The sequence below is a fragment of the Eulemur rufifrons genome, chromosome 25, assembly GCF_041146395.1.
Source record: "Eulemur rufifrons isolate Redbay chromosome 25, OSU_ERuf_1, whole genome shotgun sequence".
Taxonomy (NCBI): domain Eukaryota; kingdom Metazoa; phylum Chordata; class Mammalia; order Primates; family Lemuridae; genus Eulemur; species Eulemur rufifrons.
The window spans coordinates 10,061,481-10,330,942 of record NC_091007.1 but is presented as its reverse complement, the minus strand read 5'-3'; the positions used below and the strand labels follow the sequence as shown (position 1 = coordinate 10,330,942).

At 43.2% G+C, this 269,462-nt stretch overlaps 5 protein-coding genes across 10 annotated transcripts; 3 read left to right on the top strand and 2 right to left on the bottom strand.

Moving 5' to 3' along the window:
* Positions 1 to 42,030: 42,030 nt before the first annotated feature.
* Positions 42,031 to 152,445, top strand: FAM171A1 (family with sequence similarity 171 member A1). Its single transcript, XM_069458759.1, has 8 exons — positions 42,031 to 42,333; positions 106,215 to 106,442; positions 112,788 to 112,880; positions 122,280 to 122,438; positions 127,251 to 127,427; positions 145,331 to 145,447; positions 148,743 to 148,857; positions 149,479 to 152,445. The coding sequence occupies exons 1-8, from the start codon at positions 42,237 to 42,239 to the stop codon at positions 151,169 to 151,171; spliced, it is 2,679 nt and encodes an 892-aa protein (XP_069314860.1). The 5' UTR covers positions 42,031 to 42,236; the 3' UTR covers positions 151,172 to 152,445.
* A 26,214-nt stretch (positions 152,446 to 178,659) lies between these two features.
* NMT2 (N-myristoyltransferase 2) lies at positions 178,660 to 221,022 on the top strand. Of its 2 annotated transcripts, XM_069458898.1 has the most exons (13): positions 178,673 to 178,769; positions 195,525 to 195,660; positions 196,052 to 196,094; positions 198,730 to 198,874; positions 201,561 to 201,679; positions 201,779 to 201,870; positions 201,993 to 202,109; positions 203,175 to 203,345; positions 204,540 to 204,648; positions 211,164 to 211,334; positions 215,823 to 215,990; positions 217,746 to 217,883; positions 218,059 to 221,022. In XM_069458898.1, the coding sequence occupies exons 1-13, from the start codon at positions 178,742 to 178,744 to the stop codon at positions 218,077 to 218,079; spliced, it is 1,458 nt and encodes a 485-aa protein (XP_069314999.1). In that variant the 5' UTR covers positions 178,673 to 178,741; the 3' UTR covers positions 218,080 to 221,022. The 2 variants fall into 2 exon arrangements, with proteins under 2 accessions (XP_069314998.1, XP_069314999.1); XM_069458897.1 differs by lacking the exon at positions 196,052 to 196,094 and having other exon boundaries at positions 178,660 to 178,769.
* A 202-nt stretch (positions 221,023 to 221,224) lies between these two features.
* Positions 221,225 to 224,727, bottom strand: RPP38 (ribonuclease P/MRP subunit p38). Of its 5 annotated transcripts, XM_069458901.1 has the most exons (4): positions 224,632 to 224,727; positions 223,892 to 224,014; positions 223,378 to 223,472; positions 221,225 to 222,117 (listed from the first exon to the last, which is right to left on the bottom strand). In XM_069458901.1, the coding sequence occupies exons 2-4, from the start codon at positions 223,937 to 223,939 to the stop codon at positions 221,259 to 221,261; spliced, it is 1,002 nt and encodes a 333-aa protein (XP_069315002.1). In that variant the 5' UTR covers positions 223,940 to 224,014; positions 224,632 to 224,727; the 3' UTR covers positions 221,225 to 221,258. The 5 variants fall into 5 exon arrangements, with proteins under 5 accessions (XP_069315002.1, XP_069315000.1, XP_069315003.1 ...); XM_069458899.1 differs by having other exon boundaries at positions 223,892 to 224,727; XM_069458902.1 differs by lacking the exon at positions 223,892 to 224,014.
* Positions 224,728 to 230,253: 5,526 nt separating this feature from the next.
* ACBD7 (acyl-CoA binding domain containing 7) lies at positions 230,254 to 236,363 on the top strand. The gene is made up of 4 exons (XM_069458915.1): positions 230,254 to 230,290; positions 235,914 to 236,031; positions 236,140 to 236,202; positions 236,290 to 236,363. Exons 1-4 carry the CDS (start codon positions 230,279 to 230,281, stop codon positions 236,361 to 236,363), a joined length of 267 nt encoding a protein of 88 aa, XP_069315016.1. The 5' UTR covers positions 230,254 to 230,278.
* A 2,563-nt stretch (positions 236,364 to 238,926) lies between these two features.
* On the bottom strand, positions 238,927 to 264,668 carry OLAH (oleoyl-ACP hydrolase). Its single transcript, XM_069458845.1, has 7 exons — positions 264,481 to 264,668; positions 256,232 to 256,362; positions 248,358 to 248,496; positions 246,402 to 246,501; positions 245,547 to 245,716; positions 239,410 to 239,492; positions 238,927 to 239,069 (listed from the first exon to the last, which is right to left on the bottom strand). Exons 1-7 carry the CDS (start codon positions 264,666 to 264,668, stop codon positions 238,927 to 238,929), a joined length of 954 nt encoding a protein of 317 aa, XP_069314946.1.
* Between the last annotated feature and the right edge of the window lie 4,794 nt (positions 264,669 to 269,462).

The window sequence follows — 269,462 nt, the reverse complement described above, 5'->3', positions numbered from 1 at the left end:
CGTGTTTCCAGCCCAATTTGGAAAACCAACTCCTTGAAGCAAACTTTCCATCTCTTATTGATGGACATAAGTCAATTCTCGATCGTGTTCCTAAAGAAAGGTTTTCAAGAAATAAAAGTATTAATCCTCATTGGAAAATAAGTAAGAGTAACTGCTTTAAATGTATAATTTGTCTCACTTAAATAAATTAATGATATCTTAGCCTTTTCAACTATTAAGTTGACAACCCCAGACTTCATTTAATCAGGGATATTGCTGCTGTTATATATGTGTAAAAGAGTAGCTTATTTTCAGCTAAGCATGTATCGAATGACCACATTGAATTTGAGATACAGCTTTACCTGGACAGACTGCCTAAAATATTGGCAACATCAATCCCCACTTTCCTAGAGCTTTGATATCCATCAAAATTTCATATTTACTTCCAATTAGAGCTAAGTATTTTACCTTGTTCCATCGTGAACAGATAAATCTTCATATTTGTGTAAGAATGGCTTTTGTCCACGAAACAGATTCTCGTATGGAATCAAAATTTTCATTTTCATACACTTGTCATGGCAATATTCACTCCTGAAACTGCAGAGAACCCGCCAAGCACATCATCGTCACATGCCTTGACATACTGGGATTCTGTTCCTAAAGATGGCTAAGGAAATGGTAAGTTGATAGGCTACCTATAGTGCCTGCTATGGTGTTCATGTTGGCTTTTAAATCAATTGCTTTTCCAGTCCAATGGTTCCCTACGGTTTGACAGTCCATGATATAAGACCCAATGAAGATGGTTGACCAGGCATTCATTAGAAGAGGTTGCTATGATTGAGCTCTCAGAACTCACATTTTAATGAGTGTGAAAGTCAGTTCACAGAAAATAGTGGACAGTTAAAAGAACATCTGACTTGGCAGAAAGAAGACAAGAGTGGCTATGCCGTAGGGGTATATGTGAAGAAGGCATTGTGTCAAGGAGATATTTTGAAAAAGTTCCAGATTTCCTCTCTGTAACTATGTAGTACCATGTTTCTTGGGTTATGTATTCACGGTTCAGGGGCTACCCTAACAGGTTCTATTCTATCAACCAGCAATTGGATTGATGTTTTTCCCCCACAGAATTAACTACTTTTTTACAAGGTCGATTTGGTCCCAAATCCACCAGTCAGTGTCATGTTGATAGAATCTTAATTGAACCAGTAAATCTAGAAGCCCATCAATTATGGTGACGGCTAAAGAGGAGGAAGAGCATGCATCGCTCACAATTCAAAGAGGAAAACAAAGCACGACTCAGAATGGGAGTTGCCCTCTCCCTCCTCCTCCTCCTGTTGGAAGAGGAAAACCTTACGAAATTTGAGGAACCCTTTTGCCAAGAGAATAACGAGGCATAAATTTTGCTGATAGTGAGAAGCCTGGCTCAGGAAGCAGCACCATCAACCAAAGGACCATCCAGTGCTGGGGACAGTGATTAATGGTTGAAATATGATACCGCTATGTGGCTTGGAAAGGGTTTGGGATGGTTGGTTTTCACTCTTAGGGAGAGTGATTTGCAGAGACTGGAAGTGATCTCGGTGACCACTGTCATTGCGTTTGCCAGTCCCCATTGCACAGCAGTGAGCTCAGGCAGAAAGAAGAGATTGTTTATAGCCATTTCTCTCCTACTTGAAAACCCGTTATCTGTGCAATTGGTGGAAGCTGGCTTTCCTCTAAAACCGGAGGGTGGGTTATCCATGTTACAATTTATGGGGTGCTTATCAACAAACTTCAGCTTGCAGATGGCTACAGGCAAAGAGCTGCATTCTTATCAGAGACCATTCTCTTCGGCCGTCCTTCCGTTGGTCTTGGATGTCAACGTGGGCGCAACACCATTGTCACGCAGTTGGAATGAGAATAACAGAAGTCTCCAGCCTGCCCTTTGGAAACTGAGCTTGTCACCTCTTCAGAAGTCTGTCATGTCTCTTTATCACTAGATTTTAAATCTCACATAGTTCCCAGAACATAGGGAGGAATGCTGGAATATTTTTTTTTTAAGTCTAAAGTAGGGAAGTAGAGAAAGGGGAGGAATTCCTCTGATTATGCAGTGACCAACTGAGACCCAAATAGATAAGCAATTCGGTTGCTGGAAGAATTTGAGCCAGAGAGGAAGCTGTCGATTTCTCCAATGACACTGCCTATGAACTCATTTTCTGCATTTTGTTACTTTTTTAAGATAAGCACCCCAGAGGTCCACTTTATCCCAATGCTTCCTTTAAAGTTGCTATCAGAAAACTACAGTTATTCCAATATCACTCTCATGCTTAAAATATTTTTCAGAACTGTGTCCTCAGAGCCACTTGCAACATAAGAAAATTCATCTCATTACTTTACACCCAGGTTTCATTCAAGGAATAAGAATTCTCTAGCTTATACACTCACTTCATTCACTAGTCTTGTTTCTGAATGCATTTTGCCAAAAAGGTACCTTCAAAGGGCCAGTACAGTATTTGATCTGTAAAGATCTAAAAGTAGATCTACCATTCAATCCAGCAATGCCACTACTGGGTATCTACCCAAAGGAAAAGAAGTCATTATATCGAAAAGATATCTGCAATAGTATGTTTATCACAGCACAATTCACAATTGCAAGGATATAGAATCATATGGAATCAATCTAATTACCCATCAACCAAGGAGTACATAAAGAAAATGTGGTATATATACACCATGGAATACTACTCAGCCATAAAAAAAAAAAATGACATAATTTCTTTTGCAGCAACTTGGATGGAACTGGAGGCCATTATCCTAAATGACGTCATGCAGAAATGGAAAATCAAATATCACATGTTCTCACAAATGGGAGCTAAGCCATGGGTATTCAGGGGCATGAAGACTGGTACAATGGACATTGGAGATTCATAAGGTGGGAGGTCGGAAGAGGAGGTGAAGGAAGAAAAACTACCTATCAGGTGCAATGTGCACTATTTGAGGACAGGTACACTAAAAATCCAGACATTACCACTATGCAATTCATCCATGCAGCCACCAACCACTTGTACCCCTAAATCTATCAAAATTTTAAAAATAAAAAAAATTAAAATCAGCTAAAAACAAAGAACATTTGATTGGCATGGACTTTGAAGGCTGTTTTTAAAGGAGTCCTGAAGGTGTTCTGCTCAGTAGAAGGGGTACAGGAATAAAGACACAAATTTCATTTGTGAATATACTTATATAGCAAAAAGCAACATCATTGCTATATTATGATGTCATTTAGTTCCATTAAAAGGCTAATTGCTATTCAAATCTCCCTGTCCCTGTTACCAGCTACCCTCCGCTGTTAGAACCAAAGCAGAGTTTCTACATGTTGACAATATTGATGTAACCATTTTACTCTTAGCACTTTTTTCCAGCTTCTTCTCCGTGAACCTCTTTACATTAACAATAAGACACTTACAAGTGCGAGGCAAAAATAGTGTAGTAATAGCTGGACCAGAGAAAGATGCTATTATTAGGAACACCACAAAAAAGTCCATTGGTTTTAAACATTGGCATAAACATGCAAAATGGAGTTGGATTAAGAGTTTGGGAACTAGAAGTCCAGCCAGGATTCGAGTCATGACTGTGCCAATGCCAGAGGTGTAAACTTTGCCAGTCCTGAAGCCTCCGTAAGTGTCATTTTCCTCATCAGCAAAATGTAGCTAATAGTGGTACTACCTATCTTGTATTCTGAGGACTGTAACACATGTAAAGCCCTTAGCATCACTCTAGACACATAAACACTCAGGAAATCTTAATTATTTTTCTAATGGCTCACATAAAGCATAAATTCCGAGTGGAACATCCTTCTGATAGATGACTATTTTCCTTTTGCTGTACTATGTGTCACCATCACGCCTTGTCCTGTTTCCTATTTAATTTACTGTCCTATGCACGGTGCATCTCCAGAACTTGGATGTCATCAGCCCTGAATGTGGAAAGAAGGGAGAGTCGTGTCTGCAAGCTGAGAGCAGAGCCACTTGGCTGCTCTTGTGCCCGGGGTGACCTGGCATTTGTGCAGCAGATTTTGAATAGTGTCACGCCAGGACTGTGCACGGTCCTGTCACGCTCAAAATGGGCTCCTCATTGAGCTCTTCTTCCTAAGGAGGGAAAAAACTGACAGCATTTCAGTAATCTTTTTCTGTGCCAATCCCTTAAGAAAGGGGATTCAAATCTAAATATCAGAGGTAAGCAAGAGTCTGATGGCTTTGCGGGGGCGTGGCAAGAGCCTTGGGGGTGTGCAGCCCAATATCCAAGAATGACTTGCCTTTTCTCCTAGTTCTTTAGGTGGGGTGGGTTTCAAACACAGAAACACATTTCCAGGGAGGATTGACCCCCGCGTTGACCTCCATTTTTCACACCTCGTGTCTCCACTTTGATCACCCAAGGAAATCCAGAAAGCTCATAACCTCACCGGAGGGTCCGTCGCTGGCCGGTGGCAGGAATAATAGCGCGCCTCACAGCGCCCCCCTTGGGGCTGGGAGGAGGAGGAAGGGAACAATATTGCACAAGCCCACATGCTCACCCTCAAATAGGGCACAGAAAAATGCGTGCAATTTGGTCTTTTAGCTCAAACTTAAAGTGCATTTTAACCTATTCCATGGTCCACAAGAGGAGGGAGGGATCTAAGAGGAGCTCTTTGACCCTGTCACAAAAGCTTTCCCTCCCTCCCACTTTTCACTGCTCTGTGTGTGTGTGTGTGTGTGTGTGTGTGTGTGCCTGGGTGCTGGCTATGCTGGGGACAGACGTGGCCAACTGTAGGAAGAGAAGCTTCTTTCTCCCTGGACTTGCATTCTCTTCCAGCTGCCCCCTGGGGCTCATCTGTCTTCTTCTTCCCTTTGCTCCTGGCATCCAGACCCCACTTCTTGTCCTTCAGCTCTGTGGGTGTCCCTGCTGAATGGCTGTCCATCCTGGGCAGTGACGGAGCAGGAGGGCAGAGGAGATTCCCAGCGGTCTGCCCTCAGGAAACGGCACGTGCACAAGACACACTCCGCAGGTAGCAATCCTGGAGGCAGCTCCTTTATGCTATTATGTTAGAAGAGTACCTGGACCGCTCCTATTATCCCAACTGTTCCTGCTGCTCCTCCTGACTGCCGCCGTGATCATTGACTTTTATATTCTGTTCCAGTCACTGTGCCGGGTCCTGTACTTATAGTATCTCTTTTAATTCGCACAAATCTCTGTAAAGTAGGTTCTGGTGTTTTTACTGTTAGTCCTGTGAGGGCACCGCTGCTCAGAGAGCCCAACTGACTTGCCTAAGGTCACGCGGCTGACAAAGGGCAGAGCTGGGATGGGACAAATCTAAATGTAAGTCCGAAAGCACTGAGGCTCCCGATACCCGCTGGGGAAAGAAGCCAGTTAGGGTTGGACTCTGCAGATGAGATGCGTGTCATTGCTTTGTCATGGTTAGCTTCCAGGATGCTATGCCCGCTGTCTTCTCGCTGCCCTCGGGGGGCCTCCCAACTGTCATCTGGCGCACGGAGGCCACATCACGGCCCCTGCTTACCTCCCCACCTCCTCTGGCAACATGTCCTACCCCGTCTTCCAGGGTCCAGCTACATTTGGGCAAAGCCTTCACAGACGTGCACTCCCTGGAGGAACTCGCTGAGTGGTTTGCTTTGCAGTTCTGTGTGTTCCGTGTCATTTGCAGCTTTTGACAAATGGATTGTGAACTCCTAGAAAGCAAAGAATATGCCTTCAGTCAAGAAATTCATCCGTTATGATTCTGGTTGCCATGGCGTGTGCAGCCAGGTGAGGCGCCTGTGACAAGGTACTCAGACCTCCCCGAGTGACAGTGGGGCACCATTTGTGGTGGAGGGCGTCACCTTGCTAGGCAGCACCGGGGAGGAGGGCCCAGGAGGCCTGCCTGAGGGAGGAATGGCTCAGCTGAGCACGAGAGGATGAATCAGAGGGGTTAGGTAGAAGACAGCAGGGGACAGGGGACAGGGGCGGTCACTGTTCCAGGCCGAGGAGACGGCACACAGCAAAGCCAGAAAGAGCTTGGTGGCTACAGACACTGAAAAGAAGTCTGCTGAGGCTGGAATCACCAGGTGCGGCAAAGGGAGTGCAGAGGGGTGAATCTAGAAAGGTAAGTAGAGGCAGAGCAGGAAAGTTCTTCTCAAGCCAGAATTTGGACTTCACATAGTGGACAACGGGCCACTTCTAATATTAAAACGCCTTACGTGGAGGAGTGTCATGACCGGATAGGTGTTTCTGAACAATCACCTGCTCTCCATTTCTTTTGGTTATTTTTTTTTTTTCAAATCTTTTTTAAAACTTTGTTTCCTTTTTCTTTTTATTTCGATAGATTTAGTGGGCACAAGTGTATTTTTGATACATGGATGAATCGTATAGTGGTGAAGTCAGGGCTTTTAGTGAGCCTGTCACCTGAATCGTGTACATTGTACCCAATAGGTAATTTTTGATCCCTTACTGCCCCCACCATGTTGCCCCTTCTGAGTCTCCAAAGTCCATTATACCACTGTAGGACTCTGTGTTCCCGTTGTTTAGCTCCCACTTATAAGTGAGAACACATGGCATTTGTTTTTCTGTTCCTGAGATACTTCCCTTAGGATAATGGCCTCCAGTTCCATCCAAGTTGCTGCGAAAGACATTATTTCATTCTTTTTCACGGCTGTATAGTACTCCATGCTATCTCTATACCACATTTTCTTTATCCACTAATCAGTTGATGGGCACATAGATTGATTCCATCTCTTTGCAATTGTGAATTGTACTGCAATAAACATATAAGGGCATGTGTCTTTTAGATAAAATGACCTCTTTTCCTCTGGGTAGATACCAAGTGGTGGGATTGCTGGATCGAATGGTAGGTCTACTTTTAGTTCTTTGAGGAGTCTCCATACTGTTTTCCATGAGGTTGTACTAATGTACATTCTCATCTTTTGGGTTGTTCAAATTCTGTGCTTTTTGATCATTTTACTTGTTTATCGATGCATAATAGATGTGTGTATTTTCAGGGTACATGTGATAATTTAATACAATCATATTGTTTGTAAAGATCAAATCACTATAAATGGGATATCCACCACCTTAAATATTTGTCTTTTCTTTATACTAGTAATGTCTGAATTCTTCTCTTTTACCTATTTTTAAATATATAATATATAATAGATCATTGTAAATAGTAGTCACTCTACTGATCTGTCAAACATTAGGCCTTATTTCTTCTGTCAAACTGTATCTCCATTTCTTTTGTACTTTCCTATAAGCTACTGACTACAGTTCTCCATGTAAAGATTTAAAGACACAGGTGCTTAATGTAGCTAGGTTTCCCACTTTGAATTTTTTTTGCCTCAGCTTTAGGTAGAAAGAGGCCAGAAAGTAGCATCCAATCCTCTGGAAGAAATGCTCTCCAAATGTCAGGAAAGGCTGCCGGAAGGCATCCATGGCATCTGTCCTTAGGGTGCCACACTGGCCTGGTGATGAAAACAACCAGCCCTTTGTGATTAGGTTCGGTAAGGAAAGCTGCAGGGGCCGAGGGTAGGCCCTGCCCAAGTGGCTTCCAGCGGGAAGAAGAATGGCTCTGTTGTCAAGAGGCCCCATCAACCTTCTGAAAAGTAGGTGTAGGGGTGTGTGAGAACGGGGAGAGCTTGGGGTCCCTACAGTGGGACATATGTTAGTAACAGCCAGCAATTATATAGAACTGACTATGCGCCAGGCACTCTCCTAAGGACGCTGCGTGTGAATTAGCTCAGTTAATCCCAACAACGACCCTGTGACAGAGGGACCTCTGTTAAGCCCATTCTCCAGATAAAGAAACTAATGCCCAGAGAGGTTAATCATTCACCCAAAGTACCGAGCTGATGAGGAGCCTGCTAAGGTTCAAACCCTGTACTTCCAGAGCCGACTATGCCCCGTCCCCACCCCAGCCCAGTCCGTAGCCTGTGACAATCGGAGGCTCTGCCACTCCCTTCACCCCGTCGCCCCATCTCAGATCCAATCCCCTGAGCCCGGCCACAGCTCTGGCATTGGTCCCTCCACTTGGCTGCAGTGGAAGTTGCCACTTTCTAGTCGCTGGACTCTCTGTGTGATTCAGGAAGTGGGGCCATGGTCCCGCACTCTGGGGACAAATGCACACAAGTACATCCTGCTGAGAAAGAGGAAAGCACTGCCCGGTTTTACTGGTACTTTGTTCCCATGGCCTGTTTGCCCTTCATTACAGGTTCTCTGTTCAAATGTCACCTCCTTGGAGAAGTCTTCCTGGGCTGCTCATCTAAAATTCACATCCACACACAAACACAGTGTATTAAGTTATTAATATTCGATTACCTTAAGTACTGAGTTTGACAGTTGATATATCTCTGACATTTCACCTTGACACTTCTTGTTTTATTTTTATTGTGAAGGTACAACCTCGCAATATGTTTTGGCTTGTGATTATCTTTCAAAAAATTTTTTTAGAGCAATGTTTGTGGAACCATAGATAAGTCAAAAGTTCATCTTATTTTCTAATATGAGTTCCTTCGTGGAACCAAGGCAGCAGAGACAGCTCGAAACATCAACAAAGCATTTGGGAAGGATGTGGCTAATGAACACACAGTACGTCAATGGTTTGGGAAGTTCTGTTCTGGTGATTTTAATCCTGAAAATGAGCCATGTGGGCGACCTGAGACCAAGGTGGAGATAATGATGAGCTGAAAGCTGTAGTTGGAAGTGAATCCACCTCAATCTACGCATGAATTAGTAGCAAGGTTTGACATTACTATTCCAGCAATATTGGACCATTCGAAACAAATGGGCAAGGGAAAGAAGCTGGATAGATGGGTTCTGCATGAATTAAACAAGTGTCAAAAGAGAAATCGTCCCGAAGCTTGCCTTTCTTTGCTGTCACGACATAAAGGCAACCCATTTCTACACCATATTGTTAAGTGTGATGAAAAATGGATTCTTTTTGACAATCACAAGCATTTGGCACAATGGTTGGATAAAGATGAAGTGCTGAAACACAGTCCAAAACCGAATATTCATCCATAAAAGCTAAAGGTGTGTGTTTGGTGGTCCAGCGCTGGTATCATCCACTACAGCTTCATGAAACCTGGTCAATCAATGACAGGGGATGTCTACTGCGACCAACTGGATGAAATGATGAGGATGCTTGTGATTCAGCAGCCGAGATTGGTCAATAGAGACAGGTCAATCCTCTGGCAAGACAATGCTTGACCACATGCTGCACAAACAACACTGCTCAAACTGTAGACGCTGGACTTGGAAACTCTTTGTCATCCACCATATTCACCAGATCTTGCACCAAGTGACTTCCACTTCTTCCAAGCTTTGGACCACTTCTTGCAAGGAAGAATATTCAACTCTCAACAAGCTGTGGAAAATACCTTTTGTGATTTTATCGCCACTCACTCTCCAGGCTTCTTCGCTGCTGGCATAGACAAGCTACCATGAAGACGGCAAAATTGTGTCAATAGTTTAGGCACACACTTTGATTAATTGTACTGCTTCTTGTATGAGATATAATAAACTACACTTTTGATTCGGAGTCGGACATTTCATGTTTAATGACTTAAATACTTATTGCCTGACCTTGCTCAATTTGTCTTCACAGCATTAATCACTTGCCAAATGACAGAGTTTATCTGTGCACTTGGTTATTGTTTGCCTCCCTTCCTGGGACGTAATCGATGTTGTAGACAACATAATATGAATTCCACCATGGCAGGGCCTTGACCTTTCACTGCTGCAGTCCTAGCTCCTAGAACCTTGTCTGGCGATAGAAGATGGCCGCTCAAGAAACATTTTTTGAATTAATTAATTGAAGAGCAAGCGACAGTTGACCGCTTCCCAGTGCCAGATTTACGTTAGCCCTGGAAGCATGGGATCTCTCACGTCTCCTCTCTTTTTCTCCTGCACCCACTTCTGCAGGCTCAACTGTGCAAAAAAGAACCAAAGACTGGAGCTATCCCTCACCTTCTATCTCTAGGAGTCTGCACTGGCTCCTTGAGAGTTGCTTCTTTCTGAGTGCAGGGAGGAGAGCTGAGTGTGTCTGTTCTGGCATGAGCCGCCTCCCAGTGAGGTCCCGCATGTCACTGTGGAGCTTGCTAAACATCACCCAGGTTTTCCTCCCTTGCCAAAGTGAGCTACGTAATCCCGCAACACAGCGTGGGTCCGGAAACGCTTTCGTTCATTTGGAGTTCTGTCCAGCTGATCGCTGGGAGTCTGTGTAAAGATAAGTAGGGAGATTTGGAGAGGACACAAATGAATGTAAAGCCCAAGGGATAGGAATTCTTCTGCAATCAGTGAAAACTAAAACAAACCAGCGTGGGATTTCCATTTCCTGCAGGGAAGGGAGAGGGGACCTCTCTCTCCCCGCCTTGTCCTGCTGCTGGCTGCAAATTCAGCTCGCTGTCAACTAACTCTCTCCTCCTCTGTTCCCCCATCCCAAACAGAATCACAGAAGGCAGAGCAGGGTAAGAGAGGTCGGCCAGCGAGATTTTGGCCATCAAAGGAAATCTAGTGGAAAGTTCTAGAATAAGGGAGGAGGTATACTTTTCAAATTGTCATTGTTTTTCTCATTCTGGACTCTCCTACAACCATTTTTGCTCCCTTAAAATGGAAAAACAGCAAAGAACTATCTTCATGTAAATATTGGAACAAAAGAGATGCCAACTAGACTAAAGGAAAACCAGATGAAGAAAGCAACTTAGAGATGTCTCTTCAAGAACATTCAACTTGTGAGAGTTCAGAAAACACAGCTGATACTCAGGACCAAGTCTGAATAAGTATTAATAACACATGCTTTTACCAGGTTTATGTGAACCACTGAACGTCTTATGTAAATACAATTTTAATTAAAGGTACATTGTTATTTCTGTTTGGAATGTTTCAGGCAAGAATTAATTAAATTATTTGCTCAGATCATTACTTCAAATTCTTATTGTATACCGGAAGAAAATATTTTATTCTTCATCTCTATTTCAAAAAATGTTCTGAAGTCAATGAAGATATTTAGACACGTTGCCTCACAATTTTACTTTTCTTCATCCACAAAATTCCCTCTTTCTCCATAATAAACTTTTCATCACCAACAACAATATTTACAGAACAGCATATTAAACACTTTCTTCTTGGACCACAACCATTTAGGTCAATGTGCCGTGGAAGCCTCAGATTGTCATAAAAATCCCTTTATATACGTTGGGTTCTCTTGGTCTGTATCTCCAAATATTTTCTTTTGATTCATGTTATCACACGCCTTTGAAACACTGGATTCTCCCCTGCAAAGCTTCAGCCTGTCTCTCTTCTGAACTCCTTTTTCCATTTCAACAGCTTTTTCTATAACGTAATAGAGACCACATTAAGAAATATTTAAATTGTCAACACCCTTTAAGAATTCATAGCCTCAAAATGGAGTAAATAGTAAGTGATCACACTCATTCAAATCCAAAATATAAAAGTCTCCTCATGTTACCTCTTTGAAACATCAACATGCCTTGAACATTTTTTGTCTTAAATCTTTTCCAACTGGGACTTATTTAGCTATGGCAATAACTTTCACCTTTTCTTCTAAACTCAGAGGAGTCTAGGGCAGGCGTTCCATGGCTAGACAAAACAGAATAAGCATCTTGTTCTATCCCAGATCTTTTTCACCCTGAATATTACTTGCCAGCGAGATATAAAAAGGAAAAATTTGCAAGCTCAGATGAACCGTTCTGAGAGCTTCAATCCATCTTTGATTTTGCAACCAAAACCTAGCAGGCATCTAATTTACCTGCCACACGAATTTTTGCACACACCCTCTACCAGCTGCTCACTGCTGATTTTGGTAAACACGCTGAGGGGCTGTCTTTACCCGACTTGAGAAGGAGATGTAGAAACATGAATGGCTGCAGACCCACACTTCAGATATGGGCTCTTCAACACTCTGATCAGCAATGTTCTAAAAAATATGATGGCTTTAGACCAATCTTTTGGAAAATAAAATTATTTCAGGCTTTGGGGGGGCGCATTTTAAATGAGAAAAAAGAAAAGCTAAGCAAGAAGAAATAAATTAAAATGAGATATTTTGCTTGCTATTAAAAAAAAACTTTTATTTTACCTTTTTTGTATTGTTTGGGTTTCTTTTTACCATGTGCACGTGCTGCCAGATTAAACAAAAAAAAAGAACTAGATCTAAAAAAATGTGATTATAAAAAAGTCAGCCATTTATTTTAATTGCCTTGTTCAAGGGTTAGCAAAACTCTTTTGCCCAGGTGTCAAAAATGGTTGATGAGACGGTGCTAATGGAGAAACCAAGCCCAGCCCTGCCTTGGTTGTAAGGTTTAAGTATTTCTTTGGAAACCTCCTTTTTTCCCTACATACCATGTTCCCCCGCCCCCCACCTCCAGCTTCTCCAAGGCATATCCCACTCCTCACCCTCCCAGTCTCTAGCCTAGATCTCCTTCTCAACTATTCCCTGCTAAGGTGGTCAACTTTCAAAATGTATAAATGTATGTTTAAAGAAATGGTTAACTCTAGAGGCCTCATAAATTAATATAACAAGGGGTACCCTGGTTGACCCAGGCATTCAGGCTCCTCACTGACCTCATATTGTGTGAATCAGACGCATGGCAAAAGGAGCAAGTGAACCCATATGTATTTGTTAAAATGCAGCAGGGTCAAGAAATAGAGTTCCTCAACTACTAATACGATTTTGGTCAATCTCTTAAGCAGTCAACAGCATGCTATGTGTTAGGCATCACACCAGGAGTTAAGGCTACCAAAAAAAAATTGGGGGGGGGCGGGGCAAGATCTCCATTCTGAGTTTATATGCTAGCATGGAAGGTAGGCGTATAAATAAAGCATGTGATAAATGGCTGTATCAAAATGCCACGGAATCCCAGAAGAGACTCTGCCCTTGAAAGATCCTAAACAGGAAAGATATGTAGTCATAAATACCTCTCTTGGCAGCACCCTGGAAGACTAGAATCTAGGATACCAGAGAGAATCCTCCGCGAACAGCCCAGACCAGAGCAGATGAAGGCAGGGGCACCAGGAACAGACAGAACAATCATCCCATGAAATGTTATCTCCACAAAGTATGAGATCATGTTCATTCACTAGAGAAAGAGAGAGTGCATGTCCCCCTCTGTTGGTTGACCCACAAAATGGAAGGAAGACTTAGTAATGCAATGAGTGTGTGTGTTTGTATATTTCTCACCTCCGTCCAAAAGATAGTTCTGATGATGACGTTGTTAGTCTTCATGTGTGTAATTGGAAAAGCTTGAAAAAACTAGGTTTTCATACCTTCTCATCTCTGAAGTTTGTGTTCTGGTCTGTGGCCATAAATATACCATAACAGTTATCTCGTTATCTCCCCACATCTGTTAGTTGTGTGTAATACAGATTTCTTACCTGCTAGTGAAGTGTTTGTGTTCAAGCATGGTTTGTAATTACAATCAACGAAACTCTTCAAAAATGTAGGTAGTATAACTTTAGAAAGCTCAACATTTAATCACAAACTAAGTGAGTTAATATTGCCACCCTGCAAAATACTTTCTTTGTGTACTTTTATCAGTCTCAAAGTTAAAAACAGTTTCTTATAGTCGCTCAATCATCTAATTCTCCACTCTTCAATATTTAGATTTTGTTTTGAAAGGATATTTTGCTGAACTGAATTTAAACCAGAAGAATAAAAACAATCGAAAATTATTTTTTGAAAAACTATGATGAGCCATGACTCAAATAATGCTCTCCACCCCCCAAAAAAGTATTTGCACATGAGGAAGCTTACTATGACATGGCAAAACGCAAGAAGGATGCTGGTATTAACACACACCTACCCTACTCTAACGAAATCCAGCTTTGTAAAAGGACCCTCTAATGCATGTGTTATTAGTCCCCAACCACCAGCTCAAGGCTTAGAAAATAATAGGGAACTTTTTCCCTATTTTGTTTCTGTTTGTGGTCATCATTTGAAATCTCCTAGGCACTTAGACCAAGATGTAAATGCCACATTCCATTCTAGCTTTATGAACTTTGCATCAAATTAAACCAGAAAGCTCTACTTAAATCAATTGTCAGTTCTCCACCCAGAATTTAAAGAGAAAAGGAGATAAATAAGAAATTAAATTTCAACAATATTACAGATCTCCATTTTTTTCTGTAACAAATTGTTCACCAAGACTGAATTTTAACCAAGAACGGAGTGAGAAAATGTCATATTTTCTCTGGGATTTTTTTTTTTTTTTGGAGTAATTAGTGTTCACTGTATTTATTCTGCCTTCTCCTAACTTAGCCAAATAGCCTGGAAACATGGAAGGATGTCTGGTTTATTTTTCATTAATTAAAGAGAACAATAAAAGAGAATTTTTTAAGTTTCCTGGGGTCCAATTCTGAATGCACTAGATGGAGTCAAAAGTAAAATTAGATTACTATTGGAGAAGAAAGGACCTGCCAGACCCAAAGCATACAGGGAGTTGTTTTTAGCATAGAAATTATTATTTTATGCGGTAAATGCTTCAATCTGAAGACTCCTCCAAGATTGTCATCAGACATAGGTAAAGAGAGAACTGAAAAATCTCGGAGAACATGGACACGTGTAACTGGGAATGCTGCCTCTCCTTGTTTGAAATACGACCTTTGTCCTTGTAGGGAAGCCCAATTCCTGAACTAGAAAGAAGTCTTGCAAAGATGTACCAGAGCACTTGGCAAATTACGGGACCAAAAATAAGAAACAAAACTGAAAGTAAATCTGATCAAAATCTGACACCAGTGTTCAGAACACACACAGAGGAGCGTGTTACAAAATGTGCACTCCGTAAAATCCAGGCTGTGAGAAACTCTACAGGACAAACAACCAGTTTTTCTAATAGATAAGCATCAAGGGAAAAAGAGAGAGAGAGGGGAGAGAACCTACAGATTAAGAGATATTGCAGAGACACAGCAACAAGTGCAATCTATGGATGTTATTTTGTACGAGTGTCAACACAACCATAAAGACGTTATGAGATCATTGTGAAAATTTGAACTATGGCCGGTTATTTTATGTTAACAAGGAATGATTGTTGGTTATTTTTAAGCGAGACTGTGGTATTGTGGTTATGTTTAAAAGAAAGAGTTCTTATCTTTTAAAATAATATCCTGGAATGATAAGGTTTGTCTCAAATAACCTGGAGGAGTACGCAGGGGGTTGAGAACCTAAGATTCAAGACTGGCCATGAATTAATAATTGTTTACATCGAATGATGGGAACATAAAAGGTCATTATTCTATTTTCTCTGTCTTTGTATATATTTGAAATTTTCAGTAAGAAGAAGTAAAAAATAGGAGGAGTTGGGAGGATGATGCGAAACAGGAGCTCTCACACCCAGGAGGTAGGAATAGGAATTATTGCCACGACTTTGAAGAGCTACGTGGCATTTTCAAGTAGAATATGTGCACACCTAAGATCCTAGCATTCCACTTGTAGGTTTTTAGAAAACTGAACTTCTAAGAGACTGAATTACCCTTTGCATAGCTTTTTAACTCCAAGTGTAACACCTGCTGATAGTTTAAAATCATTGATTCCAGTAAGAAATAACACGAGCTCCATTTAACAAGGGAATATGAAGATAAACTGGCTGCAAAGACTGTGAATATCATTTTTTATGATTTGTTATTGTCATGAACTATTTCAGGCACGTAAAATATATAGGTTTCCAGGACTATCTTACATAAGCAAGGGACAAATTCAGTATGAGAGATGACAAAGACACAAATGGAAACCATCGAAGTCTAAACCCTAGGGAGAAAGAGCAGTGAGTGCAAACGTCGCTAATCCACAGGGTGTTGAAACGTACTCATCATTTTTGCTTAAGCTGAGTGGTGAGTGCGCGTATTTTTATGCTATTTCCCATCCTATTTTGTATCCCTGAAATATTAAATAATAAAACAAAAGAAAAGAGAAAAGTGAACAAGGTGGCTACTAACCAGCTTCAGTGATGGGCTTGGACGTAGCAAAAAAGTGCTGCAAACAGTCATCTTGTCACACATTCACTCATCAAATGCACTTTTATCTTCTTGTTTATAGTATCACTGGTTGTTTTTTTTGCCCCGTAAACTGAACGGCACTTTTTTGGGTGTAAAAATTCAATTTGCAGACTAACACGACCGCTCTGGACTTTATTGTTTTATGTGTGAAAAGAATAGCAGAGGATTTGTGAGCGGATCCATCTACCCATCTAAACTGTGAAACCTGGACAGACTATATCAGCAGAACAAACACCCTCAGATTCTTCGATGAGAGACATAAAAGATAAATGCCCCATAGACAGAGGCTTTCCCAATACCTCTATTTACTCCTGGCACAGAATGTTAAAGAGTTTGGAAAAAAAAAAAATGAGCCTTAAAATCCCAGTCGTAACCTGCCTAGGACTGGGTAAAAGTGCTGTTTCCCTCCTTACTCCTGTTCTATGTCTGTTACAAGTTTCTGATTCCTGTCCCAGAAAGCAACAATGCTGAAATCTGACTCAAAAGACAGTGTAGCAGCGCCATCTCCTGGACTCCAAGTAATTCTACACAACACTTGGAAATGTCCTAAAGCCTTGAAAAAGGAGGCGGAAGGAAAGCATAAAATATAAAAGTGCCTCAAAAGAACTTTTACAATTTATTTTCTTCTTTTAACACTAATAAAAGTATTAAAGCGGACCATGTAACGTAGCAATAGTGTAAAAGTTGTATTTCAATTCGTGAGGTTATCTTTTGTTTAACAAACTACTCCGCTTTTACAAACTGCCACACTGCTGTACTATTACTCGCAGAAAGAGTAATAAAATATCTTCTGCTTCAGAGTGGTGTGGCTTAAAGTGCAATTTAGGGTTTCAGGAAGGCAGCAGAAGAAAATGCTTAACCACCAGCTTTCGGGAAGCAGGAACCCCAGTTTGTAGCTTTTGCCTATTTCTATGGTGTAAATATTCCCTCCACGGCCAATTGCAACATGGCAAACACGGAGCTGTTGCAGGTGCCCCGGCTTCAGCACACCTCTTGGTCCTGACTTGACCACTGAGCGGCTACTGCAACGGCAAATCACTTCACCTCGCCAAACATTCATTTTTTCCACCTCTAAAAAGGATGGGAAATCATCATTCAAATGTTTTTCAACTTAAATTACGTAATTTAAGGAAAGAAAAAATTTTCCCTGGTAAATGAAGACTGAGAGAGCAGCTGCAGCACTGCTTAATGGTAAGCTGTCTGCACTGCAGAAGCGCACGGTGGTGTCCCGGCAGCCCCACCTGTGCCGTTCCGCAGCCAGGTTTGGGAAATACCCTCTGTCTCCGCCAGGGGGCGGTAACAGAGGATGCAGATGTTGCAGATTTTGTTACTAATAGCTATAAGGGAAGGAGTCAGGCTCAAAGCTGGAAACAGAATTGCAGTGATTTGGTGAGGAAATTTAAAATTTTTCCTTGCAAGACTGTCCTACTCCTATTTACTGAGCTAATTCATAAGGACATCAGAATGATAAAGGCACAATCCCGGACCTCAAAGAACTGGGGTGGACTCTGGCCTGGCCATGAGTCTCACTACAAAACTGCACCTCTGTCTCTCAGTAGGATGGGGAAGGGCCCCAGGAAGAGAAAGGAAACCACATCAGTAATTGATCCCTGAGATTTACGGGGCACGTCTAGGACTGGCTGCACTTAGCACAGTCTTGACCTGGAGGATAGTCAAGACATGGACTTCAATGTTCCCCTAACTTCCAAAGGGAGGTGTTAGCAGTGTGTCTCAAAAACCGAAGGAAGAATCCTTGGAATTTTGGTTTGAAAGCCCACCAGGTGATTCTGATGTGCAGCTACAGGTGAGACCATAATCTACTTATCCATTCCATTTTTTTAATGATTATTTGCTTGTTTTGAGTTTGGAGTTACTACAAATAACCTGCTATGAAGATTCTTAAGCATCTCTTCTGTTGCTTGTATGTGTGCATAGTAGCTGAGCCTTTACCTAACAATAGAATTGCTTTGTCATGGATAAAAGTGAGCATATATTAATATTTAAGTCATCTAAACTGGGATACTTTAAAGAATAAAGGGTGATTTTTAAAATAAGTAACATTTATCTATTGACCACCAAACCGCCTTAATAAATTGGTAGATCTATAAAAGATTTTTATTCAAAACTGATTTTCAAAAATTAAATCCCTTCTAAGATATTAAAATAGTATATACATATGTACACTAAAGTAAAAAGTTTAAAAACTATTTATATTGAAGATCTGAATATTTTTTGAAAAAAACAGAATAGCTTTTTGATACATATTCACACACATAAATTAGTTTTTTGGCCACATCTAGTATTGTTTCTGAAGAATATATTTTTACTTTGGTCTTATTAATATTTCTTGTAAGATGCTAGCAAAATTTTATCGAAGTTATATCTATGCTTATTAGTTTGTTGACACCTTCAACTGATTCTTCTCCATAGAAAATATTTTTAATTCAGAAAATTCTCTCTCTGGGTAACAATATCACCCCCAATGAGAACCACTGAACTCAGAATGAATTTAAAAGCTTACTTTGATTCTATGAATTAGAGATACAAAAATATCCATTATTAAAATTATTGTCTATTTGAGATATTGATGACACCGCTATAAAACAGGCATTGTTTAGCTATTTGCAAAGTTCTTGTGCTGCTAATGCAGCCATTGACAGCTATCACTTTATTTTTTGTGTTTGCACAAGAAAATTTGAAATTTAAAAATGAGTAAAACTAATTTTCCATGGTCATTTGATCTTAATGAAAAGTCATGCTTTGTGCAGTAATATGTAAACTCATCTTTTGTGTCTTCCTACATCTTTCTTAAAATAGCCACTACCTGAACGTATATGTGGATACTTTTGCAGTCCATTTGTGTCTTCAGCTTTTCGTGTGATCATTGTGTTCCATGATGGATAGCTGAGGCCAACAAATATTTTGTGAAAATATAATAAGTCCTCACTTAACATCATCAATAGGTTCTTGGAAACCGTCCACTTTAAGTGAAATGACTTATAACAGAATCAATTTTATCATAGGCTAATGGATATAAACAGAGTTAAGTACCTATAGTATATTTCTGATCATGAAAAAGTCACCAAACTTCTAAATAAAGACCCAAAACACCTCTAATATTAAATATTGAAATAAATGTGAGCTATACATACATTTAAGACAGATTAATAAGAACAAATAGGGTAATTATTTACCCAGTTCAGGGCCACAGGTGGCTGGAGCCTACCCTGACAGCTCAGGCCACCAGACCTAGACAGTACACAGTCCTGTCTCAGGGCACACTCATACACACCCACACTCACTCACACTAGGACGATTCAGACACGCCAAGGAACAAAACATGCACAATTCGGGATGTAGGGAGAAGCTGGAATACCTGGAGAAAATCCACACAGACATGGGGAGGTCATACAAACTACACACACACACACACACACACACACACACACAGTGGCCCCAGCTAAGAATTGACTTTTTTTCCTCATCAACTTTATAATGAAACAACCTTGAACAAAATGATGTTATGCAAAGACCCGCTGTAATACATTTATCATCAACTTCCTTGAGAAACTGAAACATAGTACTTAATTTTTTATTAAATATGCACTTCCACTCATTTGAGCTCATTGCTCCCAAGAGAATCCATTGTGAAATAAACAAGTATTGCCAAATCATGGCATAAATGAATGAACTGTTGTAGATTTACACACATATCAAAACCACCATAGCAAGATCATTTAGACTACTCTTCATTCACTGTTTAACAGGACAGCTCAGCCTCTATTTTCTGCTCATGTTTGAATTACATCTAATTTCTAGTTTCTCAACTTTCCTATTGACGATTCCAATAGGCAGTTTATTGACGTGGTGCTTCTGCGAGCCAACGCCTAGGCGCTGTGGCACAGTTGGCTGTTATTATAGCACATGGCCAGCAGAGGGCAGCATTGTCAAGAACTTCCACTACAATTCAAGAGTGAAAGAAGAGAGATTCTCACACTTTTCTGTCCTAGAATTTTTTTTTTTTTTTTTTTTTTTTTTTTGTCAGTCAGCACTCTTCACAGTGTCCATCAAAGGGACATTTTAATTATATGGCATCAACAGACAGTTGGAGAAGGAAAGGAATGTTATTTCTAGTTGCCTTTAAAAGTTAACAATGTATTAAAGCACCAACTGTCATTAAACTACTTGAGTGTCGCACACTGCTGGACAAGATCACAGCAGAAGCCAGAAGAATAAAGTCAAAGTCCACTAAACCTTTCCTGGCTTATTTTAAGGCAACTCTTAATGACAAAATGTATTTAAAAATAAAAAAGTCCAGGACAAATGCTAATCTGAACTGCGTTTTGAGAAAGCATGCGTAAACCAAAACTGTTCCCAGAAAACCTGAACAAGGTCACCTAGTCACGGAGAATGCACATGGTCAGCTTGAGAGGGTATTGACAGTTTCCCAAAGGGATTCGTGGAGTTTCCATCCCCAGCAGCATATAGGAGATGCAATTGCTTCACTTCCTCGCCAACATTGGTATCATTTGTCTGTTTAAATTTGACCATTCTGGTATATATACAATAGGACTGCATTTTGGTTTTAATTTTGCTTTACCTGCTTAATAATGAGATGAACACCTGTTGATAATTACATTAACCGTTGGGATGTACTTTTTTTTTGAGGCACCTATTCAAGCCCATTTTTTCTATTGGGTTGTGTGTATATATGTGTATTTTTGTGTATTTTGTGTATTTTTGTGTATTTTGTGTATACACGTGTATATATGTGTATTTTTCTTAATGATTTGTAGGAGTTCTTTATATATTTGATAAATAAGTCGCTCATTAGTTATACGTGTTATAAATACCTTGTACTACTCTAGGTTGCCTTTTTGCTCACTAACTGGTTTCTTTGGGTGAACAAAAGTTCTTCGTTTTCATGTAATCCGATTTCTTGTTTAAGAATCTTGCCTTATTCTAAGATCGTGAAGATATTATCCTGTTATTGTCTTAGGCTATTTTTGTTTATCTTTCATATTCACATATACAATCCACCTGGAACTGATTTTAGGATATAGTGGGAGGAATATAGCAAGAAAAATGCTGCGTTTTGTCCCATGTTGCTATCCACATGATGGTGTAACATCGTGTTTTCAAAAGTTGTCCTTATCTACTGAATTTCAGTGGAGCTGCTGTCATAAATCAGGTAACTATGTATGTTTGAGTCTATTTCTGGACTCTATTTGGTTCCACTAATCTGTTTGATTATCCCTGTGCCAATACCACCCCCTCTCTGAGTACTATAACCTTATAATAAATTGGCTTTGATGGTATAACTCATTTATTTTTGTACTGCCTTCCAAATGCTGACTTAGCTATTCTCGGTTCTTTGTATTTCCAAGTACATTTTAGAATCAGCTTGTCAATTTTCACCAAAAAACTCTGCTCACATTTCGATTGGAATTACATTGCATTTCTGGATAAACTGGGATGAACTGACGGCAATATTGAGTCTTCAAGGAATGAACGTGGCGTATTTCTTTAGGTCCTCTTTAATTTCTCTCAGCAATACTTCGTAGGTTTCAGTGCAGAAATCATATCCATCTTTTAGGTTTATTCCTTCATATTTTAAGCTTTTTGGTGCTATTGTAAATTCTATTTTAAATTTTACTTTCTGATTCTTTATTGCTAGCATATAGAAATACAATAGATATTCATATTTTGAATTTGTGTGCAACAACCTTGTTAAATTCACATATTATGTCCAATAGTTTGTTTATACATTCTTTTAGATTTTTTGACGCATATAACCATGTGATATGTAAAAATGGCAGTTAACTTCTTTTTTATAATTTTTATACCTTTTATTTCTTTTTTTATACCATATATATACCTTATTGCATTGGCTGTGACCCCAATATAATGTTGAATAGAAACAGTGTTAGTGGAGGTGTCCCCCAACAGGGGAAACCAGACACGATTTCACCATTAAGTAGAATGTTACCTGTAGGGTTGTTTGTAGATGTTTCTAGAATAAGGAAATCTCTTTCTATACTTATTTTACTGAGAGATTTTTTTTTATCATAAAATTTACCAAATGCTTTTTCTGTATGTATTAAGATAATCATATGGTTTTTTTTCTTTATTCCGTTAATTCAGGGAATCATACAGTTTGATTTTTTAATTGTAAGCTAATTTTGCATTCCAGGAATCAGCCTCACTCGGCCAAGATTTATTATCCTTCTCTGTACAATTGGATTCATTTGCTATAGTTTTCTTTTGGATTTTTGCTTCTATTCACAAAAGGGATGGGCCTGTAATTGTCTTTCTTCTAACATCCTTGTCAGATTTTGTATTAAGGATATACCAGACTCATTTTTAAAAAGTTGAAAACCATTCTCTCATTTTCTGTTCTCTGGTAGAGTTTGTACGAGATTGGCATTGCCTTTTTCTTAAGTGTTTAGAATAATCCACTAGTAAGACCATAGGGCTTGGATTGTTCTTTGCTGGAAGGTTTTAAATTATAGATTCCATTATTTAACATATGTAACACTATTTAATTTTTCTATTGCTTATTCGGTATTTGTTTCTTCTACTTTGTCTAATTTATTGGTAGAAAGTTTTTCATAAGGTTCTCTCAATATATTTTTAATATCTATAAAATCTATAGTGATGTTCCCTTTTTATTCCTGATACTGGTCTTATCTTCTCCTTGTCTGTCTCTCTCTCTCCCTCTATTTTTTTTTTTTTTTTTTTTCTTGATCTGTCTTGCCAGAGATTAACTCATTTTATTAGTCCTTTTTCTTTTAGTGCAGACTTGCTGGTAATCAATTCTCTCTGAAAATATCTTTATTTCCTAACAACTTTAAAAGGATATTTTTACTGGCTGTAGAATTCTAGATTTTCAGTTATTTTCCTTCATCGCTAAGAAGGTATCATTGCATTGAATTATGGCTTTATTGTTTCTGTCTTGAGGTCGGCTGTTTTTCAGTCTATTTGTTGCTTCTTTGAGAGTTGTATGTTTTTTCATCCTCCGGATGCTTTTAGGACTTTGTTTTTGGCTTTGTTTAGGTTGGTTTGGTTTTTGTTAAGCAGTTTTACTCTGCTGTGCCTAATAAGTACATTTTCCTTTGTGTTTACCCTAATAGGGGATTATAATGCTCTGGCACCCCGATGTCTTTTTTCCATAGAAACAAAAATTTGTTTTGCTGCCTTTTGAACTGTTCTGAATTTAAAGGGCTAATGAATCAAACATTTTTTTCTCACATATGAGTTCAGGAAAAAAATGAGAATGTATTCAGTAACTAGAAAAATAGAGATCAAAGTAGTGATTTTATTCCCGATAAGCCCGGGTTTGAGGGGGAAAACCTAATCTCAAATTACAAACAACTTTCTAGTACTCCACCTGAAGTCTAGACCTTGGGACAATTTTCCCAAGGGAGAATTTTCATCTACAGAGCAGGGACTATTTCTCCAGTAATTGCCTGACACTTATTGGACCACAGAGAGAAGAAAGAGAGAAACGATCTCGTAATCTAGGAGGTAGATTGTGTGTGTCTACCTCGTAGAAATCTTGGGCAGAAACTAATAAACTTTTGGGCAAGTAAGCCAGAGAAAAAGAAAGGAGTTAAGTTATTCATGCTCAATTCCTTTTTCCAGTCTCAATGATTAGAGAAGTCACTTCCTCCCTCAGGTAAAAGGGTAGAAACTATATCCTCTTATGTTTTTCCCTCCTGGAGACTTAAAATCCCCCCCTCCCCATTTCTTGGAAATAAACAGCATGAGATAAGCGTTTCCCCTAAGTAAATAATATGGACACGAAGAAGCATTTTTTTTTTCTATCTTTCTTAGTGTATGGCTTAGATTGTCTAGAAATTTTTGAAGACTTGATCCAAAATTCTTCAGCTTATACAGAAATAATGATACAATTCACCATAGGTTGGGGACCCCTGCTCTACACCCATCTTCCATTAGCACAACAAAAAAAAAACACTAGTAAATCCAAGCATTCCGTAGGTACTTTCTCCTTAAAAGCCAGGAAAGAGTGGAGAGTTTCCAATATGTGTAAGTTAATAGCTTTGGTGTGATTCCTGTTCCATTTAGGGTAACACCGAATTGTTTGGAAAATGAGAACTTTAAGAAGCCTGATTTGGAGGGATGGCCATGTAAATTGCCAAAACAACAACCTTGTAATTTTTAGCCTGTGTTTTAAATTTTGCTTTCTTTTATTCACAAATTACCATGTGTTGGAGTGAATCAAAATAGTTGTTTTGATTTCCTATAGAAAGAGCTTAAAGTAAATATTGAATCATTCAACAGCAGCAGTGAAGCAACATTATGTTTTGTAATTAAATGATTCAATGAAATAAGTTATTGGTTTAAGAGGAAAACTCATGCTTTAATTTAGGAAATAACAAGAAATTCCTGTAATGAAAATGGTGTTTTCAGGAGCAGGCTGAATTCCCATGAGTCGCTAGAAAGGTTTAACATTTTGCAGTTTTCCAAAGATGAAGTCCACAGTTCTAGGGCAGGCCTTGTACTCATACTTAACACGTAGACGCCAAAAAAAAAAAAAAAAAAAAAAAAAAAAGATCCGCAGTTGGTTCCCTGCCAGCTAGAATAAGAAATTATTCTAATATTAGCAAGTAATTTTACTTTGGATAGACTCTCTAATGAAAATAAAGATGGTTTGCCTAAGGAGAGCCATCAAAACAAAAGGATCCTTTCAAAAGAAATCAGCAAGAATTTCAGCAGCTATAGATGCTATCAGTCAATTCCAGTAGAAAGTCTAAATGATGTTTTCCATTTCAGAGAAATACATCATATCTCAATGATTCATCAAAACATGAAGCCAAGGCAATGGTTAAATATTCTGTTTTATAGAGGATCACACAAGGGAAATTCCAGCTAGAAACCTGGCCAAAAGACCAATAATGCCTGGCCTTAGCCATTCATTCAATTGTTCCGAGGAATAATTGGGGATAGTAGAAAGAGTGAAGGTTATGCACCTGGAAAAGACTAAGTGAAACCTGGCAAGCATAATGATCCTGTGTATGGCATCCTGAATTCCTTAAATTTTGTTGAATCAAGAACCCTGCCAAAATACCCGTGGGGCAGGGGCTTGGTCGGGCGTGCAGGGGAATCTGAATCCAACCTTCCAGACTCCTTAAGAAAAGGGACATCATGTTATTCATCCCCAAAGATTTACCCAAGTAGACCTTCAAAATGTGCTTGTTTAATTAAATTACCTTAAATCCAATGGTATTTACCAAGACTAAGTTTTCATATAGAATAGGACAGAAGAATGACAATCTTCCTGTGCTTTTTTTGTCAAATTGGGACGCTGCTCTGGCACACCCTCTGTTCCTTTCCTCTACTTGACACCAAGTGTCTTGAGGAAAGAGAACCTGCGTTAGGTGTTTTCCTGCTCCTGGCCTAGCATAGTACGAGTTCTGTAACTCCTTTGCAAATGAATGAATGAATGATTCTGTAAATTCCCTTTTCTTGGAAAATTACAACTCTCTACTCCTGCAGAGAATCTGATTGAAGAGCATGACTCAGGAACAGGGGAAAATAACGCCTGAAACAGGAGATGGAATAACAATAAGTACCCAGTGAAAATTAAGCATGCGTGCCTTGTCTCTCCCCAGTAGAAAATTTAAAATCTAAAACGTGCATTCTAGGATCAACAAAAATGTTAAGGACAAATGCAATAGTGTCAATAATCAATACAAGTTTGCATCAGTGTAGTGGCCACGCTTTACCAGTTTTAGCTTTGGGAGGAATCATAAGCCAGATCAGAAAAGGAGTTTTAAGCCTGAGTGCAGAGCCAATGGCACGGATACACAATGGCAAAGGGGACTTTAATCCAAGTGATGACGATCTTGACTAGAGCCTGACACCATGGTGCCACTAATTCCATTTTTATCATTGACTCCTGAATTGCCATCAAATTAGAAAAAATAATAAATGCTTTTCTTTGAGTTATGAACAACTTGGCAGTTATTGAGCCAGTCCTCATAATACCCTAAGCGGAGATACCATTATCCCTGTTTTGTAGATAAGGAGGTCAGCTCAGGAATTAGGTGACTGGAACCCACCTCTATCTGACTCCAAAGTCCATGCTCTTAATCACTACCCTAGATTGCCCTGTAGGCCTGGTTGCTTGGTGACTTCTCAAGCTCAGTGTGGCCAATCTCATAAAACTAACAATGTCCTAAGAGTCAAGAGATGGGCCCATCACCTGATACTAACCTGTCGCCTTATCCTTGTTCACTGCTGGATGTAAGGACAGAGGATGCCGATAGTCATCTTTCACCGAGGAGCTGTGAGATGAAAATGAAACAATATATGTATTTCCACCAGCCTGATTTTTACAGATACTAGTGTCTTATCACCATGGTGCCAGCAACAAGATGGTCAGAAGTATAACCCATGGCCTCTGATTTTAAAGACACTTTCGGTCTAGCTAAAGTGGCCAGAGAGAGAGAACATCATATGACTAAATGCTAAACAATTCAACAGCCTGTCAATGCTGCGCCCCCCCGCTAGAAACAAGGGCTTGTTCACGGCTTCTCTGCAGCCGCTAGGACAGGCACATAATCGAGCCTGTGAACATGTTTGTTAAATGAATAATAATATTGAATTAAGCAATTCAGACTTGAGTTAATGCACTTAGGGAGCAACATACTATTAAAATTATTTTTAGAATCTAAAAAAAAGAAGGCTATTTCTGTGATCTTCCATATCATTTCCCACCTATACTCCTACATGTATAAATAACATAAGTTCTGGGGGAAAGGGTGAAGATGGGGGTGGTAAGGAAGTGGTAGCTAAGGCCAGATAACAGGCCTGTTAATCAATTGCTAATCTAGGTATTGCTGTGAAGGTGTTTTGCAGACATGATTACAGTCCATAATCGGTTGACTCTAAGTAAGAGAGATTAAGCCTTGATAATTTGGGTCTGATTCGCTCTGTTGAAAGGCCATAAGAGCAGAACTGGGGCTTCCCTAAAGACGAAGAAAGTCTCCCTGGTGGCCTGCACTCAAATCTCCTTGCAAGGCAGACTCAGGTGGAGATTACAATGCAGAAATTGCATCAGGGAGTGTCACTGGGCTTAACACCTGTTAAGGACAGAGAGCAAGACTGGGAAGAAAGTGTGAGTCAGCTGGGCGCGGTGGCTCACGCCTGTAATCCTAGCACTCTGGGAGGCCGAGGCTAGAGGTCAGGAGTTTGAGACCATCCTGAACAAGAGCGAGACCCCATCTCTACTAAAAATAGAAAGAAATTATCTGGACAACTAAAAATATATAGAAAAAATTAGCCAGGCATGATGGCACATGCCTGTAGTCCCAGCTACTCGGGAGACTGAGGCAGGAGGATGGCTTGAGCCCAGGAGTTTGAGGTTGCTGTGAGCTAGGCTGATGCCACAGCAGTCTAGCCCAGGCAACAGAGCAAGACTCTGTCTCTAAAAAAAAAGAAAGAAAGAAAGAAAGAAAGAAAAAGAAAAGGAAAGAAAGAAAGAGTGAGTCCACCAGACTCACGTTGTTCCCTTCCATCTCTCAGAAAAGTGGATTGTTGGAGAGAATGTAGACGGTACAATGCTTTGAGGTAGTGGCAGGCATGTATATGCAAAATAATAAACCAGACAAAAGAAGAAATTAAATAGGACACCTAAGTAAGTTCGAGATGATTTAGGCTAAGTAAGCGTTTGCACACAGACTCTTATTCTCCCTTTAGAACTTAATTCCCAGGGGCAATATTACCTCCAAGAGGGGGAAATTGGTTCTTGGGGGGCAAAAAGTCTTAGCCCTTTTATGTATAAAGCAGATGCACGTACAGCGCATAAGCAGATATACAGTATATCTGTGATATTACAGTTTCATGGAGGGGATGATTTGGGAAAAAATGTTTACAAAAGCTCCTTACAGGAGTGGCAATGAAAACAAGACTGAGAAACAATACTTTAGAATGACTTCTTACATGTTGTTATGGTATGACTTTTTAAAAATCATGGAAATGGTACTGTTGTATTTTGTTACTATAAAAACAATATATTCCTATTATGAAAACAAAAAGAAAAAAGAAACAGTTGCTAAAAATCACATGTTCAGAAATAACTACTGTTACACATTTAGGAGTTTGTGTGCATGTGTACATCTGCTCTTTTTGTTATAGATTTTTCTCAAAGATGGAAGAATCATACAGTAATTATTTTTTAAATGCTGTTTTTGCACTTAGCAATATCATGGTTAGCTTTCTACGTAACAAAGAGAAATTATAGCATAATTTTTAATGCTTGCATGATATTGCATTATATATCAGGATATATTTAGCCAATCTCAATTTATAGACTTTCACATCACCTCACTATTTGCTGTAGTTAAACATCGCTGTGCTGAACATCTTGGACTTGTCTGATTTTTATTTAGGAATAAATTCCTACGAGAGGAAGAGTGAAAGGATATAAACTTTCTTTGAAATATTGATACATGTTGCCAAATTATCTTTTATGATCTTACATATCTTTTTGTGTCAGTAAATACAGATTTCCACCATGGCATTAAGGCCTTCCTTCATTCCATTGTGCAGGGATATCATTTATTTAATCAATACAATATTTATGTTATCGCCAATTTTTTTCTTTGCTAATATAAACAATGCTGTAAAAAGACATCCTGGGCTTGATGGATTGTTCTCGCAGGGAGAATAATTTTTAAAACATAACACATGCAGTACTTTTTTAAGGTTATTGAAATGTTCCAATTTACACTCCCTTTGAGGATAAGTAACCATTTGCAAATCCCAGCATTTCTGGACTCATGACACGTTGTGTGTCTCTGGTAGGATCCGCTTCTGGGGCTGTGTGTAGTGTGGCCGTCACTTCGTGGCTCTGCTTAGTTGTGAAACACCAGGAAAGACAAAGTCCCTTCCACAGCCTATGCCAAGAGGACTCTGCCGTGCTCAGAGTTAGCGACAGGCAGCAAGATAGAAGCGTGTCCCTTCTCCCTGGAGAGCCGCCTTCAAAAAATAAAGTCACGGAAGTTTTCTTACTGGTTTCCTGGTCTGCTGTTAACTTCGGTTTATTTTGTTTTTGTTTTTAGCTTTGGATCTGCCAGGGTGAGAATTTTGCATTATACGTTGCCTGTTGGCACAGGACTGGGGAGATTATTTCTGGCCAAGATCCTCCCAGGGTGCTCCCTGCTTATTTTTGCTGCTGTTTAAAAGTGAAGCTGTGAGGGCAGGATATCTAACGTATGAGCCTCCAGCATCTTTACAGAATCACGTCTTCCTGTTATTCAGAAATGCACGGAAAATTGCTGTGAGTCACGTCGTTCTATGGCAGAAGCTAATGCTGAGTTGTTTGCCTCTTATTTTAAGTTTCTAAATGTCTTTCTTCTCTATTTCCTTTGCTCCTTATCAACAACCAACCTGAAGGAAGATTCAATGCTTATTTTAATCCCTTATTATAAATGTTGCTAGGAGGGGCCAGACATCGTTATTTACATGTGACATCCAACTACACACAACCCACAGGGATTTATTCAGTTCCCGAATTTTCCCAATGCCTATTCCGGGGTGCTGGTGTTTCTAATCCCCCAATGGCCAATGTGTGGGGTCATCGTTAAGTGAACACTGAATTCCTAAATTAACTTAAAAGTCATGATCCCCATGGATGTGCCTCCAGGGAACAAAGGAAGTCCGCAATATTGAGGAGTTTTTTGTCATTCTCAGAATTTGTCTGGAGTTTTCAGGTTGCAAAGTGCTTTTTCATACGTAGCTCTATGTCTTCAGCAACCCTGTAAGGTAATTGTCATCATCCTATTCTTTTAGAAATGAGGAAACTGAGTCTGAAAGAGAATGAACTTGGCAAAAGTCATGCAAATAGAGTCTCTGGCTCCAATTCTCCCAAAGAAACTGAGAAGAGAGCAACCTCTTGAAGTTGCAGAGCATTGCTGGGTGTTATAATCACTTCCTTGGAAAGTAATTCTCAGTGTACTGACCAGTTTAGCTTTGGCTACTGTTTTGATTTGGTTGGCGAACGTTTAAACCTAAATTTCTCATTTCAATTTTATTCCCTTGGTTATTTGAAACGATTGCAATCCTCAACCTTGCTTAAATGTTCTTATTTCTTCTTTTTATTGTTTTCATTCTCTTACTCTCACTCAGTATGTCTTCGTCTTCATTGCGATGCAAAAATGTAGCTGCTTGCTGGTCGGCCATGGAAACCTAGATGTTCTTTTTCCTCCCAAATGGTCCCAGTTCTTGTCCGGTTGGTTCCTCACCAGCTCACCTGCATCTTTCTGCATTTCTGGAGCAGCAAGAAATAAATATTCCCCGTGTTATAGTGGTGAAATCTCATCCTGCCCTTTTTCCTTTTCAGATTTTCCTTCAACCTTCTTGTCTTTAGAACTGCTATTCCCCTCCAGCTCAAGTGGTTACTCTAGAGATAAGTTTCAAGATTATAGGAAAGATGTTGTTTCTATCGCTTAACATTGACCAACTTAGCACGGGGTTTACTAGGGTTTACTCCCCCCTAAGCAGGACCCCGGAGTCCACTGTGGGGCTCTGTGTGCCGAGGTCCCTCTCTGCCTGTCCCTCTGGTTCTCTCGTCTTGTACAGGGACAGATGGTGCACTCGGCGGGGGAGGAACAGAGCAGATGTGAGCAGCTATCTTCAGGCTGTGGGGGAGAGGTACAAGGTCTGTCCTCGGGGAACACGTACTGTGACCTGTTTCTGCGTCCCAGCAGCCTCGCGTTTAGCAAAGGGCAACGTTTTTCTTGCTACAAGCCACGCTTCCCATGTCACGTGCTGGGTGACAGTCTCCACACGCGTGGAAAGAAGCGATTCCCTCCTCGTTTCCTGTTCAGCACACCAGTACTGACTTCATGAGATTCTGTGTTTGGGAGAAGACCACTGGATCTTCGCAAAACCATGTAGAAATATTCTGTCCACTTTCACAGTGAGTCTTTTTAAGTTATTCCAACTCCCAGTCCTGTTTACATTTTGCAGTGGGGCGCATTACTTTTCGGTTTCTTTAATGCGCTGTCTTAAGTCTCCATGCTTCAACGGTAGGAAGACTTCTCTTCCTAATCCTTCGTGCACATTCTCCCCTCTCCCCTGCCTATATCTTCTTTCTCTGCTTAATAGCCTTCTCTGCATTTATTTTTTTTTTCAATCTTCAAAGCTTTTTAAAATGTATTATGTGGTCCCCCAAAGCTATTTGGGGACACCTGCCCACAAATCCCAGTGTAGTGTTGTAACCATAAAGTTTGCCATTTTACATCGTGAATGCTGTAGGTAACTGATCTGCGCAAGCGCAGTTTTGTTTTACCTGCCCCTCCCCCCAGGGGTGGGCTGAAACCCGCCCCGAGGGTGAAATCCGTGACTTTGATTTTCTTCTCTGCCAAACGCTCAGTCCCGGCGACTGAGCCTCCCATTCTTCCCGTGTTCCTGGTTCTTTGTGGATTAGCCCTTCCTTCCTCCGCAACAGAATCTTTGGAGACAGGAAAAATAGCAGCTTCCTGTCCTGCCTGTTTATTATGTTTAATTAACTCCTCTATGGCATTTTCTATTTTTATTGGCCAGGGGAACATTCATATTTGAAAACTTAGTTTTTTAGCTCTGGTCGAATTCTAAAATATTTACCATATCAGGGTCTGGTTTTTGCAATTTACTCCACAAAAAAAAAAAAAAAAAAGACTTTTCTGTGACCCAGACGGCAGCTCACAGGTGGTGGTGGATGGTGAAAACTCAGGTATGAAAGACATTGAGGTTCCCGCTATGGAAGCAAAAGGGCAGACAGGTCACCGTTAGTGTCTGTGATGCATATGTATGCGTGACAAGCAAAACGAGAAACCGATGACAGGCAGATTACATTTCAAAAGATATAAAAACGTAGACTTGAATACACAAAGAATCGCCATGCTTTTGGAAACCTTCTTTACTTGGTAGAAAGTAAGGATGAAAGAAGTAATTGGCCAGGACATCCAGAGTTGGTGGTTTTGCTGGTGTGTGTCTGTCATGTCCTTATCCACGTGGGAAGTATCCTCAAAGTGCCTCACCAAAAGAGTCTATTCCTCTGGAAGGTTTTTCTTCACTGTGATAACAGCCACAGTCAATGAGCATCGGGAAGTTAGGTAGGTGCCACCTCGTCCTGTAAGCAGCGTGCAGAGGTAGCAAGCTGTGGTGCCCACCGTCTCTGCTTTCCAACTGTACGGCCAGACTCTTTCTGTCGTAAGTACAGAAAGCCCAATCCAAAATGGCTTATGGAAAAAGAAGAGGAGTTTATTAACAAGCGAAAAACCCAAAGGAGAGTTAGCTTCGATACTGGCTGGATTCAGGGGCTCATCTTCCTCTCTCCATCTCTTACTTCTGCTTTCCTCTCTTTGGGGGCCATTCTTATGTCCTTACCTCATGGTGCCAAGAGGGCTGCCAACATCTGTCAGCTTTTATCCACTCCTCTCATTCATTCTGGTTAGAAAAGTCTGCCTCGATTTTAAGAGTTAAAAAAAAAAAATGTTCTCGAATTGAGTCTGACTGTGACCAACTGGATCACGCTGTCACCTGTGAGCTGTGTCTAGGCACAGGAGTGTACAGGATACTTGGCCAGATCTGGGATCACATGTCCACCCTTGGAGCCAGCTCTAAACCACTTGGGTAGATCCTTTAGGAAAATATGTGTTTCATTAACAAATAAAAGAGAATCGGATGCTTCACCAGCAAAACAATAAATGTGCACTGTACCCACATCACAACGGCAGCAGCCTCCATGGAGTAATAGTTGAACGGTTTGCTCTGACGTATGATTTAGTCCAGAACTTCTGCGGCAGATTTGAGATTCAGCTCATCCAGTTAAAGTCTCTCCCATCCTCCCTCCTGGATGGATAAGCCCATTTTGTTTGTGACTCATGTATGACTTCTCTCCAAGTACTATTCCTATCATGCTGAGTGGGACTGCCACCTCTCCCAGGTTTTAAAATATTTCCTACTTATGCAAGCTTTTTAAAAAAAAAAAAAAAAAAAAAAAAGCTAGACCATCAATTTATTTGGTATGTGGGTGTGAGTGTCTGGGGCACTAAGGTTGACAGTACTGTTTGGAAGCTCATAGTTAGATACAGTGGATTAATCACATTCGAGATTCCGCCAGCCACCAGACTCAGACTTCAGATCTTAGCCAAGACTTCACATAAAGTTTCAAGGACAGCAAGAAAATAAAATGCTTTATTTTTTTCCCCTATATTCCAGTCTCAATGTGTAAAACATTTTGAGCAATGATATTTATAAAAGAACCAATTCCAGATTACGTTTCACTCTTTGTGGCCCTGTTACAATCATTCTCGTGTTTTGACACGTTAGCTTTTTTGGAAAACGTGAACTGGTAAATAACTTCACATTCAAGACTCCAGATTGTGGTGCAGATGCCTTTATCCCTCCGGACTTTCCTGCTAGCCTTCAGCTTGCACCTTGCTCACAAAAAACAACAACAAAAAATTCTGGCTCCTCTCTCTGTCCTGTTGTCCCTCCCTGGGGCTCTCCCCAACTCCTGAAAACATCACCACTTCACAGACCCAGGGAAGGATCTCAGAGAGTACTGATTTCCACCCTCCTGTGGTCAAGGAGTCATTGGTTTCCTCCATTCCTGGCAGCCGGGAGTTTTAGGAATAATAAGTTTAGGAGTCATATGCTTTTATGCTACTACGTGACGCTTCCCCACCGAGTTCCTGGGAGTCAACTGTTGATAGTTGCAAAGTCAGAACCTGGGATCTTCTAACTTATACCTCATTCATTCAGGGACTTCTGCTTCTGACTATGTTATTCTAGATCCCTCTATGCCATCATCCTTCCTAGGAGAAACCATCCTTCCCAGGGTGATATACCCAGGACCACTGCTCACAGGTCTGCTGACACCTCACCCCAGGTAAGGGCAGATTCTTGGGAGGAGGGGCTGGGCAGATGGAGCAGGGGAGGAAATGCCTAAGTCTTAGAGAGATGGCGATTCAAGAAATATTTGTTTGGAAATAAAATATTTTTAATTAGACAAAAATATGGCTGTTATATAACACCTTTCTTTAAATATAGTTAAAAGAATAATCCTTGAATAAGATCTTATGTGCACCAAAATCTTGTTATCCATGTGACAATGTACATTTAATCTGAATTATTTCTTATCAATCAAATCTATTGATACCAGCCAGTAGCTAAGTCAATGGCACCACTGAAAGTCAACTCCGGACAGGGCATTGTTGGGACCTTGAGGGAGCCACAGAGATTGTAGAAGAGAAGGTCCCTTCCATGAGCTTGGCAGCTGGGAAGAAAAGCCATTGTTGTGGAAGAGTTATCAAGGTCAGATTTTCAGATATACCATCTTGAGTTCATTTTTAACATGACTGAGGAATGCCTTCTTTTAAGGAGAAAATTCTGGAGAGTTATTGCATACGTTAACCTTTACCCTAAATACTGATGCCAGAACCCAAGAATAGTGTACTTCCAGAGGTCAAAAGTTTACACAAACATTCCCAGATTAGCAGCGCCAGATGTTAGGGTTTTGAGCATTAGAGGCAGCTCGCCTGCATTTTAGGCACCATAGACCCCAACTCAGTTTAGAATCTAAGTTTCTTTTCTACACGTGGTCTGATCCATATGCATAAAGCGGTATCTCCAACATGTAGCAGCGTGTCATTGTAATAACTAACTATACAAAGCAGTGGTCAATGAATGCAATGGACCTTACCTGCCAGGGGGCATGGGGAAGTATGGCGGTCACAGCACAGGTGTGACTTGAAGGGTCAGAAGGAACAGGGAGGGCACGTCAGCAAAGGTGCCGAGGTGGGGAGGTTGAAGTTCAGTTCAGGGTTCAGAAACTGCCACCTACTTCCCTGAAGTGGGGTCTCCGAAGAGGAGGCAGAAGAGGGAAGTTCAGAAAGGTGAGACGAGCTCAGTCTAGAGAGAGGGTCAGAAATGCAGAGAAGGTACCAGAGCCGTTGTAAAGGGGCCACTGGGCACTTGTGTTAATAGGTATCCTCGCACCTGGAACTGGGGTGGCAGACAAGATGGAACGTGCGACCACGAGGCTCGAGGGCTCCGTGGGGATTTGATAAACCGCGTTCCAGCATCACTGCCGCCTCCTTCTGTGTGCTGGCTCATGCTCCAGGAGATGGATTTTTTTTTTTCCTTTTTAAAATGACATTTCCAGACTTCCTCACAACTAGGCTTGTGGATGGGAGTCAGGCTCTGCCAAGAAGATGCTCTTGGTAGAGATTTTGGAAGGCGAAAGAGACCAGGCTGTCTCCCTGCTGCTGGAGGTGCTGGGCTTTTCTGCAGGGGCGACTTCCCTGTGTCTAGTTACTGGCAGGGCGGGTGGCGGGTGTGTGGCGTCCTGATCCCTGCACTCAGCAAGAATGAAGGTTCCTAAATGCAAGCTCTGCAGTACAGCTTCCCGGCTTCCCTGACTGGGGCAGGGGGGGGTGCAGCTCTCCAGGCGGCAGGGCTGTTCTGGAAGGCTCTCCGAGAGCCCCCTCCTCTGCCCCTGCCACACATTTTGTAAGCACCTAATTCCCTGTAGAACGTCTCGAAAAAGAGCAAAGGAGGGTTCTCTTTCCATCCGCATGAGCCCTTACTGATGAAGGCTCTAATCTATGTTCAGAAAAAAGAAAAGCTCTTTCAGACTGTGGTTATTAAAGTTTTAAACATATTACTTACATCTTTATTTCCAGTCCCCAGTATCTACAGCTCCCTACAAAAAGAACCTTTCTTCTCTGCCCAACCTCGACTCTCAGGAATACATTATCCTTTAGCAAAAGTATAACCAGGGTTCAGAAATATTTAGGTTGAAACTATTTGCCCTACACTCAGACACATTATTGGGCAGAGGGTTTAACAACAAGAATTTATAGCATTAAGTGAGAAATGCCACTGACTTACAAATAAACACTGAGACATTAAAATCTGTTTGTAAAAAGCTGGGTGTGGTGGCGCATGCCTGTAATCCCAGCTGCTCAGGAGGCTGAGGTGGGAGGATCACTTGAGCCCCAGAGTTCAAGACCAGCCTGGGCAATAGAGCAAGACCCTGTTTCTAAAAAAATAAAAAATGAAAAGATTTTTACAAATTCATTTGTAAAACCAAGGACTCATATATTGTACATAAAACCAGACCTTTCAAAGATTAGGAAGGAAGGATTATTTTTCCTTCCTCTTTTTCTTTTTTGATTAATACCATTGTTTTTTCACCCAGTACTTCTCAAATGGGAAAGTACGGAGTTTGGGCCAATTTTTATTCTTTTTTTGGGGGGGGGGAGAGTCTTTTTTTGGCTTACTTTATGGAGATTTTAGAAGAATACAATTATAAAATATTAACTAAAATTTTCACGAAACTTTAAAATATGTATCAATGAAGTTTCCTCTGTCCACAGAAGTCTCAGTCTAAAGAGAAGACAGTAGAAGGAACAGCAGTAGCCAAATCAGTCCTGGTTAAGCCTCGTTTTATACAGATACGGATCTCCTAAGACCATTTGTATTCAAAGCAAGTGCATCTAAATCTACAGTATTATTTGCTCAGAAAAAAATCACTTCTTCACCCTCATTCCTTTGTTTATGGATTTTCTAATGAAGGAGACCCTTTGTTTAATAATTAAACAGGACTAGGGCATTAAGAAAAAGGTTCTAACAGCAGGTAGCTTTGGGTCAAGAGCCTCAAAATTCAACAGAGAGCAAATCAAGGGAAAGGAAAAGAAAAGAATAAGAGAGTACCACTCCAAGGCTGAACCTGAAGATTGGTGATGAGGGAAATTCACTGAAACTCCTTCCCTGTTTCAGCCACAGAATCAGCCACACAGCACGAGTTCAGTTAATGCTAATCACCTTCTCCATCTTCTCCGTTATCTTCCTCCCTTTTCCCTAACTCTTTTCGGTTTTCTGTGACGATAAAAGAAAAACAACAACTCTTTTTTTCAGAGGCTAACATTAGTTTAGTATACAGCCCATGGAATACCAGCAATATGAACTTGACGATAAAACCAAAAATCTTTCTGTATAAGCAGATAACCTTTCATCGTGCACAAGTAAAACAAGAGCTTGGTGGAAGGTGATTTCTTTTGTTTTCCATCAACTCTGTTACCCTCTTTGTTACTATTTATTAAAATTTGGGTGGCTGTATGGTCGTTAGAATGGAAGCCAGCCCCTAAATTACATATACTTATTAAAAAGCAGAAATTGAGGTTGGGGAAGCTAAAGATGAGGTTGATTACCCTTCAGTGGGCTATTATCTGAAAACATCTGGACTTGGGATCCTCTCTGTATAGAAATTAAAATCTGGCTCCACGACTATGAAATGATAGAATTTCGATAATTATTCAGCCTCACTTTTTTCCCTTTACCAGGATGATTTAAGACGTGAAGTCAAGAGTTAGGGAATACAGAAGGGTCATGGTGACACAGGAAGGGCGGGAGGGTCCCTTCTAATTCTAGGAAGACAGAGCAGCTGGTTCCCAAGTGTTGCCTTCATAACCCGCGCCCACGAGGCCAGCCAGCAGGAAGAGAGTGTCGTGGCACCTCCTGATTCTGCAATGACAACTTTCTATTAATATTTTCCGCCTTGCTTCATGTCCCTTCTACATTTCTGAAGGCAGATGTAGTGGTCACAGGTTGACATCATCCAGCCAGAACGTGGAAGCTTGCTTTCTTGCTTGCCTTCCGCCTTCCTTGTCTATATGACAGTAATTCAATGGATCAGCAAAGAGTAGAGCTGGAAAACTTCTTGCTTTAATGGAATGGGCTCACCAAAAGAGAACATTGACCTAAAATGAATTGCTGAGCAACATGATTCTTCATTGAGTCACTAGCCTCTGAATACTCTTTCCAATAGCCAAAGCTACTGATGGAGTGCCTGGGGTATGTCCCAGAAAGGGATCTCAAATCACACAACCAAATCACACAATCTGAAGTTCACTTCTGCAGGCTCACGGACACGTGCAGCTTCTCCCACGAAACTGGCATCTGACATTCGTTCACTGAATGATTTCCTGAATAAGATGCTTCTCCTGGCTGAGAACCTGCCAGAGAGAATGCAGGTTGTAAGGAAAAAAAAAAAAAAAAAAAAGATGACTTTGAAGGAAAGATCTTGTTGGAAAGTCACAGGGGTTGATACTTGGGTGCTAAGCCCCAGAGAGGAGAAAGTGGGAGGGTGAGTTCGCTTAAACATCAGTCCCTTCACAGCAATTTCTTTACCTTGTTTGTTTTTTCTTTTTTAAATGGCTGCAAATGGGTTCAGAAAAAATGCTGAGCCCTTACAATTTCTATCTATGGCTACATTTTGTCTAACTTTAATAAAAGCGCCAGCAAGCAGAAGTAGCAATGTCTGTGACACACTTCCTGACGTGTACAATGCTCATAAAAAAATTGTTGTTTACTGGCAGCTTCTTACTCAGGGGTGGATGGTGGGTTGGGGGGAAGGGGCTGGACAGAGAGAGGGAAGAAGAAAGAACAATGCCTCTCCAACTCAATTCAGACAATTAAAATTCCATCACCGGGGCACCAACATCAGGAAGGATTTCAATAGAATAAATAATCTTGGGCTAAGAAACCTTGACACAGAGCCTCTGAAATCAAGGTCTCTGGGAAATTGAGACAGGAAAAGTTCTGTACATGGCATGACTTTTTTTTTTTTTTTGGCACAGGCCTGGAAAATTGAAATCAAATGCTGCATAGCCAAGCAACTTCTAAGCAATTTCAAATAAGTACAGTCATAATTCATCTCTAGTCAAACAATGTGAGATTTTAGTAAGAGCAACAGGGAAAGTTCTAGAGGGAGAGAACACGTCTAACTTCCATTGTTCTGCAAACACTCCCCCTCAAGTCATTTCTCCCCCTGCAGTTCCTGAGTGGGTGTTTGATGATCATGATTGGAACATGAGAAAAAGTAAACCAGATTCTTTTATCCCAGTAAAGGAGAAGTATGATTATTTAATTCTTACATAATGCTGGGCACATGAAATGCAAATGCATTTGTTGGTGTGATGTAGCAGAATTTGTGCTCTCTTAGCTTCCCACCCAAGTCACTGGAAAATATCCATGTGATGAGGGAATGCTCCTTCAGGCCCCAGCCCTGTTCTTGGCTTTGAGACTGGCTTGCAGAAGGCAGTTTGCAAACTATTTAACCTCTTTCTGTTTCACAAAGACATCCGCAAAGTGGGGATGGGAGCAGGGGCTTCTGAAACTATTTAGGTAAATTTCCGTGTTGCTATTAAGGTACATAAACTTCCTCTGAAGTGCTAAGCTGTTTATAGAAATTTTGTTCCACACGCAATCAACAACCACCACCATCAGAACTGAGCCCTTACAGTCAGGACTGTGACCCAAACTTGATTCAGCATTTATTACAACTTTTTCCGCCCTTTAAGTTCTAGAACTCTATACTAGGATCACAAACACCAGTGTTCTGCGTGAATAATGAGGCTTAGAAAAATGGTACAGAATGGTTTTTTTTCCTATTTTAAACTGTTTTATGTGAAATAATTATAGATTCATAGGAAGTTACAAAAATAGTACAGAGAGGTCACATATACCCTTTTCCCACTTCCCCCAGTTGTAACATCTTATATAACTATAGTACATGATCAAAAGCAGGAAACTGACATTGGCACCATACTGTTCACCAGATTCAGACCTCACTGGGATTAGAACAGGTTGTTCCAACAATTTGGACATGACTGGAGATAACTTGAATCGTTTGCATGAAATTTATTCTGCCAGGTAACATGGTACAGAGGATTTGAGCTTGCTGTTGTCGGACCTACATATTTTGGGCAAATTGTTTATTGTCACTAAGCTTCAGGTTGTTCATCTGTAAAACAGAACTAATAATACCAGCCAAGTAAGCTGTTACGAGGAAACGTGTCCAGTCTGGTCAATGGCATATATTAGCAACCCCCAAAATACTAGTTTTCTTCATCCTCTCGTAAGACATGACACTTTGGGTTCTTAGAGTTTTGTAGGAGACTGAGGTGCCCTCCTGATAGTCAACCTGGTCCGTGATCATGATCATGATGATAATGATGATTATTTTGCTTATAACCAACATCCCTGTCAAAGGCACTTCCTCAATGGGTTTGAAATGAGAAGTGTCAACTCTGTGATGGGTTTAATGCCACTCCTCTTAGAAGCACCCCTCTACCTCCGAGAAAATGGCTTAAAAACTTCAGGGCACTCCACTCCATGGAGCCATCCTTCACCCAGCAATCTTGCCAGCCTGGACTCCTTGCATCCTTGTCTGCTGGTGCCCAAGCTGGAGTTGAGGGCCGAGCTAGACTGTCACCCCATTCATTTCCTTCCCCTGGCTCTGAGGTGGACCCTGGAAGGACGGGAAGGCTTTGACACAGGAGTCACGAGGAGGAGAGAATCAGGCAGTTCCTAACTATGGGGCTTTCTGCCTTCCTGACTACCTGCCACCCTGTGCAGGTGGACAATTTGCACAGATTATAGCATTGTTCCTGGGGGTGACTCTAAAACCCACGTGGGCTTCTCTACCTCCGAGTTTTTCTTGTGCATCACAGTAATTTGTCTATCATAAGCCAATTGGGCAAGTGCCATCCTTCATTCTCGTTCTGGTACCGTGCCTGCCATGCCTTAATGCTCAATTAATAAAATTACAGTAATAACCCTCCTTTTGGCCTCATGTTCTGGAAGCAGCACTGGGCGGACAGTGGGTCTGGAATGGATTTTCTCAGAGCCTGGGTCCCAGCAGGGGTCAGCAGGTGGCTGCAGTGCTGTTTGGGGCACAAGGTGGAGAGAGAGGGTGGACACAAGGGTTGTGTGTGGGAAGGCAAACAGGAGCCAGCTGAGACAAAGAAAAGTTGGGGTGGGGATTGGGGGTGTCCTCAAGCCTAAGGGAAGTCCAGAGGTTTGGGATCAGACTGACTATTTTATTAGAATCTTGGCGCTGCCACTGACCAGCTCTGTGCTTTCTGGCAAATTCCTTAACCCTCCTTAAGCCTCTAGTTTCCCATCTGTGAACGGGGATAATGACACCTACCTCTTAGATCACATATTGCGAAGACTGACAATGCTTCTCTGCTTGACCACACTGCAGTCACGCCCCTCAACCTTCTCCGCCCATCTGTGCACTTCCTTTTCAAATCCAGTTTCAGCAAGAACCCCCCACCCTGGATGTCTTGTCACCCTCCATATCTGATCAGGTTCCCGTCCTCCACCATCCCCCAGGGGACATCCGATCACCGTCGCCTGTCTTCAGCAAGAATTTTTGTTAGAATTCTTTTAGCAAGTTCCCATTCACTGACCCCTGCCCGCTCCTCGGCTACAAATTCTCACTTGTCCATGCTGTGTTCACAGTGGGGCCCAATCTTCCCCCCCACTGCAAAATTCATTGCAGTGGTCGCTACACCTATTGCAATGGTCCTAAATAAGGTCTTTCTTACCGTGTGCTTAAACACGTCATGTAGTATTTTTTTCCTTTAATAAGACAAAACAAAGGTGGAAAAAAAATAGCATGGGCCTAAATAAATGTAAATTCTCTCCCTACCCTAACCTTCTAGAAATATCCAAGTACATGTCAACCTGAAGATGTCCGTCTGATGGCCTGCTGCAGTCTACACGGGCTTAGGGAGTGTGTTCCCTCCGGCCTTTAACGCTGGGCGTCAAATCTACCCTGGGGGCCACAGGCGGATTGTGACCCGAATAGCTGCAGGCTGGTGTTAGACTGAGGAACCCTAGGGAGGTCTAGGCGCGGGCACAATGTCCCCCGTGGACCCTCAGGTGACCAGGTGGGATGCGAAGGGCTCCGCCCTGAAAGGCAGGTCCTTTTGCTCTCCGGGGCCGCGGGGATGGGGAGCTCCCGGGCTGTCTCGGGGCCGCGGTGGCGTTCCGTGCTTTCCGCAGGAGACGGGCGCGGGAGGCCGGGACGCGCGGCCAGGGGCGCGCAGGGGGACACGCGGGGGCGCCCGGGCGGGGGCTCCCGCGGCGCGGCGGCCGCCAGGTGGCACCACGGGCCCGGGGCCTGGGCGCCGCGGCGGGCGGCGGGGCGGGGCAGGAAGGGGTTAAGGCGCTGGCGGAGCCGCCGTCGCCGCGGCTCTTCGGGAGAAGCCGGCGCGGGGCGCGCAGGAGGGAGCGGCCGCGGCTGCGGGGCGGCCAATCGGGCGGCGGGCCCGGCGCGCGGAGCCAGCGACATGGAAAGAGGCGCGGCGCCCGGCCGCCCGTGACGCGCCGCCGCCCGGCCGCTGTCGCCGAGCCCGAGCCCGAGCCGGCCCCGCGGCGCGGAGATGAGCAGGTCCGGGGCGCTGCTGCTCTGCCTGCTGGGCTGCCACGTCTGGAAGGCGGTGACCAAGACGCTGCGGGAGCCCGGCGCCGGAGCGCAAGGTCGGTGGGCGGCGGCGGGGCCGGGGGCTTTGTGTCGCGCCGGGCCTGGCGCAGGGGCGGCGGCGGCGGGAGGGTCCCGGCCGCATTGTGGCGGCGGCGCAGGCGGAGCCGCAGCCCGAGCCGCAGCGGGAGCCGCCGGGCCTGCACCCCCGCACCGCGCTCCCGAGGGGGCGGCGCCGGCTGGGGACGCGGGGCCGGCGGGCCAGATGCTCCGGGGGCCGGTGGCCGGGGTCCAGGGCGGGCGGCGGGGCGGGTGGCACCAGCTGTTGTTGGTGCCACGGCTGGTGGCCCGTCTGGATGCACCCGAAGGTCCTTTCCTTTATGCCGTGCCACAGACACGCGGCGCCGTCTCCGCGGCCACCGCGGCCAGAGGGGCCGCCCAGGGCTCCCCGCTCCGGGCTCGGGTCCGGGAAGCCGAGCGCCGAGGCTGCGCCCGGCCCTTTTGTTGTGGCGGGGACCGGGCGGCCGCCGCCCCGGGGTGCCCCCTGCGTCCCGGGACCCCGAGGTCCGCGACCGCTGCCCGCCAGCAGCCTGCCGCAGTTTGGGAAAGTTTCGGGGTCTTCTCCCCCTCCCTACCCGACGTCTTTTCCAGACCTTAAGGGATTTGCTCAGCGGCCCAGAAATCGTCCCCAGAAGGAGAGAAAGAATTGGACCTGGGAGGCCCTAATCACTAACCGCTCCCCCCCCCAAAAAAAAAATCATTTCCAGATCTGTTTGTCGCCAGCCCGTGCCTTTTGTCTAATCTTTGGCCTCTGCAAATCTGCTTTTCAGCCCTTGGGAGTAACGTGGTCGCCTCTGATAATGGCCACGAGCCTGTCTTTTGTTTTTAAAATCAGAATTTGTTTTGGGGGGAAGCCCAAAGCTTCCTTGGCACGCTTTGGCGGGGGCCAAATCCAGTGCTTCTCTGTTGCTGGCCCTTTCAAAAGGGCGACTGAGGCCCGCAAATGAGCATATGCATGCACCCAGGCAGCGCTGCCTGGGCTCCCTTGGGTGTCTCGGGTCTCCTGAGAGGGAGTTCCCTGTAGCGCCCCCGGATTCCTTGCCCGAGACCTTTCCTCGCAGAGGGTGTGTGCCCTGCCAAGTTGGCCCCGCAGACTAAATGAAGGAAGAGAGCACCATCCCTGCTCCCTCTTGCAGGGACCCTGCCTTACCCGCTCCCCTGCACTGGCAGGCCCAGGGTGCCTGGGAGCAGAGAAGCCTGGACTTCCACCACCACCACCACGATGTTGCTGCGACAGGAAGGAGAGGCTCTGCCACCAATCTGTTGGGTTCAGTTTGTTGCGTACGTGTTGAGTTAAAGGTTTTCATATCCATCACTTGGCTGTCTCATTTGCTGGCATCTCTTAAATGCATTGCTTCTTCTATAGCTATGGTAGAAGATGACCACTATGAATTGTGTACACATTTTAGTAACGCGTGTCATGGTAGCGGGGACGCAAACAAGATACAAAAAGACCCATATGTTTCTTCACGTAGGAAGCGAATGTTTTGGACATTAGATCATCAGTGTTGAATTGTAGCTTCTTTCATTAATACCCTACTGCTTTTTGAATCAGCTATTTTAAACAGTATGATATTTGCACTTCAACAAGGCCATTAATTCCAAAAGCGGGTTGAAATTTTTTTGTTTTACACTTGAACTAGCAAGATATGGAAATATTAAATTTATACACTTGTAAAATAGAGGAAGGCACAGCTTCAATTAAAAAAAAAAGAGTCATGAAAAACCTACTAGGTTTAAGTCTAAGACCATGTTTTACTGAGCTGTTACTGCTAGAAATCAGGCTGGGGAACTAAACTCTGAGAAATGGAATGTTCTGTGACATGGGAGAGAAATGGTCAACCTGAGAAATGGTCAGCTTGTAAGGATATTTATGCCATGGCTAGAAGTATCTTAGTATATGGTATGATTTGAATGGAAGATCAAGTATCTTGGAATTACCTTGGATTACTTCCTTTGTTCGTTATTTACCATAAGGATGGCCTTTTAAAGTGTTGGTCCTAGGAGCTCTATCAGAAGTCAGGGGTCTCACTAGCTGGCATCTAAATTTTGAGCTAGTAGCATTTTTAAGTGATTAGACAGTTTTGTCTTTGACATTAGAAGGTCACTTTCAGCCCACTGAGTTCTTCAAACCGTCTTGACACTTATTTATCACTTACTCTCCTACAGTTTTTAAATTCATGTGTTCTCTATTCTCCTGAATCTTGTACATATGAACACAAATACTGCATCTCATTTCACTTTGCATTTCCCGCAGCAGGTTGTAGATTGTTTTGTATACATTCGGTGCTCAGGTAGTGTTGAATGGGTTAAGCATTGAAGACAGCTAATAAACGTACCATAATGCAACCTGCAGTCACACCACTGGCGTGCATTTTAAGAGAAAACGTTCAATGTTTACCTTCTCCAAAACCTACTTTGTGAGAGTGTTGCTTTTATGGTAGAAACTGTTACATACATTATACTTTGAACAAGCATTGTGTACCAACAAGGTTTGGAAATTACTTTGGTCAAGGTTGGAGACCTCAAACATACAGAAATCATATACTATAATATTTCCAACTAGATTCCTGAGACTAAATGACACCTTTTTTATTAAGTGAATCTTTATTATGTCATCTGAGGAAACTAACATCTGCAGAGTTTTTTGGCGTTACTTTGCTATGTATATATTCAAAATAAAATTTATGGTTTGGCTTGGGATTCTGTTACTCCAGCCACATTGCATCGGCAACGCTATTTCCGATGCAACTGTCAGTTGTCACGGTTGAGTCTTGGCTTTGCTAATCATGAATTTGAGCTAGCTCTAGAATATGATGGTGTGTTTTTATTAAGTGTTTCATCTAAGTTGCTATGAGTATTTATAGTATCTAATTTTTTTTCTGGGAATTTTTACAGAAACTGTATTCAAAAATAATGACCAATTTTCTGCACCTCCTTTTTAAAAAACTGCATTGAGGCTGGCTTGATAAAGGGGCTCTTTTTGAAGAGCAGCAATATGTGTTCTATAGGGATGTATTTTTGAAGTCAACACTCTAGGTGTCAAAAGAAAGGTCAGAGTTAAGTCAGGACTTCATGCTTAGCGGTTCTGTTGTACAATCTTTATTTTGTTGCTGATTATCTAGTAGTAAGGTGTTTTGCAATGATGTGCTAACTTTCTGTTCGTCTCAGAAAAGCTACAATCTGTCAGAACATTTGAGGGGAATGATTGGCTTCGTCTCTTCCCTGCAAGAGCTCTAGTCTTTACCAAACTCAAACTTCACTTATTAGAACACTGTGGTCAGTTGAAAGACCTTGAAGAAATGTAAGATGTAAGAGGATCGTCCAACAAGCATGACTTATGTTGACACTATGTTAAAAACATAACATCTAAATAAAACTCCTGGGCTCACATCCTGGGAAACTGCAGGAGCTGAACTTACAGGGCTGGGCGTCACTGCAAGCCAGGTGTGAGAACTCTGTGCAGAAATAACAGTGGTGTCTAGGGAATTTCAAGAAAAAGTCTTTGAAATGACTTTGTGAATCATTTTTGTATATTATTTGCACTTGTCCTATAATATTTTGTGACTCATAGGTATTAGCTTTCAGTTCTAAGCAAAAGAAGACAAAGATTGCATGGATCTTTAAACTGGTAACTTGAAATGAAAGTACTTTCTCAGCTTTAATCAGTTCTTCATTTTGAATAAGTTACTGACATCTCAGTAAATCTACTTGTACTTTTTTTTTTATTATTGCTGGTAAATAGTAATTTAGAAATTTTAGGTAAATATTAATTTACTACTTTTATTAGTAACTGCTACTTACTAAAGCACATAGAAATAAGTTGGATAGACAACAGACATATATAGTGAAGGGAGAGTTGGATGAAGCATATTACAGAAATTTAGATAGACAAGTTTGCCTTGTGTACTTCGTGTACTTTTTGTGAAACATGTTTAATGGAAATTATTATACATATCAGTATATGCTGTTATAATTTGGTCACGTTATAGGGAAATGTTGTAAATAAGTCATTTTTACTTGACTTCACCAAATACAAATTTAGGACTCTTAAAGACAACAGTTCCAGCTAAATTATTCAGTTCTTGCAAACACAGAACTGAATGTATTTTAAATGTATTTCCAAAATTAAGCTTCAGTTCTCTATATAGACCATGAATTGTATGAAATAACTGTTTTTTAGAAGAGATTCTCTAGTGTGACCCAATAGCATGTCCTACAGCAAGAAAACCATTTTTTAAAAAACCCAACTTGCAAATGGGCAAATTTGAGGCAGTAAACCGCTTTAGAAAGGGCTTCATGATAAATTCCCTTAAAATAAACAGTTCGATTAGCACATTCAAGATGACACCACCTTCCCCTGATGAAGCCTCTATTTCATTTGCCAGTTCTTCTTCCACAGGTCAGTCTGCAAATGTTTGCTCTTTTTTCTTTCATTTATCCCTTTCAGAACTTAGTAATCTTTAGAGATCCCAGTGATTAAGCGCCTCCATGTGGGTGATGCCGGCTTTCCTTTCTCTTGCCTTGAGCTGGTATTGTAGCTCCATTTGTTTATCCCCAGCAAGCTAGTAGACACCTCTGCTACAGTGCACTGGCTTTACCTCAAACTCCTGTTCTGTGATCCTTCTCCTCCAACCAAGCACACCTTCTTCTCTGTTAACTAGACTCCAAATCTGGGTATCCGCTTAGATCCTTTCTCTCCCTTGTAATCCATAGAATCAGTAATCTTACAGATGCATTTATAGAGCGCATTTTAGTGCCAGGAGGATCTTGGAGATCAAATTTATCTCCCGTGTTCTGGAGATGAAGAAATTGAAGCCAGGAGAAGTAAAGTGATCTCAAGTGAGGTGCTCTCTAGCCATATAGACCTTGTAGTATTGTAGAATAATGGCCCCGCCGACGTCCATGTCCTAATCCCCAGACGTTGTGAATATGTCACTTTATATGGCAAAAGATACTTTGCTGGGGTGATTCAGTTAAGGATCTTGAGATGGGAGGATTATTCTGAATTATCCAGATGAGGCCAGTGTAGTCACAAGGGTTCTTTTTTTTTTTTTTTTTTTGAGACAGAGTCTCACTCTGTTGCCCAGGCTAGAGTGAGTGCCGTGGCGTCAGCCTAGCTCACAGCAACCTCAAACTCCTGAGCTCAAGCGATCCTCCTGTCTCAGCCTCCCGAGTAGCTGGGACTACAGGCATGCACCACCATGCCCGGCTAATTTTTTCTATATATATTTTTAGTTGTCCATATAATTTCTTTCTATTTTTAGTAGAGATGGGGTCTTGCTCTTGCTCAGGCTGGTCTCGACCTCCTGAGCTCAAAGGATCCGCCCACCTCGGCCTCCCAGAGTGCTAGGATTACAGGCGTGAGCCACCGCGCCCGGCCTACAAGGGTTCTTTTAAGAGGGAGGCAGGAAGGTCAAAGTCAGAGGAGATGTAACAGTAGAAACAGAGAGTCAGAGTCAGAGTGGGACTGAAGATGTTACACTGATGGCTTTAAAGATGGAGGAAGGGGCCAGATGCCAAGGAATGCAAGTGGCCTCCAGAAGCCAGAAAATGCAAGAAAACAGATTCTCCCATAGAGCCTCCAAAAGGAATACAGTCTTGCCGACATCTTGACTTTAGCCTGGTGAAAGTGATTTCGGACTTCCAACCTCCAGAACTGTAAGGTAGTGAACTCGTTTCAAGCCACTGAATTGCCCTAATTTGTTATGTCAGCAGCAGGAAACTAAAAGATCCTAACCCATAAGAACTGTGAAAAGAGATGCTCTCATACAGTGAGGGTAGTGGTACAGTGTGGACCACTTTTTGGAACCAAGCTACTAAAGGTACCATTTGCAGAAATGCAAGGAGATCTTGCATCTGTTTAACAAAATTCTGCCAGACTGGAGCCATGACAAGGATCTTTGGGGAACACCTCAAGGACACCTCCATCACCAGGATAACTGCCATTCTTCCAGATGAGATCAGTGAGCCGTGACTTTTCTCTCGTTCGTAAGCAAGGTACATCACGTGTGCTGTGTTCCTTCCAGAGCTGGGAGTCACACCTGCAGGGAGAACACTTAGCCTCTCAAACCCTTGCCAAAATCCACTTATAGAAACCTTGCTTGCTTTCAAGCTGTGCTCCAATGTTTGTTGAAATATATCTATAGTGACTAAACGAGCTAAAAGAAAGTTGTGATCAATGTCACCCTGGCCCCTCAATGCCTTTGTGTATGAAACATCAGAGACCCCCAGCACCACCCAGCTTGAATGGTCCCCCAGTTGCCACCTCCCAGACTCGCCACACCCCTCTGATAGTTCTCCACCTCTCTTAGGCACATGAGCCCTATGAGCTCCGGAGCCCAGGGCCATTTGAACAACCAAAGAAGTCCCCATGCTGGGAAGGGCAGGAACAGTGTGGAAAGCCCTGGACAAGCCGCAACACTGCACTTGTTAGGCAATAACGGGAAGAGGGAAACTGATTGGTCTCCTGCAATTTCCATCTTGTTGGGAGCAAAGGAATCAAGTTCCTTGTATCCCCGAGAGGAGAGGGAGGTGACATTGGGGTAGGGCCCGGAACAGCAGCTGGTGATTTGGCAGAGTCTTGTGGGACCCAAACCTCATGTCCTGGGGAAAGGAGAAGGATGTTCCTTCTCCCAAGGAACTGAACTCAAGGATGGAGAGAAGCTTGAACCTTCTCGATTTCTGGGCTTTGGCCAAAAGGTAAACAAATACTGACAAAGGGAGTGAATCCCTCAGTTATTTTGAGGTCGACAACCTTGCCACATGTAAGGTAGCATCTTTGTCTCTCTACCTATCTCTCCATATTATTCATTCATTTTTCTTAATTTCCACTGCATGTATACCATAGCCCTCACAGGATACTTGCTGAAGATAGCACATCTTGATCTTTCTCTATTTTAATTTGTTCTTTCAACCCAGACTTTTCCATGTTGTCTCTCTTCAAACACCGTTTTATTCATGTTTCTCTCCTGCAGGAAAAATGTTTACTATTTCCCTTTTGCCCAAAGTGTGAAGTCTAAATTGCTAAGTGTGGCCTTTACAACCTCCCTGCCTTTCCTCGCATACCTGTTCCCGCTTTATCTCCTATTTTCACCAGTTTCAATCATCTTCTTTAGCTACAACTTTCCCTTTTATCATCCCCAGCGTGATTGTTCTAGTCCTCACGTTCTTTCACCTGTAGCTGTTCTCTCTTCTGCTTTTGAAACCAAACTCCTAAATATGCATGCCTGCTGTATGCTAAATACTTATTAGACAAAAAGAGATGGTATGTGGGAGGTGCGATATATTTTTGCGTAAGCTTGATTATTTAGAAATTCTCACCCTTGGAAAGTTTACAATCTAATTGGAAAATACATGGAAAAATAAATATTAAAGTGAGAAGGCCATCACTAAGGTACTTGTTTTGTAATTAGGCAAGCGTCTTTTGAGTCAGATGAAACCCACTAAGTCCTGTATAACCTAAAAGTCCAGCATCCGTTTGTCTGTAATGTTTATTTCTAGATATTTCAAGGATTTAGCCACAGGAAGTTTTATTTCAGAGAGCGTAAGCATGCAGTCCATCGCCTCGTGCTCCTAAAACTTGAAAGTTAGGTAGAGGGGGTCCTTTCGGTGATCAGATATTTAAGCAGCTACAGTATAGATTGAACAATACGGTGATTTCCAATGTCAGTTGGAAGTTCTGAATAATAATTATAGAAACAATTAGATAAAGCTCTCGCATATTACTTAAACTGGATGGACTTAATATATTCATCAAATATTTTGAGCCCTTAATTTTGTATAAAGTATACGAAGACATACTCAAATGTGAGAACTAGTAAGATCTTTTGGAATTAGGGAAGTAGCAAATGGCACAGGAAAAGATACCTTGGAAGTGAGTATGGAGTTTATGAAAGATTGTTTTGTTTATCTTGTCTAAACTATACCCCACAGGAATGGAGAAGTGTACATTTAATGAGAAAAGACTCAACTATTTCCAAGTCAGATGAACATTTTTACTTGCTTAGACTTACTGTTTTTGAGCTCAGAATTCAAATAGGAAAATGATTGAATTTGTATTGGGGGAAAGGTTTTGGATGTCGTGTTGGCAGAGCTGAATGAAAGACGCTGAATGCTTTGATTAAAGCAGTCCTTAATCTACAAGGTGAGTTGTATCAGTAAGGTTTCTGATTCCAAGAACAGTCATTAGTAGCCCAGTCTCAATGAATGAGGTTTACTTTCTTCCTCTTTATACTGAGAGAGTGGTTGTGGTTTGGTTCCTTTTCACCACAAAGATGGCTTAAATCTCTCGGAGAGAAAAGTCAACAACAAGTGTTTTCTAATGGAAATATATCTTAATAGAGAGAATTAAAGCACATCTACCTTGGCCCTTAATATTTTATTAGGAACATTTATTATTAATCTAGTTGTTTATTAATAATTATTTATCATTTAAAATTAATAGTATTTTATTAATAATTTGGATGAGGACATTGATTATACATTCTTATGAAATAAAGCATGCATAAAGGTAAAAAGAGGGCTTGCAAAATTCACAAAAATATCCCTCTGTTGGCAATAACTGTGGCAGTAACCAAGTTGAAGAATAGAATGGGTTAATTTTTTTTTTTTTTAATCCATGGGAAAGAGAGTTAGATCTTTTAGGTGACTATAGCATTAGTCGAGTAAAGAATGAGTAAAAAGTGTGACTTGGTTACCAAAACCACCAGGGTGATCTTCGGCTGCCTTGATGAAAGCCTGGTTTCTAGAAAGTGGATTGGGACATAGTTCTGCTGTGTCATGAGCTGATTTGAGCATAGTTGGAGGATTGTTTTTGGCCTCAGATGCCAGATTTGAGATTGCTGTTTTCTCTCCAGGACACATTCAAAGGAGAGCTTGAAATCAGGTCTCTTGGTGTCAGACACTGGTTGTCCACATCATGGCATTACCCACCCATGGCATTTGCTAGTGCTGGGCTGGGCTGGCAGGCCCCTGTGCGCACACAGCCCTGCGACAGCACCTGCACTGTCCTTGGTCATCACAAGCTCAGCCCCAGGATGGCTGGCCTGAGTTAATCAGATGGAGGAATTCCAGGTATTTTCTTTTTTCAATTTTTTTTTTTTTTTTTTTTTTTAGTTTTGTAAAGGGTAGCCACTAAGTGAGTAGCTTCAAAGTCTAGTTTGCAAAAGACAGTCCAGTCCCAGAGAATACTTGATCTAGAGAAAAACCCAAGATACAAGGAAACATGTTAGGGAACTTCAGATGTTTTCAGAGCCGTTGCATTAGTTTTCTATTGCTGCCTTAACAAATCACCACAAATTGAGCGGTTTAACCGCTTAATCTCACCATTTGCATGGGCCAGGAGTTTGGACCATGGCCTGGCTCAGCGAGTCTCTGCTTGAGGTCTCTCAAGGCCAAAGTCAAAGCATCCTCAGGGCCATGTTCCTTTTTAGAGGCTCTAGGGAAGAATCCACTTCCAAACTCATTCAGGTTGTTGTCAGAAGTCGATTCCTCACAGATGCAGGGCTGAGGTCCCTGTTACTTTGTTGCCTGTTGGCTGGGAGCCTTTCTGAGCTCCCTGAGGCCACCTGCATTCTTTGTCACCTCACCCCTTCCGTTGCCAAACCAGCAGTGGTGCACTGAGGCCTCCCGCATGTCAGAGTGCTGATCTTTCCTTCTGCTGTGCCTCTCTGACCACAGCCGGAGAAAGTTCTCTGCTTGTATTGGCTCCTGGGATTAGATCAGGCCCGCCGGCTAATCCAGGATAATCTCCCTATCCTAAAATCCATCATCGTAATTACCTCTACAGTCTGTTTTGCTATTTAATGTAACATATTAACGGGTTCCAGGGATGAGGGCGCGCACATCTTTGGAGTGAGTGCTCATTCTGTGTGCCCAGCCATAGTGTAGAGGATGGGTCATGCCACCTCCGATGCAAAGAGGGTGCTGGGAGGCTGATTTCTCTGCCATTGGGGATGTTGAGGAGGAGGAAGAGGAGGAAGAAGAAGACTGCTGGGGGTGTTCTCTTAGCAAACCTCAAAAAGGGCTGTAGACAAGTGACTTTCCTATCCCTCCTACCCTGAGACTTCAGAACACCGCGTGGACGCATAGACAAGGAAAACATAAAGGCTGCTTATGCAATACTGAAGGATATATTTAACGTCGTCTTGAGTTTCTATGTTTTGACTAGGAGAACCTGGGAGTGAAGCTTATTTGGAGAACTGCGATTTACTAAATTCTTTGAATTGTCAATACCGATAGCTCCGTGATACACAGTGGTGAATCTGTGTAATAGAGACAGGCACTCTCAGCTTCATTCGCCTAGACGTGACAAAATAACCATGACCACTAGCTAACGTGTGTTGGGTGCTTATGACGTGCCAGGCACTTTGCAAAGCAACTTGGTGGATTATCTCACTTCATCTTCATGTCAGTCCCGTGGGGTGCAAATACCACTCTCCTTTTTAGAGGAGGAATGTGAGGCGCAAAGAAGTTAAACCGATTTCCCAAAGTCACACGGTAATTGGAAGAGCCCGTCGCCGGGGGCAGCCTGGCCTTCACGGTCAGACTCTGATGCTTTATGACTTGGAAGATTAAATTATAATTTTACACAATTTTGATCATCATGGCATTTTGCCAGTAGGAATAATGGCTCTTCATGAGCCTGGTGGTTTTTATGAAGAAAGACAAAAATACCCCTTGTGTGGTCCCTGTGTGCCCTTGAACCATGGAAAGCGACCTTGAACAGTTATTTACTGGGTGTCTTTTAAGAGCAAAGCTTGGTACTCGATGCCGCATGGGATCCAGATGTGCAGAGAGATAAGAAGCCCCCACAAATAACTCTCCTGAGCTCTTCAGGGAGGTCCAGTAGAACAGAGTGGGTTTTGGGGTTTCACCCAGCTGGGATTGGGGGAATCTTTTGGCTTATGTTCAAAGCCCATTAGTATTTAGCAAATTATATAACAAGAGAAACATGTTCAAACTCAGTAATTGGCAAGTTGTGGGTGGGGAAGGATGTGGTCATGTGCAAAACAGTCATTCAGGTATGATTGCATTCACAAAGGCTTTTTTCTCCTTTGGCATAAAGCGAGGGCTTTATTTGCTCAGCAGTAAGTGTGAAATACCTGCATTTATTTGGTATTTGAACTTACTTGCAAAAGTTTAATCCTTTTGTCTCTGGGAAAAAAAAAATAAAGCTTTTTAGCTCCTTTTTGCTTACACAAAGATCCAGAATATTAAGTTTTTAAAATGATGATATTATGGGGCCATAACAGAATTTTTCCAAATTATTTCATGAAAATATCAGTCATACCAAAACAATGCAAAAAAATTGTGCAGTGAATACCCATACAGACCACTTAGGTTCTACAGTTAACGCTTTACTATACTTGCCTTTTTACTTATCTATCCATTTATTCATCCTTCTGTCCACCCATGAATCATATTTTTGATGCATTTTAAAGTGTGTCTCAGACATCAGTACCTTTTCCCCCAAATACTTCAGCATGTACATCATTGATTAGAGTTCCCCATTTAGTTATGTTTTTTTCCTCTTGGAAAAATTTACATACAGGTAAATACACAGATATGAAGTGCTAACATATGCATGCACCTGTGCAACCCCAAACCCTATCGAGGTGCAGAATATTAACATCACTCCAGAAAGTTCCCTCGTTCCTCTTCCCAGTAGATCCCTGTCTAAACTCAGGACAACTATTCTGATTTTTTGCTACCATAGTTTGGTTTTATGTCTATTTCAGAACTTCATATAAATAGATTCCGACCGTATATACTCTGCCTTCTTTTATTCACCCTAACATCTTTTAAGATCCATCCATTTGTTTCTTGTTTCAGTCGTATGTCTCTTTTTGTTGCTGAATAGTATTCCACTGTGTGAATATTAGAGGGTTTATCTATGCTCTTGTGGACAGTCAAGTCGTTTCTAGTTTTTGGCTGCTGTAACTACAAGTTGCTATGAACATTTTATACAGTTCTTCCACGGATATGTGTCTTCATTTCTCTTGGGAAAATGCCTAGGAGTGAAATTGCTGAATCATAGGATAGGTGAATGTTTAGTTATGTAAGAAACTGCTAGACCTTTTTCCAAATTAGTTGTATCTTTCTATATTCCCACCAACAATGTGTAAGACTTTCTCTTGCTCCACTTTCTCATAAACATTTGATATTCTTAGTTTTTTTTAGCCATTTTGAGAGCATATTTATATATATATTTATGTAATACAAGAATTGATAAAAAAAAATGATACACACATTCTACTTTCCAGATATAAGTGGTTTGAGTTTTGGAAACATTGAAGCATAGTTAGAAACCAAAACTGAGGTTTCACAGTTATGTTTATGTTTATTTACAGCAATGTCTGTGCAAATTTTGACTCTTCTTTGATATTTTATTAGTCTATCACATGATCAAGTTATCTCAATGAATATCCCATCTGATTACATAGAACCAGTTTATCACATACCTGCCAGATAAGCTATGATGTGGGTAGGTGTGTGTGCATGCATGTGTGTGTGCCTCTGTGTGTGTGTGTGTGTGTGTATGTGTGTGTCAGGGGTGGAGAAGGAATGGGAAAGAAAGAGAAATAAGAATAACCCTTCCAGAGTTTAGTAGTTGGGAGCTGCAGATGCAGAGCTGGAGGTGATACGGGGGGACTATTTTGATGCCTGTGCCCGTCTTTAAAGGAAACCCAAGTGCATATGGCAGTTGGAAGGTGCAAGTGTTGATACACTCTAACAAGAGCCAGGATCTCCCAATGCCTAAGCAGATTCTGGAAGTTACTGGCAACCCTTCATTAACCCTTTTGAGTCATATTCATATATTGAGTCATTTCCTCAAAATATTCTAATAGCTTTTAAAAGTTAGCATCATAAGGTTCTAAACATATCTATTCCAGAAGTCAGAAAATTGGACTCAGTATTGAACGTACCAGGAGATGGTCTACTGTAAGAAGTGAAATGCCTTGAAATTTTACAAAGCTGCCCCCAAACACTGGGTGTATCATTTATAAAGTTAGATAGGTTGTGATGACTTCTTTGTTTTTTTCTGCTCATGCCTGTATCATCTGCTGACACCAGGAGCAGTACCTGCTGTGGAACAAAAGTTCACGATACCAGAGCAGCTCCGATGTGTCACATAGTGCCAGGCCGCGGGAGCGGCAGCCCACTCCGTTTTTCTTTACGTGAAGCGCTGCTAGAGGAAGAACTCACAGATCAGACTTGGTGCTTCCCTGGGCCTCTTCCTAAGATATGCAGGGAGGCAGTTGCCTGGTTTATTTTCTTGAAAGCACCACTGGCCTCCACTTTTCCTGCAGGGGTCCGAGAGCGAGCTGAGAAACAGGGAGGGACCCAGAGTGCAGGTGTGGCAAGGGTTTTTGGCTGCCAGGTGTGACTCAGTCCCACTCTTTAGGCACACACCTGGGCTGCCCACGTCCCAGAAGGGGCCTCAAGAGGACCATGCTGGGTGTTGATAACATTAATTCTGGGTTGCCATGTGAACCTGTTAAAGCTTGTTCTACACGTAGCTTTTCAGATGAGCGGGCAAGTCCTTGGGCAGATTTAATGCAACTGGGCTGTTTTAGAGATCCATGTTTGGGATTAGGGCAGAGGAGGATGTTGGAGTCGGGTCCAGTCCCTCCCTTTTCAGTTCTATTTCGTCTTTCTTACGACCTTTCCTAACTTTTATTCTGTTTCTGAGCTGCCTGCTTTTTACAAACTGTATCTATGCAGAGAACAGTGACACCTGTTCACCATTTCCCTGCCGTCTATACTGCTGCCCTTTTAGTGGAGGTTATTTCCCATACCCTTTGCATGGTTTCTTTGGACTCTACATGGACAGACAGAATCAGGGGCGTTAATAGCCCTTCTGTTGTTTGTATTAATATAGAGATTGTGTAAAAGGGGGACTTTTTTGCCTGAATTTAGAACATTTTCTTGCTTCGATGCTGATGAGATACGCTCGTTCAGTCTATTCTTCAGTGTAGAGCCCTACGTTTATTTGGGGTTCAATGTGACAGAAAGTCATACTCTGGGGAGTTGCTGATCGATCTATTACGATGTCAGTATTTCTGATATTATGAAACTCTGTGATTATTCCAAGTTAGGAAAACAGAACAGTATTGGATAAATGCAAGTCTGTTACACCAAGTGTTGTACTACAAAAGGGCAATATCTGCCCTGTAAGGACGGCATCAAAGAAATCATTTGTGTTTAAAATACCATTTGATGATTTAAAATAGTTGCATCTCATCAGAGGGTGGAAGGTGGTTGGTTTTTCCATGCCTCCCTTTAGAACCAGGTCTCCCACTTTTTGCTCTCTCCTCTGTTCCCTGCCATCTGCTGTACATGTTTTTGAATGTGCAGTAAGGCATATGGTTCTTGGACAGAAAAGTTAATGCATGCAACTGGTGAGAGTGGAGGGCACGGTGTCTGCAGTCTGGTCCAGTTTGCAGGCCATCTGCGCGAGCACAGAGAGCCCTTTTGAAATGCAGCTTTGCTCTCCAGGCACTGCATGCGCAGACTGTCCCAGTGTTGCTGGTGTGGCTGCAGCAAAATTAAGCCTCTTCTTTCTAAGCCACTTTGCTTACCACACGGTGCATGTACTCAGCACAGAGTTCATGGATAAAAAAAAAAAAAAAAATTTCCCTTTACTATAACCTAAAGACTGCCTAGTGAAATTAAACTCAGAGAGTGATCCTTTTAGCCTATTCACCTCTTGGCAGAACAAACTGTTCAAGTAGCTTTTCATGCACACTTTGTATTTTTGTTAGAACTGATTCTTGTGCTGTAACTTAGGTTTTTAGTTGGATGTGAAATTGACAAAAGGCTCTCATTGTTTACTTCCCACTGCTTTTTGAAACAGTTTTCTTCACCTACTTGAACCTGATTTGCCTTTTTAAATTTAAAAATAAAATCACTGCCTATAGTGTTAGGATGTTCCTTTCAAGTGTCTTGATGGGACTCTATTAGATGCTGTATTAAATATTAAACTTAGGCATTCTAAGTCAATACATGTTAAAGTATTTCATAAATGCTAAGTAAACAAGAGAAAGAATTACTAGCTTTTGGCCAGAGGTATTGTTTACATGGAGCCGTTAGACAACATTTTATTAATTGGGTGGGACTCCTTCCTTCCTGCTCAAATCTTCCCATTTCTAAGTGCAGACTCCTTCGAGTCCATGAGGGAATGGACTGGCAAGACTTGAAGTTGGACACTTCCCAACCTTTTCCTTCTGTTAGCTGCATTGCTGATGCTCATAGCTGATGAGCCACTACTCATCTGTCCATCCAAACATCCTTCCATCCATCCATCCTGCTACCCATCTGTCCTTCCATCCATCCATCCTGCTACCCATCTATCCTTCTACCCATCCATCCTACTACCCCATCCATCCTTCCATCCATCCACCTGTCCATCTTCCATCCATCCTTCCATCCATCCTTTCATTCTTCAGTCCTTCCTTCCATCCATCTATCCATCATCTCTGCTCTCCTTACCTTTCTTTCCCCACTGAAATGTTGCAAATTTGCATCATCCTTTATAGGTTTTCAAGTGCTTTCAGATCCTCTTTTGCTCCTCATCCTGAGAGGTATTCAGGAGAGCTATTACTCCTTTTTATAGATGAAAAAAGGTGGCTTGACGTGACACAGCTGTACAGCGTGGAGGTGTTAATCCCACACGAGTTCTTCCTCTCCTCTCAGCTCAGCTCTCTCGGGGGCTGAAGCACTCACACTGTGTTTTAGTTGGGATTGCCGCACAGGGACTCTCTGGTCGGAGCCACTCCATTCCTGGGCTCCCCAAGCATAATTTACATGTTCAAACTGACATAAGCGTTGGCAGTCACTTCATCTGGTGCAAACACATGCGCACATGAAGAATTAAGACCCAGTCCTTGCTGTTCAGGAACTCAAGCTCCTCTGGGGGAAGGAAAGATAGACAAAAAAGTGAGCGTACGAGTGGAACACCGCAGGTGTGAGCCAAGCAGGTCGCGGTGCAGAGGAGAGCGTGAGTAGTGGGCAGTCCAGGAGTGCTTCGTGGGGAAGTGGCTTTTGAGCTGGGGTTTGAAGGCCAAGAATTAATCAAGCAGAGAAAAGGACAAAGCACTCACTCTGGAGGCCACACCACCATCCATGTGAATTCTAGCTTTTGAGGGCACAAGGGAATAATGACATCATCTACAACCAGTAATGCCATCATCTACAGCCAAGACGCCTAAGTTTATAGAGTGTTTAAAAAAGGGCTTCCTCTTTTCTTTTTCTTTTTCTTTTTTCTTTTTTTTTTTTTCCGGAATTATCAGTGGGGTTGCAGAACTTTTGCTAGTAAATTCATGTCTCATACCACAGGGACATAATGACTTGTGGGTGTTATTGTAGGTCTGTGAACTGGTGGCCGTGTCTGACCTATCTTCCTCTCCCCAATTACTATGATTCCTCCTTTCCCCATTTATTCTGCTTGGTCGGTTAATCTTCAACCAGATACTCCAACATCAAAGGGTCTGGCTTTTGCAGTGTGACTTTCCTCAACCCCAGCCTCCTCTGCTAATCTCATGTAATTGGTTTAGAACGCAATCGGTTGTCTTTGTGACCGATCTTCCTCGCTTTCTTTCCTCGTTCTTGTTCTTGCTTTTTCAATTAAGTTAACTGAAAAGGGTCCACATCCCAGCAACCAAGAGGGTACGGAAAGTTCAACCTCCTTAAAGTAAATTCCGCCGGAGGAAGAAAGAGACTACGAAGAGCGTTAAACAAAGCCACTGACGCCCAGATCTGTGCAGTGTTTATCTTTCCAAGTCCTCAGAGTGTTCAAGATGAGGAAGCTGATGCTCGACATCTTAGTGACAGAATGGGGGTGATTTTAGTCCCCAGTGGAAAAGGCCACTCCAGTGGTCCTCATGGGAGCCACATGGGAGGAGACACCTGGGTGGGGAGTGACCTCTTGGCAGTCAGGAATGAGTTGGAGTTTCCTGTGATTCTCTGGCCTTTACGAGAATTGAAAGGGGAGGAGCTGAGTGTTGTAGGGAGAACCTGTGTTTAAGCGCTATTCATCTATTCCTTCACTCATTCATGCATATTTATTGAACCCCTCCTACTCTGTCAGGCAGTATCAGATAGCTGTATGATCCCTGCCCTTCCTGAGTTTGCAATTTATTGCATGCAGCTAACTATTCAGTAAGAAGGATTGCTGTTCCAGATGGAAAAATACGCACTTACCCTGCTGTAGAACACCTGTCTGAAGGGGAGGGTGCGTGCTTACAATCTCATCCTGTGCCTCACCGGGCACCCTTCCGTGTGCTTCTAATGACCTGCCGTTTCTCTACATAATGATCTAAGGGACTGGCTAGCTTGCTGTGAGAATACAGATTTGTTAACGAGTCAGCTAACAACTGTTGTGAAAAAAGGAAAAAGCGTATAGAATCATATCTGACGTTGGCCGTGAAAAAAATATTTTCCATTTAATTCCACCCGATTCATGGAAATAATTTAAAGTTGACAACAACTTTAGATGGTAACGTGGAGCCAAACGACTTTTAAAAATTAAGGGTTATGGATAAAGAAAAGGAAAACCGTTCTGTTACTTTGGAGAGAAGGTAAATAAAACGAAAATGTGATAAAACGAAGTGTGGTATGATGAAAGTAACTTCCTGCGGCTGCCTGCCTGTTGTCCCTGTCGCCTTTGGGTCTGGGGACACTGCATGCAGCCAGCTCGTCTTGCTCTTAGAACGTCACAGATGGGCAGGACCATGGCTGTAGACAGAGCCAGGGCAGAGCCAGGACAGTGGCTGTGGCCTCTAGCGACTGTGATAGCTCGTGGGTTATTCTGTGGCCAGTTCTGCCAGCAGGTAAACAAGCCACTACTCTTCTCTCAGACTTTTAACTTCTCAATTTAAGAAAGCTACCTAGAAAATTCCATTCTCACTTTGTTCAAAGCCTGGTTTCAAGAGAGGTAGTGCATTCAGTACATTAAAGCATTGGGGTGGAAAAACAAATGACATGGAAGGGATCTTTTTCTAGGTAAATATTCACTTGGTTACCCCATTCGTACAATAAAAATACTTATTGTGTACTTATTGCATACATGATAAAAACTCCCCATAGCTCGTAGTGATCCTGAGGCCACCTTTAGGCGTACTGCATCAATTTCCGACCTGATGGAAACTATTTCAGAGAGCAACAGAAACTGCTGTTGTCCTGGAACCAGTTTATGGCATAATATCCTTTATGCTTTTTCTTTTAAAATGGAATGCGACTGTTATCAGTCGTAAAGCTCGCACATTATGAGCTTACCTTAGTGTGATTTTCAACATTGTGCAAATGGCATCTTGAGTAAGTCATTTATCACGTGCAATTTGGGGCATGTTTAAAGAAATAATAGTTGCATATTGTTACTCAGAGATGCAGAGTCCCTCATTTTTTCTCCCTTTAAAAAAAATTTTTTTAAGGAGTAATGAATGACTAGATCTTTGAGCGAATCTTTTTCACTACAGTTGATGTGGTGAAAGCTATGGTTTGGGTACCATGTCCCGATGGCGGGGTGGCTGGCTCTGCCAGCGGCCCCGGCTGCCCTTGATCTTCCTTGTCCCTGTGTAGAAGGTGGTTTAGCCACTGCCTCCAGTGACCTCTTAGTAATTTATCTCCCTGGAGATTCTTGGCTACCTGCAGAGTGCCAGAAAGACTTTAGAGAAGCCATTAAGATGACAATCTGTGTGAGCACTCGTCTTCCACATTCACAGGGCTTTTATTTTTATTTTGTGTTTTTATTTTTATTTATTTATTTTTTCAGAGACAGAGTCTCGCTCTGTCACCCAGGCTGGAGTGCAGTGGTGCGATCCCAGCTCACTGCAGCCTTGAACTCCCGGGCACAAGCCATCCTCCCACCTTGGCCTCCCGAGTAGCTGGGACTACAGGTGTGTGCCCCCAAACCTGGCTAATTTTAAAATTTTTTGTAACAATGGGGTCTCACCGTGTTGCCCAGGCTGGTCTCAAACTCCTGGGCTCAAGCGGTCCTGTTTTGTGTTTTTAAATGAATTAAGTGGAGTTCAGTCCCCTGGTCTCTCATCTTTTTGAAACGTGCATTTCTTGCCTTCTATAGAGGAATCACTCACCCAGACAAGAGCCAGGGCACTCAAGTGTGGGCTGCAGACCGACTGGACCAATGGCTTGTCCAGGGGCACCTGGGTCTCATGGAGTGGGCCCATAGGAAAGGGAGTGGAGGAACAGCATGTGTGAGTGCTTGCTGAGAGCACTGGAACTTTCTTTCATTCAGGAGCTGTATAATCAACAGCTCCCTGCCTGTGGCTCTGTCTCTGCCTTTCATACAGATCTCAGGGCCTCTCCCACCAAGAACATCCCTGTGAAACAGCCTCCTTTTTGACCTGGTAGTCCTTCAACCTATCAATCTCTTTCATTCCATGGCCAGAAAAGCTGCTTGTCTACACTCAGTCTCTCCCCTTGCTTACCCCAAATTCATGCCTTAGCCCTCTGCTGGCTGTCCCTGTCCCCTCCATGACAACTCCTTTCACCAAATCCAGTGGATATTTCTCAGCCCATTCTCCTTGGACACTGGTACCTCCATCCCCTTGGTGTCGGTCCTGACTGTCCCCCGCCTGCCAGCCTGCCCTCTTTCTCCTTCTAGAGGAAGACGTGGTCTAGGATTCCACCCCTGGTCTCCCCAGAGCATCTTCTTTTCTCCAGGGCTTCAACTCTCAGCCGTCTCCTGGTTGACTCCCATTCTGTCCCCAGTGCAGACCTCTCTCCTGGCCACTGGCTCTTTGTTGGATGTCCTCACATGTGTGACTCCAGCACTCTCACCTTGTCATGCCATTCCTGCCTAGAATGCTCTTGCTTGAAGTCATTTTCACTCTTCCTAAATAATCAGGTGTCACCCCCTTTGAGTGTCATTCCCTCTGGTTCTCCCACCCCAGATCTGTGTGTATACCTTTGCTATTTATTCCACAGATATTTATAGAACACCTCAGCATGCCAACCAGGCACTGTTGTAGGAGCTGAGGGTGTAGCAGAAAACCTTGCTGCAAGTCTTCATACACCTGTCTCTCCTTAGGGCCAGAACTGCCACTCACTCATCTGGTCCTTAGCAGTGATGGCTGAAAGAGGAAATCTGATCATGCCAATTTCTTTGCTTCTCTTCTCTCCAGTTTCACCTCTCACAGGAGCAAAAAAGCAGGAAATGAAACTTCATAATTACAAGATTAAACGGATCAAATTTCATCATTTCTGGTTTCTACATATAGCCGAAGTTCTGTGTGCGTGACTATGATGCAAGGTGTGAGTTGAATGCGTCCTTTGTTCCATAGATTTGCTCAGCTGTGGCCAACAACAAAAGTTTCCTTTCTGCTGTGTCCTTTGTTCAGGGCTGAAGAGCTCAGTTCTTTGAAAAGTCACTGTGAGAGGAGAAGAATATTCTGGTTATTCTTAGATGGTCCCTAGGCTTGTGAATATCAAAGCATTTTGTTGGAAAACAAACACAGGATTTGCAAATGTTTTCATCTTGTTTCTCCTGATACAAAGTACCAAACAAAGTAACCGTCTCCTGAAACGCAAGGCAGAGGGGCTAGACAATTTATTTTGGGGCTGTTATCTGCAGAGTTGCCAGATAAAATACAGGACACCCAGTTACGTTTGCATTTCAGATAAACAACGAATAAATTGTTAGTATAATGATATCCCAAATGTTGCACGGGACATACTTACACTAAAAAATGATTTATTCGTTTGACATTCAAACGTACCTGGGCATCCTATATTTTTATTTGCTAGACCTGGAAACCTTACACTGGTGGAAGATAGTTGCTGGGATTAACAGTTTTTTAGCTCTCAATTTTCAGTCATAGTAATATTTCAGAGAGAGAGAGAGAGAGCGAGCGAGCCCAGTATTTGGTGAAAACTGCTGCCTTTGCCAACTTAACTCTCAGCCACACTGTTAGTAAACCTCTCAGTACTAAACTGCACCTCCTTCAAGATGAAGGTCTGACTCTAATTGTTACAAAGTCCTACAGCTGCAAAGATGAGCTCCCAAATGACAACCCAGTTTTCCATCCCTGAGGTTTCTTGCCTGTGACAGAAATGGAATCTGTCTGATCTGTAAATGTATTCACTTTAGTTCAGCAATAATTTATTAAAGTGTTCCATTTGGTAGGCAGAATGGGGGAAACAGTACCCACTTTTGAGACGCATTCTATCTTAGGGACAAAAACATTGCCAGTGAGTCTCAAGCCCCAGGACATTATAATTACCTGGGGAGCATGTTAAAGCAACACGGTGCCCAGGACTCACCCAAGCTTCTGAGCACGTGGCCTGGTGGGTCCTGTACATGGGTCAGTATTTCGGAGCCTCCCGAGCTGTTCTAGAATTCAGCCAGGGTGGAGACCCGCTGGGCTGCAGCGTCATGCGTTGTGTCAAAATGTCCTCTCAGTGCCAACGTGCAGGATGGGTGACAGAGCCTTTAACATGGGTTAAACACATGGCACATTAAATTCTGGGCCAGGACTCCCAAGTAGGGCTTCCAAGGTCTTTCAGTAGTGGCCCAAATGATCAGAGACCCATGTGTGCACAGACTGTGTTTCTAAAATCATTGGTAAGTATGCCTGGAGAGGGTCAGACTTGTCATCCTAGAGTGCCTCAATTTTGAGTTAAAATTGATGTCTATTTTCTATCTGTCCTTAATCCTTTGTGCTGTGCAGTTTGGTGTGATTTCCGTGGTGTTAACCTGGGGTAGTGAGAATAATGCATGTGAAACTGAATGTAATTAAGTGTAAGTACTGACTGATACAAGCCTTTTGCAGCAATACTTGTTCGCAATTACACCAGGCTGCTAATTAGACCCTCTTTTAGTCAGAGTGTGCCTCCCAATTATTTTAACAGATCTGCCCTGTTGCTAACAGTCTTGAGGGCTAACTCCCAGGATGGCTTGGTCGACAGATGCTTGGGGTTTGCAGCCCTGAGTCAGTGTATCTCCAAGTAGCATAAGGACCTCCTGCGCCCAAGTCCTGGGTTGCTAAAGATGCAGATTCCTGGGTCCTGCTTCAGAGCTAGTGGACCAGGATGTCTGGAATCCAGCAATAACGCCTGGGATTCCAGTGCTGGGATTAAGGGTTAGTCTAGAAGCACCTTGGCAATGGCAGACTGCTCCGTGCTAGCTCTGTGTTTGCTCCAACTCAGACCTTTGTGAGCAATGAACACATGGGCCTCCCTCTCTTTGGGGCAGTGGTATCCGACCTCGTCACCTTTTCAGAAGGGTCCCTCTCCCCCTGCGATGTGCCTGAGATTATGTGCATCCTCAGAAGTCCTAGGTTTCTCTGCAGGGTTGTCTACAGCTCTGCATAACCGGCTGATAAAAAACCCTCAGCACAGCTGGTCTTGTCCCTGTGCTGGGATGGCATCACTTTTCCTTCTTTGATATTTTTTCCTATTGCTTTGAAGGTAGATTGACTTTATTTTTTCTTTCCACCATGAGCAGCGTTCCACATGAAACTCCTAAGCAATTCTGTATATTGTATCAGAAATCTTCACTAATGCACGGTAGAAATAAATATACAACAGTGGCTATTGCTAGCAATTGGGAAGAATAAGGAAACTGCTTAAAGTTTTAAAAATTTATGTTACAAAGCCCCTTTATACTTTGCTCATTTGGAGTTTATAATACTTTAGAAAGAATGGCCTCTAAAGTATACTCTTCAGTCCATTGGGAACAAGATTTGTTACACACAAATTAGTCATGTAAAACAGCAGTTCTCAAATAGGACTTTTGGTGAGCTAAGCAGAAGTGTTTTGGTAGCGAAAACGGAATTTGGGGACACGTTCCCCTGTTTGTACTGGCACATGTTACAGTTTTAAACTTCTCCTCTGATAGAGTTTTCTAGTCCTCTGTGCTGTGTGTCTCTATTAGAACCTTTTATAAGATGAATTCTGTTCACCTCCAGATTGTAAACTTACTTTAAGTTTGATGTCAGCGTCAATTTCACTGTCACTTGTACGTGTTCTGCCACCTGGAAAGTTTGAAATCTGTTGGCGTAGACAGGATTGCAAATTTAAAAGCATTAGTCTTCATTGTTGAAGGACTTTACTGACACCGAAAATGTTGCCGTAGTTATGAGTTAGAATCCGTGCCCCTGTCGGCCTCTGTCACTCTTCCTTGTTACTGTAGCTCATCATTTCCCTTGTCATCTCCTCCAAATGATCTCTGTCCCCTGTGGGCTCACTGAGCACCCTGCACAACCTCCATGTGTCACCTGTCACGTTTTATGGGCAGGTGCCCCTTGCTGCTCAGCTCTAGGTATCCACATAAACTCATTTTCAAGGCTTGCAGAATTATTTACCTTGAATTCACTGTCCAGACTGAAAACCCACTTAGCGCATGCGTCCCAGGATGCACAGGTCTTCGGGGGAGGTCGGGGAGACGACTGTGAATCGGGACCACCCTTCTGGCCAGATGCCAACTCGAGGTGCATGTGTCACGGGTGTGATTTGATGGTTGCGTGGAGGTGGGGGTTGAGGGTGAAGCGGAGGATGGGCCCTAATGCAGGCACCTAGGCCTTTGGCATGGTGGTTTCAGCACTGGCAGTTTGAGCCCAGACACGTAGCAGTTTATAATTTTATTGAGGCAAAAATTTCAGTGTAGTGAGACATGGGACTGGTGTGTGAGGGAGGCCCGTGACTGTCCTGCATCCCCATGGACGGGCCTCTGTCCTCCTTAGCCTTTGCCTATACACTGTGCATTTGCATAAGCAGCAGCAAAACCCTTCATCATGCTTCCTAAATACTAACTCTGGGCATCCCAGAGTCCGTGCTGATAAGAATAAGTGACTGAGTGAAAGGGAGAGCAGAGACCATCTCCTGCACAGAAGAATTCCAAGCAACTGATGTATGTAGTCTGTGCTCAACGAGGGCGCTATGATTCTCCGCTCCTTAAGGATGAGCTGTGCACAGTGACCTCCTTCCAAAGAGCACAGCATGGAAAGCAGTGGGCAGTGACTCTGCAGTGGAGACACCTGATGAGCACCACCTTGGCCAGGTGATCCAGGTCAACACCAACGGTGACAAGTCTCCTCGATAGTGTGCAGCCTTCATGCAACACCATGAAAAGTGCATGTCACCTCTGTGGTCCTCTTTCCAAAACCCATAACCCTAGTCCGATCGTGAGAAAAATGTCAGGAAAAAACCCAAATTGAGGGTTGTCCTACAGAATACCTGAGCAGTACTCCTCAGAACTCTCAAGGTCATCGAAAACAGGGAAAGTCTGAGAAACTGTCACCGGCAAGAGGAGCCTAAGGAGGCAGGACGACTAAATGTGATGTGGTGTGTCCCGGACGGGACCCTGGAATGGCAAAGGGACATCAGGGGAAAACCAAGGAAACATGAAATCATGGCTCTAGTTAACAATGTATCAACATTGGTTCATTAACTGCAATAAATGTACCGTTCTAATGTAAGATAGATGTTAGTCATCAGGGAAACTGAGGTAAGTGGGAACTTTCAGTGCTATCTCCGCAATTTTTTTTTTTTTTTTTGTAAATCAGAAACTGTTCTAAAATTAAAATTTTATTTTAAAATCTCAAGAAGGAAGCTAACTATTTTTGCTAGGGGTGGAAGTGAAGAGGTTTTATTATTTTATTTTAAGAGACAGGGTCTCGCTTTGTCACCCAGGCTGGAGTGCAATGGCACAATCATAGCTCACTGCAGCCTTGAATTCCTGAGCTCAAGCGATCGTCCGGCCTCAGCCTCCCAAGTAGCCAGGACTACAGGCGCACAAAAGCTTTTTTTTGTAGAGACAGGGTCTTGCTATGTTGCTCAGGGTGGTTTCAAACTCCTGGCCTCAACTGATCCTCCCACCTCGGCCTCCTGAGATGCTGGGATTATAGGCATGAGCCACCATACTCAGGCAAAAATACAAGTTTTATAGGAGAAAACATATACCATATTTGAATTTTGGACCTCTTAATGCTATGAGAACATATTCCTCCTTTACTTTGATTTTAGGTACAGTGTATGTAAAATATCAGGTCTCTATTATAAATGTATCATACTTGTTAATGCCCATAAATACAGGAAAAAGATGTCAAAACAGATCGTTAACCATGACGGCAGAGGCAAAAGGAGTAATGTAATTAAGGACTTTGCTAATTGCTGTTTCCTTTATTAATTGGCCTTCATTTTTTAGTTTGACAGGGACATGATACACACTGCTTATTTTTGTATCTGTTGTGAAAGAGAATACAAATAATGACTTTTCTCCTCAAGGTGAAGTTCTGCTAGTGTTTTTGCGAGATACCAGTTTTTAGAATATAGAACTACTAGTTTCCCCTGCCCTGAGTTTATTTTTGCATATGTAAAATTCAGGTGAGGACTCTGTTTTCCATGGCTCCCAAATTTCCATTAGATCATCCTCATCTGAATCAGACCTCAGGATTAATTCCAAAGTGAATATGTCCATAAGAACTTTTAATGGGTTGTTTCTGTGGTATGCTTGCTAAGAGTTTTGTTTTTTAAATAGGACTTTACTTATTTAAAACTATGAAGTGAACCATAACAATCTTAAGGGGTTTTTTTTCTCTCCCTACTTGCTAATTAAAGTACTGGGATTTCCCATCCTGTTTTTCCAGAAGACTTTGGTATATTGTAACTAAAGATACTCTTGGGATGCTCTGGTCAATTGGAGCCACCATAAAGGTATCTGGTGATATGAACAAAGTTTTAGGACTACCAGGACAACTTACAGTTCTTCCTTAATTATCCTCCAGTTACTCCTGCCCTCACTCCTTGAAACACAGGCCTGAATTATTTTGTAAAAAGACCACAGCGAGTCATCTCACGGAAGGAGACATAATTTACCAGATAAGTTTGGGTTCTGGTTTAAAAAATGAAATTGAAGCATATGAATAGTCAATAGCTATTGCGTGAAGTACATGTCATGTAGTTTTTCACCTTTAAACCCTAATAAAATGGTGCACATTTTCCCTTTTTCCTTGCTAACGGAGCAGTTTTGTTCAGATGTCAGCGTGCATGGGTTCGGCCTCAGGGCTGGAGTTACCTGGTGAGGAAGGGCGTGTTCTGGGATGTGTGAACCCATCCTTCTGGGGGCTTCTGGAAAGATGTGGTTTCCTGACAAGAGGTAGACACTTAAGGAGAGGGAACGGAGTCTTCCTCCTCTCCCCACGTCCCCCTCCCCACTGCTAGACAGGTTTTCTACTCTTTGCTGCCAAAAGTATCCTAAACAGATGTTGCTCTATTATCCCAATTCGACATGTGAGACTAGGAAGACTGTTGTAGGTGAAGCAACTTTCCCAGGGTTGGGTGACTCTAAGTGGCAGAGCTAGGACTCAAACACAGCTCCGGTCCCTGAAGCAAACCTGATAATAAATGTAGCTGTCTCCAAAGTGCTTATGTGAGCCCCTGGGAAATTTCCTCCAGAACCTGAATTCTCTCCTGTCCAGCGCTGTGGCTTCAGCTTGTCCAAGTAATTGCTATTCTGCTGACACACTGAAGTGGTCTCCTCGGGCTGCCCTAACAAAAGACCACACACTGGGTGGCTTAAACCGCAGAAGTCCAAGATCAAGGTGGCAGCCAGTTCAGTTCCTGGGGAGGACTCTCTTCCTGCCTTATAGACGGCCGGCCGTCTTCTCATGGGGTGGAGAGGGAGGGAAGGAAAGAGAGAGAGGAATCTTCTCTTTCCTTTTCTTATAAGGCCACAAGTCCTATCTGATGAGGGCCCTACCCATATGACCTCATTTAACGTCAATTACCCCCTAAAAGTCCTGTCGCCAAATGCGGTCACATTGGTGGTTAGGGTTTCAGCATATTAACTTGGGGGAGACAAAATCCAGTCTTACAGCACATAGTCATTCAATGCCCCAGGAGAAACAAAAGCTGCAAGAATTCCAGCCAACCCTAGTGCTGGTGGGTTGTGCCCCTGTTTGGTGCTTAGGAACCCAGCTGTGGTACCCAGACTGGCACTGACTCAGAGTGGGACAGCTGCTTCTCCAGAGCATCCCTCCTCATGTTGCTCAGTGCTGACTGGGGAGCCAAGCTCTGAGGGTAGCCAGCTCACGGCTGCTACCGTTCCCCAAATACATTTGGAACTGGTGGAATTGAGGGCTTTGAAAGTTGTGTTCCTGGCTGGACACGGTGGCTCACGCCTGCAATCCCAGCACTTGTGGGAGGCCAAGGCGAGAGGATCGCTTGAGCTTGGGAGTTCGAGACCAGTCTGAGCAAGAGCAAGACCTTGTCTCCACAAAAAATAGAAAAATTAGCCAAGCGTGGTGGCATGCACCTATAGTCCCAGCTACTCTGGAGGCTGGGGCAGGAGGATCACTTGAGCCCAGGAGTTTGAGGTTGCTGTGAGCTATGATGACACCACTGCACTCTACCCAGGGCAACAAGCTGAGACTCTGTCTCAAAAAAAAAAAAAAAGTATTCTTTAAAACTGGGGAGGTTTCACTTCTAGCATTAATTTCCCACCTTGTCCCTTGAGTATTGGTCTTGGATCTTTAGAGGAGGTATCCGAGCATTTCAAGGCATTGCAGAAGTGAGAAAGCCGACGTGAGTCTGTCGGTTTCCAACATGTTCAGAAGATTCAACCCCAGACAGGGATCCCCAGATCCTTGAATTTAAGAATCTATTTCTCACCAACCCCTGTAGTCATTGCATACGTAGTATCCTCTGGGAGAGAAGTCTCTTATGTGAGTCCTATGAGAAAATATGTTAGTCCTGTGAGTGTACTAACACTTTTAAATGAAATTGACATTTCACTAACTAAAGCCGTATTTCTGTAGAGCTGACAATAACAGGAGGGCGTGTATAATATTTCCTTGATTCTTAGGGAGTATGTCTGGTCAGACATGACCATATCATATGCCCATGTGGATTATAAAATATATCCCTATTTCAGAAATATTGAAAAGGGATAGAGGAGCTACATCTTAAAATCCAAGAAACACTTGTGACGCAGACTGTTCAGTCCCAGGAAATGTTTCTGCATGTGGCTTTGTGCTCTTGCAGACTCCGCAAGCCCCGTAAGTTGGCAACCCGTGATTTTAGAGTATTGGATCACAGCCTTTTGCATGCGGAGGGCAAATATATTTTACTGATAAAAGTGCTCTATTTGATCCCTTTTTTGTTAACCTGGGTCTTTTTCAGTCCAATTATGCCTCAGGAGGGACATGCACAAAACACCACAACCACAGTCCACCTGGGGGTGGCAGATGCCACCTGGATGGTGGCCTCGCATCCTGGCATATATCTCTGTGTTTCCCCTTAACTCTATTTCTGAGGATACCATGCTCTGAAAAATATCCTTTTCGTTATTATTCCCTTTTCCCTCAGAATTACAACATTGTTGACTGGTGTATAAATCAAAGATTTCACAGTTGTCACTCATAGGGACCTCTGACACCAGATGCTGTATTAAGTTCCTGATTGTTGGGTAGAAACCTGAGGGCAGTTGCAGAGGTTAAAAGAATTCTCCTCCATCCCTGGTCAAGGTAAATAATGAAAGCTTAAACGAGTCAGAAACTTGAGTCTACGTAGAAGACAAAAATGAACCTAATCTTTATTATCGATCGTAATAATTTATTCCTACTCTTTCACTTTTTAATCTATATTAGAGAAAACAATATATCTACGCACACACAGTTTTGCTCCATTTAATGGAAACAAAGGTAAAGTATGGTTGTACATAAAGTACAGTTGTACACTCACCATTTGCTTTTGCTGAAAAGCTAGCCTAACACACAAAGACTGTGTTCTAGAGTCTAGCCCCAGATTTTAAAAGGCTAAGAGTCTCTTATCACTTTCAGCCTATGAATCAAACAAGTTCATCATTTTATTTTTCAAATCTCAACAGCATTGCCAAATAGAAGCATATACCTTTTGCGAAGTGTTTAATTGCTGTTTAAAGTTTAATAATCTCCTTTGGGCCCCCATATTGATTTCCTTGTATTTGAATATCTTGATAAAGTACTTTAGGACTGTGGCTTTTTTTTTTTTTTTTTTTTTTTAAGCAGAACACCTTTCTTTTTGTGCAGACTTAACAGATTTTTTAAGCATTTTTTTATTGTAAGTTTATTTCAAAATTATATATATATTTTTTAACAAATGAGAAGACTGTTAAAATGAGAGAGCACGTTGGAGTGTGTGTGTTGGTTTGTTACCACCATATGAGAGGTTTAAGTCTATTTTTGTGCATATCTTGAATCAAGATTTTGCAGAATTCCTGCTGTCACTTAGAAGGTGCTTTGGGAAGCCGCATTCCTGAACAGTGGGTTCTGAACTCATACAACCTTCTAGAAACAGTTCTGTGGCATAAGGTGTATTCAGCCATTTCCTGAAGACAGGCAGCACGTTCAGAACAGTTTTGCGACTCAAGATGATATGGCAGAAACAGCTTCGAACATGTGTTAGGTCTGAGGTTTCACAGCTCACATTAGCACGAATGGAAGCTCTGAGAGGTACCACCTTCAAAAAAGGGACTTTTGTTTAACCCAGTGTTCCCCGGATGTATTTGTGCACCCCTTTTCCCCAACCCCAACAGCTGCTGTTATGCTTTGAACATAGTTTTGGAACACACCATTTTGAGGACTTGAAATCTTTTGTTTGACTTCTTTAAATGTATCTTCAATGTTCCGTAACGGTACTGTTGTGTTGGGTTAATTTTAGTTACCTATTCCTGCAGATGATAAACTAAAGTAAGGTTAATAATAACGCTAGTGGTTAACCACCAAATGTTTCATTGATTGACGTTTTTGTAAATCAGTTACCCCCAGATCTCCTGATTGCTAGCGCAGCAGTAATGCCGGAGTATCTCCCAGCCAGTAAATGGCTTCTTCCATCACAGAAACAAGCCCCAAAATCCAAGGTTAGAGGATGTTTTCCATTCTTCTATTTCCCATTAAAAAGGGGAGTGGGGTCTAGAGAATAGCCTTATTGCAGTTAAACCACTCGTCAAGGGGATACGCAAAGAGAAACCCTGGCCTTGCCGAGACCGGAATAATGGAGCTGGGACGTGTGCGTGACTTCATTTGTATATCTGTGTTTAGGGTTGGGGACACACCGGGAAGCCAGGAGCTGTAGATCTGGGAGGGGAGGGACACCGTGAGGGAAGGGGCTTTGGATATTCAGGAGGCAAAATGGAAAGCCTGGGCCAGTGATTCTGGTGATGAAACCTTGAGCTTTGAGATGAACCCCCCGGAAAGCAGGGAAAAGGTGGTCGACACGGCAACGGAGCCAGAGGAGCGAGTTCTCAAAGCCTGAGCAGCTCCAAGGCCCCAGAAGCTGGGAGCCCTGGAAGGAAGATGTTGTAGAGTCATGGAGTGGACTGTCACAGGAGCTGAGAATGGGGGACAGGGACTGTAAGGAGAGTGGTGTGGGCTGCCAAGGGGAGATTTGAGGGCAAGTTGTACTTCCTGTCTCATGGAGTGGTCCTGATGGTGAAGAGAAAGGGGTTGGATGGTGGAGGCATTCGGTGCGCAGGCTCTGTGCTGAGGATGACTTCGGTTTGCTTGGAACATCCCTTACTAGATTCTGTTACCTCCTTATTACCATCAATGCCTTTAGCTACTGTGCAGGGATCCCAAACTCTTCCTTCCTCCCCTCTCCCAGACAGAGTAGCCGACATGCTCTGTTCCCACCTCACCCGTTCCTCAGGGCAACTTGGGAAGAAGATCGGGAGAGAGAAAATGCAGTCAGATCCCTGTGGATACCTGAGCAGAGTAGTCGGATTCCTCAGGACCCCCAGCAAGTCAAGGCCATGAGTCCCTGTAACCTGATTTCTGCTGGAAATGCTACGTGTATGATCTGATCAATGACATTTGAGGTTGGGAAGTTCTATCTCATGAAGACTTTATATTTGTATCGTCACTTCCACATGATACGATTGGAAAACCACTTGTGTATTTTACAAAAGAAAGCATCGCTGGGCAGCCTCATAGAAGGAATCTGTCCTTCCGTGGAAGAAAGTAGCCCACCTCCACTGGAGCCCACCTCCACTGGAGCCCACGCAGCAGTGAGAAGTATAGAAACTCAGGGGTTTAAAAGAATGAAAGGGAACCATTACTGAAACTGAGATTCCAAGTAAACCAAATACTCTGTCTCATGTTGTAGAAAGGCGAACACTGGATTGCCGCTTGGTTATGTTGCTGAGGAGCTCAGCATAAAATACAAATGCTCAAAATGCTAGTCTGAGTTTGTAGGTGCTCTAAGTCATACCCGAGCTCTTGAATCTTAATTGTATTTTTTTAAAAAATACGATGGTCCTGTAATCAGCTTATATGTGACTTTTGAGTGTGGGGTATTCCAAGTACTGACCAAAGCCTTGTGCCCTTGGGGATAAGGAAAGGCTGCCGGAACCAGGAGGGTGGTGAACGAGTGTGTTTCTAGAGCTAATTATTCACGTTCAGATGTTGGTGGTTCAACTTTTAGATTGTCTAGAGTGCCTGTTTCTTAACTTCATGGCTCGCATGCAACGTCTGAGGGGCCACTGTTTTGGTGTCCAGCACAACGCATCTCTGCTCATCTGCGTTCAGAGGCAGGAAGTTCTTCCAGAACAATCTGGGAGAGGCCAGGTGGCATGGTTAGAAGTTCCTTGGAACTTGAGTTAGAAGACCTAGATCTTCCAACTTTGGGCTCCTCTAACTTTTTAGTCCTGTGAACTTGAGGAAAGCATTCAGCTTTTCCAAACCTCAGTTTTTTTCATTTGCAATTGCCTAATGACACCTCCCACTCCACAGGGATATTATTAGGCTCCAGGGAGGTCATTTGGCAAAACACACCGCAGAGGCTTTAAAAGCTGCCCAGGGTTGTTAACGAGTACTTTCCAGGCAGTGGTACAGAGGTTCATAAGAGACTGCCTATGGGTGGTGTTTATGCTTGTGCTGGAAAGAATCAACTGAAAGCTTTTGAGTGGTTGCACTGCTCTTGTTTTATTATGACGGTGATCTTATGAATAATGACTGGAAGAAGTTCTGTGCTAATCTGTGGACTGACCATCTGTTAGCTCTCTCCCCTTAGCTATCACGAAGAAGCTTTTCCGCTTTTTCTCGTTTACTTCTGTTTGTGTAGTCCATGGCTCCCCAAGAAATGGCTTTGTTTACCTTCAAAAATATTAGGGGTCTGGGCACGGTGGCTCATGCTTGTAGTCTCAGCACTTTGGGAGGCTGAGGTGGGAGGATCACTTGAGGCCAGGAGTTTGAGACCAGCCCGGGTGATGTAGCGAGACCCTGTCTCTACAAAAAAATAAGAAAAATTAGCTGGATGTGGTGGTGCACACTTGTGGTCCTAACTACTGAGGAGGTGAGGCAGGAGGATCACTTGGGTCCAGGAACTCAAGGTTGTAGCGTGCCGTGACCATGCCTATGGATAGCCACTGCACTCCAGCCTGGGCAACAGAGCAAGACCCTGTGTCTTTAAAAATAAATAAATAAAATTAGGGGATCATGATTTTGACAATATAGCAAAATAATTCAGTCTAGAGCAGACTGAAGCTAATCATTCATGCCGCCATTTGTGAGGGGGGAAATGTTTAGCAAGTGAACTGAACTGAACTTGGATAATGTCCAGTGACTTGCGGTGCCATCCTGTACAATAAGGAAAGTGCTGGTCTTAAGTGATCCCACAACAGGACTCTGTACGTTAATAAGCAACATCCCTCAAAACCAGCTTAGATAATAAAGGGAGTGTTGGTTTCTGAGACTAAAAAGCCACAGGTATGGTGCTGGTCTCAGGTGAAGCTGGATAGGGCTTGGCAATGTCACGAGGATCTTGGTTTCTTTCTCTCTTTGTTCCCAGGTGATGCCACCTTGACTCTGAGGTTGGCTCGTTCACCATGGGATATGGAAGTGGCTTCCAGTAGGTCATAGGGCCACATGTATCCCTCACGGTCCCTGAAAAAGCTGTGCCATTTGCTCTTACTGGAACAGCTGGTTATTCTTATTGGATGTCACCTCTGCAGCCAGATAGACCAAGTGGAAACTAGTTACTCACCCAGCAGGGGTCCCCTGCAATCTACATCTGCTCATGCTTGCTGGTTGGTCAGGGCTCCTGTTTGTAAACTATTAGTTTGTAGTTCAAGTTCGTGTCTCCATTTGAAGCTTATAAATGCGTATCTGTTTACAAAATACCTAGTGCTTGGCTTTTCATGTTCTTTCTTCCGGCATCGGGATTCCCAACCTTTTTCCTCACATCACTACACCTGAGGGCTTCCTTCCACCTGTGACCAGAATCCCCCAGCGGGAACCCAGCTCAGCAGAGGCTTCACCAGTGCTGCTTACCTGTTGCAAGACCAAGGGTGAATTACTTAACCTCTGAGCCACAGGTTCTTGATGTCACTTACCATCTTCATAGAGTTGTTTTGCATGTTGACAGGGATGATGCATCTGTGAAAAGAAGCCCAGTGATGGACACGTGGCTTCTGATCTCTACCCTGATAGTCAGAGGCAAGAGGAAGGGTGGCCAAGTGTGATGGTGCCCTGGGGATACCTGCATTTCCTGGGTGCTAAAACTCTTGGCGGAGATGCTTGCCAGGGCTGGCGCTGCGTGAAAACCAGGTTACCAAATCCCCGGGGCCAGACAGGGATTGGAGTCAAGCATAGGTGAGGAAATTAAGAAAGCTGATGAAAGAAGGGTAATGACATCAACCAAGTGGAAGCAGCCAGGCATCTATACGACTGCAGCTCAAGAAAACCCAAGATTATGCTCATTCTGTGAACAGAGCAAGTTACATAAACAGCACGCAGCTCCAGCAGTTCTTACGGGCATCAGTGTTGCTGTGCTTCAAGGGTTAAACCCCAAGGCATCTTATTCAGAATAGCCCAGTTCCTGGTGAAAACCAAGAATTTAATATTTATTTAAAAAAATTTGTTTTAAGGCTGCAAAAGTGCCTGGTGGATTTAAGCAATGAGTATGTAGTTATTTCTGGCTAGGATGTTCTCAGGCAAGTTTCCTTACTGTGATACAGTGAGTGGCCAATTAGGTAATCTCTGATATTCTTATAGAAATAATAATCATCACTAGCACCGAGTGAGCACTTAGCACGTGCTGGACACTGCTTTAAGCATCGACTTGTTTATTCCCCTGACAACTTGTCAGGTGAGTGGCCTAGGGAGGAAAGGTAACTGAGCAGAGCTGGTATCTGAACCCAGGTACTCTGGCTCCAAAGCCGTTGGCCACTATACTGTACTCCCTCCTAGCAATTGGATCTTGTTTAATTTTTTTAAAGGAATGCTTGATCTAAAACTTAAGAGCTTACATTGATTTTTTTTTTTTTTGTAGTGGCATCTGATTATAGTTTTTTTTTCCTTTTTTCTATTTCAGCATACTATGGGGGTACAAAAGTTTAGGTTATGTATATTGCCCGTGCCCACCCCCCCAGTCAGAGCTTCAAGCGTGTCCATTCCCCAAACAGTGCACAGCGCACTCATTATGTAGGTATACACCCATCCCCTCTCCCCCCCATCTGCCCGACACCCAATGGGTGTTGTTCCCAAATGTGCACTTAGGTGATGATGAAGGAAACCAATTTGCTGGTGAGTACATGTGGTGCTTATTTTTCTATTCTTGGGATACTTCACTTAGTAGAATGGGTTCCAGCTCTCTCCAGGAGAACATAAGAGATTCTATATCACCGTTATTTCTTATAACTGAGTAATACTCCATGGTCTACATATACCACATTTTACTAATCCACTCATTACATTGATTTTTGATCAGCACTTGAGAGAAGAGAAAGATGGTCGATCATTCATACAGTATACATTTGTTGCCACATTTTGGTAGTGAAAACTACCACATATGGCTGCATCCTCCTGACCAATAAAAAAGAAAGAAAGAACAAACAAAAACAAGAATATGAAGCCCTTACTCTCACCAGAGGCAGCCATGTGAGGCTTATTTTTAATTACGTGCTGAGTCTACTTCAACAAACGAACTGAGGGAGATGGCGGATCACACAGGAGGCAGAGAGAACATAAGTCAGTCCTCCGGTGACTCTCAGGAGCTATGAATAGAACATAAAATAGAAGAATCTAAATTTTTCCAACAGATAACGTAGAGGGCAATTAGCTGCAAAGGAAAATGATTCTTTCTTCTGCAGAACAGTTCATCATTGATTTCCTAATCTCAGGCATCCTCGGGGTATTTACAATGTGATTTGCTATAGATGTGTTTAATCTGTACGAGGCTGAAGGCAGAAATGTGGTTTGAGAGTAGGCGTCTGAATTGGTTAAAGATGATTGTGTGAAGATTGAATGATGGGCTTGTCAGGGCACTTTCTAGGTACTTTTTGTGTGAGTCATCGTCACCCAGGTCAGAGTGAAACAGCCCTTCCCTACCGCACGCATGCTTGGCAGGGCCCCCGCCGTGCACTTCCTGGCCTGTGTGGACGTGGAAGCCAAGCGCTGCTGTGGGTGGAGATGAGCCTGTAATGTGCAGATAAGGGAAAGAAACGGGATCTGCATCCCAGGGTGTAGACAACATCAAAGCTTAATTGTACAGATGGCTCCCACCAAACATAGTAAGTTTTGGGGAAGCCCTGAGTTTCAGCACAGTGTGGAAACCCCTGACATAGGCTACAAGTGTTTGGGGTACACGGTGTTGGGGTACACAGAACTGCCTGGAAAAAGTGCAAAGAAAAAAATGGAACTGAGGCAGGCCTTGAGGGTGGTGGGGTTTGGACCAACAGAGAAGAGGAGGCGGGCAGAGAGCTGGAGTCAGGGCACAGCCACACAGGGACAGTCAAGGAAGCTGGGGGTGGAGATGGAAACAGGGGCTTGTGCTGAGAGGGGTGGGATGCCAGGCTGGCTGGGTCAGAGCGCAGGATCTACAAGCCAAAGGCGGCAGTGTAGACCAGTTAACTGATGCGGGTCTTGAGCAGAAAGGTGACCTGGTAAAATCTCTTGAAACAAATAAGAAGCAGTTTATGTTATAAAGCTGATAGTTATCCTTGGTTTGCCTGGTGGTAGTTTCAGGTGTCACGAACACTCTGAACTTGGCAGATTCACAGGTGTCCCCGTGGGGTTGGCGCCCAGGGATGACCGAAGGCCCAGCCAGCAGGCTCGCCGGGTCCACAGGCAGCGCTGCCCTGGAGAGAATCCGTTTTGTTCTCGAACTGTTATCGCCAGTTGAACTTGTTGGCAATTAACTGCTTTAATGAAATATTACATAAACCATATAAGTGCAAAAAGCGAGTTATCTTTTTGTGAAGACTAAATTAAACTTTGGGAAAGATTCAATAAAGGCCAGCCACAAAAAAATAAAATTAAAAAAAATAAAAGTCTTAGGTGGGGTGTACCGACTGTAAAAAGAGATTGGAAGGGGAGCAGTCATTCAAAGACAGAGGCTCCTACATCAGACTGCTTTGCAAGTGTCTTTAAAAGTTCTCTGTCTGGCCGGGCAAGGTGGCTCACACCTGTAATCCTAGCACTCTGGGAGGCTGAGGCCGGCAGATTGTTTGAGCTCAGGAGTTCGAGACCAGCCTGAGCAAGAGCAAGACCTCGTCTCTACTAAAAATAGAAAGAAATTATATGGACAGCTAAAAATATATATATAGAAAAATTAGCCGGGTATGGTGGCGCATGCCTGTAGTCCCAGCTACTCGGGAGGCTGAGGCAGAAGGATCATTTATGCCCAGGAGTTTGAGGTTGCTGTGAGCTAGGCTGATGCCATGGCACTCTAGCCTGGGCAACAGAGTGAGACACTGTCTTAAAAAAAAAAATTCTCTGTCCACTTCAGAAACAGCAGCTGGAAATTGTAGACAGTGCTTCCTGCGTGTAGATTTTGCAAGCACAATGACACGGAACTCTACTAGCTGTCAGACAAGGAGGAAAGGAGCTCACCTCGTTATTTAGCTTTTGCAAGTTTATTGCTGTTAGTCATTTATCATCAAACACGTGCATCGTGTGATGTGCCTCTAACTTTGCTCAAATCTTGTCACTTACGTCGCTTTTTCTGTTTTGTTCGGAGTCCCCAGGTGCAGGGTACAAGTGCTGGCTGCAGGGAGTCTGTCCAGATATTTTTACTCAGTGTGATTAGAAGTGTAAAGGCCTTTATTCAGTATGAGTTGCTCTGCCTGCGATTCGTTACTAAACCTATGACTAAGTTGTGGTGCCTGTCATGACAGCAAGGATATTGATGGGGGGCTGGTTTGGTTTCTTTGTTCTTTTTTTGTGGACTCTTTTTTTTCCCCTCGCCCTTGGGTCTAAGGCTTTTTAATTGACACTGGTGGTTAAGTAGATTTTAAGACTGTCAATGGGAAACCCTAAACACTCCTAGGGTGGATGTGTGTAATGTGAGTAAAGCCGCCACTGAAAACAGACAGTAAATCTCAGTCTGGTTGTGCGCGATGGTCGGAGAGTGCACGAGGCCAGAGGTTGGCTGGAGTTAAAGCCACCAGAAGTGCTTTGGTGCAGTCCAAAGATTGCTGATTGCCCAGAGAATGTGATTAAAATTTGGAATATTTGCAGTATGCTATGCTATGGGAATGGAATATACTTGGTTATACCACATATAAAGAATGTTTCCCCCAAAGAAGAAATAGGATGGGGCTCTGTTGCCCTGGGACTCTACCATTCAAGCCCTGCTTAGCATGGACTTCTCTGCTTAAATTATCTCCTCTAAGGATGGAGAAATTTGGGTTTCAGTGGGCATGTGCCAGGTCGATGCCTTGGTGTTAAATTCCCTGTTAATCAGAACCAGGCCTTATGCATGTTAATTTCCATCTTATCTTCCATCAAATCTTATACTTTTGGAGGTGGAGGTGAGACTCAGATTTATCTTGCTAGGAGTGACTTTGGTTGCCATCTATTTATGAATTTCAGGAATGACAGCTAAACGTTACACGACTACACTGTTGCAAAATTGGCTGACCCACCATCCTTTCCATTTTTTGATGCTCCATTTTGAAATGGTTTATGCTCTATGTGGACTTTTTTCACTGTTATATTCTTAGTAGCACTGAACGTAGAAGCTTTTCCTGGCAAGTAGATGGCTATTCCTTTTAAATGGCACTGTGTTTAAGGACTTTTTTTTTTAATTGAAAGGAGACTAGGTACTGTGTCACACTGGAATCCTAATACTGTGTCCTTTCCTTCAAACTATATTACTTCTCACTTTAAGTAGAATCATAACACAGAGGGTAGAAGATACCATATTCCCTTTCACAAAACTATTCTGATTGTGCAGGTACATGCATTGGGTTATTTTAGCCTGATGCCACTACAATGCTTTTGAATCCCATAATTAGCTCCCATTTTTCTAATTCTGTATGCCCAGCAAGTAAAGAAATCTCTGATGATAAGTTGGCTTCTTGATGATAAGTTGCTTTCAAGGGCCAGCACGTACAGGCCACCTGATGAAAGTATTGCCATCTTCAAAAAATGCATATTAATATTTTTCATTGCAAATGAAGACTTTGGTATTTCGTTTTCATCCATCACTCTCTGACAGCCTGTTAAAGGTTAAATCCATCAGGGCTGGAGACTAGACCCACGTACTGAGGCAGATTTTCCACAGTGACCCCACTCTGGGGGGCCTCTTGGTGGACAGCTTCCTTGCTGCATCTGGAAGAGCCCAGCCGTCCTTCGGGCTGTTTGAAACATGAGTAGTTACCATTAAGTGGTTTTGGTAATGGTAACTGGTACCAACAGGGCATTGAGGCATCTGAATGAGTGCAATATCCTGTTGAAGGTGACTCAGAGATAAGTAGCTGTATCTCCACCTGTATCCAGCTACAGTTGAGGTCAGTGGAATAGAAAACCTTAAGCCTACCTCCTTTAAATCTGCAGCCTGTTTTATCTAACGTGGATGGAGCGTGATGGAAAAGAATAAAAACAAAAGTCATCTTTTTAAATACACTCAAGATAAATAAGACTCGGTTGAGTGTTGGAAAGCATTCTGGAAAAGAAAACCTGGTAGTGAACCAAACAGAAATCCCCTGGCAGCTGATTCTCCCTCCAGCTGTATTCAGTTATTGAACAGCTGTCAAAGAAAGCAAAGCATTATTTGTCCATTTAGAACAATTTCAGAAAGCTGTTTTTAACCCCCAGTGGTATTTTTCTGCAGCCCTGTAATCTCTACAAAGGTTTTAAAAGATATAATAACCCATGCTTGTATCAAGCCCAAGGTTACCACCAGAGCATAAAGAGACACAGTGAGTGTTCATGTGAAAGGAATTATAACCATTAGAGTTTTATTTCCTGCAGAATTTTGCACCATGGTCCGTAATCATGTATGGCTGTCTTGGCTCAAAGTCAGCAACAGTATCTACTGTTTGTTTCTCAACGACATGATAAATAATATAAGATAAAAACCAGTGCTGTATATATTCCTTGCACAACTAAAGAGTTGGAAACCACTACCAGTTGAATTTCTATCCTAAACATTTTATCTTATAGAGTGGCTGAGTCTATGCCGTTTTATGAGTTTTTATGAAATACAGGCAATGTGGTCTTTCTCTTTGACTTGATGTACAAACCATTTTGGTTTTGAAGCCTCAGTTTTTGGTTGTATTTTTTTTTTTCTTTCTGTTTTCATTAAAGCGTTTAGGTTTCTTCTTGGGAGTGCCAGTATTTGCATGTATAGAAATTTTAGACTTAGAAAAATTCAAAATGTTTGTGTTTTGGTTTTTCTTTGTGGTTCGCGTTTGCCAAAAAAAGTTTTTATTTTAGTGAAAGTTTTACGAAATTGTAAATGCGTAATTTGACTGTGAAACCAGGTCATAGTTTTAGTTTTAAAAAGGGTTTAAAAAACTATTCGGTGGCTTCTAAGACCTGAAGCTGAAACTGTGGATTTTTCCTTGATAAGTGTTTGTAATAAGTGATTCCAAAAGGTGTCCTGCTAGGAATATGAGTGAGAGGACAGACAGCCCACCTGAGGGCAGAGCTTTTTTCTCAACACAGATGTGTGTTTACTTTCAGTAAATCATGGCCCAGGGTCTACTGGAGTTTTTGTTTACCTTCATTTTCCTAACCAGAAATTCTCCTCTTACTTAAAGGATATTTGTATTTCGAATATTCCAAAGAGTGTATACTATATTCTCTTGATTACCTTTCCCAAGTAGCACACTTGAACACGTGGGAAAATCTTTTATGTTGTGAACCCTCTTGGGTCAAGCCACAAAATGGCCAAATGTCAAATAAGCCAGTGTGAATGGACAGAGATCCTGGCTTTGAATGCCAAGGTCAACACAAAATTTACCAGTGTTACATCCCCTATTAAACTCTCTTCAAATACAGTTCCTAGGCATCGTTTGACGTAGACGAAAGTGAAAGTTGTCTGAATTACCTAAAATCTTTCATTCTCTTCGTTGATAATTTTCGATATATCCACTGCACAATATCAGGACTCGGTCGGCGTGTGGTATGTCACTCCCGCCGCGTGTTATAGAAATGGACATACCCGCTGTGTCTCCTTTCTGCACTTTGGAGTCCAGCTGTCCCTCCCGACGTTGTCTGTATAGCAGCACGCCTTGTCGTTGTCCTTTAGACAGAAGGAGATGTCACACCGGTGACTTTGTTGTTCTTCTCCCGCTTTGGTCCCCTCTGAAGTGTATATACATCCTCTTGGGACTACAGGCCTGAGTTTTCCTCTTGCAACTCTCAAAATCAGGATGTCTCTTCTTTACCAGGAACAGTATGGAACTGCCTCATCTTCTACTTTAGCAAGAGAGGTGACACACACGTGATCCCCGATCCCCAAATAGTGGGGGGTGTCCGCACCTCCAGCGCCCAGGCCAGGGTGCTCTGCTCAGCAGTGGCCTCACTTCTAGATTCCTGTGAAGTCTCAGAGGCAGGGGGTGAGAATTAAAATACTAAAGACACTTATAGGATAGGGAAGAAATAAAATTAAACACACAGAGGAAAAATAAGACTGCAGACGCCTCAAAAATCCCAAAGTGCACCACCCAAGGTCTTGATGGGAACCCGCTCCAGCGCTCATTCAGGGATTGGGCCGGAGATTCCTGTCTTCCAGGGTCCACGGGGAGATCTTGGGTGACACAGACTGCTTGGAGGAAGGTGCGTGGATTTCTCTGCAAGAACTACAGTGAATGGCCTTCTTCTATTTAGACCCGCTGCACACAGATACTTAGCAGCTTCCTGACCCCTTCTCGGTGCCGCCATGGGGTTTGGTCCCTGAGCTGCGAAGCCATTCCTATCCCAGAGGGGCCAAGCTGGACCAGCCGCGGCCTCGAGGACTCCCTCATCTTTCTTTCTCCGGGTTCATGTGCTCCGGGGGTCGGGGAGGAGGAATCCCTCGTCCCTGCTGTTCTTCCTAACAGCAGATCTGTCTCGCCACTGTCCTGCTGACCACGGGTCCGGCCCTCCGCGTCGCCAAGGCCACGTGACTCTCACCTTCTGGGATCATGTACCTTTAGTAGTAAAATTGAGCACAGACCCCAGGGGCTGTGTGTTTATTTATCAGGTGTGACACCAGATGTGTCTACAAAACATGTCAGGACAACCAGACTTCTTGTTTAGATAACAACGTATATACGTGGGTTTAGGCTTCCCTTAGTGCCCACTGCCCTTTAGGAGAAATCCGGCCCTTATCTATGGCATTCAGGTCCCTGCAGCTGGCTGTGACCCCCCCCATCCCCCTCGAGTCACAACTTCCTGGCACTTTACCTTCCCTTAGGCTCCCCAGCCCCAGTATGCCTGCCCTCCTACACCCTTTCCTCTCTCTTGCTTCCTTGACTGGGATGGACCTGCGTTTCTTCCCTACACAACTGTCGCCACTTTGTGATTGTTTTTTTTTCTTCAGTATCCCCCAGAGAAGATCTGTTTGGATAGCTCTGCTACTAGACACACGTCTAGTGGACCGGCCACATGTGGCCCTCCAGATCCCCAAGTGTGGCCCCTCGAAAAACCACATTCGAGGATCCGGAAGACCACATGTGGCCCCAAGGCCGTGGGTTCCCCACCCCCTGGAGACAACCTACCAGGAAATAAGTATTTGACGTCTGCATATGATGGAATGTTAGGTTGTCTTTAACATGAGGTTGAGTGACAAGAGAAAATATTTATATGCTAAATTTAAGTGAAAAAATAAAAATGTACATGTGATATGTGATAAAAACCTTCCTGCTACATAAAAAAAAAAGTTGCAAAAAAAAAAAAAAAAAAAACAAGAAAAACCCAAAAACCTGGGGGAAATATGCCCCCAAACTTAGTGGCCTCTGGAAGGTGGAGCTGTGTGTATGCGATTTTTTTTCCTTTCTGCTTTATATTTTTTCTATATTAACTTTCTGCCTTACGTTGACAGTCACAGGGAAAAGGGTAAAAATCTTACCTCCCTCCAGCTCCTCTTTGTCCCCAATAAGAAGGACATCAGAGCCTCCTAAGGCCTGAGCTTGGGACTGGGATCCCAGGTGAGTCGCAGGGCGGTGAGACGATGGCTCGTCAGTGTGATCAGGGTCACCGCAGCCTTGATTACTGAGACTTCAGGAAACTCTTTTGGTTGAGAGGCATCTGCCGAGACCCTTGTGGAGAAATCCGTATTGCACAGGTTCTCAGTGTGTTAGAATAACGGGAAAATGCGGTATTACAAGATGGTTCGCCCAGGGCACTACCACAAGCAGCCTCTGCATCGGAGCAGGAGGCTGAGCCCTTTCTGCTGCTGCTGACAACAGCTGACGCTGTGGACAAGGCTGGCCGTGTCCCTGCACAAACCTAAAGATTCCGCGTGTCTCGAACCACTTAATTCATGCAGTGCAATGTTTTAAGTGTTACTGCTGGTCCCATTTTGCAGATGGAGAAACCGAGGCAGAGTAGATAGCCTGCCCCAGTCACAAAGCCAGCAGGTGACAGCAGCTCGGCTCGTTCTGCCTTTCCACGCTGGAGGGATCTAACCGACGGGGGAAAGTAGGCCAGGAGACAAGGGGAGTTTGGGGGGTCACGGGAACTCTCTCCATCTGTGCTCATTGTGGCCGTGGTTACGTGGGTGTGCACATTGGTTCAAATTCATTGAACTATAGACTGAAGATGGACAGGCTTTATTATATACAAAATATACCTCAATAAAGTTGGCTAACAAAAATAAAAGAAAGGCCTGAGGGTGACCTCTTTCCCTAATTGCAGACTGGAGTGCGAGACTTTACCATTCCGATATGGGGCGAGGCAGGGCTGCGCGAGAGCTTGCCCACCCCTCCCAGAGGGACAAGGGAGGGACAGTGCCCAGACAGAGCTGGCCAGCGTCCTCCCTGTGGCTGCGGGCCAGGCCCCGGTGGCTCCACTGGCTGGGGGGTCGCGCCTGGCCCATCTTCCTGGGCTCACGAGAGAGGAGAGAGGATGGATACAGCAGGTGCTCCCTGACCTTTCACCTGGGCTCACCGGAATGTGGACCATTCGGGGCCACGTTCCCCGTCTTAGAGTTGGGATGAATTGCCTTGATCTGCCCATGCGTAAGGAGGGGTGCTGGGGCCCTCAAACTCTTTCCCCAGAAACAACTTCACACGCAGTACTGGCTGCTGAGTTAAGCCGGTGGTGGCGGATAGTCGGCCACATGGACCCAGGAACCCGCCTTCCTTACACAGTGAGCATGACTCACACCCCAGACAAATTATAGTCTTCCCCAGATTGCCAGCCTTAAAAAAAAAAAAAAACAAAAAGAAAGAAATAGACAAAACCACAAAAATTAAAATCTGCAAGTGCCCAGATCTACTGTGTTTAACAAAACAAATATTTGGTCCATCAGCTTAAACGAGAGCTCTAAAATACGCTGAATGGATATATTTTTTTTTTTGTTTTTTTCCAGTAGTGTTACGATCTCCATGATGGTGGTGGCGAGCGTTCAGGCCTCTGTTCTAATCCCACTGTACGGGCCCTCCTGTTGTGAAATCCTGTCCCAGCCGTAGGGTGGTGGCTTGTCCGACCGTCGAGCGCACGACCGCTACGTGGCATGCGTGCCACACTTCTCATCCTGGGGTCCTGGCAGTGGGAGGTGGCTTCTCTGGATTCAATCAGGGAGGCGCGGTGTCAACAGGAAATATCTGGCAGGGAGACAGAAGACTACAGGAAAGATAACGGGAGGAGAGGCCAGATCCCGTCACTGTGCTGGACGACCCTGGACTGAGGCAGGACAGGAGCGATTCCTACTTGCACGGAGCGTGGGCTCAGATGGTCTGTTCTGTCCTGGTAGGGAACAAATCGCCCTTTGCTAAGGAAGATGGAACCTGGCCTTTCTCTGATCACACACTCCTGCAGATCTTGCAGTGGGTCCCATCAACACGTTTTATTTTTTCCAAATTGAGGATGACAGTGTGAATAGTGGAAAGCCTTATCCACCGTGGAGAGCCGTGTTTTTCTTCACCTGTGGAATGTTTATGTGTGTACCTCAATTTTCCTTTGAGTTGGGTTGTGCTTTGAAGATTTGGAAATCTGCAAAAACTCAAAAGTTAGAATCTACGAGTGCCCAGAGCTCCAGTGTTTCATTTAAAAAGTGGTCAGTCCCTTAATATACAAGGGACTGTATATTACAAGTACAATAATAACAAGTTGACTTGTTAAAGTGGCTTATATGTTTTCATTTTTTAATTCTCTCTAGGCTAAGTCTTTAGGAGGGAGGTTAAGTGTTAATCTTTGACTCCCGATGCCAGAGTTAGGATAATGAGGAGAGAGAATTCCCAGGAAGGGAAATTTTAGGTCAGGAAAAGGAAGGGTTTTCTAATACCCAGAGAGCTGTCCAGTGGTGAAATAGGCCGGCTGCCCGGGCCAGGGGAGTGAGTGGCATTTCAGCCACGAGTGCTGGAGTCGCCTCTCATGGGGCTGGCAGGAACTCAGCGATCCCCCTGCCGCAGCTGCTGGGACCGAGGACAGGAGAGGAGGTTTGTGCTGCAGACTGGCAGGAGGAGGCTGCTTCTGCTCGCCAGGGTAGGAATTCCCAGTGTGTGTCCACGGAGGAGGACACATGATCCGATCACGTGCCGTTGGACCCCACGTCTCTCTGGAGCTGGCTGCTGGACCGGCGCTTTGCCCTGGTCACGCAGGCTGGGAGCCAACCAGTGGTCTGCTTGCTTCATCAAGAACGCCTTGCTCAAAAGTAGAAAATGAAAAAGTGCTGAACTCAGTCCAGTAGTTGATTTACACTCTGGTGCCAAACTTTAAAAAAGAGTACCGGTTCCATTTGCAGAAGCACACTTCTGGGAGCTGGGGAGGGACAGGGGAGGGTCCCTGAGAAGGGGGAGCCCACATGCGCACCCCAACCTGGCCCCACTGGCTCTAACCAGAGCGAGCCCTGCTTTCCCTTTGCATCAGCACAGCATTGTCCCTTCAAGAAAGGGCTCAAAGGCTAAAGAAGATTGGTGGCCTCCCCACAGAGCAGCCGACTTCTTTCACAGTTCAGCGAGGAGGTGCTGTATGGCTTTGGAGTTGGAGTGACAGGTCAGAGTGAGCGTCACCTTGATCTCTAACGTTGCTGCTTTGTCTGGAATGTGGAGCCTATTCTCCGTCCCATTCTTCTTTCAAGCCAGGGGGCTTTTTATCTTCTTTTCTGGTGACTTTCTGATCTGGTCAGATTCGAAATGCAGTGCCCGGGACTCGAATCAGGGGCAGCTTTGCTGTCAGAGAAGTGCACTCGGTTTAGAAGATGCCAGCTGGAGTCTCAGCTCTGTGGAGGAGCAGCTGTGTGTGGTGGACAGGTTGCTTAACCTCTCTGAGCGGACTTCCTTGTCTGTAAAAATGGGGCGAATCTCACATACCTCACGGTAAAAGTAAGTGATCAGATGAAATGACATGCGAGTGCGCTGTGTCCCCTATAGAGCAGCACATGTGGGATGCCGCCTTCAGTTTCCTGGGAGCGTCAGTGCCTCGCTCGGTCTGGCACTGTCTAGGCACTGTTTTTCTCAGACGAGCTATCACCTAAGAAAAAGCTATTATCCAAACCATATTGACTGCAAGCGAGAGACGGGGTTGGAAGAAGGTTCCCTGCCACGTGCCCAGAAAAGAGGAGGACAGAAGAGAGCTCTCCTTTGTTCCTTGGGCCTCGAGTGCTTCTGTTCCAGGGGGAACACATGGAGCCTCCTTCTTTAGGGTCACGACAGCAGCCACCTCCCTCTCCCCCTCCCAGTTGGGGGGTGCAGCTCACTGGGGGCCTTGGGGAAGAAAGAAACCAGTGCCCAGATTTGTCTAAGCCAGGGGCCCCCAACCTTTTTGGCACCAGGGACCATTTTCGTGGAAGACAATCTTTCCGCAGACTCACGGGGAGAGGAGGATGGTTTGGGGGTGATTCAAGTGCATTACATGTATCGCACATTTGATTTCTGTTATTATTACATTGTAATATATGATGAAATAATTATGCAAGTCACCGTAGGTGGGGGACCGCTCCTCTAAGCCACCCAGATGAGCATCTTAGAGCTTATTTAAGGGGAATCCCGGGTTTCGTGGCGAGGAAGCCGTACTTACTACTCGTTTTTAATGCTGGCAGGGAGACCAGATCTGTTTCAAGAAGGAAACACAAGCATTTGCACAGGGAAGGCGAAGGCTACTTCACACAGACTGAAGCTTTTAAACACCAGTCCTTGCTTTTGCAGCAAATGGGTCAGAAATAATTCAAAGGGGATATGAGTTTAATCTTTTTTCCTATCTTGTCCTTCCACTCCAGGGCATTAACATGTGAAATGCAAAAGGAAACTTTTGTGATGATTGGTTGAAAATATACCTGTGCTGGCAGAAAGCTGCCCGCGTGCTGTAATTGTGCTTATGAAAATGCAAAAGCCTGCTCAGTCTCTGCCAACAGAAATGCTTCGGCTCTGAGAGTGAGATAAGAGGTCAGTTGTTGAAAAGAGAGGCAGTAACTGTAAATATGTGTTTTGGGGGGAACAGGGAGCAGCCTGCAGGCCGGGCTGTCAGGCCGTGACTGCGTTAAGAGCAGGGCTAAGGCTCAGAACAGCAGGTGTGCGCCCTGGCCGCCCTCTCTTCCTAGGGCCCTCTGTCCCCTGTGTCTGGTGCTGGCCTGAACCCTGTCCCTCCTGTAGGGCTGTCCCTCCCCAGTCCTCTGGAGGCTTCAGGCTTAAACCTCACAGAGGAGAAGTTAGGCCATTTGGGGAGAGCTTTTGGTGCAGGGTTGTGGAACAGGTTGTCCCCACCTGCCACCCCTTCTCTGCAGAGCTAGCCCAGGCCGGTCATGGTGCTCTGCACTCACCGCTGGGGACTCCCAGTGGGTCACAAGACCAGACCAGTTTGCATCTCCGCTCTGCCATTTGTAGGGCATTTTTAACCCTTTTTAGGTCACCCTTCCCCTTAAATAAACCAAGGACATCACGTGCTCTGCTGTGCCATGAGATTACTGTTAAAATCAGACGAGAGAACCTGTGTGATGGTTATTGGAAACTATAGTGTCCCGTACATACGTAAGATGTTTTGTTTTTATTCATCAATTTTTTGTTCTTCTTACCCACCAGATGCCTCCTTCACCAAACACTGTCCCTTAATCCGCCCCCACCCCCATGTGTGCCTGGCAACAGAACCTGGAAATTGGCTTTTCTTTTACATATTTGATCTTTTAAGGCCAGAAAGAAAATTTCGCTGTCAGATATCATTGGCTAGTTAATGACATTACTGTCATTAGACTCTGTTTTACTGTCAGGCTGATGAGTCCTAGACCCAAAGACAACTTGTATTTGTCACTCACCAACAAACCCCAGATACTGGCCAAAGCTAAAGATCAGAGTTTAGAAATTAAACATAACTTTCATGTTCTTTTTTCCTCCTAATTGAAGATTCACCCGATCATTAAGTAAAAATAATTTAATGATCACTGGAAGTTCCCTACATTTAAATATTAGCAGCACGTTACCTGTGGTTTTAATCATTTGTTTTCCATAGTATAGAAAAGAAATTGTAGAAAATGCAGATTTCCTTCAAGTGCTAAAGCAAGCCTTTAGAAATTTAGTGGATTAGATTCTTCACATTTGAATATTTCATTTTCTTTGTGGATTCCAGTCCACATACTATTGAGTATCTCGTTTTAAACTTGGGGAATCATCAGCCAAGACACTGCCTACTGTGGTTTGCTTTGCATAGCTTTTAAATCATTCGTTGTGAGCAAATGTTAATCTTGTTGGTTATTTCAGTAAATATGTGCATTAGGAAATAAACTTGGTTTCTGCTTGCTCCTAATTTGAATCACATTCATGTTTAAGTTATGTATGTCTATTCATTTATTGCTTACAAATTACATAATAAGAAATGATCAAGAAAACTGTTCAAAGGGTAAAGTGGGACCAGGTTTGCAACAAGAAATTAGCTGTTCCTGTTAAGATTGTATTTGCTTTTTTAAAGTTGAAAAACTAGCAGTTATCTGTGCAAATACTGATGAAAATAAACTTTGTCAAGATAACATGTCCGAGCTGTTCTGTATCTTTAAAAACTTTCTGCTTTTAAAAACTAAATGTTAGCAGATGTTTGTCTATTTATATAAGACTTTCTCTTTAGAACTTCTTGCTACCATTTATGAATTTTCACAATGAGGTAGCAATTTTGCTTTCTGGCATTACAGTTTTTACCCTTCCTAAGTAAGTCCTACATACCCTGATTGTATACTTGGAAGTAGAGTATAATGTATTGTATTTGTATTGTGTGCATAACAGTCACTGATTATGAAAGATTAATATGTGAATGTGGACAGCATGAGTATGACAAAATTATGTAATATTTTCTAACAACTAGAAGTTTTCATTTCCTCACACCACCTCCATCCTCCTAAATAAGCACTAAGGATTTATTGGTCAATTGATTGGAAAGGAAACATCACAGTATTGGAAGAATATGTTCATGTTTTTGTGGTGGCGCAATTGTTGTTTTGGTGTCTTCCTCAAATCGCTTTGTACTTTAAGATCTTCACTGTTTAATCCTGTGTATGGCCCATGAGCTCAGCCTGTTAGAACCCCATCTGTGTCATGTCAGGATTGTGGATTCAGCCGCCATGTGGCTTGTGTATGTGGCATCCAATGGCACCATGCAAGCAAGTGGGCATTTGTAGGGTTTATGCTGATTCCACTTCCTAAAAAACAAGTCAAAGTATTTTCCCTCTTAAGGGTGGGCTGGTGGTGTGGTCTTTACACTCATGGTGGAAGCAGGAAATCAGGTCACCCAACAGAGAGCATTTTGACAATATACAGGATCTAAGTTAATATCCACACACATGAACTGTAATGACCCAAATCCTTGGAGAGGGTCCCAAGTCTCACTCCGGAATTACTGAGTGTTTTTGAAAGGTCTTGTAGCATATTGGAAAGCCTTGCTCTGGGAAGCTTGATCTGGAAGGAGTGTTAGCCGTGATGGATGTCAGCTGGATTTAGTTCCAACGCGACGGTGGATAGGGCCTAGTGGAGCAGAACAATCTGGAAGTAACTGTTGATTCTCCGGGTGCAGATTGTTATATAAGATGCAGTTTTCTTTCACTGCCCTTCTTAAGATTTTTCACCCTAAATCCAATGATCTTGACAGTCAATTTAAAAAGAGCATCCAATCCCAAAACTAAATAAATGACTCCAAACTGACTGATACTGATGGCAGGATTATGTCAACATTTTTTCCTCCGCACAATGTAAATGTTTTAATGCGAATTTTTCAAAGGAGAACCAAAAATACTTTATCTGTCATAGCCTCAGTGAAACACTCAAATTTAAATCCATCACTTAAAATCTTCTGAATCACATTATTCAAATAAATGCACTGCTGAGTGTGCATTTATTTGAGTGCACGCTCCCAGATAAGAGATCTGCCCCTGCAAGAGATGTATAGTCAAGTTGCATATGAAAGTGATGCCGGTGATGTATTTATCACGTTATATGTGGACAATGCTTTGCTTGTATGTTAATGTCCATGTTAATGTCAGACCCTTCCCTGTCATATTTTGGGAGCAGTTCCACCAGGAGCTGTGTCCAGGCCACTCTCCTCACTTGTGCTAAGGAGGGGTCCAAAGTTCAAGTTTACTCTTCCTCCTGTTTCTTCCCCCACCTTCATGTCCACGCACATAGGCACCAGCGAGCCTCTCTCCCATCTCGGGGCTGGACTTCAACCGTAATCCCCTAACTCTCCCATTGTCCCACGGAGCCCACTGTGGCAGCCCACTGTGTGTGCCATATGTAAGAATAATCCCTTCTCTGCTCAAACATCTTCAATGCTCCTTTGCCATCGAAAGCCTGAAAATTTTTTGTTCACTGCTTGGACACATCTGATTCTTTCACAGATGTCGTAGAGTCTGAAAGGTAACTTAGAGGTTCAGGTCTAATGCTCTCTGTCCTCTGCTGTGCTTCCCTGATGGGACATTTTCTCCTCTCACTGCTTAAATATCTTCTGTGATCTAGAATTGACTGTTTTTTCTTGCAGCCTAAACTTTCAGAAAATTCTTCCTCGTAGCAAAGATAAACATCACTAGTTCTGTACCAGTACTCTGTCCACTGTGTATCCTCACCAGGAAAACCTTGAGTCACCTACTGTTCTAAAATACAAATTTTATTATTGTTCAGCTGTGAGGAGGCCAACAGATCAGGAGACAATTGCCATTGAAATGACAGTTCATTGTACTCACCATCCCAAGAGGAGGGGGCATGCCACACCAGGCAGGGCTACTTGGGGAAGTGCCAGGCTCGGTCAGGAGGTGGGGGGAGGGAGGGAAGATGTGGGTGGGCAAGAGCCTTTATTGTGGTTTTCTCTGGAAGGAGTGGGAGGGAGAGGCAGGGTAGACAGGCTAGGCAGGTTTAGGATTGGCTAATTTGAATAATGCCCCAGTGGGTTGGGGCACTGGGGCTGTCCTGTCCCTATTTGCTTGGTATCTGATCCTGGGGTGATCAGGGAAGGGGAATGGTGGCCTAGAATGTAAGAGTCCCTAAAGGAGGCAGGTGGGGGGAGTGGGCTCTGGAATTGTGGGTTGCATATGAACGTCACGCTTACTGGTGAGGAGCTGACTTATCTCTAGGCATTAGCTGGCCCTGGGAGGGGCAGTCCCCAGGCTCAGCAAAACTCCAAGATCTCAAAGCATCAAAAGGACACAATAAAAAGGCAGGATTACTACACCTGCTCACCCTGACAGCTTCATCTCAGTGATGAGCTGGCTTCGTAACCTTGAACGAGAACCTCAAGTTCCTCATCTGTAAGGTGGTTAAAGATTACAGAGCATCCAAGAGCCGACTGTTTTTTCCCTTTGGGGTCGATGCCTCTCTGACACCTCCTGTAACTTTTTTCACCGTTCCCACATTCTTTGCGCTTGTTCCAGGGGGAAGGTTCTCCGTCAGCCCTGGGAACTGACCCCACGTGCACGTGGCTCGTGCCCGAGGAGGGCGGGTCAGCAGTGGGCGCCCGGGACTTCACGTTAATCTCTTCCATATGTGGACTCTTCTGCCGACCTTCGGATTCTTAACTCCTTAGACACATGGGCTCTTTTAGGGACATCATCATTGGCCCTGCAACTCTCATAACTTTTGAGGTCTTGGACTAGGCCAAAAGATTATGCAGTGTCCAGTATCTGTCTGTGACCCATTTGACAGGTGACATTTAATAAATAATGTCTTTGTGAAGGAGAACTAAAAATACCATAGATTTCCAAGTAAGACAAAACATGGCAGACCTCCTGTGCAGCCACTTAGAAAACTAGACCTCCCTTTTATATTGCAGAACTGTTAACTGAACTGGCAATGAAAGGGTGTGTATAATTCTTATTTTTCAAGGCAAGAGAGGAAAATAAAGCTTTTTTATTGACATCACTGCCAGGGCATGAGCTATAAAGGTTAAAAGGCGAAAGGTTAATCCATTTGGTGCAAACTAAGAACCATTCTATAAACTCAAACTGTGTGGAAAATATTGTATGTGTTAGTGTTCACTATGGGAAAAAAAAATCGCGAGAAACAGTACTTTGCTGTTCAGAGTAGTCAGATTCCAACCCCCCCCCATAGATGAAGCAGGAAATTTCACTTGTATTGTGAAAAGTTTTAAATTTCTTATAAAACTCTATAAATTGGAGTTTATAAATATTGGTGTTAATCAGGACAGTAAGGTTTCATAACTTGTAGGAGTGAGAACATAATGTACAGTACTGTCTCATAATACAGAATTTATTCAAACAGATGTAAAAAGCAGGAATGGTATTTTTCACTAAACAAATGTACATTTTTGAATGTTAAATGAATAGCAACTGGCACTCTAATTAGCATATCATTTTAATTCTCTTCAGTTACTGGTTGGGATGACCTAAATGTGGCTTTGCAACTCTCTTAAGGTTTAAAAGGGAACTAAAATGATCAGTGTTTTAAAAACAAACAAAACACCCACTAATGCTTGGAGTAGAAAACCCTCAGATGCTGCTTCTTGGAAGGCTGGACCTCTGTGGAACATTCTAGAACAACACCTTAACCTAGTGGAGCAGAGTGGCTGAGAGGTGGGAGAAAGTGTGGTATGAGGAGTTGGGAGTGGTTAGAATTTGCCAAGGGAAAAGGGCAACCTTGGCCATCCCTGACAGAGGATTATTTAAGAATTTGAAAATCTACTTTATAAACCAAAAGCCCTTACCCAAAACTCGGGACTATCTTGTCTCTGTTTTTTTCTCTGACTTCCACATTCGTTTCCCTAGGACTCCAGCCTACTATTTTCCTGCCTTCACAATTCCTAAAGTTCCTTGGGTTCCTTAGTGACCCAAGAACTAGGAAGGGTAGATTCTGCCCTACTTGGAAGCTAGTGAGTTAGCCTGTCTCTACGAGCTTCTATCAAAGTAGAAGCTAGAACTAGTTTGATAAAAGCTGGTAGAGACATGATACTTCCGGATCAGAGACAAAGGACCGTTTATTACTCACAGCAGCAGTCGTAGCCAGAGTATCAGCATTCTTGCTGCAGTTCCCTGGCCCCTGTTTCCTGTAGGGACAATACAGAAAAGATCAGATGATACCTGTGCACGCTGTGGGCTGCTTTGCAGGAGAGAGACCCTGAACTTCAGAAACCCACATCTTTTCTGATGAGCAGTGAGCAGGCCGACCCTTTGCTGTCTATCTTGCCTGGCTGTTCACTAAACATCCTGGAAGAGAGAGCTCCGAACAGAGGGCGGGAGTCAGCACCTTGCTCACAAGGTGTGCACAGGTACAAGCGACCCATGGAGAGTTCTCATGCCAATGGCTTCTGCTTCTTCATGTCCTTGGGAATTGTCAGTGGTGGGTATGAGAGAGAAAGAAGAATCTTCCAGGTGTGGTCAGCCCTTTCCACGAACCTTTTCAGGAGGTCTTTTGTAAACTTTCCATAGACCCTTAGTAATCCTCCTTTAAGAGTCAAATGTTAGGAAACAGTAAGCTAATTATATTAATAAAAACGGCTAAGAGTTATTAAGCCCTCACTGTATGTCACACTATATGGAGAGCAGTTTACACTTGTTATGTCTCTCTAGTTCTGTGAGATTATTATGGGTAGGGGCATCACCCTCATTTTTTACAGATGAGAAAACTCTGCTTAAGAGCATTAAACTGGAAGTGGTAGAGGTGACCCTCGAGCACGAGTTGTCAGAGTCCAAAGCCCTGCGCTCTGAATAGCAAACCGTCTTTCCTTTTTCAGTTTTCTTTCACTGAGAAGCTCTGGGATGGGGAGGAGGGGTTCACAGTTTTGTGTCACCAGATAAAGTTAGTGGAATGCCTGCAAGTAGACAAGATCAGGAATACTCGTGTGCTAGCAGTTGCCTTGAAGAGTCACTGCCAGTCAGCCCTCCGACAAGTCCCATAATGCTTTCCAGGTGGTTGGTGTCCCTATTTTAGGGACAAAGAAATGGCAGCTCAAGGAGGCTGTAAACTTGCCGGAGACCACACAGCTGATCAAAGAGGAGCCAGCCTTGGGCTATGTGGCTGTAATGTGTCCACTCTGCGCACACTCCCCAGTGGTCCGAACATTCATAACGTAAGACCTGAAAGTGCCCTAAAATATTTCAGCTTCATCTGAAATAGAAAAGAAAAATTTCATAATAGCTTCACAGCAGCTTGTTAAATACCTCTGTTTCTTTGAAAAGATAAGCTCCTATGCACGATTTAATCACCGCATTGACTAAACTTGAGCTGCTCCAGCAACTTTTATCTTATTGCGTAATATCCGTGCCAGAGAGCGTCACATACTTGGGCCACTCACAGCCTCCCTGCAAGCCCGTTCAGCTTGCTATTTTTGGGTCCATTTTTTTAAATTCTAAAAGCAATTAATGAGTCAGTTCCCTCGCTACTGCCTCCCACTTAGCACTTTCTAACTGGGCTCTTCCCAGAGAGACATGACTTGCCAAAAAAATCATCATCATCTTCATCGTCTAAAAGCTTCTTTTTTCAAGATTTTATAAATGTCATGTCATTTTGCTCTTGTCCTAGACAGAAAACTGTTCTAAATGAGTATGCACAGATATAGATAGATCTGGAAACACACACACGGAATTTTTCCCCCCACCAGGTTGCCTTGGCAACCATCCCACTAGCATCTTCCAGCAGATCTTTGAAGCTCGGCTAAGGTGTGTACACTAATTTCACAGATGTGCTTAATATTGGTCATTAACTTAGCAGTTCCCAGATTCTTCCAAATCCTCATCAGGGGACGTGGTGCCTTTGTGAAAATTTTAAAACACCAACAAAACAGAAGCATTTTAACGTGGTTTATTGTGGGGATTTCCTTACAAATACTTGTGGGTCTCGGATCACCACAATGTTGCATCATGTAATTGTCTTATTCGACAGTGCAGTATACTGTGTGAAGCTTAGTCAACCCATTTAGTCTTTATATTCCCATGTTGTAGTCATTATATACTGTACCTAATCTGACAAAAATGAGGATATTGTTAGGTTCGTGTATATGCATTGATTTTTTTTTATGGAAAAAAAATCTTAAAAGATGAAATCACAGCTTTATTTTGATGTTGCTATTGTTTTAATGGAAATAGTTATTGAATGCCAAAATGGCGATTCGTATTTCTTTTGAACAGTAACATTCTTTTATTTTAAATGGGCTTGAATTTTTTGGAGAAGTGTCCCCCAAGATAAGTAATCACATTCTCATGTCTATGTCTAAGTGATCCCTGATACCACATAAAAAAGATCAGACTTATGTCAATTTAGTTTGCTGTCAAATGTCTATCTGATGAGATAACTATTTTAGATGAGACCACAGGAACATTCTGGCATTAATTTTGCTTGTGAACACTTGGTTATATATGTCAATTGTACAGTGAAAGCAGGTATGTCCAGCAATCGTTTTTGAGGCTATCTTAGGATGTTTGCCTAAATAACTCCTTGGTTAGTTGCAAGAAAGTAGCTACTTTATAGTTGCTTTTCTAGCATAATGTGCATATGGAACCAGCCCCAGAAACCTCATTTTGTACCAGGTACAATAACAGAGAATGGAATTCTGCTGTTTAATTTATTAGTGGATGGACAGACTTCATAGAATTCTCAGCCAAAAAGTTGTAGGAGGTTGTTGGTACTTGAGTATCAATTGTTGCTATTTGAGTATTATATTTTCAGTTTCCATTGTAGATTATTTAAAATGAGGAGAAGGTGTACCATCACTTGAAAAAAGTAGAAAGTCAATATATGTCTCTATATATCATTTCTTTAATCACCGTAGTTGTATGAATGTTTGTTATTGTGTATTTCAACATTCTTGGCAACTTGGTGTGATGTTGGTTAGAAAGTGTTGTTAATGGGATGATCATCAGTTTGATCCTCATATAAATTTTTTATGATGGAAGGGGAGGAGCGAGGAACCCATAGATTGATTGCCCAGAGATACCCTGATAGCCCTGCCAAGACAGAAGTTCATGTGTTGGAGGGACAGAGGGATGAGGAAGTTGAGGTGAGAGTGTGTGTTGTCATGACAGCAAAGGAAGGCAAGCTTCAAGACGATTTCTCTTCTGACGCTCATTGAATTCATGCGGTACCCATCTATCCTGTCAAGACTATGACGGCACGAAAAGCTCTAATCACACGCCCTCCAGAGGGTGGGTGGCTCTTAGCAGCAGCCCATGTAAACTGTACCCATTGGCTGTCTGCTGCCATCTCTTCTCTTTCTAGTCTAACCTGAAGCTGTAGCTGTTGAATCTACCACGTATCTGCCTTTTCATGAGGTTCAGAGTATGAGTCAGTTGCCAGAGACTGTAAAACACAAGAAAAAACACAGAATGGTATTCTAAGTTCCAGCAAACTTATTGCTTACGTGCCTCTCCTCTGCAGTGAGTAGACATTCAGCGAATGTCTAGAGATCATAATCCTCTGCGGAAACTGAAGGAATGCATTTAAAAGGAGAACCCCACATAGGTGGGAATGCTGTATCAGACGTTGTGACCGCAGGTCACTAGGCAGGTTTAGGCCAGCTCTTGGGACAAAAGGTGTTTACGGGGAGAGACCAAGTGAGCAGCAAATTGGCCTCTCTGAAGTGTGCCTGCATGGTCCTTTCTCTTCTGTGGACAGGACAGAAGTCTTGGTCTTTGCAGAAGAACATCTAGTTGAATATTGTTTTTAGAATTAAACACACATAAGGATTTCCAAATGATATAGCACAACTAGAAATTGGTGCAGGTTATAACAGATTTTTATTGCACTGTATTATATATTAATAAGTAATACATTAAAATAACTAATATATTATGAAATATATTAAATAGTCAATTATAGGATATATAATATATACCATATATAATATATGATGTAGGTCTTTTAAAATACCTATATATATATAATTTTCTTGGAGGACATGACTTACTAAATTTTGAAGAAAAAATAAAATTGAACAATGTAAGGTACATGTGCCTTATGTGAGACTGGAGAAAAATATTAAATATGAAATGTCTGATTTTGAATGAAAAGTGTAGTTTATTACATCTCAAAGAAGAGGCAGTACGATTAATCAAAGCATGCGCCTAAACTATCGACACAGTTTTGCTGTCTTAACAGTAGACATCTGCTGTCATCGAGTGGCCAGGTTTCATGAAGCTATAGTGGATGATACCAGCGCTGGACCACCAAAGAGATACCATTAGCTTTTTTGGATGAATATTCGGTTTTGGAGTGTGTTTCAGCACTTCATCTTTATCCAACCATTGTGCCGAACACTTGCGATTATCAAAAAGAATCCATTTTTCATCACATGTAACAATGCAATGTAGAAATTGTTCACCTTTATGTTGTAACAGCAAAGAAAGTCAAGCTTCAGGACGATGTCTCTTCTGATGCTCATTTAACTCACGTGGAACCCATCTAGCCAACTTCTTTACTTTGCCCATTTGTTTCAAATGGTCTAATATTGTTGGAATAGTAACATCCAACCTTGCCGCTAATTCATACGTAGGTTGAGATGGATTCGCTTCCACTACAGCTTTCAGATCATCATCTACCTTGGTCTCAGGTCACCCGCATGGCTCATTTAAAATTAAATTAAAATCACCAGAATGGAACTTCTCAAACCATCAACGTACACCCTTCCCAAACACTTTGGTAATATTCTGAGCTGTCTGCACTGCACTGGTTTCACAACAGAACTCATATTTGAAAATAACATGAATTTGTGATATCCGTGGTTTCACAAAAATTGCTCTAAAAACATATGAAAGATAATCACAAGCCAAAATGTGTGTTTGCAAGACTGAGGATGTACCTTCACAATAAAAATAAAACAAGAAGGCTGGACGCAATGGCTTACACCTGTAATCCTAGCACTCTGGGAGACCAAGGCCGGAGAATTGCTTAAGCTCAGGAATTCAAGACCAGCCTGAGCAAGACTGTGACCCTGTTTCTGCTAAAAATAGAAAAATTAGCTGGGCATCATGGTGTGCACCTGTGATCCCAGCTACTTGAGGGGCTGAGGCAGGAGGATCCCTTGAGCCCAGAAGTTCTGAGGTTGTAGTGAGCTATGATGATGCCACTGCACTCTACCTGGGATGACAGGGTGAGACTCTGTCTCAATAAATAAATAAACAAGAAGTGTCAAAGTGAAATGTTAGAAATATCAACTGTCAAACTTAGTACTTGGGGAAATTGGACATTTCATACTTAATAACCTAATAGCGTGTGACAAAATACATCCTAATTTCATCAGATTACAAAGTAAAACCTTTTGTGTTTATAAAAGAAGATAAATGGACAGAAAGCTGCCCCCTGGCACCTTAAGTGTCCTAGAACAGGCTATTTAATAAAGACATGGAAATTCTGTTCATGTGCCGATATTGTAAAGTCATAGCACCAAGGAACACGGTGCCAAATCTCTTAGAGCAAAGGTCTGGTAACATTTTAAAAATAACCTCTCATTTGGAAAATGTTTTTAAGTGATCAAGTAATCTTTTATTGTTTTAGTTAAGAATTGAAAGGCCATTGTAACTCCCCTAAATTGGGGTTAAATATAGCTAATCATAGTGCTGGTGGCTGGTGGCTAAGTAGGGTGACGTCCTTTTCAGTGGCTGTCCCTGGCGTGAGGGAGCTTGGGGCCACCTGGGGTGACAGCCTGTGCTGGGTCTGCCTGGCGGAAATCAGACTTTCTTGCTGCCGGGCCCCGGTGGCCAACCCAGAAAATACTGGGTTCCCAACTACTAGGGTGGGTTGCTGTGGAAACCAACAGCTCTACGAACCAAAAGGAAAGAGAAAATTAAAATCCCAGAACAAAGGCCAATTTTAGGAAATATAAAAAGGGAACAAAAGGCAGTCCCAGGGAGCCAAAAACATCATAGAAACAAACAAACCAAAAAAAAAAAAAAAAAGGGAAATCGAGTCCACAAATTTCACTTTCCCTTTTAAGATCAAGCCAGAGTTTGTTAGAGTAGATGTGAGAACTGAGAAGTATAGAATGTTCAAAAAGCAGTGAAAGTTGTTCTCCGGTGAGAACCACAAGGGACTCTGTGTTCTGGAATATTCTGTGTTAGCCTGTTTTGGAGTTTGGAGGAGAAGTTATAAAATCAATTCAACCCATCATTTGTAGAAAAATAACTAAAGATACACATTGTTATTTGATGACGAAAGGGGAAGGAAAACGAGATAAACTTTATATTAATACTTGGCCTTTCGGTGTTTGCAGGCAGTTTTGTCAAACACTGACTGGCGGAATCTTCCATCTGCCTGTGAACTGTCTACCATAACTCCCTCCTCCCGTCCCTGCCGCGATGTTCGCTCTTCACTTGCCACTTAGAGGTGCGTTCTCCCAAGCCAACAATTTGAAACAGCCTTGTTGCGTTTAGTTCTAAATCTGTGGCAGTTAGGAAGGAAATGACTAAAAGATAATGCTGGACTCGAAAGCTGATGTTTAGTTTTCTACCCACAAAGCAGATGCTCTTTGTACTACTTGGTTTGTGCCCACAGAGCCACACACCGTCGTGTTTGCCAAGAGCAGAGGGAGCTCTGAATCACGGCGGAGGGAGAGTTCCTGAGCGCTTGTTTCTTCCTTCTTGGCTCTGCCGCTGGCCGATGAAAATTTGAGAATGCTCTAGAAGCGACAGCTGGATTCCTGATGGTGAAGTAGCCCACTGAGTAAGAGAGCGTAGTGAGAAGAGGCCTGAGCTCGCACCCCCAGGGTCGCCCACTTGGAGCAGGCAGACGTGGAGCCCAGGGTGGGTGCCCAGAAGGAGGACAGGAGGAGATCCTGTGGGTACAGTTTCAAAGAGGCCACAGAGCTGTGCCAGGATGGCACAGACCCCACGGAGGACAAAGAGCTCTCCGTGCTCTAGCTGGCTTAATGAGACAGTTATTCAAGCTTTGGGGTAGCTCAAGGAAATTCTGGGAAGACGAGGCTCGCAGTTGGAACCGTGGCCGAGCCGTCTGGTGTGACTATTCCAAAGGCGTCCCTGCTGCCCCCAAACCAGATGCCTCAAAGCTCAGGACTCCTCCAGGTCAGGGGTCTGGTCTCCACCGTCCCCCCCAACGGTCTGCCTGCAATGTGACGGATGGGAGTGGAAGAGGGGCAGAGTCCGTGTGCGGGGAGAGCTTTGGGGGAGCCAAGGGCTGGCCAGTCACTCAGGGCAGCGCGTGGAGCCAGGTGGCTCTGCCGGGGGAGGGCCAGGGTGCTTGGGATGGATGCTGCCCCTCAGCGGTGGCACCTTTTTCTTCAAAGGGCCCAAAATACCAAGTTGAGACTTTATAGGCCATATGGCTTCTGTGACAGCTCCTGAACCCCACCTTTGTAGTGCAAAGCCAGCCCACAGTGTCCTAATGAAACTTTATTTAGGGGCCCTGAAATGGAATTCCAGGTAATTTTCAGGCACTGTACAAAAGCAGCCAGCAGGCCACATTTGGCCTAAGAGCTGAGCTGCAGTTGCCACCCCTGGTACGTGTGATAGGGCCACTAAAAGGCTCCAGGGAGAGGTCAGCTGAGTATTTAATTAATAGATAGCTCCCTCTGGCTTCAGTGGGATTTCAGAGCTCAGGTCTGAAGAAGGTGACACTTTTTGTGAAAAGGCCATGTGGCAGTTCGGGTGATGGATGGCGAGGGCCTGAAAATAGGGCAGTGTTAACAAGGATGCAGAAGAAAGGGCTGCTCTGAGATGTAGAGTTTGGAATGAAAATGAGCAGAACTTGGTGCTGAATCTGCAGGGGTGGGAGTGAAAGCATCACGTGCCAGTTTCGGATTACACGGTATTCAGGGGCCCCAACTCACTCACCAGCAAAGAGACGTGGTGCATCTTCATGCACATGTAGGTCTAGGACCAATTAGGGGTCTTCCTGTAAATGAGAGTAGTGTTAGTGACTAGTGTTTCACCTAGTCATAAGATCACTCCCCTGGTTGTCATTTAGTGGGAATAGTTTTGTTTGCTGTCAAAGGAAGCGTCTCATTCAAAGTGTTACTCTACAAAAATGATACCCCAGTGCTCTGTAAGAATTACTTAACCATATTGATAATTTGTCCTACTTCACACTGAAAGAAGGAGCTAAGTAATCTCTTGCAAAGTACATTGCAGACTATAAACTAGGCTTCCCATATTAGAAGAAACTCAAGTGGTAGAATCTAAGACGTTGATTAGAGTAGAACTCCCTCTTTCTCTGTTGATTCATAAATCTTTTTTCCAAACATCAGCAGCTTTTGTCTTCTCAGCAAACCATGAAGAGAGAACAGGAAGCTTGTAATCCTGATTGTTGGTAAATGTTACATTACCATAAAATTACATAAATCATCAATGCAGAATTTCTGCTATGTGAATGTTAATGAAAGCTGGGTTAATTTATGTTATAATCCAGCCTACTACTTGCAGACAAGGAAGACCAAGTTAAATAAGAAAATGTGTATGTGAACAGAAGAAAACTATAGGCTAATATCCCTGATGAACATAGATGCAAAAATCCTCAACAAAATACTAGCAAAGCAAATTTAACAGCACATTAAAAAGATTATTCATCATGATCAAGTGAGACTCATCCCAGGTATGCAAGGATGGTTCAACATACACAAACCAATCAATGTGATGCATCGTATCAACAAAACAAAGGACAAAAAGCATATGATCATTTCAACTAATGCTAAAAAGCATTCAATAAAATTCAACATCTCTTCATGTTAAAAACTCTCCAAAAACTGGGTATAGAAGGAACTTACCTCACGCAATAAAGGTCATATATGGCAGACTCACAGTGAGTATCATACTGAATGGGGAAAAACTAAAAGTCTTTCCTCTAAGAGATAGAACAAGACAAGATGCCCACTTTCACTACTGTTATTCAACATAATACTGGGAATTCTAGCTAGAGCAGTCAAACAAGAGAAATAAATAAAGGGCATCCAAATATTGGAAAAGAAGAAGTCAAATTATCCTTGTTTGTAGATGATATGAGCTTATATGTAGAGAAATCTAAAGACTCCACAAAAAAACTGCTAGAACTGATAAACAAATTCAGTGAAGTTACAGAATACAAAATCAACATACAAAACTCAGTAGCATTTCTATATGCCAACAGTGGACAATCTGAAAAAGAAATCAAGAATATAATCCCATTCACAGTAGCTCCAAATAAAATAAAATACCTAGGAATAAACTTAACCAAAGGGACGAAAGATCTCTATAATGGAAACTATAAAACACTGATGAAAGAAAGTGAAGAGGGCACAAAAAAATGAAAATATATTCCATGCTCATGGATTAGAAGGATCAACATTGTTAAAATGTCCATACTACTCAAAGCAATCTACATCAATGCAATCCTCATCAAAATACCAATGACATTCTTCACAGAAATAGAAAAAATAATCCTAAAATTTATATGGAACCACAGAAGACCCAGAATAGCCAAAACCATCCTGAGCAAAAAGAACAGAACTGGAAGAGATGGTTTTCCAGACACAGAAAGACAAATCTCACATGTTCTCACTCCTATGTGGGAGCTAAAAATTAAAACCAATTGATCTCATGCAGACAGAGAGTAGAATGATGGTTACCAGAGGCTGGGAAGGGTAGCAGGGGCGGGGTGGATAAAGTGGGGATGGTTAATGGATACAGAAATACAGTTAGATTGAATGAACAATATTTGACAGAACAACAAAGTGACTATAATCAATAATAATAATGATACTTTAAAATAGCTAAAAGAGTAGAATTGGAATGTTTCTAACACAAAGAAATGATAAATGCCTGAGGTGATGGATACCCCAATTACCCTGATTTGATTAATCCACATTGTATGCCTGTATCAAAACATCACACATGCCCTAGAAAGAGACACAACGATTATGTGCCCATAGAAATTTTTTTTAATAAAATGTGAAAATGTGTGTGTGGTGTATGTCCTGCAAGTCTGCATGAAGATAACTAAGATCGGAGTTCATTGGTGAAATGTGTTTCGTAATATCACATCCTTGATTTTCATGATGTCGGTTTATCCCTTGTTTGGTATTAGTTTCCTCCTCCTGTGGTATCAAGTAGCCAAGTTTACTTTCTGTATCTTTAATTTTTTTCTTTCTAAAAGGTTTTGGGAGACTTGTTTGGTGCACATCTATAGTTCCTCAGTCTGGGATTCTTTAGCTGTTCTCCGTGGTCTTCTCAAGAAATTTATTAAATCAGTGTATGAAAAAGTGGGTAAGAAAATGACTAACTGAAATCTGTGATATTGAAAAGGCTGCTTTAGGATATGATACGACAAATAGTTGGCAAGTTGGAGCTTCTCAACCCAAAAGACATTGTCAGTGTGGTTGCCCTGGTGTAGGACAGAACTTTGGATTTAAAGATATTAGTACTCCCAGACAGGGCTGTCTCACCCCCCTTGTTGTACACTTTTATCCCCTCTGACACCTTTCTCTGAGCTCCTCTCCTGGCAGCCTTGAACAGTGACACGGAACGTTTGCAAGCATCATGACTGGAGTAATAGGAGGGCAGTAGCTTGCGTTGGTGCTTACTCTGCCAGGTATTATGCTAAATGTGCCCACCTACATGTTGGGATATGCATTGTTATCATTCCCAGTTTACAGATGGGGAAACTGAGGCCTGGAGAGAGGACAAACAATCTCCCACCTCACTCTTGGGGTCCTCTCTTTTAAAGATATTTCTCACTGATTTTCACTCTTTCCACGATGGCCAGCAACACAGTCCCGGGTGATTTCTGTCCACGTGTACCAGTACGTTGGACACGGCTGCAAATCCCACAGCCTGCCGGGTCCCCACTGCCGCAGCGCGAACCCTGTTGAAAGAGTGTTGTGTTTGTCGCCCGCTGTCTTAAAGGAATAGAATTTTTCTCTCAATTATTTGTCGGTGTCAGCGGGAAGGAGTAAAGGCGAAAGCGGTTTGGAACTGCTTTGACGATAATGGGAAATTGTGTGACATAAAACGAGACCTCCAAGAAGAGCATGTCCCAGATTAAAATTATTCCTATTTCGGGTGTGGATCTAGGTTTTCTGAGCACAGCCAACCTTCAGCCTCCCGCCACAATCATAGCAGAATCATGCTTGTTTCGAGATTCATGGCAGCTCTTTGTTGCTTTTCCTGTGTCCAGAGGTCACGCTGAAGGTGCACGTCAGCGACGCCAGCACCCACCAGCCGGTGGCGGATGCCCTCATCGAGGTCTTCACCAACCAGGTCTCCATCGCCTCCGGCACCTCGGGGACAGATGGCGTCGCCTTCATCAAGTTCCAGTACAAGCTGGGCAGTCAGTTGATCGTCACGGCCACGAAGCACGCCTACGTGCCCAACTCCGCCCCCTGGAAGCCGATCCGATTACCCGGTAAGGTTGTCGCCGTCTTTCGCTAACACGGGGCTGGGGCACAGTGTGGGCACACGGTGACAGAGTCAGGACACGGAAATGGTTTTGAAAGTGCAAGCCACACAGTCAGTGAAATAAGCGTGTTTATTCCCTACTTTACCCTTGTGGGGTCCCCTCACGCGAGGGACAGTTAGGGGACAAAGCGCGAAGCTGGTTGCATGAGAACAAGGATGTCCACAGAGGTGGGAAGTGATTGGGAGATTGTTTTTCTCCTTCTGCCCCTTCCTGCCGTTCACCACGTCAGAGCAGTCTGTCCACCGCACGGGGTGAGGACGGTGCCTGACACAGGTCAGCTTGGGGCTGGGGTCGGAGGTGAGGAACACAGGCTTTGGGAACCGACTGACCTGGGTTCTAACCTCCAGTCTGTGATCACGCCCGTGGCTGCAGGGCCAGTCTCTGTAAACTGGGACTATGACGACCTCGTAGAGTAGTTCTGATGGAAAATGAGTTCACAAACGTAAACTAACTTACAGCACTGAAACACAGTAGGTGCTCAATAAATGTGCAGCACTGAGTACAGGGCGTGGCAAGGTGCCATGTTAGTGCTGAACTCTGTCCCACAGCACAAAGAGGTACCCTCCCTCCCTCGAGGACCCTGCTGCCTCTGGGGACACGTGGCCCTCCCTGGAACTGTTTGTTCTGTCTGTAAAGCCCCAGCGTCTACTTTAATTCACAGAATTTCCTTCAGTTCTTTTTACATTGATTAAGTACCTACTGTGTACCAGGCACTGCCCTGGGCACCAAGGACACAGATCAGGGACACAGATCGCACCCCCAGAGAGGTTATAATGTCCTTGTGAAGTCAGCCGCAGAAGCGATTTCTGATAGACTTACGCACAGATGTGCCGATGGGGCGCTGGGGGGAGTGCGGGTGAGCATCCTAGGGGAGGTGGGCGAAGGCTTCCTGGAGGCAGCGAGAGGGAAGCTGAGTCTTGAGAATTAATTAGCATCGCGGCATCTGACGGTGATTATACAAACCTACAGATCCCAGGACTCAGCCACGCAATCTCGGGAGGTTGCTCAGGAATCTGCATTTTAACACGCAACCTCCCCGCCCCACCAGCGCCAGATACTCACAGATAAAAATGTTCGCCAAAGTCTGAGCCCCCGGCTTCGTGAGCTGTGGCAAATGGATTTTGTGCAGATAAGATGGAAGGTTTTAGAGGAAAGAGGGTAAACCTGAGAAATACTGAGCAGGCGAGTCCAGACGGCCTTGGAGAATGGACAGGAGAGAGGCGAGGAAGAGGATGGGATGGAGGGAATGTGAGTGGACCAGGTGTCTGGCTGCTGGCAGAGTGGATGGCGCCTGCAGGGGCAAGCAGTGGACTGGGAGGACCGGCCACACCACGTCTCCCTGAAGTTGATTCAAATAGCAGACGGGGTTAGACAAGTCCCCTTCCTGCTCCCGGTGTCTGTATCCCCCCCAAGCCCCGGGCTGGGGCAGAGATGGATGGAGGTTGGCAAACGGGGGCAGAGGAGCAGGTGTTGGGGGCACAGTTGACGACAAGCTTAGTTTAGGGTACATTTGGTGTCACTTGCCTCTGGGACACCAAATGAGCATATTTGTCCTTTAGTTCGAAATGAATTGGGGGTTCAGGAGAGAGATCCGGGCTGGAGGTTTAGCTTGGGTCATCAGTGTTAAGGGGAGAGTCAGAACTATGAGCTTACCCAGAGAGTGGAGGGCAGGGGGCTGGGACAGGACCCTGGGAAGGCCCCAGAATAGGTAAGGAGGTCTTCACTAGACACCATCTAAAGGAAACGTGTGACACCCCTGTTCTCCATACCGAGACGTCACTGGAAATAAGCCAGGGAAGTTTGGACCGTATCTGCCTTTTTGGGAGAACAGGTGCACAGAGTACAGTCGATTTTCATCACTGGCAGGAGGTATGGTCCATAAACTTGCCCCATCGCGGAGTTCGCCAAGACTGAACCACCACCCCACAAGGGAACTACAGGGCTAGGCTCCTGTCGGCCTCTGGTCACAAAACTTTCATGAGCTGATCAGTACATACCTTTGTTTTGTGTGTGTTTCAGTTTAAAGACACCTTGCTTGATACAGTTGATTCATTAGCATCGAACTCACGGCCCACAGCCTTGTAACTCGAGCCCGAATGAAGCTTATGGAACACATGTTATTGTCTCCATAAGGCACATCACAGCCCTCTCGTGCTTGGGAACACCAGACAGAACCTCAGTATTATGCTCGGGGGCTGGGTTACTTATTTATTTATTATTTGTATAAATGTAAGGGGTACAAGTGCAGTTTAGATAGAGCACGTAGGGCTGAAGTCTGGGCTTTTAGTGCCGCGGTCACCCGAATAGTGCCTGTTCTACTCGTTAAGTAATTTCTCACCCCTCACCCCAATCCCACCCTTCTAAGTCCACAGAGTCTGTCATTGCATGTCTTTGTCCTCATGTGCACATTATTTAGCTCCCAGTTATAAATGAGAACACGTGGTATGTGACTTTCTGGGTCTGAGTTGTTTCGCTTAAGCTAACGGCCTCCAGTCCCATCCGTGTTGCTACACAAGACATGATTTCATCCCTTTATATGGCTGAATAGTATTCCACTGTGTATGCACGCTGCCTTCTCTTTATCCAGTCACCCGCTGATGGGCATCTAGGTTGATGCCATGTCTTGGCGGTTGTGAACAGAGCTACGATAAATACAGAATTGCAAGTACCTTTCTGATTTAATGGTTTCTTTTCCTTTGGGTGGATACCTGGTAGCGGGATCGCCGGATTGAATGGTAGTTCTGTGTTTTTGTACTTTGAGAAATTGCCAAACCATTTTCCATTTTAAGTAGCAAATTCCTCAACAAAAAGCTTGTCCCTAAATAGAGACACTTACAGAATGAGAGCTGACACCGAAGGCAGAGGGTCAACCCGAGAATCTCAGCTGCAGGGCACGTCGGGGGTCTCCTTTGGCCGCTCCGTGCGTGTGCGTGTAAAATACCACGAGCGTCAATGTGGGGGTTACAAGTAAATTCTAGCAAGTAGACAGACGCGTTTGCAAATACAGAATCTGTGAGCAAGGAGGATGAACTCTAATTACGTTCATTTGACGCAGTTAATGAAACCATTTCCATAATACCCATTTTCTTAAATGAGTCAAATAACGGGAGGGACGTCATCTGATTGACAGAGTTTTGGGCGAGGCAGGAAGACACCAGCATCCCCGCCTGCCCACGCCCAGCTGGCCCCTTGCGTGGGCCCATCAGCACTTTCTCAGCCTGGGCTTCTTGTTTCTAAAATTAAATTAATAAGCCCGAATAATTTCTAAGCACCTTCCTGTGTCTTTGCTTATTTTACTCTGCTCGCCTTTTTAATGTCATAAAGGGACTCTTGACTAGAATCTAATGGGAAACGTGACCAAAATCTAGGCTGGCCTGTGTTTGAGAAACAGAGTAAACTGTTGTTCTCCTGCAAGTTTTTGGAGGTCAAAACCAACACTTTTGGTATTCCAGATAACTGGGCAAGGAAGCGAGGAGAGCTGGGAACCTCTTCTAGAACAGGCTGAAAAAATGACACTAGAAAAATGCATTCTTTATGACGCATGTGCCACACAGCATTTATGTTTGCACGAACTCCTGGAGTGGATTTCCTTTATCATCCTTAACAGTAGTTCCTGGAGGATGTGTTGGTTTTTCCCCTTTCAAGGAAGTCATGCAGTTATGTTATGCATCTGCCTAAAATCCTTCAGTGGCCTTAGGATGAAGTAGAGGTGACATACGCCTCCTCCCCCGACCACCTCTGCCTTCCAGATCTCATGGTCTGGCCAGCTTGTCATTCTCTGAAGGAGTCTGGTGTTTTCCCCTCTCTGTGTGTGCCCGCGCTGTTATCCCTTGACCCCTGTCCACTCTGCAAGCTTGGCTTCCATGCTGTAAAGCCCAGCGGGGCTGTTTGCTGCTCCAAGAAATCTTCCTGCCTCTCCCAGGTAGAATGAGGTGTTTCTTTCTCTCTACGTATCTAAAAACTAACATGTACTTGGGTGTAGATGCTCAGAAGACAACCTCTGAGCATCAATCAGCATCGGCTCTAGGATGGGTAAAAATACCATGTTCTCGCAGAACTCAGGGCCTCTCTGCTGCCTCCCACCCACCCGGGCACTCAGTTGATGGGGCCCGTGGGCCCTGCCCTCTGCTCTGGGAAGCACCTGGTGGTGTCTCTCCTGCAGGCTCTTTGCAAGAAATCATTTTTCCCCTTTAAGAAATGAGGTTTGAGAAACACTTTGCCAGAGCAGCCTTCTTATATATGGACGTACCAAATATTTTAGGTGAGAAGAATTTTCAACACACTGTAGCAGTCATGTACATCTCGGGAGATGATCACAGGTGTCTTCAGAGCTCAGAGTCCCCCCATACTGGTCCACACGGAGGTGTTCGGGGCCTGGTGAATGCCTGCAGGCCCCGTGGTAGCTCTGGATGGGGCGGGAGGACCCAAGCATCAGCGTTTCGAACAGCGTGGAAGGTAACTCTAGCCTGGGTTTGGAGCTGAGCTGCTTCCTCCCGGCAGCATCTGCTACAATAGTCCTGTCCTTTTCTCCTGGCCACGAAATGCCCAGTGCCATTAGGTGAAAGGGTCACAGATAAAAGGTTTACCTTTGACGTCATGCAGGATTTATCAAAGTTAGGGTTCTTCCCTTTAGGCCTGGCTTAGCTGTGGGACCAACAGTAACTAATTCCAGAATATTTCATCACCCCCCAAAAATCTGATGCCCAGTGGGACTGACTTACTCTTTCCCACCCCTCCCAGCTCCAGCCTCCACTCATCTCTTCTCTGTCTTTCTGGATTTGCCTATTCTGTAAGCACGTAAATGGAATCCTACAACATGTCGCCCTTTGTGTGTGGCGTCTTTCACTTAGTGTGGCATTTTCAAGGTCCCTCCATGTTGTAGCATGTGTCAGTACTGTGTTCCCTCTTATGCATGAGGAATATTCCACTGCAAGGATGTATCACACTGTGTCCATTCATCAGTTGGGAAACATTTGTTTGGGTCATTTTCACTTTGGGGCTATTACCGATTACGGACAGTGCTGCAGCTAACATTCGCGTGTAAGTTTCCGTGTGAATGTATGTTTTCGGTTCTGTTGGGTTAATACCTAGGAATGGAATGGCTGCGTCATGGGTCACTCTCTCTGTTTAATATTTGAGGGACTGCCAGACTGTTTTGCACAGCTCCAAGGTGTGTTCTTATCTTTCTCCTGGTACTTGCCACAGTCTGCTTGTCCTACAGCTGTTCATTGTGAGTCTAGTCCCCTTCTAATGCGTGACCCTTGAAGGCACAGGCTGCCTCCAGCATGTATCTGTTGCACCCTGGGATCTGGCCCTGGGCCTTGCGTAGAGTAACAGCTAAATAAATTGCCTGGTGGAGAGTGAGTGAACAGAGAGGTCACATCCAGGGCCACCTCCCCAGTCTGGTCCCCTGTGGCATTATTAAACGTCAGTACCAAAGGCAAAGTAATCGATATTCTCAGCACTAGATCTTTCTAGGTCCTGATACTTCCCAGAAAGTCACTTTACCTCTCTGGGCCCCATTTCCATGTTGCATAGGGGTGGAGGGCAGATTCCAGAGTTCAAATCCTGGTTCCGGCATTTATCAACTGGTAAATATTGAGCAAGTTACTTCCTCGTGTATAAACCTATTTTCTTACCTGTAAAATGGGCATATTAACTTCATAGAGCTGTTATCACAATTAAAGCACTAACAAGCCTGGCATGTTAGTAAGGGGTTTGATAATATTAGCGATTTTTATCATTCCATGATGTATTTATTTGTTTTTTTCTCTTAAATTCATATGTTCCACCCAGAAACTTGTAGGCTTTGTGAGATTTTTTAGTTGGAAGGTCAGTTGCTTAAGCAAGAGGTTTAAAGTAGCACAATTTCTATCATGTTATTCGTTCTCAGGGTTGGGGGGCAATATTGTTTTACCATGAGGCACACATGAACCTAACCTCATATTTGTAAAGTCTCTCTTAATGTTGATACTTGACGTGATATATTCTATACTCATATAATATTTACATTATAACTTTTGATCTACTTAATGTGAACAGGTTCAGTTACTTTGCTAGAAACTTCCAACAAACAAAAACAATTGACTTGTGTAGAGCAAACAGTCTGTTATACAAGAAATTGCAATACTTCTGTGGTGTTTTGAAGGTATTTTGCTACTCATACTAAAAATCGATATTAGTGATGGATTTGAAATCAGAGGATACAAAGAATGCAGAGTACCCCAAAAATGAGCGTGGGCATTTAGGTTTAAATGCCAGAATTCCCTCATGTCCACTTTTTCCCTGCAGTATTTTCTTCACTGAGCCTTGGCCTGCTTCCAGAACGATCCGCTACTCTGATGGTGTACGAAGATATTGTGCAGATAGTATCAGGATTCCAAGGTATGTTTAATAGTTGTTTTATTTTTTGTTGTTATTAATATTATTTTTGATCGACAAATCATAATTGCATACGCTTACGGGGTACAGTGGGATGTTGTATGTATACAACGTGGAATGATTAAATCAACCTAATTAACGAATCGGTTGCCTCTTTCACAATGGTGAGACATTTGAAATTTATTCTCTTAGTTGTTTCGGTATGTTTAATATTTGAAAAGGAAACTGACAGTCGCTTTTGGGCCAACCACTAATATCTTACGTGGGACCCACTTAGCGTCATATGGAGGTGACAATGACTTTATCCACAGCCGGGACATACTGTCTATTCACTGTCACTTGGCTATACATAGTCTTATTTCCTATAGGACCATGGTTCAAGTGTGTGAGACAAAAGAAGGGGCTGCCCGGATCTGCCCACCCTCTCTTTCCCCTGCAAAGGGGACACTGTCCATCGATCTCGTTTGGGTCCGAGTCCAGGCACTGCCACTAAAGGCTGATCCGCACACAGTGTGGCTTTTCCTCTCTTCCATCCCCCTGTTTTTTGAATCTGTCCCCAGTGTCCTGATGTCTGTAAATGTGACCTCACCCCTTTCTGGCTTCTACAGCTCCCACGGAGAAGCTCACACAGAAGGTTCCAGAAACTTGCCCTTTGCTCGTTACAGGGGTTGGAACTGGGAACGCTTATGTGAGATGCGTTTCTGTGCTGAGAGCATCATTTCATCCCATCATTGGGCCAGGGGATGATGTTTCCTGGCCCTGAATGTTTCATCAGAGTCGTTTTTTATTTACTCTGTTCTTTATTTTAAAACCATTGTGTATCCGTCATCCTCTGTGGAACCAAACATGTGTTCCGTTTGCCAACGAAGCAAACGCATCTACTCCCTTGTCACCGAGGAGCTGTGGGGCGACAGGAGGAGCCCAGCCTGCAGCCACTGCTGTTCGAGCGTATATTTGAAGAGAAAATAAGTAGAAGCATCTGGCAGCATTTCTGCCTCAAGTTTGGGAGAGAAAACAGGAATAGCAATACAGATTTGGGTGTCATCTGCACAGTAAACGCCTTAAGTTTTTATTTTTCCCCTCTGAGAGAGCAGAGCTGGGCCTTTTCCAGTAGAACCGCACCGTGTCCTGGGCCCGTGAGCCTTGGGAGCCTCCTGCTTTTCTTTTCTTAGCTTTGCTATTGGCAGAGTCACTTACAGCCTCCGTGTTGTCCCACTCCGAGGACGTTTCTCTCTCCACCCGCCTTGATCCCTCCACTGCATTGAACAGAGACACCCGGCCGCCACTCCCTTCCCTCTCCACCATGACATCGAGCCTGGATTTTCTTTCTTCCATCCCTTGGTCACCTCTTCTCGGGGACTCCAGTGCCTGTCCTGGGCCCATGTTTCTTTCTAGTCCTTTCTCTCAATCGCCTTGAGACTTCTGGTTTCTGATGCCCTGGAGATGCTGATTCCACCCGGTTCCATGTCTCCAGCCCGGACCCTCCCCCGGAGATGGGGCTCCCACCAGTTGCTAATTGGACATCTCCCCCTGGGGGTCTAACAGGCGACTCACGTTTGACACGTACACGCAGAGCCCGTGGTCGAGATAAACGGTGTGAACATCGACTTCAGTCGGTCAAGTTGAAACTCTGGGAATTACCAATGATGATTCTTCTCTCCTCTTATCTCATTCTTTTGCTGAGCCTCTTCTCCCTGTCTGCGTGGCCGCCTCACGGGCCCAAGACACTGTCATGTCTCCTCAGAGCTCTGCTGTGGGTTTTTCTTAACTGGCTGTCCCCTTGATGCTCTTGCCAAAGCCATCATCACGTCTTCACCAAGTGCAAGCAATCGAATCACCTCGCTTCAGTTCGTCTGTGGTTTTCCCACTGTGCTTGGAATAAAATCCAAGTCCTCACACTCATGGCTGCACGGGGCCCTGGCCCTGGCCTCCGGTGGCTGCTGCGGTTATCTGGAAGGTGACCGTTGGCAAAGCAGGGGCGAGGTTGCCAAATTCCTGTTCATGGTGCTTCCCACGGGGCGGGTTCCCTGCGTCCCCTCCCCACATACATGTGGCCTTTAGGCCGTGCGTGCTGGTCATCAGCGGCTTCCACTTCACAGCCGCCTTTGGCGTCCATTGTGCCCGCATTGCCCTTTACTGAGATGCTAAAGGAGAAAATGTAAAATCTCTGCCTGTCTCTCTCTTCCTGGGAGCAGCGCTGCCCTCGGCGCGATGTCTGTGACAAGGGCTCAAATTGCAGGGGCCGGACCCCCAAGCACACTTTATTCCGGAGGCCAGTGCCCTCCTTGCTGCCTGCTCTGCTCCCAGCCCTGACGCCTGGCAGTGTCCTCTCGTGGCTCGGAGAGGGTTTGTGAAGGACCCCAGCATCGTGTCAGGCGCCCTCTGTGAGCAGTCACCTGCCCACGTTGCAGTTGCTTACGACCTTGGTCTTCCCTTCTTATACCTCTGTGAGTCGAGTACAGCTGCAGTGAGCCTGACCTTGCAGCCAGGTCACTGCATGGTCACCTCCTTGTGCTTGTGTGCCCTGGCATTCTTTCCCACTGCCCATGCCCTGAGTCAAGGCCTGGGGGTCTCTGCCCGGACCACTGCAGTAGCCTCTGGGATGCTCTTCCCGGTCTCTGTATTGGGATTGGAGCTGGACTTCAGAGGGTTAGACTGGACTCCGTGCCTTGAGTCTCTCCGTCCCAACACGCCAGGCACTGGACTGCCACATGAGTCTTCCAAGGCAGAGTTCCATCCCTTTCTATCCCTTGATGGCCACCCTTGGCCTAGAGAATAAAATCCAGTCTCCTTCCTGGACACTCTCTCTGTAATCTGGCCTCTTCCTCCCTTCCAAGTGTTCTGTTCCTTCACAGGATGCATTCTAGCCTAACTGAATTTCTTTGTCTGTTTTCCACCTGAGATGTCCCAATCCATCATCTCGTCTATCTTCAGAGCCCCCCCTACAGGAAGGCCAGCCTGCATGCACGTGCACCCAGGGTCTTTCCTGAATGTCCACTGGAGGTGGGAGTCATCGACTGCCTTGCCCTCAACCCCAGCTTCTGGGGGACTCTTGTCCTGTGACCCACCCATCCCTCCAGGCCGTGGCTCTCGGGTCTGGAGTGGGTCCCTGGCTTGGGGTAGCCAGTCCATGGCGTGGCCAGGAGGTGGGACCTGGCTGGAAGAAATGGGCTGGAGCCAGCAGCTCTTAATCCAAGAGCCCAGAAGAGGAAAGAATCACGGCTGAGTGGTCACCAGGTGCAGGCTTTGCCCTGGGCTTGCGCCAGGGAGAAGAGAACACAGAGGATGCATAATCAGAGAAAGATGCTTGGCAACAGGTCAGAAAGGAGCAGACAGGGCATGAGTGGGGTCATGCTCGTGGCACAGCATTGGAGTGAAACCCCCACGCTCCCGCCACGTCACCCGAGAGCCATCCTGAGCCCAGGGCGGTTCCACCTTATGGGCCTTTGACACCCTCCGGCTCTGGTCCTTGAATTCTGTTGGGTCCATGCCCCTAGAGCCCCTCACGTCCTTAGCAGCAAGGGACAGTAGCAGCTGGGAGTCTGGCTCTTCCTGTGATACCTCCCTTGCTACCGTATTTGGTGGTACACCTTACCTCCCAACTAAAGTTAAAAACCAGAAAGGCAACGACTTTGTTGTTGTCATCTTGGTTCCCCCAGGGCCCAGCCCTGTGTCTTCCTCATGGTAGGCACCCAGTGACCGATTCCTCAAATGACCAAGTAAACAAATCCAAAATCCACCTGCCTCGTGCACTTCCTATATAGACTAACTCTGTGGTCAGTTATTTTCTGTATTGTGAATGCTAAGATAAGTGTAGTATACACACACACACACACACACACACACACACACACTGAGTACTTGAATAGCTCTTTCTCTAAGGAGCAAGAAGAATGATCATATTATAAATAAGGCCAAGGAGGTAGTTTTTGTTAACAGTTAATTTATTCAGTCTATTCTATCATTGCCTCCTTTATATAACCAGAAACTAGCTGAGCACCATTTCTTCCTTTTTATTATCTCATTTCCATGCCAGCTTCTTAAAATTACATTTTGTTAATTTTTTAACTTACCCGACTTCATGAGTTCAATAACGTTGAATTTGTACTGATTCCTTTTCTCAGCAGAGTCGAGGCCTGACAGTAATAATAATGGATCCTTTTGTTAGTTTCAAGTTTTCCTACTTGTTGGAAGGAAAGCCTATGTAGGTCTTTGGCACCGTTTAATTTATGCGGCTCTGTGCTGTCTACAAAACCAATATAATACTGAATTTATAAGTGATATTTCACATTGTTATTCTCAAACTGCTTGTGTTTAGTTGCTTTTGTTATTTTTTTTTAATAGATTCAGAGGAGAAAGACAGTAATAAACTCCTGCCTGCTCAGATGTGTGTGTGCTGTGAGCCATTTGGATTTTAGTGTGTTTCTCGGATGGTGTAACGTGTCAGACAGTCCCGGAAAAAGCAGTAGGTAGTCTGAGGACAGTTTAGGTAGTTAGGAAGCTTCACGTATTCTGTGTGGTGTGAGATGATGCCTCCTTGTTTGGCTTCATATGATGCTAAAGTAAAAGCTTTGAAGAATGAAGGCCATTGGGTGCAGAGGTGGGGACAGGATGAGAGAGGAGGGAAGGTGGGGGCATTGTCCTTATCAGCGCGACACTTCATGCTTCTGTTGAAGTTTTTGCTTTAAAATGTTTCCAGCCAAATAAAATAGAGCATAAACTTGTGGTGACTCTGAGTTTTTGTTAAAAATGCAAAGACTGCCCGCTTGTGTTCTGCTCTGCAGATAGGCCGTGTGGTATCTATGTACATTCTGACTATAAACACCAATAAAACGGTTCTGTCATCCGACCAGGTAGGGTTCTGCAGCATGTTTGCAAACGTACTGATTATAGCACAATAAATGCATGTTTTGGTGGGATTGGCCTTAGCAGTCAGCATTCCTTGCATTTTAAAAGTGAGGAAAGTGATTGTATTGTTATTGTCAACAGTGGTTGTATAAAGAAAGCCTGAACCGTCTTAGGATAACGGTTCAACAGAGCCAGAGTTCCCAGACCCTCGGCGCCTTCTAAGCCTTCCTTGTCCTTCCCGGACCCCAGACCCCCGACCCCCAGGTTTACACCCCTACCTGTTCCCTCCCTCTTGAGTCTCTTTCCTCCTCCGTCCGCTCTCTCCTCTTACCCCCAGAATAGCTTTTGGCTCCAGCTGCCTCTTCTGTGCAGACCTCAGTGCCGCTGCCTTTATCCTTTCTCACTTGAACCATTTCGTGGCAGCCTCCTGGCCGATCGCTCTGACACTAGGCTCTGCACCCACAGCCATTCCCCACCTGCTGTCAGAATTGGGCAAATGCAAACCAGTAACTGCTACCGACTCTCCCCCACAGGCACACGCAAGGCCGAACTCCTAACCCGGCCTCGCCACGCCCTTCCCCAGCCTCCTGCCCGGCCCCCGGACCCCCACGCAGCCCACGTGTGGCCCACACGCCTCGCTCAGCTCCCCATGCACACTTGACCTTCACACCTCTCTGCACTCTCATATTGCTGTCACCTCTCACCTGCCCCTCACAGATGCCACCGAGGGAGCTGCTTTTCTCCTGGGCAGTGGGTCACTGTCTTGAAGTTTATTTTGTTCTTTTATCATTTCTCCCTTATTCTGGCACTTAAAACACTAAGATAGGCCAGGCGTGATGGCTCATGACTCTAGTCCCAGCTACTCTGGAGGCTGAGGCAGGAGGATCGCTTGAGGCCAGGAGTTAGAGTTTGCTGTGAGCTCTGAGATGACATCACTATACTCTAGCTGGGGCGACAGAGCAAGACCCTGTCTCAAAAAAAAAAAAAAATCCACTATGATAATTAAGCCATTTCCATGGCTGCCTTCTCCACTCTGTTTTTTCCCCACAGTAATGGTTTTTATTGATGTTTGAGGGAGATAAACATTTAAGAAAAAGAGGATGATGTGATAAACTCATCAAAAGGTGATAAGAGCTCTAGGAAGAGATTCCTTTGACTTTGATTCAGGGAGAAGGAGAAAGGACCAGTTATCCTCAAGATTAATGGCTGACGTCTGCATTGATCCATTTAAGAGGCCTAAATGGCATCTTGGACGAGAGCCCTGGGGCAGAATAGAGAAAACCTCTGCAACCCTCAGGCTTCAGTGTCCTCCCTTCCCACATGGCAACCTCAGTTTTCTTTAAACTTCAACTTCTGAAATTGACTTGGACGTCTTCATCCTGCCCTGCGAAAACTGAGTATTGGCATCTTTATAAGCTTATTTGTTCATCTGATAGGTTGAGAGAAAGACAGAGAAAGATTCAGGGATAGAGAGAGAGACAGAGACAGAAAGAGGCAGAGAGAAATGCCCTCTCTATTCTCAAGTTCCAGGAAAACAACGGCTTTTTCGTTTTCTTTTCACCTATCCGGTACCCATTATGGAGAGGATGCCTAGTACATGTTGTTTGGATTATTATGAGGTTGCTCAGAATGTATAGTGCAGTGGTTCTCAACTGGGGGTGATTTTGTCCCCCAGGGACATTTAGCTATGTCTGGAGATGGTCTGGTTGTCACAACTTGGGGGCTGCTACTGACATCTAGTGGGTAGAGGACAGGATGCAATGGAACATGCTGCCATGCACAGGGCAGCCCCCACCCCGGCCAAGAATCTCCAGGCCCAAAATGTAAAGAGTGCTGAGACCGATGAGCCCTGATCTAGTTGGAATTAAGACAGTTCCTTCTTCACAGGGTGGTTGTATGTGTTAAATAACATATATAAGAACTGTGTAAATTCTAAAGTGCTGATCTACACCACTCCCTTAGAGGAAAGATGTAATTGTAGGAGCCTGGGTTTATAGTGATCTACGCATTTTTGTTGTTGTTCTTGTCATCGTTGTTACTTTGGTAATCAGTAGACATCCATTGGTGGTTTCCAGGCAGGGAATGGGCGTGGTCACGGTGGTATCTTAGAACAGTCAAGGTGTCAGTGGATGAAAAGCAGGAAGGGGAAAGACTGAAGCAGAGGGGCCATTTAGGAGACTTGCGTGATAGTCGAGACAAGGGGTCATGTAAGGTATCGTAGGCTGCCGGATGCTGAGAAGGAGGGAAAGATGATACAAGAAATGTGAGTAAAGGAAGACTGGCCGGTCTTGGCACTTGAGCGAACGTGCAAGATAATAGGGAAAACGATGGTGGTGACTTGGAATGAGGACTGGGTGGTGGGGAGAATGGGGGATTGCTGAGTCAGAGGGAAATGCATGAAATGCTTGCTCTGCCGAGGAACGGGGAGAGGGAGGTGGGGGAGGGTGGGCATGAGACATGGGGGCCCCGAGAAAGGGGAGAGCAGCCTCGGCTTGTGGTTCTCTGGGTCAAAGGTCAGTCCCCACAAGGCCTGGCTGGGCTGCATATCCTGGGTTCAGCACAAGCCGCCCCTCGTCGGTCAGCAGCCCCCGCCTCCTCAGTGCAGCTGGCGGAGGCCTGTGTCCCTCCCCAAAGCAGCCTCCACCCATCTCAGCCTTCCCGTCGCTCAGGGGGCTCTGTGAGGCCCGAAAGGGTGCATGGATCCACCCATTGTGGGGTAACCAGCCCCGATTCCGCTTTGCACCTTGTCCCGCCTGTCACTTTCAGACACGCCCTTCTTTTATTGGTATTCATAGAGTTCTTTGCTTTTCCACAGTGTGAAACCCAGGCCCCTACCCAGGGACTGTTAACTGACTAACACCAGGCAGAAAACGTGCGTTTCCCGATCATTGAGAAAAATAATAATAGAAGCAATGAGTGTTGTTACGTCATCGGGGGTGAGGGTGAAAAAGACAGACCAGACTTTGACTTTCAGTCTCAGAGGACAGGAGACCAAAGGAAGCGAGTGGTGTGTGTGGCCACGTGGGGGAGAGGGGCTGGAAACAGGCGGCTCCCAGTGGGGCACAGGGGACTCCTGGGGACGTCTCTGCAGATGAGGAGGCGAGGGGAGCGAGGTGTCAGTATTCTGTCAAACTGAAGAGAAAGGGCAGAGAAGAAGAATGACAAAGATACAGATCCCCAGAGGCTAGTGTGTCACTGCGGGGTTGTTTTAGGGGGTAAATGAAGGGCACTGATGGTCGGGAACCGGATTGACCCCTGTGTCCGGTTAGTTTCAGCCGAGGTGACCAGAGTTAGATGGGACCGTCATGACTTTGGGCACCTGCTCTCCTGGGCTCCAAACCCGGGCCTGTGTTTCACAGAGTGGAGAACCAGCCCCTGGACCAGCCTCGAGGGTGATTTTTAGCAGGTAGACCGTGGTCCGAAGCCAGACAGCCTCACCCAGACCTAAGTCTGCGGATGTCCTTTGGGCTTCCATGGCTGTCGCAAAGAGACCCGGACGACTTGATTCTCTGAGCTCTGAAACTCCCCTTATTCTAGAACTTGTTCTCTGATCCCAAGAGTGGGTATAAAGGCCACTGGCTCTGGGCAGGACTGTGGCACCGGTACGGCTGTGGGCTGGCAAGAAGGCGCTTTCGGCCAAGTACAAGTGCAACGTGGACTGTCTGAAGCCTGAGACGGGATCCATGATTTCTGTCTTGATGTTTTTGCTGGGTTTGTGCAACATTTGTGACTGTCCCTGTAGCATCAGGTAAGAGCAAGTTCAGCTTTGACCATCAGAACAACATTTGGGGCAAAGTTAAACCACAGATGACAGACACTGCTGGGGGGCGGGGGAGCCTCTTGGCTAAACCCACCCTTGTGCACAAAGGAGTTGAGTTTGGTTGAAGGAGCGTCCTTTCGCATCATTTCAAAAGTCTTGTCATAAAATCTGTGACATCATCTGTCCCAAAGAGGAAGCACCTCTCCAGAATAGACTGGATGCCCAGTGGCAGCTTCTGCAGAAAGGAAAGGGTTCGTGGCTGGTGGGTTCTTGTTTACGGTTCTTTTCAAGTCTACACATTTAATCCCCTTGCTCCGCTTCTGTCTGGTCTGCGGCATTCAGCTCGATTTCACCAGGGAGATTAAGGATGGGTTTGTAGTGGTATCACAGAGTATCTCTCACGTTGTTTGTGTAAAGAGACTAATTGTCACCTGTTTGTGTAAAGAGACTAATTGTCACCTACTCGGTTCAGTTACTCGGACTTTCAAAACGTCACCCCAAGCCATAGGCAGCAAAAAGGCTGCTCTCGACAATTAGAACTTGGAAAAAGCTTTTTGTTAAAAACCTAAATAACATCCTGTGTCAAAACAAATGTGACAATGGGCTATTATTCGTCTGCCATAATAGCATGTTGTCACATGGCTGTGTCCTGCGTGGAGGGGGCTGGGGAGCTCTGTGGGAAGGGCTGGGGTGGGGAGGCGTGCTGAAACCTGAGAGAGGCACTTCCCGGTTTTGCATTTTCTAAAAACAGAAACTGCTCCTTGGGGAGGTAACTCAGAGGTTCATCTCTGCAGGTGCCCGGCCTCAGCCTCGAGTTCATTTCCAGAGAAGGGCCCTGCGGCTGCCGGAGAACACCAGCTACAGCGACCTGACCGCCTTTCTCACGGCCGCCAGCTCCCCCTCGGAAGTGGACAGTTTTCCTTATTTGCGAGGATTAGACGGGAATGGAACAGGTAATGTGAGTCTCATCTCTTTCCAGGTGGGGCTTCTGTGTTTTGATCGTTGTGCATGGATTGTAGATGTGACTGAGAGTGTTCGCATTCCAGGGGAGAATGGCAGCGAAGTTGCAAGAGAAGAACTCTTTCTGCAAGCTCAGGTGCACCGAGCTGCCAGTGCATTTAGGGAATCCAGTCTGCAGCCAGGCAGAACTGCATCTGAGGGCATGATCTCCTTGAACCTTTCTGCTTTTACCAATTTCCCCGAGCACTCTCTCTGGGCTCTCCTTTGGAAGACTAAACATATTCAATTCAGAGAAGTTCTTATAGTCGAAATTGTAACTTCTTTTTTTTTTTTTACAAAGCATAAGATCAGAGTTGTGGGTTTTTGCCCTCTGCCCTCTGACTTGTCCCACGTGCTCCTGGCTGGCCCAGCTGCCCTGGCAGAGATACACGACCCCACCCATCCAGGCGCTGTAGCCCGCAGGGATGGGTGGCCCTCCACCTCCGCCCCACGGGCACAGAGAGCACTCAGGATGGGGAGCTCTGCTCTCTGCCGCCCACGGTCCTACAACTTTGCTCACGTGGTTTCTCTCTCTGCGCCTGCTCTCCTTGCCTTCAAAGCGGCCAGGCTTTGAAGTGGCTCTGGAATCTTCTTCTGGAAGATCTCTGCATCATCTCAGTCATTCTCACTATTCTGACATGACACATGCAGCAAAAAGATCAGAGACACCAAAAGCCACCAGCCAGAAAATACGTGACAATTCCTTATCAGAGAAAGGCTGCAGACGTGAGCCTTCACCCGCATGGAGCACCACCCTCGGCGCTAGGGTGGCCCCTGTCATCCTGGTGAAAAAAGTGCCAGGATTCTGGGGTCCTGAATTATTTTTTTGTCTCCCCCGCTCCTTTCTCCCACACTTTAGTCACAGCATAAAATCCAAAATCTAAGGCTGTTCTGGGTTCAATCCTGCTAGGCAAGTTACTGCATTTCCTGGGGACGCCTTTATTGAATTTCAGTTCATTTTCCAATTCTGTACATAAACCGGTTATTCTGAAACAAGTTTTAAACCTGAAACCTCTGATCCCTTTTGTAGCACATTAGTAAGTTTCTGTTTACACATGAAGGTGACCTGGTGATTTTCGACTCCCTTTTCTCCCTCCTGTGGCACCATTTTCTGAAACGTTTCTTCTTCCTATTTTTGTGTGTGGATGTTGCGATTAATGTGTCAGTGATTTGTCAACAGACAGAAGCATAGTAGGCAACTTACGTAAACATTATCGGGAAAAAAATATTGACTTTTACCTGAACTGTGCAGGCCTGGAAGAAAAGTGTCCTTCTAGAGAGCGTGAAGAAGTCCCGTTCAAAATCCTATAACCTCCATCCAGGCTCCCGGACAAAATGCAGCAAGACCCCTAAAACCCTAACTTGGAGGGACAGCCTCTGTCCTCAGAGCTCATTAATTTTTTCTGTGCCCCACTTCCAATAGCTCTTGAATAAGTCATGCAAGCTGAGAAGACTGGAGCAAGAAAGACACAAAGGCGCAGGATTATTGATTTTAGAGGGGTTTGTTTTATTTGAAAATCGTTCCGTTATTTCAGAGAGAAGGTCTTTGGAAGGTGACGTTAAACTTCTTTTCCACTGGCAGATTGACCTAGAAAGGATCAGAGCATCTGGGAGACCAAGCAGGGAAGGGGTCCGGCCCACAGTGCTCCCCCCGTACCCTTGGGGTCAGGGGCTTGGGCTCCCTCGAGCGCAGACACCCCACCGGCTCACCAGCTCAGCACCCGCCTCCAGTGTCAGTTTGTCTTTGTCCCAGTTACTTGCCTCCTGTTTTATAAAAGGCATCTAAGAGATTTCACCCCAGAGGGAGAGCCTGGCCCGGACGTGTCTTTGGGAGATGACAGGTCGTGGCTGGAGTTCACTGAAGGTGGCAGAAACAGAGGGGGCTGCAAGGGGGAACGGAAGGGTCTCCGGAGGAGGTTTTCCTTGGAGTGTCATAAAGCCTGTGATGTCCGGTTTAGAGGGACGTTCCACAGTTGTAAGTAGAGAAAGGCAGCCACGTGGACATTTCAGCCACTTCCCCTCTTCTCTTCTCGCTCTGTCTGCCCCGTAGCTTCCTGGCATTGCAGAAGGGCCCCCTCCCACATGCAGGCCAGAGAGCATCACGCTGTTGCCCGTGCTGCTAAGAAAGCACAACTGTTCTGGGGCGTTCCCAAGGGGTTTTGAAAACATGACTTACACTAATAACCCTGGGAAGACACAGAGGCGTCAACAAAATGACTAAGGTGCAAACTTTTCTTGCAATCCCAAAAAGTTGGTACAGGAATGCAAAGCCAAACAGAACCCCAGATGTTAGCTGAGCAGGACCTCCCATGTTGCAAGTGACTATGTGGGAGGCACAAGACGGTGCAGCTCGTCCCCTCCTGTGGTCCAAAGGTGTTTCCCCCTCGTCCCGCTGCTCTTGCCTGACACCTGTCTTGATTCGGACATAGCGGGAGCCAGGTAACATCCAGATGGAACAGGAAGGAAAGCCTTGTTGGATATAGAACTTGGTATTTCGTGCAGAATTGAAGTCTCATAACAAAGAATGGAAGGAAAATAATGTAGCCCTTCAAAGTATGAATCATTGCAAGATAAAGGTGAGAGGGTAAAGGGAGAGTCTTTGGGAAGGCACAGAGGAGAAGCAGGTGTTTAACAGAGCCCAGAGGAAGGAGGGAGGCCTCGAGAAAGCAGATGTAATTGTCCGCAGCATCTTACGACAGCTAGAGAACTTTTAAAGGAACTTGACATTACATGAACCTAATGCATATTGCTTCCCATTGATACGCCCAACTCAATGCTGTACTTACTTCTGCATGTTTCCAGCCGAGCATACTTATTTCTGTAGTCTCAGGAAGACATCTACGCCACCCTCCTTAGTTTTGAAAAAACACAGACCCCAGAGGAGTGAAGTCACTTACCAGAGGCTACATAGACAGTTAGTGGCAGATCTGGTACTGGAAGCTCAGCTTCCTGGGCCAGGAATTTGCAGGATTATGGGAAGGAAGATTCCATTTCTAGGGCTTTTCTACTCTAACTACCTGCTGCCGCCCTATTCAGGCATCCTGCCTAGGATGCGAGAAAACAGCACTCCCTAATGGAAAGCATCCTCTCTAAGTTGTTTATGCAAAGTCTAACAAGTTACTTAATGTCTCTATAGCTTTAAGTTCTGTCTCATTGAGAGGTTCTAAGAGAAGCCAGAGCGGTACATTGTACTCCTGGCTTGGCTGCTGTCTCTTTTTTAAGCAATTGGCATGTTTATGTCTCACTCTTTTTTTTTTTTTTTTTTTTTTGGAGATAGAATCTCACTCTGTTGCCCTGGCTAGAGTGAGTGCCGTGGCGTCAGCCTAGATCACAGCAACCTCAAACTCCTAGGCTCAAGCGATCCTCCTGCCTCAGCCTCCCGAGTAGCTGAGACTACAGGCATGCGCCACCATGCCTGGCTAATTTTTAGTATTTAGCTACTAATGAGCCATACCCGGCTACTTTTTCCTGAGCTCAAGTGATCCTCCTGCCCCGGCCTCCCAGAGTGCTGGGATTATAGGCATGAGCCATCACGCTGGACTGTCTGTGTCTCAATCCATAAAATATTTTGGCCAGAAATATGGTAAATACTGGTTGTGGGTTTTCTTTGCCCTAAAATGAAATGGCCAAACTAAAAGATTTCGGAACTTGAATCTCTGATTACAACTTAGAACTTTCAATGAAATGTCCATGCCTTGCGCCTTTCCCCTCGTTGAAAAACAGAGATGGGTGTGAATGTTAAAAGGTAACCATGTTCTTAGCTGTGTAGAAATTGCTCTATGAAGATTTAACTGTAACTCATTGTTGAGACTCTAAAATTCACTAGGTTTGCTATAAATGTTTAAATGTAGTCCAAATTGGAGGTTTGCATTAGCTCAGGTAGGTATGTAAGTAGCTGAATAGGAAATCCTATAGATTGTGTTCTAATATAGCTTAAATTTTTTTATCACTGTGTGTTTGTCATTCTGTTCAAGGAAAGATGTAAAATTACGACAGAATACGTTTTGCGTGATACAGCATCTCACTGGACAAAGATCTGAAATGGATTGCTTAAGTGCATAAATATCGCTCTCATAAGCATTGTCTAATTTATCTGTAGACAGTCATTAAAGCTTCGGCTTGGACAAAAGGCCTCTAATGGAGAATAATTGGCATATTAAATTCCTTTTAAACAGACCAAAATAACAATGGCAACTAAAATAACTCATAAACATTTCAAGTCCAAGTTTCAATAGGAGACTTTTGAGCAGAATGAAGTTAATATTTTGAAGCGATCCTTGAAGAAATTTACTATTTAGAGGAAAAAAAAAAAAAAGGAATCGCTACTCTGAAACATTTGGTTTCATATGGTAATCTGCCAAGTAATTAACACGTGCACTGGGCTCACTTTGTGTGGAAGTTATTTTCAGTGATTTTTCACATACACTTTCATCTCCTATTATAGAAAAGTCCTTCCCTTTTGAGATCCCTTTTGAAAGCAAAGCACAATCATATAATTAGAATTGGCAAACTTGAGCTTGACCACTAACTAGCATACGCCCTTGGGCCAGCTACCATTACCATTGTCTCTGAGCCTGTTTACATGTCAGATGGGGGTTTTGCCTGCCTTCCTGGGTTGTGGTGAAGATTATATATCTAACGTGCTTAGTGCAGTTTCTGGCGTGTAGGAGGTGCCGTGCTCAGTAAATGGTAGCAGCGACAAGTTGTTCACCGTAGCCCCACGTGGGTACTTCGTGCATATGACAGAGACTGCCTCTTCCTTCTAGGAAACAGCAGCAGGCACGACCTGACCCCGGTCACAGCTGTCAGCGTCCACCTGCTCAGCAGTAATGGAACGCCGGTGCTGGTGGACGGTCCCATCTATGTCACCGTGCCCCTGGCCACACAGAGCAGCCTGAGGCACAATGCCTATGTCGCGGCGTGGCGGTTTGATCAGAAGCTGGGTAAGCACGAGCTCTGTGCAAATGACTGGCTGTCAGATGAGTTCATTACTGGTCGGTTTCCTTCTAAGAAGCCTGTGCACGTCTGCTTTCCTTGAAGTGAGCAAAGGCTGCTGCTCACAGCGCATTGCCTGGTTATTAGCGGGCAGAGCTACCCCCACTGTGCATTCAGGCCCTCTCTTGGGAGTTCATTTTTTTTGTTGTTGTTGTTGTTGTTGTTTGCTTCTGTTTTGCAAATTTAAGCTAATACACTCGAATCTTTAAGGACTATCAGAGCTAAACGTGGCTCTCCTAATCTTTATCCTTTTATTCTTCAGAAGCTCATATGATCTCTCTTGTTTGTGCGGTTTTCTTTTTCTGGTTTCTGAAAAAGGAAAAATATTTGCCGATACTGTACAAAACAAAGAAAATAAAAATTACCCATAAATCTCGCCACCTAGAGAAAACCACTAGTATATTTTGAACTCTGTCCTTTTAGTCATTTCACTATACACGTTATGTATTCATTATCAACTGCTACGTAACGAATTACCCTCAAACTTAGCAGCTTAAAACAGCAATGAAATCTGTCGCACGGTTTCTGGGGGTTAGAAATCCAGGCGCAACTGAGCTGGGTGGGTGGGGCTCAGGGTCTCTTGCAAGGTGGCCATCAAGCTGCCAGCCAAGGCCCAGGTCATCACAAGCCAGGTTCAGCCAGGGCGAGCAAGCTCTCTTCCACACGGCTCTCTTCGATGGCGCTTGGCCAGAGGGTTCAGGTGGGCCTCTCGGAAGACCTTCTAACAACATGGCAGCTTGCTTTCCCCAGAGCAAGTGACCCAAGAGAAAATGGAAAACAAGATAAAAATTCAAAAGCACAAGTGCCCAGAATGGAAGTCATCATCTTTTACAATCTCAAAAGCGGCATGCCATCATTTCTTTCCATGTGCTGTCGACCACACAGACCAACGCTGGTACAGACCAGCCCCAAGAGGTCGGGGAGTCATTTTGGGCCATCTCAGAGGTTGCCTTCCACAAAGCATGTTTGGCAAAAATGGGATTATATGGTAGGTACTGTTCTATAACATGCGTTTAAAAATCATTAGTATAGCATAAACGTCTCTCCCTAGCATTATTATTCTGCAGTAGCAATTTTAATGAGTAGATAGTATCCCAGTCTATGGATAGATGGTAATTCACTTCATCAGTCTCCTACAATTAGAAAAAAATGTTACCATTCTAACCAGTGCTGTAACAAATAATCTCTGTAGCTAGATCTTTATGCACAGTTGTGATTATTTCCCGGGGAGGAAATTTTAGAAGATGTGGAATTGCTGGGTTACAAAACATACAGAAGTATAAAGCTTTCAAAAGAAGTTTCCGAGTTTCCTTCCAGACAGTTTCCTCAGTTTCCACTCAGGGCAGCAGCGTGGGAGCACATGCTCATGCCGAGGATTTTGATAGCAAGCGGGTTCTGACTCCATCCTGCCGCCCCGGCCCCTGAAAGCCAAGCTGTGAAATTATCAGTTTCCAAGTAACCCAATTCAAAATGTAAAACTGTTAGACCAGGCATCAAGATAATTGGGAGAGATTTTTTATATCAGTTTATATTTTCAAAGGTACCTAGAGGTGCAGCAGAGGATGATCTGCTATACTCCAAGCCTATTGATTGAAATGTTCATCTCACCTACAAAAAAAGACCTCCCCAGCAAATATTTGGGGACTGTGGCCTTTAGCCACGTTGACACACAAAATTAATCATCACAAGAGTAAATGCATTAATATTTGTATGAAGCTCAGCGTGGCGCCTGCAACATAGCAAGTGCGTCCCAAGTGTTTAGTAGGTAAACGCGGGTCTCCCCACTGCCCTGCACACGGCACGTTGTACCTGCTGTGCTGGTCCCAGGGACGTGGGAGGGCACAGCTGTGCAGTTCCTGGTTACCTCCTGTGCCCTCGCGGAGTCTCATTTATCTTTGAATCCTTGTGATCAAGAACAGTTCTTGGCATGATGCCAGGTACCCAACTAAAATGTCTGTTGTGTGGTCGAATCAGATGAGATAACTTACATGTTTTTAAAAGCCAGAAGTTTAAAATATTCCGATATAACATCTGTACTTAAGATGACTATATACATAGAATGTACCTTTGCTTATATATGTATTGATACAGTGGTCCCCAACCTTTTTGGCACCAGGGACCGATTTCATGGAAGACAATTTTTTGCACATGGTGGGAAGTGGGGAGAGGTTGGTTTGGGGATGATTCAAGCACATTACATTTATTGTGCAGTCAAACCTCTCCGCTAATGATAATCTGTATTTGCAGCTGCTCCCCAGCACTAGCATCACCGCCTCAGCTCCACCTCAGATCATCAGGCATTAGATTCTCATAAGGAGCCCGCAGCCTAGATCCCTCACATGCACAGTTTACAGTAGGGTTCGCACTCCTATGAGAATCTAATGCCACTACTGATCTGCTGAGAAGCGGAGCTTATGCAGTGATGCAAGTGATGGGGAGCGGCTGTAAATACAGATGAAGCTTCACTCGTTTTTTTCCCACCACTCACCTCCTGCTGTGCAGCCTGGTTTTTAACAAGCCCTGGACCGGTACCAGTCTGTGGCCTGAGGATTGGGAACTGCAGTATGAATATATATGCTTATTAAGAGGATGATGCTTTGAGCTCTTTCTTAGAGAGAAAAACGGTTATGTTGGACTTTTCTCTGTCCTAGAACTTCCATCCTGCTGGTTTTATTTTCCTCCTCCTTCCTGCCTTCTCTTTTTTGAATGAATATATTTGCCTATGGATGAGTAGAGCCAGACATATAAAAGACCATGCTCTTAATAGGATGAAGCTTTCTCTAGAGATTCATGTGTAGGTTATACGTGCTGTAACCATATGACACAGGTGTATAAATTAGCATCCTTGCTCTCATTAGTGTATTTTGTATATTGTTCACAAATGAAAAGTTAATTATTTATTTTTTGAGACAGGATCTTGCTCTGTTGGGAGGACTAGAGTCCAGTGGTGTCATCATAGCTCACTGCAACCTCTAACTCCTGGGCTCAAGTGATCCTCCTGTCTCAGCCTCCTGAGTAGCTGGGACTACTGGTGTGCACCATGGCACCCAGCTGATTTTTTAAATTTTTTTTAGAGGTGGAGTCTCGCTGTGTTGCCCAGCCTGGTCTCAAACTCCTTGGCTCAAGTGATCCTCCTGTCTCAGCCTCCCAAAGTGCTAGGATTACAGGTGCGAGCTACCATGCCTGGCCCAAAAATTTATTTAGAGAAGTTTCTGATACGTGTAGTAAGCTAAACCCTCTCCACATCCTGACCTCTGGACCCTGTGGATATTACTTTATATGGTAAAGGGACTTTGCAGATGTGATTAGGAATCCTGAGATGGGGTCCTCCTGGGTTATCCGGGTGGGCCACTGTCATTGCAACGGTGCTTATGAGACAGGTGTGAGAGGAGTCAGAATCAGCAGAGACGGCATTGAGAGGATGGGAGCAGAGATTGGAGTGATGCTCTTTGACAGTGAGGAAAGAGGCCAAGGAATTCCGAAATTCTGGAAACTAAAGAAAGCAAAGAAAAGGATTCTCCCTTCTGAGCCTCCAGAAGGAACAAGCCCTGCTGACATCCTGGCTTGAGCCCAGAGAAACTGGTTTTGGGCTTCTGACCACCAGAAGTATAAGAGAATAAATCTGTGGTGTTTTAAGCCCTTGGGTTTGTGCTAATCTGTTATAGCAGCAATAGGAAACTGATACAATATAGAACTCAGTGAAAACAGAGAAATTTGCATTGTTATGAAGCCTCTGAAACATAAGTTATCCAATTCTCTTGTTTCCTCTCTGGAAAAAAATCCCCAGGATACATTGAGCCGCTTTTCATGGCGTATCTTCATTGTGTAGTTGATCTATTTCCATTTAAATGGTCTTTTTAACTTAGCATCTACTGTGAAAATTACAACTGCCAAATTCCTGGCTGTAACAGATTGCATGTGCACAGAGAAAAGCCAACGTGTGGATAGTCATTCAAAAATAATCAAATGAACTCAAATATGTTTTCTGAAAACTTCAAGATTAGATGGACATTTCAGAGAAACCATAGGTCTTTTTAACTCACTAAACTCAATAGAAAAATGCGTATTTTATAAGGTCTTTGTGACTATTATATTTAATCAATAATATTATCTAAATACAAATTAAAATATTTAAGTTAAATAAAAGAATTCTGCAGACAGTATTATAATATCAAATCAGGAAAAAACTTAGGCATGCATCAACACCTCTTACGCACATAATACAATTTACTAATTAGTTGCTATTTATGATTACAACAATCACTTCAAATCAGTTAATACTTTAAATTTTTAGATAAATCAAAATAATTGTCAATTCCAAATCGTTTAACAGCCAGAAATAGCAACTTGTGAATCCATTGAGAATTTTTCATCTACATCAGGGCTGGCTACCTATGACATGAAAACTAGGAATAGCTTTTACATTTTTAAATGATTGGAGATAAATACAAAAGAAGGAGAGGCAATGGGAAGATGTTGGTCTAGAGATACAAAGTTTCAGTTAGGATGAATAAGTTCTGGAGCCCTAATGTCCAGGGTGGTGACTACACTTAACAATATTGTATTGCATACTTGAAATTTACTTTGAGGGTAGATTCTAAGTGTTCTCACCACCAAAAAAAAAAAAAAGGAAAGAAGAAGAAAAGAGAATGGTAACTGTGAGGTGATGGATATGTTAATCACTTAATATATATATATCAAGACATCAGGTCATATACTTTATATAAAATTTGTATTTGTCAATTACATCTCAATAAAGATAGGAGGAATAAAGAATGAAAAGAGGAAGAATATCTCATGAGACATGAAAATGGTATGAAATTCAGATGTAAGCCTCCCTAAATAAAGTTCCACTGGAGCCCGGCCATGCCCATCTGGTGGCGTATTGTCTGTGAGTGCTGTTGCGCTACGACAGCAGAGTTGAGTCATTGCAACAGAGAGATTTATGTCTCCACAAAACAAAAATATTTACTATCTGGCCTTTTATGGAAAAAGTTTGTGACCCCCCTGATCTAAATGCCTTCCAGGGGGAAGCCCTTAGAAAGCTCCATTCGAATACTACAGCGCAAGTATATTCTCCACTCTCCGGGATCAAACTCTGGGTGTTGATATAACCACAACTTTCCTATTTCCTGTTAACCAGACAGTCCTCCTACATTTTGCCGGAGGTGACAATTGACGCTCAGAGTGACAGTACCTTCGTTGTAGGGCCGGACTTCAAACTCTGGAAAGAAAGATGGAATTCTTTTGTAGTTCAATGGGAACTTCTGTTTCAATGAAAAAATGACGTTTTATCACTAACTCAATAAACCCATGTTTTAACTTTAACTAGAATACTTTCATCCATGACTGCCAGAAAATTGAAAGTTGACTCTTAGGGGAGCGACTTAGCGATGTTCTCTTTCAAACACCGTGAGAGTAGGGTCAGTTTTTGATGTTGCTGTTTATTACGCAGCTTTTTCTTTTTAAATGGCTACAGTTGTCTTTTCATTTTTTTCTTTTGGAACAGGTGAAGAATTTTTCATTATAGAAATTAGCATCTCTGTATTTCAACCTATATATTCATCAGAGGGTGACCTAATAGATTAACACTATCTTAGAACACATTGTTGAATTTTGTTTAGTATGTTACAATGGTATGAGTTGGCTAATTGCTATATACTCTCAATAAAAAATGATTCTTTTTAAGAAGCACAATTTGTGTATACAGGTTGAACATTCCTAATTGGAAAATTCAAAGTCCAAAGTGTCCCAAAATCTGAGACTTTTAAAGCACCAACGTGCCACTCAAAGGAAATGCTCATTGGAGCATTTTGAAATTCAGATTTTTTGATTAAGTATGATGCAAATATTCCAAAATCCAAAAAAAAAAAAAAAAAAACGTGAAATGCAAAAGCACTTCTGCTCCCAAGATTTTCAGATAAGAGGTACTCCACCTGTACTAGAATTGAAACTTTTGCCACATTTACATGCTTCGCTGAAGGTATTGTGTTAAAAAATGCTACTTGATTTATAGAGCAAAAGAGGATTCTATTTAGTGGATATCTTCTCCTTTGAAGAATTAGCAGGATATTTTAATTTATGATCTTCTAATTTCTGCTCTGTCTATCTTAGGGTGTCAAGGTCTGTGGGGGGTGAGATAAAGTGAATATACACACCTTGTTATCAGACATGTACAGGGGCCAGTTTAACCTTTGAAAGAAGAGTTTTCCTTCCCAGGTCTGGCGAAGGAAGTTTTGTTGGTGCTGGTAGATGCCTCTTAGCTGAGCCTTTCTGGACAGTGAGAGATGATTTTGTCAGCTTAATTTCACAGACATTTACCCTTCCTTCAGCCTGTAACTGGGGCAGCAGATGGCCGTCTGATGTACAGGTTGTCAGACTGGGATCTGACTTGTTGCCTTGGGCAATGGTCATTTATGAACAAGAAAACCAGGTCACTGGTTTGACTTTAACGTGATTGACATAGAATGGCAAAGCAATCAAGATTTAAGATTCTGTTTCTGCTGTGTTTCTGCTGTTGAGTGGTAACTTAGGGTAGTTGATTTGGATACCCTCCTTCTAAAGAGATGACAGAAATAAAAGCATATTCTAAGAGAGAAGCCGCATTGTAGAAAATCCAGTTTTAACTGCCTTCCTAAAACGCAGCCTGCAGAGTCTGTGTGTGGGTTGCTATAGAAATGGTGGTTACTGAACCAGCTCCTTATCATGTATGATGCATACGTATCAGGCACTCAGGAATACCCAGTCATAATTGGCCCGTAGTAGATTTGTCTCCGCTTCAGATGGTGAACATTCCTGCCCATGCTGCACTCGCTCACTTAATTAGTCCTGTTAGGTAAGTCATGGCCATCTGGCCCTGGAAGGTGGAGCTTGATTTAAAATACAGATCTGAGATTTTTTTTTTTTCCCATTTCATTGGGGTTTGTGTGTGTGTGTGTGTGGGTGGGTGTGTAAGGTGAGGTGCAGAGAGTGGGAGTTCTTACAAGCACTAGATTATGTTTATAACTTTAAGAAAATGAAAATCATGTTATTGAACATGTAAGTTCTGGACTTTGGGTGACAAGGGTGTATCTAGGTAGGGTCTTCAGTTGTAGCTAGTGTTCCACTCTGATTCCAGATGTTGGTCATGGGGAAGGCTGTGTGTGTGTAGGGGCAGGGGGTGTAGAGGAGATCTCTGTACCTTCCTCTCAATTTTACTGTGAACCTAAAACTGCTCTTAAAACAATTGTCTTTAACAATAATTATACTGGCTTATCTTTTTCTCTATGTGTCTATCATAAACCACATGTCCAGATGGAAGAACTCAGATTGGAATACTGAGGTGTAGGGATTGAGTTTTAAGGATGAACTGTGTTCCACTGTCTGGGCAAAAGTTAGAATGCAAACAGGGCCCATTTCTCTAACAGGGAAGTATGTACATAGATATGTGATATCAATTTTTAGAACCCAATTCATCGTCTTCTGTTTTTTTCAAAAAGAACAGACGCAGTACTTAAAAGTATTAAATGGCCGGGCGCGGTGGCTCATGCCTGTAATCCTAGCACTCTGGGAGGCCGAGGTGGGCGGATCCTTTGAGCTCAGGAGTTCGAGACCAGCCTGAGCAAGAGCGAGACCCCACCTCTACTAAAAATAGAAAGAAATTATATGGACAGCTAAAAATATATATAGAAAAAATTAGCCGGGCATGGTGGTGCATGCCTGTAGTCCCAGCTACTCGGGAGGCTGAGACAGGAGGATCGCTTGAGCTCAGGAGTTTGAGGTTGCTGTGAGCTAGGTTGACGCCACGGCACTCACTCTAGCCTGGGCAACAGAGTGAGACTCTGTCTCAAAAAATAAATAAATAAATAAATAAATAAAAGTATTAAATGAAGGAGGAATCCGACTTACCTGTGTGTAATATCCATCTATCCTTAAGAAAGCTGTTACGAAATAGGTCTTTTTGCAGGGAAGACTATTGCTTAGAAACAAAGAAAGAAGTCTCAGGAAAAGAGTCTCGACTTTCCCAGATATTAAAATCACCCTTAGGAGGGAATCAGGCTTTCGTGAGACATGTACGAGCAAAAGGGCAGTTTACCTGCAAAGAAAGCAGATCGAAGTGATTGCAGGTAGCAAAGAACACGGAGGGGCATGTGACTTCCTTTGGGTAATGACAGTCCAGGGGACACTTTCTCTGCCAGGATCTTGGCAGCCAGGCGGTCAGTTGTCATTTCCCTTTTGAGGTCCAGCTTGGTGTCTTTTGCCACCGTGGTCCCTCCGCGACCCAGTGGCAGAGATGTGCCCCTGCTGTCCGGGTGGAGGGGAGAGTAACACTCGCCCTGCCCTTGGGGGAGGCACCACGCAGAGTGATCTCAGAACATGGACATTTGTTTCTCAGCGTTGCCTAGCAACCCAGAAAACAATCTTGTAGTCAATCCATTCCTAAGAATTTGTTAAGCCTTTGGTGTTTATATCCCCCGCCCCCGCCTAAAATTGAGAATTTTCAGAAAATAATCCCATCACAGTAGCCCTAGTGTAGTTGTGGTTCAGGGGCTCTTTTGTTTTAAAACCCTATTCTGAGCGACTCCATTTTCTTAAAGTCTCATTTCTCGTAGAAATAGAATTTCCCATGCTTGGTGTCACCTGCCTTTCTGGTCTTAGGTTATCAAGATCAGTATGTTCCCCCTGAAAGAAAATATGTCATATTTTACAGTCAACTCGTAATCACCACTTATGGAGTATCCACTCTGCGGATTGTTGGTGGCAAATTTGCATCTTCCGATTGTCTTTCCCATCACCTAGAAGCCTCAACACCCTCTTAGTTTGCTCTGTTTGGCCTGGATTTTAAATACATATCTAGCACGCTTATTCTAATATGAGCCTGGGTAAACAATGGTTAGGAAGGTCTTGATGCCATCATTGATTTCAGAACCAAATATGTTGAGAATGTCTTCTGTTTTCAGTTACGTTGACTTGAACGGGTAATTAAAAGGTAGCAATATTTTTGATAGATTGGAATATTGCATCAGGTGAGATACAGCCATCAGCATTCGTGAGCGGTGTAGAGGCAGCTGGGACTTGAATCCTGGCTCCTCGTCGGGTTACTAGTTGTGTGATCTTGAGCAAGTCCTTTCCTCTCACTGGGATCCAGTTTTCTCATCCATAAAACAGGAATAATAAGTCTCTGACTCACAGAATTGTTGTAAATGGAGAACACTTACAATGGGGCTTGGCCCTTGGCCAAAAGGCTCTGCGTGTGCTAGCTGTTGTTATTATCATGATCATTGCTATTGTTTAGCCCATGCATAGTTTGTGATTTTTCTTTTGAAGGGTGATACAAGAAGATGGGTACAGTAAAGCCTTAATATCTTTAAATGTAACACCCCGGTCTCACCCAAAGCTCATCCAGTCTCATTGATTGGTCCCACACTCTACCAGCTGTTCTGTATTTGGAAACGTCATCGTTTGGGACTGAACTTGCAAATGACCCTTAAAGTTCAGAAGAGATGGTGCCTCTTCATTTGAGTAAAGCAGGAGCAAACGTCTCCCGATGTGCAGGGCGAGTGTGTCACCCGTGGGTCACCCAGCTCTGCTCTCTCCTTTACTGCAGTAGAACAGCCTTTGCAGCAGCCTGTGTCGTCCTCACTTCACAGGTGGGGACGCTGAGGGTGGGGAGTAGGGAGAGATGAAGACCCCAGATGTCCATGGTTTCCTGAACAAGCCTCGGTATTTCCCAAACTGGAGCCCGAAGACCCAGAGGGCCTCTTTGGGGGCTGGGAATTGTCTATAAGGATTTTCAAATTTGGAGTTTGATCATGATATTTTAAAAAAAAAAACTTAACGTGGAAATATTCTGCATCCTCTGGATTCAATTCAGAATTTTAAACTATCAGGTACTGTTACTGCCTGGATTTGCATGTGTGAGCAGACTATTGAATAGAGTAGGACTCATGAGAAGTGAACTGTGGGAGGCGTAGGATATAAATGGTGCAACCCCGGCACATGAAGGAAAAGTGGAATCAAAGTATGTGAAAGAAAGAAGGAAAGTTTTACAGTTAAGTTCAGCTTGAGGAGGGTGGGAGGGACTCGAATCACAGTTGTGCCAAGTTCAACAGAAGCCCCGCCTAGCTGTCTTTGTCATGTTCACGTGGCAAGTGACAAGTTCAGTTCAGTTGCATGTCATCAGATGCTGCATTAAATTGGTGTTTTTAATTTGAATTTCATTTGAAACTGTAGCCTTGCTTCTGTTTCTGTTTATATAAATTTGCCTTGCTTTTATACCTTTGTATGAGCTGTAAGCCCCTTTATATTAACCTTAGCACATATGTAATGCATATTATGATTTTTTAAATAAGGGCAACACTTGGTGTGAGAATTCTTTTTTCTTCTGAAGGTGGTTTTGGGCATTCATCAGGTGTGAAAATTCTCAAGTTCTGTAAATGTTAGGAGTGGGCCTATCCTTGGGCAATTTACTAACTTCTCTGCATCTAATGTTTCTACCCTCAAAAACAAGATCTGTAAAACCTACCTTGCAAGGTTGTATGAGACTTAAATGTGATAATATACACACGTAAAGCACCTAGCACATCGCCAGCCACATATTATGTTCTTAATGTGGTGGTTCTTTCCACCCCTTCCCATGAATCACCCCTTTAAAATGGTGTGTTATGCACATTCATGCGCACACACACCCCCCAAACAAACTCGCCAGGTACAGAATGTGCTTCATTAGCAGTTTCTGCAGAAACACACTGGCTTGCTCTACAGAATGACCCATAGGTGCAATTGTGCGTGGCAGCCTCGCCATATCCAGTGTGCAGTTTGAAGTTTGCCTGAATGAAATGGAAAGGAAAATAGGATCACAACTCAGATCATTTAGGAAAAAAAAAAATTTTTTTTTAATCAACTCATTCTTTTTTTTTTTTTGAGACAGAGTCTCACTCTGTTGCCCGGGATAGAGTGCCGTGGCATCAGCCTAGCTCTCAGCAACCTCAAACTCCTGGGCTCAAGCGATCCTCCTGCCTCAGCCTCCCAAGTAGCTGGGGGACTACAGGCATGTGCCACCATGCCCAGCTAATTTTTTCTATATATATTTTTAGCTGTCCATATAATTTATTTCTATTTTTAGTAGAGACGGGGTCTCGCTCTTGCTCAGGCTGATCTCGAACTCCTGACCTCAACAGTCTGCCTGCCTCAACCTCCCAGAGTGCTAGGATTATAGGCGTGAGCCACCGCGCCCAGCCAATCAACTCATTCTTAGCTGAACTTATCCATTAGAAAAACAGGTATTACTATAAAGCAACACTTTTCATCATCATACTCAAAACAACCATGCGGGTGTCAGGGGCTGCCGTCTTTCTGTATCAGAAAGAAGCCGAAGTCCAGCCCCAGTGAGTGTTCTACGCACTTGTGGGACATTTTAGGAACAGAGAAGGGGAGACATAAAACGTGATCCTTCAGACTCCAAATCCCCTTCCTTTTCCAGGGGATCAGATTGTTGTTGTGGATTCCTGCTTCAACGCCAAGACTTACTGTGGCTTAATAGAATAATGGACTGATCTGGGAATGCAAAACAGCAACCCATTCCCAGATATATTTTGTTTTGGCCCATACAGTTGGTGTGGGGATGTTTGTTTGTTTGTGTGTGTGTATATTTTCTGCCAACATTTTCAAGTGGAAAGATTTCCCATGGAATTCTATTCCTGGCTTCTTTTGGGGGAAAAAAAAATCGAACGATTCACTCGGTCAGCAGATATTTATTGAACATCTTCGTGCCAGACATGACTCCATTGTAGGCTCCTAGGATAGAGCAATGGCAACACAAGTCAGGGAAGAACCCTATAATTATGAAGCTGTTGTTCTAGAAGGAGGAGATAGTGAACCAGTTGGCTTAGGGACCGCAAGACAATTAAGCAGAAGGATGTCAAAGACAGTGATCGGCGGATCAGAGCCTTTGGAGAGGTGACATTTGAGCTGAGATCCTAAAGCCTAACATGGGAATATCTTGGGGGCAGTGGAGGTCTTAAGCTTGGAACCATTTGGCCAGAGATGCAGCGGCCAGATCACTAAGCATTACTTCCCCTCTAAGCAGGGACACAGTGGCGCCTGTAGGCATTTGAGTTTGCCAACCCCCCGGCCTGTAATCTGACAAGTGACTAGATTTCTTCGTGAATGTATCTGCAGTTGCTTCAAGCCCTGGCCGCCCCGTCGATGCACTGCAGCCACATTGAGGGAAATGGCATCAGGGATGCCTGAAAGAATTGCCACGGACCCACGAAAGAGTAAATAATTGAGAGCATTGCTACTTAAAGTGAGGTCCTCGTGGTGCCAGCAGCAGTGTCACCTGGGAGCTTGCTAGAACTGCCCTCTTGGGCTTTTCCTCCAGACTCACCAGATCAGAATCTGCATCTAAAAAGATCCCCAAGCTCTTTAGCAAGCACTGCTTGAGTGCATCCTAACACGTCTCTGCAGATGTTTGCAAATTTCTGATGATGCTATCCTTTATTTTGAGGATTTTTCTAATGCTAGGGATTAATAGCTGTGCCACCCACAATCCATTTCCCCCTTCCAGTCCCTCCTGACATGTAATTGCAAGGTGGGTATTGGTTGTTAATGGTTAGTGAACAGAATTTCTCTACAGATGGGGCTAATTAGGTCATACTCTCACATTCCTTTCTGGAAATTTATATATGCCTTTTTGTAAATTCAAAATTCTCTCATTAAATTTTATTAATGCTATTATGCATCCTAATACTTTTGGCTGTCTATTTAAGGCATAGGCTGTCTCTAAGTCTGCCAGAATCTTTATGGTTTCCCATAACTGCTTCTTTCCTGAAACTTATTTCAGTAAGTCTCGTGATAGCTCGGCTAAAGCCTAAAGGAAAAAAAAAATCAGTTGCTTAGATTAAATTTATTTTTAAGAATCTCTTTCTCAAAAACTACCCTAAAAATACCCAGGGAACATGTTGCAGCTGAATTCAGTGTCGTTGTTTTTAATTTCTGATATTCAACATACCTGTGATTTTATGCTGAGTACAGAAGGTCCTTGGTTGGAGTGAGTTGCCCTTAATTTTTATTCTTGTTTAAACCAGTCCTGAAATGTACTTGCCCAGAGCTATAAGAATCCAACCATCTGCACATAACTCTTGCTCTTCAGTTTGATTGCTTTCAGCAAGAATGATTAGATAATTGACCACCAGGCAAATACTTTGTTGTATAATTAACAAGGAATGTTTACTGCTCACCGACTTCATGGAAAAATAATTCCAGAGAAGGAAACCTAACTATTCAAAGCCGTAGACTTTAATTTGGAAAAAAAAAACAAAAAACAAAAAAAACCGCTACTGTACAATATCGTAAATGTTTCCGCCATACTGAGGAATGGTGGTTTATCGGCTGATAGATTGTTTTATATTTTGATTTTAGTGGGATCCTGTGCCAGTTTTGTTAAAGCATGCAACAAAGTAGACTTAGACCTTGATAATTCTGTATGTGTGGATGGTAGAAAATTATAGTAGATGTTATAGCTTAAGAGAATGCAGAGGAAAGCCCTGAAAAGTCAGTCATCTGGTTTTTAGAGAAATCCAACATATTCAGTGATCTGGAAAGGCCCGACAATGATGATGATGATGATGATGAGTATTTGCCATGGATCTAACAGGTGCATACCTCTGAAGATGCTTGTTCCTTCAGTGATCTAATTGTCACTGCATGCAAATTACTCATCCAGGGCTGTCACAGCCCGGGGAGGAGAAGCCAGATAACAGCAGGTTCCTCTCTCTGAGTTCATACCTGCACCGGCACAGAGGACCTCACCTCTCATCCTAAATGTTCCCAGATACTTTACAGTGAAAATTTAGGTGTAGGACTAGAAATGGCTATATGTCCCAGTGTGTAGTGTGAATAATCACCTTTTCATTGATAGAACTTTTTGAAAGCGGATTTTTGAGTGGCCGTGAAATTTCTTCCAGAGTCCCAGGTCATAGACCGAGTAGAACTCACTCCAGCCTCTTGTAGGAAAAAATAACATCCGGTAAAATACATTAGGGGCGAGAGGTAGAACGCCCACCCACAAGTGTTTCAATGACGACGCCGTTTATTGTTCCCATGACAAAAGACATGTCAAGCGGGTGGCTCCAGGATCCCTGCAGTGGCTCATTGATGTCACAGACACGCCTCTTCTGTGTCATCTTCAGCTCGCACAGCTAGCAAGTGGCAAAGCTGGAATTCGTGCCCAGGAAGTCATCCATGTGGTCCGTTGACTCTCTATAGTGCTGGGCGTTTATCTGCCCAGTGTTTCGAGGTCTGACATGGTGACATGTCTCAGGGTAAAGCAGCCACTTGTGTTCCTGTACGTTGGCTAAAGTGCAAGATGTCAACATCAATGTCTATTCTGTTATATGTTAAAATGTAGGATTTCACTTTATCAGTTTTCTTTTTAAGATCAATAGTGCTCCTAACACTAGGTTTTTCTGTCTGTTACCAGATGTTGAGAAAGATATTGTGGCTGCCACAGAGGGGTTTCTGGACAGAATAAACATGCCCAGCAGGGAAAGCAGGATAAATCTGATCTCTTTAGGTGGTATTCAAATTTGACATTGTGTTTTGGGCCCTTTTTTGTAAATTTTTGAACTCACTTTTCTTGGTATTTTGCAAATAAAAGCTAATTCCATCATTGCTTGGTAACCCAGCATGGAAGTGGCATCCTTGGTGATTGCTGGAAGACCCCTAAGATCTCGCAGGCAAGCAGAAGGCGTATCTCTTCCTGCGTGTCCATTAATATGTGTAATAATCATTGTCGTTAAACGTACCTTTCAAATTAAAAACTCAAGGCGCTTTACACACAGCAAGCCTTGCCAGCTGAATACGTAACTAACTCCTTTCCAAAAAATTAGGATGCTATTTAAACAAACTCTTTCTTCTTGAAAAGATCTCTGAATCTTTCCATTGCGGAAGGTTTAATTCTAAAGAATGACAATTCAGGCAGGAACTGATCCGAGGGTGTGGTGTTGAAGAAAAACAATGCTGAACTCGGATTCAGAATGTTCGTGTTCCAGATCTGGTTTGTTCTCCCGTCTGTCCCACTGCCCACGTATGTTATTGCAGACAGTTGGAATAAGGAAAGTTGTCTGTCTTCTTGTATTACCCTGCCCTGGGTGGGAAGTTGGGGGGTTGTTGCTGGGGGGCGGGGGCGGACAGAGCTGATCACCGAGAAATAAACATGAGGGTAGGTAGATATATTTAGCTGTAATTTCCACCTCTTTATTCCTAAGGGCATCAATGTGTTAGAACCCTATTTATTATTTCCTTAAAGCTGTACAATGCACACTATCTTGGTGATGGGCACACATATAACTTTGACTCAAACTGCACAAAAGCAAATCATGCAACCAAAACGTTTGTACCCCCGTAATATTCCGAAATTAAAGAAAAAAAAGAAAGTGAAAACATGTTAGAACTTACCATTCTAGTTGATTATAATCATGGCCCTGGGTTATGAAGAAAAATCAAAATTGCGTACACTTCTGTAAGGCAGGAGTAAAGGACACTTTTTTAGAATTTTTATAAATTGCCTTTTCGCATGTTGGCAAATAAGACTCAAGGCATATAGAAGAGTAACTTCCAAACCGTGTTCCGTGGGTGTCCTGGGGGTTGCCGTTAGGGGTTGGGGAGGACTTGACCCTCATGCAGAGAAGCTTAACCTTTGATCTGTTTCGTATACTAGTTTCTGCTTAAGATTCCATGAAAGAGAAAAATTCCAAAGGCATTAAAAACTGTTTGCAAACCAATGATCTAGAAACGTCAGTAATGCAGAATTTCAGTCCTCGGTGCTGCCCGAGGGGGGGTAGACTGCAAACCAGTCAGCGGGGCTGTCGTGGGCCAGCGTGTGGGTGTGGGAAAGGCACGTGAGCCATGAGCGGGGGAGGGTGGCGGGTATGGAAGCCCCGACACAAACCGTGGATCCAAAGTGAGCATCCTGGTTCTCGTGCTCATGTTAGAAACCTTCTCGCTTCTGTTCTACTTTAACTTGAACCCGGGACCTGTGGAGGGGTGACCTAGCCCGGGGCGCGGGAAGGTCGGGTTGCAGAGTCTGCGGATGCCGTCTCTCCTGCCTCCCCCCTGTGTGGGCGGTCGTGGGAGCGGGGAGACATCCCCACAGGCACCTTTCCGCCCACTGCATCTGACTGTTGCCGTGGCAACCAGTCAGGCCTCGAAGTGGTGTTTCTTTCTTGCGGGGTGGGGGTGGGGTGGGGGGAGAGCCACTCTTGCCACCTGATGTGCGTAGCTGGGAAAGGCAAGCATTTGCAGACCTGGGGGTAAAAGACAGTCGTGCATCCCATGATGACGTTTGGGTCAACGACAGGCTGCATATACAACAGTGGTCCCATAAGATTATAATTCCGTATTTTTATTATGCCTTTTCTATGTTTAGATTTGTCTAGCTACACAAATAGTTACTAAACCATGGTGTTAGAATTGCCTGTGGGTTTCAGCACAGCGACCTGCTGTCCATGTTTGCAGCCCGGGAGCAACAGGCCATACCATGCGGCCTAGGTGCGTAGTAGGTGTACCACCTAGATTCGCGTAAGGACACTCTGTGATGTTCACACGGCGACAGTGCATTTCTCGCCATGTGTTCCCATGGCTAAATGACACATGACTGGATTTGGTGCACGCCTGGTCAGTTTAGGCCTTGAATGCCGCAGGGTCACCCACAGGTCCGTTTCAGGTGGGGATGACCTTGGGAGCCAGGTGAGCTGTGCAGAGCCCTGTATGGGCAGCGATGTCTCCGTGGCGGCAGGTGGGTCAGGGCCGTTGCCCTTGCCCTTGCCCTTGCCCTTGCCCTTGCCTTCTGCCCACAGCTTCCATCACAGACCTCAGCGCAGGGCTCTCTGTAGGTGAGCAGCTCAGCCCAGCAAAAGGCATTTGTTTTTGGCTGGGAAACCGCCCAACAACCTTGGGCAAGTTCATCTTCTTCAGTGGATCTGCTCCTCGAAACTTCACAAAGTAAAAATACAATCAGACGCTGAGAAGGTTTGTCCACACAGGCCAGCAGAGGTCAGACAGCCCTAAGTTCTGTTCCTGCTCTGCTCTCTGCAACTGAGAGGCCTCCGACAAGTTTTGCAACTCGCCGGTCTTCAGTGTCTTCATCCAAAAAGGGAAAACAAGTCCTACTCTGTAGGGTTGTTGTGAGAATTCTAGATAATGAATATAAGACATGCTATGACGAGCTAGTATGTAGCAGATGCTCATTGGTGTTAAATACTAAAGTAGTGGCTGGACCATGGACCGTGACCTACTTGATATTTCCCTGCATCAAAACCAACTGGGAGCTTTTTAAAATACTCACTTAAGCCAGGCTTGCTGGGTCAGAATTTGCCAAAATAGGATCAAGGAATCTGTATACACATATATTTTTAAACTTCCCTAAGTAATTCTGATACAGGCAGACTGCAATTTGGGATGGGAAGTTTGCTTATTTGCTCGAGGATGAAGAGCTTAAACAGCTGGATTTTCCTCGTCCTTGTCCCCCACCCCCAACAACCCCGTCACGCTGCCTTTATTCTACTTCTGAACTGCAAGGGCTTCTTGCGAAAACTATCTGTGTTTGGGAGGAGAGATGTTTGATAAAGTGATTTAAAAAGGAATTCAACCGAGAATGCAAAGTAAAACTACAGTGGCTCACCTTGTCCCTGCAGGGAAGTTGAAAAGAATTTCTGCTCCAAGGTGTGTGAGGTCCCTAGGTGACAGCTTGGCCATCTTGGTCACCTTCTGGGTTATAAACATGACATTTAAGGTGCCTTTTACAGTGGGCTTAAGGCTTCAATAGGAGTTTAACGTACGTGTCGCTAAAGTTCTTTTCTCAATCCCACAGGAACGTGGCTGAAAAGCGGTCTGGGCCTCGTGCACCAGGAAGGCGGCCAGCCGACGTGGACGTACATTGCCCCCCAGCTGGGGTACTGGGTGGCAGCTATGTCCCCTCCCGTGCCAGGTAACGTGAGGCCAACACTTGCCATGATGCGGATTGATTTGTTTGGTCTTTGAGGGTTCAGGCTAAGTATGCTCTTGAAAATAACTTCAAGAGGGAGATCACATCTTGTTCAAAAATGGTCAGAAGTCTGAGAGTGAAGTGATGACAATAAGGTATTTCGTGGGGGTGGGGGAGTTCTGGTTGGAACTCTCCCATCTAGGATAAGAATAATGCATGGAAAATAGTCTTGTCTCGTGTCCCTGTTTTGCTCAGACAGCTGCCGTAGGGAATTCTTAATCAAAAGCCCACGGAGGCGGATAGGACCTCCTCCCTAATTCCTGAAACAGCTGTGGTCTGGTGTGAGCGAATACGTAGGGAAAAGCAGAGGCCCTAGAAGAAAGTCAACGCTGGGAGAAAAAAGGTTGGTTGGGCATTTCCAAAAGGCCTAGAAGCAAACGAATTGCTTCGTGTCTAAAAGAATATTCACCTCTGTTTAGGATATGTGCATTAACTCATATCTTTCAGAATGTGGCAACTAGTTTATTTTTTAACCTATTTTGCCCCCAAGTGAGTATTCAAGAATTGTTCTTTTTCAAAATAGTCATCTCGGGAGAATTATTTCCAGTGATGGCTTTCTTTGCTGAAGGTACCTTTAGAATCCGTATCACTTGGGCTGTTTTCATTAGCAAATCTCTTCATTGGTGGCAAATCTTTATGCTCAGAGGGTGCCTTTGATATTTTCTTCTACACGTCTAAAAGTCATGCACATCCAAAACGGTTGAATAGAGTAGGTGATTGAGCTGGGTCAAAATGTGCTATGAATTAGAAAGTTATCTCTTGTAAATTAACCATGGAGGCATTTCCACAATAAAAGTTTGAAATATTTTAGCAATGGAATTGTCACTGGAATTAACACTTAGACTCCAAAAGTAACTGATTTGTTGGAGGCTGTTCCCAGACAGGTGTTAAAAGATAGGTCACATTGACCTTATATTCATTCCCACAGTGAGAGAATTTAAACTTCATGTCTGTGTCTTAAGAGTCGTATATTTCCCTTGATGGTATTGTTTCTGTAGCAATATAAGCATGAACCAGGTATAGAAATGCCCCATTCTCCAAATTTACAATATCTAAAATATGATTGAAGAGGGAGGAAGGAAAAGAAACTCCTTCCTTGGAAAGTAGAAGCTACAAAGTCCATGCATTAAAGGGAAACTTTATTTTAGATATATTTCAAATAAACTCGGCTATCAGTTTTGCCAGCTTGCAGCAGATTTATACACGCTTTTGTAAGGAGGGAAGCAGGAACTGCCACACGTAGGTCCCCCGCGAGCCTCCTAGCAGGGAAGGAGGAGACACAACGCTATAAAAAGCACGCACAGCACAGCCCCTGACGGTATTTAAAACGAGATGTGTATATTGTCAACCTCACAGCCATCACTTCTGTTAAAACAAATTACAGTGACACTGGGCTTTCACGAGCCCAAAACCAAGAAGAAAATAATTAGGGCTTTCTTCCTTAATTCTCTGTTTAAGAAGGAAGTGAAGTACAGCTTTGGGCTTTATAAAGAATTGCACTGGCAGAGATAAAGACGGTAACACTTTGAGTACTTAAAGCACCAAGCTGCAGTTACTTGGTAAATGATCTTTAAGTGTGCCCCAGGTTTCTTGGTGACTTCTGACAAGGCTTTGCCCATGTCCGTGGAGGTTGTCTTTGTATAAAAAGTTGTTTCAGGCCGCACGCGGTGGCCCACGCCTGTAATCCTAGCACTCTTGGAGGCCAAGGCGGGAGGATCGTTTGAGCTCAGGAGTTCGAGACCAGCCTGAGCAAGAGCAAGACCCATCTCTACTAAAAATAGAAAGAAATTATATGGACAGCTAAAAATATATATGGAAAAAATTAGCTGGGCATGGTGGCGCATGCCTGTAGTCCCAGCTACTCGGGAGGCTGAGGCAGGAGGATCGCTTGAGCCCAGGAGTCTGAGGTTGCTGTGAGCTAGGCTGACGCCACGGCACTCACTCTAGCCTGGGCAACAGAGTGAGACTCTGTCTCAAAAAAAAAAAAAAAAAAAGTTGTTTCCCTGAACAAGTCAGGCAGTATAGAGGTGTCAGCTATTTTAACAGTTTTTGTTAACTTTAACCTCATCTTCCCACTCCATTGAAGGAAATTATATTTGAAAGAGAGTGGGTTATCTCTTGAACTTAGGTAATGTCACCGTTTTCAAAAACTGGGAAACCTTGAGTGTATCTAGCTTTTAAATTAAGAGATTTGTCTCCTTAAGAAGATTTTTTAAGACATCTACTTCTTGGAAGATGAAAAATCAAAAATAAGTGAATGATTGCGGTGTTCAGTAATTATAACCAGGCTACTGTGAAGTCACGTGACAGCACAGTTTGTTCCTTCCCATATGTTGGAATACTGTCAGGGTACCTGGACCTTGATAAATGCCCAAATATTATCATTTGGGGAGGTTGTTGTTGTCGATCTGTTGTCAGTAACATTAGGATAGATTTTTGCTACTGCTGAACATAAAGAGTGTGAATTAAGCTATCTCTTGGTGTTCTTAACAATGTGAATTCAAAAGAAAATATTTCTATCTCTGATAACCTTATCTGTCAGTTCTAAGGAGGTCTGTAGCCATGTAAGGCTAGCTGTTTTGCAAAGGCATTGCAGAGGAAGATTATATTTTTAAAGACGGAAACCATCTTAGTCACCCTTGACACTCTGTACTAAGTTGCTGATTAAGTCATAGAAAATTTATCTTGTAACTTTAAACTGATTCATTTAGGCAGAGTGTTCCACACAGTAATAATTGACTGCCTAGGAAAAGTGAGACTAAAATCATATGATTTTTTTTTTCTTACAGTATAAAATCCCAGATACTCAGGCCATCTTTCTGAATGTGAGAGTCCCACTTGTAATGTTACCCTGTGTTCATTTTCTTTTATTAAAATAGCATGTATTAGTTGATAAAGCAACAGCAAAAAAAAAAAAAAGAGCATGTATTTAGAATGTTGCACATGCTACCAGGAGAGAGGCTCACTGCCTGGCAAAGGAGGGTCCCTTGACACAACCACATGTCGCATGTGAGTATTCAAAGTGCTACTGGTCACAGAAGCTCCCAGAATAGTCGTGTTCATTGTCGAATAAAGTGATGGTAGAACCTCGAGCGCATCATCCCAAGGGTGTTTCCCGCTGGCCACGCTCGTGCCCCAGCCAGGGAAAGTAAGAAGATGTTACATTCCTGATGCATGATCCCTCGTTTTATTTTCAAGGTATTTCAAAACTCTAAAATGCCATTTTCTGACCTTCTAGGTCCCGTCGTAACACAGGACATCACCACGTATCACACGGTGTTTCTTTTGGCCATTTTGGGAGGAATGGCTTTCATCCTTTTGGTTTTGCTGTGTCTGCTGTTGTATTATTGCAGGTAAAGTGCTACCATCTTGGCAATATCTCTCTGAATCTAAACTTTCTTGTGCAGCTGATATTTGGAAGCCTTGTTATGGAGGGTGTTTTTTCTTTTCGTTTTTCTAAATCGAGGTACTTCTTCTTGTGGAAACGTACCTAAGAACTCAAATGTGTGATCTAATGAACAAATGAACAAACAGAATGTGCAAGGCATGCTGTGGCTGACGTTGTTTAGAAGGGGAGTTATTTTTTAAAAAGTTTGACAATTGTCATATGCTTCGTTCCGAGTGTTCCTAAATGCTGCTTACGCGATGATAGTCTCAAGGGCAAAGCAGAACTTTTTATTTTGATGCCACATGTGTTTAGTTTGCAAGAATGTTTATTGTCAATTCTTGGGTAGTGGCCCCTTTTGAATTAATAACTTGGCTTATAAAAGCCTGAAGATGAAATCCCAAGATTCTGCTGCTCTGGGTTAAAATAAGGATAGAGTGTGGGGCGAGATGGCTTCTGGCCGTCAGTTTAGTTGTTTTATTTCTCCCCGTGGAAATCGAGAATTAGGATTTTTATGAGCAACTTGAAAACTCTTCCACCATGAGAATCTCTGACCTTTGGGTGTGAATTGTGTGTCCCTTGGTCGCAGGAGGAAGTGCCTGAAACCCCGTCAGCACCACAGAAAACTGCAGCTCCCCGCAGCCCTGGAGAGCTCCAAAAGGGATCAGTCCACTTCCATGTCGCACATCAACTTGCTGTTCTCCCGTCGGGCGTCAGAATTCCCCGGCCCACTGTCTGTCACCGGCCACGGCCGCCCCGAGGCCCCGGGTGCAAAGGAGTTGATGAGCGGAGTGCATTTAGAGATGATGTCCCCCAGCGCGGAGGGGGACCTGCACACGCCCATGCTGAAGCTGTCCTACAGCACCTCGCAGGAGTTCAGCTCTCGGGAGGAGCTCCTCTCTCATAAGGAAGAAGATAAAAGTCAGATCTCCTTCGACAACTTGACGCCGAGCGGGACGCTGGGGAAAGACTACCGTAAGTCCGTGGAGATTTTTCCCCTAAAGGCAAGAAAGTCTGCAGACAGGGAAGGCTACGAGTCCCCTGGCAACGATGACTACAGGGGCAGTTACAACGCTGTGCTGTCATCACAGCCTTTGTTTGACAAGCAGGACAGAGAAGATCCGACGTCGGCGGGAAGTAAGCTCACCATCCAAGAACACCTGTATCCCGCGCCTTCCTCTCCCGAGAAGGAACAGCTGCTGGACCGCAGGCCAACTGAATGTATGATGTCGCGGTCAGTGGATCACCTGGAGAGACCCACGTCCTTCCCGAGGCCCGGCCAGCTGATCTGCTGCAGTTCCGTGGACCAGGTCAATGAGAGCGTTTACAGGAAAGTGCTACCCGCCTTGGTCATCCCCGCCCATTATATGAAACTCCCAGGGGACCATTCCTACGTCAGCCAGCCTCTCGTGGTGCCAGCCGACCAGCAGCTTGACATAGAAAGACTCCAGGCCGAGCTCGCCAACCCCCACGCGGGGATCTTCCCGCACCCGTCGGGGCAGATGCAGCCCCAGCCCCTCTCGTCCCAGGCCATCTCGCAGCAGCACTTGCAGGACACGGGCACGCGGGAGTGGAGCCCCCAGACCGCGTCCATGTCCGAGTCCCTCTCCATCCCGGCGTCCCTGAACGACGCGGCCTTGGCCCAGATGAACAGCGAGGTGCAGCTCCTGACGGAAAAGGCGCTGATGGAACTTGGGGGTGGGAAGCCGCTGCCACACCCCCGGGCGTGGTTCGTGTCCCTGGACGGCAGGTCCAACGCTCACGTTAGACATTCGTACATTGATCTCCAAAGAGCTGGAAGGAACGGAAGCAATGACGCCAGTCTGGACTCTGGTGTGGATATGAATGAACCAAAATCTGCCCGGAAGGGAAGGGGAGACCCTTTGTCTCTGCAGCAGAGCCACCCACCTGTCCAGGAGCACCAGCAGAAAGAGCCCAGAGCCCCCGACAGCACGGCCTACACGCAGCTCGTGTACCTGGACGACATGGACCAGAGCAGCAGCGAGTGCGGGACCACGGTCTGCACCCCCGAGGACAGTGCCCTGCGGTGCTTGCTGGAAGGGGCGAGTCGCAGGAGCGGCGGCCAGCTGCCCAGCCTGCAGGAGGAGACAACCAAACGGACTGCAGACGTCCCCGCGGAGCCACCAGCCGGTCCCCACCAGAGAAGATCTGCCCACGAGGAAGACGAAGATGAAGACGATGACGACGACCAAGGAGAAGACAAGAAAAGCCCCTGGCAGAAACGGGAGGAGAGACCCCTGATGGCATTTAACATTAAATGAGCTGTCACGGAGCCACCCGCCTGTGGGATATAAAATTGCCAAATATCCTTTCTTCCGGAAGCGCGTACCTGTTTGTGGAGGACATCGACCAGCGGCCACCGTGGGAAGTGGACGTTCCCTGCATTCCTGTTGGCTGTGTACGTGTTAGAGCGGAATTCCGGCTATTTCTCAGAATAGAGGATGACTCTGGTGGACGCCAGCCCTCCAGGGAGGCGGCCGAGAGCAGCGTCCAGCTGTCCACGGACTTGACGTGTCCACCCCCGGGGACGCTGAGAAAACCGCACGCGTGATGTCGCTACACTCCAACGATCACCTCAGTTCTCCCTCAGATTCTGGAAACAGATGAAACTCTTTTCTGCATTGCTTGAATCAATTTTATCCCAATAATGCTACTGTGAAGCTATTATTGAGAAATTCGGTGGGCACTTAGTGTCTCAAGGAATGCGTTATCTCAAAGGAAAGCTATGCATTGCTGCTTCATTGCTTAGATCTTGCTTTGGTTAGGTTTTGTTTTGGGGTTTTCTTTCTCTTTCTTTCTTTCTTGCTTTTTTTTTTTTTCAAATACAGTTTGGTTGTAAAAATTTCATTCCTGTGTTTTAATGTGTTCTCCTTCTCAGTGGTTTATTTCAGTGTCTCCGTTCGGGAACTCCTGAGTGTCATCTCTTAACATCCAAGCCTTTTAAATGAAATCGTACTGAGATTTTTTTTTTTTATCAGCTACGAGTCCTTCAATTCCGGTCCCATTAACTCCAAGTGCCTTTTTTACAGTGACAACAGACAGTCCCTCGCTTTTGTTGTTTTTCTGAACCCCCTTTAACTGAACTGCCTGGATTTTATAAAGTTACTCAATGATAATCCCTTTCTTTAAACTGCATGCGGCCAAGTGCCATGGGGCCCAGCATCCTCCTCTCAACGCAGTGTACTCTCTAGTTATCATGTGTAACGTGGATTCTGTTTAGCTAAGATAGACTAGAGGACACTTTAGCGATGCCCTTCCCCACCCTGTCCCTTTGGCCACTAGCCACCATTATGGTTTTATTGGCTGTTTGTATATATACGGTGACGTATTAACTCTGGAATCCTATGGGCTGATCTTGTTCACCAAACATGCGAGTATGGACTGAGCAAGTGAGCTGAATGTGACTATTAAAAAAAAAAAAAAAATCTTATGTACTATCCAAAAGTGCCAGAATGACCCTTCTGTGCATTCTCCTTAAAGAGCTGCTTGGTTATCCAAAAATGAAAATTCAAAATAAACTCTGAAGAATAAAAAAAAAAAAAAAAATGACTGTTTTTGTGGTCCTTTGAATTCACTCTGAGCCATTTCCTCTTTCAAAATTGTCAGTAAGACTTTGTCACTCAGTCCTTGGCAGTCTGAAATGCAGGCGTTGGACTTGTATTTCAAGACCACCACATAGATACCTGGGAATTTCCACTGTGGTTAAAATCCTTAAAATCCATCTTTATCTTTAGTGTCATTCAGGAACACAAAGTAACATTTGATTGTTCAGGAAAGGAGAGATGTCTGCACTTGACAAGAAACTGATGTTTTATGTTCAGTATTGATCCATCTTGGAAGAGCTTCAAGGAGATATCGTTAGAATGGCCAGAATCAACCCAGATGTGTAAAACTATTCATCAGAATCATTAATGGGGGTGTCGGGACATAGGACAGAGTGGCGGAAATGAATTAAGCCAGCTACCTTTACAGTCAGCGGCTTCCGGACAGAATCTTTATTTGTGAATCTCATGCAGGCAGAAAACTAATCAAGGTGGTCTTTATTATTTTCATTCTCAAATGGTGATGTTTAGTATTTGGCTTTTTAAGGGGGAAAATGGTTAAGAGTCCCCACCAGTGGGACAGCTAGACAGATGGGAGCCTGCGAGTTTAACAAGTGAGGTCCCCTTTGCTCAGGAGTGAGCATTCGCATCAACAGACAGCAGGTGCACCCTTGCAGACTTCGCTGAGACCCTAGGGAGGAGTCACTGGTCAACTCCCCTCAGAAGAAAAAGTAAGTTGCCCCTCCAGGAATAGCCAGGGCCTCAGACCTAGGTGACAGGGTGGGGGTTGGGGGGAGATGCTGGAAGACCTCTCTGCTGTCATTGATCTAGCTCTTTGCAGCCCTGCCCAAGGTTGCCACCAATGGAATCACCTCCTTCAAGCATCGGTTTCTAGAAGAGCCTTGCTTCATGCATATTCCCTGTGAAAAGCAGGTGACATATAAACTCTGAATGCTGGTCTTGAGAGATCTGGCTGGAAGACGGGGTGCGGGAGGAGGGGTGCTTTCCTGACTGCTCCTCATTAGGTGGGACCTACCTTTGCCGATCACAATGATGGACAGTATTGAGCAGCTAGCAGCGGTCACAGCACACCGTGTGCCTAGGAAGACAAGGCAGGTGGGTTTGCCAAAGGGGAAGAGGGTTTGCCAAAGGGGAAGAGGGTCTGCCAAAGATGAAGTTTAAGTTGTTTTAGGGTTATCCAAAATGGGGCTCAGAGGTTAACATGTTTTCTTCAAGGTGCCAGCACTGATCACCAGGCTAGAATTCTCTGGACACAGCACCGTGACTGCAGACTTCAAACATGTATCTTCTCTCTAGCCTGGGAAGTGTTGGGAGGGGAGTATGTCAGCCGTATTCCAAATCAGTGGTACTGTGGGAAGGACCAGAGCCATCAAAGGCATCTTGCTCACGCCCCCTAGTGGTGAGTTTTCGCCTGCCTGTAAAGGAGCCTGTTTGGTCCAGGGACACGCAGCTCCCTGGGGCTACGCTGGGAAGGCTGGGTGAGTGTGCGCTGGGATGAGTCAGCCACTGGTTCTGTCCTCCAGGTGAGATGGATGAGGAGTAAGGGACTGAGCTTCATAGAGTCCCTACCTGGAAACAATGTATTGGGGAAATTATGCATTCAATTTTCAATATCGTGCAAGGAAGGAATGTTTATTCTTTGTTTTACACCTAGCTAAATTGAGGTTTGGTGGTTAAGTAATCGAGGTCACTCAGCTAGAAGCAGTGGTGTGCTGCTTAAGCAACCAGCTACCTGGAAATGAATGCATTTAAATTATAAGTGTTCCCAGTAAAGGATGTATGGGACACGGCTTAATAATACTACCTAATGCGGTGTTGTAAATTCTCTTTGACAATTGATTCTCAAAGAATGCTTTCTTTGATTTTCATCACAGCCAACCTGTCGTTGCAATTGACAGAAGAGTGCACTTCTCAGGTTAGGTGCAGTGATGCGTGCCTGTAATCATAGAACTTTGGGAGGCCCGAGGTGGGAAGATCACTTGAAACCAGGAGTTCAAGACCAGCCTGGGCAATAGCAAGACCCCATCTCTACAGAAAATACAAAAACTAGCCAGCCGTGGTGACGGGGCCTATGGCGGTAAGATGACCCACACGTCAGGGCTGGTCCGCCAGACGCTCACCAGGCACCATTCTGTGAACAGGAGGGAATGTGGGGGGCGGGGCTGGTGCCCATCCCCACTTAGCCTCTGGCTTGCACCAGGCTATTGCAGTAAGTGATAAAGACGTGAGTGTCACCTTCAGTGGGCTTGCTGTCCTCACTGTCCCCCTCAACACCTGCCACTGAGCCCCCTCCAGCTCAGCTCTAGAAATCGGTAAAAACGGGGTATCTGTTCGCATTAAACTATGCAAGACACGTTACAGCTCAGACATTTGGGGACATGCTTGTGCTTGCAAAGGTAAATAATATGCACTTCTAGAAGTGTTTAACCTGACTGCTACGGAAGTAGGTGAATATTTTCATCGTAAAGTCCCACAAAATTCATACCACCCGATTATTACACTCGTAAATCATCATGACAAAACAACAAATTCTCGTGTTGCTGCAGTTTAGATGTTCTCTGCTCTATAAATGAGAACCAAGGAGCGCTCTTGACTTCCCTGGCTTTGAATGAATAGCGTTTTCCCATGACGGATGCAGAGGTACATAAGCATCCTGAATTCGGTGAATGGGCATCGAAATCATTCTCTCAGTTCACAGGAGACAGTCTCTGCCCTTGACGTTAAGGGCGGAGTGAGAACAAAGGTTTTCATCGAAGCTGAGATGCAGAAATTGATTAGCAGAAAGTGAGTTTTTTAATTTATTTGTCTTTTAAATCTCGTGTTTGTGTTCCATTTAATTGCTTTTAAATTTTTAAGCCTTCTCTTCCTCCTCTTTTTCTTGACTGACTCAGCTTCTTTGTATCTTCTGAGCCCTTAATCAAACCACCTACACACTTTGGCAGGTACATCTATAAACTTGCAAAGGGACAAATCCGTTTGCGACTGACGTTATGACTGCCGATTGCCTTATCGTGCACCAGTAACGTGTGCCCCCAAACCAGAAAAGAAACATACAGCCAACTCCCCTCAGCCAGGCGTCTTGGGGTGTCAATCACAGCTCTCATTTTAGAATAGGTGCCTTTTCTGCTGAGACCAAGCCCAGTGCGACTTAACCAAAAGCCAGAGGTAAATAGATAAGGCTACAGGGTTCTGCAGCAACTGGAAGGTGAGGCTAGAAAGGTCCAATAGAGGCTTGGACTCAGCTTAGAAAGTCAAGTCAGATTGTTTTCAGACAAAAAGGAGGAGAGGAGAGAACAGAAATCCAGGGTAGAATGAAGTCATCTTCCAATCTTTTTTTTTTAATTTCAGAATATTACGGGGGTACAAATGCTTTGGTTACATATATTGCCTTTGCACCATGCAAGTCAGAGTTACAAGCATGCACAACCCCCGGACATTGCGCACTGTACCCATTGGGAGTGAATTTACCCATCCCCTCCTCCCCCCTCCCACCTGCCCGATGCCCTATGTATGTTACTTCCGTATGTGCATGTAAGTGTTGGTCAATTAGTATCAATTTGATGGTGAGTACATGTGGTGCTTGTTTTCTATTCTTGCGATACTTCACTTAGTAGAATGGGCTCCAGCTCCATCCAGGATAATACGAGAGGTATTAGTTCATTATTTTTTATGCCTGAGTAGTACTCCACGGTACACATACACCATATTTTATTAATCCACTCATGTATTGATGGACACTTGGGTTGCTTCCACATCTTTGCAATTGTGAATTGTGCTGCTTAAACCCAAGGCATGAAACCATAAGAATTCTGGAAGAAAATGTTGGAAAAACTCCTATAGACATCTTCCAACCTTATCTGCCAGCATTCCACTGTCCGATTCCCAAGCTGGATTTCCGTGAATGTCTGTTCTCTGTGCCTACGACTCTAGCTAGATGGACCTACAAGGCGTAGAGCTGAACTGACCCTGATGTAACATCTTCATTGTTTCAGCCCAACTGTATTCCAACTGAGTAATTTTGTAAAAAATTTTTATCTTTGGGGACATTAGCTGTCAGATGATGGCATCGCTTGCATGAATCAGCATCTCTTCATTTGCAGGAGTACTATAGTAACAATAGTTTTTTTTTTTTTTTCATTTGAGAATAACCTTTGGCATAATTAAAATAATGCCTTGGTGTGAGTCAACGCTTTTCCTCCTCCCTCTGTCCTCTGAGGCCTGTGACATTGAATTCAGGATGCCAGAAATCCCTGGTGGATTGAGTCATCCCTCGCCCAGGGACGTTATTCACAAGGAGGATTATCCGTTATCTGTTTCCTTTGATAAAGTCACTCCCATTGTTTCAATATGTGGGTCCACAGATAAAGTCATACCGTTACACTTCCGTTAGGATTCATACCGCTGCTATGCTGACAGTCGAGATGATGACACGGTGGTGACTCTATTGCGATGCCTTCATTCCAAATACTACCAAGCCCCAGTAGAAAGTTGCGAAGTTGTTTATAGAGAACTCTTGGGAATGGGAGTCAGGGGTCCCCAACCTAGGGTGAGTTGTATAATTATTTTATTGTATATTACAATGCAATAATAGAAATAAACTGCACAATAAAGGCAGCGCACTTGAATCGTCCTGAAACCATCCCCCCTCCCCCCCCCCCCAGTCCGTGGAAAAAATTGTCTTCCATGAAAACAGTCCCTGGTGCCGAAAAGGTTGGGGACCACTGCTGCAGGTTATGGGAGTCCTGTAACCAACAAGTCCTGCGGCTGCGGCATTTGCTTCTGTGCAAGGTGTTCTGACCACTGCACCGGGGAGGCTGCCGAGATGCAAGCGGAGTGGGCGCCTTGCCGTGGAGAGACAGGCTATCGTCATTGGTTCTAATAAAATTTTGCCAAGGAGGCCGGGCGCGATGGCTCACACCTGTAATCCTAGCACTCTGGGAGGCTGAGGAGGGCGGATTGTTTGAGCTCAGGAGTTCTAGACCAGCCTGAGCAAGAGTGAGACCCCGTCTCTACTAAAAATAGAAAAAAATTATCTGGCCAACTAAAAATATATATAGAAAAAATTAGCCGGGCATGGTGGCGCATGCCTGTAGTCCCAGCTACTCGGGAGGCTGAGGCAGGAGGATCGCATGAGTCCAGAAGTTTGAGTTTGCTGTGAGCTAGGCTGACGCCACGGCACTCAGTCTAGCCTGGGCCACAGAGGGAGATTCTGTCTCAAAAAAAAAAAAAAAAGATCTGATGGGCGATCAAACGATTGGTCATCAGGCAGGCGACAGAGATTTTCACCAATTTATGCTTTTCCAATTTCAAGATATAGTTTTTTTTGCGCTATTTAAAATTTTTTTGTCTTCACTGGAAGTTTGTGTCCACAGGAATAATAAAGACCTGCGTGGGTGGGCAGACGGGACGTTGTAAAGTGTCCCTTAGGAGAAGTGGGGATGTGTTTCTTTCTGCATAGGGAACCCCCCTCAGGTTGCCCACACAGGACCCTCTTGCTGGAACCTGCTCTCCTACCCTGTCCCATCCAGGGACCACAGGAGCGGGCTACCCGCAACCTCATTTGTAGAGGACAGAGCTGTCCCCTGCAGCTGATCAGTCCCCAGGTTTCTGCAGGGGTGTAGTAGATGTGGTCTGTGGCCTTCCAGCTTCTCTGCCTCCCTCTAGCACAGCGGCTGTGTTGGGTAGGATTGACTGCAGAAGTGGGCCCTGATTTGGCCAAAGATAATTAACATAGACACATCCTCCTCGCCCCTTGCTGGGCACATGAATTAAGTTAGTCTAACTAGAGTAAAATTAAAGGCTCTTTTGTTAAACCACTGGAGGGAGAAAGAGACTCTTTCTGTACCACGTGGGCGAAAGTTGAAACTGCTGGAATCATTTTGCTACCCAGAAGGGAGTCAGAGGATGTCACTGACAAAGCACAAAAGGCCAGGCCAAGAGACTCACAGAGAAACCAAACTGGAGTCCTGATCAAACCGTACCTGAAGCCTCACAAAGCCAAGTGGGAGCTCATAAATTCCTTTTGTTGTTTAAGTCTGTTGGAATCGTGCTCTCTGCTACATTCCTGACATGGAAAAGTTGGTTCCATGAAGAGGGGAATTACAAGTAACAGATCCTAAAATGTAAAATTGGTTAAGCAGAGTAAGTAGAGTGGAAACCAGTGAGAGCAACTCTATACTGGACTGGGAAGTTGGCAGGTTTTTAATGTAGTGGCAATGTAATTGGGACTCGGAAGATGCACCCACCAAGGTCTAACACAAGAGTTAATAGGAAAAACTTGAGATATTGAAGTGTATTGATTGCTTATTGTAGCTTTCATGAGATCCTACTAGAAAGAGGCATGCTTAGGGTTTCAGAGAAAGGAAGTATTATTTCACTAAAATACGATTTTAGCAAATGTCTAATAGAGCTCGCAATTCAAGGTCTCTGAGGATATACAACTCTAGAGTCTGATGTAGTTGAAAAAGCCAAACTCTCCTTCAAATCTGCAGAGGGAAAAGGGTTCAAGTGATGTGTGATCCTCGTGCTAAAGGTAGGGACAGCGGCTGCAGCTGTAGAGATGGTGGGTCACAGCCCACAGGAGCAGGGACAAGCATACCTGTGTCTCCCCATCCTAAGTGATCATCAATGAAGGGCTGGGAATGGCTAGAGCACAGCTAGCAGAAAGACGGTTCCAGGTTAAAGGACTATGCTACACATGCTCTCTGGCTCTGGTTACCAGCCAGACGAAGATGATTCTATTTTTGATATATCTAAGTAGAGTTTGTTTCTGTAACTTCAACCTCATACTATGACGTTGGCCATTTTCTGGTCATCATTCTTGTCATGGCATCTGGTGCTGGTGAAGACATAATTCTGGATGACTCACAGGCTTTGGCTTCCTGTTCCAATTTTTTTTTTTTTTTCATTTTTGGTTGACCCAGGTCATCTAATGCTGCCTCCATAAATATGAATGGGGAAGGAGAGGCCCCAAAGAGAGCTCAGCGGGCAGGTGGCTTTTACAAGTGCTTATTCTCCCCCATATTTTCTGTTTCTTCGATACCCAGAACGATTTATTTTAAAATTATTCTGAAGTGCATCAGGGTTCTGGGAGGGGGAAGCAGAGCAGGCCAGACAGCATCTTCCGATCTTATATTGATTTGTGTATGTGGGATCTTGCACAATTACTGTCTCAAAAATTATTCCATCTTTTTTTTTTTAAAAAAAAAAATAACATTTGAAAACCATTTTCCTAGGCAGTGGCAACAGGGATTTGCTCTTAGCAAGCTGTGTGATTATGCTAAAAAAAAAAAAAAAAAAAAAAGCACGTTAACAGAGAACACTGGGCAGGAGGGAGTGGGGGAGGGGGGTGGCAGCCACACTCCCAGAGCAGAGTCACTTCCCAGCGTGGGGAGGGAGGGCTCACAGCCAGAAGGAGAAGGTGGGGGAGAGCCTGGGTCCACTAAGCATCTGCTGGGGTGCCAGCAAGATCCTACGTTGGCTCTCAAGGTAAGGACTAGGGAGAGCAGGTGTTCCTAAAATTGAACCATTTAAGGGATTTTAAAAAATGCTCTGCAGCTGCCCTTAAGGCAGTAACCCGGGAATAAGAGAAAAAAACACACGGAAGGAGGGGCTCTTGGCTTCCAGATCTAGGTCTGGCAGTTTGATGTCGCCACAGAGGTCACCAGAGGGCCCTCAGAGGTCACCTGGCCCAATCTCCTCATTTGCAGATTTAATGCAAGGTTGGACTGAGGCTGGTTTCACTACATCGGTGAAATGCGACCGAGTCCAGCCGAGCCCACGTGGAGCCCTTTCAAAAATAGATATTCTACTCCAAGGAGAGAATTATTTTGAGACCTTCCATCAGGAACATGATCTAACTGGTGAGTTTTTCCCCGTGCTGTTTGCCCTACATATGGATTCCCTGGCACCATCCATCCAAAGCATTCAACACTGAAGATATCTGAGGGGCGTGATGGCTGGAATATATCTAGGCATAAATTACACGTTGCTATTTTTAACTTGAATTCGCATTAACTATTCCCTGTTTCCTTCTTGATGGGAGAACGTGGGTGAATTTGGTTAAGCGATAATTTCCTGTTGAGTAAGAGTGAGGTTAAGTGCATCTTTATCTTTTCAGTGTTTCTATCGACTTCTCTTGCCCATACCCAGATCCAAAGGCTGAAGTCAGAGAGGGTAAAGTTTCTAATGATAGTGCGTGTTGCTTTAGTTCACTCAATACCATGCACTCTTTAGCAGTTATTTCTCTTTAGCAGTTATTTTATGCAATAAGCACTAAACGAAGTCCTGGACACTCAGAGATAAACACAAGAGGTTCTGACCTCGCAGCTCACTCAATTCAAGCGGTCATAGCAAAAAGTGTAGTGGATAATTTTCAAGCTCTGTGGGTGATGACCTCACCTTGTTCGAATCAAGAAAGGTGAAACAATTGCAGGTTGTAAATTGTTATGGTCATGCTGATGTTCGGGGTTCAAACAGGAAAGTTTGCAGACATTCCCTGGGCTGTACTGATCAGCACAAGGTGCACAGAAAAATGTATGAAGATCTAGTGTGGGTAAGTATCATACACCCCTGTAAAAATTAATGGGAACTTACAAGACAAGCCATTCCTTCCCCCTCTGCTGTAACTGCCTTAGGGAGGAAGGGACAGTGGGATTCCCTGAAGGACCTGGGCTGGGAGTTGAGCTCTATGATAGAGCCGAGCCCCTAATCGGGTCTGCCACAGCCAACATCTTGCTTATTCAGACATCTTGTGGTCCACCTTGACCCTCCGGATCTCCCATAAGAACAAAAGAGCAACTGAGAGTGGAGACACGAGGCCTGCCAAGTCATTGGCGTTACTGCACCCTACTCCCTCCAAATCTTTCCCAAGCAGAAACTTCCAGCCTTTGAGAACCTTCTACTGAGGCACCAGGGTTATGAACTTAGAGTTAGCCAATGTTCTCATTTGCAATTTTCTTTTTATTCACATACTCAATAGATAGGCCTTTTATTTTCTGGGGATTCTTTTAAATTTCAGAATATTATGAGGGTACAAATGTTTTGGTTCTATGAATTGCTTTTGTACAGTTTGAGTCAAAGTTATAAGTGTATCCATCACTCAGATAGTGTGTATTGCACCCATTAGGTGTGAATTTACCCATCCCCTTCTCCCCACCCCACCTGCCTGATTTCCGTTGAATTTTCCTACCATATGTGTGCATCAGTGCTGACCTATTAGTTCCAATTAGTATTGAGTACATGTGGTGTTTGTTTTTCCATTCTTGTGATACTTCACTTAAAAGGATGGTCTCCAGTTCCATCTAGGTTGTTACACCATTTTTTTATGGCTGAGTAGTACTCCATGGTATACATGTACCACATTTTATTAATCCACTCATGTGTTGATGGGCACTTGGGTTGTTTCCACATCTTTGCGATTGTGAATTGTGCTGCAATAAACATTCAAGTGCAGATGTCCTCTTTATAGAATGTCCTTTTTTCCTATGGGTAAATACTCAATAGTGGGATTGCTGGATCAAATGGTATGTCTACTTTTAATCTTTGAAGTTTCTCCATACTACTTTCCATAGAGGTTGTACTAGTTTGTAGTCCCACCAACAGTGTGTAAGTGTTGCTTTCTCTCTGCATCCACGCCAGCATCTGTTGTTTTGGGACTTTTTGATAAAAGCCATTCTCACTGGAGTTAGATGACATCTCATTGCGGTTTTGATTTGCATTTCCCTGATGATTAGAGACGTTGAGCATTTTTTCATATGTTTATTGGCCATTAGTCTATCTTCTTTTGAAAAGCTTCTGTTCATATCTTTTGTCCACTTTTTAATGGGGTTGTTTGATGTTTCACTGCTGATTCACTCGAGTTCTTTGCAGATTCTTGTTATTAGCTCTGTATCAGATGTGTAGCATGCAAATATTTTCTCCCTTTCTGTAGATTATCTATTTGCTCTGTTGATTGTTTCCTTGGCTGTGCAGAAGCTTTATGATTTAATCAGGTCCCATTTATTTATTTGTGTTGTTGCTGTGATTGCTTTTGGGGTCTTCCTCATAAATTCTTTACCTGTAGGCCTTTTATTTTCTTCAGCCCCTTGAGTGGGAGAACTGAAACTGAATGTCTGGAAATTAATCACATGAGCTCCCAGAAGTCACCCTTAACACACGGCGACACTGAGGAACGCTGTAACAGAGGAGTGCAGAATGTGCCAGATGATAGCTCACACTGCCACGGCTATTTAGAAAGAAAGCGAGGTGAGATTTGAGCCATCAGGTCATTTAGAACAGGTAATTTAGAAAATTCTGATGAAAGCAAACTTTCTCTCCTCGTCTCTAATTACCCACAGCCCAGAGGATTTATTCTACTCACAGCCAGACACAAAGAACACTCTCTTCCTTGTAAAAGAGAGAGGGTTTTAAAATAAGACTTAGGACTGTAAAGCTCACGTACTCTGGGGATGGGACGCAGGTCTCCCTTCTCCGATCATCGGCAGAGGGAAGGGCATTCTGCAGACGGGTAGTGGTGCTGATGGTGTGGAACCCAAACTTTTATTTTTTTATTTTTTAACACAGAGTTTCCTTCTGTTGCCCGGGCTAGAGTGCTGTGGCATCAGCCCAGCTCACAGCAACCTCAAACTCCTGGGCTCAAGCAATCCTCCTGCCTCAGCCTCCCTAGTAGCTGGGACTACAGGCATGTGCCACCATGCCTGGCTAATTTTTTCTATTTATATTTTTAGTTGTCCCTATAATTTCTTTCTATTTTTAGTAGAGACGGGGTCTCGCTCTTGCTCAGGCTGGTCTTGAACTCCTGACCTTGAGCAATCCTCCTGCCTCGGCCTCCCAGAGTGCTAGGATTATAGGCCTGAGCCACTGCACCTGGCCAAACCCAGACTTTTATAAAGGCGGAAGCTGCCATTTAAATGTCCTGCTTGCTTGTACAGACTAGAGGTAGAGACCTAGCTAGACCTTTTTAACTCTTGGAAGAATCGTTTAAGTTGCATAAAGGTAAAGCAAGTAGCATTTATTGCCCTGGGAGAAAGGTCTAGTAGACCTTTGGCAGCACAAAATTCTCTTCCCAGGGAGTGGTCTAATCCCATTGAGAGAATGGAGACCCACTCCTCAGTCCTCCTCTGCAGCGTTTTAAAGTTAGGGAAACCTATGGAGGAAAAAACCAACACAAAACGAAGTAACCACAGCAATAAGGAGCTGTAAGAGCCCTGAAATCAAATGACCACAAGCGGGGAAAGAAGTGATGCTGGTGAATAAGCCACTGCCCCGAGTCAGAAGGGGACAGCCGGCCAAGAGTGGTTCTGTCCACAAAGTCCCCATGGCAGGTGAGATTCCCCCCTTTCCCCCCCGCCCAGGTCCCTGCCCTGGGAGCAGGAAGGCCTGTTCTGTAGGAAGCAACTTCCAGGAGATGTTGAAACATTCTCCAGCTTCCACGTCCAAACTGTCCCTTCAGCACGATGGGCTGAAAGTACGAAAGTCTGGGCCGGAGGTTCCCGGCTGAGCAGGGCACACAGGGCATGGAGAGACGGGCAGGTTAGACTTGCTCCTGCTTCTCATGTCACAGGGAGGCGGGCGCTGAGCACGGGGACACTATGGGGGTGGAGGGCATTATTCTGCAAAGCTGAGCTAAAATAAAAATCTGGGGCTCGAGAGACTTGGAGGGTGTGGGTGCTATGCTGTCTCTGATAGAATCCACAGCTGGAAATCCAGGCTGCCGGGAGTGGGGGAGAGGGAGCAGATGCCAGCTCAAGGTCTCCCCCTCTTTGTATAACATAAGGCCTGGGGTGCCAAAGGCAAGGAGAGCCATCGTGCACAACTCTTGACTCCAATCTGGAGACAGAAAGATGGCCTTCATAGGCTGATGCCACCAGGCAAGCGGTAGGTATTCTAGTGCCTCCTAGACACTTTCTTGCTGTCCAGGTTTCTGCTGATAATGCTAGATCTTCACGTGCCCATCCACGGGCTCTCTGGTGACCTGGTATAGCCTGTGACCAAGGATAGACATTTACAGGACCACCTGCCTGGAGGGACTGAGGAGCCCAGGAGACCAGGAGCATCTGCCTGGCAACGTCCAGTAGCCAATGGCACAGAGAACTGCGGACTCCCATACTCACTATGGACCCACTGATGCTTCTCAGCCTGGGCCCGTCCAAATCCAGAACAGCAAGGGAATACATTCTAGGCTAGAAGATCAGAAGAGAGAAACCAGAATTAGGTTCTGAAATCCAGGGTCAATGCCAGACGCAAGATGCCAGCCGACAGTACACTAAGGAGCAAGCATCTCAGAGCCAGGAACGAAGTGACCCTGACTTAATAGTCCAGGTTCAAGCGTCCAGCCAAAGCCAAGGCCTGGTTAGGAAATGCGAATGCCCAGGTAGGAGGCAAGACAGCAGCCAGGCTGCCCTGCAGGTGGTAAATCTTTGTCCACCCTCATCAGCTCCGTGTCCTCCCCCTTACCCCTCACTCATCCAAGAACTAAGGATGGTTCAACCAGAAGTTGGAAAGGGAACTGGAAATTCAGCTTCCCAGAAACCCAAACGTGCCTATTCTCTGTCCCTTCCACCAGGCAGGACTTGTAAGCACCAGGCTGTTCTTTTTCTCTGCAAAGCTAGAAAAATTCAAAGCCCTGAACCACACGGAAGAGCCCACAGACCAACGAAGCAAGAGCCTGAGCTGCATGGAGGTCCACCTGGCCTTTTTATCTCATGTGGCCTTTGCTCTCCAGGAAGATTTGACGATTTGACTCCATAAAAACATCCAAAAGTCACATTACACCTGTCACCGTTTCTTTTCATGTTAGCCAAAAAAAGAGACAGAAAGAGGGAGGTGGCTCAGTGCAGAAGACCGGCCGTCAACTGTGTGCTTGTAGGAATGCGAAAGAAGGGTGAAAGCAAGGAGGGGCTTGACCTGAGATAACAGGGCTGCAGAATGCTCCACCCACAGGTGGCTGCTCAACTGAAATCCAAGGGGGGATTTTAGCTAGACTGTTTCAGTCCCAGTAGCTACTGCCCTGTGCCCCAGATATGCCCAGACAAAGTCGGGGTGACGGCATGCACTCAAATGTTGAAAGAATTAAGAAAAGAATGGAGGTCCCAACCAATCAACTAAATCTGGAAAGTCGTGTGACATCATCAAAACGGCTCATCTTAAAATAAGGTAAAAATAAAAAAGCTGCCTGCCCTGTGGAGTCACTAAGGGAGTCGCAGGCTGCACGCGCACACACGGGGAAGGAGCCTCTGGGAGGATGGTTTTCTCAAATGCCCACGCTCCCCAAGCATCTGGCTTGCTGAAATTTCTATTAAAAACTCTAAACGTCTCAGCAGTAATTTTCCAGCATCACCATGTCTACGAGGCAGACCCGTGCAGGGATGCTGGGGCGGTAGCTTTGGTGGCACGTTGTAGACAGTGGGAGAGGGCAGTGTAGTGGCCTTTAAGCTTTGACTTTCTTAACATTTAGAGAGCAGTTCACTTCTTTACACGATATGAATGTTTCTTCAAAAGTAGGTGTGGTTTTCAGCGGTCTTGCTAAGGAGTTGCACGTAATCGAACATGGAGACTTTTGTGTTATTCATTTTAGAAAAATGCAGTATTCTTGGAGTTTTCCCCTGAAATATATATATATTACCCGGTCTCTAGAAAAAATAGAAAAATTAGCCCGGTGTGGTGGTGCACACCTGTAGCTACTCGGGAGGATTGCTCGAGGCCAGGAGTTTGAGGTTGTGGGGAGCTATGATCCCACCACTGCACTCCAGCCTGGGTGACAGAGCGAGACCCTGTCTCAAAAAATAAATACATAAATAAAAAGAAATTAACTTAAAATTTCACCATGAATATTGGATGTGATTCTAACTTTAAAATGGCAATATCTTCTGCACAACCGCGTCCATAACCCATATGGTTAAAAGAAAAAAGAAGAAAACTTTCCTAAGCTGTCAATTATCATAGCTGTGAAATAATTCCCTTCACTGAGGAAAGGATTACATTTTCTATTAATCTTTAAATGGCCGGTTAGAAGGTCAGAAGTATTGTTCTGATTGGAAGGGTCACTTTCTATCCTCTGTTTCAGACCTTCCGAAGCTCTGCAGGTCCTCATCCTGCTGTCTGTTTCCTCCGCCCAATTTTTCTTAAACTCTCACCCCATCCTGGCCCACCATGCCCAATCTCAGATCCCAGCTCCCGGGCTTTCTGGCTAGAATGTGCTCCCTCCTTCTCCCCTTGACTCCCGAAGTCCTAAAGCAAACCCAGCTGCTTGGGGTCAGTTCATGTCCGATTGCCCAGGACACGGTGCTTCATGATGGAATTTATTTCAATTCTATATCCCACCACCAGCACAAGAAAATACTCCTAGAGTGCAAATCACGTATTATTCTTCCTTTAATTCCCTGTGAGTGTCCAGCTACGATGTCCAGCACTGGATTTGCTGATTAGAAGACCTGGGTAAAAATCTCACTTCTGCCATTTTATTCAAGATTTCCCTGAATTAACATTTATTGGACACTACAGTATGTCCGGACTGTGCTCTGCTGAGGGAATTAAAAGCTGAATCAGGCATAGCTCTTGCTTTCAAGGTGCTATGGCCTTAATTGTATCCCTCCCCCCAAATTCATATGTTGAAGCCGTAACCTCTAAGGTGGCTGTATTTGGAGATGGGACCCCTAAGGAGGTAATTAAGGTTAAATGAGGTCATAAGGGTGGGGCCCTGATCCAATAGGATTAGTGTCCTTATAAGAAGATCATTTTTGTCACATAGCAAGAATCCTGCAGATGGGTGCCCTAGGGCTCCGTGGCTGTGTGGCTTCATCGAGGATGTCTTTCCCTCTGCCACGTGGTCTCTGACAGCAGTCTCGGCAGTTTAATGAAAGCATCACATCTTAAGATTTCCCCGATACCCACCCCATGGAGGTGTATTTATGTCTCATTGGCAAATGACACTGCAGGAGCCGAAGTCCCCCCTCTATCTGCGAGAGAAGCTGGGAGAGTGAGTAGCTGGTGTTTGCAATGCCAACAGGGGAACGTGGATTCTAATGACAAGGTAGAGAGTGAAACATTGTGCCTACCCTAAGAAGTAAACAGTTAACCACAGCACGTCACTGCGAGTGCTATAATAATTTGCTAAGATGCTATTTGGAATAAGTCACATCACTTCTTTGAGGCTCAGATTCCTAAGGTGGAAAATGAGCCTGATAAAACCTACATCACAGGGCTGATGCGCAGATTTGTATGAAATAATATATAAGGAAGTCTCGGTTTCAATACTTGATGTTGAACACACATTTGTTCATTCCTCCCCGTCACCTACAGAGTAAATGCACAATAAATACCTGTTAACCAAGTAAACATAGCTTATCTGGAACGTTATCCTCTTGGATTTTGTTGGCTATTTGCAAAAAGAAAAAAAAATCAATTTGACATGCAAAGTAAAAGTAAATATGAAAATTTCAAAGGCTGGCATGCTAGGAATTAATTTAGAACGCAATCATGCCTCATTGTATTTAAAAGAAAGCCCACTAACTACATTTAAGCATCTAACACATTTTCCCTAGATCATCTGATTACTTATTGTTACTCTCCCTCACGAAGGAACCCCTACATAATCTTCCATTTCTTCCTGCTACTGGCTGGACTAAACGCTTGGTTTTTGGTTTGGTTTGGTTTTGGTTTTTTCCTCTCCCATAGAGTCCCTGAGATGGTTTAGGGTCATTTCTTATCTGCAATAAATCACACTCACTGGCAGTCCTGCCTACATACTCCCTTCCTTACCGATGGTTCAAAAAACTGCAGTTAAAATCCATTTCTCTCACCTGCATCTTCAACAACATAATCAGAAGATGCATCTGCAGTAGTTTCAACTTCCATGTGATTTCAAGACTCTTTATCAAATTATCCCTGATTTTATCACCTCCCCGTTCCATTTATGGATGCTGTCCCTGCCAATTATGCAAAAAGACATTTGGTTTCCTTCTTTCTCCTACAACTTGTCATCAGAGGCGCCTGTTCTCTACCCAGGATCCAAGAATTCTTCCTTTAATTCAAAAATCATCTCAGAGCCCACCTCGTCCAGGAAAGTCGCACCAGCAAGGGCGTGAAGTCATATATCTGTCCCACAAAACAAGGTCATGTGAACGTTTGGTTCTTTGATAGGATGAAAAGCCAACAGAGAGTGATAAACCTTTTTTTTTTTTTTTTTTTTTTTTGCTAGAATGTGAGCTCTTCTGTGCTTGGCACGATGCCTAGACTGTAGTAATTCCACACGTCTCCCATAGCAGGTACTGAAATGTTCACTCCAGCCATATCGTGTTTAAAACTTCAATCTCCTACCCAATGCCAAGTCCATGCCCACCCTTGGTTCTGGCGTCTCCTGAGGCTCATGAGACCTCTCCACACTCTAGGCCTTCTGGCTCCTCCACAGTTGAGATGGTTAAGGAGGAGGGATTAGAGGAAAGTGGTATAACTTGTTTTATTAAGTCGGTGCAAATATAATCTTCTCTTGGTTATTGACGCCTGTCATGTGGCAGGTGTCCAAATATTGGTTCTTTCATGGTGCTTTTGCACAAGTCCTTTGGATGGCCCAAAAGTTCCCTGGCTGGGTGATGTGCTGTAGCTGACTTCTAATCTTTATTATAAGCCCTTACACCTGGTCACACAATCCATACTTCTAGACAGCTGCCTTTTGGGACAGGACACCAGCATGACAGCTCAAGTCCAGCCACGTTTCCTGGTCTCTGCTTGCTCCCCGGGACACGCACACAACCCTGATGGCTCCAGCAAGCCTTTCATTTCAAAATTATCCATGCAAGAAGCAAAGACCAGTCTCTATCCGCTTGTCTGTTCCCAGCTTCTGAAGAAATATGTCTGGCTTTCTCGAGAACTCTCTCCCCAAGTTCTGCACCAACACGAGAATCGAGGTGGGACCGTGATTTTCTGCATCTTGGCCGGTGTCTAGCTCAGGAGTGGGACTGCAGTCTTCCCTTCTTGCAGGCACACTCAGTCTCTGAGCTTCTCCTGAAGCCCCACTCGTGTAGCCCCTGGGGAAGGAAGGGAGTGGCTCTTACCCTGAACTCTAGTGGTCTTCTAACACCTGGACTTTTGTTACTATGACATGGAGGGAGTGGAGGACTATTGGTCACTAGACTGGTCCTGCCACCTCTTAGCTGGTCCTTCAGATATGGGGGTTTAGTACCACTTATTCTCAGCTTTGGGGCTGTAGCCTCATTTCTGAGACAATGTGAAATGTCTCATTAACTTCCTGTTGCCCAAACAGCGTTGCGGTGCATGTTCTTGCTCATAGATCCTTGAGAGCCTTTGGGAGTATGTCCAAAGGCTAAATTCCTCATAGATGTTGCCAAAGTCTTCTGCACAAGGTTGCACCAATTTGTCCTTCCCCCAGCAGTGCAGGCACGTACCCATTTCCCTACGTCCTCACCAGCCCCAGACACTCCTCACCCTTGAACATGGACCAGAGCTCTGACTAGAAGGACCCGCCCACTTGCTCAAAAGACCAGATGAATGCGCCATTGCAGACACTGCAAAGCAGCAAGTGTGAAGCTTTTCTGGAGATGGGTTGAAGGAAAAGGAAGACAAGGAGGGAAGGGAGGGGAAAGGAAGGGAAGAATTCTTTTCAGTATGTATTGTGGGCTGGTGTGCTTTACCTCGGAGTGCCTGGTGGCCAGGAGGAGGCGGGAGCAGAGGGTGAGGGGTTGTGCATTGCGCGTGGGAGCGGGCTCGTCCCACGCTGCTGGCTGTGGTGAGACTGAGCCTCCTAATCTCATCTGCAGTGACGCACTCAGCGACAGAGGTGGTGTTGACACACGAGCAGAATAATGTGATCTTCACACAATGTTCTCATCCACCCAGAGAACCTCTCGAATGGAATGTGTCCAGAATTAGGAGACACCGGCCAAGCACGTGGGGCGCCACCCTCTCTAACTGCTCATTCACAGAATCCTGTTCGTGTGTCTCTATCAACTGACAACGTTCCAGTTCCCAGGGGTCCCCTCCCCTCCAAACCAACATCAGCAGAATGTCGCCAAGGTGGGTTTGTGTCTCTCGTTTCTAAATGCTTTTACTTTTTTCCCTCCTTTTTTAATTCCTCTTTCCACTCAAGTGCCTCGAAGGGACTGTTAGAATATACTTGAACTTCGCTGGTCAGAGGAAGCACTGGGAAATTGACCATGTTCAGCCATTGAACTTGGGGGACATTTTCTCTGTCACTGCCTTTGTTAGCAAATGCTGGAACGATAGTTGACGAGGTCAGAGAACGCCATTCACAGAGATCAGCAAACCCCAGATAAAAAGTGTGAGAGGTCCAAATGGTATTTCGGGCTGGTGGGGAGAGGGCAGTGCTGGGATTGTTATACCAGGGTTTGGATCTTGCCTACCAGTGATATGCCTGCTTTTATCTTAGGTAAGTCGTGTAACTTCCCCCAAGCTTGATGTTGTCACCTCATAGAGGAAATGTTAATAACTACATGAGCCACCTAACAGAGGAGCTGTCAGAATAAAACAAAAAGAGAGAAAGTGCTTTAGGGAAAAAAAGCACAACAATAATCATTATATATTATTAAAATTATATACCATTTAATTTTTAAAGTAAGAATTATATATACAATCATTACTATTAATTATTATTATGCAATAATATATACAATTATAATACAATAATCACATACATAATACAATCTAATATTGGCAAAGAGTTCTGCATAATAACATTGAAAGGAACATTTTCTTAGGACTCTTTGCAAAGTACAGAGCAAAACAGGAGATGCCTATAGGCTTTATGGATACCCAGACTTGTATTTGAATCCTGTTTCAGGCATTTGCTCAGTGAGTTTGGGTCAATTATTTAATCTCTCTTGCTCTCTATTTTGTCACTGAAAAATGGGGAGAGTAAAATATACTTTTCTGGCTGCTGTGGGGATTAAAAGTCAATGGATTTAAAGTTTCAGTTATACAAGATAGATAAGTTCTAAAGATCAGCTGTACAAGATTGTGCCTATAGTTAACAACACTGTATTGTACACTTTACAATCTGTTAAGACAGTAAATCTCATGGCAAGTGTTCTTACCACAATAATATTTTTAAAATAATAATATGTAGAAAACAGGTATCTGATATACTAGGGGACTTTATGATAAACAATAGTTATTATTGACAAAAATGGAAAAACTACATATAGAAATCACCTTTTTTTCATTTTTCTTATCTTTCAATTAGAGCAATGCTAAGTTTAGCAAATAACTCTGGTTTTGCAAGGATTCTTGGTTGTGAATTGGGAAACCAGGGAACTGTTGCTTTTTCCAGATTTTGCAAGTGGCTGCTCTGGCCACAGATCAGATGGAACTGCACTTCCTGAGCCACAGTTTACCTTCTCCCAGCAGTTTATACCTGAAGCTCAGCCTCTGGGGACAGCTTCTTCCTGGGGCTGTGTCCTTCAGGGAGCTGGACCCCCCGGAGTCCGGATTTGGACCCCAGCAGCCCTGAGCATTTGTTAACTTTAATTGTTTAAGTTCAGGCAAAGGGGGTTATTTACTCCTTCATGATTTTAGTGGTTATGGTTTCATAAGTTGATTTTTACATTTTTAGGATTTTTACCCCTTAATATTTTGTTAGGAAAATTTTCAAACGGAGACAAATTAATTGCACAGCGAACCTCCCTATATCCACCCATTCGATTCAACAAGTAACATTTTTGCTCTTTGCTTTATCACATATCTATCCTTCCCTCTATTTATCAATGACCAATTGATTTTTATTATTAAAACGCACAGCAGCAGTGGTGTGCTGTTAAATGCTTAACAACTGGCTCTCCTGGGGGCAAAAGTCCTGGTTTGCAGCCTCTGTTGGTTCTGGACTGTAAATATGCCCACCGTAGCCAATATCATCCTACGAAGATGGTATCATTGAACTCAGAGTTGGGAGGAGGTGCACACCATCAGCTCTCCCGAGATTGTGGGAGCCGGCTCCAGCACACCAGTGTAAGGTGTTTTATCTTTTTTATTCCTTTCTTACCTTTACTGAAGCTAATGGCTGATATGAAGAGAGCTGAATGTCTTTCCATTTCTCCTCCCCTTCCTGATATCCTTCACTTTAAGACAATCATCTGGGGACAGCTGAAAGTTGTATTTTTAGCAACTCAGATGGAAGCAGGCTAGACTTCTCCCCAAGGGAACCATAAACTCAACCCTGAAGATTGCTTAGGAGATCTACCAAGATGGCATTATCTTTTTCTTTTCTTTTCTTTCTTTCTTCTTTTTTTTTTTGAGACAGAGTCTTTCTGTTGCCCGGGCTAGAGTGCCATGGTGTCAGCCTAGCTCACAGCCACCTCCAACTCCTAGGCTCAAGTGATCCTCCTGCCTCAGCCTCCCAAGTAGGTGGGACTACAGGTACACGCCACCACACCTGGCTAATTTTTCTATTTTTAGTAGAGATGGGGGTGGGCGGGGAGCTCTCACTCTTGCTCAGGCTGGTCTCGAACTCCTGATCTCAAGCGATCCTCCCACCTCGGCCTCCCAGAGTGCTAGGATTACAGGCATGAGCCACTGCACCCAGCCAAGATGGCAGTATCTTATATAAAGATTAAAGATCTAGCAGTGAGAAACCATTCTTTCCTCTTTTGCTTTTAAGGTAGGTTTCCCCCTCTCTTCCCCTCTCACCTATTTTGCTTTTGAAGGAGTGGGAAGAACCATGCACTCACTTGTAACTCTTGGAAGAAATCTCTGTTCCCAGAAGAAACAAGTTACATTGTCTCTCTCCTTCCTACCACTGTACCTTGAGTGTTTATGAAAGTCCATGGTAAGGGGAAATTTTGCTTGAACACCTCTGTAGCTAGATTATTACAAGGTCCTGGGGGATATTATGTTAAGTGAAATAAGCCAGGCACAAAAAGATAAATACCTCATGTTCTCACTCATATGTGGAAGCCAAAACATTGATGTCATGAAGGTAGAGAGAAGGATAGTGGTTACTAGGTGGGAGGGCAGATAGGGAGAGGTTGGTTAACAGAAACAAAATCACAGCTAGTTAGGAGTCAATGCTAGTGTTCTATAGCACTATAGGGTGGTGATATTTAACAATTTATCGTGTATTTTCAAATAGCTAGAAGAGGGAATTTTGAATGCTTTTAACACAAAGAAATGATAAACGTTTGAGATGATAGATTTGCCAATATACTCTGATTTGATCATTACACATTGTACACATGTACCAAAATATCACACCATACCCCATAACTATGTAAAATGATTATATGTCGATTAAAATTTTTAAAAAAAAAACAGCTGGAAAAAAAAAAAAAAAACAGCTCTCCCTGTTGAGCTTGCCAATAGGGAGAAATGAAGGGTGAGATAGATTCGTTCATTCTGGAGCTTTTTCCTAAGGGTCCCCTGTGTTCCGTGCAGGGTTAGGGTGCTGGGGACCCAGGGAGGAGTAAATGAGTGTGATTCTTCTGTAGCTGACGGTCTAGTGCCAGGACGATGGCAAGCACAGAAACCCTCTGCAGAGGAGGCAACGTGTAGGCTGTGTTCTTAACGGTGGAGGAGGCAGAGGGGAGATGGCATGCCAGGCTGAGGACCTGGAAAAGTCCTGAAGCTGAGGAAGGGGCCGGTGCCTCCAGAGACTGGGGAGGGAGCCCAGTGGGTGGCTGGAGGGGGTCCTTACATACTCCCCTCACTTTCTTTACTGTTTTCTTCCCCCCCCCCCCCATCCCTTCTTCCCAAGAGAGCCAGAAGCACTCATCTTGGACAGGCTAGAATAGATCCTTTTGCCTCCTCTGGTACTCCTTGTGATCAGAATTTCCGATGAGACAGTGTGCTTCTGGAATATATTGTTTTTATTAATAAAAGAACTAATGAATTTTGGCCATAAACTATCCAGGGATGCACTCGTGAGCAAAACCTGTATGTATTTGAGGAGTTTGGCCAGCAGTGTGGTTTCAAGGTGACCCTATTTATAGAATTAAGGCACCTTCAGCTCGTAAATGAACGCATCCTTCCATCTGCTGTGGCACCATCTCTGGGTCTTCTAGAATTTCCACTGGCATCCCTCTCAAGCCCCAGCTTGTCCTACAGGGGCGAGACAGAATTGCCAACAGTGAAGTTCTACAATGCGGCTAATCTGCGATACTCACCACAGCACCACTGTGCTGGTCTCAACACGTGTGAAAACCTTTCAGCAGAATAATCAGTGGGAGGTGAAAATGACACCCAGAGTGACCACAAGAAGTGCTTCTCAAATGCACAATTGCAAAAGGCGAAGTGTGAGGTACAGGGTTCCTTGACAATTAGAAATGGAGTCAACTTTGTTTGTTTTTTTTTTTTAAGATCAAGCCAAATCTGAATCTGAAGCAAACTATCAGGAATAGTCAGTACAACACAAAAGCAATGGGCTTTGCTTTGTGTGCACAGAGTGGAAAGCGCAAACCATTGGTTTGGCATGAGTCTTTTTGTAGACACACTCAGGTATACAGACACTAATCATGATAGTAAGAAAAGAGTCCATCTGTAAGATTTTCTTTTGGTCTTTGCTTTTCTGCAGTATGTTGGTTAGTTATTGCTGCATAATAAAACACTCCAAAATTTAAAAGCTGAAGACAACAATTGCTTCCTATTTCTCATGAGTCTGTGGATCAACTGGAAAGTTCTGCTGATTCCAGCTGGGTGCCCTCATGTGTCTGCGCTGGGGGAGTCCAGGAGCCCTGGGCTGGCTCAGCTCAGCTGCGCTTCCAGCCAGCCAGCAGGCTGACCTGAGCCCGTGCTCATGACGGTGTGTTGCTCCCAGGGGCAGAACAGAAGCACGCAAGGCCTCGTCCTGTCACCTGTATCTCTTTTAACTTCCTTAAATTGTTCATCTTTGCATTTCTCTGAACTGCATTCTGGGTCATTGCCTCAGATTCGATCTTCTGGTTCATTAAATGTCTTTGAACTTTATCTAAAGTCTACCATCCTCTGGGGAAATAGAGAAGAGTAGGTTGGGTCCTCCACATACAGGTTCAAAATGAACCTTTATATTCTAGTATCAATAATATGAGGCTCTCTGGCTTTTCCTTTGGCATCCTATTGTCAAATTCTTTTAATTTCTTCTCTCTGTAATCCTATTCTATTCGCTCCCCTTCCTATTCACATGATAGTATTCAAAAATGAAAATAAGAAAGAATATTCAAATATGTCTTCAGGTCAAGTACTGTGTAGTATTACTTTACAGCTAATGCATAAAACTCTTTCAGTGATATATTGACTTGTGTAAATTTTTCGTTGTAATTAACACATCTCTAAATTTGTCACTGTACATTCTCTTGTGGACAACAGTAACTATCCTTAGGCAATCTCTCTATTATATGCGGTTTTAAAACGTTTATTATTGTTTTGGCCTAAAAATGTACTTCATAAGCAGAAACATGGGTTATATATAAGTCCCTGGTTATATAAAGAATTTGTATCACCTGATATCCATTAGTATTGCTACTATCAAAAAAAAACACCAGAAAATAAGCGTGGGAGGGGATATGGAGAGATTGGAACTCTTGTGCACTGTTGGTGGGAATGTAAAATGGTGTCGCTGCTACAGAAAACAGTATGGCAGTTCCTCAAAAAAAAAGTTAAAGAGAATTACCATATGATTTAGCAATTCTACTTCTGGAATATATATTCAAAAGAAGTGAAGGCAGGGTTTCAAAAAATTGAAAGCAGGCTGTATCTGTATGCCCATGTTCACAGCAGCATTGTTCAAAATAACCAATGTGCATCAATGGAAGGATGGTCCAGACATACAATGGGACATTATTTAGCCTTAAAAATGAAGGAAATTCTGATACATGCTACAACACGGATGAACCTTGAAGACATTGTAGTAAGTGAAATAAACCAGCTACAAAAAGACAAATACTTTATATGAGGTATCTAGGGTAGTCAAACTCATAGAAACAGAAAGTAGAACGGTAGTTGCCAGGCTCTGAGGAGAGGAGGAAATGAGGAGTATTTGTTTAATGGGCATAGAGTTTCAGTTTTGCAAAGTTCTAGAGATTGGTTGCACCACAATGTGAGTATATGTAACCCTACTGAACTGTACACTTAAAAATAGTTAGGATAGTAAATTTTATATTGCATGTATTTTACCACAATTTAAAAAAAAGTTTATAATAGTTTAAATAAAACAAGACCCATTATGCAACAACTATTGTCTTATATCTGTAGCAGGAGATGAGCCAGGCAGAATAGGAAATTCCCAAAGGCCTCTTTCAACACACTAGCCACCACTCCACAGTACTCTCTTCCCCCAAATAGACTTTGGATCTGAAATTCCAGAAGATGCCACTTGGTTGCAATTCTCCAAACTCTGGGATTAAGCCAGGGAAAGAAGCAAACATTTTTAGAAACATGATGTTTTTATACAGGACGATGGGATTTAGGATTTATAGGAATCCCCGTTGCAAAGATGAGTGCTGAGACACATTTGTATTCTATAATACCTCCAGCCAGTATTGTACAGACGTCTGGACCAACTTCTTTCCATGCTGGAGAACAGATGTTCCCTGTATTGTCATTGTTTTCTAATATGTATAATATATAACTGGTGTTTTTTAAATTTCTTCAGGATTATTTGTTTTCCTTTTCTTTTTTGAGAGGTTCTTAGCCCTCAAAAAAGGGCTTCTTGAAAATTCAAATAAATATATGTCTGCTGAGTTTCCTCTGCCTTGTGTTTTCAAAAATCTTTTAGAGAACCCTTCTGACAGGTTACAGTGGCTGATCTGACAGGCTTGCCCCTGGTCGGGTTCCTACCGGTTATCCAAGGAGGTTACGGTCATCCCATAGTCCATTTTGACAACGATGAGATGCAGGAACCTCACTGATCTGCACTTGACTTTATCTTCAAGTTTGAAGCCAGGAGCCAACCTGACTTTCTGCTTCAGCAATAGTTGCAATTGTTGAAGGTAATATCGTATTTCCTTCGTGTTTTAGCCCCAGTTGCATTTCTTACAGAAACTTGGCTGGCTCAAGTCGGTCAGTCAAAAAGCTGATGGTGGCCTTTGAAACCACTCTGCAGTCCTCATCTTTAGATACTTCTAGCTCACTGCCTTTTAAGGGCATAGTCTCCCTTGTGGGAAAAACAGAAAACCACATAATGCTCCCAAGACCTTCTGCAAATAAAGGACCCACAGGGAAAAGTTCAGGTGGCTTTTTAAGGTCTCAGTGTGTTCATTAAGCAGTTTTCTGATGACCATCTTTGTAAAACCACCGCAGAGATTTCCGATGGCCTGGCAGGACCTTAGGACACTGTCCGTCTCAGAGAAGCAAAGCAAAGGGCCTGCTGTTTGGCAGTCCTGCTGTGTGCCTCCTTCCCTCTCCTGCTCACTGGGACAGACAGACGTGTGATTTCAGCCCAGAAGGCCTTTCATGTTAGTTTGGAAATCTAGGTCATGACCTTCATTTTAGGGAAGCCAGAGTGGTACCCGAAATTGTCCAATCCCCGACACCATGGACAACGTCCCCATTTCCCTCGAGATAGCTGTTATGGTGTGAGTTGACCCTCTCTGTGTGGAGTCCAGCTCAAGAATTTTTCTGTCCAGAGTTTTAGGTCTACGAGCCTGGTTGGAACAGGGCAGGTTGGAAGCACTCTTTTGACTTTGACTTTGATTTTATAACTTATTAAATCGATATGACATGCAATTTTTTAAAGTGCACGCGTGCGAGGGGGCGGGGAGAGCTTCTGGAAACCCCAGGCCTCGGCACGCCCACTCCTGAGTGGAAACCCGCCCAGGTGGAGGGCGCTCCGGAACTCGTGCGGAGCTACAGTCGTGAGGCCTGTGTTCCAAAAATGCCGGCGCTCAGGACTGCGAGTCTGCACTTGCGGCCTTCAGAGCCGGGATGAGGCGCGGCGCGAGCTTCAGGGTCCCACCCGGCCGCGGGATCCGGATCCCACCAGCCTCTGCCCCAGACCTCCGGAGTCTGGAAGCGCCGGCCGCCCCCTTGAGCGCAGGCCGACCAGTGTGGGCGGGGCTGGGGCCGAGGCCGAGCCTGCCGTGGGGGCGGGGCCTTCCGGCGTGGGGGCGGGGCCAGACGGGGCGGGGCCGGCGTGGCGTCTGGACTCGAGCGGGACGGCAGGCGGCACTGTAAGGAGCTGCGGCCCCGCCCACCCCGCCCCGCGCCGGCCCCGCCCCCCGCGCGCCGCCTTCCCAGCCCGCGCCGCCGCGATGGCGGAGGACAGCGAGTCTGCGGCCAGCCAGCAGAGCCTGGAGCTGGACGACCAGGACACGTGCGGGATAGACGGGGACAATGAGGAGGAGACGGAGCATGCCAAAGGGTAGGAGCGGCGCGCGGGCGCCTCAGGGCGCGACAGGGCGGGAACCGCGCCCCGCCTCGCGGCTCCCTCTCGGGCGCCGGCTCCCGGGGCTTGGGGCCCCTCGGCCGCTCCGCCCGGCGAGGGCTTCGCTGCGGCGCGGAGCCCCCCGGCGAGGTCCGGGTGGCGCGGCTCGTGAGAGAAGAGGCGACGCGGGAGGCGGGGGCCCCAGGCTGTCACCTGCGGCGCGCCCCCGCCGGCCGGCCTCGCCCACCCGCGCGGCGTCCGGGCCCGTGAGGCGGCGCGCTGCCCTGACCAGCGAGCGGCTCTCCGTGGGAGCGAGGACAGGCGCGACGCCCTTCCTTTGTGGCGGCGGCGGCGTCCCTGGCCGCTGCAGCCCGGGGGTGGGAAGTCGCCCTCCTCTGCGCCGTGCCGTCCTCCTCAAGTCCGGCAGACCCTTCCCTTCCCCGCGCTGCCGGCGCCGGCAAAGAAACGCGCGAAGCCGCGGGTCGGGGGTGGCGTGGAGAGGTGGCGGGTGGGCTCGGGGCTGCCTGCTGGCGGCCAGGTGCGCAAAGTTCTGCCTCCCCAGCGCGGGCGCGGGGCGCCGAGGGGGTCCCGGCCCGGGCCGCTCGTGGGGACGCTCAGCTTTGCCCCCCGCCAGGGCCGAACCCCTGAGCAGAGCACCCGCAGACGCGACCGCAACCCGCTTGCAAACCTGGCTTTTGGGCTACTCAGCCAAACGCACCGAGTGTTTCAACACTTGATCGGGTTTCTTAATCCTTCTACCCTTGGCCCCTCTTCCTCCCCTGCAGACTCGATTTGCTCTTCTCTTGGAGAAGGGATTGCTCCAGGTTAAAGCTGGTATTGACGTCCTCCGTTTAGAGGCAGGGGGTCATTTTAAAGTGGTGTTTGCGTTATCCTTTTATCCCGTAGGATTCAAACTATGCGCTGGTTGCAGAGCAGTTCTTGCTGCCCCCCTTAGAAGTGAGATTTTGCGATTTGGCGAACCCCGGTGACCGATGGAGAGGGTTGTGGGTCATCTTGAAAACAGGATAGGCCTGAGTCACAGATGGTTCATGAAGAGATTCTTCAAAGGGTTGATGATTGAAACGTGTAAACCATTTGCATTCTATTTAACGTCTCCTGAAGATTTGAAAAAGGAACTTTTACTGACCTTTAATGCGTTATAAAATATTAAACGGGAGAGCAAGAAAAAGAAAAGCTTGATTGCATGTATTTCCCCTTTGCAAGTTGCTTTTTTTTATTATTATTTTTGCAGCGAATACTTCAGTGGCAGCTGCAAGTACCGAATGTTCTAGTCTAGAATTTTTTTTTTCAAAGAGGGGAAAGGAAGTTGTACAGAAATCTGAGTCTGAGTTCTGTTGATGCAGCGATAGAAATTTGCCTTTGATAGATAAATATAAATATGTTTTTGAAACAATGGTTCTGTTGCTAGAAATGGGCCCAGATGCAAACGTGATTGGTGGACCACCCAAATAACTTCAGTACCTGCCAGTTATCTTTCTAGAGAGACCCTGGATTTCTGTCGTCTCTGCTGTAATTTCTGCCTATTGTTGGTTTGATTGATATTGTAGGTTGAGGGTTTGATTAGGACTTCCACAGTTGACAATGTCCATGGTAGAAAGAATTACTGACCTGTGTGCTAGTTGGTCCGGCCTGTCTCCTGACACCTTTCAAGAGTCTGGGTGAAGTTCTTGGAGTAGCACCCAAAGAATCTCTGTGCCTTCTGAGTTCTCAGTTTTGTGCCTCAGCCCCTGCATTATGTATTAGCAAGGTTAATAAAAATTTAGAAATGCCCGGTGGACTGTAATGTTTTTAACCAAGAGCAGATAACATGATTACAGCTTCTAGTGAGAAGAAATTAATATAATGGGTTTATTGTACTCTATTAAAATGTAAGGAGATTAGTAAAACTCCAAATGGCTGCTCATGTTAGACTGCTTTTTTGGTTTTGAATTTCGACAGTGTGTGCCAAATTTGGGGGAGTAATTGTGTTTTATTTGGCTCTTGTTCTGATGATATGGCTCAGTAGAAACCTAGATTTTCTTGAAGGAGCTCAAGTTTGTAAATGTTAACGTTGGAAAGACTCCTTTTCTGCACTTGGCCTCTTCATTCTGTACCAGTTTGAACAAGTAACATATAATAAGCCTTTAGATGAATGAGTAGGTCCACGCTTCACCTTTTAAAGGCAGATGATCAATTTGAAGCCACAACGCAGCTGTCGGTGCACAGAGTGGTAATTTACCCAATAGTACTCTTGTGGCCAAAAAGAATTAATTTGCCCCCACCATTGAACATCCGGGATAATGTATTTACTACTTGTTTTAGACACAGTAAGCTGAAACTAGAGCCTCAAATAAAAAGAAAATATCCAATTAGATTCTTATTTTGCACCAACATGTAAATATTACTGCATATACTTTTATTTTCATGGAATTTTCTTTATGGACTAAAAAGAGCATTTCATTTTTACGAATAATGCTGAGAGTCAGTGAACAAAATATAAGATGTTTTATGTTTAATTCAAAGCAATGGTGTAAGTATTATAAAATACTTGAATCTCACTATCTTTGTATTTTATTTTTCATGGAGAATGAGCTCTTTATCCTTTTGGTCCACCCAAGTATGGAAGTGATATACCACTATAAAAATCTTATGAATTTCAAAAAAAAACATAGAGGAGAGGGGAGGAATTTGTAGTTTTAATTAATGAGACTGTATTCAAAGAAGTATAGTTTTATTATTTTCAAACAATATATGGCAATTAGAACCAGGCTAATAGAGGATTGCCTAGAAAGTTCTTTTGGATAACTTGCTTTAACACATGATTTGCAATTAAAGTAAGTAAGTAGGTCTTTGTAAAGAGTTTGAGGGAGCATGAAAAGATTTTCTATTAATTTCAGTGCAGCTTCCTGTGCAAATTATTACAAATAGTTCAAATGACTGAAGATTTCTGTTCTGCTGTGGGTGGCCATGGTGTGAAAGAGGTTACCTGTAGGATGAATTTCATAGGAGCTTTCATGGCTGGATTTGAAGTTAGGTAGATACTGAAGGATCTTTAATACTCGGATCATCTTTGCTGTGTTTGTGTCTTCTGTTTCTTATAAAGGGATTTGGGGAAACCATTGAGGACAGGCAAATTGTTGAAGGATCAGCTGAAACTCGCCATCTTCTTGTCCGTGCCATGTCAATGGGCGACTTCTCGTTTTGTGAAATACATTTGGCAGCAGTCATTATCTCTTACCGCATTCAGGATATTGTCCAGTGTTAGAAACAAAAATCACACAGTTAGCCTCAAATAAAATTGGTGCTTACGTTGGTAGCAAACCCAAACCTCCCTCTCCTTGGTTTACCAATGCTGACTTTCAGAATGCCTATTTCCTAGACAGATTGATGTTTTTCATCCTTCTCCCACTAGAAGAGCTTTTCCCTGAATATTCACTATGATGAAATAGGAAGCAGCTACCTAGAATATTTATGTAGGGAATCAAAATAAACACATATGAATATGTCCTTTTTGGCCGATAAATGACTAAATTAATCCCTGAGGTAGATACAAAATGGTTTTAGTATTTAAGGGTGAAGACATTTTTAAGAAATTTTTTTCTTAGAAAAATTAAAGATCTGGTAAGTAGGCAAAGATGAAAACGTCGGAATTCTTTTAACAAAGAACACAACCTCTCTTATACGACCCCCCATTTAGGGAAAAAAAAAAGTGAGATTATTCTCTGTGCAGTATGTTGTCATATCTGACTTTATCTGTCTGTGGTTAAGATTGAGTGCAGGAACTTTCCCTTAGTCAACTGTATGGTATCAGTAGGAACATACAGAAACTTACTATAACTCTCAGTAGGTTTTTCTTGTCATCAAAAATTTAAGGGATAACTCAAAGCTGCCTTTTCTGAAATTTGATCTGTTATCAACTGTATAAATCTAAATGAGATCCTTACCCAAGGGACCTCTGCAATTCAAGAAATACAGTTTGAAATGATCAAATATCTGCTAAGACTTGCATCTGAATCATGCTTTGGCCCAGAACAAACTTCTCCCAGAGATTGGCTAAAATACAGAAAATTTCTAAATATAGGACACATATTTTGCCATCTCTGTTTAATAGCACAAATATATGCTATAAATCTATTCTGGTTATAATCACTTTAACAGAACCAAGTTCTACTTCAAGTTCAAGAAAGAAATTGACTGGTTTGTTGTTGTTGCATTTGAAAATATGTTAAGGACTGTTAACTCTTGTTAAGAGTAAAATGTGCTTTTTAAAAATTCAAACAATAAAGTGTATAAAGTATAGAATGAAAGCTCTTCGTCATCTTATATCCTAGAGATGCCACCATTGGCAGCTTAATTAACTCAATATTTTAATATATGTCTGTGTTTAACATAAACGGGATCATAATTACCTTGTATTTTTCACCATTAATGTTGTCTGCTGGAACTTTTTAGGGTGGTAGAAATTCAGTTTGGTAGTCATTAGTACATGGGACTCTCGAACACTTGAGCAATCTTTTATTTTAATTAACTTAAATTTAAATAGCCCTGTGTGGCTAGTGGCTCTGGTATGGGGCAGCTCAGATCATCTTTTGCCTTTTAATTTTGTTTGTGAGCTTTCATGACACTCAAAATATTTTTTTTTATTTTCCTGACTTTTGCTGAATGTGTCTAGTTTTTCATTCTTCCTTTTTCTTTTCTTCTGGGGATTATCTTTAAATCTTGAACAAGCATGTTTTATCTATATTTCCCTATGTATTTAAAGATATCCAAAATATTCTACCACCTCACAAGACAAAAGTAGGATATTTTGATATCTTCTCATTTTCATTTCCTAGGTTTTGTTGAAATAACCTAGAATTTTTATTCCATGTGGCTTCTTTTATTTTTACCCTTGTATCCCTTAATCCCTAAAGACTTTTTTCTTAATTATTACTGTTTTTATCAGTTACCATTATTCTTTGCAGAACATACACTCTCCTTTTCTTCTTTAAGTACTTTTTCATTTAATTTTTTTTTAAGTATATGGATGGTGTATTTCCTGAGTTCTTGCATATAAGATTCCATTCTTTTAGATGGAAGTTCTCTTCCTACCCCAGGCAGATCATGCCCCTTACTTCTTTACAAGATTTTTCTGGGGGGAGGTGGGGGAGCATAGTATTTTGTCGTACCCTGTAACCACAAAGATTTCATCGAAATATGGGACATTCCTTTAATGAAAGAATTGAGTGGCTCTCTGATCAGAACTGCGATACATAAAAAAAGAAAGTTAAAAGATGCAAATTTGATATGCAAGGGAATTTAGAAATAGGCATATAATTTTAAAAGTACATCAAATTATTAACTTGGCTGGCACACATTAATATTTTTAAATATAACGATGATAATATAGAGATTCAGGGAAAAAAAAGCATTTTTTTTTTTTACTTAACTATCTTCCTTTAAAACTCAGACAGGCCCAGAAATGAGAAAAGTTATATGGGAACTAGTGTATATCAGCTATTCTATCAGGAAAACATTTTTGAGTATGGGTGAGAAAAGCTATAAAAAAATAGGACAATTGTTCACTAATTCGGGCTGTCATGAAGGATATACTCTGCCAACTCCTTCAAGCCTTTTAAAAAATTTTTGGAATTTCTACTTGTTTTGTTCATCATTTCATCCTTAGGAAGTTTTACATAAGATGCACAGAAGTAAGCCTTTAAGAAATTTGTTTGTTCAATGACTGAACAATTTGTATTTAAAGATATGTAACAGAATTTTTTTTAGCATTTTAAATATTTCCTTTTATATTCTGATCTTGGACTATCTGCAAAGACAGGTCTCACTTTACAAATTGAACTTCACACTAGACAAGTTTCTGGCCAATGAGTGTTAGATGAAAGTTTATTATAGTTTAACACTATCATCTTAGCAGAATTGGGTTTTTATATGAAGTGGGCACCAAAATTGTTTGATAATAATGAAATAATTGTAAAAGGAGAAGGCTAAAGAGAATGGGACATAATTTTCCCACATTTAGAATATGGTACAGGTTTAAAAGAACCAAAAACTTGGAAACAGCCCAGTATATAAGAAAAGGGGCTGACTGACAAACTAGACCAGAAGCCAGTTAAGGACATCGTCAGAGTTCTTCCACTCCAGCCAGGCTTGTTTTGAATCCAGGGCTTATTGCTCAGCCATTGTCTAGAGCTCGCCACCCTCTGCTGCTGACAGCAGTGTAAATATTCAGATTGTTGGCTGGTCCTGCAGTCATCTTGCCCCAAAGCTTCCACCTCAGCGGCAGCAGCCACCTACCTGCCTGCTCGGTTGACCTTTTATCGTTGTCTCTGCCCCAAACTGGCCATAAACTTCTTGGGCATCTTCGAGCTCTGAGCCTTAGTAGGGCTCGTGCATGACTTGCTGCTTTGACCAGAAGTGATATGGCTTTGTGGATATTTGCAATCCCGATCCCAAGAGAAGAAACACGCTGAGTAAACCCTGAAGCAACCAAACCCATGAAGTGGCTGAAACCCTGCTTTAGATGAGGCCATAATGATGACCAGATGATGACCACTGGAAGGTGGGCTTCCTGCTCTGGGTTATGCATTTACTTGGGGGAAAAAAAAGAGTAAAGAAATCTATACTGGAATTACACAGATCAGCCACTGACAAAACAAACAGTCATGGTGATTTCTCTAAGAATCTAAACTGCAGGTAAAATCCATTATCGAATGGTGGCCATGTGATCAGCTTATGTAAGATGGGTGCCCCAATCCAGGGTGAGCACCCACATGTGGGCAGTACACTCTGAGAATTTGAGTCAGCCACAGTGACTTCCCCAGCTGTGGGTGCAAATTCTCTTCCCTCAGCAGGGCAGTGTCATGCACCTTTGGGTTACTTTTACTGTTTTTCATAAACTGTACAAAACAGCCTTGTATTTTCTCCCTAATAGTGCCTTTCCTTCTAGTGAAGTGATTTGATATCCTAACCAGAGCTCCAGGGCATGCGCATACATGGTACAATGGCCTGTTACAATTTGATAAAATAGGCTAATAAAAAAAGATCAAAGATCATGAATAGGCAGTTCACAAAAGAAGACCTAAAAATTGTCAATAAATATCTAAAAAGATGGTCAACCAATGGAAATACCTAACTGAATAGTGTGGTAATTATAGGGATTCTGGAGCCAGACTGGCTGGATTCAAGTCCTGGCTCTGTCATTATTAGCCACGTGACCTTGAGTAAGTTACTTAACCTCTCTATATTTCAGTTTCCTCAACTATAAAGTGGGAATAATAATGATGATCGGACTTAGCTCATCATTGTGACAATTTACAAGTTTGATATCTTTAAGGTGCTTGGTACAGTGCCTGATACATAGTGAGTGTTCTAAAGCGGTAGCTTCTGTGATGATTATGATGGTGATGATGTAATGTTGATGATGGTGATGGTGAGGATGAAGATGGTGATGATCGTGGTCATGATGGTTATGATGATGGTGGTGATAATGGCAGTACCATATTGTTCTCCAATGTTGTTTCCATTTACATTTTACCAGTGGTATATGGGTGTTCCCTTTCTCACATTTTTCTGATGTTATGAGACTTTAAAATGCTTGCCAAATCAGGCCAGGGGTGGTGGCTCATGCCTGTAATCCTAGCATTCTAGGAGGCCGAGGCAGGAGGACTGTGTGAGCCCAGGAATTCAAGAGCAGCCTAGGCAAGAGAGAGACCCCGTTTCTATTTTAAAAAATAGAAAAATTAGCCAGATGTTGTGGCACACATTTGTAGTCCCAGCTACTCGGGAGGCTGAGGCAGGAGGATCACTTGAGCTCAGGAGTTTGAGGTTGCAGTGAGCTATGATACCACCACTGCACTCTACCCAGGGTGACAGAGCGAGACTCTGTCTCAAAAAGAAAAGCTTGCCAAATCAGTGGATAAAATTGAGCATCTTTTTTTCCATAAGTGTATTGTCCATTAGGGCCTCCTCTTTTGTGAAGCGCTGATTCATATCCTCAGCCCATTCTTCCTTCAGTCTTTTGTCTTTTTCTTAGTGACTTTTTTATTGATTTCTCATTCATCCAGCAAATGTTTATTGAGAACTTTTTATATGTCAGGTAATGTTTTAGGTGCTAAGAACACAGTTCCTAGCCCTGTTTTGTGGATCTTATGTTCCAGTTAGAGGGAATTAAAGAATGTAATTTTAGCTAGCAATAAGTCATATGAAGAAAATTAAAGCAGGGCAATTGTAATAGCTAACGTTCACTGAATGATTTCTATGTGTCAGCTACTGTGCTAAGTTCTTGTGTGAATAACTTATTTTATCCTCACAATTTTTCTATGACTATTTATTGAAAACATCATCCTTTTACAGTTGTGGAAACCAAAGCACAGAGAGGTTAAGTAATAAACTCAAAGTCACGCAGCTGGGAAGTGGTGGAGCCAGGATTCAAACTCAGGTGGTCAAACTCTAGCTAAATGCCTGCAGTCGTGGCCAGGATGTTATGTTGCCTCTACATACTATACTGGTTATAAAATGTGATGGGGGAAAAGAGCTTTTTATATATCTTGGCTATTAAAACTTTCTTATGTGTGTTATAAATATCTTGCCTCATTTTGTAGTTTTAAAATTTTGTTTATAATCAATTGCCGTAAAATGCTTAACTTTCATGTAGTCAAAGTTACTACCTTTTATCGTGGTTTGTACTTTCGGGCCCTTGTTTTAAGAAATTCTTCACTGACATTACAAAGTTGTCATCTAATTCTTTCAGTTATTTATTCAGATATATACTTGGGCATCCACTATACGCCGCACACTTTGGCATTGGACAGATGTGAACTAAATGGACAGACATCACTGCCTTCAGTTTTAAGGTTTTGTTTTCCAAGTTTGGATCTTTACCTCATTTGGAATTTGTTTCTGTATATTGTGGGACATAGCAAACTAATTTTATTTTTCTGCATATAGGAAGCCAGTTTTTCTGATGCTATTTATTAAAAAGTTTTTTTACTGCTGATTTATGATGTAAGCTTTATCATGTATCAAGTTCATATATATCATAGGTCACCATGGGTATGTCTGTTGTATTTCATTGATCTGTTTGTCTGTTCTTGAGCTCTGTTGTATTTCAATAATGTTTTGGTTACAAAGGTATTGTGATCACAGACGATTTAGAAAATGCATGAAAATACAAAGAAGATTATAATCACTGATATTTCCACATTTTCTATGCAAGGACTTGGAAATCAAGTGGGAAAATATTTGTAAAATAATTGCAGCATCAAACTACTAATTTTTATTTTATTTCACTGTGGAATGGAGCTAAATGATCCCTCTGGTGGTATCCTATAAAGTCTAAAATTGTTTATCTTTGGAATTCACATACCAAAAATTGAGCTCTTTTGATGTCACTGTTAGGATTGACGTATTAGTTATGTTGGGCTGAGCTGCTGTAATACACAGACCCTAACACTGACTGCCCAACACAGTGGAATTTTCTTTCTTATTCACGTGCCAGTCCCGGGCAGGTGCTCCCTGGGTGGCCGGGGAGCTGTGTGGGCTAGCTGTGTGTCCAGGGAGAGAAGAAGGATGGGTTTTCATAGACGTTCTCCTGGACCACCTGTAAAATGTTTATGTGGCTCTGTTACATTGGCTATTCCATCAAGTCCTGTCTGTAGATTCTATGAATGCTTCTTTGAAGAGATTTTCTGATGTGCTTACTAAATATTTGACATTTCCACAGCTGAGGAGTTTATTGATTTTCACTTGAAGTTTGAATGGGCCACAGGTTCTCACTAGACACAGACTGAAGTATCTCCTTTCCCAGGTAGCAAAACTGAGAGCCTTTTCTTTGTGGGACTTTGATATGAAATCTTGGGAAAGAAGGAAATGGAACTTCTGTTCTGAAAGATCAAAGGATCTTTATAAAAAAGCAATGTAATTTCCATGGCTAAATTTCTGTGAGTCAGTACTCAACCTCAAACACTATAGTCTGAATCAGTTTTCTCCATTATATTTCCAGGAAGAGACTTCTCTTGAGCACGGATTTTCCCTTATTATCCCACAGCCTGCTCTGTGTCCCTCCTGCCTGCCTACTGTGGCATCTCTTTCTGTCACATGTCTCCTTTCAGAAGCGGAACCCAGCTACACAGCCATAGCTGACTCCTGACTGTGCAGGTCTTAACATCCTACCACCCCCGGGGATAGGAGTTGGACCTGTCAACTTTTTAAACAGTTTTATTGAGATACAATCCACACACCGTACAATTCACCCATGTAAGGTGTACAGTTCGGTGGGTTTTAGTATATTCACAGAGTTGTGCATCCATCACTGCCATCAATTTTAGACCATTTTTATCACTCCAGAAAGAAGCCTGCATCCCTTAGCCATAACCACCCAAACCCTCCGTCTTCTCAGCCCCTGACAGCCACTAATCTACCTCATGCTTCCATTAATTTGCCTGTTGGAACATTTAGTACGAATGAGATCATACAATAGGGGGTCCTTTGTGACTGGTTTCTTTCACTCAGCATACTGTGTTCAAGGTTCATCCATGTTTTATCATCAGCACTTCATTTTTTATTGCTGAATAATATTCCACTGTATGGCTAGATCACATTTCCTTTATGCCTTCATCAGTCGATGGACATTTAGGTTGTTTCCACGTACTGGCTATTATGAATAATGCTGTTATCAATATTTGTGAACAGGTTTTTGTGTGGACGTAAGTTTTCATTTTTCTTGGTTATATACCCAGGAATGTGATTGCTGGGTTATATGGGAAATGTGTGGTTAGAGTTTTGAGGAACTGCCAGACTGGGTTCCAAAGGGGCTGCACCATTTTCCATTCCCACCACCGGTGTATGAGGGTTCCAGTTTCTCTACGTCCTCGCCAGCACTGGTTATGATCTTTTTGGTTATAATTGTCCTAGTGGATATCAAGTGGTGTACCTGTCAGCTCTAATTCCCCGGTTTCCTTACAGCCTGTGGAAATGGGTCAGTAGCTCCTCCTCGTTCCAAAAAGCTCGGCTTCTCCCCACTGCATACGTGCTCTCAGATGTGTCTGGGAGTTCGGAGGAGGAGGTGACCAATTTAGTGCCTGATTTCTATAGCTCTCTGTCAATTTATTTTTAAAGCTCAGATAGAGGGAAAAAAGAAAAACTCTTGATGAACTACAGTTAACAAAAATGATTACAGTTTCTTCATTATACCACAGTAAGAAAGTATGATTTTTAGCAATGCTGTCGGCGGGGTGGGGGGGGGCCGGGGGGAGGGAGGTAGTTTTGGTGTGTAACATCAGTTAACCCCCAAATTGTAATTAGCAGAAAACCTCACTGCCCTAGTGTCCTGTAAGTTACAAAATGGGTGATAAAAACTTATTTAAGGAATTTTTTAGTGAAATAGTGTGGTGATTTTTAATGTCTTGAGATCCACTCCAGTTTCTGTGAGTTTGTTTATCTGTTTTGGAGAAAATTAATCCACACCCAGGACAGATATTTCTGGAATCTTCATTGATGGAGATATTTTTATCCAGTTTGATAGGCATCTGCTTCAAAGCATCCAAGCTTCTTGGAAATCTGGAGATATTTTAAACTGGGTGTATTGTACAGACAAGCTGTGAGGTCCTGGGCTCCTAGTGGTTTCTAGAAAAGCCATAACCAGCAGTAGGTAAAACAAAGGATAGTGGCAGAAGAGAGATAATTCCCTGGGTTGTGAAGCCAAGGGCATGTCCTTACGATTTTGGTTACTACACCTTCCCTCTGCCCCCTGCCCCCGTACGGTGCAGCCCACATAGTACATGTACGATAAGTGCTCGATAATAAATTGCAGTAGGCTTTACCATCAAGGTTGGGAGAATTGTAGCTTTCAGAGTTATTAATATTTTACCTAATTAATTATTGTTAATTAATAATATTAATATGTGATTGGAACCACCTCAAGAGCCAGAATTATTCATTCATTCTTTCATTCATTCAAGAGTCATTTGTTATATCTTCTAGCGTGAGACAGTATAGACCTTAGGGATGCAGTTATGAATAGATTTCTTCTGTAACACACAAACACGCACACGCACACACACACACACACACACACACACAAAAACAGTAACAGTCCAGCAGGCTCACCACTTTACAAGGTGCCAGCCCTAGGAAAATTGAGGGAGGACGGCCTAAACTATTCCTACTCCCAAATCAGAATATATATAAAGCCATACATATCCACAGCATATATGTATGGTACCTGGCTGTGATATGTTTGTTTAAGCCCAACTGCTAGTCAGATATTTATGGGTGTCCTTAGCCACCAGATGATTTTAAATGTAAACATCATGATGGTACAAGTTTGATTACACTGATGGAAATAAACTGCTCGTTTTGGGGTGAGAATGCCTTACTATTTTTAGACCACATGGGTACCGCTTGACAAGATCTTAATATATCTCCAAAAAGGAGCACGGTTTTCTTTTTAAGAATTAGAATGGAAATATGAATCTATAACTCAAGTGCTTAGTTCTTAAACAGTTTCTCTAACTGTTGAACATATCTTTCATATTTTGACTTTACAGATGAATAATTCATCCATTTTAAATTAAAAAGTTTATACTTATTAAGTATGAAATGTCCAATTTCCTTAAGTACCACGTTTGATGGTTGAGATCTCTGACATTTCACTGTGACATTTCTTGTTTATCTGTTCTGCTCTGCCACTCTCAAGCTCATACAGTTCCTTTGAAAATGTCATGGGCTTCCTGTGTGCTGGTTTATAGTCCACACCATTAGACAAAAGCCACATCTACAAATCTTGGAGATAAGTTTTGCTTAACCTTGGGCTCCCTGTGGGGTAGTGATGGAACAATGCCCTTAAGATTCTCAGAAGGCTGGTCACGGTGACTCACATCTGTAATCCCAGCACTTTGGGAGTCTGAGGTGGGAGGATTGCTTGAGGTCAGAAGTTCCAGATCAGCCTGGGCAACATAGCGAGACCCTGTCTCTAACTCCCCCCCCCCCAAAAAAAAATTAGCTGAGCATGGTCATGCACGACTATAGTTCTAGCCACTTGAGAGACTAAGGCAGGAGGATCGCTTGAGCCCAGGAGTTCGAGGCTGCAGTGAACTATGATTGCACCACTGCACTCCACCCTGGGTAACAGAGTGAAATGTTGTGTCTAACAAAAAAAAAAAAAAATTTAAATTCGTAGGAGCCATATTGTTTAAAGAGAGGATATACGAGGTGCATCCTTCAGAAACTCAGAAGGCCTTTTGATTAGATCTTTCTGAGGTCTGACAGCTCCACCCTGGATTTTTATTTATTTTTTTGTCCTGAGATGTTACTTAATATGTGACTGCTTTGCTCTCTGGAGATGCTGGGGGTGAGGGATAGCTTTATTTTTGAATCTAGCAGGTATGGGCTGGGTTTATATTTTCTTTAAATTCTACTTACTACCTGAATGGTCCTTCTTTAGTTAATCTTTCCTTTCTCGTTTTGTTATAGACAGCTAGAAGCGGCCAGCACTTTCAACTCTTTGCCCACTTAGTTAGATCATCAAGTTCATTAGGTCCGTTTTCTATTTTTCACATTATTGCTGGCGACAGTTTTATAAGTATTCCTCTGCTCCGTGACAGAGGTGTCCGTTCCTCAGTCTTCCGATGACGTTCACACTATTTTACTTTGCACCCTCGCTGATGGCTTCCTCAGGTCATGCCCCTTCCCTGGCAGGTTCCTCCGGGTATCTCCAGCTCTGTCTGCCACCTGGTCGTAAAGCCAGTGCCACCCGTTTTAGCTTTTTGTTAATCACAGCAGCCATACACTTTAGTATACCAAATTTCTGTTCCGTTGTTTATTGCTGCATAGCAAATCATCACAAACTGGGTGACATAAAACAGCCACTTACAGATTCTGTGGTCGTGAAGTCGGCACAGGCAGCTTCTCACTTGGGGCCTCTCAAACCTGTGCAGTCACCTGCAGACTAGGCTGAGACCACTCACCCCTATGGGCCACCGGTGGTGGACAGGGGCTGCTGCCTGGAAGTTCAGCGGCTTTGTCTGCGGAACTGTCCCCCAGCCTGGTGGTCTCAGGGCAGCCAGACCTCTGCAGCTCCTGGCTGCTTCCAGAGTGAGCATCCCAAAGGAAGCAGGGCGAAACTGAACAGCCTCAGAACTTATGTAGTGTCACTTCCTCTGTGCCTTATCAGCGAATCACAGGCAAGCTGACCCAGATCCAATGGGAGGGGAAGAGACCCAACTTCTCTATGACAGAAGCATCAAAGAATTTCCTACATGTTAAAATTCCTTGCACCTGGAGCAGTGTCTGGCACAAGATGGACCTCACTATGTAGTTGTCGAGTGAATGAATGGGTATCCCATGAGTGGCCTGCCAGCCTCTCTGTTCTGTTAGTCTCTGCAGTAGCAGCGGTGTTAGTACAGTTTGACCCTGTATTAAAGTTGTGTTCTAATGGGGCTGTCTCATATTTATAATTTATTTGGCAAGTAAAAGCACAGTACCTCGCATTGTACACGTGTTATTCCAAAGGGGTTAGGATGTTATTTTTCTTAAAAGCCATTAAAATGATAGAAAAGTATAAAAGGATATTTATGTAATTTTGGAATAGTCAGGGCCTTTGTAAGAGCTAAAAAAATAAACTGGGTAACGTATTTGCAATCTAAATAACAGACAACAAACTTTGGCAGTGTAATAGTGACATAATGTAGAATCTCTCTCCGAGGGCTGTTATAAATGGAATTAAGCACCCAAAGTAAATACTTAATAAACGATAGATGCTGTCCATGCTATTATAAAGAACACCTATAAGTCATTTTTTAAAGATGGCTAATAGGAAAGGGATATACATGATCAATTCATGAAGAAATATAAATGGTCAATAAACATATGGAAGAATATGTAGCCTCACTCCAGATTAAATAATTGAAACTTAAATCTACAGTGAGATTTGTTTCCACCTGTTGATGATGAAAAAGGACAGTACTATTTCAGTGCTGGCAAAGACGTAGGGAAGCCGATGCTCTGATTCGCTGCTGGTGGAGTGGACATTGGTGCAGAATTTAGGAAAGCAGTCTTAAGTATTTATTAAAACCAAAAATGTGCATGCCCTTTGACCTAGCATTTCCACCTTTAGATAGACTGGCTTGAATGCACAAAGAAGTAAGTACCAGAATAGTTTTTTCATAGCAGGGTTTTTTACTCTAGGAATGGTTCAACAAAATGTGATCTGTCTGCACAGTGGAACGCTGTCTAGTTGCTAAAAAGAAAGGAGGTAGCTCAGTACGGTTGACCCTTTAACAACGTGGGAGTTCCAAGTGCAGACCCCTGTACAGCCAAAAGTCCACGTGTCATTTTGACTCCGCCAAAACTTAACTGTTAATACTAATAGCCTACTATGGACTGGAAGCTTTACCAATAATGTAAATAGTCAATTAACATATATTGTTTGCATTATGTGTATTACATACTGTATTCTTCCAGTGAAGTAAGCTAGAGAAAAGAAAATGTTAAGAAAATCATAAGGAAGAGAAAATCTAGTTGTTATTCAGTAAGTGGAAGTGGATCATTATAAAGGTCTTCCTCATTATCATTGTCACATATTGAGGAGGCTGAGGAGGAGGAGGAAGAGGAAGGGTTGGTCTTGCTGTCTCTTGAGTAGCAGAGGTGGAAGAAAATCCTCATATTCTGGACCCACCCACTTCAAACCAGTTGTTCAACAGCTGTACATCCTGACACGAAAATAACTCTCAGATACTTTGTTAAGTGGAAGGGGTGGGGGGGAAAGCAAGTGGTATGTTTAAGATTCAATTTTTGTTTAAAAATCACTCATTGTGAAAATGAGAACATATGTAGAAAAGAAAATTTCAGAAGCATGTATAGAAGGAAAACAATTGGTTGCCTGTAAGGGCCAATATCATAAGGCTGTTAATATGTATTGATGACATTTGAGTCTCATGTAATGAATATCCGTGTGATAATTAGATACCAACCCAAGGAAAAAAGGTAGCAGCAGAAAGAGCTGATTGATTTAGAGCAATAGACAGAAACTGATTGTATCACTTTTCCCTGCATTGGGCAATAATGCACCAATAATCTCTGACTTTAAATTTTAATTTACCTTCTGGGAATTTTGTGCTAGAATAGGCCCAAATAAATGGAGAATTTAAATCTCCTTGTGTCCTTTTTTTTTCCCCCCATTTGCTCTTTCAGGAGATGAAAGCTGTAAAATGACAAGGGTTCCAAACGGAAATGTTTCACCAGTTAATGTTTTTTTTTTGCTTAGAGTGTTTTTTATTGTTAGCTCTCCTAGTAGAAATCTTTATCGGGAAAAATTTCCTCCTCTGCGGAAAAGAAGTTTCTTTAATGCTGTTGCTTAGGAGATTAGTGGTTTGTTGTACACAAGAGATGTTTGTATGGAATGTTTTGCATTATTGTATCTCTCCCTCAAAAGGCTGACAAAAAAGTAGATTAGTAGAGCAGTGATATCTGTGACTACTGTTTGACTTCAGTTATAAAATGTGGTTTATTTCTACAATTTTCCTGCTTAAATGACATCTCATCACCTGCAGGAGCGTGTGGAGTAATTTCTCCTTTATTACTTGTTAACGTCATGACCTAACTACCTTTCATTTTCCATTTACATCCTAACTTAGTTATTTTCTAGCGTGCATAACATTTGTATTTTTCTAGGTGATTAATTTTATGCAATTCACTTTTATATAATGACTTTTTTTTTTTTTTTTTTTTGACTTGCCCTCTTTGCATTTCCTACAGAAGTCCCGGAGGGGATTTGGGAGCCAAAAAGAAAAAGAAAAAACAGAAGAGAAAAAAGGAGAAACCCTATTCGGGGGGCACCAAGTCAGATTCTGCATCTGATTCCCAGGAGATTAAAATTCAGCAGCCTTCAAAGGTGAGAGCTGGGGTTTGTTTCCACCTGTGCGGTGTCTCCCGCACGAGTGGGTTTACGCAGCCTAGCGCTCTGGTGCGTCAGATGTGTGAGGGTTCTGTCGTGACGGTGTGGTGAATGGCACCAGTAACTGGTGGGAATTTACAGCCTCCTTAAAACTGGCTTTGGCCCCCAAGTCACTGAGAGGTACACTGTGCTTTTGTGTGTATGTGCGTGTCTCCTGTATTTCCCCCCCTTTCTAAGTGAATGAGTATTTAGATTATAGTCGTAGAAGAAAGTGTCAGTGTGAACTTGTTAGGTTTTTTTGAAGTTACTCTTGATAATCTGATGACTCTTCGTTCAGAAGATATTCACGTTTTAATTTTTCTGGGTGTCTGTCCAATTACCTGAATAGCACAACACCATCTGGCTGCAGAGTTCAGCGAGAGAAGCCGTGGGTAAGTCCGATGCTGACTTTGAATCAGACCTGTCTTTGGTGGCCATCCTTCCTTCTACGGCCAAGGGTGGGAAATACCTCCTGACATTCTCCCTGAAGAAACACACGTTTAGACCAACCCAGAAATGGTCCAGCTGGGCCCCGTGTTGGCACACGGCCAGCCGAGCAGAGGGTTGGTTGTGCCACACGGGCGTCTGGTGGCACAGATGGCAGCCACCCCCATGTGTGGAGCCAAGCCCCAGGTGTCCTGTGTGCAGGGCCTCCAGGAAGCACAAAGCCCTCTTGATGCACGAAACTCACGGTGAAAGGGTAAAATTGGAAGGATAATGGAGTGGAGATGATTTCGATGACTGTAGCTCCACGTCAGTTATGGACAGCGTGTGGTGTCACCGATATGGCTCGGGGTGACGGCATCAGAGACCTTCTTGCTCCCTTGCTCATGAGCTGTGTGCCTTTGGCCCAGGTGCTGTCCTTCCTTCACCCTGTTCCCTTACCTGTGAAACAGGGATGGTGCCTTCTCCCCAACTCAGAGGGCTGTCAGGAGGTTAAAATCCAATCATTTTTTTAATTAGAGAGTTTTTACGTTATAAAACACTGTGTATGTGGCAGTTACTACCGTGATGCAAGTTTTGTGGGTTTACATATTTTTTTCCTTATGCAAAGTTTATCTTCCATGGCGTGGAGTGAGCCTGGCAGGTAGTTTTGTTGTTGTCGTCGTCACCTGTTTCACACAAAAGGACCAGGAATCACTGAGAAGGACAATTACTTACCCCAACTTTATCCTGACTGATGGTGGGGTGAGAAGAAAGTGGAGTCTTCTTCCTCCCTAGCTTTTCAACTTGATTTTCAGGTAATAAATATTCTATCCACTAGACATAATTTTCCAAGGTAACTCGTAGGAGGATACCACCATAAGCTTGCAAAATACTCCTCTCAGTGTTGCTTCATCAGATAAACGCAGCATCCTTTGTCTGCAGTGTGGACATCTTCTGTTGCTTCTACCATCAGCTTCTGCCCTTTCCTTCTACCCCTGCTGATTTTAAGCCTTTCTCCTACCTCTGGTCACTTACAAGAAACTAGAGCAAATAATCCAAAAATACAATGAATTGGAAGAAAAGTACTTTGTTAAATTTGTATGTCATTAAGATACGAGCCTTATGATTTTGATCCAAATCAAAATGTAAGATAAACAGCTTACATATCTAACAGAGGAAAACTATCTAACAGGAAACAACAAAACAAAACCAAAAAACAGCTTACAAACACTGCAGCAATCCTGGGTTATGCCGTTAGACTTCTAAGCGGAGACATTAAGACGTTATCCTGCCTCCAGTTAGACTTCAGGACTTTGTTTTGTTGCATCATTTTAGTGTCAAGAACAGTAAGAAAACCCCACAAAAAATGCAACCACAGGGCAGTCTGCAGTATATAAACCCTGTTCCGTTCTGTGTCAGATGGTAAGCTTCCCAGGTTAAACCTATTTGCTCCAGACCACAGATTTCAGGTTCCAAGTTGAACATAAGTCCAAAGTCACTGTTTACAAACCACTGAGCGTCAATTGTACCTTTTGTTGGTGTCCACGGTGTGTTGACATACGACAAAACCGAAGGGCTCTGATGTTTCTTTATAACTGCTTCTGAATTGCAGCAAAGAATATTCTTTGTATGGTATCAAAATTCTGCAACTTCTCAATCATTTTGCTTATTGAAAAAAGTCACTGATATCCACATTCAGTCCCCTGCACTGCCTTCTCATGTCAAGTACAGTCTCATGTTCTGTGGATTATCACATTATTTGAAGAATTTAAAGAAAAAGAGCCAGGGAATCTTCAAGTGAGGATGGGAATCTTGGCTTTGAGAAAGGAACTTTAGGGTTTAAAGGTATTGTTTGATTTGTAGACTGAGAATGTGGTTTGCCTAAAAAGGAGGCTTAGTTTCCAACACTTGGGTTGGGGACAACAGGTATGGTTGTCAAGGATCTGAATTTCCAGAGGAAACTGCTCTTCCTTCTGGCTGGAGGGTTTGTCTCGAGAGGATCATGAGTAGCTAGAGAAGGACACGGGGTATCCAGGAGGAAGGGGCTTAGTTAGAGGTTTCCTTTCTTGATCATTTCCTTTCCAGCTCAGATATCTTTCTTTCTTTTTTTTTTTTTTTTTCTTCCTTCTAAATGAACTACAATTTCCCTCATGCGCCTAGTTTCCGTTCCAGAAGTTACTTCCCTCGTCCCCGCATTGCTTCTGCAGAGCGTTTTCCCTGACGGTGCACACGAGGCTGGCGGCTGCCTGGCTGCTCTGTGACAGTACTGCATGCGTCGCACGTCACTCCTTTGGCCTCTCCCCCCAGAGGGGCAATGCCGGGGACCACTTGCAGGTAGATGGGAAACGGAAGCCAAGAGCACTTCGCTTCGATTTCCTTCCATTCCCCAAACAGACTTAGAGAACTGTCGTTGTCTTCAACAGAAAATGAGTGCTTATGTTTTCGTATGTAACACACTTGAGCCCATGCCCTTGACCAGCCTTGGAGGAGGATTGCTAGTTTTTAGGTATTGTAGTCTCCCAGGCAGGTACATGGGCGTCTGCCCCAAGTTTAAGAGCACGGCAGCTTTCTCACGGTTTGTGTCTCTCTTTGCTCTTGTAGAATCCGAGCATTCCCATGCAGAAGCTGCAGCACATCCAGAGAGCAATGGAGCTGTTATACGCGTGCCATGGCCCCGCCAGGAGCATTGATGAGGCTGCAAAGCACAGATACCAGTTTTGGGACACGCAGCCGGTACCCAAACTAAGTAAGCTTCCCGACTTTTTTTTTTTTTTTTTTCCTCCTAGTAAAAATCACAAAAGAGACTTTACTTCATGTATATTATTTGTTTCATACCACAGATTTGAAATTTACACAGAAGTACTATTTTTCTTTTTAAAATATAACTATTAGGTAGTGACATTGGCTTTTGATAACAGTGATTTTAGTCTGATTCCTATCCCTATAATAACGCCCAGTTTCCTCATACTTATGAAACATCAGAGTCTTAAAAATGTATATAGAAGAGGGATTCATTTTTTCTTTCTGGGCTTCATGGAGTTGTTTTTCTTGTGTATATCATAAACAAATTTTTAGCAGTTTCACTCCTCAGTTATTCCAAAAGACTCAAAAAATGTGCTCGATTCTATCTTACTGAAATGGAAAGTTTTGAACTATTTATCAACAGGATTCTGAACGCTCACCAGTGGTGTTAATTAGTATCCGTTAAATATCGCCAGTGTTGTTCGTGAGTATGAACTCTATAATGTTCCGGTATTGTAAGGGAATTAGGACGCCTCGTGAGGGCCTTTGAAGGGCTCTGGTTCCTCTAGGAAATGACCACAGGGCCCCTTCTCCTGGGGCTGTGCCCGCTTCCTTACATTTCACTTGGACTCTTACCAGTGAAGTTGCCATAATCGTACTTTCCTTGTTCCTCTTTCACATTGGACAAAAAAAGATGATGTTACAAATGCCATAAAAATGTTCAGAAATGTACAACCTACGCCTGCTGTTTTGTCTTATGTGCATATGAAGATAGAGTATCATATAATTATTTTTTTCTTTCTTGATTGTTCAGGTTCCAGAATCTATATCATATAAAGGGTTAATCGCCATCCACAACTCTTAATTACTCAGCTATATATAAATAATCTGTTTTATCAAATATAAATCAGGGAGCAACCCTTCTCTGCGCCCTTGAATATTGGTTCTCAAACTTTTGTAAAGGTACCGCTCCTCTGCCACCTTTCCCCACCCCAAACAACTTAAAAAGAACATTACTTCTGAATGTGGGAGAAAAAAGAGAGAAATGATCTTAGCTTGCCCTTTTTCTTCTTCAGGCTCTAGAAATGTCTTTAGGAATAGAGGAAGACTCTCTAGTATGGACTGACAGGATATTTAGTGACACTGAAATGAGTGACCATTATTAGCTAAAGGGCTCTCGATATATCGATCTAAATGTATCAGGCTTAGCCCAGCACCGCTCAGAGACCTACAGGTCTGCTCTGCAGAGAACAAAGCCACTTTCGGCTGGCAGGAAACTCCAGGGCACCTCTTGGGAAGATGGCCCAGGAGCTCCTGAGCTGTGGCCGTTCCCTACTTTGCATGGTTCTCCAGTCCTTGCGTTCTTGGTTGGCAGCTCAATGCAGTAGAAGCCAGAATAGGTCTGGGAGGCCAGGTTGGTGGAGGACAGTGGGTCTAGGGTGAGGGAAAACATCGGGAAGTCAGGGGGACTCTATCTCTCCATGCCTGCCCATCCCAAGGGGTGTCCCACCCAGCTCAGGCCAAACACACCCATCTGTTCAGAGCCACTTGCAGGGCTTGGTCCCAGGAATGCTCTGTGAGAGCCACACGCTAGGCAGTGGTCACAGGGACTCTGTATGGGAGTGACTGGGAATTTGTCCAGTTGGGCCGACTTAAGAAAGCCCAGGGTATCCAGTGGACATTAACTGGGAAATTGGGGACAAGAGTAACCAAATTAGGGATTAGAAGGAAGAGAAAAAGAAACACACTGGAGGTGGTGCAAACACTGACTTCTACCTGCAGGAGGGTTCTGTGATGGAAGAACCAACCCTGAGGGTCCTTCCTGCAGCAGGTGTTTGTTGAGTGTCTGTTATTGAGTGCCAGGTACAGCGCAGGGTCCATCCCATACCCGGGCAACAGCAGTGGAAAAGTGGGACAGAAGGTGGCCGGGCAGGGGGTGGAGGGAGGACATACTTGAGGTAGCACAAAGCTTTAGTCACGGAAAGAGGCTGTGAGAAAGCGATGTGTAAGCTTCCGTCTGAGAATGTCGGGGCCTCCAGTAGAGGGAAGACGCCAGTAAGGCCCCGGGCCGGGATGAGGCAGGCAGTGGCCACGCACAGAGCCCAGGTTTTATTCCCACCGCGTTGGGAGGCTCTGCAGAGAATGAACTGGAAAAAGGCATCGTGGTAGAAATTGCAAGAGACCCTGGTGGCCTGCTCTGTGTTGCTAGCAGTGTAGACAGGGAGAAGTAGCCAGTCTTGAAACTGATTTTAGGTTTTGCTGGGAGGAGGCAGAGGTCTCTGCAGTCCTCCCCCTCCCAGTTTGCAGAAATGCAGAGTAAGAAGAGAACGTCCTCAGGCTGTCGTGTCGAACCCACGCTGCTTACGATGGGGTGTGTGATAAATCTGCCTTGTAAAGGTTGAGACTCAGAACTCACCACCATTTCGTAATGTCATGTCTGTCACTGGAGGACAAACGATTTCCCCTTTAATTGGTGGAATAGCATTTATTTGACACCACTGCCTAGCTTCCCTGTCTCAGTCCAGAAGTAGCTGAAGTTACACCATCTTTTTAAAGAGTATATTAAGCCCAGGGGCCCAAAGTCTGATTTTGTTTATGTCACGGACCATTTTGGATCATCAGGATACTTTGCAATTTAATGTATTTTTTTTCTTTTTTGTCTTTCTTTTTCTCTTTTTCTCGCTGTCCAGATGAAGTCGTAACATCTCATGGTGCAATTGAACCAGATAAGGACAATATACGCCAAGAACCATATTCTCTGCCACAGGGTTTTATGTGGGACACTTTAGACTTGAGTAATGCCGAAGTGGTGAGTAAAACTCTTGAATTCAACACCTGCGTTCACACGTAGTGCTTGTTGTGCGTTGGTTCCGAGCACCATAGATAGGACACTGGTTTTATCTCGTAGCTCAAGGAGTTATACACGTTGTTGAATGAGAATTACGTGGAAGATGATGACAATATGTTCCGCTTTGACTACTCGCCCGAGTTCCTGTTGTGGTGAGTCTCCCTGGCCACGAATGCGGTGCACAGCGGGTGTTGGGCTGGGTGGGAGCTCCTGTGTCTGTTCCCACGTTCTGGGATGCTAACCGGTGCTTGTTTCTCATCCACCCTGACTTCAGGGCTCTGCGTCCTCCAGGCTGGCTCCTCCAGTGGCACTGTGGGGTCAGAGTGTCTTCCAATAAAAAACTGGTGGGGTTCATAAGCGCCATCCCGGCAAAGATTCGGATTTATGACAGGTACATGTCAGAGCTTGTCCGTGCCAACTTTTGTGTGTTGCTTTTCCAAGAATTGCAGTTAGAAAAGGCTTTTTAAAATTACCTGACGTGAGCTGCTGTTCGTGCGGCACATTGTGCGTGTGTGGGGACTCTGATCAGTTTGGCTGTGAACCTAAAACTGCTCTAAATGGTAAAATTTATTAATTAGTAAAGAAAAAAAAACCTTGGACTGTGAACCGAATAGAAAGGACAATGATCTCTCTCTCTGTTTCTCTCTTTATCGCTTTCTTTTTCTCTAACTCTCAATTTCATACATGTACACATTATATATTATGTACATATACATAATGTGTGTATGTCTCAATATAAACAAAGCCATAAATGGATATTCCAGGTTTATTTCTGGAAAACAATTACTGAAGAAAAATTTTAGGAGGGATAAAAACTTTCTCTGCATAGCATAAGTATATTGTGTTTTTTCCTCTGATCTCCAGCTCTGAAAGTCAAAGATCAAATGCATAATAGGTCTGCCTACTTTTCTGTATAGCAGGTTAGCTTGCTTACTGCTAAAAGCATTTTATCTCAAGGAATATTACACCCCAAGTGAAATGCCTGCTTACCTGGAAGCAGAGCCAGGAACAGGCTTTGAGGTCTGGTCAAGGCCCCTCGCAGCAATCCTGTGGATTTGTATCATACTCCAAAGCAACGTCTTATTAAATCCTATGCCACGCTGACCCACTTATTACCATAATTATGTATATTACAGGAAAAACATAGAGAAACTTTAAGGTGCACATCTGATCCGGTTTCCAAATTGAAACCTTGCAAAAGACCAAAGTCCTAAAATGAATTTAGAACAAGAGTGTTTGGAGCCTCCGTGGCCTAGAGTTACGATCATTTTGGCAGGGGAATAGTCTTTGCATCTGAATTTACAAAATGTCTAAATGATAAAATATTTTTCTTAAATATTATGTTAAAGGACATCTTTCGTGTTCTTAAGTCTTTGCAATTGTATGGGCGCTGTCCTATTTTTTAAAATGTGTTTATCTTATATGGGCTCTAATTTTCAACATCTTGATTTCTTAGTGTGAAGAAGATGGTAGAAATCAATTTTCTTTGTGTCCATAAGAAATTGAGATCAAAGCGGGTGGCCCCAGTGTTAATCCGAGAGATAACCAGAAGAGTGAACTTGGAAGGAATCTTTCAGGCCGTGTATACGGCTGGGGTCGTTCTTCCTAAGCCGGTGGCCACGTGCAGGTAATAGCAGCACATTCTTACCTCAGGTCTCTCCTTTACCAGCTGTGTTGAGCCTCACTGCCTTTTGCTAGAAGTATTATTCTGCTCAGGTGTAACTCAGGCATTTTGTCTTACTCGTGATTATGTAGTTTGTTGGTAGCAGCAGAGAACCTAAAACCACTGAGTCCAGTGTTCTTTCCAGTATCTCATACGGCCACTGGGTGATTCAAAAAAAAGTTCATAACATTTTCCTGCTTATGATGCTGCATCTAGACTTGTGTTTCTAGTCCTTGTAAAAGACTAGTGCTGTCTCTGCACTGGAAACCCTGGAACATTGTGACCTTGAAATGTCCAATGTCGTACCATTTTCTTCTACCCAGCACTCGGTTTTCTGCCATGCTTTGCAGCACTACCGAACTGTTGCAAAAGCCTGATTAAACAGCAGTCGAAAGGCTGCAGGTGTAGAGTGTGCTCAGGGAAGAAGGCTTAAGCTTTATTTTTACAACTTCACCTACTCTAGTCAAGCTTTCAGAGGTTATTCCAGTGACGAAGTGATCAGATTGCCACTGGACTAACCTGTTTCTAAAACATCAGAAAGAGCTTGTCTCCCTCCACTGAGTTTACTGACTCAAATAGGATGAAACGTTAAACATCGTATAAACAATAGCACTGTAAAATTACTATATCCTATTTTAAATTATTACATTCGTAAGTAAATGGAATAAAAGACTTCACAGGTGTATTTTCATACAAATCATTTATCCCAGTACCCAAACTGAAATCGCTTAAGAAATTCAAGCCAGTTGAATTCAAAAAGTTGTTTTCTTTGCTGTGTATTCTGTAAAAGTGAAGGCTACTAATTGAGGAGAAGTGTTTTCATGTTTTTAAGCTTTTCGGTTTGCCTTTTGTAGAATCAACGATGATCATTAAATACTTGCAAAGCTTGACATGATGAATATTTCTTTTGTGATTTTAAGATTCCTCTTTAGTGAAAGAGGTGGAAGGTCACAAACTCCAAAGGAACATAACTAGGAATGTAAGAGATAAACAATTGTCTAATAAAATTATCGCATAGGAGGAAGACCAGCGTCCGGCACTGTGCCAGGCGCAACATAAGTGTTCAGTAAATGCTTATGTAACAGCTGAGCTGAGACAAAGAGTGAAAACTTGTAAGTTAGAGATCAATTAGATTTTAAAACTTTTATTGTATTCCAGATACTGGCATCGATCACTAAACCCCAGAAAATTGGTAGAAGTGAAATTTTCTCACTTGAGTAGAAATATGACTTTACAGAGAACAATGAAGCTATACAGACTTCCAGATGTAAGTAAGAACAATTTGCAGTTTTTTGAAGCTGTTACAACTGAAGATTTTAATGCAGAAAAGAATTATTTGCAGGAGTCTAAAAACTGACTCGTGTGTCCAAGGAAGTGAGTATGTAGCTAAAGAGACTGCATAGAACTCAGGAGCTAGGAACAGTAGGGAGTTTCTTTGGAAATACCAGTTTGTTTTCTTTTTTAAGGCTTTTAAAGTTCTTCATTTTGTAGTTGGATGAGATTGAACTTGAGAGAAATAAGCTTTGAAGTTTGGAATATTTATGGTGTGTTAGGAGGGGAGAAAATTTCAGGCTGCTGATTTCTTAACACCCTGGAACTAAGGAATTAAGTTGAGAGGGGAGACCAAGGGAGAGGAAATAATATCTCATTAAATTACCATCTTTTCAAACTAGCAAATTCCCAATATGAAAAGTTGTCATCTTTTTTTTTTTTTTTTTTTTTTTTTTGTTTGAGACAGAGTCTCCCTCTGTTGCCCAGGCTAGACTGAGTGCCGTGGCGTCAGCCTAGCTCACAGCAACCTCAAACTCCTGGGCTCAAGGGATCCTCCTGTCTCAGCCTCCCGAGTAGCTGGGACTACAGGCATGCACCACCATGCCCGACTAATTTTTTCTGTATATATTTTTAGCTGTCCAAATAATTTCTTTTTATTTTTAGTAGAGATGGGGTCTCGCTCTTGCTCAGGCTGGTCTCAAACTCCTGAGCTCAAACGATCCGCCCACCTCGGCCTCCCAGAGTGCTAGGATTACAGGCGTGAGCCGCCGCGCCCGGCCGAAAAGTTGTCATCTTAATAAGGAAAACTTAAATGTGCTTTCTTGGTTTGGCTTCATTCTGGGCTTGGATGGTGTACTAGGTATGTAATGCTGTGTAACAAATCACTACAAACTGAGCAGCCTGAAACATTTATGATCACATGGGTTCTGAGAGTCAGGAATCAAGGCACAGCTTAGCTGAGTATTCTGCCTCAGGATCTCTTGTGAAGCTTGCACCAAGATGTCAGCCAGGGCCGGGGTCTCACCTGAAACTTGACTAGGGAAGGGTCCACTTCCGAGCCCACATGGTTGTTGGCAGGATGGGTTTCTTGCTGGCTTTGGACCAGGGCCCTCAGTTCTTTGCCAGGTGGGCTTCTCCGTAGGGCAGCTCACAGCATGGCAGCTTGTTCATCAAAGCCAGTGAGAAGGAGAGTCTAGAGAGACAATCTGCTAGCAAGATGCAAGTCAGAACCTTATGTAAGCAATTCATGAAGGTGACATCCAGTCACCACTGCCATTTCTCTTGGTTAGAAGCAAATCACAGGTCCCACCCATGTGCAACAGGAGCAGATCACACAAGGCGTTGACTCCAGGAGGTGGGATCGCTGAGAGCCGCCTTAGAATCTGTCTGCCACAGATGGGATTTTTTTTGTTTGAAGCATTGCTCCATGCAAATTGAAATAGAAACTTCAAGCATGCCTACTTTTTTCACTGTGGGATAATGCTATTCTATAATACTCTGGTCTCCCCAGATTTCAGTGTCTGGAACCTAAAGCAATCTAGCTTATGTGTAAGGAAAACACCCACTTTCAAGTACATTGCCTAACATGGAATGAAGAATGAGGAGTTTTTGTACCTGTCACTGGTTTACTCAGGATGGCTTCCTAAGGTGCTAAAAGTATTTTTGACTTGACTCTGTCATGGATATGTAAGTTTTAAGAAGTCGGTAATATACTAAATCACCGGTGAGGCATTGGTTGTGAAACCACACTTCGGCATCTTACTTACAGTTCACCCAGGTTCCTTGTATAGCGGTCTTATTCCAGCCGTGTTGTTGTAGTGACTGCCTTTTGTTCCCCCGGTAAATTGAAGTTCATAAAGTGCTTTTACAGATATCATTCAATATATTCCCACAACAACCTTTTGAAGTTAGTACTCTTTATCCCCATTATACAGATGAGAAAACTGAGGCTCAGGAACGTTGAGGACACCTCACTAAGAACTGAAGACTTGGGCTGCAAGCCCCAGACTTCTGTTTCCCCTGTGTTATCCCTTTGCTTCTGCTGTCCCCCAGCCCAGCCCCTAGAAGGGCACCGTGCCTCGGTCCCACCAAGTTTCCCACTGTGCAGTCACTACAGCATGGGTCAAGACAAAAGAACGATGGTCAGGGTCCCACCAGCTCTCGCTGGCTCAATCCAGTCTCTCTCCCCACTTTGAGTCGTAGAAAAGGAAAGGAAAAGGAAGAGGAAATTAATGGGAAAAAAGAGAGATGAAAGTACAGATATTAGGAGATCAGAAGGTGCCGACGATCTCCTGGTTGTCTGCCTGGTGAGTTAAAAGCTGGACGATGCAGCACACACGAGACCTTCTCTTTCTCTCCCCTGGGCCACTGCTAGAAACCAAGTCATTCAAGAACATTTTTGTACTATTCAGTGTAAAAACAACCTGTTGAATGCAATTTTTGCTCTATGGATCAGTCTCATTTTCGATTCATCGTCACTGTTTAGAGTTCCTGCTTCAGGTGTTCTTCATAGACTTCTGAATAGAGGGTCTAACGTTTATTGTAGTCAGCATTAAGCTAGATGTTTAACACCCACAATCTCATTTATTATTCTTAACAGTCACAGGAGGGCAGGTCATGAACCCTGTATGACAGAAGAGGACATTGAACCACCAGATTGTCTTGCCCGGCGCCTGCTACCCGAAGCAGAGCTATCCCAGGGCCTGCATCATTCGCTCCTGTTACCTAAAATACTAAGGATTCCCCAAGAAACATGTCTTAACGTGGCTCTCTACCCTTTCAATGTTGTTTTTTGTTTTCGTTTTTTTTGTTTTTAAGAGACAAGGTCTCGCTCTGTCATCCAGGCTGGAGTGCAGTGGTGCAATCATAGCTCACTGCAGCCTCCAACTCCTGGACTCAAGCAATCCTCCTGCCTCAGCCTCCCCAGGTAGATGGGATTACAGGTGCCCTACCATGCCTGGCTAATGCGTTTTTTTTTGTTGTTGTTGTTGTTGTTTTTGTAGAGCTGGGTCTTGCTATGTTGCCCAGGCTGGCCTCCAACTCCTGAGTTCAAGTGATCCTTCAGCCTTTGCCTCCTGAGTTGCTGAGATTACGGGCATGAGCCACTGCACTCGGCAGTTTTTTTTTTGTTTTTTTTTTTTTGGTGTTCAGTCTACCACCAACGTCCTAGCATTGTGCCGAAGGAAGGACGTGTTCTGAGACACATAAGGTGTTCTATATTTAGTTCTAAATTTAGTGACATTATACGATTTTTTTTAGTGTTTAACATTCTACTGCTCCTTTTTTAATCCTATAAATAACCATAATCATTGCTTACATCTGCACTCTGGAATCTTGGCTCTAAAACAGTTCATGCCACAGGCTTTGACAGATAACACTGCTTGTGTTTTTTCCTAGACCTCTGAGCTTTATTTCCTCACGCACTTGTAAACAGATTTTACACAGATTTCAGTAAACATAGAGTCCAACAAATAATGGGTGTTGGTTGGGCCCCACGGGAAAGGGTATCTGATTCAGACACAGAGTTTGCTAATGAAACTTAAGATTTTCTCAATTACTGGAAATGTTCTTCGCCTTTTATTGAACTCACGAGAAAACATGAGCACTCCGCTCTGTCTGACTATACACAAGCTTACCATTTTTATCTAAGCCTGACAGTCTTCCCACTTCTTCCTGAAAACAACAGCTATATTTTGAGTGTTTATTTCACATTTTAAAAATTATTTCATTCTTTTATAGATTTTTTTTAGCCATAGCTAGTCAGCAAAAGTACATATTCTTCCCGTTTTCTAGGACTTTATAGGTGTGTGTGTATATATATATATATATGTATATAGCTGACATACTCTGATGTTTTCTCTCCTTTAATGCTTCTGTAAAAACTTGTTTGAAATGCTTCTAAATTGCCAAGTTTGTGATACTTTCTACCTACTCGCCCAAACATACTGTTTCACTGAGTCTTCCTTGTTTAAATTCTCATTTTTCTGACCTTCAGAGACCTAAGATGGCAGTTCCCAAAGTGTGGCCCAGGGACCCCTGGAAGTCCCCGAGATCTTTGAATCCGTGAAGTCAACATACTTTCATAACAACATTAAAATATAATTTGCACGTTTCACTTTTATTTTCTTATGAGTGTACTATAAAGTCTTCCAGAGGTTATGTGGAATGTGTACTTCTGAATTCTTTTGTTTTAAAATGTTCTCAGTTTTAATTTCTAATATGACATATATGGATAATATAACCCACATAAGGAAAGCTCTTTGGGGATGCTCCGTGATTACTAAGAGAGTAAAGGGGTCCCGAGACAGAAATACTTGAGAACTGCTTTCAGAATGTCTGCTGGGCATAAAGATGTGTTGTTTTTAGCGATTCCACTCTGTGAATATTCAATGAATGAGAGTTGTGCTCCAGAAGAATATTTTGCTCTCAAAAGAAGTTGGCAAACTTTTTTTTCATTTCTGAATATTCTCTATTAACGATATCATATATCTTGTTTTCATTAATTAATCTAATGGCTTGATATTGTCAATTATTACTGAACCAGTTACACAATTAAAACATTCACATATTGAGAAAAGCTGCTTAAATTTATCAGTTAAATCGGCCTCATAGCAGAAAAGACTTTTTAAAATGACTACAGTATATGTTTTATATGGTTTTTGTCTTCCTACTAGCATTTAGAAATGCATATTTATTTCATTTATTTCCAACTGGGACCTGGATATTTCTGACTCAGCTGTGAGAATCATAAAAAGACTAAAAATATGATCTGTCTGTTAAATATTAAGGACTTAAATTCTCAAAGTTGAGATTATTAGATGATATTTTATCTGTGCAGAATGCATTCAGGGAAGAAAAAAAGATTATTAGATGGTATTTTAGCTACAGTACTATATGTTGATAGACTACATAAATCATAATTGAATGGCCCATAGTGAATATTCAGCTTAGGACTGTTGGGTTTGTGAATACAAAGCCTGCATCTCCCATTCCCCTCCCCCACACTAATCGGTAATCAATCAACACTGTCTGTCACTGCACCTTAGAAACCTCAGCTCAGCTAACAGTTGATCAGAGCTGGCCCTCAAGGCCTGTTTTCCCTCCTGGACTTCTACCTGGGTGCATGCCGGAATTATGATGGTCTGATTCTACAGGAAGTTTTTTATTTTAAAGTATTTAGAAACCATTTAGGGCAGAAAGGGAAGAGTAACAATAGTTATATACCAGTTATTCATCTCTTAAAATGTATCCAGCATTTTTCCAAGGAAAAATAAATCAGGTTCACTGGAAAACATGAAATTGTATTTTTCAGATTTTAATTTTTTGTTTGTTGGATTTCTCCTAGTCTCAAGGGCCTGGTGTCTGGAGAGTTGGAGAGAGCTGAGTGATGTCAGGACCTTTTTTGAGGACAAACAGTTGGACACATTCAAATGGGCACCTGTCCTGAACTTTACTCTTTTTATTCTTATATCCTAATTTTAAAATTACAAAGCTCTGGAGTAGTTATTAAAATGCCTATGCTGATTACGTTTAATCAAAAGACATGGCATGAGAGGCCAGGCCCAGGCCTTGGCAGTCACTTGCCTTTAGGAAATACTTGGCTATTCAATGCTTGCCTTCCCCTCCTGCTCAGGGTGATTGATTCTCAAGAGAACAAAATCGCTACACCCTTTTCATGGGCTATTGAAATAAAAACAAGTTTCTCAACTGTGTTTGCAAAACATCAGACTTGGCAGTTTTAAAGCACAATACGGTTGTCCCTCAGTATCCGTGAGGGGTTGGTTCCAGGACCCCCCCCTTCGCCCCCCCAGATACCAAAATCCATGGATGCCTAAGTTCCTTACATAAATGGCTTGGTAGTTCCATGTAACTTAAAGGCACATCTTCTCATATACTTTAAATCATCTCTGGATCAATTATAATACCTAATAAAGTATAAATGCTGTGTAAATAGTTTTATTATTAATATTTAGGGAATACTGACAGGAAAAAATGTCTGTAATGTTCAATACAGATGCAGCCATGCTTTTTTTTCCTAAATCTTTTTGATCTGCAGCTGGTTGAATCTACAGATGTAGAACCTGCGGATACGGAGGGCCAACTGTACTCCAGAAGCCATGCTAAGATTGGGATGCCCTGTCGTGTAGACTGTTTAAATTCTTGGCATTGGGATAGAAATCAGTTCGTAGTGTTCTCTTTGATTTTATTTGGGCCATGGGCAATACTGCCCCAAGACCTGCTGCACAGAGACAAGAGGATACAACACCTTGTCTAGCCTGTATTTTAACCCAGCACTTCTCAAACTTTAATGTGCACGTGAATCCCCAGGGAGTCCTGTGCCATTGCAGACTCAGATTCACTAGGTTTGGGGTGGGGCTGAGAGTCTGCAGGTCTAACAAGTTCCCTTGTGGTGCCTAGACCACTGGTCTGTGGACCACACTGTGAGCGCACAGTAGCTTTGCTCCTCTCATATGTCAACTTCTGGATTTGTTTTGTTTTCCCTCTAACAAGGTTACAAAGACTTCAGGTTTGAGACCAATGGAACCAAAAGATATCAAAGCAGTTCGAGAATTGAGCCACAGTTACCTGAAGCAGTTTCATCTTGCTCCAGTGATGAATGAAGAGGAAATAGCCCACTGGTTCCTTCCCCGGGAGCACATCATAGACACGTTTGTAGTGGAGGTAAAGATGAGGTGATGTGCTTATGGCTTCTCCTGGAGGCACCGTTTGTGTTCCAGTGTCCAGCAGAAGTGTTTATGCACACTTCTTCCATCTCATCACGCAGAGCATTGCAAACATGTGGACTTAAGTGTCGAGAGTTAATAACATTAATAATTCGTAATGTTTTATCAAGGACATGCTTATGTGACACTGACTTTTTGTTAACTGTGAGGGTGTATAGTGTTGAAGAATATGGTGACCACTACCAGTATGGTTTGGTGCCACTGACTTGCTTTGTGCTGAGGCACCAGCAGTTTTGACAACCATTTCTGTTGCTCCATTAGTGCCGATATCAACATGGTGGACAAGGCAGATAACTTCTTAGTGTTATTATGAAAATAGTTTTGGCCTTAAAGATTTCTGGAAGGGTCTCAGGTACCCACAGGGTTCAAAGGCTGTATTTTGAGAACTGCTGCCTGGGGCATGTACTTAGAACTACTAAGTCTAAGGGTTGGACCCATCTTTAACATTATTAGAATTGCAAAATAGCTCACCAGAATAGCTCCTTAGCGTCGTATGAGAGTTCCTGTTTCCTTACGTCCTTACTAACAAATGGGTATTATCAGACTTTAAATTTAGGCCCATCTGATGAGGATGAAATAGCATCTTGTTTTTAATTTATATTTCCTCATTACTAATGAATTTGAATATCTCATAAATCTGTTAGCCATTTTTATTTCTTCTTTTATGAATTTGCTATTCATATAGCTTGGCTGTTTTTCTTTTTGACTGTAATTTTCTTATTGATTTGTGGAAGTTTTTCTATATGCTGAATACTAATAACGTTGTATTATGTTCTATTTCTGGGTCCTGTTTTCTATTCCATTCATCTTTCTGTCTGTCCCTCCACCAATACCACATTTTCTTGATTACTGTAGCTATATAGTAAGCCTTAATATTGGGTAGAATAATTCCTCCCATTTTATTGTTATTTGTCAAGATTGTTTTAGCTAATCTATTGCCTTTGCCTTTCCATGTAAATTTTAGAATAAGCTTGTCTTTATCTACAAAAATATCTTGCTGGCATTTTGATGGGAATTATGTTAAACCTGTAGATTTCTCCCATCCTATAGATGGGAGAATTGAAAAGTCTTCCAATCGATGAACATGATATGTTTGTCTCTACATTTATTTGGGTCTGTTAACATTTCTTTTATCAGCATTCTACAACACTGTCCAGATCTTGTGCATGTTTTCTTAAGCATATACCTAAATATTTCACTTTCTTTAGAGCGATTATAATGGTATTGTGTTTTTAATTTCAGTTTCTGCGTGTTCATTGTCAGTATATAGAAATGCACTTGCTTTTTTCTGTGGTGTTCTTGTATCTTGTAACCTTGCTGAAATCACACATTAGTTCCAGGAGTTTATGTAAAATTCCTTAGAATTTCTGTATAGACCATCATGTCATCTGCAAATAAGGACAGTTTCACGGCTGCCTTTCCAATCTCTCTTCCTTTTCTTTTTCTTGCCTTATTGCAGGAGCTAGATCTTTCAGTGCTTTGTTGAATAAGAGTGGTGAAGGTTGGTATCTTTGTCTCGTTGTGATATTGGGGGAAAAGCATCCTGTCTTTCATCATGAAGTATGATGTTGGCCGTAGGTTCTTTGCAGGTGCTCCTTATCAATTCGAGGTCATTCCCCTCTGTTTCTAACGTGCTGAGAGTTCTTGGGAATGGGTGCTGGATTTTGTCCATTGCTTTTTCTGGTGCTTTTGATAATCGTACGATTTTTCTCCTTTCGTCCGTTGATATGGTAGAATACACTGATTGATTTTCAAATGTTGGATCACTCTTGCATTCTTAGAAAAAATCCACTTGGTCATGGTGTATAATTCTTTTTATACATTGTCATACTCGATTGCTAATGTTTTGTTGAGTATGTATTGACTCACGAGAGATTCGTCTGAAGTTTCTTTTACTATAACGTCTTTGACTGGTTTAGATAAGATAATACTGGCCTCATAATATGAGCTGGGAAGTATTCCACTTCTGTTTTCTGGAAGAGATTGTATAGAATTGGTATTAATTCTTTAAGTGTTTGGTAGAAATCTGCAGTTGAAACCATCTGAGCTTAGACACTTCTTTTTTGGGAGTTTTAAAATAATGAATCAAATGTCTGTCATGGTTATAGTACTATTCAGATGATCTATTTCATCTTGAGTTTTAATAATTTTTGAGGAATTGGTCTATTTTCAGTTGTTGAATGTATTATTGTAAGGTTGTTCATAGTATTCCCTTGTTATCCTTTTAATTGCTGCAGAATCTGTAGTGATATCTCTTGTTTCATTCCTGAGACTGGTGATTCATATCTTCTCTCTTTTTATTTTTGTCAGTCTTGCTAGACTTGTATCAATTTTATTGATTTTCTTCCCAAAGAACTAGACTTTTGTTTTTTATTCTCTATTGTTTTTTTTTAATAACATCTTTCTTTGCCCAGATTTTCCATTTTTTCATTTGTTTCGGGAAAACTTGTGATTAATTGAAGCATTTTTATGATAGCTGCTTGCTTGACAATTTTGCCAGATCATTCCAACATCTGATTCATCTCAGTGTTGGCCTCAGTTGGTTGCTTTTTCTTATTCAAGTTGTGATTTTCCTGGTTGTTGGTTATGACAGGTGACTTTTGATTTTATCCTAGATATATTGCCCATTATGGGAGGAGACTCTGTATCTTAGTAAAGTTTTTTATTTTAACAGGTAGTCACCCTGTTTATGTGCACGTGCAGGTCCTGGCTGCTTTGTTAGCTCTTGTTCCGATGACAGTTTAATTGTCAGAGCCTTCCCAGTTTTATTTTGCTCTGCCTGGTTTATCTGGTGTCTATAGGACTCCCACTGGCCCTTGCTGGTACTGTCTGCAGGTTGGCAGGGGAAGGTTCCCCAGGCTGGGTCTCCAGTGTCTCTCAGGGTAGGATGGGAATCTCAGAATTGTGCAAAGAGGCCTTCCTGGGTGGCACTAGCTGTGGCAGGGTCCCCCTGCCTGAAGCAGTGGGGGGAGTTGGAGAGTTTGGGGCCCACCAGTGCAAAGAGCTGCTAGGGTTTGAGTGAGTGTTATGGCAAAATCCCTCTCACCAGTTCTGCCCAGCTGCCCTGGTGTGTGTGTGTGTGTGTGTGTGTGTACATATACACATATGTACATACACACACACACACACACACATTTTAGTTTTGCTCCTAGGTACATTATAGCTTTTGGTAATGTTAGAAATGGAATTTTTAAAATTATCATTATATTTGCTAATTGACTGAAGTTGATGAATAGAAATGCTAAGGATTTTTGTATGTTAATCTTGTATTTAGAAAATTTGCTGAACTCTTGTTAGTACTAAGATTTTGTTTAGCTTTTCTGTATGTCCAAACATATTATATGCCAATAATTATACTTTTAGTTTTCCTTTTTAATCCTTATAGGTCATATTTGCTTTTCTTTTAGTACTGTAGTGGATAAGGCATATTAGCACAAAATAAATAGATATCAAATCGACATCTTCATTTTGATCCTGATTTCAATATTTAGCCATTAAGGAGTTTTTGCATAGGTTTTTGGTAGATATCAAAAATCTTTATTTTGCTTAATGAAGTTCTCTTCTGTTCATTGTGTTTTGTTTTTTTAAAATCATGAATTACTGTTGAAATTTTTTTTGTCAATTTTACTGAGGTATAATTTACATAAAATGAAATGCAGAGATTTTAAGTGCACAGTTTGATGAATTTTGACAAATGAATCCACAAAAAACAATGGTGAGCTAGCATCTCTTGTATTATCCTGGATGGAGCTAGGGCCCATTCTGCTAAGTGAAGTATCACAAGAATGGAAAAACAAGCACCACATGTACTCACCATCAAATTGGTATTAATTGATGAACACTTATGTGCACATACAGTAGTAACATTCATCGGGTGTGTGGCAGGTCGGGGGATGAGGAGGGATGAGTAAATTCACACCTAATGGGTGAGGTGTGCCCAGTCTCGGGGATGGACACGCTTGTAGCTCTGACTCAGGTGGGACAAAGGCAATATATGTAACCTAAACATCTGTACCCCCATAATATTCTGAAATAATAATAAAAAATAATCCAGAAAGTTTCCTTATGTCCTTTTGCAGCCATTCTCTTTGTCTAGGTCTTTTGTATTTCTATATAAATTTTGGAATCAGCCAGTCTATTTTTACCACAAAACTCTGCTGAGATTTTGGTTGGGATTGCATTGAATTTATAGATCAATTTTAGGAGAAATTGCTGCTAATAATATTGAGATATCTCATCCATGGATACTGTGTAATTCTCCATTAATTTCTTCTTTAATTTCTCTCTGTATTTTGTAGTTTTTGGTGGGGAGGTCTTGCGCACCTCTTATTAAATCCATTCCTAAATGTTTCATGTTATTTGATGTTCTTGTAGTTGGTATTATCTTACTCATTTCACTTTACCTGCTGTCACCTTTGTTGCTCAGAGCTCCAGTGGAAAACTGACCGACTTCCTGAGCTTCTACACACTCCCGTCAACAGTGATGCACCACCCGGCTCACAAAAGCCTCAAAGCTGCCTACTCTTTCTACAACATTCACACGGAGACGCCCCTGTTGGACCTCATGAATGACGCACTCATCCTGGCTAAATCGGTAAGGGACGCATTCCTTTTTGTGCTGTTTGGTTCTCCACATGTGTATGCCACAGTATATGAAACAACATACTGTATTTTCTTCCACACAGGGGAATGCATGCAGGATTATTTTTTTAGTATTGACCATCAGTCAAAGGAAGAATTTCAATAAGAGCTTCTTTTAAAACTTAAGTGGCTATTTTTAGCATTAATTTTATTGCACTTTAACAAAAGAGACATTTTATATAAATTGGGAACTTAACCCTTATATAAGAGCACATAAAAGCCTATGATATAAGGAAATAATATAACAATAAGATGAAATAAAAAAAAAATTCAAAAAAAAAAAGGAAATAATATGAGGAATGTAAAAAAAGACATGATCCCATAATACAAGGCAAATACTTGAGTAAATATTTGTGTTGAGTGAATAATTAGCAGCAATAAATTTTTTGATTGAACTAAATAGTCTGTGAATTTTAAAATTAAAGGAATCTAAAACCAAAGGAATTAAAATCAAAATGTACATACTATATCTGTTGTTTTTCTATTTATCTAATATAGAAGTTTGGATAATTGTTAAATTTTTGCTACAAATAAATATTTTCCTTTAAAAATAAATTTAATTCAGCTTAAAGATGCATTTTGACGATACATATTGAATATGGGAAAATTGTTCATGAGAAATTGGAAACAACACATCAAAAGTGTCTTCCTTGTATTTCTCTAGTATTTGATAATTGAAAACATTGTTTTTAAAAATCTGTTACCTGTACTTTTGGGTCTCCAAATCAACACTATCCTCAGATTGCTCATTTTCATCTACTTCCCCAAAATGGCTAGTAATAAGTTATTTAAGGTAAAAAGTCTGAGAAATAAAAATTGGAGTGCTGCTTCTGTATCACGTTTTACATAGTATTATCTAACATTTTAAAGAAATTTAAGGCCGGGCGCGGTGGCTCACGCCTGTAATCCTAGCACTCTGGGAGGCCAAGGTGGGCAGATCGTTTGAGCTCAGGAGTTCGAGACCAGCCTGAGCAAGAGCGAGACCCCATCTCTACTAAAAATAGAAAGAAATTATATGGACAGCTAAAAATATATATAGAAAAAATTAGCCGGGCATGGTGGTGCATGCCTGTAGTCCCAGCTACTTGGGAGGCTGAGACAGGAGGATCCCTTGAGCTCAGGAGTTTGAGGTTGCTGTGAGCTAGGCTGACGCCACGGCACTCACTCTAGCCTGGGCAACAGAGTGAGACTCTGTCTCAAAAAAAAAAAAAAAAAAAAAGAAATTTAATCTTTTACCATTAAAATCCTGCTAAATTTATTTCCCATTATTAGCCCAGGACAGACACACTATATAAAGTCTTTACAACGGTGGTTCTGTGGCAGTAGCTTCAGCTAAGTCAGGATTTAGGATGGCCAGTAATGAATAATTCTGGAGATGGAACCATCTTGAAAACTGTTCCCTTCTAGAACAACAAAATATTTTCTGAAATATTAATAAGTTATTTTATATTAGTGGCAGCCATCATACATTTTTTTTGAATCAGCATTTCTGAATTATCTTACTGACTTTGACTCACTACTAGTTTTATAAGACAAATTTTGAATTGCATTCTGAACCTACACTATGTATTGCAGACAGTAAACGCTATTATAAATGCCTATTCGAGGTATTAGTAGAGGAATTAAATGTTATAATGAAATACATGATATTGAAAATACTCTAGTCCTTTGATGTTTTAAATTTTATATCCTTTTTTTCTATTGGCAGAAAGGATTTGATGTCTTCAATGCACTGGATTTGATGGAAAATAAGACAGTCTTAGAAAAACTCAAGTTTGGTATAGGAGATGGCAATTTGCAGTACTACCTGTACAACTGGAGGTGTCCAGGAACGGATTCTGAAAAGGTAAGTGAAGCAGGTATATAGCCTTTGTAAACTCAATAAATTTACTTTGACAGTCCCATACTTGCTACCCTTAGGATCAAGAGGGCTTTTTTAAGTAGCTTATAAAAATACAGATCTATTCTACTACATTGTAATTTAATTTTTCTTACTATTTTATTTATTTCCCCCCTTTTAGGTTGGACTTGTACTACAGTAGATGGATGTTTTTATTTGTAGAACTCTGACATCATTTGTTAATGTTCTAATGATTTCTGGAACTGCCATTCCAAAGAAGAATAAAAGCACAACTTAAATGAAACTGAAGTAGTAGATTTGAGAACAGATGGAAAAACATCCACATGTGACCAATAGTGCACATTTCTAGCTAGGACATTAAAATTCATCCTTTTTTCACTGTTTACCCATTTGTGGGAGGAATGAAAGGGTACAAAGAGCACATTCTTCTAATTTTCAAACTTTTGGCTGTCTCTTGATGAAGAGAGGTATTTTTCCACTCTCTAGAAAAGGGACTTTTTCAGTGGACTAAACAGAAGTCACAAAGTAGAGTAAGAAAATCTTTGCTACTGTGTGGAGATAAATTGCTGCATTTCTAGTTATTCAGTATATTTGTCCCTGGAACAGAAGGAAGGATCCATTTGGAAAATTTTTACTTACATCATCTTACACAGTATCATTGGGAACATTTATGGAATTAACACTTCTGTGACTAAAGGACAAGTGGTGGACGTTGAAGTGTGGAACAATATAAAAATGTACTGGTGACTAGGACATTGATTTCTCCCTAAGCAAAATTGCCAAATTAATAAACATACAGGTTTGTCGTTTGATCTTCACCAGGTCGGTGGATCGTTTCAAAAGCAAAGTTCTGTGCACACATTGTGTGCTGTCTGAAAGAGCACATGCCCACGACTGACTAGACTTTTCTGCTGCTAGGAAAATTCCAGTTTCTTCTCAGCAACATCAAGGATCTATGTGAGGAAAAGGAAATAAAAGCTCTGAGTCAAAAGATGCACAGTGGAATTTATTAGTGCTATCAGGACGTTGAAAGTTTGAATGTTTTTATGCAGAATTGCACATGTTCCTTTATGCGGACTTTAATTTATCATGAAAACTGTCATGCTAATGGAAAATGTCTTATTTGTAAATAAGTGTTCATAATTTTGTTACTGATGGTGTTTTTATCTAGAATTTGAAAAACAGAGTTTCATAGTGTACATATATGTGTATATATTGCTCGTCATCCAAGGGAAAAATAAGATGCTACAGGGGGCCACGTAGACTGGCCTTGTCTCAAACACCACAAAGTAGATACTAATTCCTGCCTTTACTATACCAGTGCCTAGGCTGTTCAGTGCAGAAAAGTTATTTTAGATAACATGATGGCATTTCCTTCATGTTGTACGTAGCCCAATGAAACCAATCATACCTTATACCAGGGAGGGGCCCTCAAACCAGGGCCCATGGGCCCATGGCCTGTTTTTGTACAGCCCAGGGGCTAAGAGTTTTTATTTTTTTGAATGATTGAGGAAAAAAAAGTCAAAAGAATAACATTTTGTGGAACGTGCAAATTATACAAAATTCAGATTTCAGCATCCATAAAGTTTTACTGAAACACGGCCACTTTATTTACATGTGTTGCCTGAGGTTGCTTCACACTCAAAGGCAAGTTGAGTTGCAGTGACAGATCTTTTGGCCTGCAAAGCCTCAGATATTTACTGTCTTGTCCTTTGCAGAAAGTTTGTTGACACTGATGTACACTAAGGAGTTGAAAGCTACTTTATGTAGCTTGCCATTATCTTAAAGACCAACCCACAGCTGTGGCATCCCTGAGCCTACCACTAGAGGGCAGACTTGGGCCCCACAGCAGTGCAAAATCAGGGGTAGCACCGTTCTTGGAGACTCAGTGGAGGACTTCTCATTTTGGAGAGTTCAAACCCAATTCTGTTACCAGTCTTTCCTAAAGGAGGAGAAAGGCTTCAAGAAACAAAACTGTACCAATTCACTGGAACATGTTTTGAGACACTACTAAGTAAAAGAGATTTTGACTTAATCAGAGTTAAGGCTCGAGTTAGGAACTTACTGTCCCACCCATTTTTATGGTACAGTCTTATACGAAGTAGCTTTTCAATTGCAGAATTGCCAGTCTGAAATTCTGTCATGAGCTTAACTCCTGATGAAACTGTGACACTGTTGCTTCAAAGATTTATGTAATTCCAGTTGTTTCAGAATGCATATTATTTTACCCAACCATTTTTAAATACGTTAATAACATTTGCCTCTTTATAATTTAAGCAGATTACCAATGAACATTTTAGAGAATCAGTAAAACTGTTTATAGAGTAGCTATTAAAATTAAATTCAAATGCAATATATAGTCTTACGGATTAAAAAAGAACTACCTTGTCTTGCACTTTGTTATGAAAATGTTCTACTCCATAAGGTATCTTTAGTTGTTTTTGTTTGTTTGTTTGTTTTGTTGTTTGGCTTTTTTTTTTTTTTTTTTTTGCCAAGATGGTATAAGTAAAATTTAAATGAAGAAGTGGCATAATTCATGAGTCAACCAGAATTTAGCCTGAAAAAATTTTTGGTAATCTATTAATTGCCCATAAATTATAGAAAGTGACTTTTCCAAACATACTGTAAGTAGCATTGATTACGTTCCACTTCCTAACCTGAAGGAGCCCTGTCATGGCACAGACCCACTTCTGAAAATCCAAGCTTCTTTTATTCTTTTTTTGCCACATTTTATCTTATTACCATCAAACTTTTTATATGTTAGATTTTTCAAGGAAGTAAATTGACCATGTAAAGGTGGGTGAGTTCTAATTAGTCAAAATACCTTATCTGGCTTTTTCTATAAATACCACACCTTTCTTCCAAGTCCATGTCTATGCCTACAAAGAAAGTCAAATTGACATGAAGTGAAAAATGATGTATTGCTTCTGAAGACGATGTAGTGCTCAGCATTTGGTATCCTTCCTTTAAAACTGCTAATGCTTCTCCAATCCAGTTTCATCTACCCAACTAGAACCATGTTTACTGTGGCACACTTTCCAAGTTTGATAGAAAATAATGCTATGTGTTGTAGGATACAGATGTTCTTGCTTACAAGCATTGTACCAGCCTTTCAAAAAGTGAATTTATACAAGCATGGACATTAGAGTTTCAATAAACTTTTGTTTTGATATTCATATTTTTGAATATTTTCTGCATTTAGTGTTTTTAAAGTTTCAGCATATCTGTGCCATATAGTTAGTCTTACATTATAAGGAACATTAACAAACAGGATCCTATGAATGTATGTAAATATAATTCATTTTATTAGTTTCAAGGCTCCTTTACAAGGTGTATATGAAATTACAAGTTTACACAAGATCACTTTGAAGAAGTTTTTTTACTTTTGGATGGTTTCCTTATCTTATTGGGGTTCGGGATCAGTTTCTTTATTTTCAGGGGTTGTAGTGCTACAGCAGAAGTCTTCCCATCAACAAACTTCCTCTTATGTTTTGAGAGATCTTCAAATGAAGTGTCCAAAATCTCTTTGTCTTGGCTTTCCAAAGATTCGTTCTCTAAATTTTCCCTGGAATCTTCAATTCCATCTTGAAGCCATGGGACACTTAAACTGGGTACTCTGGGCGTGATGGCTCTTACTTCATCAACAAAGTCAGTGGTGTTCTTTTTGAATCCCAAGGCTAGAACGCATTTTAAGCCAATGACAGGGGCGATTCTCTCACTGAGCCTGGGGACCTGACAAGCGGGAACCGTTCTGCTTAAACTCAGCTGAATCAAGTGTGAGGTGATGATGGCAGGCTTGACCGACTTACACACGAGAACTAAAAGCAGGTCATTTCTTTCCAGGGCTCTGGTGACTTCATTAACACCAATGGCCAGCTGCTTCCTGACGTGCACAGGCGTCCACCCCGACACGTGCTGGTTGGCATCTGGTTTTGTCTCCTTCAGGTCCTCACTAACATCAACATCTATGCTGCATTTTTCCCTTTCTTTTCTTAAAAAAGGTGTTTTTTTCTTTTTCTTCTTATCCTCAATCTTCTTAAGTCCGATAGACTTAAACCTGTCTTCAAGCGTCTGCAAAATGAAGTGCATATCCTCTCTCTCCAGAGCACTCCAGCAGATAGTGTATGGATTGTTCAAAGATGTCTTCACAGTTAAAGGTCTTGTTTTACGAACAGATCCCCTCCCTGGGGCTTGAGGAGCTGCGGCCATTCTGAAAACCCTTCACAGAGAAGCAAAACGACAACAGAAAATTCATGTTAGCTAGAAATGCACATCTTAAGAATATGGTTTTACTCTGAGTCTTGATAAGCTAGAGCAAACCTAATTATATAGGCCCAGTTAGCTGACCATCCGTTGAACCTCTCTTTTAAGATTAATTTTAATTACTTTCCCTATTTTTTCTTGACTTATTTTGAATGCTCAGTTGAGGCTCTTTAAAATATTCAGGACTATGGGTGACCAGTGTCTGATCTTCCCCTTTTCATGACTTGACTCATATACAGGCAATATGTGAATGTTTTGCATTATTGCAATCATAGTGTTTACTCATTTTATGTATTTAAAAATGTTCCATTTCTAATTGTTCATAATTATCCTTTGAGTGGCTGTATGGTATTAGTGTTATAGACTTGGTGCCATTATCCAAATTGCTCTCTAGTTGGGCTTCCATTCATTCATTTAACAAACATTCCCTGAGCACCTCCAGTGTGCAGGCTGTTCTCCAGGCACTGGGGCTCGCAGTAAACAAGACCCCAGGTCCACCTGCACGGAGCTCACAATCTGTAAGGACCCAGGAAGCCTCTGCTTTTCATAATTAACCAGAGGTGATTTTTTGTAAAGACCTTGGAACAGTAATCGATGCACATGATTAAACCCTCAAGTAATACTTTTTCATTCTATCCCCTTTTGTAGGCCTCCTACAATTTAGGACCTTAAACTTCTTGAATATCTTTCCTAAAACATCTGACACATACGCAGGCATATATTCCCCCTCTTTGTGGTTATTCCAAGCTGCTGCTCTGGCTGGCAATTTCACGAAAACTAGGGAAACGTTATGAGATTTAAAGATATTAATCCATTAAGGAAAAATAAGAGGGATCCTTATTGGGGAAAATGTTACAAACCGCTGGTCTAAAGGGCATATCCTGTTTATCCTTCCCAGAGGCAACTGCATATTCCTTTCTCTTCCCTCAATTGTCTTCCTCTTCTTCCTGGGGCTCAGCTAGAACCATAGGGACGCAGTTGACAAAACCAAAGGAAGTCAAGTCCTCTCCAATTAAACTTGCACTTACTAGGCTGGCAGCTGATGCTGAAGAGCAAATGTGTCAGTATGTACAAAGCCCTTTCTCCACGTATTGTTTGATTCTCACAACATTCCTGTAGAATTTCCCAATGTGTGGATGAGGAAACAGACCCACTGCCCAAAGTCCCAATTAGTTTTCCAAATCCAAATTTTATGCTTTTTCAATGCAGGCTGTACCTCGATAACTTGTGGCTTTTTAAAAACACATACACGTGGTTGGTCCTCACCCCAGATCTACTGAATTGGAATCTCTGGGAATACCACCAAGACATCTGCACTGGTAAAGAAAAGAAAAGAAAAGAAAAGCTGCCCAGGTGAATATGATTCAGAACCACAATTAGGAAGGGCTGGACAGTTTCCACACTGGACGGCCCTGAGAAATGGTGGTCCCCTAATCTCTACTCATCTCTGATATTCTTCCGAGTCACCTTCCCACAGAATACCAAAATTCAGCTCCTTGGGTTGAGATCAAACCATGGTCATGCCAATATTATCCACGAAGCTTCCTTCCCACCAGCCACACTGTGTGCCCCCCTCTTCCCCCATTATCTCTGTGCTCCCCTTGAGCTCAGGAAACCAGGAAGGAAAGCAGATCATCGAAATCCAATGTGGTGATTGCCAGTGGCTGGCATCAGGTTCAAGGTGGTCAAAAAGAGATAAGTAAGTGACAGAAGGGCAAGACAAATAGGACCTGAAAGAGCTCTTGCCAAACTGCAGGTCCCAGATCGTGTCTCAGCATCCAAACAGCATGAAGTAAATACTTAAAATTATGTGCAAGGGGAGCAAAATAGGCAGTGACTTCTGTCTGCACAATCTGGTGGGCAGAGGAAGAGAGCCATGTAATTGGGCTAAGCAGCATCTTATGCGATGTAATCCAAAAACAAAGTACCAAAGAAGTAATCGTTTCAGAGAAAGGGAAAAAAATAGGAAGGCCTTGCAGAGGGTCCTTTTGAGCTATGTCTCGGAGGCCTCTGCTGCCTACAGACCAAGTGCAAACTCTTTAAAGGGACATACAAGGCCCTCCACACTCTGGCCCCAATCTCCCACCAGGCTCCTTCTCCTAAGGCTCTGCCATGCCCATGACACTCAACCCGGAACCACGTACTGTTACATGAGGCCACCAGTTTCTCACCGCAATGTCCTTATGCACATTATTCCCTCTGCCTGGAATACCACTCCCACCCTCCGCACCACGACCACCTTTGTGACTTCAACACATATTTACGGATTGTCCTCCACGCACCAGGCCATAAAGATGAAGTATTTAAATAAGGAACAAACAGTCAGTGAGGTTACAATCTAGGAGAAAAACATATTGGCAGGTAATTATGTTGTCAAACAAGGGCGTTTCTGTCTAGGTACGGTGGCTTGTCACACAAAGATCCAATTATTGAGACAAGGATTGCCAAAGGAGAAAGGAATTTTTAATACCACAAATGTCTTGGGAGAATGGGAAAAGCTGCCTCAAATCCGTCTCTGGCGGAGTCCCAGGCCCGATGTCACCCCGGGCGGCGTATGGCGCGTCCCCAGCACACACCAGCGACTCACGATGACGACCTTGCCGTAATCAGCTCGCGACTGCGCCGGCTCCATGTGCGCCTGCGCTGCGCGTGCGCAGAGTCCTCGCCTCCCCGGCTCCACCTACCCAATGCGGTGGGGCGGGGCGGAGCCGCTCGGAGCTTTTCCCGTTTCGTTATCCTGCGGCAAGTCACTCCAAAGGTGGGGGAAGTCGGGCCACAGCGTCGCGCAGCCCGGAAGCGACAGAACAAGGCCCCATCTTTTAAAAACCTGAGTTTAAGACCCGAGGCTCCGGACAGGGCCCTAGAGCGGCAGTGCGCAGGCGCAATGTCTGTCTCGCGAGATCATACGGTTGCCACGGTAACCTGCCGCTCGCGTTCTGACTGGGGGCCAGTCTTCCTCCTGCGTTTTCCTGGATGCTGGTTGTTTCTGGGCTGCGGCGCCCTCTCTCTTCTAACCGTGTTTCTGCCTTTCGGCGCCCTGGAGTCTTAGTCTTCTACCTCTAATGGCTTTTCTGTCTCTGGCTTGCCTTAGGGACGCAAAACCCTAGCCCCAGTCCCAGTGACCCCTCCCCATCGAATCCCTGTAGACTCCCCGGCACCGGGAAAATCAAAATAAATGAGGGGCAGAGTGCTGGGTAAAACACGTACTTACAGGCAATAATGTGGGGAACCTTGAGGCCCAGAAAGAGGGAGTAAGAGGTGCTTTGAGCTCTGCAGCAGCAGAGCGGAATACTCCACCAAGCGCCCGCTGTGGCTACTGCAAGCAGTGGAGATCGCGGTTTGGAACGGAGTCGCTGGAAAGTCGTGGACAATGGGTCAAAGAGCTGAATGACACTTTGAAGGCCAGGAATCTGAATCTGCGGATCTGCTCTTGGCAGGAACTTAGAAGACAGGAGGTGGCTTCCCATCTAAAGAGCCTCCTCCCTGCCCCTACTTTTCTTTTTCCTTTCCAGTCTAACTTAGGCCCCCTTCCTTTGCCTCTTCTACATATTATATCTTCTTCCTTTTCTCAATCAAGATCTTCACTACTCATTTTGTTTCCCATCTTTTTAGCTTCTATATTTCTACCTACATAGTAACTGGACATAAAGTAAACAAAACATAAAGCTGGCCTTTGGGCAAAGATTATTGCAAGTTACACAGGGTAAAAATATAACGTGATTTTTATCACAATTAAGAAGATTAAAAAGAATGAGATTAACAATGAGTTTGAGTGTAAAACAAAAGCTTTTGTTTCATAAAATGAATCATGAATTCACTATGATGAACTACAAACATTATGCAGTTCTAAAGACAAATAGAGACACACAAGTCTAATTAAAATGCTAAATGGGAAGGAAATGTGTATGAGTTTTTGTCCCCCTAAGGTTCCAGATTTATAGTTTGAGCATCATCTCAGCTTAACGTTTACCTTACGGAGATTATTAGCTGTTGTAATATATTATATTACATGACCTGGAGCCAAGCAGCCTAGGTTGAAATCCTAACTTCATCACTGAGTAGCATATCACCCTAGGCAAGTTCATTAACCTCCTCTATGAAGGGATAAAAATAGTACCTGTTGTGAGGATTAAAAGAGATGATCCCACATAAGATACTTAGCACAGTGCCTGGCACATAGTAAGTGCTTGATAATTTGAACTGCGATGAATCCAGTGACACCCTTGGTAGAATTAAGTGAATAAACATTAACTATAGCCTTTATGATTTTAGTACTTATGTCTTATTTTAAAACTAGCAAGATAATTTCCACAAGAACTTTGCTAGAATAAACTACATTTCAAAGTTAATTTCTCTCCCATTTGTATGGCACGAACATTACAACAAAAAAGTTTTTAAAATTCTCATATGACCCAATCACCTCCAAACATGATTTTTTTCAGTGTTCCGTTCTCATTTGTTTCTCATATATGCATGCTTTTGCATTAAAATTTGGCAGATTAAATTTTGTGTTCTGATTTTCTTTCCACATAACATTTTTTCATGTTTCTCAAATAAAGGCTTTCAAATTATTACTGTAGGCCGGGCGCGGTAGCTCACGCCTGTAATCCTAGCACTCTGGGAGGCCGAGGCGGGTGGATCGCTCGAGGTCAGGAGTTCGAGACCAGCCTGAGCAAGAGTGAGACCCCCCCCCCCCCGTCTCTACTAAAAATAGAAAGAAATTATCTGGCCAACTAAAATATATATAGAAAAAATTAGCCGGGCATGGTGGTGCATGCCTGTAGTCCCAGCTACCTGGAAGGCTGAGGCAGGAGGATTGATTGAGCCCAGGATTTTGAGGTTACTGTGAGCTAGGCTGACGCCACGGCACTCACTCTAGCCCGGGCAACAAAGCGAGACTCTGTCTCACCAAAAAAAAAAAAAAAAAAAAAAATTACTATAAATATATTTGGTATCCGATATTGAATAATCAGTTTTGCTTTTTAATGTCACTTATTTTAGCCTGTAAAACCTTAGCTTTCAGCCTGGGCAACATATCAAGATCCTGTCTCTACAAAAAGTAAAACAAAAACATTAGCCAGGTGTGATGGTGCACACCTGTAATCCCAGCTATTCAAGAAGCTGAAGCAGAAGGATCGCTTGAGTCCAGGAGTTTGAGGCTGCAGTGAGCTGTGATTGGGCCACTGCACTCCAGGCTGGGTGACAGAGGGAGACCCTGTCTCTAAAATTCAAAACAACAACAACAAAAAAAAACCCACTTCAGTTTGGTCTTTGAATAATAAAGCTTTCTTTTTATATCAATTCTAGAATTGGACTATTGTTAGGTTTATATGCTTGCCGTGGTGTGTCAGTGATTTAAGATTCTGGATGATAAGATGTCATTAGCCACAGTCCTTTGATGAAATAAATGAAAATCGCAACAAGGAAGTTTGTCAATAGAAGAGTGTAAGAGAATTGACCACCGGATGCTTCTTTCCCTTCGTGACATTCTGACCTGTGTGCTTGTGTGTGCTGTTGTTCTATATAACATCAACAATTGTTTTGTAAACAACAATCAGTAATTTAAAATCAGGTCCTAAGAATAAATTTAATGATGAGTTGCAAAACCAAAAAAACAGACTTTGAGTCTGTGGGACTGAAAGCTCTGCTAGTTAGGACTATATAATGCTCCAAAAATACCTGTGTCCGTAGAGGCAATGTGAATATGAAACGTTTCAAGCAATTAAGCAATTTCTAGGCCTCACAGGACAGCAAAATCAAGATCAACATGATGTCAGTACCCTGTGCCTCTAATCCCATGGGACAACATCCCTAGCCCCAGAGGTCAGATGACACGTGTTATGAGGGGTGGGTCACTCTGCATTGAGAAACCAACTGTGAACTTCAGCTAACAGTTCCATAGAATTACACAGAAGCCTGCAGCTGTCCCCTAAGGTAGAGCAGGTTGTAGAGATGGAAAGCCCTAGTCTCAACCGAAGCTAGGGAAAGGGATACAAAACAGCCCTGTGTTTCCCGCTTGCCACAAGAGGGAAGCCTTGCTCCATGAGAAATCATGGGGCGCTCTGCTGAGACTCAAGATAGACTGCTATTCATACACCGTCCACCAGGGCGCAGTGGCTCACTCCTGTAATCTTGGCACTCGGGGGGGTGCTGAAGTGGGAGGATGGCTTGAGGTCAAGAGTTCGAGACCAGCCTGAGCAAGAGAGGACCTGTTTCTATTAGAAATAGAAATATTAACAGGGCGTAGGGAGGCTGAGGCAAGAGGATCGCTTGAGGCCAGGAATTTGAGGTTGCTGTGAGCTGTGATGACACCACTGCACTCTACCCAGGGCCACTGCACTCTACCCAGCGCGACAGAGAGAGACTCTGTCTTAAAAAGAAAAAAAAAAAAAAAAAAAAAAGACTGCTACAGTCAGGTCTTGCCTGGGTGGCTGTGTGATGTTCAGGGTTGTCAGGGGTCTTGGCAGAGCTGTTCTATTAAAAAAGAAATTTGCAAGACCTTAAATCAGATGGTCACAAGGCTAGTTCAGGATGTGTGTTCATGGGCCCTCTCTCACTCTCTCTCTCTCTAATGGATTGGATTTGATTTGATTTATTTTTTTGTAGATACAAACTCTTGCTATGTTGCCCAGGCTGGGCAAACTCTGTGTCATAAAGCTGTCAGTCCCCACCCACACCCAACTGACAGTCCACGAGACTATTCTATAATTGCTCTTGGGTTCTCTCTTAAACCCGCTCTAGTCAGGCATTGCCCCCCACCTCCACTGCATTAAAACTCCTATTTAGGTCATCCATACCGAGGTTTAATCATACATTCTCAATCCTTATCTTGCTTGACATACTTTCTCCCTGGATTTGCTTTCTTGATTTGGTTTCTGGGATACATTTTCTTGGTTTTCCTCCTGCCTCAGCGATCACGTCTTCTCTGTCTCCTTTTCCTACTTCTTCCCCTTCTCCCCAGCCCCTCCATGTCGGAGTCCCCAAGGGCTCAGTTTTTGGTGCTCTTCTCTTTTCTCTTCTACATACCTTCAGTTTCTAGGGTCATTCAGAATCAAGGTTCTAAATACTATCTCTGTGTTCATGAATTTCGAACTTTCCCGTCGTCCAGGACTTTAAAAGTAAAAACAACCTAAAACCCGCCCAGTGCATTTTTCTAAACATTTGCTTTTTGTCCTTTACTTGGAAATGCGTTGATTTCACCACGAAAATATTTTCGGGGTAGGGGTGGAATTTACATGAAGAAGTAGCAGGCTTTTTTTTTTTTTTTTTTTTTAGACGCCAAACAAGCTAAGAGGTTTCTGAGCCTTTCTTGTCCGTCAGTGATCGCGCTGTTGTTATGTTCAACCTCAGCAACTCTGCCGACTCTTGAGTTCCTTTTCTCCCCGATGGGGCCATTCAAACGGAGAGTCAACTCCTCCTGTGACCAGAGACTCTGGCTCCGGTTCGTGGGACATGTAACAAGATGCGACTCACAACTCTATTCTGCGTGTCTCGTCTGCGGACTCAGAGTGACATTGGGTTTGTTCCTCTGGAGAACCGGGTCAAATTGAATAGGCGAGCGGTCTCGTGCCTTTGCCATGACGGAAAACAAGTGAGGGTGGTTGCAGCGCGCGTTCTGCATGTAGGTGTTTTTGCTCCGCAAGGAGGAGAAAGGTGCAAACCACACGCCCTTTTTAACCGCCGCAGACCGGCGCCCCCTGGTTTCCAGGAATTACACAGGGCAGAGGGGAGTAGCAGGAAGGGGTCCCAGGGGAGGTCGGTGCCCTGGGGCAGCCTCTCTGGGTTTCCCGCAAGAGACCTCTGGAGAAAGAATAGAAGAGCAGGCCAAGAGCGCAGAGGACCTCGTGGAAATTCACAGCGCTTCGCCCTCCAGTTGGGGCGACGGCTACAGCTGGGGACCGCGGGCGGGGTAGGCTCAGGGATCAGCCCCGCCCTCCCGCCTGCGGCCAATGGGAGACAGGCGAGTCCGGAGAGCAACCAACAGGAGCCTGCCGAGCCGAGATCCCAGCCAATGGGAGCGCCCTTTAATGGCAGAGCGCCCTTTAAGAGGCGGGGGTGGGGGGGAGAGTGCGACTCGCGAGCCAGCGCGCTGGGAGCAGCCGCCGCGCTGGGCCAGCATGTCCCTGCAGGTAACCCGGGCCGGGGTGGCCGCGCCGGAGGGAGGATGCTCCGAGAGGGAAGCGCTCAAAGTGGGGCGTGGGGCAGGGGGACACCCCCAGGAGCGCTGGGCGGAGACCTTGCGGACACTCCCAGTCCTTCCCGAGCGCCCCTCAGATTGCAATGTGGACCAAACTCGTGCAGTCTGTTGACGCCAAGCCGGGGGGCCCCAGGGCAATCCTTCTGGACCCCGAGGACTGGTTAAACCACCGGGAGCGGAAAGGCGGGCACCAGCGCCTGGGAGCGCGGAGCGGACCCTGCTCCGTCCCCTCTTTTCATGTGAGAGAGGGAGGCGAGGGCGGCTGGGGTCCCACCCCGCGCCCCCTTGCTCGGTGGCACCTCCAGGGGCTCCCGTAGGCAGGTGTCTTTCTGAACAGAAGAGATCTGTGAAGCTCCGATTTTAAAATACTGTCGTGAAAAATATATATGTATGTTGAGAGTGGAAAACTTTGTCAAAGAGAACAGATATAAAGTAAGTAAATATCTTTAGGAATTCCTTCACCCAGGTGATAACCGCTGCTAACATGGTGGGTTACTTCCTAGTAAGCCCTTTATCCTGTGTGTGTGCATGTGAGTATATGTTCATATAGCTACACACACACCTATTATGTTATTTTGTATATACAGTTTTGTGCCTGCACTTAACACTGTATTATGAGCATTTTCTCCTCATTAAATATTCCTCTGTAATATGAACTTTTTAAATGCATAAAATTTTGTAGAATGAACATGGCAAACTTTAACCATTTCTTCAGGCAGGATGTTACCCTGGGTAAAGGCACATACTCCAACGTCACCTGGGTTCCAATGCATGCTTCGCCTCTTCTTAGCCTGTCACATCATTATTTAACCTCTCTGTGCCTCAGTTTCCCATCTAAAAGTGGAGAGGTACTTTTAAATGAGCTACATGTATAGAGCATTTAAAACAGTGCCTAATATGTGGTAAGTATCCGATAAGGATAAGCCTGTGTTTGAACATTCAGATATTCTTATGTATGACTTATGTAATTCATACTGAACTCTCCCCAAAATAAGCAAAACTTTCTTCAAATCAAAAGATCCGAAAGGTTGCTTTTTAGCTTAGTACTTAGTGTTTTTTGCTGTTGTTATTTGCTTTAAAAATATTTTTGATGAGGATTTAAAAATCAAAGAACATCACAGGAAAGCAACGTGCTAAGAAATATTAATATCAACTACCATGATAGCATCTACCAACAATGCATTTGAGCATTAAGAATATTGGAGGAGAATAACTTTAAAAAAAAGACAACCAATAGCTGGCTGACGTATTTAAACCTCTTCCTTCTTTGCAACTTAACTGGCACCTGCAGGCATCACATTGGTACTTGAGTCCCACCAAGATGCCACTGATGGCTCAGTTAACGGAAGCAAGAGGAAAGGTCGCAAACACAGAGTCCCCAGTCTTCTATTTCTTTATACTAGAATAGGTAGTGGTGACAAGCTCTCACAGAAGCAACAAGACAAATGGAATTTCTAATTCATCTACAGCCTCCCAATTTCATTTTAAAATTACAATATGTTTACATCCTCACAAAAGCTTTTAGGAGAGCTGAGGGTTATCCTAACTGGACAAATTTCTTTTTTAGATGATGAAGCTAAATGATTTTCCTTCTAAGGGGATGCACCTTTTCAAGTCTAGAGGATTTATGATTTTACAATTGACAAATAACTTAGCCCCCTTCTCCACCACACCCCCTACTTTGTGTGACTTAAGAACTGTGCAATTGCTTGAGTTTTTGATCTTCCTGATTCAGTTCCTCAATGGGAAAGCATTGCTCAAGAAGACCTTGTCAATACGATGGGTGGGATGATCATGTTCTCTGGCCACAGCAAGTAAAGTTAGATGCGGTGGGAGACACCCCAGAAGCTGTCCATCTGGGGTGAAATGTGAAAGGAAATTTACACAGAGGCCGGAGCAGTCAGCACAGAAGGCGTGATGTATCCAGCCTGAGTGACATTGGCATCACTACTGCACCAAAGGTGGGGGGAGGGGACCTTGTGATGATGACGTGAACACGACAGGGTCCAGGGAGAGGCTTAGTAGCCCTAAGGGAGCCTGTTTTGCAGCATCTCAAGCACTGCCAATAGGGAGGTTACTGCTTAACCTTCACCTGGGGTGCTGAGAACCCAGTTGCAAGAGAATCAGCCCAGCGGAAGCTGAAGTTCCTTCCCAAGGCAGCGAGCCCAACTCCACAGCGGCGCAGGAATATTATAAAACTGTGATTCCCTTTGCCCAGAATGCTTTGGGGTTCGGTGTAAACGGTGGTACCTTTACAGCTGTGTGTCACCTATGAAAACTTTCTGATCCTCCTAATACTCACTCATTAATCCATCCCACAAGGGTGTGCTTCCTAGGCTCCCACTGGGCTTGTGCCACCTGCCCAGTCCGTAGGAGTCTGTAGGGCTCTGCTGTTGTGCCCAAGGTGAACATTCACGCCCGCCTCTGTTGTGGGTACGTAGGGGAACAAGCGAATACAATCCCACCCAGCCTTCATGTTGGGCCCTAGTCAATTCTGTCCACGCTGCCTGGAGCAGCTGTCCCTGCCTGTGCACCCAACAAACGCTGGGTCAGTGCAAACGCCACCTCATCCCAGGGAAGGCTTCCTCCCAGCCCTTCCCCTCTGTGCGGCCGTCTCTGCGTTCCCAGAGCAACCGGCTGCTTCTTGGCAGCGAGTCTCATGGGTTCACCGCTCACCTGCTCCTCTCCCACCGGACCCTGAGCTCCTTCCAGCAGACGCCCTGTTCATCCCAGTCTGCCTAGCAAAAGCCTGGCCCGTTGCACGTGCTCAACCTGCTTGTTAGTTAGCACGATATGCACGACGAGCCCTGGCAGGGTGCAGTCCACAGACCAAATCAAGAATATTTTACATTCTCCGTTGTGTTTAACCCTAACACCTTCCTGCTGAGACGGATGGTATCTTTTTGTGGCTGAAGCTGCACCTCGGAGGAGCTTTGTGTCTTGCATAGAGTCCCAGGGCAGCGTGTGTCGAAGCTAGAATTCAAACCGAGCGTCCCAACACGAAGCCAATGTTCTTTCCAGTACAGCGCATCGTGTTGGGGTGGGAAAGGCCTCCTAGAGGAAGGTCCATCCGAACAGCACCTTAAAGCAGGAGCGTATTGAGTGGAGATGCCAGGGCGGGGCAGGCTGGACAGAGAGATTGTGCTGGGCTCTGCTCTAGAACTTGGTTCCCTCCCTGTGGAGGGAGGAAGGAGGGGGACCTCTGAAGTGGTATGGGAGATTGTTGGGGCTTAGCGCTTCTGTGCAGAGGGTGCAGACTGTGCAGACTGTCATTGGATTTTTTTTTTTTTTCCTTAAGATGGGGTCTTGCTCTGTCATCCAGGCTGAAGTGCAATGGCACCATCACAGCTCACTGCAGCCTCAAACTCCTGGGCTTCAGTGATCCACCCACCTCAGCCTCCCGAGGAGCTGGGACTACAGGTGCACATCACTATGGCCGGCTGATTTTTAAATTTTTTGTAGAGACTGGGTCTTGCTATGTTGCTCAGGCTGGTCTTGAACTCCTGGCCTCAACTGATCCTCCCACCTTGGCCTCCCCAATGTGCTGGGATTACAGGCGTGAGTCACCACGTCCTGCCTCATTAGATCTTTATATGGTTCTGTAGCCCCCAAAATATGAAGAACAATTTTCCAGAAACTCATTGCTGGAAGGCAGGGACCTCAAGTGGTTGTTAAGAAGCCATAGAATTCTAATCAAGGATGGGCTCACCAAAAGGAATTGGGTTGCTCTCATTGGAAAATGGTGTGAGACTTTATAGCAAACGGAACATCTGAGATGGCTAATGAGCCTACAGAGGAAGCGCCCCACACCTCTTTGTGAATAACCTTGCCCTGCCCGCCCTTGGGAAACCCTGGCCACTCGTGGAGCATTCTAATTTTGTCCTTATTATAAACAAAATAGGTACATATTATAGAAAACTTGGAGAGCATAGAAAATATTAAAAACCAGAAAACTTACCAGTACTCAGAGGCAGTTGCTGTTTACATATTTTAGTATATTTCTTTCCAGTCTTTACTTTTTCTACCCAACTTACAAGGCTGAGTGTATAAAAACAATTTTGTGCTCTTTGTTCAACTATAAAATGTTTTGCATGTCTTACTCCATTGCAAGAACTGTTTGCAGTTTTTTTCTAGAACTAGCTTTTTTCGCCAAAAAGGTTTATAATAAAAATAACAGCTAACATTTATTGAACATTCACCATATACCAGGCACTATTTTAAGTGCTTTTATACATGTAACGTTATTTAAATCCTTCTAACAACTTTGTGGATAGGTGTTATTATTGCCTCATATGCCAGATGAAGAAACAGATACAGAGAGGTTAAGTAACTTGCCCAAGGTCACACAGCTCTTAAGTGATGAAGCTCAGACTCAAATCAAGGCAGTCTGCCTCCAGAGCCTGTGTGTGTTCTTAACCATGGCGTTATGTACAAAGCAGCTGACAATTTCCTAGAAAGACACTCAGAAAGACAAGGCACCGTTTGTCACATGCACCCATCCTTGTCAGTATCCTGTAGGAATTCATTAAGGGACTGGGTCATTTTCAAGGTTATTTAGGTTGGAGACCCTGGTCTCCAATTTACAGATGATTTTCGTTCCTCACAACACAACTGTTCTAGTTGTGTGACTGTGTCCCGTTTTGGGGGCTCGATGGAAACTTGACCCAGCAACTCTGCCCAGCTCACAGGGGTTCTGAGGTTACAGTGGGGTGATCCACTTTCTCTCCTAGGCCCTTGGACCAAAAGGGAGCTCTGGCATCTGAGAATAAATACGGGGGTTGGGGACTAACTCGAGGGGAGTTAGGGAGGTCAGGGTCTTCAGAGTTAACCAGGATAAAGCTTGTTACTTACTTAAGTGCATGTGTGTGCACTTAAGTTACCAGGAAGTATGCAGATATACTTACGACTCAAGTATACATGTATACAAAGTTTCGCTAATCAACACTAAGTTGGCTAAACAACTTCTCTTTTCTAGAAATGAGTTGAAATCAATCTTTTAACTTTTGGTTTCAGTGTTGAAAGGAATCTGTGTAAGCAATGCAACTAAGTCAGGAATACTGATTGCCCTTGGAAACTAGTTAGTCCACTAAATAATTATAAACGACCCAGACGTTGAAGGATGTGGGTACGTGTGCATTGGGAGAGAAATGCCCTGGACATTGAGTGGTATGAACTGGCAGCAAAGCCCTGCATGAACTGAAGTGTGGATTTAGGAAAAACAGGAAGGTAGTGTTCATGAGGTCATCAAGAAAGCTGCATTGAGTGGAATGCCTTTTATTAATACAGAAATTGACTATTTTCAGTATTAAGAATTTTATTTTGTTCTCCATAGTTTGTCTCTATATCAGGTAAGTACCAGGAAAGGTAAACCCATGGCAGTTCAAATAAATTAGGATAATTCTGGTAGAACCAGAGTAGCAATAGTTCATTTCTATTTGCAACCTTCCTCCTCTTCCTCTTTAAGTTCCCACACCTTGGTGGTAGTAAGTGCCCCCAGATTATAACAAGGCCTGCCTAGAGTTAACAAATGCACCATGTGCATTTTTTTTTTTTAGGCTGATTTTGACAGGGCTGCAGAAGATGTCAGGAAGCTGAAATCAAGACCAGACGACGAAGAACTGAAAGAACTGTATGGGCTTTACAAACAAGCCATAATTGGAGACGTTAATATTGGTATTAGATTGTCCTTGAAAAAATAATTCGACACTTCATTTGAACAGTATCTATAGACGTACACAGTAAAAAGTAAACCTGAAAATACATTTTTCCTTCTTTTGGCAGAATGTCCAGGAATGTTAGATTTAAAAGGCAAGGCCAAATGGGAAGCATGGAACCTCCGCAAAGGTTTTTAATTCTTTAATAAGTTTAAAAATAACTTTCTTAATTTCCCGGTGTACCAATCAGGGAGATAACCTATTTGTATCTTTCTAGGGTTGTCGAAGGAAGATGCGATGAGTGCCTATATTTCTAAAGCAAACGAGCTGATAGAAAAATACGGAATTTAGAATTCAGCATGTAAGAAATTTTTCTTTCCGAAGCTTTCACAATGGTATCACGTCTTCACATTCAGGGCGGAAATGCATGGCTAACTCGACGGATCGCGTCTATTTTTGCTATTAGCATGAACTGCAATACTTAATTAGAAGTACACTGAAACTACATAGTTAACTAAATTTTACTTGCTTAACCTAGATGACTGTACAAGTTCTTTTAGAAAAGTACTGCTCTGGTAGTGTGTATACAAAGATTTAACAATTGTGTGTTCTCTTGGCTTATCTGACCTTCTACAATGAGCTGGCGTTACTGGTGTAATAAAAACAGGTTATTAAGAATTAATAAGAATGCTCTTTTGTTACACACGTAGCTTTGGGCTCAGGCTGATGCAGTGACACACCTGGTTCCCGTCCTCACTGTGTGACCTATTTGCTGGGTGTCCTGGGGCTGGTTATTTAACCCTGCTAAGCCTCATCTGTAGAGGAAAAAGAATAATATCACTCCCACAAGGTTGTTGTAAGAATTCAAGGAGATAACTGTACCCACGCCACCCTCTTATTAGAGCAAATGCTATAGAAAACACAAAAAATACATTGAAAAATGGGTTTTTTAAAAAGAAATGTATACGTCTATCTATAGTGCCTTAAAGAAAGAAAAAAAGCAGCCGGGCGTGGTGGCTCACGCCTGTAATCCTAGCACTCTGGGAGGCCAAGATGAAAGGCTACTTGAGGTCAGGAGTTCAAGACCAGCCTGAGCAAGAGTAAGACCCCCATCTCTACTAAAAATAGAAAAAATTAGCTGGGGTGGTAGCATGCACCTGTAGTCCCAACTACTCGGGAGGCTGAAACAGGAGGATCGCTTGAGCCTAGGAGTTTGAGGTTGCTGTGAGCTAGGCTGACACCACGGCACTCTAGCCCGGGCAACAGAGCGAGACTGTCTCAAAAAAAAAAAAAAAAAAAAAGAAAGATTCTCATCTCATCTTTTCTAAGTTTTGCCTAAAGATAGTTGGAAGTTGTCCACAATAAAGTTAAGGCCAAGTCCCTTGAGACTGACCTGGTCTCTTGGAATCAAGGGCTTGGAAACTCTTAGAGCTACTCCGATGTGGATTTCACCCACCCCCAAAGCCTGGCATTGGCCACACCGTGAGACTCGCATTTGCAGACTATGTTGACAGATTTTTCAAATCGATTATCACAAATCTAAATTACTTTTGTATCAATCCTTCAGTAAGGGGGCTCTAAAAATAGTATCAAACTAAAGGGTAAACTATAACACGTACTAAACATTTAACATAATTGGCTTGAGGCTATTTGTAGCCCAAATTTATGACATGAATTCTAACTCAAAGCCCATACCATAATTAATTTTATATTATTTGTACTTAGTTAAAAAAGAATGGTAAATTCTGAAAAATTCCTCCAGTATGCATTTTCCTTATTCTTATTTACTAAGACCTTACGTCCATTATGTAAAAATAGGAACAAAGCATAAACCCATATTATCTCATCATAAACATATCGATGATGCTACTTACAACAAAAACAAAACCCTCTAGATCCACTAGATGAATTTCCAGGGAATTACGCTGAGTGGAAAAAGCCACTCAGCAGCATACGCTGTCAGGAAGAGACATCAGTCACATCAAGTAGTGGAGTTTATTGTGACGATCTGAAGGAAATAAGGAAATCCAGGCATCTGAGGGAGAGTCAGTCCTTGAAGAGACGAACACAGTCTGGGCATTGACAGAGTTCAGTGTTCAAGCAGCTCCAAGCACACGGTGACACTTCACTCCCTTCCCATTCATAGTGTTCCGCCATTATTCCCACTCACCTAATCGTCCCTATTTCTGCTTTTCTTTTTCTCTTGGTTCAGGTTTGTTTCTCTCTATGTCAAGGTCAAGGTGTGGCACGGTGAGGCTGAGACAGCCCATCAGGCGTGGCCTTTGTGCTTGATTACTCCCTACGCCACGCCAGGGGCCAGACTCTGGATTGGTTTTCTGTGGGAGGGCTGGCCCCAGGTCCCAGCAAGCCATTGCCAGGGTGGCAGGGCCACGCAAAGCCAACCAGCAATTGGTGTAGAAGCAACTCCTTAAAAGGGGGCCAGGGACTTGCCGGTACAGGCGACAATAATTGTTTAAGGCTGTCTTCTTTTAATAAAGCATTTCATTTTCTTATAAATGGAACTCCCCTACGTTTCAAAAGATTAGATCGAACTTTGAGTCATAGTGTGTTGGTGAAACAATGATTTAATTGCAAGAATTTCCCCTGTTAATCATTTTCACCATTAAAATAATTGAAAGAAAAATGGATAATCTACCAAGCATGAATTTTATTGACAAACAGCCCACAGATAAGAAGCACATAAGATTTTAATACAAAGATAAAAGACTCTGTCCGGAGTGTCTTTCATCCCCAGATACATAAATCCTCCTCAGAGAAATACATTTATACATAACAAATCGCCATGCCAATAGAAAATGTATCATTTCCGATCTCTAAATAAAACTAAAGAGTTATGTCTGAATAGCTGTGAAGAGTATCATTTTGATTATTTTAAGACTGAAAAGGAAATTATCTAGAAAATGGCAAGTGATGATATTTCTAGACACTTGGTTATGTAGTCTTTGAGGAATTTCTCATTATCAGGTGACATAAGATAAAAGTGATCTCCTGGAAGGACATGAAGGTTGAAACTTCCATTGGTTATATGTTTCCAAGCTAAAAATAAACAAAATTATATTTAATAACAAATGACACCAACCACAATTAAAGATTTACTGCAAGATAGTATTTCTGTAAGAGCTCATACCCAGTGGTAGAGCTAATTCCAAGGTCTTATGTTCTACGTGTCCCGTATCTTTAATTTCTCTAAGGCCATCAGTCTACAGCAGTATTACCTGCATTTTCTCATTTTACACCAGACCAACATCTCTCCTTTTATGCTAAATAAAACTTAGACCATTGTCTATTCATTGCAGTAACCTGCTGGTTGACATTAGTCCAAAACTATCGAACACATATTTCAATTAAACACTCAAGGCTATAAAAATAATTTCACCTTCCATATCCTTTGCTATGTCTTTGGATCCAAGAAAGCATGTTAAGTCACAAACAAGAACAGCCTCAGATGGTACATCACAGCTGTAAACATAAAAGAACTGGTGAGTCATTTTGACACAAGCAACATTCCAGAATTTTCTATCACTGTTGTCAACTGCAGTGAAACTTGGGGTGGGCTCCCTTTCTTTCCCTTTGGCTAGTTCTAGCAATGTGAACATTCTTTTTCCCATGAGTGGCACTTCTGGGACTCCACGCAGACCTGCAATGTGGAGGCCATTTGCCAACATCATCTAACTTCTAGAACGTGGCAAGTGGCGGAAGGACAACAGTGGGGCACCCAGGCTGACTCGGGGTGAGTCGGCACTTCCGTCACTTCCCAGAAACAACGACCCCTCTGATAACTCCCAGCTCTCTGTGGTCTGTTGCCAGGCTTGGAACAAGAGTGGGTTCCAGCCAGGGGGTCCCCTCGGTTGGTTCCTCTGTCCCAACAGCAGCAAATGTGTTTATTGTGCGAGACACCAGGGACCCATGGATAGTCCCGGTCCCTGCCCTCCTGCAGCCGGAGACGGACCTTCATCCAAGAGCAGACAGCTAGCGAGAGAGGCAAGTGCATGAAAGATGGGAGTCCAGGGTGACCTGAGAGCACGTGGCAGGAGGGTGGGGGTGGGGACAGAGTCAAAGCGCCTTCCCAAGGGCAAAGGAAGAGGCTCTGCAGTCTACGAACAGGAAAGAACTGGACGAAGGGGCCAGAGCCTGCAGGGGAAGAGGGAAGAGAAAGAGCACAAAATGATGGCTATTTGTCCCAACAATATTTGTTGGGACAAATTAAGGTCGAAGGGGTAAGCAAGGCCAACTCTAGGCCACATAGACGATTCTGGTCCTCCTAAGAGAGGGTTGAAGGCAAGGAACATCACGATCGAACTTGACTGTCATCCCTCGGGGAGCACGTGGGCTGGGTGGCAGGGGACCGAGCCTGCGTGGCAGGGCCAGTCTGGCTGCTCATCCAGTGGTCCAGGCACGGCCTCTCCTCCTGCCCGGGATGGTGAAAACCTCCCGCCCTAACAATGAGGGGAAAACCCCAGAGAAACTACAGCATCGTAAGTTTTCTTGAAGGCATTGGAGGAGAGTGTTTGCAACAAGCTAGAAACCGAATTCCAAGGCAGGGCGGGCCCAGGGCGCAGCTGGGGCGAGGTGGGCGTGCGGACCCGCTCAGCAAAGCAGCGAGGAGGGGGCGTCTGCCGTCCTGCGTGGGGCGAAACTCAAATCAGCTGAAGTTTTAACAAAGTGTTGGAGAGCCGGTACCAGGTGTGTCACATGGGATTCACTCTGACTCGCCCGCTCTTCTCCACGGGCCTCAGCTGGGGGTTCACGAGAAAGACTAGGAGCAAGGCAGGAGGCCAGAGAGAGCCACCTCCGCCGGGCAGGGAGTCAGCTGTGGCCATGTGACAGGCACTAGATCCTGCCGCCCGTGCAGGCCCTGGCCGGAAGCCGCTGGAGCAGGGGGCGTCACACCTTGAGAGGTAAGGAGGGGTGAAGAGAGACGCAGGTGGAGCCACCCGTTTGGCTGCTGGGGGAAGGACAAAAGCAGAAACTCTCTACCCCTGGGGAAGGAGTAGGAAACAATCCGACACCAAAACCAGCACAGGTCTGCTACTTGTGGGAAGGGGCAGGACTCTTGCACCCAAGCCAACCACAGATACACGGCAAAATTTGTTTGCAACAGAGAGAAGAGACAGGTGCTGAGAAAGTCCCACCCACCTGGGAGCCTACCTAGCATTGAGGCTTAAGGCTGTCTAGGGCATCCAAGAACTCCCTGTGTTATCTCACAGGTCAACAACATACATGGAGTAACAAGCAACAGAAGGAGAGATGACAAGGAGAGATTTGCTCAGATTTAGGTGTAAAAAAATATTCACTTCAGTCTCTACTGTTTTATACATAGCTGGCTTTCAACTAAAAAACTGAGACACCCAAGAAAGCAACCCATTGTTAAGAGACAAAACAATCAAAAGAATTAGACACAGGTAAGACCCAGATGTCAGAGCTGAAAGATGGGGACTTTAAAATATCTGTGATTAATATGTCAAAGGATTTAGCAGAGAAAGTGGATGACATGCATGAATAGAGGGGGAATTTCATTAGAGAGGTGGAAACTACAAGAAAAAGTCAAATGGAATTTCTGGAAATAAACAGCAACAGAAAGGAAGAATTCCTTTAACAGGCTTATCAGTAGATTCGACACAGCTGAAGAAAGAATCAGTCACCTTGAAAACAGTCAGTAGAAATTATTCACACTGAAACGTGCAGAAAAAAAGTTTTTTGTTTTTTTTAAAGACAAAACAGAGCATCAAGGATACGTGGAAAAAGATCTATTAGGAAACAGCCTAACATATGGAATCAAGATCCCAGAAGGAGAAGAGACAACAGCACAATAGTCCAGACAAGAGATGGGAACAGCTTATGTGAGTTGGAGTAATCACAGCTTCTGATATTGCCCATCCGACACAGATTTCCATTTGGGCCACCAGGCTCTGAGCCTTGGTGGTAGGTGGTGGGGAAGGAGAAGACAGAGAGACACTCTATAGGTCTGATTTTATTTACATTGGAAAAAGCGGAGATGTAAGGCAGGGTGAACAGAGATCAGTTTGAGAAAGAAGAAGGAGCAGGAAAGATCAGAGGAGAAGAATCCAAAGACCAGGGTTTGGGGTGAATTTTTAGAATTGGGGGGAGGGAAGTTAACACTTGTGAGTAGCTACTGTAATTTGATTCACTGGGAAACAGGTGAGAATGTTAAGATTTCTTATATTCTATGAGTGGAATATCCCTGTCAGTGATTAATGTTTTATTTTTGGTGTTTTGAAGGGTTTCTTTGGAGTGAAAGAACTCAACAGTATTTTTTGTCATGTTTTGTTTTTAAAAATGGCTTGTGGTTTGTTATGTGTCAAACTCTCTACTAAGCACGACTTCATTTAATCCTCACCACAACACCTGAAAGTTACCATTATTAACCCTTCTTTGACAGATGAGACACCAACTGTTAAAGACACTTGCTCAGAATCTTGCAGTTAGCAAGACACAAACAGGAGGTTTCATTCTGGTAAGTGGACTCTATCTTTTTTTCCCTATTTTTAGCTTCCCAATGTTCTTTCTAATGGTAAGTGGACTCTAAAGATTATTTTTTCTTAATCATTGTACAAAGCATAATTATTAAAAACCAGCTTTTGCATGCATTATTGCACTGAGTATCCATAGTGATTTGGATTACTTTTTTAATTTTATATTTAATTGACAAATAATTGTATATATTTATAGGGTACAGTGAGACATTTTGATATATATATATATATATATATATATAAAAGAATGATTAAGTCAAGCTAATTAATATATCCATCACCTCACATACTTATTTTTTTTAATGCTGTGAACATTTAAAATCTTTCTTAGCAATTTTGAAACAGATATTACATTAACTGTAGTCACCATGCTGTGCAATATATCTCAAAAATTTTATTCCTCCTGTCTAACTGAAACTTTGTGGCTGGTTGTGGTGGGCTCATGCCTGTAATCCTAGCACTTTGGGAGGCTGAGGTGGGACGATAGCTTGAGGCCAGGAGTTTGAGACCTGTCTGGGCAACATTGCAAGACCCTGTCTCTATAAAAAATAGAAAAATTAGCCAGGCATGATGGTGCATGCTTGTAGTTTCAGCTACTTGGGAGGTTGAAGCAGGCAGATTGCTGGCACCTAGGAGTTTGAGGTTGCAGTGATGACTATGATGACACCATTGCACTCTAGCTTGAGTGACGGAGTGGCACCCTGTCTCAAAAAAAGAAAACTTTATACTTTTTGACCAACATCTCCCAGTTTCTCCCCCTCCAACACACCCCAGCCTCCGGTAGCCACCATTCTACTCTCTACTTCTATGAATTGAACTTTTTTAGATTCCACATGTAAGTGAGATCATGCAGTATTTGTCTATCTGTGCCTGACTTATTTCACTTAGCATGTTGTCCTCCAGGTTCATCCATGTTGTCACAAATGACAGGATTTCCTTCTTTTTTAAGGCTGAATATTATTCTAGTGTGTATATACAACACATTTTTCTTGATCCCTGATGGACACTTAGACTGATTCCATATCTTAGTTATTGTGCACAATGCTGCAATAAGCATGGTAGTGCAGATATCTTCCAACATACTGATTGCAATTCCTTTGGATATATACCCAGACGTGGGCTCACTGGGTCATATGGTAGTTCTATTTTTCATTTTTTGAGGAACTTCCCTACTGTTTTCCATAATGAGTGTAGTAATTTATATTCCCACCAACTGTGTACAAGGGTTCCCTTTTCTTCACATTCTCACCAACACTCATCTTTTGTCTTTTTTCAGGTCCCTTACCTATTTTTTTAATTGGTTGTTTTCTTACTATTGAGTTGTTTGAGTTCTTTATATATTTTGGATATTAACTTCTGATCACATGTATGGTTTGCATATATTTTCTCCCAATCCATAAGCTGTCTCTTCATTCGGTTGATTGTTTCCTTTGCTGTGCAGAAGCTATTTAGTTTGATTTAATCTCGTTTGTCTGTTTTTGCTTATGTTACCTGGGCTTTTGGGATTGTATCCAAAAAACCATTTCCCAGACCAGCATCATGGAACTTCACCCCTATGTTTTCTTCTAGTAGTTTTATAGGTTCATGTCTTACATTTAAGTCTTTAATCCATTTTGAGTTGATTTTTACATGTAGTGTGAGATAAGTGTCTGATTTTATTGTTCTGCATGTGGATATCCAGTTTTCCCAGTACCATTTATTAAAGAGACTTCCTTTCCCCATTGTGTGTGTTCTTGGCACCTTTGTTGAAAAATCAGTTGACCATAAATGTGTGGGTTTATTTCTGGGCTCTCTATTCTGTTCCATTGGTTGATGTGTCTGTTTTTATGCCAGAACCATGTTGTTTTGATTATTAATAGTCTTTTTAAATGTAAGGTTTCAAGTTTGGGTTTTTTTTCAAATGTCAGGCTATATTTCTTTGATCCCGACTCTGTGCAAAGCCAGAAACACAAGACAGCTTAGCCTATTGGAATCAAAGTGAGCTAAGATGGCTAGGATGGACAGAAATGGAGAGATATGCATAGACTTGGGATATCTAGGAAGTAAATTGTGGACTTTGTGATAGATTGGAGGTGGGCAGTGAATGGAGGGATGTGTGCAAGATGATTGGGATTATCTCAGATCTCAAGGTGCTGTGTCTGTTCCACATTTTGTGGCCATTTGTGTAAACTTGTAGGAGCAAGCACTGCTAGTGGTGACCCAATGCCCAGTTCCAGGCATTGTGGAGGAAGAAAAAGAAATACAGGCCCACGCAATTGCCTTCAAGAAACCAAGGGGACAAGCCCAAACAAAATAGAAGAAATGCATGACAATATATAACAGTGACTAAGGGCCCCACAATGGCTATGGGGAAGTTAGACCAGGAAGAGCCATTTGTAGGAGGTTATTAGGCAAGGATTTACAGGGTGTTAGGACTTCAGTCCTATCAGAAGAATCAAGCGTCCATACAGACATCCCATGAGACGAGGGAATGGAGCGATGCCTTAGAGCTAAATGAATTCTGGAACAAAATTCACAAAAAAGCAAACCTAGCAAAATTTCCCTCCCCACTGGTCTGCCTCCACACTTAACAAAAAGTAGCAGTCCATTTCTCCTGACCCCCTAAGAAGATGAGAATGGTTTGGAATTACTTCAGTCAACAAATACATATATTGTAATAAAACATGCATGTCTAATCACATATATATATGTGTGTGTATATATATATATATATATATATATACACATATATATATATTTTTTTTTTTTTAAGAAAAATACGTGCTAGTCATCTTTTACAGATACAGTTTCTGTGCTCAGGCTCCATTCTAAACCAGTACAAATATCACAGGTGGTCTCAAAGGAAATAAAACTAAGCACTTTTTTTTCTTTTAAATTTTGTTTTCAAGGTCAAAGCTTAGAAGGTAGAAACTAAACTCTTAAGATTTTTTCTTCCATATAAGCAGCCTCAGAGAACTGCCAATCTACATTTTTCTATAAATAATGATACCCAGAAAACCCCATCATCTTGGTTACTTACGTGTAAGAACTCATGATGTGCAGATCTGCCATCACAGTGGGAATATATTGTTGCAAAAGTTCCTTGTCTTCAGCAACATGCTTGGGGGTGCCTCCAAAATCAGCAAGCTGATGGCAAATTTGTTCTTCAGAAAATTCCTTGTCTTCGGGTAGGTGAAGCCGGGCCTTTGACTTAAAACATTAACAACACAGGCCTGATATTTCGTATAACACACTTGCGCATAAACTGAAAATTCTATCTAAGGGACACATCGTTACATCAAGGCTGGGAAATGGACTGCTCTCTCTATAGGTTTCAGCAGGGGAAATATTTTCTTTCTAAACGTAGGGAGAAGGAAGTTCATCAGTAATGCCATTGCAAACCTAGGCATCTTTCTCCAGATGAAGAGAGGACATCAAAGGGGTACGAGAAGTATAGCAGGAATAGCAGCACCAGGTTTAAAAAGCCACTGTCATTCTAAAAATGTGATATCACTGTCCTCTTTTGAAATTTCAGGGATTCTTTTCCTAGCTCTGATCCAGTGACTTTACTGAAAGTTGATTAAGTTCCTAGTTGACCCAGAAGGAAAGAGAAAGCGCTTATGGGGTCAGTATTAGCTCAGAGGTCCCAGGGACAAAGCAGGCGACCGTAAGGGAATAGCTGAAGCGCATTTCAGGCAAATGGAGAGAGAATGATATTGAAGGAGATTTGAGGAACTTTTCAATAGCACGTAGTATCCCTGCCATTGTCACCATACTGGACCAAAATCCACCAGCGAGGAAAATAATGGCTTCGTTTTTACCTTCCCCCTCCCCCTCGCCCTCCCTGTTTCCCTCCTCTCCACTGCCCTTCCTAAAATAAAGCTAAATTACTTACATAGGGAGGCGTTGCACTTGACACAAATAAATGCACTGGTTCTAGCTTATATTTCTCTTTTAGGTTTTGTGCAGTCAAAAAAGCAATATAGGATCCCATGCTAAATCCAAGAAAGAAAAATATGATCATCCATCAGAAGTCAATAGGAACAAGTATCATAAACACATCATAAGCACAATAGGAACAAGTATCATGTTATAGACAAAAGTGTAAGCTTGTTGATTGACAACTCTGATTTCTAAAAGGTATATTTTCAATGATTTATGTCAGCATAAAAAAAGTCTCAAAGACAGCCTAGAATAAAATTTAGTACTGATTTCCACAGTGTCTTGAAATTATTTTAAATTTCCTTTACTTCCTTAAAGATGTGTATCATTAAGCCTTAGATGGTATATATCAACAGTTCTCAAAGTAGAGTCTGGGGACCCTTGGGAATTTCTAATAGCCTGACAGGTGGCCCAAGAGGTCAAAGCTATTTTCAAGATAAATACTAAGATTTTATTTGCCTTTTTTTTACTCTCATTATATCAAGAGTGCACAGTGGAGTTTTCCAGAAGCCACATGACATGGGATATTGCAACAATTCACCTGCCTTCTATTATGCCAGACATTAAGCAGACTGGCAAAAGTATAAAATAATGCCACTCTTCTCACTACATATTTTTTTTTGGAAAATATAGTCTTTTCCATAAAAATGTATTATTTATGTCAACATATAATGAGTTGGTTAATGTTATTTTTAGATGAGGTGATAACTAAATATCTTTGAAAATTTTTAGTTTTACTTTCCAATATGGCAAATATTGAAATATTTGGTAGATATATCGTAAATACTGAAATATTGATATATCACATATAAACAAAAAATCTTTGAGGTTCTCAGTACATCTTAAAAGTATAAAGGGTCACTGGTATCACACAGTTGGCGAACTGCTGCAGACATTATATAGATATATATTGTAGACAGATTGCCAGAGGTTATTCACTTGCAAATTGTATTGATGTATTTTATGAAAGAAAGGGAAACGGAGTCCCATGTTCATTGCTGATGGAGTGTAAAGTGCAAGTAATTTGGAAACATGGATCAAGAACTTTAACAATGGGCATATCATTTAACATACATTCTGGGAATTTACCCTAAGAAACTGATAGGAGATTTATGCTAAATTTTCTATAAGAATGCTCCTTGAAGTGTTGTTTACAACAGAAAAAGATAGAACTAACTCATATCCACAAAAGGAAATTAATAAAACAAATCATGAAGCATTGAATACTCGCAGGCTGTGAAAGATGTTCACAGCAATGAGTGAAAAAGGCCAACTGAAGACATAAAATAGGCCCCCACCACGTGAAAGTGCTAAGGAACCACAGAAAAACTTTAAAGCATTGTTATCTGGGTGGTGGGATGATGGGTACTTTTTATCTTTCCATTTTTGTTCGCCTATATTTATAAATATTAATATAGTAGCCAAAATTCATTGAGTCCTTACTACGTACCAATTTATTTATGATCACTATTCATTTAATCCTCACAAGTCAGGACTCCTCTTACTCCAGCTTTATAAAGGAGGAAACTAATTCAAAAGCCTAAGGAATTTGCCGAAGAAGCAGCCAGAACCCCAGGGTCTCTGACCTAACATCCTAGTTATCCAATCTATAATAGCTTAAGAAACATACACTATTTGCATAGTTTTTAATTTTCAAAATAAATGGAATATGAGTGGCTTTTATGAATTACAAGTGTTGATTTTTTGCCTAAGAGGGAAAAAAAAAAAAGGTATACTTGCTATGCAAACTGGTGAACTGTAAAAGTTGTGATTGGTCATCGTGACCCAACATGCTGTTTAATCAATACAAAAGGGATGCATCCCAGAAGACACAAAGAATGACATTAACTGTAGACTTGGGATTGAAGAAACTCCCCCAGATGTCTTTGAAAACAGACTTTTCAAATACCTGTGCCCAAAAAATGCAAACGGTTTATCCTGGATGACTGGCAGTATGGCACAAACAATTTCATCAACTATCTGGTGGATGTCCTTGGCAAAAGGCTCTTCCAGTCGACTTTCTCTTCCAGCAAGCCTTACGGAGTGCACTGAAGATCAAAAAACACAAGTTAGTACACACAATGAACGAGATACCATGATGTTGTTAAAGAGCTAATATTTGCACAATGTGAACAATGTCAAAGAAACAGATAATAATGGTTAAGTCCAGGCCGGGCACGGTGGCTCACACCTGTAATCCTAGCACTCTGGGAGGCCGAGGCGGGAGGATCGTTTGAGCTCAGGAGTTCAAGACCAGCCTGAGCAAGAGTGAGACCCCATCTCTACTAAAAATAGAAAGAAATTAGCAGGACAACTAAAAATATATAGAAAATATTAACCGGGCATGGTGGCACATGCCTGTAGTCCCAGCTACTCTGGAGGCTGAGGCATGAGGATCACTTGAGGCTAGGAGTTTGAGGTTGCTGTGAGCTGGGCTGATGCCACGGCACTCACTCTGGCCTGGGCAACAAAGTGAGACTCTGTCTCAAAAATAAATAAATAAATAAATAATGGTTAAGTCCAGGTAAAAGTTTTAGAAGTTGCTGATAAAGAAAAGTAAGAGCATAAAATACCTTCTAACTACAAAATACCTAGAAATGCTAGATGAAACACACGTATAATTAGATTCATAGTTTAGCTCACAATAAAGTAGAGGGAATACCTAGAAATAAAAAAAGAAGTAACTGAAAATCCTAGTGGTGAGCATGTGCCAATGAAATGGTTACTCTGACAGCCAGTGCCTATATCAGGAAAGTAAAACATCAGGTTTCAAGGGTGACCTAGAGGGTCAGGAGACAAAGCATTGAAATGCCTTATATTTGAGAATTAGAACTGAATCCTTTACATAAAGCTAAGAAACTCTAAACTCTAAATCCTCTGTAAAAAGGTAGACTAGGAAAAAATATATATCCTCCTAATGGCAAAAGAGAAAACAAGAACTTTCTGGTTTTGCCTTGGCTCTGAATGGGGTGGGGGTGGGGAAGTCTGCCCTTAGATTTTTTTTTTTAATCAAAGCCTTGCATTTAGGGGGCGGGGACGGGGCATGGTAAAAAAAAGAAAAAATAAAAAAAGCCTTGCATTTATGCAAATTTGAAGTTTATTTATATTACCTTGGTAGTCTGAGGAAAATGAAGCCCAAAAAAAAATAATAACTCAAAGTGGTCCTGGGTTGGTAGCATCCCAGGATGCCTAAGAGAAGCAATGATAAGTCACCTAATGAATAAATACACAACATAGGCTCTCCACAATCAAGAATCAAGCTGACCCCAAATTACTTAACAGTTTGCTAGAGCAAAGTCTAATATGCTTTAAAGGAATACATATGTGTGTGTGTGTGTGTGTGTGTGTGTGTATTTCTTTATGTATATAAAGGAATGTAACAAAATCCGGCATCCAGTAACGTAAAACTCATAATGTCTAGCATTTGATCAAAATTAACATCCAAGGAAAATTCAGCAGACATGCCAAAAAGCTGAAAGATATGACCAATAACCAGAGTTGGTGAGAGAGTCAAACATGAGAAACAGGATAGAAAATAATAAATGATGGGGTTAGCAGACAAGAACCTTAAATAGCTATTATGCCCAATAATGTAAACAGAAACTTGAACAGAGAAAGTAAAAATTTTTAAAAGATCCAGATGGAACTTGTAGAGATGAGAGATACAATATCTGGACTTAGAAAAAAAAAAAAAAAAACACCAGATAGGATTAATAGCAGATTAGACATGAGGAAGAAAAGATCAGTGAACTTAAATATATAGGAAATAAACTATACAAAATTAAGCATAGAAGGAACATAACAAAATAAATGTACAGATGTTGAGTGTCCTGTGGTACAATATAAATCGGTCTAATATAAGTGTAACTGGAGTCCCAGAAGGAGAGTGGAGGGAAACAGAAAGATATTTGAAAAAATAATGGCTGAATATTTCCAAACTTGATGAAAATTATAAAGTCACAGATCCAAGAAACTCAAAGATACCCTTAGTACAATAAACAATGAAAACTACATCAAAGCATGCCAAAGAAATTGCTAAAAATATACGATAAAAAGACACACCCTTAAAAGGCAGCCACAGAAAGGAGACTTAGATGTGAAGGTAAGAATGAGAACAGGATTCTTGTCAGAAATTGAGCCAGCCAGAGGACAATACTGGGGAGTGGTGGTCGGGGGACAACTGTCAACCTAGAATTCTATACCCCATGACAATATCTTTCAGGAGTGGAAGTTAAAGACTTTTTTTTTTATGTATATATACACAAAACCTGAGAGAGTTCAATTCCAGCAGACTTGCACTGAAATAAATATTAAAGGAAATTCTTTGGGCAGAATAAAAATGTCAGATGGAAATTTGGATCTACTCAGACAAAGATAATCATGTAGGTAAATGTGAAATATTTTTTAAAACATTTAAAATTTTTTTATTTGTAATTATTATGGTACATAACAGTCATGCATTTATAGGGTACATGTGATGTTTTGATACAGGCATACAGTGTGAATCAAATCAGGGTAATTGGGGGATGCATTACCTCAGGCATTCATCATTTCTTTGTGGTAGGAACATTCCAATTACATTCTTATAGGATTTTGTTTGTTTGTTTGTTTTTGTTTTTTACTTAAACAGCAAACATTTATTTCAGACAGTCCTGGAGGCTAAGAAGTCCAAGATCAAGGCACTGGCAGATCTGGTATCCGATGCAAACCATTTCCTGGCTTGTTGCTGTATTCTCACATGGTCCCTCTTTTAGTTATTTTAAAGTATACCCTAACTGTTTGTTGATTATAGTCACTTTGTTGTGCTATCAAATATTGTTCATTCTGTCTAACTATCTGACTATATTTTTGTACCCATTAACCATCTCTACTTTATCTCCCTGCTTCCCCACCCCGCCATGTGCTAGCCTTCCCAGCCTCTGGTGACCTTCATTCTACTTTCTGTCTCCATGAGATCAATTGTTTTTAGTTAGCTCCCACATGCAAGTTGTTTTTTTATTATTTTAAAATCACTATAAAAGACAATCAACTGTTCTACACAAAACTAGACAAAACCATTCCAAAAAGAAAACCATGATCCAATATCACTCATGAGCCTAGACTCAGAAATCCTGAGCAAATTATTAGCAAATTAAATCCAGCAATATAGAGAAAGGATATATACATCATGACCAAGTTGGGTTTATCAAAGAGAGATTCAGAGAAAGTATTTGACAAAATTCACTGCTCACTCCTGGTTTTAAACTTTGGGCAAACAAGCAATAGAAGGGAACCTCTTATGCCTGACAAAAGGCATCTATAAACATCCTATAGCTAATATATATTTAATGATGAATGATTGCATGTTCTTCCTATAAGGTTGGAACATAGGCAAGGGTGTTCCCTCTCAATATTTCTATTCCATACTGTATTGGAGGTACACTAAGATAAGCAAAAGAAATGCAAGGCATCCAAATTAAAAAGGAAGAAATAAAAATCTCCTTATTTGCAGAAGATGAGATCATAGAAATCTTAAGCAATCCATATAAAAGCTAATAAAAACTAGTAAGTGTGGCCAGGCACAGTGACTCATGCCTGTAATCCCAGCACTCCAGGAGGTCAAAGAGGGAGGATGGCTTGAGGCCAGGAGTTCGAGGTTGCAGTGAACTATGATGACACCACTGCACTCCAGCCTGGGTGACAGAGCGAGACTTTGTCTCTAGGGAAAAAGAAAGAAAGAAATATGTGAAAGGATTTGATATCTTGCTTAGGTCAGTGTTTAAGAAGGCTAAAAGTGGAGACTGCAGGTACAATTGGAGTGGGTATGTGGAGACGTGAGTTATATTGATACTGTTTTATTCTTTAAGGGGAGTAGTGGACATGGTTAAGTTTGTAGTCTACAATTTTTAGATATCAACTCTTCAAAAACTCATTTAAAGGAGTGGACTTTCATTGTGAATATTTTAATATTTTTGATTAACAATCTGATATAAAAGTACTCTCAATAATTTCTAAAAATACACTTATACATGGATTTCAGGTCTCTCTTGTTCCAATGAATGGATTATTTTGTCTGAGACCCCGATCAGAGTACAGGCTACTAGAGTGCAGCAAGGAAGGGACAAGGAGGACTTGAAGAGAGAGGTAGAGTGCTGGAAAGAGAGCATTTCCAGGGACAGAGAAGCAACTTGAAAAGGGAAAATGTCCCCTGGAGTCCTGATGGTAGAAATAAAGACGGGGCTGAAGAAGAATCCTAAATAAACATGAAAATATCGGAAGGTTACAGAAAACATCAGATGACAGAACTTCCTCCCACACCAACAAGGTGCCATTTCTCTTTTTAAAAACTGCACTACACTATAGCAACAGAAGAGGGCACTCTTGAGCTAAAAAACTTAGGCAGCAACCAGCCAACTCCCCCCAGTGGAACCAGCTGTCATTGCTGATCAGGAGCATCCAACTCATCATGCACAGAAATGAGAGTAACGTGCAGAATACAGAATGTATAAATCAGACTTTTTCAGCTGATGAAAATGCTTGTTAAAAAAAACTCACATAGCAGAAGAGAACAACACAACATGGGAGAAACTCCAACATGGAAGAAATTAAATTGAACAAATGGCAGAAATGAAAGAACACTATGACTCAGAAATTTAAAATTCTGCCTACAAAGAGACAATTGCACAAAGAGCTGACAGAAGACCAGGAAGAAATTAAATAAAGAGAAAAAAATTCTTTCAAAAATGACTCAACAAAGTCGCTCATGACATAACCAATCCAAAGTGCTGTATTTAAGTGGATACAGAGGACAAGAATGAGGACAAGGAAAGCAAAGCTAAATAAAGAAATAGGGGAAAGATTAAAAAAGAAAGTCATAGTCTGGCATAGGAACAAATGGAAACCCTCAGGAAAGCTAAACAAAATAAAACACTGGAAAAGAACAAATATCTGAAACTCTAATTCATGCAAACTTCTCCAAAATAAAATAAGATCGGAACTACATATTGAAAGAACCCACTCTATGCTTGAGAAAAGTGACCCATAGTAGTTGAATTAAAATATTAGAATTTGAAGATTTGAAGAAAAATAAAAGCCCTTCAGACAAATTACCAAGTTATTTATGAAGGAAAGCAAATCAGGATGGTATTAGACTATTTGAGAACAAAATATGGAGCAAGACAACAGTAAAGCAAATTTTTTTAAGGAACTCAAGGAAATATTGCTTCAGTCATTTATCTCCACTATCGAAGTTCCCTAGAGATACAGGGATTTGGATATATGGTAATCGTGAGCCTGCTTAAGCCATCTACTAAAACTGGAATCACCAACTCAAAGCCAACTGCCGCCTGTTTTTGTAAATAAAGTTTTATTGGGACACAGCCAATGCTCATTTTGTATGTGCCTGCTTTTGTGAGACCACCGCAAAGCACCAAGGACTGTAAGGCCCACGAATCTGAAAATATTTTCTGTTGGACCCTTTGCAGAAAGAATTTGCCCATCTCTGTACTGGAAGATGAACTTCTTCCAAACAGAAGATGATTAGAAAAAGTTTGGCAAAAAGACTGGTGGTAAGATTTCAACACTTTTAATTGTGGGTCTAGGACTACACAAAACAATACGGATGATGTTATGTGCTCTGATAGAGTAGAAATAATATAACTTTTTTATTGAGAAGGAAGAAAAGGGAAATAGAATAAGTACACTGATTTTATACCAGATAATAGGTGTGCGTCTCTAAGGATATATTGTCGGAAAAAGACAAATCTGAAAGAAAAATTTTCAAAAGCGGTTCAAGATGGCTTTAGTTTGGACATACGGGTCAAAACCTAGACCTATGATCTAAACTCTCACCTGCAAGGCTGTGGGCTGTGACATATTTCACTGATGTGTACAAATTACAAACGTCCCTTATCAGATGAAACACAAAGGATAATCCCAACCACCCCTCTCCAGACCTTGAGATGCCTACAAATGGGTTATCTTTTGACCATGTCTACGCTGACCACATATTTGTTTGGTAGTCACTGGGCACCAGTCAGAACCGTGAGAATGTCACCTTTGTTCCACTGTCTCCTTTTCCCATTTTCTATGGGACCCAGTGTACAAAAGCTGAGCCTCATGCAGGCCATTGCCAGCACCTGTGCACGGAGTCTGCGTTTCTGGGTTATGGTTCTTAAACGTGGCTCAGAATAAAATTAACATTGATTTCTTTAGGTCTATAGTGCCTATTAGTTCCACCTCTGGTCAACAAGTCAATATAATTTTACACGACTTCCTAGCTTGCCACAGCGAGTACATGTGACTTTAGACAAGTCACAGTTTTATAATGGTAAAGACCCCCTCTCCCGTGTGTTTTATAATCTTACGTAACCTGCAAAACTTAAGCAAACAAAGGAGGCCAGGCATGGTGGCTCACGTAATCCTAGCACTCTGAGCGGCCAAGGCGGGCGGATTGTTTGAGCTCAGGAGTTCAAGACCAGCCTGAGCAAGAGCGAGCCTCTACTAAAAGTAGAAATTACATGGACAGCTAAAAATATATAGAGAAAAATTAGCCAGGCATGGTGGCGCATGCCTGTAGTCTTAGCTACTCGGGAGGCTGAGACAGGAGGATCGCTTGAGCCCAGGAGTTTGAGGTTGCTGTGAGCTAGGCTGATGCCACGGCACTCTAGCCCAGGTGACAGAGACTCTGTCTCAAAGTAAGAATAATAATAATAATAGTCTTAAAATCAGCCAGAGAAAAGTGGCAATTGCACGTAATGTTAATCACTATTGTTGACTTCTCATCACAAACAATTCAAGTCAGAGGAGAGTGGGATGTCATCTGTGATGAGGGACAATATGTCAACTAGACTTGTATATCCAGATGATATGTCTTTCAAAAGTGAAGGCAAAATAGAAACAATTTCAGTCTTTTGAGAGATTTGTTACCAGCAGACACACACTATAAAACTGTTTCCTTGGGCTGAAGGAAAAGGATTCCAAACAGAAGCTCAGACTACACAAAGGAAGAGAGTGCTGAAAATAATGGAAATGTGGATAAATATAAAGGCCATTTTTCTCATTTTAAAACATGTGAAATAACTATTCAAAGCAAAAATGGTGAAAATGTACTGCAAAGGTAAACTATGACAATAGCAAAAGGACAGGAGGGGAAAATAAAAGCACACTGCTAGAAGGTTCTTAATTTGAAGATAGACTGTGGTAAATCCCACAGCATCCGCTGAAACAAGAAAACAAAGGACTCTGGCTAATAAGGCCATAGTGGCAATACACAGAATAGTTTTTTAAAATACTCTATTCATTCAAGAAAAGCAGAAAACAGGGAAAATTGAACAAATCATAGGACAAGTTGAAAACAATTGCAAGATGATCAATTCACTTCAACCATATCAATAATTACATTAAAAACAAATGCAGTATTAGAATGTCCTCTCCTAAAACCATGGTCCCCAACCTTTTTGGCACCAGGGAGCAGTTTCATGGAAGACAATTTTTCCATGGATTGGGGGTTGTGGGTCGGGGCAGCGAAGCTCTGCGGCGTGGTCCCCAACAGGCTGCAGACTGGTACCGGTCCACGGCCCAGGGGTTGGGGACTGCAGTCCTAAAAGGTCCTTCCAGCTCCAATGACAAGAACAAAGTAAAGGCAACTTACTTTAGAAATATAAAAGCCACCTTACTGAAGTGCAATCTTGAATGTCTATTATTACCTACCAATAAGGCAAATCTTTACCAAGCTTCAAATTCCTATGAGTGCATGTCACCTGACCTTATAAATTGCTTAGATGGTAATAAAAATTAACTCACCTTCCAGTGACTCATGAATCTTTTGGCCCCATTTGGCAAAATACATGGAGCCACCTCCTGCCCAGGGAAAGAAAATGAGCTTAAAAATTGCATCAGGATTTCTGTATAAGCAGTTCAAAACTCTTTCATTCCTAGGGAGAAAAAATATATTTAACATTACATATATCAATTAAGTTCTCCATACTGAATTGGGTAAAATCGTTATTAATTATAAAGAGCATACGTTCAAATATAAAGTGATTGCCAATTTTTCCAACAGGAAAGGGCAAAAAAGGTTTTTACGGTCTGTGTTGACAATTTGAGTGTATAAACTTTTAGGAATGTCGGTGAAATAGTCAAATATCTATATATTACATTTAGTAAGTACATTTTATGTACACATTGAAAATGACGCAAATGTTAATTTAGAAATCGCCCTTTTCAAAATTCGGGGAATAGTTTTATCCAAACAATTCGATCTCAGTGTCTTCATTATCACAGAGCCACTTTTCATGTCATCTAAAGGTTTTCCAGAGCATATAATTTTCACGTCCTTCTAAGTGTTTGATAAACACTTAAATCTGTATATAGTGTCGTAGGAAATTTTATCCCAAGATCCAAGTGCCTGATCAGCTCGTAGGAGGAAAAGTTCTTTTTAAAAAAGTCATCCTAGATGTATTCTTTTGTGTTCTCCATGATTTAAACCCTTTCTGTAAAGTTTCCATGTGGATCAATAAATTCCTTATAAATATATATAATCTTCCCAAATGTGAGGTCATAAACCCTAGTATAATGATTAAGTCTGTTTCGCATCTTTTTTCTTGAAGTATCAGTTTTTTCAGTTCCTTATAAGCATCCAAAACTAACACCAACTGAGATCTTTTCAGGCGAACTTGTGTTCCCCACAGAAGACTTTGTTCTTCACAATAAAATAATTGAGAGAACACTAATAAAATGAGAGACTTTATACGAACTTAGGCACAAATGAAAATTTTGGAGGGGAGAGATAATTTTTGAAGAAAAACTCCTTTATTTAGGCATTCATTTTAATAACTGCTAGTTTAAAAGACAAAAGCAAAAAGGACTCAATTTTCATTGTTTTCCTTTGAAAAATTGTACTTTGAAAAAAAAAATTGTGTATTTGGAGCTGTGTTCCCACTAACCAACCCCATCTTCAACAAACTCATTGATGATGGGTCATCCCTAAATGAGTATTTCATAGATCTCCACCATCTTCTTGAAAAATGCTAGATGAGTCACTTTCTCAAGGAATGCAAAAACTCTCAGTCGAGACCAGTGTGATAAACTACAGGACAAACAGGTGACTATCTGCACCTCATTTTTTTCAGGGTCTTAAAAAGTCTAGAGCTATTACCTGAATTTAAAGTCAAGAAGCCCTACTTCAATCTATTTAAATTACCTGTGTTCTAATGAACAAAATAATGTATTAAGACAACAGTAAGGATGGGTTTTGCCATGCCTAGAGCCTATGTAATTTGCAGGACCAAGAGTACAGAATTATGAATACAAAACTCGGTGCAGAGCCTTTGATCATATGTTCCAAGGTAATCATTTTCCTTCGGGTTGATGGTGAGGGTAGGAGCTGCCTGTCTTTCACTGTTTTATATGAGCATCAGTCTCGGGGTAGGGGGACCTTGGAACCCATTCCAATGGGACGCCTGGACATGGCCAGGATTTCATGACGGGGCAGAGGAAGGGGAGGCGGGGAGTGCCTGTGGCTGCCAAGCCTGGACAGCTGGTAGAACTGCCGCCACCCTCAGGCCCTTGACTTTCTCCACCACCTGGCCAACCTCCTCTCTTCATCCTACAGAAAGAATCAAAGATCAGTAAAACCTGGACTTGCCTTCCCGTTACCTCTTCCCTCTTCATTTTTGAGTTAAATAATAGAATTCTAAAACTTGAGCACTGAGAGTGACCAGAGAAATCATTTGGGCCACTATTGCAGCCTCGTGACTAAAAGCCGTGGAAAGAAGGAGGTCCGGTTACACCCCTTACTTACGTGACGTTAGGCAAATTACGGTAGGCAAGGGCTTTAAATTCTCAGTGTCCTTATCTGTAAAATGAGGACAGTAATAGTCTTCCCTAAAGGTAGTTGTGATGATTAGAAGTATCAGAAAGTCTCAGCATAGTTTTAGGCACACACTAAGGAAAAGGAAGTGTTGTCTATTATTGCTTATATGACAGTTGACGAAACTGAGACTCAGAGATATAAAGTCACTCAGCTGGTTAGTGACAAATTAGGAATCAGAAGACAAATCTCGTTAGTCTTAAAAGCTACTTCGCTCCTTAACCCCTTTCCCATACTCTGAGCATAAACATAGAGGTAGGCCACTAAGTAACAGGTGGAGAACTTATCTGGGCTGTTTTGCATTCAGAGAGTCAGGACTTTGGTATGTAAGCAGAACTTTGCCTGCACCTCTCCTAATCCACGCAAGTGCTTCAGCCAAGACAGACATTTACAACTTCACTTTAAAAACATGACCAAGGCCGGGTGCCGTGGCTCACGCCTGTAATCCTAGCACTCTGGGAGGCCGAGGTGGGCGGATCGTTTGAGCTCAGGAGTTCGAGACCAGCCTGAGCAAGAGCGAGACCCCATCTCTACTAAAAATAGAAAGAAATTATATGGACAGCTAAAAAATATATATAGAAAAAATGAGCCGGGCATGGTGGCGCATGCCTGTAGTCCCAGCTACTCAGGAGGCTGAGGCAGGAGGATTGCTTGAGCCCAGGAGTTTGAGGTTGCTGTGAGCTAGGCTGACGCCATGGCACTCTAGCCCCGGCAACAGAGTGAGACTCTGTCTCAAAAAAAAAAATAAATAAATAAATAAATAAAAATAAAAGCATCACCAAGCGAATACCATTTTACATAGGAAGTACATGGTACCATTTACAACACAGTAGTCCCCCCTTATCCATGGGGGCTACATTCCAAGACCCCCAGCGGATGCCTGAAACTGCAGATTGCACTGAACCCTACATAGACTATGTTTTTCCTTTACATACATTACCTGTGATAGAGTTTAATTTACAAATTAGGCACAGTAAGAGAATCACAGCAACAATAATAAAATAGACCAATTATAACAACAGACTGTAATAAAAGTTATGAGAATGTGGTCTCTCTCTCTCTCTCTCAAAGTATCTTATTGTACCGTACTCACCTATTTTCAAACTGCAAATAAGGGGAGATTGCTGTACCTTACATTAGTGCCAGTAACCAGCAAATTAGGCTCTGGAGAGAAGCTTCTTTCAGTCTAAAATGACAATCTTATGAAGGCAGGTAGAGCATTTGGCGTGGGGGAAGAGCCAGGTTGCACAAGGAGTAGCTTACCTGGTTTTTCCAGCTTGGTCTCTTCCCTCCATGCTGTGAGGAAATGATATGAAATCGATCCTCTCAGAAATCTGTTAAAGGCTCAACGGCACTCAATACTTCTTTGATAAAACCTCCAATCAGCCTTGTGCACACAGAGAAGTGACTAGCTTTGTTTTTAGAAGTGGTGACTCTATTGACTGCTCCCACCTCTATTTAAAAAAAAAAAAAAGAAGAAGTAAAGAGGAAAAGGCAGGAGAACAGGAAAAGACATAGTAGAAGAAGATAACAAAGAAAACTGGGTTAGGAGAAACATAGCAGATGTTATGCTAGGAGTCACCGCCCTCAGTTCATTCATATTCAGCTACCAGTAAGTTCTTCCATTAACAGGACTTTTAGCTAATATACAGAAAGAAAAAGATACAACATTTCTAAACTCTAGCAACTCAACAAACCTGCCGGTAAATAAACAGAAAACACTCAATACTTCTTTGACAACTGGGGTGAGGGATATTTGTTTTGAAAATAGAAATGTCTTCCCTTTCTAGATATTTATAAAATTGTGCTCTTTTAAATCTTAAGAAAGAATTAGGCACCCTCAGAAAAGCTTCACAACTGTGCCAAACTTCCAATTTTGTGAGCTTCAAATATTCAGAAAAGAGAAGAAAAATACCCAAAGCCATATCATTCATAAAGATTATCTTCTTACTTACTAAGAGCTCCTTTAAGGCCAAGGATTAATCCTTAATCTTTAAGTTCGCCGTTGACTTCACAGTCTCAATTGTGACTCTCACAACTGTTCCTGGGAGCCCAGCCTGATCCTGCAGCCTGCTGATCTTACAGTGGACTACAGGGACAGACAGCCTTGCTTAAATAGAGGAAGAAAGTTCACGGAAGATGGGAAGTCCACATGTTTGTCTCTCAGAGGCTGTTGTACAAATACTGGCCTGGGGCCATCATAAATTTGCAGAGGAATCAACTGGATGACTCACTAGGTTTCTCTGACTTTGTGTCAAAGTAGTTCCTTCTTGTGTAAATAATATAAAATGCAAAAATAGATAGCCATTTCGACCAAGAAAAACAGGTGTTACCAAAAAAATGTGTGGGATACACATTTTGGGGGTTGATGACTTGAAAGTTGTTACTGAGCACTACAAAGTTTTAATAAGATTAGTTTAAATTAAAATAACAGGCAAAAATAATGTATACGTCAGGAGCAGGTAAAGAAAGATCCTTATATTGTCTGTGAGGTTTTGTTGAGTTTAGACTTTGATAAATGTGCATGTTTTCATCTCTAAGGCAAACTGTAAAAAGAATAGACACGCACCATAAGTCATCCATACTGGGAGAGACAAATGTTTCGTTGATCAAAACGAAAAGTGAGAAAAGGAAAGAGAAAGAAACGTAGGAAAGATGAAACAAATAAAAAGCACAATACAGGATGGCAGGTTTAAACCCCAAATATCCGTGATTATATTATATATAAATGGACTAAATTCTCCAGTTACAAAGCAAAATTGTCAAGATTGAATTTTAAATATCCAACTATAGGCTGTATATAGGAGACATAGCTAAGACAATATTACTGTTGTGATTTTAAATAATGTTAAGTATAAAATGCTCATTTACCAGGCTTTGGGGTGTAGCCCTGAGAAACACTCTCTGAGAAATGGGTGACCTGAGAACAAGGCGGAAAGAACAACGTGGGCAGCAGGCCAGAGGAGAGACAAAGCACCGATTGTTAGGAAACTAACAAGAGTTAAATATGACTGGCAGGCAGGACGTGGGTGAGCAAGTGGTGAAAAGAAGAATGAGAGAGCAATTGGGAGACAATGATTTTAAGGTGCTTAGGCTTGACCTTAAGATTGAGGAGAATCCATGGAAAGGTGAAATGGCGTGAAGTTCCTTTCAGAATGATGACTCTGCCAACCAGGTGGAGACAAGAGGTTGTCGTAATGACCTAGGAGATTAAGTGTGCTACCTGGCCTTAGAATATTAGCAAACACGTAACACTTACTGAGGGCCAGGCACCCTCCTAAGGCTTCAATACAGAGTCAGTCTTGTAATTTTCATAATTTGGTAGGCACTGTTCACAAAAATAATTAAGGTATTATTATGTCCCTTGTTTTAAAGATACAATCTAAGGCACAGAGAGGTAAGTAACTACCTAAAAGACACACAGGTGGGGAACGGACCCAGAGGGCAAACCCAGCAGTCTGCTTCCAGAAGCTGTGCTCTTAGCTCCTGACGCCGCCCACCTCTGTGCCCAGGTGGAGGTGCTGAGGATGAGATGAAGGTCTGGATTCCGCAGCTACTTTAGACCACAGAGTCAGGGAGATTTGGTGATTTGTTAGATATGGGGGTGTGGGAGACGGAGAGGAAGCAAGTATGACGCCCAGTTTTCTGGGTTTGGGCCACTGGATGCATAGTCAGTAACGTCGTCACTGAAATAGGGAACACAGGAGAGGGGACAGGCTTGAGGCGAAGGTGCTGGTTGAGTTTCGGATGTAAGTTTGAGGTACCTGGGAGGTCTCCATGGGGAGATTTCCTGGAAGTATTTGGCCTTAGGGATCTGGGCCTCAGGAGAGTGTTTGAGAATAGGTATGGGGGTTATCTGAATAGAAGGGAGGTTGAAGCCAAGGGACAGAATGAGATGGCTTGGATTGAGTACAGAGGGCAGTTGGTCTTTCTAGAACAATTCCACGTGTGTATTTGTTGTATTTGTGCCCGGTACCCCTTCAGGGGTTGGGGGAAGAAAACCAGACAGGTGAGCTCCTCAGAAAGCGCCCAGATCCGGAAGGACACCTGTGAGTCAGCAGTGTTGAATGTTACTGAGTCAAAGAAAACAAGTGCTCTCCGTGTCCCTTGGGGCTAGTGATAAGGAAGTCTCTCTAACCTGGGAAAGAGAAGTTTCGGGTACTTCTCGTGCCTGTGGGCAAAGCTCTGGTAGCCTGGGGAGAGATTCTGGAGTTGGCTACAGAAACTGGATTGAGGCATCACCCCCATCTTATGTAGGAACAGTTGAAAGGGTGCGGCATCACCCCCCATCTTATGTAGGAACATTTGAAAGGGCCAAGAGTGGGTTTGGGCAGAGCACCAACACTGTTCCCTACCTCTCAAAGAGAAGCTTTGGGAGCTGAACGAGAGCAGAGCAGATACCAGGCAGCCAGGTAAACTGATCTCATAAGTAATCTGACAGTGAGAGGGAGTGCTTAGGAGAAAGACAGGATTGAGGAATGTTAAAAAGAGAGAAATGGTTACTCTCTCTTGGCTGAGGCCAAGAGTAATGAATTGATAGAGTAAAGTCCCGGAGCAGAAAGCAAGGATTGTTGTAATCCTCGTCACTGATTTTCTTCTCTGCTAGGTGGTAAGCTCTTTGAGCGAGGAGGTCTTGGTGGTCTGCTTCACTGTTCATCGCTTTTTGGATGAAAGAACAATGCATGAATGAGTGAGAGTAGGAGACAGGTGTAGTGGTTATCACCAAGCATGGTGAGACTTATTCATCCAGGACAGGAGGGAAGGGACAAAAGGAAGGGGTGATGCCCTGGAGGTGTTTTGAGCCTGAAACAGGGGAAGGGAGGGTTTAAATGGATGGCCTCTTTTCTCAGGGAAGTCATAGAGAACGTTGGGCAATTAGGAGATGACAGATGATTACAATAACATTGAAATGGTCAGTAGTGGGAGAGATTGAAAGGGCTGAGTCTACAAGTTACAAAAAAATAGGGCAGAAAGCCTGGCATCCTTCACCACTGATGCCAGCCAGCACTCCTGATCTTCTATAGCAGTGAGTATCGGCTCAGAAACAAAGGACCTGGACGGAGGGGTTGGCTCAGACATGCAGATGGGCAGGTTGGAAGGACATAAACCAAGGGAAAGAGGACTGAGGGTGCCTTTGAAGAGGAAGGGGACCGCAAGATTATGACTGGAGAATGCTGAATAGACAGCAAGAGAGGGCTCCTCTTCTGGGGAAAAGAGCCTTGGGACAGGGAGTTGAGATGGGAGCCAAGAGCAAGTTCCATAGGAGGGAAGGAAGGGGGCACGGGGAAAATGTTAGACGGCTGCAGTAGAAAGGTAAAATTTCATAGTCTGACACCTAGGCGGTGAGACCACCCTGAAGGACAACCAAACCCTCGTGGGGGCTGTGAGTTTCCAGGGTAACACACAGTGAGCCAGAGACGACAGCATGTGCACCACGGCATGGACCCCTTTTGTTCCTCAGGAGCTAAGGATCAATTTTGCTAAACAAATCATTGTAAGTGGTGCGCCCCCCCCCCTTTTTTTTAGACAGGGTCTCACTCTGCTGCCCAGGCTGGAGTACAGTGGCGTGATCATAGCTCATTACAGCCTCCAACTCCTAGGCTCAAGCGATCCTCCTGCCTCAGGCTTCTGAGTAGCTGGGACTACCAGCATAAACCACCATATTTGGCTAACTTTTTTGATTTTTCATAGAGATGGGGTCTTGCTATGTTGCCCGGCTGGTCTCGAACTCCCAGCCTCAAGCAATCCTCCTGCCTCAGCCTCTTAAAGGATTTATGGGCTGAGCCACTATGCCTCGCCTGATGCCCATCTTTTTAAGACTTGATACAGTCTGAGCTTTGAGGCCATGGTGACCGTTGAGGTGACCTCTCACTTTGAGGCAGTGTCTTCCAGACTGACCACCATGCAGCATAACTGTTGGCCGGCTCCTGAAACATTGCCATTTCTCCTGAGGCCCCCTAGAAAAAATACACGCCAGCTTCTTGGCATTAGGTGCCCACGTGCTGTGCAGCGAGTAAAGACACGATCACAGGAGGAGGAAGCTACTTCATTTTCTCAAAAGTCACTTACCAATGCAATCGCCTAGGGAGACTTTCGTTTTTTGAACTCCAACTTTTCTACGAGCTACAATTCCTTAATTAAGATGTGGAACATTTTCACAAGAGTTCAGGGCAATGCTCACCCCACATCACTGGCTCCTGCTCTCAGAACCTGTATTTCATCAATGTCCCCACATACACTCCCGGTGAATTTTGACAAATCCCCCATCATTCTCCTGAAATCTTCTCTCCGACACCACTGAAGTTGCCCAAGACTTCCAAGCACCTGTTGTGTGCCCAGAAGCCTGGGGCAAAGCCTTCCCTCACTCATTCTGGCAGAGTGGCTGGCCTCTGGCCTGTGTCCTACAAAGGACAAAGTGTCCTTGTTCTTCGCCGAAATCGCTTCCAAGTATATAAAGGATGGCACTTAAAGTCAATGTCTACCCACTCAATACCAAATGTAGAGAATTCGGGCCAAGGTGCCAGTAGTAATGGAAGATCTCACAGACCACCACCTTGGCCCCCGCAGACACTCTGCTGCCTGTGGACAGCCCATGAGGAGTGTGTCCTGTGTTGTCTAGGAAGCCATCAGGCTGCCGGTTCGGCCCCTGGATGTGCCCTGTCCCGCAGGTACATTTATAGCTAATAACCTGTAGTTCTTGCTATTCAAAAATTTTGTAGTATTTGACATCCAAGAAATAGCTGTAACCATAATTAAATGTGAAGGCCATGATGTGCCTCACATGTAGAGTTAATCGGCCTCCAGATCAGGACCCTTTTGGAGGTTCAAGTGCAGTTGTTCCTTAGCCGATTTCTCCTTACAGGCAGACCCCACTGTGGGGTGCTGGGCTAACGTCTAGAATCACTCACCCCTGGGAGGCCTTGGACTGGGATTCCTTCAGCTGCCTCTCGGGACCGATGTGAGATCAGACAAGAAGGTGGGAAATGAGAGGGGGTAGCAGCCACGAGACCCCTGGGGCTTGTTTCAGTTCTGACAGTCTCAGAGGTGGTGAGTTTCCAAGGTGGAAAAGGTGATCCGTGTGCCTGGGCTCCTCTTCTCCCCCACAGGGCTGGCTTTACCTCTGTCCTCATGGTGTCCCAATGCATCCCCAGCAGAGAGAAGTGTGACATGCCTTTGACTGGGAAGGAAAACTGGAGCTCAGGGTGTGGTGCCGTTTGCATAACTCCCAGGGTTTGGGAGGTCACAGCTTGGAATGTGCCATGCTTTCTCTGGTCTACAGCTTCTCCTTTCTCTAACCTTGCCTTTCCAAGCTCCTAAAATGCCTCTCCCGCCACCACTGCCTTCTCTCCTAGCAAACTCCTGCTTCTAGGGGGTTTAATCAACAACCTTAGCCTTTTCACTGTCAGTGCTTCACCTTAGAAGACCAGCCCTCCCACCTGATGCTTACTCATGGGCTTTGATGTTAGCAAAGACCACAGTGGAGCACAGTGTGGGCTCCCGTGACCATAACTCAGTAGTCCGTCATGGAGCACACCTGCAAGAACAAAGTGCCTGGGCCACAGCACACCTGTGCAGGGCTGGCCTTCCCTCATCATCATCTGGGTGCTCGTCGAGACCCCAGTAGGGCCTTGCTCTGTCCTTTGTGGAGTTCCTTGGTACCCTTCTTGCCCATCACAGACATTCTAGCAATATTCAACTTCAAAAGGGTGGAGTCTTCCCTTTTCTTCTAGGAGGTTCCCGGGCTTCTACAAAAATTCCCCCACCTCTTTCTCTGCTAGTGGTTCCCTTGTCCACCTGCAGAGAGCAGCTTCTTTTGCCAACGTTCCACCTGACCAGTCTCTCTCTTTTTCTCTCCCTCTCTTCCTTTCTCCCTCTCTCTCCACCTGCCATGGTTTGAATGTTCGTCTCCTCTAAAACCCATGTTGAAATTGCATTGCCACTGTAACACTATGAAGAGGTGAGACCTTTATGAAGTGAGTAACCCATGAGGGCTCTACCCTCTTGGGTGGCATTAATGCCCTTACAAAAGGGCGAGTTTGCCCCTTTTTGCTTCTCCTTTTTGCCCTTCTACCTCACACCATGTAAGGATGAAGCATTCTTCTCCTCTGGAGGACACAGCATTCTAGGCGCCATCTTGAACCACAATGGCCAAACCTGCTGGTGCCTTGATATTGAACTTCCCAGCCTCCAGAACTGTGAGCCGATAAACTTCTGTTCATCGTAAATTACCCAGTCTCAGGTATTCTGTTATAGCAGCACAAACAGACTAAGATACCACTCTTCTTTCTTCCTCCTCTTCCTCTTCTTATCTTTTTTCTTCTCTCTCTTTCTCTCTTCTTTTCCTTCCTTTTTCTCTCCACCTTTCCCTCTCTACATATATATATACACACATACATATACACATATATGTACACATATATATGCTAATATAGATAAAGGAATTCAAATGCTGATATGCCTAGATTTTAAGTCATCAAAGGATTTGTCCATTAACTTGATTAAATATATCCTGAAATCCAAATTTATGAGCCTTAAAAATTAGGAAACCACTGATTTTTACTAATTATTCCTACTATAAAATCCATAATCAGTAGAACTGCTAAATGAGTTCAATACTGTTCTTCTTTGGTAGGTATTGGAATTAAGGACGTTGTTTTTCATTAGAGGAGGAAGTGTAGAGCCAGATTTAGTTACCACTTCCCCGAATTTAGGAACACACGTTGATTTCGATGCCTTCTGAGAACCACTTCAGAAGTCACCTCCTGGGCCAGCAATAGAAATACTGAGAAACTTAACGTGTCTAGCACTTTGAACAGCAAGTCACAAAACTCTCTGTGGGATGTTTTTCATTTTGCATGGTCTATTTGTGTTCTGGTCAAGAAGTTCTCATTCTAATACACGGACAAACTGCTTTGGTGCCTTCAGGATAGTAAGGCCCTAGGGCAGTTATTCTGGGCAGGAAGGAGCCAGAATTGGGTATTTAGATGGTTCTGATAGTGGGTTTTCTTTGCGCTTAAATGGTTTTCATCCCTGTTTTACACATTATGTATAACAATGAAAAGTACTTAGGTAAACCACTAAAAATCATACTGTGAAAGATCTAGAACAACAAATGAAGCATAATTAAAAAATATTTTTCCTCAATGCAAAAAGTCTATGTAACTGCCCCCACCCCGACCCCGCCTTCAGACACCAGTTGCCAGTCTGGGCCTCTAGAACTTCTGATCAGCTACTTCAAGTTGGGGTTCCCACGACTCCCTCTTTGGGTTTGATGAATTTGCTAGAGCGGCTCACAGGACTCAGGGAAACACTGACTTACCTTTACTGGTTTATTACTGAGGATAATTTGAAGGGATACGAGGTCTGGAAGGGTCCTGAGCATGGAAGCTACTGTCCCTATGGAGTTGGGGGGCGCCATCTTCCCCGGCACAAGGATGAATTCTTGTTCACCTTCCTACAATGTGTTTAGCTGTCTGGAAGCTCCCCAAACCCTGTTGTCTTGGGCCTTTTATGCAGACTTCTTTGGGTAGGCATGATCAAACCATGGACAACTGTGTTGAAATGTGACTGTCCCTCTCTGTGCAGCACTCTTTCCTGCAGGGTGTGGGGCAGGACCCTCTCTGTAATGAAGGCTTCAATAACCCACAATCAGAAAGCTTAAACTTCTACCTCGAGCTGGGGGAAGCAAGGCAGGAGAAGGTCAGAAAGGGAGATTCTGTTTTCTGAGGCCACATCTCCCCAACCTTATAACAAAAGACTATGAGTTATGAGCTAGGCGCGAAAAATAGTGTATACACATATTATAATATCACAGCTGAAGATTTGCCAAAACCTTGAAATCAAAATGTTAAAAATTCTTTCAAATACCCTATAACAAAAAATAATTGTTTTGGAGAAAGTAGAGTCTGGGGACATTTTAATATTTACATGGAATATGAAGGAGGACTTCAAGAATAGGGGTACCAAGGCCCTATGGGGTGAAATTGGTTCTGAACTTCCCATATCTGGCACCTCCAGCCGTCATCCAGACACGCAAGGCTGAGGAGCTGAGATCCTGGGCAAAAATCTGTTCAGAACGTATTACCACAGCTCTTCTGAAATCAAGGAGCCAACAAATTATTTGCACTGGACAAATTACCGTGGGAACAGGAATTATTTGGAAAGACACGAAGCAGATTGGCAAAGAGAAAAAGTACTTCTAGTGTGACGTCCCAGGAAACAGGGCTCAAGGTTTCAAGGCCCCAGTCCCCATGGAGTCGCACAGGATGTCCTTACTTCCTCTGGCAATGAGTTAAGACCACGCATGTGAAGTTGTGTCTGCCAGGGAAGATCGTTCCAGACTCAGTGGCCAGGGATTTTTTGTAGCGGGGGTGCTAGTCACATAAGCACCCTCTTGGCTAACATCTACCAAGATCTCAGGATCCCAGGAAAGCAGCAAAACCCGTATTGTTTTAGAAACACTTTTGACACAGTGGGCCACTCTCAACAGGAATGGTGAGAATGTCCCCAGAGCCCAGCCGGGGGGCCTGCTTTGCCAGGAGGTGATTCTGAGGACAGCGGTCTCAGCCCTGCAATGTTGACTCTCCTGTACACTCTCCTTTCCCCTCCTATGTTTGCTTCTACCACTTGAGAAGGAATAAAACTACCTCCTGCGTTTTTCTAAGACTATCTGTTGTCACCTCTCTGGTTTAACTGACTGGTGTAGCTGCCCTTTTCTACCTGATGCTTCCAACAAAAATTCACTGGTTGTTCTTTTAGATATATCAGAAAATACATTTCCTTTTATAGGTCCCTTCTGACCCTTAAATTTCCTGCACATCCTTAATATCAATAGTTGATCCTATAAAAACTGAACTTTGATCCCAGGTTTACAAAATTTTTCTACTAAGGACATTATAATGCTACTAGCAAAACCCAGCCAGCCCCTTATGGGTGAGCACTAAAATCAGGGCCCGGCTAGGTGCGGTGGCTCACGCCTGTAATCCTAGCATTTTGGGAGGCCGAGGCAGGAGGATCGCTTCAAGCCAGGAGTTCGAGACCAGCCTGAGAAACATAGTGAGATCCTGTCTCTACAAAAAAATGTAGAAAAATTGGCTGGGCGTGGTGGCATGCACCTATAGTCCTAGCTCCTTGGGAGAGAGACTGAGGTGGGAGGATAACTTG

Coding starts and splice junctions, on each gene's coding strand:
- OLAH (XM_069458845.1), bottom strand. CDS start 264,668: ATGAGTGAGGGAAGGCTTTGCCCCAGGCTTCTGGGCACACAACAGGTG. Junction 256,363..264,480: donor GCAGGAGCCAGTGATGTGGG/GTGAGCATTGCC, acceptor TTTTCTCCCTAG/GAATGAAAGAGTTTTGAACT. Junction 246,502..248,357: donor TTTGCATTTTTTGGGCACAG/GTATTTGAAAAG, acceptor TCTTGGATTTAG/CATGGGATCCTATATTGCTT.
- ACBD7 (XM_069458915.1), top strand. Junction 236,032..236,139: donor AATTGGAGACGTTAATATTG/GTATTAGATTGT, acceptor TTCTTTTGGCAG/AATGTCCAGGAATGTTAGAT. Junction 236,203..236,289: donor AGCATGGAACCTCCGCAAAG/GTTTTTAATTCT, acceptor GTATCTTTCTAG/GGTTGTCGAAGGAAGATGCG.
- NMT2 (XM_069458897.1), top strand. CDS start 178,660: ATGGCGGAGGACAGCGAGTCTGCGGCCAGCCAGCAGAGCCTGGAGCTG. Junction 198,875..201,560: donor GCAGCCGGTACCCAAACTAA/GTAAGCTTCCCG, acceptor CTCGCTGTCCAG/ATGAAGTCGTAACATCTCAT. Junction 201,680..201,778: donor ACTTGAGTAATGCCGAAGTG/GTGAGTAAAACT, acceptor TTTATCTCGTAG/CTCAAGGAGTTATACACGTT.
- RPP38 (XM_069458899.1), bottom strand. CDS start 224,059: ATGCTGCTTAGCCCAATTACATGGCTCTCTTCCTCTGCCCACCAGATT. Junction 223,473..223,891: donor TTTGGCAAGAGCTCTTTCAG/GTCCTATTTGTC, acceptor TTACCAGTGCAG/ATGTCTTGGTGGTATTCCCA. Junction 222,118..223,377: donor AAAAGCCACAAGTTATCGAG/GTACAGCCTGCA, acceptor TTCTCTGTGAAG/GGTTTTCAGAATGGCCGCAG.
- FAM171A1 (XM_069458759.1), top strand. CDS start 42,237: ATGAGCAGGTCCGGGGCGCTGCTGCTCTGCCTGCTGGGCTGCCACGTC. Junction 42,334..106,214: donor GCCCGGCGCCGGAGCGCAAG/GTCGGTGGGCGG, acceptor TCCTGTGTCCAG/AGGTCACGCTGAAGGTGCAC. Junction 145,448..148,742: donor TATGTCCCCTCCCGTGCCAG/GTAACGTGAGGC, acceptor CTGACCTTCTAG/GTCCCGTCGTAACACAGGAC.